The 286,781-nt window shown below is 41.8% G+C and overlaps 17 protein-coding genes, 2 long non-coding RNA genes and 1 other non-coding gene across 34 annotated transcripts; 11 read left to right on the forward strand and 9 right to left on the reverse strand.

Moving 5' to 3' along the window:
• Positions 1 to 222: 222 nt before the first annotated feature.
• Positions 223 to 15,735, forward strand: LOC143132513 (endothelin receptor type B-like). The gene is made up of 8 exons (XM_076292080.1): positions 223 to 435; positions 3,454 to 4,031; positions 7,599 to 7,711; positions 9,466 to 9,670; positions 13,266 to 13,415; positions 13,657 to 13,790; positions 14,226 to 14,334; positions 15,018 to 15,735. The coding sequence occupies exons 2-8, from the start codon at positions 3,621 to 3,623 to the stop codon at positions 15,165 to 15,167; spliced, it is 1,272 nt and encodes a 423-aa protein (XP_076148195.1). The 5' UTR covers positions 223 to 435; positions 3,454 to 3,620; the 3' UTR covers positions 15,168 to 15,735.
• Positions 15,736 to 19,225: 3,490 nt separating this feature from the next.
• polr1d (RNA polymerase I and III subunit D) lies at positions 19,226 to 40,565 on the reverse strand. The gene is made up of 5 exons (XM_076292083.1): positions 40,500 to 40,565; positions 37,201 to 37,298; positions 26,176 to 26,252; positions 21,951 to 22,033; positions 19,226 to 19,538 (listed from the first exon to the last, which is right to left on the reverse strand). The coding sequence occupies exons 1-5, from the start codon at positions 40,539 to 40,541 to the stop codon at positions 19,491 to 19,493; spliced, it is 348 nt and encodes a 115-aa protein (XP_076148198.1). The 5' UTR covers positions 40,542 to 40,565; the 3' UTR covers positions 19,226 to 19,490.
• Positions 40,566 to 50,416: 9,851 nt separating this feature from the next.
• On the reverse strand, positions 50,417 to 57,817 carry LOC143132514 (E3 ubiquitin-protein ligase TRIM39-like). Its single transcript, XM_076292081.1, has 6 exons — positions 56,498 to 57,817; positions 55,175 to 55,270; positions 54,794 to 55,024; positions 53,559 to 53,581; positions 53,358 to 53,476; positions 50,417 to 51,089 (listed from the first exon to the last, which is right to left on the reverse strand). The coding sequence occupies exons 1-6, from the start codon at positions 56,891 to 56,893 to the stop codon at positions 50,548 to 50,550; spliced, it is 1,407 nt and encodes a 468-aa protein (XP_076148196.1). The 5' UTR covers positions 56,894 to 57,817; the 3' UTR covers positions 50,417 to 50,547.
• Positions 57,818 to 78,668: 20,851 nt separating this feature from the next.
• Positions 78,669 to 81,666, reverse strand: LOC143133163 (uncharacterized). Its single transcript, XM_076292933.1, has 3 exons — positions 80,961 to 81,666; positions 80,646 to 80,754; positions 78,669 to 80,550 (listed from the first exon to the last, which is right to left on the reverse strand). The coding sequence occupies exons 1-3, from the start codon at positions 81,195 to 81,197 to the stop codon at positions 79,484 to 79,486; spliced, it is 1,413 nt and encodes a 470-aa protein (XP_076149048.1). The 5' UTR covers positions 81,198 to 81,666; the 3' UTR covers positions 78,669 to 79,483.
• A 67-nt stretch (positions 81,667 to 81,733) lies between these two features.
• trnaa-ugc (transfer RNA alanine (anticodon UGC)) lies at positions 81,734 to 81,805 on the forward strand. The gene has a single exon. It is a non-coding gene; the product is annotated as a tRNA-Ala (tRNA).
• Positions 81,806 to 86,172: 4,367 nt separating this feature from the next.
• mmp17b (matrix metallopeptidase 17b) lies at positions 86,173 to 92,543 on the forward strand. The gene is made up of 11 exons (XM_076292725.1): positions 86,173 to 86,364; positions 86,938 to 87,070; positions 87,197 to 87,350; positions 87,589 to 87,697; positions 87,930 to 88,107; positions 88,297 to 88,473; positions 89,150 to 89,270; positions 89,502 to 89,575; positions 90,067 to 90,216; positions 90,933 to 91,196; positions 92,086 to 92,543. Exons 1-11 carry the CDS (start codon positions 86,173 to 86,175, stop codon positions 92,505 to 92,507), a joined length of 1,974 nt encoding a protein of 657 aa, XP_076148840.1. The 3' UTR covers positions 92,508 to 92,543.
• A 22,222-nt stretch (positions 92,544 to 114,765) lies between these two features.
• On the forward strand, positions 114,766 to 137,086 carry LOC143132516 (alpha-1,3-mannosyl-glycoprotein 4-beta-N-acetylglucosaminyltransferase B). The gene is made up of 15 exons (XM_076292084.1): positions 114,766 to 115,103; positions 115,789 to 115,944; positions 116,857 to 116,994; positions 117,776 to 117,909; positions 118,027 to 118,073; positions 118,242 to 118,355; positions 118,668 to 118,743; positions 119,962 to 120,076; positions 126,044 to 126,174; positions 126,383 to 126,490; positions 127,067 to 127,260; positions 133,575 to 133,653; positions 134,564 to 134,639; positions 134,860 to 134,972; positions 136,783 to 137,086. The coding sequence occupies exons 1-15, from the start codon at positions 115,022 to 115,024 to the stop codon at positions 136,801 to 136,803; spliced, it is 1,584 nt and encodes a 527-aa protein (XP_076148199.1). The 5' UTR covers positions 114,766 to 115,021; the 3' UTR covers positions 136,804 to 137,086.
• Positions 137,087 to 137,495: 409 nt separating this feature from the next.
• Positions 137,496 to 140,890, reverse strand: LOC143133164 (short coiled-coil protein B-like). 2 transcript variants are annotated; one of them, XM_076292934.1, is made up of 4 exons: positions 140,036 to 140,890; positions 139,257 to 139,324; positions 139,056 to 139,136; positions 137,496 to 138,839 (listed from the first exon to the last, which is right to left on the reverse strand). In XM_076292934.1, exons 2-4 carry the CDS (start codon positions 139,270 to 139,272, stop codon positions 138,694 to 138,696), a joined length of 243 nt encoding a protein of 80 aa, XP_076149049.1. In that variant the 5' UTR covers positions 139,273 to 139,324; positions 140,036 to 140,890; the 3' UTR covers positions 137,496 to 138,693. The 2 variants fall into 2 exon arrangements, with proteins under 2 accessions (XP_076149049.1, XP_076149050.1); XM_076292935.1 differs by lacking the exon at positions 140,036 to 140,890 and having other exon boundaries at positions 139,257 to 140,019.
• Positions 140,891 to 146,967: 6,077 nt separating this feature from the next.
• On the reverse strand, positions 146,968 to 157,725 carry LOC143133167 (uncharacterized). The gene is made up of 6 exons (XR_012988477.1): positions 157,635 to 157,725; positions 149,994 to 150,162; positions 149,482 to 149,575; positions 149,143 to 149,213; positions 148,952 to 149,033; positions 146,968 to 148,850 (listed from the first exon to the last, which is right to left on the reverse strand). It is a non-coding gene; the product is annotated as an uncharacterized LOC143133167 (long non-coding RNA).
• Positions 150,567 to 157,010, forward strand: setd7 (SET domain containing 7, histone lysine methyltransferase). 3 transcript variants are annotated; one of them, XM_076292086.1, is made up of 8 exons: positions 150,571 to 150,740; positions 151,900 to 152,029; positions 152,182 to 152,383; positions 153,520 to 153,709; positions 154,395 to 154,476; positions 154,866 to 154,983; positions 155,193 to 155,350; positions 155,672 to 157,010. In XM_076292086.1, exons 1-8 carry the CDS (start codon positions 150,701 to 150,703, stop codon positions 155,874 to 155,876), a joined length of 1,125 nt encoding a protein of 374 aa, XP_076148201.1. In that variant the 5' UTR covers positions 150,571 to 150,700; the 3' UTR covers positions 155,877 to 157,010. The 3 variants fall into 3 exon arrangements, 2 of the variants coding, with proteins under 2 accessions (XP_076148200.1, XP_076148201.1); XR_012988324.1 differs by lacking the exon at positions 155,672 to 157,010 and having other exon boundaries at positions 150,567 to 150,740; positions 154,669 to 154,983; positions 155,193 to 155,222; XM_076292085.1 differs by lacking the exons at positions 155,193 to 155,350; positions 155,672 to 157,010 and adding an exon at positions 154,669 to 154,696 and having other exon boundaries at positions 150,570 to 150,740; positions 154,866 to 154,986.
• Positions 157,297 to 160,604, forward strand: LOC143133165 (uncharacterized). 5 transcript variants are annotated; one of them, XM_076292936.1, is made up of 7 exons: positions 157,297 to 157,387; positions 157,671 to 157,863; positions 158,280 to 158,339; positions 158,747 to 158,875; positions 159,320 to 159,466; positions 159,890 to 159,950; positions 160,121 to 160,604. In XM_076292936.1, the coding sequence occupies exons 1-7, from the start codon at positions 157,362 to 157,364 to the stop codon at positions 160,225 to 160,227; spliced, it is 723 nt and encodes a 240-aa protein (XP_076149051.1). In that variant the 5' UTR covers positions 157,297 to 157,361; the 3' UTR covers positions 160,228 to 160,604. The 5 variants fall into 5 exon arrangements, with proteins under 5 accessions (XP_076149051.1, XP_076149052.1, XP_076149053.1 ...); XM_076292937.1 differs by having other exon boundaries at positions 160,124 to 160,604; XM_076292938.1 differs by having other exon boundaries at positions 159,323 to 159,466.
• A 791-nt stretch (positions 160,605 to 161,395) lies between these two features.
• rab33ba (RAB33B, member RAS oncogene family a) lies at positions 161,396 to 164,767 on the reverse strand. Its single transcript, XM_076292087.1, has 2 exons — positions 164,234 to 164,767; positions 161,396 to 163,786 (listed from the first exon to the last, which is right to left on the reverse strand). Exons 1-2 carry the CDS (start codon positions 164,456 to 164,458, stop codon positions 163,289 to 163,291), a joined length of 723 nt encoding a protein of 240 aa, XP_076148202.1. The 5' UTR covers positions 164,459 to 164,767; the 3' UTR covers positions 161,396 to 163,288.
• Positions 164,768 to 165,215: 448 nt separating this feature from the next.
• Positions 165,216 to 170,166, forward strand: ugl (ureidoglycolate lyase). The gene is made up of 15 exons (XM_076292726.1): positions 165,216 to 165,221; positions 165,677 to 165,805; positions 166,216 to 166,434; positions 166,586 to 166,676; positions 166,776 to 166,852; positions 167,053 to 167,163; positions 167,381 to 167,440; positions 167,637 to 167,793; positions 168,138 to 168,336; positions 168,817 to 168,895; positions 169,031 to 169,123; positions 169,262 to 169,334; positions 169,470 to 169,537; positions 169,623 to 169,753; positions 169,992 to 170,166. Exons 1-15 carry the CDS (start codon positions 165,216 to 165,218, stop codon positions 170,164 to 170,166), a joined length of 1,668 nt encoding a protein of 555 aa, XP_076148841.1.
• Positions 170,167 to 171,025: 859 nt separating this feature from the next.
• On the reverse strand, positions 171,026 to 183,274 carry naa15a (N-alpha-acetyltransferase 15, NatA auxiliary subunit a). Of its 2 annotated transcripts, XM_076292088.1 has the most exons (21): positions 183,202 to 183,274; positions 183,017 to 183,102; positions 180,915 to 180,999; positions 180,649 to 180,753; positions 180,028 to 180,185; positions 179,649 to 179,783; positions 178,948 to 179,101; positions 178,703 to 178,822; positions 178,294 to 178,395; positions 177,967 to 178,073; positions 177,738 to 177,810; positions 177,377 to 177,546; positions 176,930 to 177,082; positions 176,435 to 176,563; positions 175,689 to 175,902; positions 175,243 to 175,436; positions 174,826 to 174,934; positions 174,115 to 174,213; positions 172,964 to 173,107; positions 172,487 to 172,584; positions 171,026 to 172,345 (listed from the first exon to the last, which is right to left on the reverse strand). In XM_076292088.1, the coding sequence occupies exons 2-21, from the start codon at positions 183,068 to 183,070 to the stop codon at positions 172,139 to 172,141; spliced, it is 2,610 nt and encodes an 869-aa protein (XP_076148203.1). In that variant the 5' UTR covers positions 183,071 to 183,102; positions 183,202 to 183,274; the 3' UTR covers positions 171,026 to 172,138. The 2 variants fall into 2 exon arrangements, with proteins under 2 accessions (XP_076148203.1, XP_076148204.1); XM_076292089.1 differs by having other exon boundaries at positions 178,300 to 178,395; positions 183,017 to 183,237.
• A 526-nt stretch (positions 183,275 to 183,800) lies between these two features.
• Positions 183,801 to 188,967, forward strand: ndufc1 (NADH:ubiquinone oxidoreductase subunit C1). The gene is made up of 4 exons (XM_076292090.1): positions 183,801 to 183,929; positions 184,714 to 184,817; positions 185,118 to 185,191; positions 188,829 to 188,967. Exons 1-3 carry the CDS (start codon positions 183,884 to 183,886, stop codon positions 185,175 to 185,177), a joined length of 210 nt encoding a protein of 69 aa, XP_076148205.1. The 5' UTR covers positions 183,801 to 183,883; the 3' UTR covers positions 185,178 to 185,191; positions 188,829 to 188,967.
• Positions 188,968 to 190,923: 1,956 nt separating this feature from the next.
• mgarpa (mitochondria localized glutamic acid rich protein a) lies at positions 190,924 to 207,848 on the forward strand. 4 transcript variants are annotated; one of them, XM_076292093.1, is made up of 8 exons: positions 190,924 to 191,116; positions 195,681 to 195,778; positions 195,939 to 196,044; positions 197,450 to 197,470; positions 200,512 to 201,009; positions 203,823 to 205,118; positions 205,451 to 205,508; positions 205,743 to 207,848. In XM_076292093.1, the coding sequence occupies exons 1-7, from the start codon at positions 191,026 to 191,028 to the stop codon at positions 205,468 to 205,470; spliced, it is 2,130 nt and encodes a 709-aa protein (XP_076148208.1). In that variant the 5' UTR covers positions 190,924 to 191,025; the 3' UTR covers positions 205,471 to 205,508; positions 205,743 to 207,848. The 4 variants fall into 4 exon arrangements, with proteins under 4 accessions (XP_076148208.1, XP_076148206.1, XP_076148209.1 ...); XM_076292091.1 differs by having other exon boundaries at positions 203,823 to 205,111; XM_076292094.1 differs by lacking the exon at positions 197,450 to 197,470 and having other exon boundaries at positions 203,823 to 205,111.
• Positions 207,849 to 209,148: 1,300 nt separating this feature from the next.
• On the forward strand, positions 209,149 to 225,572 carry elf2a (E74-like factor 2a (ets domain transcription factor)). 3 transcript variants are annotated; one of them, XM_076292096.1, is made up of 9 exons: positions 209,149 to 209,603; positions 213,338 to 213,512; positions 214,928 to 215,162; positions 220,965 to 221,084; positions 221,471 to 221,590; positions 222,251 to 222,340; positions 222,762 to 222,951; positions 223,201 to 223,542; positions 223,719 to 225,572. In XM_076292096.1, exons 2-9 carry the CDS (start codon positions 213,438 to 213,440, stop codon positions 224,392 to 224,394), a joined length of 1,848 nt encoding a protein of 615 aa, XP_076148211.1. In that variant the 5' UTR covers positions 209,149 to 209,603; positions 213,338 to 213,437; the 3' UTR covers positions 224,395 to 225,572. The 3 variants fall into 3 exon arrangements, with proteins under 3 accessions (XP_076148211.1, XP_076148212.1, XP_076148213.1); XM_076292097.1 differs by lacking the exon at positions 209,149 to 209,603 and adding an exon at positions 210,332 to 212,327; XM_076292098.1 differs by lacking the exons at positions 209,149 to 209,603; positions 213,338 to 213,512; positions 214,928 to 215,162 and adding an exon at positions 218,200 to 218,467.
• A 1,047-nt stretch (positions 225,573 to 226,619) lies between these two features.
• nocta (nocturnin a) lies at positions 226,620 to 235,964 on the reverse strand. Of its 2 annotated transcripts, none has more exons than XM_076292099.1 (3): positions 235,553 to 235,964; positions 229,246 to 229,560; positions 226,620 to 228,716 (listed from the first exon to the last, which is right to left on the reverse strand). In XM_076292099.1, exons 1-3 carry the CDS (start codon positions 235,761 to 235,763, stop codon positions 227,827 to 227,829), a joined length of 1,416 nt encoding a protein of 471 aa, XP_076148214.1. In that variant the 5' UTR covers positions 235,764 to 235,964; the 3' UTR covers positions 226,620 to 227,826. The 2 variants fall into 2 exon arrangements, with proteins under 2 accessions (XP_076148214.1, XP_076148215.1); XM_076292100.1 differs by lacking the exon at positions 235,553 to 235,964 and adding an exon at positions 232,662 to 233,145.
• Positions 235,965 to 241,690: 5,726 nt separating this feature from the next.
• Positions 241,691 to 244,713, reverse strand: LOC143132525 (uncharacterized). The gene is made up of 4 exons (XR_012988325.1): positions 244,603 to 244,713; positions 243,392 to 243,459; positions 243,032 to 243,206; positions 241,691 to 242,650 (listed from the first exon to the last, which is right to left on the reverse strand). It is a non-coding gene; the product is annotated as an uncharacterized LOC143132525 (long non-coding RNA).
• Positions 244,714 to 252,410: 7,697 nt separating this feature from the next.
• Positions 252,411 to 256,947, forward strand: LOC143133168 (galactose-specific lectin nattectin-like). The gene is made up of 6 exons (XM_076292941.1): positions 252,411 to 252,439; positions 252,546 to 252,620; positions 255,400 to 255,506; positions 255,690 to 255,812; positions 256,335 to 256,443; positions 256,565 to 256,947. The coding sequence occupies exons 2-6, from the start codon at positions 252,560 to 252,562 to the stop codon at positions 256,627 to 256,629; spliced, it is 465 nt and encodes a 154-aa protein (XP_076149056.1). The 5' UTR covers positions 252,411 to 252,439; positions 252,546 to 252,559; the 3' UTR covers positions 256,630 to 256,947.
• Positions 256,948 to 286,781: the final 29,834 nt, after the last annotated feature.

Below are 286,781 nucleotides of genomic sequence, written 5' to 3' on the forward strand. Positions count from 1 at the left end.
TTACTGTTAATTGATAGGCTATCCAATCTGCTGTGCCGACATGTGGCAACCAGAAGACTTGCAAAATGATGGTACAATAATACCCAACTCGGACCACATTTCTCCTTTCTCAACAGAGGCACCGCGCGCTTCACCTCCAGGGACGCTTTGCACTCATTGGCTAACCAAGAGGTGTCCCGTGGACTCGCACTGTATAAACTCCCAGAGTCCGGGTGGAAAACGTCAGATCGCATCACGACAGGGTGTATGGGCTCAATGATAAAGTTGGTGTTACCTCTTTCAAACACACATGCTAATCAAGAACGGGCACTGATACTTTTCTAAAAGCACACAGAGTTTTAATACTACGGAAACCTGAATGGAATATTGGTTCGTTCGTGGTGGTTTTAATGGTTTTGAAAAATAAATAATTTTGCCTCCGTCCCGCAGCTAACAGTAAGTTATGTTATTTTCAATCTGCTACATCTGTCATCATGATTGAATCTTTAAATTATGCGCCCATCAAAGCGTCGGTCTAACATGTAGGGTTTAACGTATGCTGATGAATGTTAATATGTGGGTCTTTGGCACTTAAGTGTGATAAACGTTTTTTGTGTTCTAAGAGGCATTCCACTCCTGCATACTGATAGCGGCGCTGATACTGATTTGTGGTGTAGCCTATACGGACTGCCGACTTGGTGCTAAAAAGGACTGATGGGAGATTCGCAGGTGCTCCGTGAAGGCAGTTTCATAATTATTTGCCGTTTGCCTTGATTAGGCTACACCATGCATGTTTACTTTAAAAAAAGATAACGGTATTGCATACTCTGCTGCGTCCATATATGTGAACTACAGGAATTGGTTGTCGTTTGATTTCACTGTTTTATTTATGATAGACGTGTAAAGAAGAGCATTTCACTTAATAGTTTTTAAAGTCAAACCATAATCTACTATTAGTATTAGGTTACTGCAAAATACACACACACACACACAGTGAGAGAAAGTAAGACAGAGAGAGTTTGTGTAACAGAGAAAGTAAAAAAAATAAACTGAAAGTTTTTAAAAATGTGATTTACTTCCAGTCAAATCAGAGATTCATTCACCCTCCACCACAATTCTAGTTGGTCCTTCTGATCTGCAGTATGTGAGTCTACCTTGTTCGACTTTTCTGACTTAAGAACTGAAAACATATGTTGAAACAGAACATATTTTGATATTGTGAATAAAAAAACAATCCAAATTGCTTGCACATTGACTGTCCGTTCACATGAATTTAGTTTCATTTACGCTCATATCAGTGACAACGTCGTCAAAAAGATTATTTAAGGAGCTGGAACAATGGGGCTTGTCTGTGTCCGGTGTGGTAGATGAATGTTGTGCTTATGGTATCTCCAAAGATATCTTTTGAAATTGCTTTGTTATGGAACCATTTATTCCTTTTGGGATTCAGGAAAGTGGCACAATAGGAGAACTGTGAATGAAGCGTAGTCCTTAGGCCGTGAACAGATCACTTGTCGATGACCCTGGAGACCCTGTTGACTAATAACTTTCCCATAACGTTTGACTATGGGATGCCTTAATCCATGTTTTAAGTTTATGTTTAAAAGTTGGAAAGTTGTTGCTTTGCCTTAACTTGTAAACTATTCAAGTAGTTGGTGGCTCTAATTGAAAAGGCCATTTACCCATACTTGCTGTGTCTGTATTGTACTACACAATCCCCTCTGGTGATTGCTTGAGTCTGCTGCAACTTTCTTTCAGCTTTATGAACTGGCTCAGTGAGGGCGGTGCTAGCCCATGTTAAACCTTGTTGATCAGACAAGCATCAGCGAAATGTTTAAAATTATCAAAGTTAAATAAATTATATTTCTGAGTTATATGACAGTGGTGATAGCTGTTGGCCTTACGGTCAAGTGTTGTTAGTGCCTGTTTGTAGAGGGACACAATTGGTCGCAGTTGTTTGGTTTGCCTGTGACCAACTAGTAAAATTAATATTATAATATTATTATTAAATATGTGAAAAGATCATAGCATGCATAAAGATTGTAGCGGCCTAGACAGGTATGGTCTTATGTCTTATGAATTTCCCCTGGGGATCAATAAAGTATCTATCTATCTATCTATCTATCTATCTATTTATGTGCCTGAAGCTCGCAAGGTTCAATTTGACAGTATTGGCCACCTTTGGAATGACAGAGTTGAATCCTAGATATTTAAAATCTGTAAAAAACAGGCAGACAGTTTTATTTATGTTGAGATGTAAGAAATAATTATTTAACTAGTCAGACACATGAACCATGGCTTCAGTCAATTGGTGTGCGGCTTCTTGCTTATTTTTTGCATGCGCATAGAGGACTGTGTTGTCAGCGTACATTTGTATGTGAACTGATGGGCAGACTGTGGGCAGGTCATTGATGTACAGACTGAACAAATGGGGACCCAGTATTGAACCTTGAGGGACACCTATATTACAGTTTAGGTATAAATACTTTCAAAGAAATAGCAGATTAGTACTTGACTTTAGACTATAAATGTATGTGTGTGTCATGTGTTTTCCACTCCACAAAGATCCTGGCCTGTAACACTTATTTCAGATGTGGTGGTGAGGGAAATATCAAAATTAACATCATTTGTAAAGAAAGAAAAAAGGAAAGACAGAAACTGAGAAGAAACATTGCCAGTTCCTGGTAAAAACATTTCAGTCTGCATATCAATGCAATCCATCTTAAAGCTTTTCAAGTGGTGCTATAAGATGTCTTGAGTTGTCATCAATCTTCCTCCTCATGTGCCAGAGGCCAGCATGCGGGCAGATAGAGGTGCACATATGACTACCCATGCCCTCGCCGAGAGGGTCCCAGGGAACAAACTTCTCTGTGTCTCCTCTCCCTCTTAAAGCTATTACAAGAACACACATGAGCCCGCGGGCTATGTGTTATGGCCGCAGAGAGGGAGAGAGAGAGAGAGAGAGAGAGAGACAGGGACTCTTGTTAAGGGAGGAGAAAAAGAGAAAGAAATGAAAACAGAAAAGCCTTTCTGTTCTGCACGGCCGAGTCCTGATAAGTGCTTTAACGTCCACTTCTACTGTGGGTGCAGTGGAGACGTTCAAACTCTCCAGCGGTGATATCTCGGAGGTCCGCATGACGCAAGTGCACCATCTGTTTGGAGAAATAGTTTATACAAATTTGGCAGTCGCTAGACTGATAACAAGAAAAGTCCCACAAGGGAAATAATTAGTTTCAAGTGTTTTTTGTGTAATGCTGAAAATGTTATTTAGAGATCAATACTGTAGGTCACTTGACGTTACGGGGTTTCCTCACTTAAGTAGTTTCCTTTGCAAGTCTGTGTATTTACACAAAGAGCGCTGACATTGTTTTGCTTGAGCAGTGTGTAGGCTCACTTTGACTGATTGTCTTGAGACAACACCAGCTGCCTAGCGTCCCAGCCTTGTGTAATGAAAACATATTGTGTTTTTTACAGGTTACAAGGCAGCCAGGATACACTGCCATCGAGGATTGTCCTACACACACCCTCCTCCTTCCTTCTCCTTTGTGTGTGTGTGTGTGTATGTGAGAGAAAGAGAGAGAAAGAGAGAGAGAGAGAGAGAGAGAGAGAGAGAGAGAGAGAGTGTGATTCCTGGAGAGAGAATGAGGGCCACAGTGCTCCTACTTCTGCTTCTGGCAAGTTCGTGTGCTGGGGGTTCACGCTTTGCTCGTGACACAACGCAAGATGACACTGACCAAGAGCCCGGCAACAGCGCACAGTCCAGCTCGGCCATCGTCATGGGCAACGGCTCCAGCCCCGCCGCGGCGGACCGGCCCATGATGCCGCATCCGCCCATGTGCGTGAAGCAAACTGAAATCAAACACGCGTTCAAGTACGTCAACACGGTGGTGTCCTGCATCATCTTTGTGGTGGGGATCATTGGGAACTCCACCCTGCTGCGGATCATCTACAAAAACAAGTGCATGAGGAATGGGCCCAACGTGCTCATTGGCTCCCTGGCCTTGGGGGACCTCCTCTACATCCTCATCGCCATCCCCATCAATGTTTTTAAGGTGAGTGGGGGAGAGTCGAAGGAAGGTTAAAGGGAGGGAGGGATGGATGGAGATTTGTTCTTCACCCCATCTGTGTCTTTAAGGTGAGTTGAGGGGTCAGGAATGGATGGAAAGAGTTTGTTCTTCATCCTCATTTCTCTATCACTGTCTTCATCCTCATTTCCCTATCACTGTCAGGGGGAGGGTGTCCTCATCCTTATAAATGACGATGGCAGGAAAGGAGAGGAGGATGGATGGATGGGTGCATGGAAGTTTAAAGACTATTCATGAGTAGGATTTAGTCACTGAAGTTGCAGGGGCTACTCCAAACAAATATTTATTCATAGATGAAGGCAGGAAGAAAATTAGATTCCCATCGTCGCCCTTCACATCACGCACTCAGTCACATAAATTTAGCAAATTCCCAATAAAAAATCCCATCTGCAAATTTTGCCCAGTTCCAAATGATGGAACAGTTTTGTAACGCGCCTGAAAAGGGAACAAATTGGATCTCCTGAGCATGTGTTTCACTAGACGCAGTGGCGATGCGGCCGCATAGTAAATTCTTGGCTCGTGACCTTGAGTCGGAGCAGAGTGTGCAAGAGCAGAGTGTGCAAGAGGAGCGAGTGACTTTTTTTCTTGTACCCTGACCTTCACTTCAGCTCGTCTGCTTTCCTTACCCACTCTCCCTATGTCTCTGGCTCCCTGTCCCTTTCTTCCTCTTTCTTCTTCTTCTTCTCTCCCTCGCTCGCTGATGGTGTCTTTTTGCCCTTTTCTTGCATGTCTTTCTGCACTCTTTTCAAGCTCTTCCTCTATCCTTTCCAAAGCAACATCTTGTCAGTCTTGGATGTAGACAGACATGAACAGTACCAGACGGGACTTGAACCTGCAACCTGGGACATAGGATGCAGGTGTGCAAAGCAAGGAGGCTAAACCCCTTGGGTATGAGTATGGGGCTGGACATGGTTGGCTGGGTGGGGAGCTAAAGTTGAAGAACATGCTAGGGGGGAGCGGGTTCCTGAAAAATCATTCCTGGCCCACAGAACTGTCTATTGTCTCCCTTGTGGGTTTTAGTCACAGTCTGTAAACCCGGCAGAGTTGTCTGTCCACAAATGACACAAGGGAACTGGCCTCGTTACCCGGCCAACTGCATTCTTTGTTGATGTCAGGGGACCCCATCTTATCCTCCAGCTTCTCTTTTTAAAGTCCCAACTCTGGCGATGATTGACAGGTGTAATTACATGCTCTATGATATGGTACTAAGTAAAATACAATGCTGTTGGGGTTGTTGCTTTGACTGGAGACAATGTCCTTTTTCCGTGCCCGGAGGCCCTTCGTTGGATCCCACTGCAAACACTTTTTCCCTGGCAGGCCCCCTTTTACAAGAGCACTGACAATGTATTTGGTTAGAAATGTAAGCCTGTTTGTGTTGGCCAAGACAGTGTCTGCTTGGGCTTTGGTAAAATGCCCTCAACGGAGGGGGAAAAAATTGATCTAGTCTGCAAATCCATCCATTCTGCCAAGGCAAGCAAAGCTGCCAGTGTTTAAGGATGCTGAAATCTCCCCTGATGCTACAGTATTGTGTACCATTTTTTTCCCTTTCGCAACATTTGCCTGCATTTCATGCTACTTGAGTTAGACAAGGTGTTGAGTTGACCTAATATGGGATTACCATCAAACGTAAGCACCCGCCAGAATTCAGCACCCTCCTGGACTTAATTCTTTAACTGTTGGTGTCAGTGGCGTAACTATAGTAGGTGCAGCAAGTGCAGTCGCACCAGGGCCCGTGACCTCCGGGGGCCCGTCGTTACGCCTCCTTTTTTTTTTTTTTTTAGAACTTTAGAATGTTAGAGCACGGAGAGTGAAGCGTCACTTTGACGATCTATCGGAAGATGAGCGCTTAACCGATGCAGAGAGATACTTCAAAGTGCAGGTATTTAATGCAACTCTGGACATCATAATCAGTCAGCTCTCCCAAAGATTTGCAAGTATGCGGGAAACTTGTCATGTGTTTGAGTCTTTACGTCCTATGACCCTTCAACTCGCAGGTGATGATGAACTGCTTGAAAAGGCAAGACGTTTGTCAGACCATTATAGCAGGGACATTGCACCGACATTCCCAACACAACTCCTCTCATTCAGGTCTTGCTTTAAAGCAGAGATTTCACAGAAGTCATCTATTTTTCAACTTGCCAAAATGCTGGTGGTAGATTATGACAGTGTAACATCCACATTCGGGGAAGTGTGTACTCATGTTGTTTCTGACATTGCCTGTGACTGTGGCAACAGCTAAACGATCTTTTTCCAAACTCAAACTTATTAAGACCTAAGGAGCAGCATGGGGCAGGAGAGGCTCCGTGGGTTAGCTATCCTGTCCATTGAAAATACGAGAGCCAGAGCATTAAATATTGGGAACATCGTTGACGAGTTTGCACAACGAAAGGCTCGTAAGATGGCCTTCTTCTAATGGCCTAATTCACGCATATTGGGGATTGTATGCATATGAATGATTTTATTTGGTTTCTGGACGGTTAAATAAGTTAGGCTACATTAAGTTTTGTTTCTGCGCAGTGCGAGTTTATAAGCAAGCAATCTACGCTTGCAGTTTCAGCAGAGGGTTGAAGAGGCGCATTGAGTGTTCCCATAATTCCATGCGAGTTGATGTTAATGCAGTAATATTAGATTACCCTGGCCTGCAGGCTGTTAATAAAAATATTTTTTAATGTTTTCACATGTAATGGATATGTAGTCGTGTGTTTTTTACTTGGAATTGTAATCTGTAACTACTAAACTACTTCGGTGCCTCAGGGACTTTGCATAAACAATTGAAGTCACCCTTAATGTGTATTGCATGTATCAGGGCTAATTCATCCTGGGCCAAAGTTCGTTGGTATGGGGCCCGCGTAGCGCTCTCGCACCTGGGCCCACCATTGGCTTGTTACGCCACTGGTTGGTGTCTTCCCAACATGGCATTTATGTCTATAATTTGTCCAAAGACCCCTCTCCTCAGATTGCACTTGATATGCATGTTTTACAAAACCAAATATTCAGTTGACCCCAACTGAAGATTGGAGTAGTATGTATTGACAAGTCTAAACTGTCATAATTTACAACATGGTTGGCAGTGTGTTTCTCAAAGGTTACATATACTTGGCACTGAAAAAAAATGTATTCTGGGAGTGTTCCAACCAAGCCTTCATGAACAACTTTTTCCTGTTTCCACTACAAACTCATTTATCAGTGCAAGCCAGGTGCTCTACCTTTCTGTGTTGTTTTATGGAGTATGTTGTTTTTTACTCTAACTCCTGCAATAATAAAGGAAGCAAATGGGAAATAGGCTGCTTTAACTGTATCCAATCACATTTCTTCTGTTTGTGCACCTCAATAAATTACGATTTTTATAAGGACTAAACCTAATCTAAAAAGAAATGTGTGTCTTCCTTCACACCAGCTGTGATAATATTTATGTTTAGCACTGTAGTATTTTACAGAACACTAGGCACAGTTTAGTCTGTACCTGAGTAGCAAGATGGCCTCCTAAGCACAAATTGTTCCACCACCCAACCCCACCCCCTCTTCTCTGTGCAGTTGCTGGCTGAGGACTGGCCGTTCGGCGTGTACATCTGTAAACTGATGCCCTTCATTCAAAAAGCCTCAGTAGGAATCACCGTTCTCAGCCTGTGTGCCCTGAGTATAGACAGGTGAGTCACCTCACACCACAGGGATACCCTGCTCAGCTCTTATACAGTTTATATACAAATACATGTTTGCTTTGATCTCATTGCACAGCGATGGTTGCACAAGAACACATAATCTCTACTGCTTGTCCAAGTGAGGTGTTGGTTGTTGGGTATGTGTAGTTGTTGAGTGACTGGGGATCACAGTGAAAAGTTAAAGGATTAGATGTAATCTTATGAGGTATATTTCTACATTTGTATGACCTTATTAACCCTCAGATCAGTGCCGCTGACGCACCCTTGGGTAAATGACTAACTACTTACGCTCATTGTCCGGAGGTGCTGCTGGTGTCTATCGAAAGGGGAGGGTTCAGGGATCAAGCTAAGCTAAGGTTTTTCCAATCCATGAAGTAGAATCAACGTTATTGTCATTTTAAAAACATGTATTTTTTTACCGTGACCACAATGTGTCAAAGACGTCTCGAAAATATAATAGTGGGGGAAAACTCACAAAACATTGTTTTATCATTATTTTTGAGCAACAAACCAACCAGAAAGTAAACTGAAATGACCATGGGACGTTTTATGGAAGTCATTTCCTGTCCAGGGATGGGTAGATTAACTAGATCAGCAACAGCACCATTTATCCATAGACCATAATCCACCTATTGACTTGCATTATAGAAAGTAGTGTCAACATGACTTTGAGTAGGGATATCTCTCTGTCTATGATAGTTGTAGTATGCATTTCAATGGTATTTATTTCAGAATAAGAGTGTGTATGGTTTCAATTAGTAAAACTGTTTAATCTATGTATTTGTGTTTTTGCCAATCATTTATTTAAAAATAAATAAATAAATAAATAATTAGACATATTTTGATGTGTTTGCTCATGTTTGTGTATATAGTTAAAATTAAATGACAATACTATATCATACATAGTAATGCAAAAACCTGCAAAAATGGCTGGAGTTCTAAGGGTTAAGAAATATATTGGTGTCTTACAAATTGTAGATTTTGCAAAGGCCTAGTTTTAGGAGCCTAGTGTTATATACTCACAGTATATATTGTTATTATTTCAACAGCACAAATAGCCTTGGAATGAGTATATTATTTAGACTAAACTTTAGATTAAACTGGACTAAACTGATTGAAAGCACACAGTGGATACAACGGATATGAAGTTGTGCCTAATGAGCCTCATTAACTACAAAGGCCATTTATCCTTTATGCCATATTTTCAAGCTATACACTTTAATGGGCCAATAAAGGAATGGCAATTAAATATGGCATGTAAACTCATAAACAGCTTGAGTTAGCAGGAGGTATCTGAGATGTGATAATTGACAAAGCCTCTGAAGAATTGAGTGCCTCATATCCTCACAACATTTCTGAACAATTTGGATCCTTAAACTGAAGAACACCAGAGGGACACCCAGCCTTGAACCCTGGCAGCAATCCTTGCAAACTATTCTGGCCTCTGAAGAATTGTTGTGGTTCATACATAAACAATTGATTAACAAACTGTTTGGGTCTTTAGACTGTTAACTAAACAGAACCTAATCTAAGCCACATTCAGACAGAAGACTAGCGATGCAGTGCAGAGAAACAGGAAAGAATGTTAATGAAACACAGTGACTAGACGAGATTACTAGAAAAATAACCGTTGGTGACACAAAAAGTTGCAAGACAAACTTTTAATGCGAGAACCAAATCGCTGGCTGGCTGTAGCCTACTCGTGTTTAAGTAACCTGAACTAAGCTGGGTCGGCCCCACAGGTACCACGCGGTGACGTCCTGGAGCCGGGTGAAGGGCATGGGGGTGCCACTATGGAAGGCGGTGCAGGTGACGCTAATCTGGTTGGTGGCGGTGGCACTGGCAGTACCAGAGGCGATGGCCTTCGACATGATGGAGATCTCTTACCGGGGGAGCAAACTGCGTGTGTGCCTGTTTCCCCCCCACCAAACAGCACCGTTCATGAAGGTAAGGGGCACGCACTGTTAGGTGTTGTTAGTTAATGTGTTTAGTTCATGGATGCTAGAAGTTACAATGCACTTTCATTAATTTGGCTGATCTCGATCCAGTCATGGAGCCACATGTAGCAATATTTGTGTACAAGTTATTGTAGGTCTATGTGTACACAATTTTCATAAATACCAGTTAACATGTAGAAAGGTGCTCAGAATAATTTCTGTGCATAAGCACCATTGATGTGGTCCATGAAGTCTAAGAATGGTCAAGTCCTCCATAATTTAATGCATTTTAAGTTTTCTCTTCGTAGGCTGAAAGAAACACACACACACACACACACACTGTGACTGCTCAACCCTCTGGCTTTGAGCAGGGTCTTGATAGAGAGTTTTGTTGTGCACATCTCGATGAAAGGTTATGAATGCCGTGCGTGCAAATTGCGGGAGTACAGAAATCAGGTTTGCCTTAATGGTCATGACATCAGAGGCGGAATGCCACATTGGGTAAACAACTTTATTTTTAGCTCAGAAAAATTCCTGTTTTTATTTTCACAGACTCGGGATGGGTCAGAGGCTCAGCTGATACACTATGACTTGTCAAACTGCAAATGATAAAAGCTGAACAGTCAATATGTAAACATATAACTCTTCATGAGGAGTAGATCTTCAAATTAAGCACAGTACTGTCCAGATCATCAAAGGAGAGATAGATTTTATTTTTGGTCTGGTGAAAGTTACAGAGTGCATGTTCAACATGGACTGCAGTCATCTAAGACTGAAGATGTCAAAGCATGTGACCCAACTCTATCATAATGTGGGACACAAGTTACTCAAGCTTATCGAGTTAACTTATGCAGGGGCGGATTAAGGTGGTTATGGGCCCCTAGGCTACATTTTCGGTGGGGCCCCCCTTCCACAAAATGGCCTATAAGGCAACATACAATTGAACCACCAGATACTCATACAACATCACTGCAACGTTGGTACAGCAACAACCTAGATACTGATACATCACTGCAGTTGGAGCAACAGCCCAGATACTCATACAACATCACTGCAGTTGGTACAGCAACAGCTGAACACCAGATACCCATACAACATCACTGCAGTTGGTACAGCAACAGCCCAGATACTCATACAACATCACTGCAGTTGGTACAGCAACAGCTGAACACCAGATACCCATACAACATCACTGCAGTTGGTACAGCAACAGCCCAGATACTCATACAACATCACTGCAGTTGGTACAGCAACAGCTGAACACCAGATACCCATACCACATCACTGCAGTTGGTACAGCAACAGCCCAGATACTCATACAACATCACTGCAGTTGGTACAGCAACAGCCCAGATACTCATACAACATCACTGCAGTTGGTACAGCAACAGCTGAACACCAGATACCCATACCACATCACTGCAGTTGGTACAGCAACAGCCCAGATACTCATACAACATCACTGCAGTTGGTACAGCAACAGCTGAACACCAGATACTCATACAACATCGCTGCAACGTTGGTACAGCAGCAGCTGAACACCAGATACTCATACAACATCACTGCAACATTGGTACAGCAACAGCTGAACACCAGATACCCATACAACATCACTGCAGTTGGTACAGCAACAGCCCAGATACTCATACAACATCACTGCAGTTGGTACAGCAACAGCTGAACACCAGATACTCATACAACATCGCTGCAACGTTGGTACAGCAACAGCTGAACACCAGATACTCATACAACATCACTGCAACGTTGGTACAGCAACAGCTGAACACCAGATACTCATACAACATCACTGCAGTTGGTACAGCAACAGCCCAGATACTCATACAACATCACTGCAGTTGGTACAGCTGAACACCAGATACTCATACAACATCACTTCAATGTTGGTACAGCAACAGCTGAACACCAAACAGGCCTACACACACAAGGCAGCATCCTTACAGAGCAGCAATTGAACCAGCAACTAGCCTACTCACACATAAGACAACGTCCTTACAGCAACAACTGGCCTATACTCACATCAGGCAGCATCCTATAATGCAGCAATTGAACCACCAAATACTTACAGACAAGACATCCTTGCAGACAACTTCCTTACAGCAACAACCAACATAAAACAAAAGCCATAGCCTACGATTTGCTACACCAGTAGACAGTATAATAATCAACAACAAATGCAATAATGCCACAGCAGTTATGAATTAGCCTACATATTCCTACCTTTAGAAGTTTTTCTTCATTGTTTGGTCAAATCCAATTCGCACAGAATATCAATCGACATTAGAGACAGTTGTTTCAGTTGAGTCCCAGTTTTGAAAAAGAGGGCTCTCCGCTAGCACCTAGCGTTGTTACTGGCAAAGTTGCGGTGCTCTTCCGAGCTGAATGTGATGGATGAATATTGCCGCTGTCGTTGGCATATGTCTAGTGTTCTCAGAGTTGTAACGTTATCTCCATGAAGCGTAACACTATGTTATAGGGGGACATTAATATTCCAACTATTGACTTTTGTTCAAAATAAGACAATTGCGATTATGGGGTTTATGGGCATTGTTAACATCCCTTGCGTGACAGTTCTCTGTGTTTTCCTCATGTGATTTAGGCTACTCAAACACACGGCAGCAGCATTTTTTGCAGGAGATGTTGGCCTTTCACTTTTGAGCCCCGCTCTCATATCTTCTTTCCGACATTTTCTCAAGGTGTCCAACGGAACTGTAGCCTAGGCCTATGAATGATGTATATTTTTGAAACCTAATTTGACCGTGAACTCCACATATTTATCCAATCGGCGCCTTACTACTTTAAATATTTGTTTTGGGCCAATGAAGTGTACGTTTTATTCTCTTATGTAAATTTGAATGAATTATTTATTTTTTTATGGCCAGTGGGGGGCCCCCTGGCAGGCTGGCACACGTGGGGCCCCTAGGCTGCAGCCATATCTAGCCTATGCATTGATCTGCGCCTGAACTTATGTAATGTTTCATAACATGTCACGCTACACTGTTAACGTCTTACTTACAAAAACATTTATATTTATTCCAGACTTAAATATATAACAGGTAATGAGGCTTGGAAAAGGCTTAGACCTCATGTGGTAAGGAATTGAAGCTAACACGTAGGCCTAATACCAACACAGCTTTTTATGCTTCACTACCTGCTAATGTAGGAAATGTGGCTGTGAATTTGCAGCTAATCAGGCTAATATTCTGTGACAGGGTTTCTGTGATGTGCTCAGACTATAGTATGTGACGTTCCTTCAGCCATGTTGTGTGTCGGCTTCATGTGTCCCACTTTTCCACAGATCATGGGTTTGTACCAAAGATTCTAGAACAGAGCTCCGCTCTAGAATCTTTGGTTTGTAATATGAAGCCAGGTTACTGCCTTAGCCAGGTATAACTCCAGGAGTAATCACTGATATTTAGAAGAACACTGGCTTCAAAATTGACATGTTCTTTTGAGATCAGTAATAACTCCTGAAGTTACTTGGATAAGCCACAATCCTTCCTCCTTTGAAGTACACTCCTCCGGTTGTGTGGGTAGTGTGCTAAATCAGTAACTCAGTATCCCATTTCTGCATGTCTCTATTTCAGTTCTACCAGGATGTGAAGGACTGGTGGCTGTTCGGCTTCTACTTCTGCCTTCCTCTGCTATGCACAGGCATCTTCTACACCCTCATGACCTGTGAGATGCTACGACGTAAGAAGGGAATGCGCATCGCTCTGAACGACCACATGAAACAGGTATCACTGTTAACCTGTTTTTTCTTTCCGTTTCTGCTCTATACTGATCTACATATTTGCTCTCATTCTTAGAGCCGATCATTTGTTGTGATATATCCACAGGTGTGGAAACAATGTCTGTGATTGTATTTGCTCGCACTTGGTTTGCGTTTACTAGACTTGAGACTTTAACCCAGTCAGTATTTTTATAAAAACCTGGTCTTGAGTCAGACTTCCAATACCTTCATCTGTTCCCCTGCAGCGACGTGAGGTGGCCAAAACCGTGTTTTGCCTGGTGGTGATCTTTGCCCTCTGCTGGTTGCCGCTCCACCTTAGTCGCATCCTAAAGAAGACCATCTACGACCAGTCTGACCCAAACCGCTGTGAACTGCTTAGGTATAGTGGTTTCACACACATACAAACACAAATGCACACGCATGTTAAAGGGCAAATATGTCTAAGATAGTTTGCATTGTTGGTGTATTGGTAGCAATAAGTCTTCTTGCTTATCCAAAATCTTCATCAAATAACCTTGTTGCTATAGTTTAACCAAAACAACTTTTTACAATAGGTGACACTTGAGTCGAGCTCACCGGTGCCAGACTACTGGCTTTGAAATTTAATTTGACCAAGTTTACACATCAAAAGGGCACACAGGGTTCCCTCTAGTTTCTGCTACAGTGATCAGTTTATAGATAATGGCTTGTACCAGTCTCCAGTCATGAATGAGACAATGTCAATTGATTAATTTGTCGGTTTGCATGGATACAGTGACTTCATGACCCTCCTTCCTGCTCACCTCTCTCACCCTCTGCTTGTCTGTTTCATTAGCTTCTTGTTGGTGTTGGACTACATCGGCATCAATATGGCCTCCCTTAACTCCTGTATCAACCCTGTGGCGCTCTACTTTGTCAGCCAGAAGTTTAAAAACTGCTTCAAGGTAAGACTGTGGAAGGAGAAAGAGAAAAGACATCTAGAAATGGTTTCTATCTAGAGATAGATTAAAGATGTGTGCGCTTCATGAGCTGGTGAGCTGTATGTCTGTCACTAATTGACTCCTAGATGAGGTGAACAGGCTTTTTGCCCATGTGATGGCTCATGACAGTACTTTATTCCAGCCAGTCTCAAACCATACGTTTCCCACGTTGGTCACTTTGTACTCAGTACACATTGTGCTCTGTTGACAGTCTCGCCTGGAGCTTGGGAGAGAGACAAAAACAGAGACAGTTGCAGCTGAAAAGACGCTGTTATGACAGCTGAGCTATAATTGCAGTGTATATCTGTGTCTGTGAGAAATCTATGCTCAGAGGACTGCATCTGCTGAATGAGTCCTTACAGCTCAGATGTTTGTAGCTTCTTAACACCCTGTGGAAAATGTATTTTCTTATGTCCTGCAATATAACAAGCTGAAAACAAAACTATGAAATAATGAGTGAAAACATTAATTACTAAAAAACATAGAGACTATCTATCACAATTAACTATCACTAAGATACTAAAACCTCTGGGGCTCAGTGGCATTTCTGTGGGATGTGGCTGTAATTTTGTACATTTATTTATGTATTTTTATAAATTCTTATAGAGATATGTATTTAAAATATTTTCATTTCTATTTTTTTTCAGTCATGTCTGTGCTGCTGGTGCCAAAGGAAGTCCAGGAATATCTCTCCGACAGACGAGCGAGGATCTGGGGTGCGCTGGAAAGGCTCGTGCCATGGCAACGGCCTGGACCGAACCAGCTCACGGTCAAGCCAAAAGTACAGCTCCACCTAAGGCCTAAGAGTTGGGAGACAAGTGGAAGGACAAGTCCGGTTACGGTTCTTGTCAACCATGCCTATCAATGTTCAGAGTCACTGCACAGACTGATAAGAGTGACCCTGACTTACTATTACTCTTTCCTTAATACCCGGAAATTAAGCTGAAGTTCCGCCTAGGAGAGATACCCTCACAAGTAGGCAGAGGAAAGTCCTGGATCAACCAGAGAAGAAACTAAACAGGTTGAGTCCTGCTGGTCTGGCTGTTCGTCACTGAAATGGAGGGAGTGTTTATCCATGTAGAAAAGAAAAAAAAGAAAAATATTATATATTAAACCACAAATATGTATATTTTTTAATCATGTGGACTTTTTGATTAACTTTACGTTTATTTTTGTTTCTGTGGCACCCTGGGCTGTGCTCTCTGGATGTTCACTATCCTGGTTAAATGATTTAAAGGGGGCAGAGCAGTCGAAGAAGATCAAAAACGCTGAAAAACATCCTATCGGGGCGGGGCAAACAGAAGCTTATGTGGGCCTAACTGTGGAACACATTGAAATCAAATCAGGGAGGGGTGGGTGGGTAAAACCTGTGTGGGACAAGGTGTTATTTAATGATGCATATATACTGTGTACTTGTATGTACTTGTAAAATTATTATTATTATTATTATTATTATTATTTGTAGAGACAGCTGGTATATCTTCTTTGTAGTGAGTCAACTTGAAAAGGAACAACTTCTGTTTCCATGTAACGTTCATGATTTTGTGATACATCTGATGTATCTGTCTAATGATAAGGAATAACCTGTATGACTCAGGTCTTAAGTAGAAAGACTTTCTCTCGACAAACACAACTTTTGCCATTCCCTGATTTACGTAGGAAATGGCAGACGTGAGAAGAGCCTGTTACACCAAAACTGAGAAAATGAGAAAAATGTAAGCATGTAAAGACTGTGCCAAGTGAACATTTGTAAACTACTTCAAAATATTTTCCTAAAGAATTCTTATATTGTCTTCTTTGTTTTCCATCTTAATCTGATCAAGTTATTTCCAATATTAACAGTTAAAGTAGCGTTTCTACTGAGTATTGAATTTGTTGACTAATATACTGTATGGCAATAAATACTATTTTATCACATTAGGGGTTTCAAATTTTGAATGAAACAAACCATTATTGTCCTAAAGGAAATTTATCTTGGACAATTTGTGCACTCAAAAGACAGACTATGACAGCAGGAACGTACACAGGCATAGAAATTGGCAACATTTTATGGACATGATCGATTTTCTGAGTGCTTTTGAAGCCTAATTAAACTGTGCTTGAGCCAAAAAGCCTATCGCAGCTGTTTGGCACACCAGCTTGCCTGTCCCAGATCAGAGAGAGTCCTATAGATTTATGACTGTTGACCTGGGGAGAGATGTGCCTAATTTGTTATGTTTTTACTGTGACAGTTACGGTGGCATGGCCTGTTACCAAGAGGGTGGACCAGAGTGTTAAATCTGGCATACTGCTGGTGAATGTTGTAAGAACAGTATGAATTGGGGGTAACTCACACAGTCCTGCAGCTGTTTGTCTATCCTTTTTACGACGGAGTATTAGGGCCACACATGAAGAAAAAAATATTTTTGCCATGAAGAGATTAAACTTGACATGTCGACTTTAAAGTCAACATGTCGACATTAAACTTGACATTTCGAGAATAAAGTTGAAATATCGTGTCGACATTAAACTCAACATTTTGAGAATAAAGTTGACATATCATATTGGCTTTAATCTCGACATAACCATCAGAACTAGTTTAGAGAGAGAACGACCGCTCCAAAGTAGAGTACGATTGGGACAAATTGAAAAGGAGGACGAATATTTGAGTTTTATTTGAGTGCAACAACGATAGACTGTGGGTCATGAAGGGCACCTTTTTGGATGTGCGGTGGCCTTCTCCACATAAAAACAGAGTGAAATAACATTTTGTAGGCCTACTATAGAAACATTATATCATTGGAAACATGTATTATTCTATTCTATATAAAAGTGCATGGTATTTCCATAACCGCGATACACGTTTCACAATGACTGCAATGAGTAGTTAACAGACATTCACCAAGAGGTATTTGAAGTAGGCCTATCATTCATGATTGTCACATATTGAAATTGTGGGAAGTGTAGGCCTACATAGCTTAAACTGTATGTTTAAACTGAATTTCGAGTTTAATGTTGGCATGTCGACTTTAAAGTCGAGATTAAAGTCAACATGACATTTCAACTTTATTCTCGAAATGTCAAGTTTAAACTTGTCATGGCAAAAATATTTTTTTCTTCTTGTGTGGCCCTAATACTCTGTCGTAATCTTTTTTATAGTCTGTTCTTAGCAAAGTTTAACTTTTACCTTCCTTAAAATGGCATTCTTATTTCTATTTATATCCAAAACTCTGTTTAGAGCAATGGTTCTCAAAGTGTGGGGCGGGCCCCACTAGTAGGGAATAGAGACATGACAGATGGGGCGCAATCAACATGAGGAAATTTGTTAATACTGCCTTTCTTTTTTTGACAAGGAAGATCATTCAAAACAAAATAGACACACACAAACATACAGTAGGAGTCATAAACAAACCGACATATGAATTTAAATAATATCTGATCCAGCGGACAGAGACGGGAAATGTAACATGGAACCAAAATGCAAAAAATATATATATATATTTCAACATGATCATTTTGCCAGGTTGATGGGGTCAGGTGGGGCTTGAAAATGTCCCACCTCCAAAGTGTGGAATGACAGAAAAAGTTTGAGAACCACTGGTTAAAAGCAAGTTTTGTTCAGTGGGAGTTAGACTTTCTGAGGTGCAGTATAACCAAATCTAATTCTACCTATTTAAAGTTATTACAGCCCCACTACTATAGTGCAGTTGTCATTCGGATATATATATATATATATATATATATAAACACAGATGTCCTTGCATTCTTGACCAAATCTATATTAATCAGCCACCATGTAATTAAAGGAATTTGTTAGTGTGTTCGGTTGGAATTGGCCCGGTGTTGATGTCAGCTCTGTTACAGAGGATAGGTGAATGCACAAACCAAAAAGCAACATAGGCCCAGGGTAACATTTTCTAAAATAGGTTTCTATTCTGCTCTTTAAATTCAAGACAAATCAAAATCCAAATAACATAGGGTGAGCAAATAAGAGTGCATCAAAAATGTGTGAGAAAAGGAGTGACAAAAGGACATGAGAGTCATGGGGCCTTGCCTTGCAGTTGTTGCAGCCTTCTAAAAGCAGATCCTAATAGGACGTGCTGCAGCTGCAAATGAAGAGCTAAAGACACTACTTTAGCCTTGTCGTATTTAGTCGACATCCATCAGACGACATCCTGAAACCTGAAACCTCCTCAGCCTGACAAGGAGATTACTGAGCATGTGCTTCTGTCCATATATCAAAGGCAATCCTACCTCTGTTGGGGCGTTTGAAAATAAGGGGCTTGGGGTAGAGAACCCTACATAAAATCTTCACCTAGGAGAACTGGTACAATTAAATGGTCATTTTAACTTTTTTTCCTCACAGTGATTTCCTAACATCTTGAAATCAGATATGCCTGCAAGTGTCCAGAATATGGTCAAACAACCCGATGAGCTGCTGTCTACATTTAGACCAAACCGATTGGATGAACTAAGGAGGAAACCTGTAATGTGAGTAAGGTGTAATCTCCACAAAGGCCAAGGACTTTTACTGGACACTGGAACCAGCTAGGCCCTTGTCATTACCTGGTTCTGCCTTCCTGGAAAGAGTCAAAACTCGTTTGAAGCCAGAACTGCAGGTGTGATCCTTTCTGCTCAATATTCCTGCATTAATAGAGGGACTTGCTGTGATTACTTTGTCCTGGCTGAATCACATATGGGATTCATTTGGAGACAGCCATTTCACACATTTCCAGTGCCTGTATCTTCCTCAACTTTGGCACGTACAGGAGACAGAGAGATAAATGGCTAGGGACTGGTCGGAGGAAAAGTTATAGCCCCTGGTACAGTCTTCAAGATCTGTTCACGGTATCGAATAAATCAAATCTCACGCCAATCTTTTCAACACATGAGGAATTGTTTAATAAAAAAAAATATTTTACATAACGAAGGTGTGATTCAAACTGTACAACAACAGGAAGAGAAATCTGTACAAAACACAGGAAAGGAGGCCACAACCAAATGCAAGTCGCTGAGGCTTCCTCGACACTTCTGACCGTCTGAAAACTGTTTGATCCACAAACACATCCCTCGCAGACCAACACCGCTTAACCGGTCACATGACTCGTGGCACTCTGGTAACACAAAGATGAGTTGTTCTTTCAGTCCATCGGCTCATCCTGCTGATCCTTGAACTCCTGCACTCGCGCCTGGGCAGCAGCAATCAGGAAAACAGCAACAATGGGAGGAAGGCATCAGTCAGAGTCAGTCGTTTAGCACTGGCACATCTATACCTCTATGATCTGCAGGAAATGACACCCCCCCCAAAAAATAAAATAAATAAATAAATAAATAAATATATATATATATATATATATATATATATATATATATATATATATATATATATATATATATATATATATATATATATATATATATATATATATAAAATCCAAACCATGAAGTAATGTGTCACAACATGGCATGAGGTTAAGCATCGATTTGAGTTTCCGGGCACCTCACCAGTTGGGTTAAGTGCTGATCCAAGTTTTTTCAAATGGCCTTATATGTTGCAGTGGTCCTGAAACAAACATTTCTCACATGTGCTTCATGCTCAAGCAATGGAGAACTGAGAACTAGGAGGTGCCATTTTGATTCCACTAAGACCACACTGATACTTGGAGGCATCAGTAGTGGTCCTGCAACTCCAGCCTTCTTCTTCTGCTCTCGTCTACTCTCCCCTCCATCTTAATTTCCCCTCGTCAGACTCTCTCTACATCTTCTCTCTCTGCTGTTTCATAGCTGCTTTCCGTTGCGGTGTTTCACTTCAGGTCCTCATCTTCCATCCCTCAGGGTTTCTTTACTCCCCTCACTGTTTTTTTCTCTCTTGCTCTCCGAAGCCTATCTTCAGTGGATCATAAGACTTTACCCCTCGATTCGCCTTCTCAACCTCCATCCCTCTTTCTCTCGCTCTCTTACTGACCTCTTTTCCATGCTTTATAAATCCATTAGCTTTGCACCAGGCATACCTGGTTCAAAGATCGCAGCCCTGTGCATATACAAGACACACATCACAGTACCACTGTCTTGCAGCAGCTGGACTGTTTGGGGCAGCAATTTAAATAACCTAATTTTTCAAATTCAATCTGGAGCTTCAGTTCTTTGAAATCTATTTCTGGTCATTACACTTCATCTTTTGGATGACCATTTAGAGGGTTTGCATTACGTAAGAAGGTTGTAACCAAATATTTCAGTACCCTGTAAAAATTAACTATGTGAGAACTCTAACCCAGCAATGACTGCTCGAATACCAAAACAACAAAACTTGTTGGTCTTGGAAGTCTACTGCTGGCACAATATACCCAAAAGTTAAAGTTATGTTGATGCTCCATTCTTTATGTATTTAATAGCTCTTTGGTTGGAAAAAAAAAATCACACACAGACATATAATCTAAAACAACACCGAAAAAACTTGCCATGTTCAATTACCTACTGTAGAACCTTGTGGTAATATCCTGTATTCCCTTAGCTTTAAACATGAGCTAAAAAAAGCTATGAAAAATATGTCTATCAAGAAATGTGGTTTTTCATTCTAAAAGCTAAACCTAAATATGAATAAATGCTCAAAAATCTCATGATTAAATAAAGAAACTGTTGCAAATAGTGGCATCCAAAACCCAATTCAGCTATCTTGCAATTTCATATACAGTGCCTATAAAAAGTATTCAGCCCCATGCTAAAGTGGACTAAAAAGAGGAATAAAAAAATAATCTTTTGGAAATGGATCTTAATGCCTTAATTTAAAAAATGAGGAAAATCCAACCTTTAAGGACACCAATTTTCTTTGTGAATGAATAATGTATCGTAAATAAATAAATGTTCTGCATTAAAATACAGGGTGCATAAGTATGACTAAGTGGGGTAGCAACAAATTCTTGCATGCACAGTAATGATGAAAGCTCATGGCCATACAAAACAAACTCAAACACCATTAATGAACCAGTTTGGCCTGAATAATGTAGATAGTAGAACCAACTATTTTATTTACCAATTTGTGTCCATCTAGTCCCAAGCCAAGGTGATGAGAATAATTCAAGTGGTTATCAATATTCTTAGGATAATGACTAAAGAAATGCAGCAGTTGTGTTCATTGCAGGGTCTGGAAGCTTTCCAACCGGCCATTTTGAAATTACTTTTGGCAGAATGTCCCGACTATTTTCAATCACAGCTCAACAACCCAGACTATACATTAAGATTGACAAATTGTTGTTCACTGACCATTTAATTAAGTTACTGGCACAACCTCAGGCACAACTCAATATGTATGGACTGAGCTCAAGTCAAGATTATCTCAAATTAGATACTGTACCATGAACTCTCAAACCTCGAAAATATGTCCACCAGACACCTCTGTGGCAAGGACAGGGTTAATTCACTAAGTACAAAATCAGAAATTATAATTTTATACTAACACTTGTGACATCCTTCCGATAATGACTTTTTGTTTCTCTGAATATTTCTGAGTATTTCTTGTCCACCTTGTAACTTATAACATGGAGGACAATGCCAATTCCCAACAATGTGTTGGGAATCTCAATGGCTGTGAGATGTTGGCTCACCTGAAAGGTGCTGAGGACATGCTGACAGACATCTGAGAGCTCGTTCAGGCCCTTGCGCAAACCCTCTGTAGCCGGCAGAACCCCTAGAGATCCCCGGAGTGGACACACAGACAGACAGAAAAGAGGTTAAGCACTCAAGTATGTTAATATACAAGTTGCGTACTTGTTATACATAGATATGATTTACACGTCAGGTAAAGTGGGTCAGGGTTGTTTCAGTCAATGGGGCAGTGAAGAGTCCTTTGTGTAATCTCATCCAGTAATTAAGAGGCAGCTGCATGCTTAATCACACACACATGTATCAACACACACAGCTCTACTGATGTGTGTGTGCACACACACACGCACGCACGCACACACACACACACACACACACACACACACACACACACATAGTCTGTCTGCACCAAAATAAAAGACTGCAAGTGATCAGTGTGCTCCAGCTCCCTTTCTTCAATTTTACACACACACACACACAATTTGTGGTCATTCTGCTTTTTTGATGTGTGTTTATGTCCTGCATTTTCTCGAAACACAAGTTGTTTGTGAAAAATGATCTCCGTGACATTGATACTTTGAAGACAACACAGGGCTGCTGCTCAAACACTCTTTCTGACAGCTGTGTGGGACATATGGCTGTTATGTGTGTCTTCTCACTCGCCCTTGTCAGAAGGGAAATCATTTTACGACCAAGGGTGTAACGATTAGCCTGGAAATATCCAGACTCTTTCACGAAATGAGTCTGGCAACTTTCGATTGGGAAACGTTTGCAACACTTGCATCGTGACCGGCACTAATTTTGAAATCATTGGTCCAGCCTTACCAATGACATTGATCAGAGATGTTACTTCCTACTTCGCCTAAACTTTATAAACTGACAAAAAGCAGTCAGGAAACAATGTATGTGGGTCTACCTTTGCTGTAAATAAATGCATTTCTGCATTTTTCCAACTGCATTTTTTGACGTTTGCAGGTGTTGCTACTTCTGTTTATCACAATAAGTTTGTGTTTTGTCTTCGCACAACCTCACCGTCATCGTTCTCACCCACTCCCTCTGTTCGCTGATTGGACAGGTAAAGATTGGCTGGAGAAAACCCACAAATATACCGCAAACCTAGACGACATACTGAAGGGAAATGAAAATTGAACGGAAGTATGTAGGAGGGCGGAGCCAGGCTATGTAACAATACAGTCAACACAAGATTTGTTTCGATACACAACTCAGGGCTCACGGCCCAATGGGGCAATTTGTTGTGCAGCAGATAGTATAGTACAAATCACACACAATAAAGAGATTGCCTACCTTCCAGGCATAGTTAAAAAACAATTAAAAAAAACAGTAAACAATACGCAGCATATCCAAAAGAATGAGTTGGGGGGGGGGGGTCTATGGTTCTTTATAGAATTAAGAAACAGAATGGCTGCAGGTACAAGAGTGTTTGTACCTGTTGGTTCTGAATTTTGGGAGTTTAAAGCGTGATCCAGATGGCAACATCTGAAATTCAGCCTGTAAGGGATGAGAACTATATGACTACCTGATGAGAACAACCCTTTTTTTGTTTCACAGCAGATTAAGGAGAAGGTGACAACTGACTCAACAAAAGACCTACAGAAAATGGTCATCAGGATCTTGTCCACAAAGTAGTATTTGGCTCAAAACACAACTTCATCAATAATTGTTCCTAAATACTTGTGCTCTTTAACAACCTCTATTTCCTGACAAGCACAGGTGAATATGATTAGTAGGTTAGCCTAAACAGTGAAGTTTTAATAGTCAGCTGGAGAAGCTACCAACGGGAGTTGCAGCACGGGGAATTATTAGCAGGTACATTGCAAAAGAACATCCAACAAAAGGTAGGCCTAAGGAACAGATTTATTTTCAACCAAAGTAGCTCTACTGCTCAGACCTTTCTTGACACTGTTAGCTGGTCCTCTTGTTTACAATTTTAGCTTCTGTGACATTCCAGTTTGTATTGATTTGATCCAGTACACCGGTATATTGTTCCAACCCTGTTTAGAACAGTTTTTTACAGTATTGATTCTCCTTTTCTTTGCAAACACAGCGCTCTCCCGTTTGTTCTCGTTTGTTTTCTTGTGGGTGCGTGATCCAAGGAACTCACAGAAAATCACAGAATGGTCGCACTCCAAAAATCTTTTCTTGCTTTTAATCCATTCAGCAACAGGGGTTAACGAACAAACGTTTCGGCCTGATGTCCTTCGTCAGTGTGTTACGTGTTTTGGAATGCACCCATTCTGTAATTTACAGTATTGATTCTTAAAATAGGATTTTTTTTATTCTTTTCATTTAATATGAGTGTGTGTGCAAGTAGGGGGTGTGCCTGAGCCAAGGGCTGATTTAATATTCGAAAAACATTCTAAGTAATCTGATTGGATCTGACTTTGAGACTGTGCATAGTGGGAGTGGGGGATGGTCAGGGGTGGAAAAAATTAAAATCCATGGTTTACTACGCAACAGCAGATGTAATTATGTAGTCATGAGTCAGACAGCATCTAAAAATGGCGCTCGACAGCAGAGTGTGTGATCAACCGCCTATTACCAAGTCGCTTGCAAGCTCTCAACTTGATTGCACTAAGGTGACCATACTTAAGCTGCTGTCTCAGTTCCATGTACTTTGATTGGAAAAAGCCAGAAATGTTTGCAATGTTTTCCTTTAGCACAGCTGTGATCGAATTAGTCATGCCAAGCGTTTTGGTTGGCTAGATTTCCAGTGTACACTTGAGCTAGTGTAACCTTTTCAACTGGCCATGTACTATGACAGCAGTTGTCAGTGCCATTTTTTTTAAGTATAAAAATAAAACGTGTCCATTATAAATTGCAATGTTTTTATTTTGGTCTGGTGCAAAGAATGAGGGAAGGTGGGGTGTCGGTATCAGGTCAGGAGAGTGGAGTGCGGGTGTAGAGAATCCTGGCAACTCTCCACTGGCAGCCTAATGCTCAGAGCACCAGACTTCAATCAGCCCGTTTGTGAGGACTTCACTGTGTTACTAAAGGTTGCTGGCCTTGTATTCCCAACGAGTATGAGAGACAGAAAGAGAGAGAGAGAAAAAGAGAGGGAGAAAGCAAGAAAGAAACAGAGAGAGGCCTTTGAACTCTCGTTGTAAAAGATTTCTGACCTTATTTAGTTTGTGAGAGAGAGAGATGAAGAGAAGACAGCGAGGCAGTGGGCGTCGAGGTTTGACTGGAAAGTGTCACAATTAGAAAGAGGAGAGACAGTGTGCCAGGAAATAAAAGGGAATGAGAGTGGGAGGGATGGAGACAGCAAGACAGACAGACAGACAGACAAAGAGACAGACACTCAGTGTGATCCCTGGCCCCATTCCTCACTGGTCCCGTCTTATTCAATTGGAGCCTAACAACCTTTCTGTGGCCAAAATTCAATTTACCAGCCAATCAGACACTTTATATAATGACAACCCCTGCACGACAAGATGACTGCCCCTCCATGGCCTCAGCTTGAGGGACTCACTTAGACATGCATGACTGGGGCCCAACAAGCCTGGCCTGGCCTATCAGGGGGAAAAGTCAATAACAGAAGTCAGTCAGTGCCCCTACTGGCCCCAACCCTACCCCCAGAGCCACTACTACACCAAACCAACTTGATTATCGACTGAGGGGACTCCATTGTGGTCATGGCTGCAAACACTCTTGACTCACACTGAGATGTGATCTGCAACAGACAGCCTGCGAGTGACTGGGGTTCCTCAGGTGATTGTTTTTAAAGGAGAAATCCAGCAAGTTTTCACATAGATCTCCGTTTCTCGAGGTCAACGAGTACTGTCGGTACGAAAAAAACAATAAAAATCAATCGGTTTTACCTAGCTCAAGTTGCTGCAGCCAGCAGCTAACGCATCCAGGCAGCTACAGCGCTACATTTTGGGGGCATGTCTGTGGGAATGTGTAATTGACCTACTGGTCAGGCCAGGAAACACAGAATTTTATTTTTTTAATTTTTTTAATTAAATTTGCTGTCTCTTGAAGTGAATTCAATGGTTTGGACTCTGGAGCATAAGAACACATAAGTGAATCTCTGAAAGAGGGTTTTGAGCAGTGGGCTGATTTAGTCTTAGTCAAAGATTTAGACTAAATAATTAAAGCTAGTAATATTATCGGCTGATGAAAGATCACCCGAGAAGCTTTGATCTCAAGCACTTAAAACAAGTGAATGAAAAGAGGAGGTGGAGAAGAGAGGGAGAGCTCACACACCTCGTGTCTGGATGCGGAAGTTGATCTTGCTCTCCGATGGGTGGGTGATGCTGTAGCCACAGAAGTCCACTTCCGGACTGCATAGAGATGAGCACAGAGTTGAGATGTTAACTACACCGCACTCCTCCATCCTATCCATCTCCCAGTCTTACCCTCCTTCACTACTGTCTACACCTGCATCAGACTTTACTTTTCTATTCTGCAGCCTTCACCATCAAAAGTAACAAGGGTTAATGTTGAGTATAACCAGTGGAACATCTTTTTGATTTGATAAACACTTCCACCTATCTTTGACAGATCTTCAAATGTGAGAAATGTTCAGTAGCATAGTGGTGCCATTTTGCTTTTGGACAAAGTTACAATAGTTATAGGATACCCTCCTGTTACACAATATGAGAATTCGGCAGTTCAGTGCAATATGTTAGTTCAAAGGAAAACAAGTCAACAACGGGTCAAATCTAGGGCTGGGACAACGCGTCGACGTAATTGATGACGTCGACGCAAAAAATACGTCGACGCAAAATATAAGCGTCGATTCGTCAAGCATAACATGTGCTGCTAAATATTTTTAATTTTACACCTTCAGTGTTTTCCATACGTTGACTAATCTGTGGCTGGGCACCACGAAATCAAAACCGGCCACCACACATTGATGTTCTATGTTATAGTCCTACTATTTAAATTAAAGATAAGATTTCATTGAGCTGCACTTTTTACTCACACAGCCTTTCCTTGCCCCGCCCGCTCTCTCTCGTAACGAGCCTGCTGCTCCTCCTCTGCATGTGCATTTAACAAATTATTCACGATTGTTGAAGGATTGTTGTTGCCACATAGAAGCACTGCATAGAACACAGTGGGCTAAATTGCTATTAAATCCGCTTAGCATCGTGACCATGCTGCGCAAATTTGTTCAAAACTGCAGCATTAAAGTTAAGGTAAACTCTGCTAAGGTCTTATCACAACATAGTACATTGAAGAGACTAAACTAAGTTAAATTACAGTATGCAATCAAGCAGTATTTCAAAGCTAACGTTTAGAATACTTTTTGGATGTCAAGTTTAGCATGCTTACTTGCAGCTGCTTGTATTCGTTACTCAGGCTCATTTTATTGACTCTGAATGTTTGCAAAATCCCGATGTAAATGGAAAAGTGTTTTCCAAGACTCAAAAGTGCTTGTCCAAAGGAGAAGTACGAACCGTTATTTGAACTAACTACGTTATGAATTCCATCCACACATCAGCAGTCTTTTAACAGTGTTAATGTTAATTGCAAGGATTCCCACACGAATGTCTTAAAATGACAGGCGCTCAATTAGACAAACTACTGAACTTTATTGAATGCTACCTCTGACTAAGAATGCATTATTTTGCACTTGTATAGTCTTTTATTTTGGAATCTTAAGAGCAATAGACATATATTGCAATGTTAAAGAATTCATGTTTTTTCATTCATATATGTAAATAAACATGTATAAGTTGCTATGAGTGAAAGATCAAGAATCACCGCACACTGATCACTGTTAACTTAATATTTATTTTTGAACTAAAAAATAATAATTAAGTTAACAGTGATCAGTGTGCGGTGATTCTTGATCTTTCACTCTTGGATTATACTTACCTGCCTCACCTGCACCTGTTCAACTGAGGGTTTGTGCACAGGGACACCTATGGACTTTGATGTATAAATTGCTATTAGTGAATTCATTGGGAGATTAATTGGGATTATTGGGAGTCAAAACCTTTTCAGAGTCAAGAAAATAATGTGAATTGTTCTGATGTGCTAAACTTCTAGTTCTAAAAAGGATAGTTCCGGTCCTTAATAATGATTGGCTGAATCACGTTCGATGCCGTTGTATAACAAGCACAGACATACCCTTGACCGCAGAGGGAATTTGAAAAACAACCGTTTATCCCGCCCCTCGGATTAAGCACTGCGAATGGTGAGTTCCCAGATCCTACATCTACATCTGACTCGTCAGGCTACTGGGCTACCACAACTTGATACAAAAGTTGAAGTAACTGCGTCTTGGCATTGCTCGGCAACCATTATGTTAGAGGAAACATATTTCTTGGCGGAAGAATGATTATCTATGAAGAAATTGTTACATTTCTCGTTGCTGTACCTTTATTTATGACCGCCGCTAGAAAAGCGGTCATATAGGGATTGTCAAAGTTTTTTTTTTTTTTTTCATCTACTTCCTGAATTTTTGTTCAGCGATACCCCGGTAGGCTTGGGTATCGAATATCGAGTATTGGTTGGAACCGGGACTATCTTTGCGATTTTCCCGGAATCGTTCAAAAGTTTAAATTTCGATTCCTAGTTTCGATTCCCAGTCCGCCGACCGGAAGAAGAAACGGCTGAACACCAACGAAGAAGCGCATAGTTCATAGAATTAAAATTCATGGAGAAGGTCAGACTATTTCATTCAGAAAGCAGGGTTCCCGCGGATCCTTAAATAGTCTCTAAATACAACTGAATTTTCGAAAGAGAGATAGATAGATAGATAGATAGATAGATAGATAGATACTTTATTGATCCCCAGGGGAAATTCAAGGTCTCAGCAGCATGCATACAACACAAACACATTCTTTAACAGCAGAAAGAGTAATTAAAGTATATAATATAAAAACACAACTAAGCAGTAAGGACAGTAGAAGATAAAGAATATGCTAAATATACTAAAATACAAATTATACTAACACTTAATACAATATATAAAAATATACTAAAATACAAATTACAAAAATACAAATTATACTAACTAACACTTAATCTAAATCAATTCTAAAAACAGTATCCACATAGTGGTGATTAATAAATCAGAGGCGCTTGCAATGACTGAGGCAGGGACTGAGCCTGTGATTCTCTGTGCATAGTAAGGTATGGTAAGGTGCTCTAAGGTGCTCTGTGTGAATGAGTGTCATGGTGGTAGTGCAATGGTGATAGTGCAAATGAGTAAGTCAACAGTGCAACAATGCAAAAATAAAGTAAAGTAAAGTATGCAGATATTTAACTATTTAAGAAAATGTATAAGTGTGGCCACAGTTCGGCTGTGGCATGGAGGGGGGGGGGGGTTATGCATATGTGCTAATGTGCTAATATAGCACGCAAACAGTGAGGCATAAAGACAGTGGTACAAGTGGCTAGTGGACAGACAGTACCAAACATGGAGGGGGTGAAGAGGCAGACAGACTATGCAGAGAAGTCTATCTCTCCTCTTCCCTTAAGTGAGGCATTGAACAGTTCAATGGCCCTGGGGACAAATGACTTTCTCAGTCTGTCTGTTGTGCAAGGCAGTGAGCGAAGTCTCCAGCTGATCAGGCTCTTCTGCTTAACAATAGTGCTGTGGAGTGGGTGACACTCATTGTCCAAGATGTTGATCAGTTTGTTCAGTGTCCTTTTGTCAGATAGTGAAGTGATGCACTCCAGTTCAGCTCCCACTACAGAGCCAGCTTTCCTTACCAGCCTGTCAATTCGCCCCACATCCTTCTTCCTTGTGCTTCCTCCCCAGCATACTACTGCATAGAAGAGGACGCTGGCAACAACAGACTGGTAGAACATCCTGAGGAGCTTACTGCACACATTGAAGGACTGCAGCCTCCTCAGGAAGTACAGCCTGCTCTGCCCTTTCTTGTAGAGTGCATCAGTGTTGGCTGACCAGTCCAGTTTATTGTCCAGGTGGAGACCCAGATACTTGTAGGTGCTAACCACCTCCACATTGACCCCATCAATGTGGACTGGTAGCAGAGTGGGCTTAGACCTGCGGAAATCCACCACCATCTCCTTGGTCTTTGAAGTGTTAAGTTGAAGATGATTGAGTTTGCACCATTGCACAAAGTCCTCCACCAGGCTCCTGTACTCCTCCTCCTGCCCGTTCCTGATACACCCCACAATTGCAGTATCATCAGAAAACTTCTGCATGTGGCATGACTCGGTGTTGTAGCAGATGTGTACAGGGTGAACAGGACTGGAGAGAGCACAGTTCCCTGTGGCGCTCCGGTGCTGCAGATCACAGTGTCAGAGAGACAGTTCTTCAGTCTGACGAACTGTGGTCGCTCGGTCAGGTAATCTGTAATCCAGGTTACCAGGTGAGCGTCCACACCCATCTGCAAGATCTTGTCTCCCAATCTGAGGGGCTGGATGGTGTTAAAAGCACTTGAGAAATCAAAGAACATGATTCTCACAGCACTTTTCCCCTTGTCCAGGTGGAAATGTGTCCTGTGTAGAAGATAAGTGATGGCATCGTCCATGCCCACTTTCTCCTGGTAAGCAAACTGTAACGGGTCTAGTGCATGGCGTACCTGGGGTCTGAGCATGCCTAAGACCAATCGCTCCATTGTCTTCATCACATGTGATGTAAGAGCGACAGGTCTGTAGTCATTAAGCTCACTAGGGTGTGGCTTCTTAGGGACAGGGGTGAGACATGATGTCTTCCACAGTGTTGGAACTTGTCCAAGGCGTAGGCTCAAATTGAAGATGTGCTTCAGTGGCTCCCCCAGTTCAGCAGCACAGGCCTTGAGTAGCCTTGGGCACAGTCTGTCAGGCCCAGCTGCTTTATTGCTGCGCAATTTCTTAAGTTGGACTGTCACTAGATCTTTTGTAATGGTGAGGGGAGGGGGAGGGGTGCATCTGGGATCTGTGTGTCTGATGGCTGTTGACTGAGGTCGTTGCCACCTCATTGTTCGTGATCGCCATGTGGGGGAGGGGTGCAAAATCCAGTGATGGTGGGGGTACGATAGCCTGTGATGATGGAGGTGAGTGTTGCGCTGGTATTGAGGGGGTGTGAGGGTGGGGGCTGGGAGATGGTGGACAGACCACCGCCATTGGAGCTGGAGCAGGGCAGTCAAACCTGTTGTAGAAGTGGTTCAACTGGTTCGCCCTGTCCAGGTCCCCCTCCACAGAGCTGCTGTTCTTCTTCAGGCCAGTGCATGCAGTCTTCTTCTTCATGCAGTCCCATGTCTCCTTCAAGTTGTTTTCCTGCAGCTTCTGTTCCACCTTCTTTATGTAATCCTCCTTAGCTTCCTTCAGCTTGAATTTGAGTTCCCCTTGCACGCGCCTCAGCTCTGCCATGTCCCCCTCTCTGAACGCCATCTTTTTCCTGTTGAGAAGGGTCTTGACATTGCTGGTTATCCAAGGCTCTCCATTCTGTAACACACTCCAGTCAGTAGACTCGAAGCAGTCTCTCAGAGCCTCATCCACTTCGGGTGTCCACTTCCTGAAGGTGCGTGTGGGAACTGGTAGTCTCTGTACTTTGGGCTTGTACATGAATGAGGTTGTGGTCTGACTTTCCCAGTGGGGGGAGGGGGTTTGCACTGTATGCATCCCTCACGTTTGCATACATGAGGTCTATTGTCCTGTTTTTCTTTGTAGGGCAGTCAACATATTGGTAAAAATTTGTGAGTGTGGAATCCAGTGTTATGTGATTGAAGTCGCCTGAGATCACAAAAAAGGCGTCAGTGTGTTGGGTTTGAAGCCTTGCGATTGTGGAGTGGATGACGTCACACGCTGTATCCGGAAGAGCTCGAGGTGGAACGTAAACACAGACAGCAATTGCGTGCGAGAACTCCCTCGGCATGTAGTACGGACGGAGACTAACCGCTAATAACTCCACATCCTTACAGCATACAGTCTCCTTTACTGTTACATGTCCGGGATTGCACCATCTATTGTTAATGTACATCACCAGTCCGCCTCCCTTCTTTTTACCAGAAAGTTTACAGTCTCTGTCCAAATGAGCTACACTGAAGCCAGGCAGCTCAACGTTAGAAGTGGGGATATGGCTTGTTAGCCACGTCTCCGTAAAGCATAACAAACTACATTCCCTGTACAACTTCTGGTTTCTTACCAGGGCATCCAGTTCGTCAGTCTTATTAGCCAGTGAGTTCACGTTTCCCATCACAATCGATGGAACTGAGGGCATGTATCTCCACTTCTTCTCCCGACGCCTCGTCTTCACTTTTACTCCCGCTCTGCAACCCCGAAAGCACCACAGTTCCTCTGGAATGTTGTCGGGAACACAGCCAGCATTCCGTCGTAGTGCGATCAGCTGGTTCCTTTTGTACACAAGCTTGCTGTCGCTGGAGCGTTGTAATATGTCCGTATCCATAGGATAGAATAAAAACATTCCTCAAAGTGTGTAATCCAAAAAGTTGCGAAGTAAAAAGGTATTATATGTGCGTATGGGACCGCCAGCGAGTGCAAGAGAGCGAATGATGTCTCAATCCAGTTTTGTGTATTTAAAACGCAATTGTAAGTGACTAGGCTATTAGGCTACGGGAGGAAGTGTAGTGGTTGCAGAGTGAAGATGTTTTTCACGGGTGTGGTTAAAGGTGTGAAAACGGTAATAATACAGTAGGCCTATGTACAAAATAATATGCCTGACGTTTTCGTGGTGTAGCTGAGGCCAGAGAGATATACAGGTAGCCTACGTGGAATGAGGAAGCCTACGGTAGAATGAGCGGGAGACAGAGCGATAGGTTGGCCATACGTTCGAATTTAGGCCGGACATATGGATTTTAAAAGCCCTGTCCGGCGCAGCCTCAAGCCGGACGCTCATTTGTTCTCCTTTTTGGAGTTGCGCTTGGCATCTAAAATCGTTGCTCGGACGCAGCATCGTTTCACAAACTATGGACGCGAAGACTGCTGGTCAAATTTTGTGCAGTGCTTCGCAATCTGGAGGAAATACTGTTAAGTTGATCTGTTTGCATCTTTCCAGCGTGTGTTGCTGGCCTAGCCTAGGGAAGAAAATATCTGTCTAAGTTATAATAGCCTACCTGTAATATCTGCCAGCAGCTTGCTTGCCAGCGTTTCCAGTAGGCTAGGCCTACTTCGCAAAAGTTGTAAACTAACCGCATATTTTTTGAATGTCGGCGACTGGCTACATAAAAAAAAAACGTGCGTTTAATACGTGCGTGCTTGAGATGAAACCAGCAGTTTTCAGCAGGATCATGCGAGGAGGACCTGTCTCTTAATTAATTTAAAACATGGTTTTACAATGTTTCAGTCAAGCTTTGGTTGGTTTAGATACAACTGGTATGCAAAATGTAGTTGTAGTGGATTAACTTTAATTTGCTGTGCTGCATATTGGACAATAGATGCACATAGTAAATTATATAAAGTAGGCTTATTAAAATATGTAAATAGTCTAACTTTGAAAAAAATGTTGAAGGGAATCCAGTCCAGTGCACATGTCTTTGGCAAGTAGCCTAGGCTACACCAGACACAGGTGAAGAACAGTCAGCCTCAGCAGTAAGCAAAACCAAAAATGTACAGCCAGCTTCAAAAGCAAGCAGCCCAGACCCTAAAATTGGGCATTTATAGCTTTGAAGGTAATTCACACACAATTATTTTTCTTTCGCCAAAATATATTTGGTAACTTCTGTAGACATCCAAAATGGGGTGGGGGTTAAAATTAGTAGGAAAAAAAAACTATTGCATAAACAGTCATATATATCTTTTTGCCGTGGTATAGTCTTAAGTTTCATTTAGATGTCTTGAAAAGGTCTTAAAAGTCTTTAAATTTGCACTTGGAAAATGTGCAGATACCCTGAGAAAGACCGTTGGTTAGCTAGCTCATTTAAAATATCCTAAAAATGTTTTGACCCTGCCTCTTTAAAATCGGAATCGAGAATCGTTAGGAACCGGAATCGAAATAAGAAATCGGAATTGGAATCGGAATCGTTCAAATTCAAACGATACCCAACCCTATACCCGGGGCACATGAAATTTGGTGGGTATGTAGCCCCACTAGACTTTTACGGAAAAATTTTGTTTGGTCCCCGGGGGCCACTCCCCCCCCCCGTGCTGGGCCCCCCAAAACCCCAAAAATGCAGTTTTTCCTAAATAACTACCTGAACCGTGGCACTGAGGATGAAGCATTTTTTATGGTATGTTGGTCTCAAGGGCCCACATCAACCTAGCCCATAATCACTTATTTGTGATTTGCACCCCCCCACCCCCCCCGCCCCCGGTTGAAAATGAAAATGTAATATCATTCTGCTTTAATCGCCCCTATCTTCAGTTAAGATGTTCAGAACTGCACCAAATTTTATGTGTATGATTAACCTGCCATTCTCTGGGGCAGGGCTGTATGTTAACTTTTTTTGCAAGTAGCACTGGTGCTACAGAGGTTAAACATTTTGTAGCACCAGCCACAAATTCTGTAGCATCGATATAAAACCTCTAAAATCTCTAAAAACAATCAGTTCATCACAGTTCATCAATTGTGGTTGGGATCTAGGCCTACTGCAACTGGATTGATAAAAGGTCATGTAGTTGTAAACATCTCACCTGGCTACATTGTGTTTGAGATGAACAAAAGCTATCAGCATTATATGTTATTCGGTTGTTGTGTTTTTGTAAAAAAAAAAAAAAAACACTCCATGACAGTTCCATGCAGTTAGACTTTTCAATGGGTATCAGGAAGACAGGTCATGCCATTGATTTTTGGTTATTTTTGACTCAGTCAGTTGATTCATTTTTGAATAAGTAGAAGATATGCTGAATATTTTATTCCACTAAGATTTAATTCACGTTTAGTTCAGTTTTTAGATCAGTGTAACCCTACATTCAACCTTATTGTCATTGCACGAGTGAAATACCGTAATTACATCTAACCAGTGGTGCAAATGAGTAGGCTAACTGACATGTCAAATGCATCCCTAGACTGTTCCATACACATAGGCTACAATAGGTAGCCTACTAAAGATAGCTGAAGGTCTGTGGCTAACGCAGTCGTAGGTAAAGTGTCGTGAAGGTTTTTTTCGGAACCGATCTTGTATAGGTTATTAAGCACTACTAAGCGAGACTGTTGCGCATGAAGTGGGCACATATTTAACAGATAGAAGCGAATGTCCCGGTGGACTTTTTTCTTCTAAGTTTTAGATCTGAATGGTGTTGTTTGGATAAGTTCTTCATTTTAAACTGAACTAAAAATGCAAAGCAACAAGGCGATTGCCACAAACTTCTACCTCTGCTTGCCTAAGCTAATCACCTCAGCCCGGCCCGGTCGGAAGATACTTTCGCTTTAGGGTAAACATAGCCATCACCTGTTTGAATTGCGAGGAAAATTTGCAAGGTGTTGTTTGATTTGGAGTTGGATTGTTTGGATACTATGCCTACAAACAAGTAGACATAGTTGCAGTCTACGCGATTAAAAACTAAGTTGAAATCAAAGTAGCCTACATCGATTCCGCTCTCACAGAAGTAGTCTATACATACGCACTTCAAACAAACAAACAAACAAGCGCTTCACCGGGAGCCTACACCAGGCGCGTAACAAAGAGCTCCGTTCGCGACGAGCAAAAACAGAAGACGGGTCTATTTTTTTTTTACGTAGCCTACGCGCCGCTATCACATCTGGTGTAGCCAGTTGCACTGATCACAGTAGAAGGTAATTGCTGTAGCCTCCCTGTCAGTCTCACACGCATGCATTGTATTGCCATAAGCAAAACTGTATACTGTAGCACCAGTGCTACGTTGGTAACTCATCCATCGCACAAACTAATTTTTTTGTAGCATGTGCGACATATATGTCGCACTGTACAGCCCTGCTCTGGGGGTATGCCAAGTTTCGTAGAATTTCATCCATGGGGGGGGGGTCTAAAAAATGTAAGTTATGTGTACATTTAGTGACTGTACACTCATTGGCCTGTAGATGGCGGTGCACACATATACACACGCACACACAAACAGGCACGCACATACTATGGGTATCAGCAATTAGAACGGCCAATACATAATTACAAATTGAGTAGGAAAACCAAATATTCATCATCATCATGGCTGCATTTCCAGTATTGGCGATACGTAGTCGTTTGTCCACTAGATCTAAAGTGGGTTGGAAAAACAATGGACGCTTCCTACAAGGACTGTAGTTCACCGCAGAGAACGTCTAATAAGGATAGGACTAACGTTTCGATGCTTCATGCATCTTCCTCAGAGTCCTTCAAAGAAAAGATTGAGCTTGGTCTGGTGAAAGCCAGACTAGCCATGGACCTCAGTTACACAATGCAAGGGAACATGAATCAGCCTATATTTGCACAAACAATAACGGACAACAGCTCTTCAACTTTGCCCGTTAAAAAGGTGTATGAACAGTCTAGCGACGCATTTCATGAAGGCCCATTTGGACATATCAGTTATTTGCACCACTGGTTAGATGTAAAACTGCATTTCGTTTCAGACTACTGGTACTTAATTTGTGCATTGACAATAAAGTATCACATGAACTAAAGATGACTAAAATCTTATGTAGAAGAAGAAACATTCACAAAAAATCCATCCATCCAAAAATGACCTTTCTTTTTGATAGCTGTTGAAAACTGCATGGAACTGACAGATATGTTTTTGTTTATTTATTAATAAATAAATAAATAAAAATAAAAATATAACATTATGCTGATACCTTCTGCTTTTCCCAAATACAATGTAGCCTACAGCTGTAAGTGACCTTTCATCAATCCAGTTGCAATGGATGAACTGTGATTAACTGCCCTACTTGATTGTTTAGAGATTTTAAAGGTTTTATAGCAATGCTACAACTTTTTTGGCTATTCTACAATCTATTCACCTTTGCAGCACCAGTAAGCTACTTTCTGTGCAGCCGCACACACACACAAAGGCATGCCAAACAAGCATACGCAAAAGTTTCAAGAGTGGGGGATGGATTAAAAGATGGAGACAAATTGATTAGTGTGATTTATTTTCGTGGAACGGATGTACAGGACTGAGCAGCAAGTCATATTTTGTGCCGCTATGCGGTACATCTAGTTTATGAAATCTTGCCAGATATATTTAGAAACCATTTTAGAAAAGCAATAAGCCACTCGAGTCCGTAGGTTACACTGATTATTATGCGCTAGCGCATCTGTTCTATAATCAGTGTAACCTAGGGCCTAAGCTTATTGCTTAATTATTAAGACTTGACCAACTTCCTTGGTCCAGGTTTGATAAAGGATGCAGTGAAATAATAATATGAACAGGCAAGGATCTTTGGCTGGAGCATAAGTGTGTGTGGCAACTCACTTCTTCATGATCATGTATCTGAGGGAGTTGCCCAGTGTGTGGTCCTCTTCATGCAGAACAAACGTCACACAACCCTCATCAGCCCCATCCGCCTGGACCTGCAAAAGACACACACACACACACACACACACACACACTGTCAGCCTGCATGCGTGTTTGTTCTCAAGAGACATTATCAAGAAAGAGGGACAAGGCTCCACACTCCTTGACATATGACCTGAATAGATTTTCCTATAGGAACAAGAAAAACGTCAGAATGTCCCCTTACCAACACCCTAACACACACACACACAATAAGTACAACAACAGAACAGTTGGATCAACAGATAAAAACCATGAACCACCACTTGGCCCTGTGTGACAGTAAGTGTGTGTGTGTATGTGTGTGTGTGTGTGTGTGTGGGGGGGGTGGGGGGGGGGTCTTTTTTGGAAAACCATGCTGAGATCAGCAGGAGGAAGCGGCTATTTGCGGCAGTGGAGCCCTGAGGGGCGGAGGGACCGCCGGAGCATAAGAGAACACACAGGATCATAATAGGAAAGGGCCACTTTCAGCGTCACACTGAGGAGGGGAAGGATCTGTTGACACAGCGGGGTAAGCCATTCTGATAAACTACATAGGGAGACGTCTGTGTGTGTGTGTGTGTGTGTGTGTGTGTGTGTGTGTGTGTGTGTGTGTGTGTGTAGGCAGGGGGTGGAGATGGGAGAGGGGAGATAGGATCTCTCCAATAGCAGGGAGTTCATCATGAAAACACTGCTAACTGTTGCTAACCATGCCAATTTGAACAGGGTGTGCCAAAGGGAGGGAAAAGAGAAGATATGACCTTTCACTTTCAGTTGAAGAGTTCTTTGAATCCATCACATCACCCTCCCTTGTTGGCTTATTACAAAGATACTCCTGTTTCTCTCTCAAATGCTTTCCTAATGTTAATGCATAAAATACTTGAATAAACTACATTTAGAAACCCTTACACACCCTCAAAATGTCTTTGAAATGTAACAAGTGGGAATTAAGCATAAGTTAGTGTAAAAGAAACTGCCTCACTCTTGAGTCAAGCACGCAACAGAGGATATCCTTTCATTTGTTCTGGCTCAACAAAGCCCTCGCATGCCCCCCCAAAATGACCCGTGCTTTCCGGTAAGACTAGCCTAACTCTGAGGACATTTTCTCAGAAAGAAAATATTGAGAAAAAAGAGAGAAAAAAAGAAAGCAGTCCTATCAGACAACTCATAAAAAAAGTACTATTACATATCACTGAATCTATTTTCACCTTGTGACGAAAGTGATAAAAAATATAGTCAGTGTTGGGAAGTAACTGAACAAATGTAATGGGATTACGTATTTAAAATGCAAAATATGAGTAACTGTATTTAAATACAGTTACAATCTAACGTGGTGGTAGTCAGAATACAGTTACACTGATCACTCAAAGGAATTACTTAATTTATTATCATATAGGCAGAAAGTGTTAAAGCGGAGGTAGTAATCAAGGATCTTTGATATAGGCTTTTCAAACTCAAATGAAAATACTTGGACAAGTCATGTATGCATCTCTAAGGTTATAGACTAAATAAAATAAATAAATAAATAAAATAAATAAACTACCTTTGAACATAAAATTAGTTTTGTTGTGGGGCCTATATCCAGCCAGTATGTTTTATGCAAACCACGTTCAGATTTCTTGACGGCGTGTTCTACAAAAAGGCATGTAACTCCTCTTGTGTTGGTTAACTTTTTGCTAAAATCAGTGTTTAGGATGCAGTGTTAGTGTTAGTGGTGATAAGCCTGTGTGTAGACAAAACAACACTATAATTGCAGGTTCTTTGACACAATCATGGGCAGATTATGAACTTTTGGGCCCCTGGGCCCAGATGTATTAAGGGCCCCCCATTTATTGTTGTATATGTGGGAGGGGGGCTTTGGGGTCTGATGTGATTTCCTGTATTCTGTGCATTTTGGGGATGGCCAATACTAAATTCAATCAGATTCATAGCCTACATCCTGACTTGTTGATATTGAGGCAATGATTCCCTGCAAAGGCTTGGGCTTTAGGGCCCCCTGATCCCTTGGGCCCCTGGGCCTGGGCCCGGTAGGCCCGTGCAGTAATCCATCCCTGGACACAATGATAATTACTATAATTTTAGGACATGTAATTACCATCAGTGAACATAGGCCCATTAAAGTCTTTATACGTATTGAACGATGAATAAGTAGGAACGCCACTTAAGACGTGTCTCTAAAATTAAGAAAAGAAAGCAGTAGGCCTAATGTCTTCACCAGCCCAGCAGGTAGTTGTGTTTATAAAGAACATGAAGTGATAAATTAGTGAACGATTTGGGGAAAATATCTGAGAAACGGTAGTTTCCAGGAACTTGTAGTTCTCTACAGTTGACACAATTATTGGATGTTAGTTATTAAGGGGGAGCAGTGCTGAGTGGTGTTTCCTAAAGTCCACTGTCATCTCCAGTCTTGAGTGTATTCAGCTCCAAGTTGTTCTTCTGACTGGCCAAGAGCACCGACCGTTCAACCTCCCGCTCATATGCTGACTTGTTGCCATCACAGATGAGTCTGATGATAACTGAGGTGAGGTGAGGTGTCATGTTCAAATGTCATGGTGTTGAACAGCTACGTCCTTGTGCAGTCACAGGGGGGTACAGTAGTGGCGAGATCAACAGTGAGGAAATTCGCAAAAACATATTCCCCAAATCGTTTAGCCCTATTTTAGATTGATTAGGTGTGCAGAAATGAAGTATTCCAGCAAGCTGTCCATGCAGGACTGTGAACTATAGCTAGCCTAGATGTGGCTGATATGCCTACTAAGTTTGATTAATTTGGTTATTAAACTTATCACAATACAGTTCTTACAGATATCGCACAGTACACAGGGTGACCTCTATCACTGGTAAGACAGTAGCACACATTATAAAAGTCTAATTTGTTCCTTGAAGTGGGTAGAGGTAGAAATTCTACCACGTTCGTCCCAACCATAAACTGTTAGTTATGCTTACAATCTATGGTTCCAACTATCCACTAAAGGATAAGGCATAACTATTCAACAGCTAATTAGTGGAATCACTTCTATTAATGCAAATGAGTGAACCCGAGTGGCCTAACATTAGTTATTTCCAACTAACGTTCGTTCGCCGCCTCGATATCTGAACTATCGTTAACGTGATCAATAAGGAGAAGAAGAGTATGCTGTTGTGTTGAGTCTGTTGTCTGTCCTTCCGATGTAAAATGCGGTATAAATAGTTATTTCTACTGTAAGAAAAAAAACTGGGTTACTTTAGTAAACATTTACCATTTCCAATGTGGGCTTCTTCTCCACTTCAGTTCCAGCCATGCTTGTCAGATAGTGTCGCTGAGAAATGACGCAATGACCAAAGTAGGAAACAGAGAATGTCTAATCCGTAAACGGGCTCTGGTAGGAAAGAAAATAGCCCAGCCTTCTCCAAAATGACCAGAGGATGGCAGTATTAAGCCATTTAAGACAAAGATCCTAGATCCTTGATTTCTACCTCTGCTTTAAACCCTCTCTGCCTAAGATATAGCAGCAGGGGGTCATCGGCAGCAGTGGCGCCCCCAGAAAATTTTAACAGAGGTGGCCAGATGAAGCCATCATTGCACATCTTGGGGTGGCACATCAAATAATGAATGTCCACTGTAAAATATCATTGGTAATTGCTATTTTATAGATAGATTTATAGATAGATAGATAGATAGATAGATATAGATAGATAGATAGATAGATAGATAGGCTAGATATACTTTATTGATCCCTAGGGGAAATTCAAGGTCACAGTATACAGACAACACACACACACACATTCAATAACAGCAGAAAAAGTAATTAAAAGTATATAATATAAAAAACACAACTAAGCAATAAGGACTGTAGAAGATAAAGAATATTAATTATACTAAATAAAACTTAATCAAAATCAATTCTAAAAAACAGTATCCACATAGTGGGTGAATAATCAATCAGGTGCGCTTGCAATGACTGAAGCAGGGACTGAGCCTGTGGTTCTCAGTGCATAAGGTAAGGTAAGGTGCTCTGTGAGTGTCATGGTGATGGTTCAAATGAGTAAGTCAAACGGTGCAACAGTGCAAGAATAAAGTCTATATATCTATATATAAATAACTATATTAAGAAAGGTATGTGGCATGGAGGGAGGGGTTGTGCATATGTGCTAATACAGCACGCAAACAGTGAGGCAGAAGACAAATGTAAAGTGACTAGTGGACAGACAGTTCAAGACATTGGAGGTGGTGAAGAGGCAGACAGACTATGCAGAGAAGTCTATTTCTCCTCTTCCCTTAAGTGATGCATTAAACAGTTCAATGGCCCTGGGGATGAATGACTTCCTCAGTCTGTCTGTTGTGCAAGGCAGTGAGCGAAGTCTCCAGCTGATCAGGCTCTTCTGCTTAACAATAGTGCTGTGGAGTGGATGAAACTCATTGTCCAAGATGTTGATCAGTTTGTTCAGGGTCCTTTTGTCAGATATTGAAGTGATGCACTCCAGTTCAGTTCCCACTACAGAGCCAGCTTTCTTACCAGCCTGCCAAATCGCCCCACATCCTTCTTCTTTGTGCTTCCTCCCCAACATACCACTGCATAGAAGAGGACGCTGGCAACCACAGACTGGTAGAACAGCTACTCTGCCCTTTCTTGTAGAGTGTGTCAGTGTTGGCTGACCAGTCCAGTTTATTGTCCAGGTGGAGACCCAGGTACTTGTAGGTGCTTACCACCTCGACATTGACGCCATCAATGGAGACTGGTAGCAGAGTGGGCTTAGATCTGCGGAAATCCACCACCATCTCCTTGGTCTTTGAAGTGTTGAGTTGGAGATGATTGAGTTTGCACCATTGCACAAAGTCCACCAGGCTCATATACTCCTCCTGCCCGTTCCTGATACACCCCACAATTGCAGTGTCGTCAGAAAACTTCTGCATGTGGCATGACTCAGTGTTGTAGCGGAAGTCAGATGTGTACAAAGTGAACAGGACTGGAGAGAACACAGTTCCCTGTGGCGCACCGGTGCTGCTGATCACAGTGTCAGAGAGACAGTTCTTCAGTCTGACGAACTGTGGTCGCTCCGTCAGGTAATCTGTGATCCAGGTTACCAGGTGAGCGTCCACACCCGCAAGAGCTTGTCTCCCAGTCTAAGGGGTTGGATGGTGTTAAAAGCACTTGAGAAATCAAAGAACATGATTCTCACAGCACTTTTCCCCTTGTCCAGGTGAGAATGTGTCCTGTGTAGAAGATAATGTGATAAAGATAAAGATAGTGATGGCATCGTCCACGCCCACTTTCTCCTGGTATGCAAACTGTAACGGGTCTAGTGCATGCAAGGGCGTAGGTTTGGTCTGAGCTTTGGTGGGGACACACTAACCCCCCCCCCTCCCCCACCATCACCACCAAACTCAACTCTTTCACCAGCCACTATAGATATATAAAATTATTAAAATGTGCTACTGTCCAACTACTATCCATGATTAAGATATGCTACTGTCCAACTTGATCTAACTATACTGTGTAGCCTACATAATCTGATTTTAATATAGATAGAGATAGATAGATAGATACTTTATTGATCCCCAGGGGAAATTCAAGATATGTATAGATATGTAGGCTATATTTAACATTTAACATTTATTTTCTATGTGCACTTTCCAAGTTTCACTTGCACTGTCGTTGTGAGCTAAAAGGCTAGGCCTACTATATGGGAAATACTTTGAAGTTCCTTTTGAGTAGGATCAGCTCAAAAAATGAATGAGTTTTCTTTAACCAGTGCTACACTTTTCCACCAAGTTGTGCGAAAATTGTAGAATTGTAGAACCGCACTATAGCCTACATGGTGCAGTAAATGGAAGCTCTTGGTAGCGCGTGCAACTAACGTCTATAAAAACAATATATTTTTGGAATAAAACTAGACCTCTGATTGCTGTTTACGGTTAAACTGCGATAATATGAACACCACCCAGCGGAGGGCACTTACACAGCCTAGGCTACCATGGTCTCTCCACCGAGTGTTAACATTAGATGCAGGTAAAAAGTAGGCTATCAACTGGTAGGTTAGTAACGAACGGTTTAGTATACACTTGTGGTGATAGCCTACAGTTAATGTGAATCGCGGACTATAACCAAAATAAAGGAGAAGATTTGCACCAAATAAAGGCTGTGTTTGTGTTTCTACAACATGTTGGCACAAAACGTAATTTCTGTCAACGATGTCCATGTTCAGTAGCCTATATTTTTTATTTAGTCAAGCAGTGACATGTGGTTTTTAAAAATAAATGTGGTTCTCAAAGTGGGGTCGGCAGCACATTGTCAGGGGGTCCCTGACAAAGTTTGCAACAAAATATGAAATTGTCTTATATGGCGAAAAATGCTACAGTATCAGTATTTGCCCAATTGATCTGCTGATACATTACATCAATATGTCAAAACACTTTACTATTAATTAACCGCCAACAAAATGAAAGTTATGTGAAGCAAACACTATGTGTTCAATAGGCCTACATTTGACAAAGAAACAACAATCCTTTTTTTTTTTAAATCCTACATACTGTCAAAATTTGCTAACATGAATATTGTGGTATTGGCACTCTATGTTTTTAAAATCCATATAACATAAGCATAACAGAAAAAAAAGCGATAAAGCTACATGATTAACTTAAGTTTTATGTGTTGCGATTTTGAGGGGTCCTTGGAGAATTTTCCACTCAATGAGGGGTCTCCGGCCCACAAAAGTTTGAGAACCCCTGGTTTAATGCATGGGGTAATATGACGTGAGACACACAAAAGATAAGCCTGTCTTTAGTAGCCTATCCCTGAATCCTGTCCCTCTCAAATCACTTTAAAGACAGAGACCCCGGACCCCCGTGTTATTGTGATTAGGAATAGGTCCAAATCTAAATGTTTGGGTTCAGTTTATGAAGTGTTGCTACAGCATAATACTGTGTGTTTGTTATTTTTATTTATTTATTTTTATTTTATTTATTTATTTATTTGGGGGGGGGGGGGGGGGGGGGGGGGGCGATCCAGGAGAAAATTGCCAGGGCCGAATTTTTTCCCAGTCCGACCCTGGGTTATGTCATGGATTTTTGTGAATGTTTCTTCAATTCTACATATGCATAAGTTTAGTCATCTAGTTCATATGATATTCAGATTTATTATCAATGCACAAATTAAATACCAGCAGTCTAAAACAAAATGCAGTTTTACCCAGTGGTGTAAATAACTGACATCCAAAAGGGCCTTCATGAAATACGTTGCTAGACTGTTCATACACATTTTAACGGGCCAAGTTGAAGAGCTACTGTCCGTTATTGTTCGTGCAAATAATAGGCTGATTCATGTTCCCTTGCATTTTGCAACTATGAGGTCCATGTTTAGTCTGGCTTTCGGCAGACTAAGCTCAATCTTTTAAGAAATCGAAAAAGAAATCGCCGGCAGATCAGGCTGAGGCCTCAGTCTCATAGCCATAGGCAAAACTGTATTGGACCGGTGTAACGTTGGTAGGCTACTAAATCATCCATCTCAAAGAATGATTTTTGTAGCACGTGCAACAAATATGTGTAGGTACAGCCCTGCCCTGGATACATCTCTCAACGTGCACTCTAAAACATTTGGTTTAAATGGAGATGGGTGCGTTAATAAATCTACATTGCGGCGAGTTGACAAAAATTATTGACTTTGACGAATTTATGTAGTTTCAGTCCTACTTTACTTTGAGCCATGCTCTGAATCACCTTTGAAAATAGAGGATAGCCTACAGTATATGGGTGTTTGGGAATGAACGTTGACTCAGATGCTTTTTGACACTTTGAGCAGAAATGTCCCAGCCCGGTGTTTAGGATGCATCATAGACAGGTTATCTTTCAGGTAGCCTATTTTCCATTAGAAAACCATCACGTACAGTAGCGAACGTGTTGTGGCTAACTCACTTAGCTCCTGTTAGTGGCCTAGGTTATGGTCATAAGCAAATGAGATGACAGTCGAAAGATACAATTAGTGCTGTTATCAATTTGCTTGGTAGCCTATAACCGCATTTATGGTTTTCTACAAATACATCAATAATCAAATTGGCCTCCATCACTCAACCAATGCAAACGGTAGGCTAACATTATTTTACCTAGGCTACGTCCTAGGCTATTGATATAACTTAAGACGTAGCCTACCTGCAGTAAAAAAGCATGTCCGATAAACATTCTCAGATTTATTTCGGCTTCAAGAAGAAATGGGAATTACACGTCATGCAGAAATCATCCTACCCTTATTAGACGTTCTCTGCAGTAAACTACAGTCTTGTCCTTGTAGGAAGCATCTATTGTCTTTCCAACCTACTTTAGATTAACTTCCAACAAAATTACGTCTCACTCACTGCAACGATGCGCCATCTGGTGGACAAACGACTACGTAACGCCAATTCTGGAAATACAGCCAAATTATGATGAATATTTGGTTTTACTTTAATCCTACTGAATTTGTAATTATGTATCGGCGGTTCTTATTGCCGATACTGATGGTATGTGTGTGCCTGTGTGTGTGTGTGCGTGTGTATATGTGTGCACCACCATCTACAGGCCAATGAGTGTACAGCCACTAAATGTACACATAACTTAATTTTTATAGACCCCCCCCCCATGGATGAAATTCTACGAAACTTGGCATACCCCCAGAGAATGTCAGGTTAATCATACACATAAAAGTTGGTGCAGTTCTGAACATCTTAACTGAAGAGAGGGGCGATTAAAGCAGAATGATATTGCATTTTCATTTTTTACCGGGGGATGCAAATCACAAATGAGTGATTATGGGGTAGGTTGATGTGGGCCCTTGAGACCAACATACAATAAAAAATTCTTCATCCTCGGTGCCACAGTTCAGGTAGTTATTTAGGAAAAACTGCATTTTTGGGGTTTCGGGGGGCACAGCGCGTGGGGGGAGTGGCCCCCGGGGACCAAACGAAAATGTGCCCCGGTGGTTCGGTGTCCCGGGTATCGTTGACCAAAAATTCAGGAAGTAGATGACAGGAAAAAAAAGAAAAAAAAACTTTGACAATCCCGGCGGCGGTCATACTTAATCAATCAGTTGTTTGGATTATAAAATATTTATCATGATAATCAATTAATTGTTGCATGCAAGTGGCCCTCAAAGAGGTATTCAGTGTAAAGTATACCTCAACGTCTTTTCTGTGACACCCAACCAGGCTTCAGATTCCCGAGATTGCCTAATGCTTGCTTCTGAACTGACATAAACAAAGCTGCATTCCTCTCTGATGAATAACAGGCTTCCCGTTAATGCTCATGCTCCCCCCAACAACCGTTACTGAGATCGGTGAGGCAGGTCACAGCTAATCAAACTCTGTCACACCCCTTTACTGTACACTGTACAGTATGCTTTCTTGCATGCATAAGATAGAAAACGAGTTACAAGAATGCAAGTGAAAACAGAGGGATACTGTGTGGCAACATTTTCTCTGTGCTGTCCCTTCCTCTGCTGCTCTGAGACCGCCTTGTCTCCTCCCCCTCAGTCTGCTCAGGCTCCCACCCCTTGGTGTTTTGTTATCCTTGTGTGTGAAAATGGAGGGAGAGAGGTGAGTGAAAGCTGCGTATTTGTAAGTTAAATTGTAACATCACAATATGGTGTGTTCACTGAGGTGATTATTTTGATGTTTTGAATGATATTGAAGCTAGACGGGAGTGTTCAACACTCAACTTTTGAACATTGTAGCGCTAGAGGAACATGAAGCTTGTGGGTTTCAGGTTGCTGTGTGTACTGCTATGTCTTCTTCATTTGTCTTTTTTGTTGTCACACATGTCATCCCTTCTATTTTCTGATAGCACTCTTTTACACACACCCCTCGTTCTCAGGCATCTTTCTGTGCTTTCCCCACAGTACTGACTCAGAGAGGAAGGCAAATGGGGTGACTGAAGTTCAGACAGTGACAGGAGGAAACAAGCCGCTACATCGCTTTTTAGCAGGACGGCCAAGATACATTGGGGTCAGCTCAACATGCATGCAAACAGATGTGAAATGTCAATATTGTAGGTCTTTTCTAATGTTCTGTGTAAGCAGACTGTTTGAAAGCTGCAAGAGACTGTTTAGAAGGTGCAGGCAAGATGTACTGTACAATGCATTTAAAAAAGACAGATTATTTTTTGCACCCGTTTTTAGTCAACTTTACTAAAGGTGGCAATAATTCTGGAGGGATATATTATCAGTCTTTTTGATTATATATATATATATATATATATATATATATTAGGGCTGTCAATCGATTAAAAAAATTAATCTAATTAATTACATACTCTGTGATTAATTAATCTAAATTAATCGCATATATAATTTTTGCTGTGAAGGTATTTTAAATATTTAAATTCAAATGAATCATGGAATAATCAGCATTAGTGACATTAAAGTTCAAAAACTCTTTTATTATTATTTTCACTGTTCAAATAATTGCCATAATAATCTATGATATGACCTAATATGCTGAGGAAATAAATTCAAATGTGCTTAGGGAATAAGTTTTTTTTTTCACATACAAGGCATTTCAGGCCACAGATATAACCTAGGGGACACAATGAAAATTAATTAACACTCCCCTCAATGTCAACACTTATTTCTTTGCATTGATGTGCGACTATAGAGTTGATGAACTCCGGTGATATGCAAATTCCTTGCTGCAGACATTGCAGAGGACTTTATTTTCAACACTTTTTTAAAAGTAAATGTTCCAATCAATGATCCAGGCAGCACGTTTTCTTCTGTCTCCTTCATTTTACAGTCTAATTTTTACTGACTAGAACGGCTCGGGGTCAAAGGTCATACGGAATCGATTAATCTGCACCAATTTTTTTAATCAGTTATTTTTTCTTAAATTAATTCATCGAAATTAATCGGTTATTTTGACAGCCCTAATATTTATATAGTGTCGGTCAGGGTTGGTTCATTCTCATGGTTCTGTTTCATTCTCTCTGGACAGATTGCGATAATGTTCTTTGGCTGTAACGAGCTGATGCTGGGTCTCCCGCTGGTTAGAGAGACCATAATGACCTCAGCGAGATTGTACACTCCTTTCTGGCAAGGCACATTGGTAACTTTTCTTGATTACCCTTTTAATCAGTTTCATAAGTTTATGTGACTTTCGTTCTAATTTTAAGAAAACCTCTTAAATGTTGACATGACATTGATGGTGGCTTTATCCCTTTTGATTCGCCCCCTCAGTTCATGATCTGTGGAAGTTTGTCAATTCACACTCACAGCTACCCATCCAAAAAGCTGGCAAGTACTCCTTGTGAATTGCAATCTTAAGTTCAAGCCCTAAAAGTACAGTACATGTCATTATCAGGAATTTTATTTTAGCTACATAAGCATAAGCATTTTGTTTGTAAAACAAATGCAGTTCGATCCTCTCATCTCTTTCCTGTTCTCTTCTCCAGGTGACTGTGTGCTTGGCTATGTACATTGTCACAATACTAGGCGGTTGCTTTACACTTATTTTCAGACTGATTGCCATTACTCATATAGATGGAATGTACTATTATACTTTCGATGATGATGATGCATATGTCCGCCATGTGAGTATGAAAATTTCCATAGATGAGATTTTTATCCTTGTAAACACCCATGTTAATAGCCTTCCCTTGTTTCATTGCATTACATTGCCACATGCTATTAAAGTTATATTATTTTTTATTTTAAAATGATGTAGTGTTTACAATGAAAGATCTCTCTCTCTCTACTTGTAGGCTCAGCTGAAAAGCACTGAGGCTGTGTTATATTCATCTACAATAGTTGTGATTATTCTCCTCATTTGTCTTTGCTGTTTTGCCAAACGATCCTTAAAGTCCTCCAACACACAGGTGAATCACTCCCCGAGTAAGAAATGTAACCGATCTGGCAACTAGATTGTTGGGCCCTAATTCAAATGGGAAAAGTCCAAAGTCAGTCCTGAGCACAGGGTCTTGTGCATTAACTAAATCTATTGTATGGTGGCATGTGGGAGCATTGTACTACTGACCCACCACATGTTGAGACTAGGATTTTCCTCATGGTGATACATTAGCAAATGTACTTTTCTTAGTTATTGTATTATTTTAAGTTAGATTTAATACTTTGCACCTCCCTGTCATTTTAATAAGGACCCCTTATCTCTAAGGTTACACAGTTAGAACTATTTAATTAATGTCACATAGACAGTCTCTCTCTGTGCTCCTGCACTGGTTTAATGCTTGGCCATCTCTCCTTTCCTCCAGGTCATCATGCGACAAGTTCTGATGGTCACAGACACAGAGACAGAATGAACAGAGTTACGCAGTGGAAATTTTCTCAAAGCTAATAACTGATTAATTTCACTGTAACCACACTAATGGACTCACTCTAGTTGGTCATTATACCTCATACTGCAAAACACGAATTTCATGAAAGTAATGAAAAAAGTTAATTTTCTTTTAGGAAGTCATCTAGTCACTGTGGAAAAAACAACATGATTTTTGATATATTACATACCTTATACACCAGTATATATTGGGACTGCAGAGTAGGCTTGTATGAAAACACTAATCTGACTAACAGCCTATATTAATCAGTTTTATTTTTTTTAAGTTGTAACAACTAGATGTACCGCAACACGGTACAAAATATGTCCACCACTCAGTTCTCTTTGCAAAAATAAATCCCGCTTGTCAATTTGTCTCCATCTCCTACTCTTGCAACTTTTGTGTATGTAAATAAGAGTGTGCATTGAATGTATGTGTGCTTCTCTGTGTGTATCTTTGGCTGACGTGTTCAAAACTGCACACAATTCAACATGTAGGATCATTATTACCCTCTGAATACATGCCAAGTTTCGTGGAATTCCCTTCCTCTGGAATTGTTTTTTATGTCCTCAAATGTACTTTCAGAAAGAACATACAGTTTTGGACTTGCACAATTTCTTGAATCCAGATGACTTTCAGTGTCAACACTGTTTAACGCCTCTTGAGTAATAAATTAGTGGTACTTCGTAACATCCGTAGAACTTATATATAAATCAAAATAGCCTCAATTGCTTTTGTTTATACAATTGTATAGAGGTACCAATAATCAAAATAAATGTGTTGTCTTTTATTAATAGATTTTTCCTCTTTATTTTCATTGTGAAAATAATAAAACACTAAAAGAAGATTTTTAAATTCCTTTTTTTACTCATTAAGGGGTGCTAATACATTTGGAGGGTGCTGTGCATTATGAGCACATTACATCCATAAATGGTTGGAAATTCATTCAATATATATAATGTAAATTAATCATAATTGACTTAAGTATATCATCCATGATAAGACAGAGGTGAAATCTAACTATGCTTCAGGGTAATGCAAGACTTTACTGGCAGCATCCTAAGAGGAGAGAATGATGACTTAGTCCAAAAGTATGGAAACATTCTCTCAGTGAAAGTGTGTGTGAAAGTGTGTATGTGCGTGTTATTATCAGGGTCAGAGAATGACAGCTTTCGTCTGTCCCAGTCCAGCTGCACTCTGATCCTCTGGAGTTTCTGCTTCACTGTGAGGGGAGTGGAGTCATGAGGAGAAGTACATGCTCCATATCCAGCACCATCATACCACACACTCCACAGTCCACTTCTGGAGTAAATCTCTCCTTTCCTCTGGAGAGACTCTGTCATCACACCCACATCCCACAGTGTGTTCTCCCCAACCTCCACATCCCAGCAGTGAGTCCCTGAATTAAAGCCCTCAGAGGCCAGGACACTAACAAACCTATCAAACCTCTCTGGGTTACCAGGAAGCCACTGTGTCTTATCACTGTGTATTACACTGGTCAGATCCTCAGACAGGATGAGATGTGGGTGTGCAGTGTTGGGATCCAGAGTCACAGGAGCTGCAGAGAGAAAGAACGCACACATATGAGCTGAACACTGAGTGATGTGTGATGAGGATGTGAATGATGGTCATTATTATTCTTGTTTGTATTGTGTGTTGTGCTTTGCCTCTGATGACTGGCATCCAGGGTTGGGTAGTAACGGATTACATGTAATCTGGATTACGTAATCAGATTACAAAAATCAAGTAACTATAGCCTAATCTATCAACCCAGATTACAATGAAAAAATTGTGTAATCAGATTACAGTTACATTGTTGGGGATTACCTGATTACATTTTATCATGCAAACAATGCAACTTTTTTATGATAGCCTAGCTATCTTTTAATTTGACAAGCAGTTCATTCGGATGTTCACTTTTTAGACTTTTTTAAGATATAGTTAAAAACAAAATTATTCACACCCCTGGCAAGTATTGATTTTTTCTTGACCAATATATTTGTTCTTACTTAAAATGACACTTGCACATGGCAAAAGGTTGCAAGACAATGTGGTAAAAACATGGAATAAAAAAAGTGTTTTTATCTTTTTTTTAATTTTTATGAAAAATTGCTTGTTCAAAATTATTCATACCCTTTTTAAACAAGCACTGGAAACATCTTTATTTACCACCACAGCTCTCAAAATGGTTCATATAATACCCACCAAGCCTCTTCATGTCTCCACAATGATTGTAGACTGCACCTTTTTAGCAGCAATCTGGGGTTTGAGGCAGGAAAGATTATTTGCCATCACTTTGGCCTTGTGCTCACTTTTTTGACGGATTGAGGTCCGCTCTAAAATGTTGATATTGTTCTCTGTTAACCATTTCTTGCCTTGTTTGGCTGTATGTTTTGGATCATTGTGTGGTTTAATGTTCAAATGCTGCCTTTTGGGGCAGCCATGGCCCTACTGGTTAGGGCTCAGCCTTTGGGCTTGCTGGTTCGACTTCACTAATTCACGGATTGGGATAAATGCAGAGACCAAATGTCCCTCACAGGATCAAAAGATATACTTACTTACTAACTTACATACTATTGGGGCAGGTCTCTCGGCACACCTTTTCCTCCTAATCTTAATGTAGCCTCTTGTTTTAGTGTTACTGTTTACTTTGAGAAAGTCACCAGGTCCCCCTGGTTGAAAAACATCCCAAAATAATAATTTTCTCACCCCCACAATTGAAATGGACATGGTGTCATTTGGGTTTAATGCTTCCCTTTTTTATGCCAATCTCAGACCATGTCCCTGGGTCACAAAAATCCAGGTCCAGGTGTGCCCTTATAAAGGTTAAGCTGAGTTGTGCATGTTTGAGTGGAGAAAAATAGAATGAGAATTCTTTTATCAATTCTGTGGTGGTGTCTTTTACTTAATGGGCATATTTATTGAAGTAATCCTAAAGTAATCAGATTACATTACATGTTTTTGGTAATCCAACTGATTACGTTACTGATTACAAAAATTGCCATGTAATTTGTAGTCAGTAATGGATTACATTTCAAAGTAATCTGACCCAACCCTGCTGGCATCAGGGATGTTTATGGACTATTAACCCCATGAAATGTATACCCATGGCACTTTAGTGTACTGTATATAAGATGTGTTGCAGGATAAAAAGAAATAAAAAGATCATACACACACCCCAATCACTGATCACAAACATAAACACACACACACACACGCACGCACACAAATAATCACTGATCACAAACACACACAAGCACACACACGCATGCACACACAAATCACTGATCACAAACACACACACACACACTTTGATCGCACACATTACTGTAGCTCTCTGATCACATCATCACACACTCTCTCTCTCTCTCTCTCTCTCTCTCTCTCTCACACACACACACACACACACACACACATACATACACACACACAGACCACCACCACCACTCTCTGGTCAGTCACACAAAATTACACAAAACTATTCTTTAATCACACACACAACCACTCTCTGATCACACACAATACTGCAAGTTTCTGATCACACAGATTTCACACACACTACCACTCTCTTCACACACACACACACACACTACCACACACACACTCTGTCCCACTTCCACATTTGTTCCATCACACAGGGACAGGTTGTAGTGCAGTGTGTCATGTGTCAACTGCTTTGAGTCTCTATTTTGTAAACAAAGGTGGCTTTATGCTGCTAATAACCCCTGGTAACTGTATTATCTACCCCAGTAGCACAGTGTATCCTCTCCTCATTCCTTGCTTATACAGTATGTGTTTGGTTATGTGGAAACAGCAGACTACTCACCGTATTGAACAATCTCATGAATCTTCTCCCAGACTCTGAACATCAGGTTGCCCAGGTGCTTTACCACATTGATCAGAGCTCCTGATTCCCCCTCTGGAACATGCAGTGAATACTGAGCTCTGGAATAACATTCATGAGTCAGTGCTGTGGGTTTGGGTTCAGAACCACAGAGAAAAGAGGGTCAGGAGGCAGATCACTCACCTTTCCACTGTGTTCTTGTAGTTCTAGAAAATAAGTCAAGCCTCTGTTATATTATTATCATATTTATTTGTAAAGTAACATGCACATTTAGCAGACACTATTATCCAAAGCAACACAGACTCGAAAATGAACCACGGGGCAACAAATTGTCAATTGTTACTACCAATCATATAAAATCAAATAAAATCATCAGAACATCCTGTCTATTTAGTTCAATACAAGTAGGCTGCTGCATGTAGCCTATTGGCTGATGTACAAAGTTCTTCCATCTGAAAGTGAACGCTGTGCCTTGCCATAGATTATTACCGAGAATTTACACTTTCACTTCATCAGGTAAACAACCTCTGACAACATTAAAATGAATCAAAAGTTTAGTGATCATGAAATAGGCCTAATGTAAGACATGATAAGATGTCAACAAGCAGTGATGCAGTAGTTCTCTATTAAAAATACTTTGAGGGATCATTGCAAGATATTATTTACAAAATGTAACAAAATTGTGTGCTCATTTTACTAAATCGTGCACACATTTTACTATTTACTGAATTGTTTACAGTTTACTAAATTGTGCTCTCAATATAATAAATTGTGAGCACAATGTACTATATATTTAATTTTGTAAAATGAGCGCACGACACACGATTTAGAGAATTGTGCGCACGATATAGTGAAATGTGTGCATGATTTACTAAATTGTGCACACAATCTAGTAAAATGAGACCACAATTTAGCAAAATGAGCGCAAAATTTAATAAAATGAGTGCACACTGCACAATTTACTAAAATGAGCGCACATGATTCTCTCGATATACAAAAATATCTTGCAATGACACCTTCAGGGCTCCGTATAGAAGGCATTTGTTGCGTGACAGTAGTCAATCTCTGTAACCTTCTAATGCAGTTTTTATGTTAAGCAAATTTAAGCAGAAGCTGAGTTACTTTTACAGATATTTTTTAAAAATTGTGCTTCTGCTGCCTTGGCATGCACATCAGTCATGGTTCATTTGCACAGGGAACCCAAGTACCCATACCCATGTCCATACCCAAGCAGGAGCTCAAATAGTTGTAGGAACTGCCGTCAGAGGAACTCTTTAATCCCCTGTTCCATGGTGTTTGAATGTGCCAAAAAGGGGATCTAGGAACTTTATGTTCTAGGAACTACAAAAAGTACAGAAAGGACCTTTTGAAGCAGTTCACTTCAGTAGACTTCTTTATACAGACAGCAGATGGTATACCTGCAGGAATGTGATGTTATCAGCTCCCATCTCCTTTTCAATGGCTCTTATTGAGTCTGAAAGAGATGAGATCTCTCTGCTCATCTTCTCAACCTTCTCCTTCATCTTCTGGCTCTTCTGCTCCTCTTCCTCCCTCAGTGCAGCTATCCTGGCTGCCTCTTCATCTTGTAGAAAATGGTGAAGCTTTTGAAATTCCTCTTTGATCTGCCTCTCTGTGTGTTGGGCCTGAGTCTAAATAAAACATGACACAATTATTGATGCAATTTAATTATGAATATATGTGTCAATTTCATTTGAAACCAATCATCACTCTTGGAATTATTTGCTTTTACATGATTACATTAAAAATACAATTTATTTATGATATAATCCAGACCTCACCTTAATATGTTCTGCAGTTTGGTCACAGATGAGTTTAATTTGTTCAAAGGTCTTCAGTTTCTTCTGTAAGGGCTGTAATTTGATCTTGAGTCCCACCTAGAATGAATGAGCTCAATGTTCAGTATAAAGCAGAACATACAATTCTGGCACTATGAAATCAAGTTGCTACATGTGTATGTATATGTGAATACATTCAGGACTGATGTGGGGATAGCAACCACAGAATGTAGAAAAGGTAGCCTACTGTATGTGTTAAGAGATATAGAGATGTTAAAGGGGACCTATGCAACATTTTCAACTTAATAAAACAGTTTAGAAATCATTGTGATGGTTAAATGACCTGTTGTGGCAAAAATGGCAGCTTTCCCTGCTCTCCCTACCGTCTCCTACTGGAAAACCAGCCTTGCAGCATCCAGCATCCCGGCAAAGTCTGAATCATGAAGTCTCGTGAGAAGCAAGAGCGAGCAAGAAACATAAAAAGCTTTAGGGAAATTCCACATACACACGCCCCCCTCAAGGACCGGTTAGCCATGCCAGCTAGCTATTAGAATAGCAAGCAACGATGCCTTCAATTTTTTTAGATGTTCATCTAAAATAGGTGCATAGGCTATATTGCACCACATTTCATTATCTGTGATGACTACTTTTACATTTCTGTTAGAGAGTAGAAGGCTTCTTAAAGTTTGCTGCTGGACATGCGGTGCATTATTGGAGTGTATGTTATTGTATATGCATTGAACTTGTATGTAAATCCAAACAGTTCTGCAACACTGCCTATGTAAGCTATGCCAGTTTAAATCCTTTGAATCCTCTGACACAATCAGCAAGGTGCAAAGACAATAAGCAAGGTGGTTCAGTGAGTAGGCCTATTGTGTTGTCTGTGAGGTTTTTTTTTATTGGTTAAGTGGTTCTTGGTCTGAAAACTTCTCATGATCCCCCTGTACACAATGAAAATGCTTTTGTTGTGGAGGTGAAGGATTAACAACAGGCAAAACTATCTCCAAAGAGCTATATCTGACATTATAATCAGACTGACAAGGTAGCCTAATGTTTCACGATTCTCGCAAGATTTGTCGGTCCGCCATTCAGTTGCATGACTGGTTTTCTCTGTAGCGACACCTATGCTGTATGGCTATGCTAAGTGAACGATTCGTCTATTAAAAGTTTGTTTACCATCAAATTAGCTTTGTAAAGGTGAGAAAATGCATAGTGTACCTTTAAAGGCATTACAATCCCTTCTGTCATAATCCACTTATGGGTGAATGCATCAAGATGTGTGTTTTTATAGAGCCCTTCGCCAATATTAAAATAGTAGATTCTCACCCTACGGTCCTGTGCTGCTTCATCTATGGGACTGAAGGTGTGATTTTTATGTTTCTTTGACGTCTTACACACCACACACACAGGCTGTTTATCCTCCAGACAGAAGAGCTTGAATTTCTCACTGTGCAGACTACAGAGAACCTCAGACCCTGCTGAAGCTCTCTGACTTCTCTCCTGTACAAAGGTCTCACACAAGTTCCTTAAAGCCAAGTTAGGTGGATAGAGTTGTCTTGAGCACTTTCTCCTGCAGAACGGACATTCTCTGGATCCTTTACTCTCCCAGAAGTGTTGTAGACAGGCTTTACACACACTGTGAGCACAGGTTAAAATGACAGGATCCTTGAAGATGTCACAGCATACAGCACAGGAGAGATCCTCTTCCAGTTTAGAATCCATTTGGTCTTCTTTCCATAAAATCCTTTCCCCTCTGTCGTCTGTTTCACCAGCAGTGTAGTTGAGTCAGCCAGGAGGAGAGAATAAAAGTTTCCCGTATGAAATCAAGTGTCGCGTGGAGGGCAGAGAATCAACCGGTTACTCAACTTCACATCCTGCTCTGGTGCAAGTTAGTCAGAGACAGGGACCAGTTGTCAAACCAGTTCTTCTATGACTGCTGATTTATTCAGGATACAACTTGCCTTGTGGGTTTGAACAGCACCAGACGGAGGCACAGAGACTGACCCCAGATCAGTGGAGACTCTCCCCACACAGGCTTTCCTCTGATGTTCAGGTGAAAAGTAGGCAGACCATGTGCAGTTTGAACAAATAACTTGCCAACCAGTAATGGGCAGTAACGCATTACTGTAATCCCATTACTTTTTTCAAATAACGAGTAAAGTAAGGCCTTACAATTGCAAAAACAGTAATGAGAGTAATGAGACTGTGACAATGACGTAGCTGTGATCATAGATGTAAACAACAGACACACGTGTGCAAGACATAGAGGGAGAGAACGCGAACATGGAGCATTTAATTAATTGCAGTTCAGACATTACGAAAAAAACATTAACGCTGTATACTCTGCGTGGGAAGAAAAATGTTGTCGACAGCGAAAAATTCCACCTTAAATCTGAGCAAGCACCCAAGCCGTCACAGGAATGTGAAACTCATTTAGACACCACCAGATCCCGACATGCTGCAACAGGTGAAAATAGACTCAAGAGGACGTCGCCGGTTCCCTGTAGCCTACCGTTATAAAAGGAGCCAGGGCATATAATATTTTGGCTGCATTCACTGTGATATGGAAAATGGACAAAAATATAATGTGGTCTTTGCCGTTTTGTATTGAGGCATGTGAGTGTTGAAGTCTTCAATAATTTGTTTCCCTTAAACTACAGTAAGCCTTTACATGAAGCACTGTAGCCTATGCCGATTGAAACACTCCACTCAGATAGCTATCACTTTTAATTGCAAACAGAAAAGGTCTAGCTAGCTGTTTATACCAACTTAATATCGTCATCATTATTGCTTATATTGTGCTAAATGTGGAGTTTGTGGACTAGCCAATGGCTTATATTTGAATGGAGCTGATCATTATGAGAGTTGTGTAGACGCTCTTAAAGTGACAGCGCGCCATTTATAAATTAGTTAAACTGCATCAAATTAGTAGTATTTCTTAAGAAATATTTTAAACTAAAATGACTGTCATTATTATCATTTAAATAATATATATTACAATATCATTTTATTTGTGCTTTGGGCACCAAAATAGCCAGCAGCGGCACTGCACACACACAGTTCAAACACATACTCTTCTTTGACATTAGAACAGCCTAAATGTGGCATGCAACAGCATTTTCTGTTTTGGTAAATGCATTACTCCTCTCTGCACTGCAACTGTTAAAAGATGTAAATGTTAATAGAGACTTTGGTTTTAATTATTTTATTGCTGTATTTTATTTACATCTATTTAAATGAAGGAGTATACACACCAAAAAGTTAAGTTTGAAACTAATAAACCAAGTTTAAAAAAAGCGTATTCAGGTTGTGTATAGCTAGTGTTTTTGAAAAGTAACTAAGTAAAGTAATTAGTAAAGTAACTAATTACTTTTGAAAATAAGTAATCAGTAAAGTAACTGGATTACTTTCTTTGTAATCAGTAACTAATTACTTTTTCCAAGTAACTTGACCAACACTGTTGCCAACACAGTGAAGCAAATAAACTTTGGAATACATATATTGCAATGTAGCATTAATGTGGACATAGAATATGAGCATTGTGTTATGTTAATTATGATAATTAATTTTGGTGAAAGATTCCTGGGTCACTGAAACACCGGGGAGCATGAAACTGGGTAGGCGTATAGCAGGAAACACCGGGGAACATGAAAGTTGCGGGGCATGTAGCCCCACTCTCATATGGGAGTTGTCAAAAGTTGTTTTTTTCCATCATTTATTTGGTCAACAATTCTCAGGTCACCGAAACACCTGGGAACATTTTGTGGGCATTGTGTGGACATTTTGTTGGGCATGTAGCCCGAGCCCAACTTACTGTATACTGTCCCCTGCTTCATGTTTCTATCTGCAGGGGTGCCAGTCCCAGGACCTCTGAATAAGATCCTGCTGGGCCAGCTGGTCCTAAAGGGCAGAAGGGGGAGGTGGAAATGCCAGGTAAGGAGAGTCATAATGATGTGTGCTTCTACCTGTGTGTGATGTGTTTCTGTATGCATTTTTATGTGGAGTGGTACTTCATCAATTTTCTGCATTTTTACATCAGGAGCTGCTGATGCTTCCATACAGGTAAATATTCAGACTATGAGATCCAGATTATTAGCTTGGCGAGCCAGACCCACATTAAAATGTAGGGTCTGGGCACTCACTGTTCGCAGTGCTCAGTCCGAGGGGCGGGATAATCAGTTGTCTTTCAAATTCCCTCTGCACGCAATAGGACGCAATAGGATATTTGTTTTCAAGTAGCAGGGAATTCAAGCCAAACCGTTGCAACTCTGGCATCAATCATTATGTTAAGCCCACCAAACGACTCTATACACGATTTCAATGCCTGATTAAGTTTCGATTTCTGGAGCTCACAAGCCAACGGAGAGTTGCTAGACTAGCCCTGGCAGCAAATGTAATTTCTAGGCTGCCAGATTATCTCTTATGGAAAAAAATCTTATTTTCTTCTGTCTTTTCTGTGATGCTAAGTATACCTTCTTGTTCATAGCCATTGGCTTTCACATCGTCAGGAAAGTAGGAATGAAGTATTACGTGACTGAGGGTCACGTAACAACAATTTTGATGCTGGTCTGATATTCTGTAAAGATGCAAGTGATATGGAAGTGATCTTGTGTTGCCCAAAAATGAAGAGGTGAACAAGATTCTTTTGAATATGTTAAGTGTTAGAGGCAAAATATGGGTGGATAAGGACAACAGACAGGAAGATAGAAGGGACTTTCCTGGACACAGATGACAGCACACTGAGCTTCACTTAATGGAAATCAGGACAGCCTAATAATAATAATAACTAGATGTACCGCAGAGCGGTACAAAATATGACCGCCGCCCAGTCCAGCACATTTTTTCCACAAAAAGAAATCACGCTGAAAGGCCTATATGATTCTAACTGTCTCACTAAATTGCATTATCCACACTCAATTCTCACTGGTATCTGCTAGACAACTTAGTACCAAAACATTATTAGTTCATAGATTTCACATGTAAAATTCATTTTATACAACCCCACCTCCATCTTGCCTATTCATAATTCTGAGAAATTCTTGATTGTTTGTGTTATGTTTATGTTATGTGTGTGTGTGTGTGTGTGTGTGTGTGTGTGTGTGTGTGTGCGTGCTTGTGTGTGTGCCTGCGTATGTGCCTGTGCATGCAAGCGTATATGTCTACTGTGTGAGTATGTGTCATACGTATGATTACTGTGAATGTATGTGTGTGTGTGTGTGTATCTGTTTGTGCACATGTGTGCACATGAAATGGGTTAACATGACCCCTGGAGGCAAACATACGGAAAAAAATGGTCATCCTAGGCCCTATAGTTCTCAAGATATTCACAGAGAACTGTGTCTGCCCTACCCTCCTTTTGGGGGGTCCAGTCAAGCGGGGGGGCTACAGATCAAAACGAAAAATGACGGTTCCATGTTATCCATGTGGGGGTACATACCCACCAAGTTTTGTGTACCCCGGTCTTTCAGTGTCCCGGGAATCCTTGTTGGTGTACGTCACTAAATGTACACATAAATTATTTTATTGTAAGGCCCCCCATGAACGAAAGTACACAAAACTTGGCATGCATTCGGAGGGTGTCATAATGATCCTACACTTTTCATTTCGTGCAGTTTTGACCTTGTCAGCCAGAGATATTGTGATGAAAACACCTAATTTTTTGCTTTTTAATTTTTAACTAGGTGGCGCTATACTGTACATGAAATAAGTGGTAATGGGATGGGTTGACATGCCCCCTTAAGACCAACATACATAAAAAAGGTGGACCTCCTAGGCCCTACGGTTCTCGAGATATTCACAGAAAACTGTCTCCGGCCACCTACAGGCCAGTTGGTGTATAGTAACATAAATTAATTTATTGTGTGGCCCCCCATGAACGGAATTCCACGAAACTTGGCGTGCATTCAGAGGGTATCATAATGATCCTACACTTCCAATTTCGTGCAGTTTTGACTATGTTAGGTCACAGATACCTGCGATTACAACACCTCATTTTTACTTTTTTGTGTTTAACGAGGTGGCGCTATACATGAAATGAGTGGTTATTGAATGGGTTGACATGGCCTCTTGAGATCAACATACCAAAAAAAATGGTCCTCCTAAACCCTACGGTTTTCGAGATATTCACAGAAAACTGTGTCTGCCCTACCCTCCTTTCGGGGGGTCCAGTCCAGCGGGGGGGGGGCTACAGATCAAAACGAAAAACGATGGTTCGCTTCGCTGCGCGGCGGTCATAATAATAATCAGGGGTGTGATTCTTCCGTTTTTAAACGGAATTCCGTTTTTTTCAACTTGAAAATGAGACCCACGCAATTCATATAGATCCGATGAGTTTTTTTAGGGTAGGTAGGCTATATTTCTGCATTACACAGGCCATCATTATAACAGGCCGCTGACAATGACGACGGATTTTGTGCTTCACATCTTTCCGAATATCACGCCGCTTGTAGTGTATTCCGTTTGGATTTCATTGAAAGTGAAAGTAGACGGGTTGTTCAGCTGCGTTCTGCTTGATTCAAGTTCAGTGTGTGTGGCGCACTTTTCAGCAGAAGCCATGAAACGGTAAAGGTCAACAAATTGATTTAAAAAGACATCATGTATGAAGTTTTTCCCCCCTCATTTTGGCTTTGCATCGGGTTCGCTGTCAGGATTTTCCGATAATGAATCTCGTGATGCTGATATTGAATTTTAATTTCTGCGCGTGTAAGCTGTGCTTGAAGTTAGCTGTGACAGACCTTACAGGTTTTCAAAGCCTGTCTACCTTAGGCCTACTACATTGTTTAGTTAACACCTTGCCATTTCGCGTTTGTCCAGCCGTTCACCTCCGTAAACCTTGCGCCCCTTGTCTAAACATATTTCAGGATGCCATCTCACCATGAGAAAACGTAACGTTATGGTGACGGTGCGAGATCAAAGCTTTGGCATACTTAGTAAACGTCTTGCACATAATATTGAGTTGAATATTTAGTGGAAATAGCCTAGCATTGTGCTGATAGATAAAAAGTCGCCAATTTAAAGGTGCAGTCCGCATTTTAACCCTAGCTCTCCATTTAGTGTGTGCGCTTGTAAAACTAGTGTTGTAGCCGCTAGCCTACACAATCCTGGTGCAGTAGCTTAAAGGAACACGCCACCTAAAATCAGTAGTAATATATGTTCTTACCTTAACTTTCACGAGTTGAGTCATAACTCTCTCGCGCCGGTAGGTGCACTCAAACGCTCTGTCGCGCGGCGCGAATGTGTTAGCATGTTGCTATGCTAGCGGGCTCTGCCGTGGCCGTAGAGAGAGGAACATAGCAGTAATCAAACACCTCAATTTTTTCCCTACTTAAATATAGTTGATAAAAATGTGTACGTCACACAACATGAAACGTGGCGATTTTCCAAGCGAATAAACAGAAGAACTACAATGTGTGGCGCAATAGCACTTGGGAGTACTTCGACCTAGCGTGGTAATATTATTAACACCTAATTGTAGATCCTATCCACCACAGAGTTTAGAATCCATGCTGGATCGACCCTCAGCCTCTCCCTCCCCTCTGAGCGAGAGAGAGGCACACACACTAGAGATGCACTGATGGCCTATTATTTCAACCATAACTGCATAGCAAAACTTATCATCCATCAGCCATCCATCAGCACCAAAATTTGTTGACCAATTTTCAAAACGGCACCCGCCCACCATCCGTTGGTTGTTTTAATGTAGGCTATATGGGTGATGCAGCGCTGCTGACGTGAGGATAGAAAGCCCTTGCCTGTTCTAGAAAGACTGATCTAATGCAGCAAATATATTAAATGGCTGAAGTCGTAGCCTACATTGGCTAGGCCTATCCCCAGAATATCAGCAGCAAACTCAGTCTCTGTTGCGCAAAACAGTCTCCAAATAAAACGCACATCGGCCTGTTGCCTATTCTGCCATGCAGCTTGTGACAATATATCGTCCAAAATGCTTGATTGCATTGCATTCTCCACATTTTTAGCTAAATTTTCATGTACCACATCAGCATTTTTGTTCAGTGAATCTTTTGTAAATTGCTTTACAAATATTCGGGCCTATAGGCCTATTGCCTGGCTTGCCTCAGCTTCGGTCACGTCCTTTTACAATTTTATCATTGTAATAAAAAACGCAATTTGCCACATCATTTCAGCATGCTCCTGGCCTACTAATTAATGCCTATTGTACTTTATTTTTTGCAATCCTTGATAAAATAACAAGTCATTCACATTATAGGCTACTTTACACATACAGTATGTCAGGTTGACTGACAAGCCTGTTCTGAAGACTCCCATTCATTTTGACTGCACGAGCGCGTCTTTTTCAGACAGACATCGCAATTCATTTTATAGCAGGCCATCGGACAAATATGACGCCTCGAAGAAACTCCGACTCCATTCATTCTGAAAGTCCACCGCACAACAGTGCAACGTGCATGTTCACATTTTTAGTAACAACCGCCAAACTTGCTTGCTTGCCTTACACATCTAAGTTTTCCGACTATTTTTCTTACCTTCTTTTTCCGCTGTGGATGTTATTGAGTTTGTAGAAGTTTTAGCTCTTACGTTCTGAACATCTCGCACTGCCATCGCCCGATGTCATTTCTGAGTCATATCACTCTCTGTCTCTCTTTTAAATGCCTATTCCCTGAATGGTAGGCTACAATTTTGTGTTTTATATATAGGCTAATATCTAAACAAAATAACCCAGGCAGTCTCATCTAGGATATAACACAGGTTGAAGTCAACGTCAAGTTGGTTCTATTTAGGGAGGTGAATGTGTGTAAACATCTGTAGATGACTCAGAAATGACATCGGAAGACAAGGAGTGAATAGTGGCAAGAGGCAAGCCGAAGTCTGCTGACAAGGGCCCGACGGTAATTGTAAAGCAATTTACAAAAGATTCACTGAACAAAAATGCTGATGTGGTACATGAAAATTTTGCTAAAAATGTGGAGAATGCAATGCAATCAAGCATTTTGGACGATATATTGTCACAAGCTGCATGGCAGAATAGGCAACAGGCCAACTGTTTTGCGCGACAGAGACTGAGTTTGCTGCTGATATTCTGGGGATAGGCCTAGCCAATGTAGGCTACGACTTCAGCCTTTTAATATATTTGCTGCATTAGATCAGTCTTTCTAGAACAGGCAAGGGCTTTCTAGCCTCACGTCAGCAGCGCTGCATCACCCATATAGCCTACATTAAAACAACCAACGGATGGTGGGCGGGTGCCGTTTTGAAAATTGGTCAACAAACTGGTGCTGATGGATGGCTGATGGATGATAAGTTTTGCTATGTAGTTATGGTTGAAATAATAGCCCATCAGCGCATCTCTAGTGTGTGTGCCTCTCTCTCGCTCAGAGGGGAGGGAGAGGCTGAGGGTCGATCCAGCATGGATTCTAAACTCTGTGGTGGATAGGATCTACAATTAGGTGTTAATAATATTACCACGCTAGGTCGAAGTACTCCCAAGTGCTATTGCGCCACACATTGTAGTTCTCCTGTTTATTCGCTTGGAAAATCGCCACGTTTCATGTTGTGTGACGTACACATTTTTATCAACTACTCGTGCAACTGTATTTAAGTAGGGAAAAAATGGAGGTGTTTGATTACTGCTATGTTCCTCTCTCTACGGCCACGGCAGAGCCCGCTAGCATAGCAACATGCTAACACATTCGCGCTGCGCGACAGAGCGTTTGAGTGCACCTACCGGCGCGGTAGCGGTATGACTCAACTCGTGAAAGTTAAGGTAAGAACATATATTACTACTGATTTTGGGTGGCGTGTTCCTTTAAAACGGAGCCTACCATTTATTTTAGGAGGAGAAGTGTAGGACCTACAGTGTTACTTTGGGAGGAGAGGAATCAATGTAATTTGATTCTCTTTGGAACTGAAATATCAACAACCTTCAAGTTGCAACCTCTTCAATCAGCATCAAAATATCAGTAGGTCTATCACATGATTCACTATTTTGTACGTAGGCCCAGAGGACTGTTAGGGGGCAGGCTATATATTATCATCAAGTAGGAGTATAGTAAATAATTTAGTCAACATTTTAACTCAATGTTGGTTGAAGTTATAAACAAAACATGTTATAAATGGAAAAAATCCATGGTTCTGCGTCACTGTTGGCAAAATGATCATGATGGCCTATATATTTCAGCCATATTTGGTTTAGTCTTGTGTAGTGCTCTATTATAAATTAGTTTTCTTTAGGCCTTATAGGCTGTATTGTAATATGCTATAATGTTTGAAATATATGTATCTCAATGTATCAATACTTCCCATAAAAGTCATCAGATGTCATCATTTAAAGGGTTATTTTTCAAAAATGTCACCCTATATTTGCCCCAAATATATTTCCTTTAAGGCCCTTTTCCAGTGCCACCCTCGCATAGGATTTGCCTCATGAATTTTATGAAGTGTAGGTGATATATATGGTAGCCAACACTACGTATATTTTCCTTTTTTTTTACCTTTGCCAATCACACCCCTGAATAATGTTGAGCACTGTGGTATGCTCTATGACACCGGCCTCTGGAATGATTCTCCCTGTAATAAAAAATATCTCTTATGTGAAATAGTCAACTAAAGAGCAACATTTCAGTGCTGATTTAGCCTAATATCTGTTTTAGTCTAATAGTTAAACTATCCCATTTGTTTCATTGCTGGGTGTGGTAGTTATGCATGCTATAAAATAATGTAATAATGCTATTCCACATTTCGAGTTTACAGTCAAGATGTTTTTTTTTTCCAAATTACGGCTTACTTGAATTTAATTTAAGTGACCTGATTTACCAGTATGGAGTGGAACGGTTCGGGGTTAAAGAACAGAAGAGCAGAGAGCAAGTCCCAGTGGTGGTTACATCGAGGAGACAGCAGGAGATAAAACGTCTGGTCCAGGACAGTAGAAAGCTCAAGAAGCTATGGAGAAAGTCCACAGACGTTAAAAAGGAAGGCATCAACGCACTTCAAATGGGCATTAAAATGCGACTAACATCTCTACGCAAAGCGGAGACCTTAAGGAAGCGCAGAAGGAAGAAGGAACGCACTAGAACAAGGTTCTACAAGGATCCCTACGCATTCCTAAAAGGCCTGTTCTCAAGTGAGAAATGTGGATCCCTTAAAACAACTAAAACAGACCTGGAGGATCACTTCAGGAGCATACACTCGGATCCAAAGCGGTATGAACATCTCACAATCCCCTCGGACATCCCGCCAATCTTGCCCCCAAAACATCAGTGTGATGATGGCCCCCCAACTTGGAAAGAAGTGGAAAGGGTAGTCCACCGAGCAAGGACAGCGTCAGCCCCAGGACCGAATGGAATACCGTACAAGCTGTATAAAAACACACCTGATGTCCTGAGGTTTCTGTGGAAGCTGATGAGGACGATATGGCAGAAGAAGATCATACCCAAAGTGTGGCGCAGGGCAGCAGGAGTCCTTATCCCGAAAGAGAAAGAGGCAGAAACCATCAGCCAGTTTCGACCAATCTCCCTACTGAATGTAGAGGGCAAGATTTTCTTTTCGGTGGTGGCCCAGAGGATCTCTGCATACCTGATTAACAACCAGTACATAGATACATCTGTACAGAAGGCAGGTATATCTGGCTTCCCTGGATGCTTGGAACACTCTAGCATGATCTGGCACCAGATTCAGACAGCAAAGGCGAAGAAAGATGATCTACACGTTGTCTTTCTGGACCTGGCCAACGTGTTTGGATCAGTACCACATGAGCTCCTTTGGTCTGCCTTCGAATTCTTCAGTATCCCAGGACACATTACAGCCTTGGTTAAGTCCTACTTCCAAGACCTGCAGTTTTGTTTCACCACCACAGAGTTTACCACCATGTGGCAATCCCTTGAGGTTGGAATCATGGCAGGCTGCACAGTCTCTCCCTTGGCCTTCACAATGGCAATGGAGGTCATAATCAGAGCCTCCAAATGGGTTGTTGGCGGACAAAGACTCAACCCCGACTCGCGTCTCCCTCCACTCCGAGCATACATGGATGACATCACTACTCTCACAACTATAACTACTAAGCAGACGTACCAGACGTCTGCTCAGAAAGCTGCAGGAGAACATCAGCTGGGCCCGTATAAAGATAAAGCCATCTAAGTCGCGCAGCATTTCCATTGTCAAGGGAGTGCTGTTGGACCTCAAGTTCTTCATCGGGGAGGAACCAATTCCTTCGGTTTCTGAGCGGCCAGTCAAGAGCCTTGGGAGATGGTTTGATGCGAGCCTGAGGGATAAGGACCAAGTATCACAACTGCAGAGGGATATAAGCAGCAGCGTGCAAGCCATTGAGAACACAGAGCTTCCTGGGAAGCTAAAGATCTGGTGCCTACAGTTTGGTCTCCTGCCCCGGGTGCTGTGGCCTCTCACACTGTGAGAGGTGCCCATCTCAACTGTGGAGAGGATGGAGAAGGGAATTACTAACCACATAAAGAAGTGGTTGGGAGTCCCATGCTGCTTGACCTCCACCATCCTCTATGGAGAGTGCCTCCTCAGACTGCCACTCACCAGTCTCACGGAGGAATTCAAGTGCGCCAAGACAAGACTCCAGGTGATGCTGAGTCCAAAGACCTGATGGTGAGAAAGAACGCCCCTGCCATCACAGCAGGCCGCAAATGGAGACCAGCACAAGCCGTTGAGGAGGCAGTAACAGCCCTCAAACATGCGGACATAGTGGGACATGTCCAACATGGAAGAGGAGGTCTGGGACTAACTGCTCAGCGTCCAGCCTGGAGCAAAGCCTCAGCTACTGAAAGGAGGAGGATGATTGTGGATGAGGTTAAAAACCAGGAGGAAGGCATCAGGAGGGCCAAGGTGGTGGCACTTGGGAAGCAGGGAAAGTGAACCAAGTGGGAGAGTGTGGAGGGAAGGAAAATGAGCTGGAAAGATCTGTGGAGTATGGAGTCAAGGAGACTCAGCTTCATCATCAGGGCAACATATGATGTCCTCCCCACACCCATGAACCTCCAGCAGTGGCGAGGAGAAGATCCAGGCTGTGCACTCTGCTCCAAGCCGGCATCCCTTAGGCATATTCTCACAGGGTGTAAAGTGAGTCTTGCCCAGGGGCGCTATACCTGGCGTCACAACCAGGTGTTGAAAGAACTTGCTGCCACTTTGGAACAGAGGCGAACTGCAGTCAACTCAGCAACACCTGCAACACTCAACTCCCTGCCAGCAGTCACATTTGTGCGAGAGGGGGCAAATCACAGTGCACTCCCAACAGCAAAGCACTGCCAGTTACACACAGCTTTTGACTGGAAAATGTTGGCGGATGTTGGGCAACGCCTTGCCTTTGTTGGGCAACGCCTTGCCTTTCCTCCTGAGATTGCTGCCACCACTCTTAGACCTGACTTAGTGCTTTGGTCACCATCTGCTAAGAAGGTCTTTATCATTGAGCTGACTGTGCCTTGGGAGGAGTCGGTAGAGGAGGCATACGAACGCAAGCATCTACGGTATGCTGACCTTGCTGCAGAGGCACAGCAGCGTGGTTGGAGGACTGAGGTGCGCCCTGTGGAGGTGGGATGCAGGGGCTTTGTGGCTTCGTCTACCACCAGGCTGCTCAAGGACCTGGGAGTAAGAGGCCAAAGCCTGCACCATGCCATCAGGGCATTGTCGGAGGCAGCTGAAGGGAGTAGCCAATGGCTTTGGCTAAAGCATAAAGACACCGGCTGGGCATCAGGAGGCAGCCAGGAATGACACAGAGGGGCAGGCCCGGGGTGGGTAATCGGGAGAATCAGGAGTATTCCCGGTGAGCCGCTTCACTTTTGGGCCGGTCGAGGAAAAAAAATGTTGACATTTGTCACGTTAGTCTATAAGTAGGCTATACACGTTCCGCATTCTGTGCATGACACCGTTGCCTCTGCATGGGTTGTAGCCTACCATGTGAGGGAGTTCTCCCCTCCCAAAAAGAGTTGGTTGGGTCCATATAGTCCGTCTTTTCCAAAAAGTTTTCTCAGCCGGGCCGGCCCTACAGTAGCCATAAGCGTCAGGAAGGATGGATGGTAGAAAGAGGCCAGGAGGGACTGAAATGGCCAGGTAGATTGCTGCTAAATGTGCATAGCTTCCAGATTACAGACAAAAGTGGCAACTGGTAAAGAGAGATAGCCTATAGGCAATGATTATTAGCAATGTAATTATTGGGCTAATATTGGACGTTGTAGCGTTGTCAAGCTATTCGTAAGCAACATATTAAATTACTTAAAATATAGCCTTTTGTATCCGATTCATAGACTTTGCAGTATGCAAATAACAAAACTGAAGCTTGATCTGTGTAGGCCTTTGCGGTAAAAATTGTAGCCTCTGAACAGCAGATCAACCAGTCGACCATTGAAAATGATGAGCCCTATATTAGTGATGAGGAGGCCATGTCACAGGGACAAGTAGAGAGGATAAATTAAAGTTATTTAATGTAAGAAAGTGCAATTATGCTACATGATAAACCTATATGTCTTGTTTGCTCAGAAGAGGGTGTAGTAAAGGAGTAGCCTAGGCTAAATCACCAAACAATATAGCCTACCCATGCAAAAACGCATGTAGCCTAAATATTAGTTCAATATGACTATGACAATCTTTGTGGAAGCATGGGATAGGCTACATTTCAAAGGCGTTCTTTCTTTCTTTCTGTTTTTGTTAACTTGTGGAATATTTTTGTTAGCTTCTCAGTTGAAGTGAATTATTATATAACCTTTACACATTTGTTGAACCATACTAATAAAAACTGCATTCATTTATCCAATTTCCACCACTATGGAAAAATTGGGCCGGTCTTGGGCCTGAAACTCCCGGGCTGAAAAGTGACCACACTCCGGCCCTGCAGAGTGGGGTACTTCAGGGACGCCTGGGGTTACCGTCGAGCCTTCCGGAGGCGTCGTGGGCTTAAATCGACGAAACACTGATGAAGGGGGTGCCCACTTGATAACTCCTCTGTGTCATTTCTGTTGGCAAATCTTAGTAAACGCTGGCACATAAAGGATAACTCCAACTCGTCCTGTGTTTCTTCAATCCGTAGACTTGTAATGGCCAGATTGTAATCAAAATTCATGTTAGAGCACAAACAGAAAACAATTATTGTTAAGTAGAGTGATATTAACTTTGTTATCAGATTGATATCCATCCTTATGGTGACAATAATGCTTTTTGGTGTCAAGAATAGAAGTAAACAGTGTAATGATCATTGTGTTTATTCAAATGCTAATTATTTACTTGATTACTTCAAAGTTGCTTATGGCAATAAAAGACATGTCTAGACAAGATTTGACATCAGAGAGACCAAGACTAGATTGGTCTAACATTATGCTAGCTAGTTTTGTTTGCAATTAAAAGTGAATTATGAGCCTGTAGCCACCTAGCCTGTCTGAGTGGAATGTGTTTCAATCAGCATATCATGTGCTTCATGTAAATGCTTAGTTTAAGAGAAACAAATTATTGAAGACTTCAAGACTCACCAATTCCATTACATAAAGGCAAAGGCAACTATTTATATTATTGTCCGTGTTCCAAATCACAGTGAGTGCAGCCTGTTGCCTTCATGAATTCCTTTAAAAGGTTTTTTTATATCAAAAAGGAGATCTCAATTATCAACAATGACAAGGCAGTGGAATCTGCCACTCTCTCTCTCTCCCTCTCTCTCGTGCGCACTCAAGATGCGTTCCCAATTAAATGGAGTAGCATGATGTTCAAATTAGATCTACTGTATAGTAGAGATTGAGAGGTCCCATAATCATCCTTGCATGTACTGTAACATGCTTTACACACAGCTGGGATATCATTAATATGTAAAAGAAAAAGTAAAGGCCCCAGAATGCTTCCCTGTGGGACACCCATACCACATTCCAAGGGCTGAGATATTGCATGGTCAATTTTGACAACTTGTGATCTGTCAGTTAAATAAGAGGAGATCATGTCTAATACTGAGGGCGATAGGTTAAAAGAGTGGAGTTTGGATAATAAAATCAGGTGGTCTACTATGTCGAATGCTTTACGAAAATCAATTAAAAAAAATTGGTCCATGTAATATGTCTTCTATTGAGAGAGTTATGAATTACCTCAGTGAAAAGTAGTAAAGCAGACATGATGGACCGTCTTGCGCGGAAACCATGTTGGCAGTCACTTAGCCTGTTACTGTTTTCTAGATAGCGTCTTAATTGATTGACATGGTGTAGGAGTAGGAGACAAATTGACAAGTGTTATTCATTTTTGCGAAGAGAATGTGCAGGACTGAACGGCGATCATATTTTGTACTGCTTTGCGGTGCATCTAGTTGTTACAACTTAAAAAAAAAAGATTAATGTAGGCTGTTAGTCAGACGCCCACAGCCTACTCTGTAGTCCCAATGTATACTGGTGTATAAGGTATGTAATATATCAAAAATGTTTTTTCACAGTGACTAGATGACTCCCTAAAAGAAAATTAACTTTTTTCATTACTTTCATGAAATTCATGTTTTGCAGTATGAGGTATAATGACCAAGTAGAGTGAGTCCATTAGTGTGGTTACAGTGAAATTAATCAGTTATTAGTTTTGAGAAAATGGTAAAATTTCCACTGTGTAACTCTGTTCATTCTGTCTCTGTGTCGGTGACCATCAGAACTTGTCGCATGATGACCTGGAGGAAAGGAGAGATGGCCAAGCATTAAACCAATGCAGGAGCACAGAGAGAGACTGTCTATGTGACATTGATTAAATAGTTCTAACTGTGTAACCTTAGAGATAAGGGGTCCTTATTAAAATGACAGGGAGGTGCAACATATTAAATCTAACTTAAAATAATACAATAACTAAGAAAAGTACATTTGCTAATGTATCACCATGAGGAAAATCCTAGTCTCAACATGTGGTGGGTCAGTAGTACAATGCTCCCACATGCCACCATACAATAGATTTAGTTCATGCACAAGACCCTGTGCTCAGGACTGACTTTGGACTTTCCCCATTTGAATTAGGGCCCAACAATCTAGTTGCCAGGTCGGTTACATTTCTTACTCGGGGAGTGATTCACCTGTGTGTTGGAGGACTTTAAGGATCGTTTGGCAAAACAGCAAAGACAAATGAGGAGAATAATCACAACTATTGTAGATGAATATAACACAGCCTCAGTGCTTTTCAGCTGAGCCTACAAGTAGAGAGAGAGAGATCTTTCATTGTAAACACTACATCATTTTAAAATAAAAAATAATATAACTTTAATAGCATGTGGCAATGTAATGCAATGAAACAAGGGAAGGCTATTAACATGGGTGTTTACAAGGATAAAAATCTCATCTATGGAAATTTTCATACTCACATGGCGGACATATGCATCATCATCATCGAAAGTATAATAGTACATTCCATCTATATGAGTAATGGCAATCAGTCTGAAAATAAGTGTAAAGCAACCGCCTAGTATTGTGACAATGTACATAGCCAAGCACACAGTCACCTGGAGAAGAGATCAGGAAAGAGATGAGAGGATCGAACTGCATTTGTTTTACAAACAAAATGCTTATGTAGCTAAAATAAAATTCCTGATAATGACATGTACTGTACTTTTAGGGCTTGAACTTTAAGATTGAAATTCACAAGGAGTACTTGCCAGCTTTTTGGATGGGTAGCTGTGAGTGTGAATTGACAAACTTCCACAGATCATGAACTGAGGGAGCGAACCAAAAGGGATACAGCCACCATCAATGTCATGTCAACATTTAAGAGGTTTTCTTAAAATTAGCACGAAAGTCACATAAACTTATGAAACTGATTAAAAGAGTAATCAAGAAAAGTTACCAATGTGCCTTGCCAGAAAGGAGTGTACAATCTCGCTGAGGTCATTATGGTCTCTCTAATCAGCGGGAGACCCAGCATCAGCTCATTACAGCCAAAGAACATTATCGCAATCTGTCCAGAGAGAATGTAACAGAACCATGAGAATGAACCAACCCTGACCGACACATTAGAATCAAACAGACTGAGCTACATCCCTCCAGAATTATGGCCACCTTTGGTAAAGTTGACTAAAAATGGGTGCAAAAAATAATCTTGATTTATTGTAATCTCACAATGAGGACAACAACAAGGACACATCCAACCTTGAGGGGAAGCAAATTTACTATGTGAAAAAGGAAAATCTCATAAAAAAAATACATATTTTTTGACACATCCTAAAGTTGGAGAATGCAAACCAAAGGATTTAAGACCATTCATCTTTATAAAATCTCCCCATATCGTCCAGATTCCTATGTCCACACTTGTGCATTCTCCTCTTCGACTCACCCAGTTGTTTTTCTATTAACTTTTGATCAGGAGACTGTCAGAAGCTTGATTTTGTTTTCAGTAAACAATTTTAGTTTTGATCTGGACAATTGTTTCGGTTCATTGAGCTGATGAATGATCCAATGAATGATTCACTTTTTTTGTCTTGGCAGAGATCGATAGCCTGGGTTTTCCCATACTGCCTTACGTGCGCGATTTTATAAACGCTGCTAGGCAGCCTGGATTCTATGGACTTTTTCACCTCAACGAAGGAGCCAATCAAAGAACGGAGGGAGGGCAGCAAGACGATGACGACACACAGAAACCATTATGATCTTTGTACAGACGCATTTGATAGACATTCGTAGCGCCCAATCAACGGCTCTGGGCATTCGTAAAACCATGTTTCAAATACGAGAAAATTAATGTCTAGTTCCCAGACACCATCTCAATGAGATGAGGTCTGACGTTAGCCAGGCTAAAAGATTGACAGATTTCCATTGAAAATGTTCCAGTTTTTCTTGAGGTTCAGACCCTCCACCCACCATAATTCTCATAAGGCGTGGGGTTCTTTTTTAACTATAGTCATTCTTATGTACGCCAAACCCACCTCACATGTTTTTTGCCAAATAGTAAAATTTTCATTTCATCTGACAATTAGACCACAATTCCAGACAAAGTCACTGTGTCATTCAGTAACTCCTGCCACTTACATTTGAAATGAAATGACTGGAAAAGGCTTTTACCTGCCATGCCCTCTAAATAATCTATTAGCAGTGAGGTCACTTGATGACCTCTAGATGATACCTTCTTCTATAACCCTCCAACAGACGGAGAGGGGACAGCAAGATGATGACGACGTCTATGCGACACACCAAAATGGCTATGAGATACGTACAGACGCATTTGATAGACGTTCGTAGCGCCCGATAAACGGCGCTGAGCATTTGTAAACTACGTCTCAAATACGAGAAAATGAATAAGTAGTTCCCAGACCCTATCTCAATGAGATGAGGTCTGGCGTTAGCCAGGCTATGCTTTAACTGTAACTATGGGCATTTTCAACCAAGTACCTAGTTTTTATAGCCATTCCATGACTAATGTCAACACACTTTCTTTCTATTTACAGTTTAGTGAAAACTGAGTATTGGGATTTAGCCTCTGTGCGACTTTATTTAGTGAAAAAGAAAATCATGAACTACTTCTAAAAGTTCACAGTTTTGATTAAATTCTGATTAATTTAAAGAAGTTCAATATAAATAGGAAGATGCGACTGTTATATTTTGTATAAGATTTTCTAGGAGTGCCAATAATTGTGGGCAAAGTGGTTTTGCTAAAAATATTTATTTGTTTATGAAATTTTCCTTTTTCTCAGAATGAATTTGCTTCCCTTTAAGGTCGGATTTCTCCTCATTGTTTTCATTGTGAGATTACAATAAATCACCCATACGTTATTTTTATACCTGTTTTCAGTCAACTTTACTAAAGGTGCCAATAATTCTTGAGGGTACTGTATCTATTCAATTCAACATCAGAAAGATAAATGCAATGTAATATTCAAATGACAAAATTTGTTTACATGCATGTCGTTCAGCAATGTACAGTACATCTTGCCTGCACCTTCTAAACAGTCTCTTGCAGCTTTCAAACAGTCTGCTTACACAGAGCATTAGAAAAGACCTACAATATTGACACCAGCATTTCACATCTGTTTGCATGCATGTTGTTGAGCTGACCCCAATGTATCTTGGCTGTCCTGCTAAAAAGCGATGTAGCGGCTTGTTTCCTCCTGTCACTGTCTGAACTTCAGTCACCCCATTTGCCTTCCTCTCTGAGTCAGTACTGTGGGGAAAGCACAGAAAGATGCCTGAGAACGAGGGGTGTGTGTAAAAGAGTGCTATCAGAAAATAGAAGGGATGACATGTGTGACAACAAAAAAGACAAATGAAGACTAAGACATCTACACACAGCAACCTGAAACCCACAAGCTTTATGTTCCGCTAGCGCTACAATGTTGAAAGGTTGAGTGTTTACTCCCAGAACACCCTCCTCTAGCTTCAATATCATTCAAAACATCAAAATAATCACCTCAGTGAACACACCATATTGTGATGTTACAATTTAACTTTCAAATACGCAGCTCTCACTCACCTCTCTCCCTCCATTTTCACACACAAGGATAACAAAATACCGAGGGGTGGGAGATGGAGCCGAGTGAGGGGGAGGAGACAAGGCGCTCTCAGAGCAGCAGAGGAAGTCATTTCTGAGCTGGACAGGGAGAAGAGTGTTCAGCACACTGCAAAACACCCCCCCCCCCCCTAAAAAATAAAATAAAAAACTTATTGGGAAATCATTCACAACACAAAATAAAACGACCAACAGCTGGGAGCTGCCTCATTTATGTCAGTAACGGTTGTTGGGGGGAGCATGAGCATTAACGGGAAGCCTGTTATCCATCAGAGAGGAATGCAGCTTTGTTTATGTCAGTTCAGGAGCAAGCATTAGGCAATCTCGGCAATCTGAAGCCTGGCTGGGTGTCACAGAAAAGACGTTGAGGTATACTTTACACTGAATCCCTCTTTGAGGGCCACTTAGGGATGCAACAATTAATTGATTATCGTGATAAATATTTTATCATCCAAACAACTGATTGATTAAGAAAATAATCAACAGATTAATCGATTATGAAAATAATTGTTGGTTGCATGTTACTACGCTGGCCCCACCCACCTAGTATCTCTGTTTATTTTCATCTATCATTTCCCTCAGCCATCAGGGTGGCTAGCCAGCGATGAGAGGGGATGATGTTAGTTTCGAAATCAAGAGTGGCTGTGGTAAACGGTAGCAGCATCGCCTGCAAACATTCTTCCAACTGCAAAAATACAGTTGGAAGAATGTGTTCATTTATGTGCAGCTAAGGCCTATATACATTGTTTCCGTAGTGGTGCAGTTTATCATCAATTTGTAAATGTTAGGCAATGTATGAAGTAACGTTAGGAATCCCTGATCATGATCAATGTGATTGGTTAGACTGAACCAGTGACTTCAAAGTTAACACAAAGTCTATGCCCGTTACGATGCTACTCATGCTAGGATTGGAAACGTTTCCCTATTGTGAGAGGCAGACTCTCTTTCCAAAGTGAAACAAGGTCTGGATAAACCAGGCTACTAGGTCACATCCTAAAATGCATTAAACAATATGAAACTAATAGCATGGGTCATGTTAAGGTCACAGTGTCAATCTGTTTGCACGTGCCTCAGTGTGACCCAGAGTGCACAAGACAAATGGAGGAGTAACAACGTGTATGTGTATATGTTTCTAATTAAGAATGTGAAAACTAGTCACAGTTTGAAATGGTACCCAAATTCAGTCAACCTGGTGCTCTCCATAAAAATTGATTGCAATTGCAAGTTTAACTTTATCTATACTGAGATGTATTGCAATGTTTTTGCATTTCCTACTATTTCATGAACATTTTGATGTAATGAAGTCATTATTTCCAGGCACACAGTATAGCACCACAAGAAGTCCCCATTTTTGTGTATGGCCTCTGCTTAAACAGTATGCATGTACACAGTTCGGTGTGCCTACATTAACGCGATTGTTTTCCAAAAATGTATGGAAATCACCGAAAAGAATCCTTGTGTAACCCACTTCATACACTGTTCTGACATGCAATGCTAGAACTCCATGTCAGGCTCAGCATAGTACTTAGATAGATAGATAGATAGATAGATAGATAGATACTTTATTGATCCCCATGGGGAAATTCAAAAAACTATTATCTTCTAAGTTCTGAATTGGGGGTAAAGTATCCATATCAACTGTAGTATTTGCAGCACGATTGTTTGTATTAGTTGTAGTAATCGAAGTGGTACTGTTTTCCATGACCAATAAGTAAAACTAAAAACAGTGTTATTTTTCAACACATCTGTAGAACACACTTTGTGCTAATTTTAACACAGATGTTATTGTATTTAACACACAGAGAGATCACCTCATCACGTAAAGTTGTTTTTTGTACTGTGATTGTGCAATACTTATAAGATTGAGTGCATGCCTTAGGGGACCGCAGTGCATAATTTGGGAAGTTAAGTAAGGCATAAATAAGTGATGTAAATAACCACAAGGTGGCAGTGGTTTATGTACACGCCATGTACACGCACACTCTGTCATACACTTGCTCTTGGTCTCACAGTGAAAACAATGAGAAATCCAATCTTGAAGGAAAGCACATGTATTCTGAGACTCAGAAATACCTCATAAAGAAATAGATTTTTTTTTTTTTTTTTTAAATGCATGCCACAATTATTGGCACCCCTGTATTTAACACTTTAGCCTATCTTTGCCAATACAACAGCTTGTAATCTTAAGACATCACATAAAGTCGGAGAATAAAAATCTCCTCTAGAGACGCAACCGGAAAGCGGAAACTAGCAGAACATGCTCACCAAACTTAGGCTACTTACTTACAATATATCACATACGTCTATACTAAACACACTATGTTATAAGTATTGCTGTCCATTTGATTTCAAATCCAAATGCAACAATACTATGTTACCATATAAACAATACTATGTTACCATATAAACACATGTTTTTGGAAAGGGTGTGACAACGTGTGAGTATCCATCCTCCTTGGAATTCTCAATAACTTTATCCACCAATCACCTGTAATCATTCTGAAGCCCCCAAAACAGAAAATGCTGGTAGTAGAAGTACTGGGAAATCATTCACATAACACGGGAAAAAATGGCAGAGAAGACCACAAGCTGTGAACTGATTCACTGATCTCTGATGGTTGCGAGGAAAGCAAAATGGGGAAGCCTGTTGTCCATTGAAGAGAAACTTAGCTTTGTTTTTGTCTGTTTTAGAGAAGCAAATGTAACGGAACCTAACCTATAGTTGTACAAGTAGGGTGTCACAGATCACTTCATGAACAAGGTGACCTAAATTAAAGGGGTCACGTAAGGTCATGCCATCTGTCTGTTTGCACATGCCTGTGAGACGTTTCACTGAAACCAGAGCAAACAAGTCGGACAGAAATAACCTATAGATGTCACATACATCTTACTAAGGTGTTTGCAATGACAAATGTGTTTATGTTTCTAATTAAGAATGTGAAAGAAAGTCACAGGTTGAAATTGTACCCAATTTCAAACAACTGGGTGCAGGCCATGAGAATTAATCACAACATATGTTCAAGCTAAACTTTATCTATACTGACATGTTTTGCAAATGAAGACAAATAAGGCCTAATTCCACAGCAAAAAAGTATATTTTTTTATTTACTACCATTTCATAAACATTTTCACAACATTAATTATCATAGAGCCATTTTCCACCAAGATTTACAGAGACTTCTGAATAACCAAACCAAACACTCTAAATACATTTTAATAGTAGGCCTACAATAGCACCAAGAGACCAGAGCTGTCACCTATCAGTTTGCCTGTCCAGAGTTCTGTGTTCCTACCATGGATGTGAACATCATCGTTTTTCTGAAATGTTTGAAACTTACAGACAGAAGTGCTTAATTGCCTAGTGTGATCATCTTCATGCCCAATTCTGAAATGTAATGGGAACTGCCAAAACTCAATGTCAACATAGTGTTCATTATGGTGATATGTGCTTTATTTAATTTTTTCACCTGTTGTGCCATAAAACAACATAAAGGCATTTATACACAGGAAATATGTTAAATTCCTTGTGCTTTTGGTTGGGGCCCCATCAACAACCAAGCCGAATTAATACTATAATTTACCATCTATGATTATTGGAAGGTGTTTAAAGAATTTTCCCTTCTTGTTAATCTGAAATCCATTATGTGGAATGTGCACAATTGGCTGGATTATTTATTTGTTTACATTCTTTGATAAACGAGGCCCCAGGTGCACTGTTCTATTCTTCTTCCTCCGACCCCAAAATGTCCACAGCTGAGTTCAAATCAAGTTAAATCCAAATCTTAAATTTGTATTATTATTATTATTATTTTGTTTGTTTGTTTAAATGAAGACCTCTGTACCTTCATAGTGTCTACTGTTTGTTTTGTTTGTTTCATACACAACCATTTTTTAGGAGTCTCCCTGATAAAACGACAGCCCCTCGGCAGCATGGACCCGCATGTGCCTACGCAGAACATGTGTCTGCGTGAAGCTCCGACCGCAGTGCGTGCAGGTGAAAGGTCGTATGCCGGTGTGCACAGACAGGTGGATGTTGAGGTGTGTGCGCTGGGTGAAGCGCTTGCCGCACAGCTGGCAGCCGTAGGGCCTCTCGCCGGTGTGGATGCGCTGGTGCCTCCGCAGGCTGTCGCGCAGCGAGAAGCGCTTGCCGCAGAAGCCACAGGCATGCGGACGCAGCCCCGAGTGCACCACCAGGTGGCGCTTCAGCACATGCATGTGCGCAAAGCTGCGGCCGCACTGCGGGCAAACGTGTGGACGGGCTGCCGAGGGGCCTGACTGTGGTGGCGCCACACCCGCTGCTGGCATACCCCCACCAGCAACTGCTTGCAGGGCAAAGGTCAAGTCCGACGCTGCTTGGTAAAGGCACCTAGGTGAGACGTCTGGAGGAGGAGCATGCTCTGCCTGTCCGATACCACTCCCCTCTCCCTCTTGCTCCTGTTTTGGTCTTGTCTGATGTCCAGAGATGAAACTGCCTTGGTCCCCCAGGTTGCAGACCTCGTCATCCAGTTCATACTCTACCTCAGATGGAAATGCCATCTTATCTCTGAGATCAGCATAGGGCTGTGATGGAGAGAATGGCAGCTGTTGATGCTGCTGCTGCTGGTGCTGCTGCTCCAGTGGATGTTTATCATCATCTTTTCCAACCCGCTCACAACTCGGTTTATCCTCAGACTTCAGGGACAAACTGCTCTCTTCTCTGTGAGACTTGACAAATGGAGATCCTGATCTGGAGTCCTTCCGCAACCGCTGTCCTACAGTCTTTGGCCCTCCTACTTCATAGTGTCCCTCTGTTGGCCTTTCTGGTTGATAACTGTTGACCTGAGCAAGGTTTCTTTTAGCACTGTGATGCCTTGTATCAAACTCCCCATGGTTATGGGTAGATTCCTTTGCCAGACCTGTGCGATCTGATCTGTCTGTCCTGGCTGAATGCTCAGGTAGGCCTAAAGACCAATCTCCACCTGACAAAATAAAATGAACAAACAGTTTTAGTTACTATAGCCTCAGGCTATCCCAGTTTTCTATGATAAAGTGAGTTTCAGAGTGGCACACACACCAATAATGTTATTTCCAGCTGTCCTCTCCTCCCTCTCTCTTTGCAGACCATTCTGTTGTTCTTGTTTAATCGTGATGGACAGTTCCTGACGTTCACTGAAGTCCACACACTGTGAAAGCATATAGCAGTTTCATTTACATCCATTTCCTAATCCAAATATGGTAAACTATCAAATCCATTACCACTGAACCATTTACTTTCCAAATCTAGGCTACACCAATCACTGGCCATTTCAAATCGTTTGGAGGAGCAACTTGCATTCGAGTTGTGCATTCTAGGCAACCTCATGGCAAGAATGTATTAATTTCCACGCACCTGAATACCAACAGATGTCAATGATCTCTCCCTTCCTCTTCTCACTGTTTCCAACTCTCTTTGCATTAATTGTAATTTCAACCTAAGGTCCTCGTTTTCTGATTTACTTCGAGAAATTTCGAAATGCAACACAGCAGCACCGTCATCCACTAATCTACAAATATCTGCCACTGCCGAATTTACAAGTATCTCCATGATTGATACTAATTTGCCCTGGAATAGAGCTGAATTCGACATTTTGTATCAGATTGTAACACTAGGCTGGGTAGCTAATATTGGCTAGTTACGTCAAAGCTGAATGCAGATCTTCAAATACGCTAACTTGACGCTTCTGAGAGTTCCTTGTCAAAAAGCGAGGACGTATTTAGTTCTTCGTTCAATGTTGTAATTCATTTGATCATTGCCAAACCGTTGTTGTTTCTGTATTTGTTTACATCAGCTTGTCGGCTAAGTCACACACCAGCTAGCTATCCTGCTAGTAACATCATCGCTGCAAATGTAAAAGGCAAATGGCCAGCAGCTACTGTTAGCTGGCTGTGGTTTTGTTCGGTAATGCTAGCTGACTCCTACCCCAAGACCTGCTGTCACGCAGGTCTACACCATGACGAAACTATTGATGAAGTGCTGTTATGTACTTCTACGGCAACGGCAAACATGCTGTTTAACCACAAACAACTGGTTGTCGTTGTCTTGGGAATTTAACACTGTATTTAATGATGGTGCTCCTCCGTAGTATGGGTTCTTATATTGTTATCATTCAGGAAGTATTCGTAGGGGATGTAGCTCAGTGGTAGAGCGCATGCTTTGCATGTATGAGGCCCCGGGTTCAATCCCCGGCATCTCCACATTTTGCTGAGAGTAAATGTAACCATGAAGAAGTTAGTAAAAAAAGCTTCTAGATTTGAGGGAAAGAAATACCAGTAAGAAAGCAAGCCGATTAGGTGCTAAACGCGATGTTAAGCCCACAATGTGCAATGTCAACTCCATCAGATAATGATGAAGTGCAGGATCTCCTTAAAAGAAAGGCCATCTGGGATCAAAAGTCTTCTTAGTCTAACAACTCTCATAAACAATTTTGCCATTCTGGATTATACTGTAATATTTTTTTCAGCTTCCTCTGTAAGAACAGACCACCAGTTTGGTGTGAGATTATTGATGTCCGTCAGCTTTTTTAACATAGGCCTATAGGTTTTATTTTTCTCAGTTTGAGTTAAACCACTCTTGGGACCTTGGGAGATTTACGGCCATCCTCTCTACTCTGCGGATTCATTAAGACAACTTGTGCATATCCTCTCAGTGGCCATACTGGCTCAGAGACAGCCCCGCAGCTCTTGAGGAAAAAAAATATAACAACAGATTATTACCCAGCATTGACGTGTGCTTTGAGATAGGGTACAATAGCCTACCTCCTCCTCCGCACATCCTCATTTCACAAAAAAAACAAGTCTTGGCGTTATCTGGTGACAATGATGACCTAAACATGTGATGAACTTCATTAACACTATGACTGAGACCCACAGTTCCTAAAGATGTCTGTTGTTGTGGTATATGTCCACTCCATGCTGACAATGCACCCCCTACCCCAGTGCGCTGCCAAGTTCTTGAAAACAGGATCTCAGTTGTCTGGGAGATGAGACAGAGTTCAGTTGATCCTTTGTGGTGCACTGACATTCTCCCAGCACACAAACCCTATTCACACATCTATTTCCTCCCTGTTTTGGAGCGCCTGAAACCGCAACTTGTGTTTCACCCCTCCAAACTGCTGCCCTGCTGCTCCTGTGCCCCCGACCTCTGACCTCAATGAAACACCACATTCATTTGGGTCAGGTCTGTCGTCAAGGCAATAGGGGAAGCAATGCCCCCTCATGGCTTTGTCACAAGGCCGTCCCTTGGTTCAGTCTTACTCACCATAGAAGCAAGCAGTGAGCGATGAGTGCACACTTGTGAACTTGAGTTAAATTTAGTTCAACAGAGGGCACAGCGCTTGGGCTACTCTCCTGGTGGTATCTCTTCTCAGTTCACATCTGCATTGACAGGCAATGTTGTGGTCAAGACACTGAACAGAACACTCAGGTCTTGAGTTTCACTGTACAGAGAAGGCCCACATGGCCCCGTGCACAGTCTTTAGCATGCTGCTTTCTCAATCACGCTGTCCCCAGAGATGCTCATTACCTTGCTGGGCTGGAGACATCAATACATCTGGAAATCTGCTTCTCTCTCCCAGACTCCCTCTCTCTCCCTCTCCCTCTCTCTCTCTCTTCCTCTTACTCTCACAGACTCTCTCTCTCTTACTCTGTCCCAGACTCCTTCCCTCCCTCTTTCTCCCTCTCTCTCTTTATCTCTCTCACTCACTCATTTATTCTCTCTGTCAATCTCTGTCATGTACAGTGTTGAGTTACAACAGGTGTTAATGCACTTACGTTTAGCCTTCTCTATCTCTTTTTAGCTGTTCAAAAATAAATTTGTGATAATCCAAATTTGATTAAATCATCAATGAATAATTTCTCATAACAAATTAGGTAGGTCTACGGAGTAAAATGTTTTGATTTTTTTTTTTACATTCTCTAAAACAATGATGGTGCGATGAAACAGATACAGTGAAATGTCCAAATGTCCACTCAAATCTTTCTCTTTAATTTTATAAATCCTGTTGTTAAGAGGATTGCAACAAAATTACTGCTCTCTCCTTTTCTAACATACCCCCCCCCCCATCTCTCTCCCTCTCCCACTTTCTCTCCTCTAATCCCTCAGTTGAAAGGTTTTAGTTACACATTTTATAGGTTGTTCCATGCGATATGCTGCCATTTTATTCCACCAAGGTTTATTCTACTCATCATCTGCCCGGTCTATAGTTTTCCTTTAAACATCAAATGCATTTTGTTAGTCATAAAACGAAAGATACAAATAGAAAAACACAGTATGAGGATGTAAATCACTGCGTGAGAGTGATGCTGAGAGAGAGAGAGAGAGAGAGAGAGAGTAAGAAGGAGAGGGGTTTCAAAATCTTCTTACAGGATGAAAAGAGGCTTTTTCTGCATTGATACCGTCTTTAGCAAGCACACAGACACACACACACACACACACACACACACACACACACACATACACACACACACACACACACACACACAGTGACTAAGTAGACATGATGCATCTGGTGAGTGATATGTGTGTGTGTGTGTGTGTGTGTGTGTGGCTGGCAGTGTTGAAGAGACCATTGTAAGAACACAGGGGTCACGGCGTTAGCGGGGTGGGGGGATTGAGAGGGTGGGAGGTGTGGGGGGGGGGGGAGGGGGAGGGGCAGATGAACGAGGGACACATCTGTTCATGGAAAGAGGGAGTTGGAGTAAAGAAGAGACAGCAGAGAGCAGAGGCACCGTGAAGGGAGAAGAGTGTGGTACGTGTATGTGCATCATACCTTTGAGATGATTTAAAACATGCTGATCAGTACTAGCCTACAAAATCTGTTTTAAATGTTCTTTCCCATAGGGAACAAGCGTATGTTTTCATTTGTGCGTATTAGATTAGAATGTGGTCACACGCATGTCTCGTGTCGTACAGCGGATTTGTGGTTTGCATGCACTGTGGGCCCATCTGTGTGATCTCTTCGCAAACATATGCACGAGCATCCATTCGTTTCTGCTGGTTAACTTCACTTCTGAGGCAGCATTAGTTGTTTGCATGTTATAAATGTACCATTCAGAAGACTAACTTTTGTGCATGTTGTTAAATTTTTATATTCTTACAAATTGAATCCCTTTTATATTCTTGGAATTAGTGCTTTGTTATTGTCTGTTTTTTATATCTATGTCTGTCTATGTTTGTATGTATGTGTATGTATGTGTGTGTGTGTGTGTGTGTGTGTGTGTGTGTGTGTGTGTGTGTGTGTGTGTGTGTGTGTGTGTGTGTGTGTGCGTGCGTGCGTGCGTGCATGCGTGTGTGTGTGTGCATGCCTTGGTGTGTGCAGAACACTCCTATTAATTTTTACTACCACACCGCTATTAATGATAGTTGTGAGGATGACCCGTAATTAAACCCATTACACACACACACACACAGAGAGATAGAGAGACAAACAAGTGCCTTGTTTTGTTAGATACTTCTGTCTTTCTTTCCTTTTTTCCGACCTATACTCAGTTTCACCTGAACTGTATGCCTCCATTTTAATATGTGCTAATAGCATGTGTCTTTATGTCTTTGTGTTGTCTGTCCCGTCTCCCGTTTTATCACTACACTTTTACTCACAGTCCCCCCTGGGGAGCTCTGAAGCCTCTCAGTTTAATTCCATTACTGTATAGCTCTTCGGTCCGTCCTTCTCTCACACACTCGTTCTTCTGTCCCTGTTCTCTGTGCCCCCCCCATTCTCTCCAGCTCCACATAAACCAACGCTGCTAATTTAATTAAAGCTCCTCTCATCCTCTCCTCCTCCCCTACTCCTCCGGCACCCCACTTTGGTTTTCCCAGTGAAATGAAATGCATTGCCAGTGTCAGCCTCGTCGCCACATCTTATATGCTAATCCCATCTCCTTCCCGCTCTGATCCCACTAACACATCTCGCCTCTTATGTTAATTGTCTCTGCTCTGTCCCAAACATGCGTACACACAGGTTCATACACACATCCTCACATCTACAGTAGTGCATACACGTATTGATGCTACTTTTCCCCTTTCCCATCTGCCTGTTTTGAGTTGGTCTTATTGTTACACCAGTTACTGCAGAAATCTCAATTCAGGCATGTGTCATGTTCTGGAATCATAATCGTCATCTTCCTAAAATAATGGCACAAGTAATTTTTTGACAATTTTTGTTTTTATCATTCAATTTTTGGTCAACTTTTTTTGTCTTTTCTAAAAAACCTGAACAAATTACTTATGCCATTATTTTAGGAAGGTGACAATATCTTAGATGTAGTGTTGGCAATTTCAAGTGGAAATGCAATTTCTATTTTTAATATTTGTAATGATTGGAAATATGCATTCAGAAATCAGTGTATGAACAGGAATTCGGTGAAGATATGCAACTAGAAGTGTTTATAAATTCAACTAATCTACTTGCAGACCAAAGCAGTTTTGAAGACCTACATCACCTCCAAAAATGAGGACCTCAAGGCTTAAGTGTCGGAACTGAGGACATATTTAGCAATCTCTGTGCTGGACCCTCGCTCTGCTTCGAACCACCACACGCTTGTTTAGGAGGGACTATGTGTGCGGGATGAGGGTCCACTTGTGGATCGTCCTTGTCCTGTGTGTGTGTGAGCCTGTGTGTGCCGCGTCCCTCGCCGCTGCCACCACCACCGCCACCACCACCGCCGCCACCACCACCCTGCCACTGCCATCCTCGCCTGGAGGCACCTCTCATCAGCCATCAGCCACGCCAACTGAGGACGAGAGCACTCAGTTAGTGGTGAGGGAACGAGGGGGGTGTCCTTGAGCATGAGTGTATTGTGTTGGCCTGCATGTGTTTGCATGCTACGTGCAATGCAATGATGAACATTGTCTGTGTGAGTGTGTACAGGTATGTGAGTGGGCATGTGTGTGTATGAGTGGGCATGTGTGTGTGTGTGTGTGTGTGTGTGTGTGTGTGTGTCTGTTAGTTTGTGTGTGTCTGCATGTGTGTGTTATAACAGAGGGAATTGTGGGTAACCATGTACAGCCAAACAACAGGTGGAAGTGAAGCAGGATAATTAGTTTGATCTTTAAACAAAGACATGACTTTAGAGAGCTTATCATCGTCTGATGTTTGAGACATAACATGAGCAGCACACTGATTGTGTCCTATTAATGTATTATTGTTAGTTATAAAAAACATTCTAAATAAAGATCATTAATGCATTGAAATCTGATGCCTAATATGGCGGCAATTCCTTCTTTTCTCAACTCCTTCAGATAATGAATTTACAGTATATACATGCTAGGAACATATGACTACTGATCTATTTAAATCCATCATCATATTTATGAATTCATCTCAACACAGGATTGGCTGTCAAAGTATGGATACCTCCCACCTTCGGACGCCTCTACTGGTCAGCTCCAGACATGGTCAGCTGTCACTCAGGCTGTGAAGGCCATGCAGAAATATGCTGGTCTGGAGGAGACAGGGATTGCTGGTGAGAAGTCTAAAAAACACGTGGTCCAGCTATTTTTTTAATCATTGTTTATTTAATAAATATTAATGAATTCTTCTGTTGCTGTTTTGCTTTCATAAACACACACACACACACACACACACTCAGATGACGAAACTGTCCGCCTGATGCACACCCCTCGGTGCTCCCTTCCTGATGAGGACAGGACAGCCAATCAGCCCGCAGGCATCCATGTTAAGGGGCGTGGCCACAGGATGAAGAGGGCAGCGGTCTCCTGGGCACGGCGCAATATCAACTGGAGGTACGCACAGTATACGGAGTGCCAGTTACACAATTTAAGTTATTTCACTTATTTCCTTTTTCATGCAACCTCTTTCTCTGTCAATTATAAGTTATCAATAACAGCTATCAAACATATCTTGTGAAGTTTCTTATTCAACATATTCATGGTTCTATATTTATTAGTAGATATCAACATGTGCCAGTTTTTGTTTGTGTTTTCTCGGGAATTGACTCTCATGTGTTGTTATATTTGTCAGGTTGAGCTCATACCCCAGCTCCTCTGCTCTGTCCCGTGAAACAATCCGCTCCCTGGTGTTCTACGCCCTAAGGGTTTGGGCGGAACCAACCACTCTGGAGTTCCATGAGGTCAGTCCCCATGCGTTCCCTAAGACATACAGCAGCTTCTCTGTCTATGCCACATTTCTCTTGGCCATTTATTTATGTACACACTGTGCACACACTCTCATGTTTCATTTCACTGTCAGTATAGCTGTTAGAGATTAAGGATTAAGGATTAAGACCTCACTTGATTGTCATCTTCACAATGCATGCATGGATTGAATGAATCTGACTTCAAGTTCCTCACTGCTTGCCCCAGGTAGGAGGTCCCGAGGCAGCAGATCTTCAGGTGGACTTCCTTCATGGTCCCCATGGTGATGGGTACCCTTTCGATGGGACAGGGGGTGCTGTGGGCCACGCCTTTTATCCGTCTGACCCCGACAGGGCCGGAGGAGTGCACCTGGACGCAGAGGAAGAGTGGGCTTTCAGGCAGCCAGGTTAGAGGCTGTTGCACTCGCATAAATACAGACATAAACACAAAAGCACACACACAACACAAATACATGAATGCACTCTATGTTAGGTACGTATTCACATGCACATACTCAGTCTCTCACTTTCTCCCTCCCTCTTTCCCTCTCTCTCTCTTTCACACACTATGTGTGTGTGTGTGTGTGTGTGTGTAGCTTCAGAAGGCACAGACCTGTTCACCGTGCTGATTCATGAGCTGGGGCATGCACTGGGCCTGTCCCACTCCTCTGCGCGTCGCTCTGTCATGAGGCCCTACTACCAGGGGCCCCTGGGGGACCCACTACACTTCAGACTGGGAGTCCCAGACCTGGAGCAGATCACTTCCCTCTATGGTCAGTGTGTGTGTACGTGTGTGTGTGTATGTGTGTCAGAGAGAGACTCTTCGTGCATGCATGTTTTTTTTCTGTAAAGGAGCAAAAGATGACTTATCTAGAAGTTAAAAATAGCTTACTCTAGGGTGCAATTGTTTTGGATTGAATATTGTTTACAAGATAAGGTATTCTAGTTTATAATAATATGTAGTAGCTAGTATTTAAGCACTACCCTAGTTGAACTTAAAAAGAGCTCTGATCAAATGCTACAGAAGAGGAAGGGCGGAGAGTGAATGCAGTGCGTAATTTCTCAGAAATAATGATGAATCTGTACATTTGCTTTTTTCAATTGGTATTTTATAATTCCATGGTATTCTACGACTTTCACATACAGTAAGTGATGGCTCAAGAGAGGATTATTGTGCAAGTCAAGTCAGAATTTTCCTGGCAATTCTCTGTAATCAAGTTTCTTCACTTAACTGAGATCATCTCTCTGCACTCCCTTTCTTTGTCAGATGTTATATTTAACCATTTAGCATACCATTTGAACATTTTTGAACATGGGGGGGCATGTACCCTCAAAGTATATTATGATTACGGCTTTATAGTAGGCTATAGTATAAAATAGTATGTACCAATGTATGTGTTTGTGCAGCCATTCGCTTCATAATAAAACTCTTCATTTGTGTTTGATCAGGGAAGAGGAGTAATGACCTACCACCAGATGGCACCAATGAGGCACGAGAACCTTTGCTGAGACATCCAAGCAAACACACACACAACCACCACCACAGACACACACATGGACACTGGCAAAGGTACGGAGAAATTGTTTATTTAGTTCAGACTTTAGTTCAGAATTTCCTGTAAGTGACCAGATGAAACAAGGCCCTAATAACACTAAGTAATGAACATATTCTGTAAATTACCATGGTAAAAATCAGCTAAACTGTGTTAAAGCAAGTGAAATGTTGATGTTGGAGATAGCTACTACTACTACAAAGTGACTGTTGGTTAACTTTTTCTATATCTTTCTCTTTCAATTACAGCCATGACATTGATCGCTGTAACACAAGTTTTGATGCAGTGGCAAAGATTCGAGGAGAATTTTTTTTTTTCAAAGGTGAAATTTTCATTGTGTTTGTGTGTGTATTTATGTGTGTGTGTGTGTGTGTGTGTGAATTTGTAACTTTTGCGGTCATGACAGGACTGGTGCTGGTGCATTAATCAGACTCTGTCCAACTGGTCATCTCCCATACCTCCTTCATGTTTTCTCCCCTTGCTTTTGCCCTTCCTGTCTTTCTCACACATCCTCAACCCCCTCCTCCCCTAATGATCATATTGTGTTTTATGGGTGCTTTAACTGTCCTCTGTCTAAGCCAGTCTTCTGTCTTTTTCAGTCCTTTGTCTGAGCCTGTCTTCTGTCTGGGGCCAAATCACAATCAATCACCTTGATATGGCAGTAGAGTATAGAATCTTGAATGTTGAATCTTGACTCTCTTCCCCCTTCTCCTCCTCTCCCTCTCTTCCTCGACCCCCTCCTTCATCCTCTGACAATCATGATCTGTGTCGCTCTCCCTCTCCTGCTCTCTGTGCCTCTGTTGCCCATCTCAGGTCTAAGCATGTGGAGGGTGAGTCGTGGGGGTCTGGTGTCGGGCAGGGCCGTGTCGGTGCGGCGGCTGTGGGGGGCTCTCCCTCCCACCCTCACCTCGGTCAGCGCTGTGCTGGAGAGACACTCAGACCACGGCATTGTCTTCATCAGTGGTGAGACACACTCTATTTCTCTTCTTCTTTCACTCTCTCTATGCATGTGTGTGTGTGTGTGTGTGTGTGTGTGTGTGTCTTTCTAGTTTATGGGTCTTATTTTGCATACCTGAGCAAATATTCAAAAAACTTGTGCAACATTTACATGTCTGTTCTGCTTTCTGGGTATGCCTTTATGTGGCTTTATTACCATGGCTCCATGTGAGCATGTAAACAATATTCAAACTAAAACAACTAGACTCACAACAGGCATGCCCAGAAAGCAAAACAGACATGCAAATGTTGCGCACCCAAGTTTCTGGAATATTTGCTCGTCTTATTTTCTATACCAATGCACATTTACCCATCCATCCCGCCCCATCCAGTCCAGTGTTGACTCCATGGATATGGCCTTGTAGTGGACAGTGAGTGAACCTCCATGGCTAAAGCCCTCAGTGCTGGCATGTGGGCCCAGGTGCCTACAAGGTCACAGTTGATTAGAGAGATGAGAGGGGGGCTACTCTATTTCTTCTTTCTTGTGTGGCACTCTCCAACCACTCTGTCATAAACCTAAATCATTCAATTTAAGCAATAAACAGAGACATACTAAACACATACAAGCAAAGAAACACATCACACGGTGTAGTTGGCACCATACTTTCAAGTCCTGCGTGCATGAGTGAGCTGGGCTGTTTTGGTAATGGCTTTGTCTCTCTTCTCTTGTGTTATCATGCAAGACTCACAGGTCTGGCTCTTCAAGGAGCTCTCCCTGCAGGAAGGCTACCCTCGGCCCGCGTCCGATCTCACCTCATCAGGAGAGGGCTCCTCCGCCGGGAGGCAGGGGCTGCTGTGGCACCAGAAGGAAGGAGCTGTGTGGGGGGACATGTCAGGAGAGATAGAACAGGACACAGGAGGAGAGGGAGGAGGAGAGGAGGAGGAGAGTGAGACGTGGAGAGAGCTGATCCGAGGAGGGGTGAATGGAATTATCACAGAAGACGACGGTAAGACCAGGGAGGAGGGTGTGTGTGTGTGTGTGTGTGTGTGTGTGTGTGTGTGTGTGTGTGTGTGTGTGTGCATCTGTCTGCCAAAAATGGACAACAAAAAATGGTGAAACAAAAAAAGTGAAACCAATCTTAAAGACCTTGAAAGTCTCATGGAGCCAGGGGCTGGGTGGGGGGGTTGAAACATGCCAAGATGTTGTTTCTATTTTGACAGGTTAGCCATAATATTTAAGGAGAGCACACAATTCTTAGCGATATCCCTACATATGGCCTCATTTTCTGCAACAACCAATTAAAAATTATGCCTGTCGCCCACACAAACCACACTTAACTCATTGAGTGCCAAAAACGTAAACGTAAAACAAAAACACTCTAAGACACCTTATATGTGATTTTGGGAACTCTGTGATGAATGGATATGAAATATATGATGATCGAATACTCACAATCTGGACATTTTATCTGGACATTTTATCATAACTCGGTTGCCGCTTTGGGTCGAATCAGTGACACATGCACGTCAGCTCAAAACCAGGCCATTTTTGTGGGTCTATCACTAGGTGGCAGTCTCGCCAGGTCTCGCTAGGTCACTTTCCGGAAACTTTACAGGCAACACTTCATATTTCATGAAAGACATTATATCTCCATTTCTAGAAAAAAAACAGCGATTTTGATGAAAACTAGCCACTGTATATGATTTCTCAGGAACAGAGGCGTGTAGAAATACACGGTTTGCACCCACTGAGAGCTTAAAGTCTCACCTTTCAAACGAGCCATTGTATGTGTTCATAGCTATAACACAGAATATGCTGTGGCTGTACAAAAATCATCAACAATGGTCTAGATTGCTGGCACTTTAATCATTTATTTTTCACTGTACTTGTTTTAGGATCTACGTACCTCTTCAAAGAAAGCTCCTATTGGAAGTTCACCCACCCAGGCTCCGCCCCTGAGGTGGGTTATCCACGCTCTCTGGCCACTGATTGGCTGGACTGCCCTGCTCCGTCCTCAACACTCCACAACCAGGACGACCTCTCCCTGACCCTGCCCGGCGACCGGCAGGAGTTCCGTGAGCGGCATGAGGAACGCGGGGCCTCTGTGGAGGAGGTGGACAATAGAGACAGCGCTGATCAGATCCGACTGAGGGGCAGACACAGACACAAGGGCAGCCACTCGGACAGAGACTTGACCAGAGACAGCCCGCTCTACTGGACCTGTCCTTGCTTGAACAGGGCACCAGGGCGCGCTGCAACACTGCAAATGATGATCCAGAACCTCCTCTGGGTTCTATGCGTTGTCACTCTCGTCTAGTGATGGCCAGGCTGACCTTAATGTATTTATGGGAGAGTGACGCCTTGTGTAATTTTCCGTATCTCTCTCTGGTTTTACACAAATGTTCAGAAACACATGAAATTTTTGCATTTTTCAACCCCCCCCCCCCCCACCACCACCCAACCATTAGAACCATGAAATAATTTCTCCAGTTTATATCAATATTTATTTATTAGTAAGCCCAGGATTTACTGTAAACATATACACATGTCTCATGTAAATAAAAATAAAAAACTCTTTAATATTACTGTTTATTATAATAAGACCCTCAGTGTGTCATACTTATTTGCACACATACCGATGCAGACTGTGAAAATATAGGCATATGATATATACATCGCCCTATTAGTTTATGAATGAAAATAAAGCCCAACATTTGTTCATTCCCAACATTTAAAAAATGTACAGAAGGCATGTGCCATGTTTTGAGTGTAGAAATGAATTCATTAGCTCTGCAGTCAATTGTCACTGCAGGTGTGTATTGGGTCACAGGTAGTCTGAGATGCAACACAACCTCTAGGGAGGCTCGGGGTCTTTCAGATTAAAGGAAATTTTGCATTTCATTTGGAAATCAAGGTCCTTGAGTCTGGAGGAAGAGTAGAGAGGCAGAAAATCCAAGTTCCTTCTAGTCCAGTGTGAAGTTTCTAGCCTAGAAATCTAGGCGCACCCTAGCGGCAGCAAATGTAATTCAGCAAATGTATATCACATTGTGTATAGAGACGTTACAGTAGGCGTAGGGTTGCCTGATATGAAAATAAGGAACGGGGGGATGGGGGTGGCACACCTCAGTACACCTGCCTACACTTCAGTCAGTAGAAGAGGGGGGGAGGGGGGTATTGATATAGGCTATGTGACTTAGATACATGATTTAACTGATTTCTTCATAAGTCATGAAACATAGCTACACATGATTGGTGTGTAATAACAACCACAGTAAATCAAAAACAAACCATCATGACAATCAAAACAAGAGCCAGTAAATCAAAAGAATATATTTGGTCCATCCCCCTAAACTATCCAAAAACTCGTCTATATCGTCATTTTTATATCAGGTTGGGTTAATCCCATTGGTGTACCACCTTTTCAGATTATCAACCGATTTAGAGGCATCAGGACATAAATCACATATAAAAATAAGTTCTGAATCCAATACTCTCACCCATTACTGGCTTGTATCGGGACATTTCTCCTCCACATAAAATTAGAGAAAAACTTTCAGTGACTGAAACTCTCTCTACACAGGAAACCACTGGTGTACTGGTCCCCGCTGTGTCTCCTACCTACTCTGGCTGACTGTCTAACCAATGTCACGTATGATTTTGGTTTGCACGTAGCTGAAAGTACATTCACATATGCTGCCTGACAGATGTCACGTACATCATTCTCAGAAACTGTTTAAATGTGAGTATAGTGACATTGTCATCTCTCATGGCTCTTGTGCTGCTGCCTGCAGCAAAAGCTGTGATATCTCAGGAAGTGGGATATCTGTCAAAACAAGATAGGCCTACATGCTAGCCTACTATCAGCGTAAGCTACGTCGTGACTCACAGTAGCTGTAACGAAAAGTGGATTCTCTGTTGGGATAGTGATGACAGACAAACCGAGAGGGATAAATGACAGCAGCAAGGTTATCTACTACTAATCGTGTATTCTTTGTTCATAGTCTAACATATTGTAACAAACTGGAATGTTTGTCTCAGAATGGTTTTTATTGGTTTAACACACCAAAAACACACGAACACATAATGCCGGGCCAGACCCGGCCCTTATGCCCCAGCACTGAACATCTGCCCCAGGCTGCATGCAAACACACACTAGCCAAACCAGACCCGGCCCTTATGCCCCAGCACTGAACATGTGCCCTAGGCTGCATGCAAACACACACTAGCCAGACCCGGCCCTTATGCCCCAGCACTGAACATCTGCCCTAGGCTGCATGCAAACACACACTAGCCAGACCCGGCCCTTATGCCCCAGCACTGAACATCTGCCCCAGGATGCATGCAAACACACACTAGCCAGACCCGGCCCTTATGCCCCAGCACTGAACATCTGCCCTAGGCTGCATGCAAACACACACTAGCCAAACCAGACCCGGCCCTTATGCCCCAGCACTGAACATCTGCCCCAGGCTGCATGCAAACACACACTAGCCAAACCAGACCCGGCCCTTATGCCCCAGCACTGAACATGTGCCCTAGGCTGCATGCAAACACACACTAGCCAGACCCGGCCCTTATGCCCCAGCACTGAACATCTGCCCTAGGCTGCATGCAAACACACACTAGCCAGACCCGGCCCTTATGCCCCAGCACTGAACATCTGCCCCAGGCTGCATGCAAACACACACTAGCCCGACCCGGCCCTTATGCCCCAGCACTGAACATCTGCCCTAGGCTGCATGCAAACACACACTAGCCAAACCTGGCTCTTAACACTCCAACTCACTGTAGAACATAAACACGACAGACATGATATACCTGCGTTTTTCGGATGCCCATGCGCTGGCAAACCTCAGCGAACACCTCTGCCTCGAAATTCCGCCCTTGGCCGCTGTGGAGCTCTTCCGGTGCCCCGAACCGGCAGAACATCTCAGTGACCAGTCTGTCTGCTGTCGTCTGGGCGCTCTGATCTGGCACTGCATATGCCTCAGGCCACTTAGTGAAATAGTCCATGGCTACGAGTACGTAGCGATTTCCCCGCTCTGTGACTGGCAGTGGGCCCATGACATAGACGGCTACCCGCTCCATGGGAGCCCCGACTGCGTATTGCTGCAGCGGAGCGTGCAAGCGTCGTGTGGGGCCCTTCTTTGCTGTGCAGGCGTCACAGCAGTGAACATGCAGTTCAACGTCCTGCCTGCATCCCGGCCAATAAAAGTGGCTTCTCAGCCGACGAAGAGTCTTTGCAATGCCGAAATGAGCCGGACCCCACTGAACCATGTATATGTTCCAGTAAACAGGCTCGTAATCCAGCAGGAACCAGCAACTGGAAAATGTCAGATTGTCTATCGGGAGCTTGCCAGTGTCTATAAAGCAGTCCTTGACGTGCTACTATTCCCGGCCACTGTGAATAAATCGCCTTGGTCTCTGGATCGAGTGCTGATACGTCAGTCCATGGCGGTCGCTGACCGGCTTCGATCCATGACCACACTCGGCTGAGTATGGCGTCCTCCGATTGTGCCTTCCAGATCTCCTCTCTTGACATCACGTCCACCGGCGCCTGTGCGTCCATGGCCCCGGCTGCCACTCTGCAGTGCTGCGTTGTAGCGTTGGGCTGTGGTGGGCTGTCTCCGGTCTCTTGATCGCTGTAGCTGACAGTGGAAGGCGGCGAGACGACCTCGGGGTGCTGCTGGCGAGCGTTGACTCTCTCACTGGCGTGAAGCTGGCGAGTGGTGGCTCTCTTGTTGGTGCGGCGCTGGCGAGCGGTGAGTCTCTCGCTGGCGTGCTGTTGGCGAGCGTTGACTCTCTCGCTGGCGCGACGCTGGCGAGCGGTGAGTCTCTCGCTGGCTTGCTGCTGGCGAGCGTTGAAAGCAGCAGCTCTCTCTCTCTCTGCCAGTGGTGATGCAGCCTGCAGCCGACGAGCGGGCTCTGGTTGAGCCGTGGCCAGGCTCCTCTCCTCCCTCCGGTGGCAGTGTTGGCACTGGTCTGCTGCACACGGACGCCTGGACAGGGCGTCCGCGTTGCCGTGAAGGCGACCCGCCCGGTGTCGAATCTCCATGTCGTAGTCTCGGAGCGCCTTCAGCCAGCGAGCCAGCTGGCCCTCTGGTTCTTTGAAGTTCAGCAGCCAGGTGAGTGACGCGTGGTCCGTTCTCAGCAGGAACCGTTCGGAAATGGCGCACTGCCACCACCACAGCCAACAGTTCTCTGGCACCAGTGAAGTCTGTTGCATGACACAGGATATCGTCCAGGTAAACCACGCAGCATGTTCGTGGAATGCCAGCCAGGACACGCTCCATCAGCCGCTCGAAGTTCTAGCGTGCAGTCCACATAGAGTCCTCTTGTTTGGCAAAGCCGGCCCAGCCGTATGCAGTCCATAGCCAGGGAGGTAGTGAAACTCCCTCCCGCCGTGCCACCTCCTTCTAGTTTGACTGGGGCGTGAGCCTGAGGGATGCCGGGGCTGGGCAGTACCTCGCGATGTGTCCCGGCTCGCCACACCGGTAGCATCAGTCTTCGCTGGCCGGCCTCTTCCACTCGCGTGGGCGGCGTTGTGGTGGTTGTGCTGTGGTCTGTCGCGTCGTCTCCAACTCCTCCCCGTCTTCCTCCATCGATGTCTGGCGTACACAATGCCTCGACTCCGTTGTGCGGAAGATGTTTTCCACCCGTTCGGCCTCCACGAGCCCCGCGGACAGCGAGCAGTGGGCACTCAGGCGAAGGTGTTCTCTCAGGTGGATGCCTCGCACAAACGCTTCCAGTGCCATCACTTCATGTAGACTCTGGCTGTACGTTGGGTAGCCCCGCCGGGCATTGTACAATTGTTTACAGTTTCATATTGTTGAACTTGGCCTGCACGATACAGTTTATCCATATCGCACCGCATTATGATGTCATGTCAGTGACCAAAAGTGTTGGGAGTAACGAGGTACAAAAGTAATGTAATTACTGTAATATATTGCTTTTTGCTGTAACGTGGTAAGGCATTACAAAAAAACAATTGGGTAATATTTTACTCAGTACAAACTTCAGTAACGCGCATTACAATGCATTTTAACCTGAAATTAAGTGGTGTTAGGTTTTGATCACTTAAGACTTAGGACTTAGGTCGCAAAAACAGTGACTTCAGACTTGACTTGCAACTCCACTCAAAAGACTTCAGACTTGACTCGGACTCGAGCTTCGAGACTCCTGAACAAGCTGTATTTCATGCAATTATTGCTTTTTTAATGTAAATGTATTAATGTATTTCTATTTTATTTTACTGCTACATATACTTTGTGAAAAGTATAACGAGCGGCATGGCCCCTTTGCCATAATGTGCAATGTAACGCATGCGCTATGTGCGCACACTCACAGATATAAATGCATTGACCATGGCGACAAGAAGTCCTCCCGGAGTTGTGCCTTTTATTATTACTTTCGGTTACAAAAACTTTGTGCACAGAGGAAATAAGCGAACAGCTACATGCAAGGTGTGTGGCACCAGGATAAATTATGCCTATTCAACAACGTCTGATTTCATCAGGCATCTTCAAACGCACCCAGATAGGTCAGTCACTTAGGCTTAGCATATATCGTCACAGGTGACAAGCTAACCATTGCAAAGTATTGTTCTAATGCTGGGAACAGGCAGGGATGGGCAAAAATACATCAGAATGTATTTCAAAATAAAATACCTAATACCCTCATTTTTAATGTATCAAAATAAACTACAAAATACAGTAACCATATTATGTATCAAAATAAAATACTGTATTTTTCTATTTAGAAAATACTCAAAATACTTTTTTCAAGGAAGTATGGAAGTACTGCAAAAAAACTTTTTAATATCCCAAACATTTAGCCTATTAAAACTATATAGTAAAAAACAATACAATTTGGCCCGTCATACCAAATAGTATACCATATGCAAGTCCATGTAGTGTGATCAGAAGAATAATTCAAGAATTTACAATTACATTTAGTCATCTAGCTGATGCTTATCCAAAAACGACTGACAGAGCTTTCAATTAACCACATTATAATTAATAGGCCAAAATCATAATTGTATATCTGTGCCGAATTTCGTAATTCAAGTCCAGTGCAGAACTGAATAAGAAAATCATAAGCCTATGTATCTTGAAGTTCCAGTATGTGAAAAACTTGATATGCCTTAATATCTCCAACCTCAAGTATGCAGCTAATAAGGAAATATAATTGTTATTTAATTAAACAAGGTGAACTTGTCCCCACTGTAGAATGCCGAAAAGGATGCTACAAGGAAGGGAATTCAAACACACTCAACACCTTACCATCTATTGATGTCATTGTGGTTCATTGAGATATCTGACATTTTTTCTGTTAAAGATTGGCATGGAAACAACAGGACATTGTTGCCTTTGTCGGTGTCCTTATGTGAACTTGCACAGGTAAACTTGCTCATCTTTACTTGCGTACGACTTCACACCAGTGCTTCAGACCAGAGCTGATGCTTCAACAACAGCCGTTGAATTGTGTGCATGTGTGCGTGTACATGTTTATGTTTATGTGTGTGTGTGGGTGTGTGTGCATGCATGTGCTTGTGTGTTTGCCTGTTTATGTGCCTGTGTGTGTGCATGTGCATGCATGCGTATATATGTCTACTGTGTGAGTATGTGTCATACGTAGGATTACTGTGAATGTATGTGTGTGCGTGTGTATTTGTTTATGCACATGTGTGCATATGGAATGGGTTTACATGACCCCTGGAGGCAAACATACTCAAAAAATTGGTCATCCTAGGCCCTACGGTTCTCAAGATATTCACAGAAAACTGTGTCTGCCCTACCCTCCTTTCGGGGGGTCCAGTCCAGCGGGGGGGCTACAGATCAAAACAAAAAACGATGGTTTCATGCTATCCATGTGGGGTTACATGCCCACCAAGTTTCGTGTACCCCGGTCTTTCAGTGTCCCGGGAATCCTTGTTGGTGTACGGTCACTAAATGTACACATAAATTATTTTATTGTAAGGCCCCCCATTAACGAAAGTCCACGAAACTTGGCATGCATTCGGAGGGTGTCATAATGATCCTGCACTTTCAATTTCGTGCAGTTTTGACCATGTCAGCCAGAGATATTGTGATGAAAACACCTAATGTTTTGCTTTTTATTTTTTAACTAGGAGGCCCTACGGTTCTCGAGATATTCACAGAAAACTGTCTCCGGCCACTTACAGGCCAGTTGGTGTACAGTAACATAAACTAGAAAAGCATTTCCTGAAGGAAATACAGTGCATGAAAATGCAAAAAATATGATGTAAAATATCATACAGAGTAAAAACTAACTATATTGGTTGCTAGGTAGATGAGGTTTAATATAGTTGGAATGACTGAACAGTTAAATAGGTGGATAGTTTATATAGTTAAATGATTTGCTTGATAGATAAGGTTTAATATAGTTGGAATGATTGAACGGTTAAATAGGTGGATAATTTAAATGGTTAAATTATTCAGGTAGATAATTGACGATAACTGACAGTTGGAATGGCTCTAATGTTTGCTAGTAGTTATGCTAACTATGTTATCAAAGATAATAATGTTAACCAAGTTACTTAACTTAGTTAACTTAGCTAATGTTTTCATTTTTTGTAGTTATGCTAACTATGTTAACCATGTGACTTAGCTAACCTAGCTAATCATTTTTAGTAGGTATGCTAACTAGCATCTTAGCTAACTTAGCTAATCATTTTTAGTAGGTATGCTAACTATGCTAACTAGCATGCTAACATGCTAGCATGCTAACTATGCTAACCATATGACTTAGCTAACTTAGCTAATCATTTTTAACAGTTTTGCTAAAAAATTTAAATATCATGCTAACATGTTAACTATGCTAACCATGTTACTTAGCTAACTTAGCTAATCATTTTTAACAGTTATGGTAACTATGCTAATTAGCATGCTAACATATTAGCATGCTAACTATGCTAACCATGTTACTTAGCTAAGTTAGCTAATATTTTTAGCAATTTTTCTAAAAATGCTAACTAGCATGCTAACATGCTAGAATGCTAACTATGCTAACCATGTTACTTAGCTAATACATTTTAACAGTTATGCTAACTATGTGAATTAACATGCTAACATATTAGCATGCTAACTATGCTAACCATGTTACTTAGCTAACTTAGCTAATCATTTTTAGCATTTTTGCTAAAAATGCTAACTAGCATGTTAGCATGCTAACTATGCTAACCATGTTACTTAGCTAACTTAGCTAACTAGCTACAGTGGGTAGGAGTCATAGTTGATGACAAGGAACAGTTACAAGGGCTGAACAGTTAAAAAGTTCAGTAGTTTAAAGGAATACGCCACCCCTAGGTGAAATTGGGTCTCTCCCCGCAGTCCCTAGAGTTGGATGAGTGAGCCAAAGCGTTTTATAGCCGACCCAGCCATTGTCCTAATCTAGAAACGGCCCGTTAGCTTTAGTTTAGCGTAGTCGCTGTAATCCGGCGCTGCCAGCTAGCATGTCGTTGCAAAAGTGAATCAAATAACTCAAGATTTTTTATAATTATTTATCGTAACCTGTACATTCACATCGAGTACAAATATCAATGCAAATTAACACGAAGGGATTTGCTAGACCAATTTAGATTTGGAACTATTTTCAGGCATAGCACCGGCAAAGCACCGCTGCCAGGCGCAAAGACATCATGCAGCATCTGAAAACCCTCAACTTCACGCAATACATGCCACGCATGTCAGATGAAAGAGGAGACTCAGAGCTATCATTTGATACCAAGTACATCCTTCTGGGTTATAAAACAGACGAAGTGACAGCAAAATAATAACTTCATATAGCTGGACTTACCCCACGTTTTTGTCTGTTCTTGTGGCAAAGCATGTTTATAATCCAATGCTATCATGTGTTTCTCTATGGCAAAGCATGTTCATATTCCGGTTTTGAGATCCTAGCAAATTCCTGCATGGCATCCAATTCAAGGCTCACATTGCATCCCAATTTGTTCAACAAATAAACACCTTTTTTGCCTTTACTTTGTTCATGGCAATGCAGTAAAAAGTTGAGAATTATTATGACAGCATACACACAGGCACGCAGGCTAACACATAACCTCGGGTCAAGCCAGGTCAGATCAGTTCGTGTCACAGATATGGAGCTCAGAAAGGTCACTATAAAAAATGGCATTTATTTCCGTAAATCACACAGCAAATATTTCTGTAAATTGCTCAGCCCCAGAGTATCCCTCCAACATGGCAATTATATTGCCCGATTCAGGACAGTCTGCCCTACAACCACATGAAATGCATGTAGAGCTGTGAGCTTGCTATGGTGAGATACATGTCAAAATCTAAGAATTTTTATAATACACTTTTTATATTTTAATTCTTTAAAAATCAAAATAAAATCAATGCTAGTATTAATACATGAAATTATGGCAGATCTGAATAGCCTAGACTCTCCTGAAAAAAAACAATATATAATATATGTGTGTGGCACTTACAATGACCAGAATAAATCCTTATGAATAAAGGTAGTGAAAATGCCCTAAAAACAGCTTAGGGTTCTAAGGGTTAACGGCTCTATTGTGATGTCATCAGCCCATGTTAAAGCAACACCAAAGAACTTTTCATCTGTCGCACGCACTATTTGTTTATCCAGCACCGGCTTTGCAAATAACAATGTCCACAGACAAGGTAGAATAAGTTGCATGATTTTATGAAAGTACGATGTATTGCGACATCAGATGCAAGTGAAATTTGTAGTTTCTCATGTCTCATTCCATCGAACTACAGATCCGCTACCCGATGCAGCAAACTTACATAGTGCGGTAATAGCCGATAGAGGGCCGCGAAGCGAATGCAGAAAGTGCCGTTCACCCTGTTACGAGTTGATGAACCACTGAAACGATTTTGGAAACATTATTTTAAGGTACAAAAAACTCTTTGGTGTTGCTTTAAGTCAATGGGGAAATTTTGATAGTTTTTAATTAATAGTTTAAAAAGTATAAAAGTATAAAAGTTGAAAAATACATTGCCCGGGTGTCCTAAGTAAGACCTACGTAACATAGTTTGAATGAAGTTTCTACGTTAAACGGTTGAAGCTGCATTAAATGCGTTAGAAGAAGAACTAGAAAAGCATTTCCTGAAGGAAATATAGTGCATGAAAATGCAAAAAATATGATGTAAAATATCATACAGAGTAAAAACAAACTAGATTGGTTGCTAGGTAGATGAGGTTTAATATAGTTGGAGTGACTGAACAGTTAAATAGGTGGATAGTTTATATGGTTAAATGATTTGCTTGGTAGATAAGGTTTAATATAGTTGGAATGATTGAACGGTTAAATAGGTGGATAATACTTAACTTAGTTAACTTAGCTAATGTTTTCATTTTTAGTAGTTATGCTAACTAGCATGTTAGCAATGCTAACATGCTAACTATGTTAACCATGTGACTTAGCTAACCTAGCTAATCATTTTTAGCAGTTTTGCTAACTATGCTAACTAACATGCTAGCATGCTAACCATTTTACTTAGCTAACTTAGCTAATCATTTTTAACAGTTTTGCTAAAAATGTTAACTATGCTAACCATGTGACTTAGCTAACTTAGCTAATAATTTTTAGCAGTTTTGCTAAAAATGCTAATTAGCATACTAACATGCTAGCATGCTAACTATGCTAACCATGTGACTTAGCTAACTTAGCTAATCATTTTTAGCAGTTTTGCTAAAATGCTAACTAGCATGCTAACATGCTAGCATGCTAATTATGCTAACCATGTGACTTAGCTAACTTAGCTAATCGTTTTTAGCAGTTTTGATAAAAATGATAACTAGCATGCTAACATGCTAGCATGCTAACTATGCTAACCATGCTAACAAGCTACAGTGGGTAGGAGTCATAGTTGATGACAAGTAACAGTTACAATGGCTGAACAGTTAAAAAGTTCAGTAGTTTAAAGGGTTAAATTGTTTAACAGTGAAATATTGTAGTGAGGACTTTTATTTTGAAACAGTTTTTGGCAGAGGAAGCAGTTGGACAGGATGTGTAGTCTTAATAGGGCCAGTTTGTATGCTTAAAGCCTGAGACTGGCAGTTGATGCAGCTGGCCCGAACACCTGCCATAGGATTCTAATTGCTTAACGGCAGTCTTAATAGAGCCATATTGTATGCTTCATATGGTTAAATTATTTGCTTGGTAGATAAGGTTTAATATAGTTGGAATGACTGAACAGTTAAATAGGTTGATAATTGAAATGGTTAAATTATTTAGGCAGATAGTTGACGATAACTAAAAGTTAGAATGGCTCCAATGTTTGCTAGCAGTTATGCTAACTATGTTAACAAAGATAATAATGTTAACCAAGTTACTATGCTAACTAGCATGCTAACAATGTTAAAATGTTAACTATGCTAACCATATGACTTATCTAACTTCACTAATCATTTTTAACAGTTATGCTAACTATGCTAACATGTTAGCATGCTAACTGTGCTAACCATGTGACTTAGCTAACTTAGCTAATCATTTTTAACAGTTATGCTAACAATGCTAACTAGCATGCTAACATGCTAACTATTTTAACCATGTGACTTAGCTAACTTAGCTAATCATTTTTAGCAGTTATGCTAACTATGCTAACATGCTAACTATGCTAACCATGTGACTTAGCTAATCATTTTTAGCAGTTTTGTTAAAAATTTTAACTAGCATGCTAACTATGCTAACCATGCTAACTAGCTACAGTGGGTAGGAGTCATAGTTGATGACAAGTAACAGTTACAATGGCTAAACAGTTAAAAAGTTCAGTAGTTTAAAGGGTTAAATTGTTTAACAGTGAAATATTGTAGTGAGGACTTTTATTTTGAAACAGTTTTTGGCAGAGGAAGCAGTTGAACAGGATGTGTAGTCTTAATAGGGCCAGTTTGTATGCTTAAAGCCTGAGACTGGCAGTTGAGATCCAGGTGGCCCGAACACCTGCCATAGGATTCAAATGGTTAAATTATTTGCTAGGTAGATGAGGTTTAATATAGTTGGAATGACAACTACGTAGATGAGGTTTAATATAGTTGGAATGACTGAACTAGGTAGATGAGGTTTAATATAGTTGGAATGACTGAACGGTTAAATAGGTGGATAGTGTAAAAGGTTAAATTATTTGCTAGGTAGATGAGGTTTAATATAGTTGGAATGACTGAACTAGGTAGATGAGGTTTAATATAGTTGGACTGACTGAACAGTCAAATAGGTGGATAGTGTAAAATGTTAGCTTGAGAAACTGATAGGGTGCAGGTGGCCTGGCCACCTGGCCTAGGATTCTAATTGCTTAACGGCAGTCTTAATAGAGCCATATTGTATGCTTAAAGCCTGAGACAGAGTATATAGTTTAAAAGTTAAATGTAGATAGTGTAATGGATGTTGATAGACAGACAGTTGAATGGATGTTGATAGGCAGATTGTTTAATGGATGTTGATGGATAGTTTAATGGGTGGATGAGTCAATGGTTTGAAGAGGATGAATGGATAGAAAGTTGGATGAAATGTGTCTTATATCCTTGTAGAATGGAGAGACACAGAGAGAGTTGGTCTAGTTCAGTAGAAAGCAGTTGATACAGGTGAAATCAGTTGGACTGATTCTTTGATGGGGCCTAGATGAGCAGCTGGAAGATGATACAGGTGCAAATCAAGTTAATTAGTCCATTGTGATGTCATCAGCCCATGTTAAGTCTATGGGGAAATTTTGAGTAGTTTTTAATTAATAGTTTAAAAAGTATAAAAGTTACAAAGATGAAGTGACAAAGCCCACATGTCCTAAGTAAGACCTACGCAACGCAGTTTGAATAAAGTTTCTACGTTAAACGGTTGAAGCTGCAATAACTGCGTTAGAAGAAGAAGAAGAAGAAGAAGAAGAAGCCTAGGAAGAACAGTACAGTGCATTTTCATGCACTGTAACTAGAAAATGTAATTCCAGGGAATTACGAGTGCATGAAAATGCAAAAATGGCTGCTGAATGAAATATTGTTGAATATTGTCTAAAATATAATCTAAGTAAAAAGATGGAGGTCAGATAGAGAAAAAAGCTGGCGGGGAGCCATAATTGATGACAGCTTACAGTTGGAATGGCCGAACAGTTAAATAGTTGAGTAGTTTAAATAGTTACATTATTTTATAGCAAATTATTGTATTGATAGTCCAGTGGACAGAAAGGTGAACCCGGAAATGTTGAGTACACCAAAGTTTTATGATGGAAATATATAGTATGGGTTCCCAGCATGCAGAAACTGCCGGATGCTAATTTGCATATGTTGGGCAATTTGTGTAATAGCGCTAATTAGCGTAAATTAGCATAATCACCTATATTGATCATATTATAAAAGCTGCTTGGCCAAAATGGACCATGTTAGTATGTTTTTAGGGGTTACTGGAGATGCTGAGTCCATATCTGACATTTTCAAGATTCAAAATCACTATTTAAACTTGGTTTGGTCAAGTTTTTACTTTGATTTTGAGTTTTTGGGGGCGATTTAGAGGGATTTTTGGAGGATAAAAATGTTCAGTGTTTAGGAATAATTTGGATCCTCAAGTTATTTCTGAATTCCACCATCATTTTGGAAATAGCTATTCACTGGCCCTCTGCTGTGACTCACAATTGAGTAACAAAGGGAAGAACTAGCCTCTACTACTCCTCTCTGTCCTCATCCGTTGTCCTGTCGCCATCTTCTCCAGACTCTTCATCCCTGTCCTTCTGCTGTTTTTGCTGTGTTAATATTTGGCCACATGTAACATCACTGCCTTTGCAGAAACAATAATTAGTACAGGGCAGGCCTGCAGCTGCACAGCTGCACTTTCCAGATACATGTATACACAGTTTTAACCCAGCTTTGCAGTTAAAGCTGAAAACATCTAACAAATCAGGAGGAGCAACAGGACTTGAATCGAGGGTGGGCAAGTTCCTCTCCTTTCTTCATACCTGTCTTCTAACTCCCTCCAAACGTGGTGATATCCACAGCCGGTTGATCAGGACGGTCTGCTGCTTTCCAAAGCAGCACCTGTAGATGGGCACGTTTTCCATGGAGGAGCAATTTGCGTTTGTAGGAGACAGTGTCTTCAGTGCTGGAGGAGCCGGGAGTGGGAGACCTCACCGCCAGGGATGAATTACTGCACGGGCCTACCGGGCCCGGCCCAGGGGCCCAAGGGGTCAGGGGGCCCTGAAGCCCAAGCCTTTGCATGAAATCATTGCCTCAATATCAACACATCAGGATGTAGGCTATGAACCTGATTGAATTTAGTATTGGCCATCCCCAAAATGCACCAGAATACAGGAAATCACATCAAACAAATTAAAACATTTCTGAGGAAGGACCCCCAAACCCCCCTTCCATGCGACAATTAATGGGGGGCCCTTAATACATCTGGGCCCAGGGGCCCGAAAGTTCATAATCCGTCCATTCTCACCGCTAGGTGGAGGCCCAAGCAAAAGGATCCGAAGAGAGCCCTTGTAAGGGGTACTAAAAAGCTTACAGAGACTTTCAGTAGAAGCCGCGGGAGGAGACCAGCCGTCGCCTGGGCCTGGCTACGGGAGGAGTGCTTGCCTGAAGAGGGTCTCGATGCAGTGGCCACTGTGGAGAAAGACTTCACGTGACCGGGAGAGCGGTCTGAGGAAGCGGCCTTGGAAGATGAGGTGGTGACGCCGGCCTGGGTGCTGACTTCACCGTGAGAAGACCTGGAGCCCCTGCCCCCGCCGGACAGCTTTAGGCTGGAGTTGGCGGTGGCCCTGGCTGCGGAGCAGAGCAGAGGTGGAGCGGCAAGGGGGTGGTGCCTTGAGGACAGACGGTTGGCGGAGCCTGTTCGAGTTGGCCTGTTCGCCGGTGCTCTTTAGAAGAATAAGGGGGGAAAAAAGTTTGTTGTGTGAAATCCGATGGCACGAGCCAGAGAGAAGGTCTAGGCCTTGGCGCAATCATGGCGGTGTGGAGTGGCCGGAACAGCGGAGGACAGCTCTGCGACAGGGCAGCAGAGGAGGGACGCCAACATCGGTAGCTGTAGCCTGATTGCGCAGCGTGGTACGGCTGCGATGGAACTGACTGGCGAGATGACAGAGTGGAGCATCGGAGGTGTAGTGCCAGTTACGGTGCTCAGCGCCAGGGAGTCTGTGGCAGTGGAGGCTAGGCCCCGCCAGGTGTTGGAGGAACGTTGCGGTGGTGCACACTGCGAAAGTGCGACCTGAGGGCGTTCTCTGAAGGGAGCTGGGGACGAGAGGCGACAGAACAGGTGACTGCTAGCATGCCCCGCATTGGGCCGCTGGTGGTTGTGGTTCCCCAGGGTGAGTAGGGCTCTTGCGGTGTGTGCACCCCACCAGCTGTGTGGCAGTGCCAGAGACTAATTGCTGGACTAAATGTGGGAACGCCCGCGCCAAGAATGGCAATGGCTTGTTGGGGGAGCTGTGCAACGCCAGCGTGCTGGACTGTGCTTGAGATTCCCACGATGTTTCGCGCTGGGGATTCTGGGAGAACTGAATGATCATCTCAATACTATGCTAACCATGTGACTTAGCTAACCTAGCTAATCATTTTTAGTAGTTATGCTAACTATGTTAACTAGCATGTTAACATGCTAACAATGTTACTTAGCTAACGTAGCTAATCATTATTAGCAGTTATGTTAATTATGCTAACTAGCATGCTAACAATGCTAACTATGCTAACCATGTGACTTAGCTAACCTAGCTAATCATTTTAAGTAGTTATGCTAACTAGCATGTTAGCAATGCTAACATGTTAACCATGTTAACCATGTGACTTAGCTAACCTAGCTAATCATTTTTATCAGTTATGCTAACTATGCTAACTAGCATGCTAACATGCTCACTATGCTAACCATGTTACTTAGCTAACTTAGCTAGCAGTTTTGCAGTTTGGCAAAAAATGCTAACAATATTAGCAATGCTAGCAATGTTAGCTATGCTAACCATGCTAACTAGCTACAGTGGGTAAGAGTCATAGTTGATGACAAGTAACAGTTACAATGGCTGAACAGTTAAAAAGTTCAGTAGTTTAAAGGGTTAAATTGTTTAACAGTGAAATATTGTAGTGAGGACTTTTATTTTGAAACAGTTTTTGGGAGAGGAAGCAGTTGAACAGGATGTGTAGTCTTAATAGAGCCAGTTTGTATGCTTAAAGCCTGAGACTGGCAGTTGATCCAGGTGGCCTGACCACCTGGCATAGGATTCTAATTGCTTAACGGCTCTATTGTGATGTCATCAGCCCATGTTAAGTCTATGGGGAAATTTTGAACAGTTTTTAATTAATAGTTTAAAAAGTATAAAAGTTACAAAGCTGAAAAATACATAGCACTCTTGTCCTAAGTAAGACCTACTTAACATAGTTTGAATGAAGTTTCTACATTAAACGGTTGAAGCTGCATTAAATGCGTTAGAAGAAGAAGAAGAAGAAGCCTAGGAAGAACAGTACAGTGCATTTTCATGCACTGTAAAAAGCCTTGGAATAACAGTACAGTGCATTTTCATGCACTTTAATAAGAAGAAAAAGATTTGGAAGAACAGTATAGTGCATTTTCATGCACTATAATTAGAATCAGAAGAAGCCTAGGAAGAACAGTACAGTGCACTGTACTGTAATAAGAAAAGTTCGAATAACAGTACAGTGCATTTTCATGCACTGTAATAAGAAGCCTAGGAAGAACAGTACAGTGCATTTTCATGCACTGTAAAAAGATTTGGAAGAACAGTACAGTGCATTTTCATGCTCTGTAATAATAATAAGAAGCCTAGGAAGAATAAAACATAAGAAGAACAATAAGTGTGCTGCTTTGCAAGCACACTTAATGATAGTCTTGCACACTGTAACAGTGACTTTAGCATTGCTCACGGCGGGTTAAATGATTGCAAAAGACTTGTTGAGGTGAGTTTAACAAGTGTAATTTAATTTGCATATTACTCAGGTCTTTACTAGATGGCTAGTTGCCAAGGCTACATGAAAACTATACCAAAATCTACATATTTTACAGTCACAATTTCTATCAACAGGCCTTTCTTATTTGGTGTACTGACTAGACAATATTGAACAAATATCTGAATTTCAGTATCTAAGTAGGTTAGGTTGGGATGTCTGCTATACATTGTTGACATTAATGTTAAAATGCACTTCCAGTATAGTGAGTATTGGCAAAACCGGTTATCATTTTTATGTTGAGGCGGTGGGGGTGTTGTCGGCCGCTGCTGAAAGTAACTAATAAAGCAACTTGTAATCTAACTAAGTTACTTTTAAAATCAAGTAATCAGTAAAGTAACTAAGTTACTTTTTAAGGGAGTAGTCAGTAATCAGTGGGCAATTCCATGCAAAGGTCATCCTTACCATGGAAAAAAAAAGTTGTGCATACGCAAATAGAACTGTTGTTAAAATCTTCATTTAGGTCTATATTTTATTGTTTGTAACTGATCTGATTGAATTTGATGGAGAATGACACTCTTTTTACATCATAAATATGGTGTGCAACCATACAGAAACAACATATTTCACATGGTAATATTATACATATTTCAAAAGTGATCAAAACCACAGGGAGGCCTTGCCTAACCATTAGCAAAACAAACATAATATTAAAATACCTCCAGTGATTAGCCTAGCCATAGCCTATTTTCAAGTGGACTAATAACGAAAATCTGAGCGATTATCTTCCTGTAACTGTCATACTAATGTTGTACAGTAACTGGATTATCGTGTTAGCTGGTGAAGATGGCTGACTTTGCAGCTGGAGTTAACATAGCAACCTCCTTCTGTTGCAGATCTGTTCAGCCTGCCGTTTACGTCTGCTTAACACAGTTTAATTTTAAATGTGACGCGATATGACAGCATTTGAAGTGTCAGGTCCTCTATACAGCTACCCACAGAGTAACATGAGTAAGGGCAGCAATAAACTAGAAAATATGACCGCCTCTCAGTCCTGCATATTTTCTTCGAAAAAATAAATCACGCTAGTCAATTTGTCTCCATCTCCTACTCCTGCAACTCATGTGCATGTAAATGTGTGCATATGTGAGTTTGCTTTTGTTTATAAGAGTGTGTGTGTGTGTGTGTGTGTGTCTGTGTGTCTGTGTGTGTGCATGTGCGTATATGCGTGCCTGTGTTTGTGTGTTTATGTGTGTGTGTGTGTGTGTGTGTGTTTGCATGCCCACATGCGTATGCGTGCCTGTGTGTGTGTGTTTATGTATCTGCATTCATGTGGGTGGGTGTTAGTGCATGTGTGTGTGTGTGTGTGTGTGTGTGTGTGTGTGCTTGCCTGTCTGTATGTGTTTATGTGTGTGTGTGTGCTTGCCTGTCTGTATGTGTGGGACTGTACGTGCGTGCGTGTGTGTGTGTGTGCGGATGTGCGTGTGTGTGCATGTGTGCACGTGCGCGTGCATGTACTTTATGTGTGCAAATCACAAATGAGTGGGTATGGGTTAGGTTCATGCGGGCTCTTGAGACTAACATACCATAAATATTTTGTCATCTTGGGTGCAACGGTTCAGGTAGGGCTAGTTATTTAGGGGAGTGGCCCAAGTTTCATGTTCCCTGGTGTTTCAGTAACCCGGGAATCACTGACCAAAATTGATGACAGTAAAAAGAAGAAATACATTTCTTTTTTATATTTTCAATGACTTCTTGTCCTGATTCTTCCTGTGGATCTTAGTGGGCACTGAGGAAGCAATAATTTCATCGCAAGTTTTTCATGATTACTATTTCAATTGTTTCACATAAAAATTCACTACTTAATTATGTGTTTTATGTAGTTTGTCGAGGACTGGTTCAGACACGTCACATCCATAACGTGAAACCGTCACATCCATAACGCCAGTTTTTCCTACATAATGCATTACGAAAATGACGCATAGTTTCAAAAACACACTTTTTGTGTTCATTCAAGTCTCCTTCATGGTACATATATCATAGTTTCGGCAGTTTCCTTCAAAATTCACAGAGTTTGTAGAAAACCTGTAATCTCTCACAAAAGTGTGTCCATTTCATGTCACATCCATAACGCTGATAAAATGCCTTGTTTTCTTAGGATGAAATTGATTATATGAAATTTGAGGATTTCTCAGTATTCAGAGGACAAAGGTTGCATTAAAAGTTATGCAAATGAATTCACTGATACTAATTTTGCCCCCACTCTAAGGCATTTTGTTTACCAATATGAGTCCAATTGTCACATCCATAACGCTGGAACTGCCCCAGTAATCAGATTACTTTTTCAAGGTAACTGTGGCAACACTGATAGTTGGCCATATGATGACATACTTAGGTTAATACTGTATTTCACCAGTTAGGGCACCAAAATGGCCAGCAGCGGCACTGTGTAGCCTATCTTGACAAGTTTTGGGTTACAATATACAGGTAGTGGGATCTCTGTTGATTTTAATGAGTAGGCCTAAGCCTAAAGTTACAGCATTTCTATCACAATTGACCAGACTTCGACCTTTTGTCTGATTTTAACAAAATACTGGCTATGATTGTTCCTTGTATTGCATCATGAGCCATCACTGCGCCTATTGCATTCTACTGCTGTTAACCTTAAGCCTAGCTCAGTCATTATGTTATACCACATTGCCCTCCATTAGAAGTGCAATGAGCTGCATTGAGCATAATAAACTGCATTTAGAATTCCAAATCCATATTTCTAGATATTTTGGTAAAAGTAACTTAAAAGTAATACAATAGCAGTGTAATGCCTTACAACTCAAAGACAGTAATATTATAATGTAACAAATTACTTTGAAATGACAGTAATAAGTACTTTACGATTTTGAAGTAACTTGCCCAACACTGGTGACCAATCGTCTTGCGGCAAACAAGTTTAGATAATGAAAGTTTTTTTTAAATGGATATACACAGATTTCTGAAGCATCAACAACATCCCTCCTACTGATTATGACAGAAAACGGCCTCGACTACAAGCCCAAAGTGAGTGAGCCCCAGAAACAATACAATTGAGGTTAATTTGGTGCGCAGTAGATTCATGTCACCTAAGTCGTTTTAGGCAAGTCCCTTCACTCGGCATCCATATTGCAACAGTTTTTGGGCACTCATCGGGCATCCCTTTCGGCAGAAATGCGCGTGCGCAAGGTTTCACGACACCAATCTTGCTCCAGTGGCAACATCTCAACACATGATTGGCACAATGACTTCACAATACACCACATGATTGGCTCAATGTATTCACAACACAACACATGATTGGCTCAATGTATTCACATGTCGACGTTTTGCCGCGGAAGGGGTATGATATGTGTAGACAACTCGTTACAAACTAACCCCATGCATTTCTATGGAGAATTTTTTGAGTGCTGTGTCTCCTCATTAGAAAGTCTCTGATGTCACTGAGGTACAGTGTCGAAATGATTAGGTTACTTCAGACACAAATTTGCACGTCACCTCTACCTTTTTCCCATTAGCTAATGAATCAAGTTCAGGATATAAAGTCAGATACAGTAGATAAGATAACTGGTTGTTATTGTAACAGTGACAATCTTGTCAGCTAGTTAATCTTAGGCTATACAAATATTAACCAATCACGGGAAACCGTGTTTGTAATGTAACCTGAAATAAAGTTTAATTTATCATAATTAGCCCACCAATAAAATACAATCTTGGGGACAAAGCCCTCACCCTTAGTGTTTATGATGCTACATGGCTTCACATATCAGACATAATACAGTCCTTAGAGAAACCATTATAAGGTGGTTCCATTCATTCTTAGATCACAGCAAGTTAATGAAATCAGCTCCTTTCGGGACTGGTGTGAGAGAAATCATCTCAAACTTAATACAGCTAAAACCAAGGAAATGGTCTTTGACCCAAAGAAAGTGGGATCCAACAACCCTGTAGTAATAGCCATAAAGTAGCGTCCTATAAGTACCTATTGGAATCCATATTGACAATCAACTAAAATGGAATGTGCAGGTAGTGGGTCTCAGTGCTTGGTTGGGCCAGAGACTACACTTCCTACACAGGTTGAGACTGTTAGTCCCCTTACAGTAAGACTGTGGTGTAAGTACCAACATTATATACTATTCTACAATGCTGTATTGGAAAGTTTAATCAGATATGGTATGGCTGCCTGGTTTGGCCCACTCACAGTACAGCTTAAATCTAAGGTGGAGAGATTAGTAAAAACAGCGATGAAGGTAATGAATAGAAGGGATTACCCATCCCTTCAATCCATTTTTGAAAAGGTCATGGTGCAGGCACATACAATTCTTCATGACCCAACTCATATTCTACATATAAATATGTATAAGTATAAGTATATATACTCTTTTGATCCTGTGAGAGAAATTTGGTCTCTGCATTTATCCTAATCCGTGAATTAGTAAAACACACTCAGCACGCAGTGAACACACAGTGAGGTGAAGCACACACACTAATCCCGGCGCAGTGAGCTGCCTGCAACAACAGCGGTGCTCGGGGAGCAGTAAGGGGTTAGGTGCCTTGCTCAAGGGCACTTCAGCCATGCCTACTGGTCGGGGTTCAAACCGGCAACCCTCCGGTTAAAAGTCCGAAGTGCTAACCAGTCCACGGCTGCCCCGTTTTTACCAGTCCTTCCTCCCTACGTTGGTGGATCTACTTCCCTTAACTACTTCCCCACTACTACTTAAACAAGGGAAAGAAGGAAACATACATTTTAGAAATCTATTTATCCTTTTTTTATAAACCAAGTGGCTCCACTACACGATTTATCTATTTATGCCTTCTTACAAATTTTAAGGGCTATTTTTCTCCCTGTATCAGGGTCATGTCCTGCTTGTATGTGATTGTTGTCCTGCTTGTATGTGATTGTTGTTCCCGGTGAAGGCACTTTACAGCCCAAGACAAATTTCCCCTTGAGGGACAACTTTATCTTAACTTATCAATAGACAAATCGTCTGTGATGCACTTTAGACACACACACACACACACATACACACGCACACGCTTACTTATTGAAATGTTCTGATTCTCTGATGTTATTAGTTATTATCACTGTTATTAGTGGCAATAGGAAAATGCATCTTGTTAAAGTGGTTGTACTGCCCCTTGTTTGCTCAATTTAACATTGTTGTATTTAGCATTTAAAATAAAGTTTTTGTACCAAATCAAAGAAGTGGGAAATCATTGGGATACAGTAAGGGTTTTGTACTGAAAATTACAGTAGGCCTAATGATAATGTTAGAGACTTGCGGTACAGCTACTGTTAAGAAGATACGGTAACTTACAGGCAACACTGTAGCCAGAGACATTACAGTAATGCAACTGTGTCTTTAGCGATAAGGGCACACCATACCGCTAAAGACACAGTTGCATTACTGTAACATGGCCACAGTGTTGCCTGTAAGTTACTGTAAAAAATACAACAAAATGTCGAACGGTGTAGGCCTACGCTCCGTTCTAAGATCTTTGATTCTATTTTTTTGACATGCACCTGTAGCCTATCTTTATCAATTAGCACAAGCCGTAGCCTAGGCTACCTCGGCATTGTGCGAGTCCAGATCAACTGCTTTAACCACTTCAGTAGTCAACAGGTAGAGGGAGGGAGGAGGGAGGAGGCGCGCAACTCTGTAGGCTAGTCAAAAGGAAGGTGTCATTGGTTTACTTACAACATGACATTTTGAAGACACTCTTGTCTGGACCTACTTTGTCGTTTTTTAACTTTGTTGTCAGTAGCCTAAATCAACTTATATATTTTTTTCAAACGAATGATGTTAATGGATCTTTGGAAGTTGGACATGGAAGTTTAGGCTGTATTTGGTTTATTTTGGCTCCTCGAATTAGCCCAGGAGTTTAATGCTAAAAGACATCTGAGTTTCATTACGCACGTGGAATGAGATGAGGCTCAACCATGGCACGTTGCTAATTGTTTTCTGTATGGGAAGTTTATTTGTGATCTCTTGGCACTCCACGCAAAGAGGTGAGTAGCCTATACCGATTCCCAAACGTTCTGACAGGAGATGAAAGAAACCGTGTTCTTTGTCGCAACATCCGATTCAGCTGGAGTCGCTGCCGAAACTTTGTTATAGGCTTGTTTTACTGTTTTCATTAAGCATGACTTGAATGAATTAAGCATCCCATTTTTGCAAGTCTTCTAATAGAACATAGTTTTAGGCTACATATAAAATGTTACTGTCTTGGCACAGGTGTATAGCGCGGGAATGATGCCAAAAACCTCCCATACACATCTGATCTCAGAGGATCCAACTGTCAGAATCACAAGCAGTAGCCTAGGCTAATTGTGGTTACAGTGGTCTGTGGGAAGAAGACGGCTAAAGGCTGTATATTATGATGTAGGCTATTAAACATAATACAAATTAGGTCATCCTTCTGTTGGGGTAAACAAAATATTATTTGTTTTAAGCATGTTGATGTGTCTGTTAGATTCATGTTCAGCCTGCAAAAGAGACAGTGTGATACAGTAGCCTACACAATTAAAGTTTGCCCATACTTTTTTTTCTGTAGGCATTGTCTGTTTTGTAGGTATTTGCCTTTTCTGAAGGTTACTTTTACTTTGTACAAGTTTAAGTAAGCCATCAAACAAATGTACTAATCTATAAACTATTCTCTACTTGTCCATAAACCCTCCTTTTATCTTTGTGTAGACCACACGTCAAGACAGGTGGACTTTGCCGGACTGTTTGAGCGACTGCAGCAAGCGGAGCACCGAGCAGCCGAGCTGACTACTGAGCTCACTTCAGTCCTGTCGCGTCTCCATAATGTCAACTCGAGCACCAACACTAACTCTAGCCATGCTAAGGGTGAGTACTTGTCTGCAGGGTGCTTGACTGTTCTGAGACCCAAAGCCGTAGGCTGCTAGCCTGGCGGGCCATCCTATATCATTGAAATGTATAGTCTGGAATCGAATCATTCACCTGCTTAATCCAAGGGGCGGGCAGAGAATTGTCTTTCAAACTGCCAAGGCATGCAATAGGCCAGCGCTACGACCATATCCGTATCCGGTCGGCAAAACGGCAAATGCATTCTTCTTCGAAAGGAATGACTTAAGTGCATTGTGTTGCTCTACTTTCAAAGAAAAGCACAAGTCCAACTCCTCCAAAGTTGACGCCAACGCCGATTCAAACAACCGCTCTTCGTTCGCCAAAGCCACCTTCCTTGTTGTTCACCGTCGCAGGATGTCGTTATCCTGTTAAGCCCGCCTTAAGACTCTCTAACGAAATAGAGCGCTGTGATTGGAGAACATCCACGGTGTTAAGCCAATAGAAATTCCTATGGTTCGATACTAGACGTACAGGCTGAGCAAATTAATTTGCCGCCGCTAGGGTGCGTCTAGATTTCTAGGCTAGTAGGCTGCGAAATAGGTTTAAATTCCAAAGTAGCTTGAGGTTTCAAGGGGAGTTGTTGGTTGTACGGTGGTTTCATTGCTTAAGGGGGCGAGCCTTTGGAACATTTGGAGCTTTCAGATAGAAAGAGTGTAATTGTAACTCCCCCCCCCCCCCCCTCCCCAATCGGTGACCCTTCCTAACCCCTTATCAATTAAAAAAAAAAACAGCTTTTCATCGTTCAAACCTTTTATGCTCTTTAAATCCATATTTGCTTTGCTTGACAAACATGCCTCTCATTGTTACATCTCTCCAATTCCATACAAATGCATACAGGTTGTTTTGCATCCTCTTAACTATTTTTCTTGCCACTCAACATTTTTCTTGTAGATAAGGAGATAAAAGAAGATGTGAATGCATCGAGCTGTGTTGCCATTAACGCCAACACCCTTTTTTATCTGCCACACCTGCAAGAACAAAAGAATGGCCTTGTGCCTAATGTGTTCTTGGGAAAGGGTCGTTCTGGAGGTCAGTGCAATTACAGCAACACCAACTGCAACAACAATATTAGCAATAACAATACTGATTATCATTTATGTTATTTCAAAACACCAGAATTATTTCCTCTCCAGTATAATATTACATACTAAGTAATTTATAGCTTTCTGTATCTGGCTTGACATTGCTCCACTATCTGAAACGGTGTGCTGTACTGTAAGTCAGATGTAGGGTGGTGCCTGTTCCTTATACTGAGGTCTGTGTAGAGATAGATAACCCTTACCCTAAACAGCAGATATGGAGAAAGTAGGACCTCCACACAAAGGTCGATGCTAAAGAAGACTACGTATTCAACTGAAAGACATCTGCCGAAAATGTGCAGACTATATATAAAACAGTCATTACATTACTCATATTCATTACATGATTTGTAAGTTATATACAATGATCCTATGACTTGGAGAGAGAGAGAGAGACAAACATGTATACATAGCTCTTACATTTGGCTAAAAGTATTTTGAAAGTGTTTGGTAATCCTATACAAATTGCTCGACACAGTCCTCTAACTGTGAGATCAGTGTATGTTCTCCAAAAAGCTGTCCTGGCTCTGTAGGCTAAAAGACGACCAAGCCAGCGACTTTAAACTATCCATTTCACCCAAGATCATGGACCGGAAATTTGATCAGTTGTTGAAGTCAAATGAAATCAAATCGTAACTGTCAGAATTGTGTGTCTTATCCTTAAACATCTCTCTCTCTCTCTCTCTCTCTCTCTCTCTCTCTCTCTCTCTCTTTCGTGTGTTGTGTTACAGTGTCACTGGTGTTGGGTATCCCAACAGTCCGCAGACGGAAACAGAGTTACCTGGTGAACACTGTAGCTTCTCTCCTCTATGACCTTTCACCCCAGCAGAAGGGTGACATGGTCATCATCGTTTTTGTGGCTGAGGTAACCAATGCCACATGCCTGCGGCAAAGGAATGCAGAATTTCAACATTTCACATCTGTTTCAGTCTCTTCATCACCTCTGAGTATTACATGTAGTGTGTGTGTGTGTGTCCCACAGTCAGACCAACAATTTGTCAGGGGTGTGGCTGATGAGATACAAAAAAAGTAAGTGTTTTGTGGTTTTGAATGTGTTATCAATGTACTGTTGACACCCTTATACAGCATGAAAAATCACTTACTTGTGTGGGTGCGACACAACACACAACGTGTGTGAGTAAGTGTGTTAGGAGTGTGCTTTATATGTATTTAACACCTGTTTAAATCTCTCAACAGTTTCCCAGAGGATGTCCATGCTGGGCTCGTGGAAGTGGTCTCCCCACCTGCCAGTTTCTATCCGGACTTCTCTGTGCTCAAGAGCACCTTTGGGGACTCCGTAGACAGAGTGAAGTAAGAAGCTGCTGCACTTACATTACATATAGCAAAAGTGAATTCAATGCGATTCCTTAACAGAATTTTTTATTATTTTTTTGGGGGTGGAGGATCTCACAATTCTGCCACTGGTAAATTTGGTCCTTTAACGCAAATTTATTTTTACATGATTTATTTACAACATTATTCTGTATTTTTTCTTTTGGAATACACCCCCCCCCCCCCATCAATAAGACATCATTGGTAGAGGTAATTAAGAGAAAGAAGAAAAAAGGTGTGTGTGTGTGTGTGTCAGGTAATGTCAGGTTTGTTTGTTTGTTTTGTTCCTAGGTGGAGAACTAAGCAGAATTTGGATTTCAGCTTTCTCATGATGTACGCACAGCCAAAGGGAACCTTTTATGTTCAGGTAAGGAAGCTGATTCAGTATCATCAATGATTAACCAAAGATTAGAGTCTCCCTATCTCCCTCATCAGCGCCACCCTATTTACATGTGGTCATCCCAGCACAATCCCAGTGCTTTTTATGCCTGTTATTGGTGGTCAAGCAGCGAAGCTGCGTAGACACTAGGGATGACAATGGTACAATATGCCCACATTTCGGTATGTATCACGGTTTGTGGTTTGTGTTTTTTATTATAAAAAAAAACCCCTCTGATATAAACAGTTACCTATATTTTGCCTATAGACAAAATATGGTAGTATGAGTGACTGACATGGCTTAGTTTTTAGCCTAACTATAGGGTACTGTAGTTTTCAACTGATTTGTTCAAACTGTAAGTGGAGAGAGCTGGGGCGCCCCTGTATCAATCTATTTTAAATTTCGCTCAGCTGAACTATGGGACCTATATTCAGAAAAATTATGAACTGTAGTCAATGGAGAAATAGAAATAATTCAGTTTCAAGTTTCATAGAATTTAAAAGTTGCGTTGCTCCCTAAATGTGCTTGCAGGGACATTACTGATATTTCTGTTAACTGTCTAGGCGTAGCCTATGACATGACGGAATCCTGAGTAACAAATGTGAATTCCCATGAAACGTGGGAAGAATGGGCCGAAGGAACCCATTAAACTTCCTAGTCTCTTGGCAGCGAACAACATTTTTTTTTTTTATATTTTAATCGCAAATTGTTGTTGACAAACGACAGTGAGAGAAACCATTGTCGCTTTGCTACACTAGCAGGGAAGCACTGATAGGCTGCAGAGGTGAGAGGACCCATGCACTGGTTCTGATAGGCTGCAGAGGTGAGAGGACCCATGCACTGGTTCTGATAGGCTGCAGAGGTGAGAGGACCCATGCACTGGTTCTGATAGGCTGCAGAGGTGAGAGGACCCATGCACTGGTTCTGATAGGCTGCAGAGGTGAGAGGACCCATGCACTGGTTCTGACAGGCTGCAGAGGTGAGAGGACCCATGCACTGGTTCTCTGGAGGTGTTTTGTGAATGTCTAACTTTCATGTAGTTTGCAGCACAATGATAAACGTTTGCAAATCATTAATGACAGATCTACTGACTTAAATCAATTTTAAATGTTTATCTGCCTTGCCTGTGTGACTGTGCATGCTTGATGGTGAATGGCTACTGATATTTGCATGTTCGTATCTGGGTCTGTTTGTTTGTGTAATCAGCTGGAGGATGACATTGTGGCAAAGCTGGGCTACTCTGATGCAATGAAGACGTTTGCTACGGGGTTGTCGTCACAGCAGTGGCTCTACCTGGAGTTCTCTCAACTGGGCTTCATCGGTCAGTGTGCTCTCCTGTTCGCTTCCACCCAGCTCCGTTTCTCTTATGGCCAACTCTGTTATTTCCCGTTCACTTCCACCCATCTAATATTCAGTGCTGTCTGGCACCATAATCTCATATATTCTCTCTTTTGTTCTAAACTTGTTCTCAGTAATGGGCAAAATGGTAGTTGTGGTAGTAATCGTCTAGACAAGTAGACAATGCAACTCATTCTTTGTCATTCAATAATGAGACAACAACTTGTCTGTTTTGCGCAAGGACAAAAAAACCTGAACACTTTTGGTGACACTGAACAGAGGTGCATTTCCACATTAATCGTAGACTATAATAGGGCATGCCAAATGTGTGTGTGTTTTTTTCTCCAAACTGTATGCCATCACACATGCACAGACAGCAGACACTGATACCGGTAACACAAAACTGAATTAAGAATGCTCTTGCCACGGAGACGTTTTCCACTGCTGTTTTTTTATTTATATTGTTATTCAGGTTAATATGTATCTTCAAACTGTATTTTTAGCTCTTAAAAAATGACAGGGATCCGGACATCGGTGACCTCATAGTTGGCTTTATGGGTCTGCTTACTTGCCTATGCACAGATCTCGTTGTCAGCTTAAAGGAATTATCCGGAGTAAAATGCACTTTAGATCGATTTCCGGATGATTGGGGGTACATACGTTGAGTTGACATCAAAATTATGTCATTCGGATGTGTTTTGAGAAAGTTCGATTGTACCGTTTTCAGTCACAACTCGTAGCCTGGAAGTGAGCGGGGCATTTCAATTGCGCCGCTATCGATCTAAAGTACTCCGGATAATTCCTTTAATTAAAAAAAAAGAAAAAGGCGAAGGAAGCAAAGATGAAAGGTTGACTTGAAAATAGGCATATGTGACGTGAGGTAGAGAGACATTTGTCAACTGTGTGAGTTGGCAACCTTGGTGTCACTGTAGCCTTTCCATTGTCCCTTGTGCATATCCTGCTATTGAATACGCGATGGCACACATGTTGCTAGTTTTTTTTTTTTTATTAACAGTAATATCTGATATTGTAGACATAGGCTACTGATGGATACTGATTTGGAGACCTAGACACTGGCTGTCTACTTGGCTGATAAAGTAGGCTATATTGAGCCAGGCTCTTTCTGGACTGGTTCTGGTTCTGGACTTTTCCAGAATGTCCAGATTGCCAGTCCGCCCCTGCCCTCAGATCTTTTGCTTGATGATGCTCCAAAGGTTGTCAATAGGGTTTAAGTCAGGGGAAGATGGGGGCCACACCATGAGTTTCTCTCCTTTTATGCCCATAGCAGCCAATGACCCAGAGGTATTCTTTACAGCATGAGATGGTGCATTGTCATGTATAAAGATGATTTTGCTACCGAAGGCACGGTTCTTGTTTTTGTACCACGCAAGAAAGTGGTCAGTCAGAAACTCTACATACTTTCCGAGGTCATTTTTACTCCGTCAGGGATCCTAAAGGGGCCTACCAGCTCTCTCCCCATGATTCCGGCCCAAAACATGACTCCGCCACCTCCTTGCTGACGTCTCAGCCTTGTTGGGACATGGTGGCCATTCACTATCCATCCATTACTCCATCCATCTGGACTAGGGTTTCTCAACGGGGGCATTCGTACAACCTAGGGGGGCGCTGGGAACGTGAGAGGTTTTTTTTTTTTTTTTTTTTTTTTACATTTTAAACTTTGATGGTTTTCACATATTTTTGGTGCAAACATAGGCTACCTGAAATAAATGGGCTATTTTCATTCATGGGTTTCTAACCCCTCTACCGTCCCAGCTACATTTTACTGTTTATCTATGCTCAGTGGTCATACAGTGCAGTTCGGGCCTGCACACGCCCGGACTCACGTCCCCCAGCCCCAGCTATCATCATCTCTATAGTAACATTTAATGTTCCTATTGATTTAAAAAAAAAATCATTACAACCAATGCTGATGTGGTAGTGTTTTTTTTTTACCCAACCAGTCTCCTATTGCTTCTAACAGTGGGCTAAATCTGCTTACAGTTTTTTTTAATCGCTAACAAGTGCTTACCCATACTTCAGATACTTTTTCTAAACTCTTAGACTCACCTACAAAACACAATTGGCCAAATGGATAATTTTCTTCTCAAAAACACATTTTGTTAAATATATACTAACACATCTTTCTCTGCACACATAACTTTACCAAAACACTGGAAATCTGAAATTATTCTGTCAAAGAACAACACTTGATTTTACTTCACAAGGTACATGTAGTCAATCAAAGTACACCAGGTTTCAAAATACTGGCTATTGTTGACATTACAAAAACTGCATAGACTTTTATGTTTCAGTTTTACAGGTATTTGCATGCAAAACATGCTATCCACCGTTTTTACACCAAATGAAATGCGTGAATGGTATGGCCACAAAAGACTGATGCTGTGCTAATTGTGTTTAGAGTTTTGAAAATGTGACAACACGCTTGTTAGCGACTGAAAAAAACTGTAATAATAAAATAGGCTCATAGGGACATTTTATCATAGACTTTTATGTTTCAGTTTTACAGGTATTTGCATGCAAAACATGCTATCCACCTTTTTTACACCAAAACTACATGAAATGTGTGAACACGCTTGTTAGCAACTGAAAAAAACTGTAATAATAAAATAGGCTCATAGGGACATTTTCTTATAATTCCAGAAGAAACCAAAACAGCACAGAAATGGGCTTGTTTTTTTATTTAAGCAATATAGCATGAGTGTGTGTGGCCTATAACCTACCCAGGGGTGTAGTTTTTTTAATTTTTTTATTGTGTGTGTGTGTGTGTGTGTGTGTGTGGGAGAGGATCAAAGTAAGGTCGGGGGCGTTTGCTCAAAAAAGGTTGAGAACCACTGATCTGGACCATCTAGGGTTGCACAGCACTCATCCGTAAACAAAACTGTTTGAAAATTAGTCTTCATGTATTCCTGAGCCCACTGCAACCGTTTCTGTTTGTGAGCATTGTTGGGTGGCTGAATAGTAGGTTTATGCACACTTGCAAACTTCTTGAGGATCCTACACCTTGAGGTTTGCGGGACTCCAGAGGCACCAGCGGCTTTCTTATTATGACCGGCGCGCAGCGAAGCGCGGCGGTCATAATAAGAAATTAGGTTTAGTCAGATTTGTTTGTTTTTTTCTTTTCTTTTTTTTTTTTTTTTTTTTTTTTTTTTTTCTTTTTCGCATGTCCAAATTTCCGTCAATGATTCCCAGGACACTGAAAGACCGGGGTAGAGGAAACTTGGTGGGCATGTAACCCCATATGGATAGCATGGAACCATCGTTTTTCGTTTTGATCTGTAGCCCCCCCGCTGGACTGCACCCCCCGAAAGGAGGGTAGGGCAGACACAGTTTTCTGTGAATATCTCGAGAACCGTAAGGTTTAGGAGGACCATTTTTTTTTGTATGTTGATCTCAAGGGGCCATGTCAACCCATTCCATAACCACTCATTTCATGTATAGCGCCACCTAGTTAAACACAAAAAAGTAAAAATGAGGTGTTGTAATCGCAGGTATCTGTGACCTAACATAGTCAGAACTGCACGAAATTGGAAGTGTAGGATCATTATGACACCCTCTGAATGCACGCCAAGTTTCGTGGAATTCCGTTCATGGGGGGCCACACAATAAATTAATTTATGTTACTATACACCAACTGGCCTGTAGGTGGCCGGAGACAGTTTTCTGTGAATATCTCGAGAACCGTAGGGCCTAGGAGGTCCACCTTTTTTTTGTATGTTGGTCTTAAGGGGGCATGTCAACCCATCCCATTACCACTTATTTCATGTGTAGCGCCACCTAGTTAAAAATTAAAAAGCAAAAAATTAGGTGTTTTCATCACAATATCTCTGGCTGACATGGTCAAAACTGCACGAAATTGAAAGTGTAGGATCATTATGACACTCTGTCGAATGCATGCCAAGTTTTGTGAACTTTCGTTCATGGGGGCCTTACAATAAAATAATTTATCTGTACATTTAGTGACCGTACACCAACAAGGATTCCCGGGACACTGAAAGACCGGGGTACACGAAACTTGGTGGGCATGTAACCCCACATGGATAGCATGGAACCGTCGTTTTTCGTTTTGATCTGTAGCCCCCCCGCTGTACTGGACCCCCCGAAAGGAGGGTAGGGCAGACACAGTTTTCTGTGAATATCTTGAGAACCGTAAGGTTTAGGAGGACCATTTTTTTCCGTATGTTTGCCTCCAGGGGTCATGTTAACCCATTCCATGTGCACACATGTGCATAAACAGATACACACGCACACACATACATTCACAGTAATCATACGTATGACACATACTCACACAGTAGACATATGTACGCATGCATGCACATGCACAAACACACATACGCAGGCAAACACACAAGCACGCACGCATGCGCACACACACACACACACACACACATAAACATAAACGTGTACACGCACACATGCACACAATTCAAGAATTTCTCAGAATTATGAACAGGCAAGATGGGGGTGGGGTTGTATAAAATGAATTTTACATGTGAAATCTATGAACTAATCATGTTTTGGTACTTGTTGTCTAGCAGATACCAGTGAGAATTGAGTGTGGCTAATGCAATTTAGTGAGACAGTTAGAATCATATAGGCCTTTCAGCGTGATTTATTTTTGTGGAAAAAATGTGCTGGACTGGGCGGCGGTCATATTTTGTACCGCTCTGCGGTACATCTAGTTATGCCTTTGTTTGTATATACCCGCCTGTGCTCTGAATCAGTGATACATTTCTTCACAGTATGATGATCACGCATAAGTTTTCGGGAAATATCCAATGTTTTCATACCTTCCCCAAGGTAGTGCACAATTTCACGCTTTTCAGCAGCAGAGAGATCCTTTTTCTTTCCCATATTGCTTGAAACCTGTGGCATGCTTAATAATGTGGAACATGCTTCTTAAGTAGTTTTCTTTTGATTGGGCACACCTGGCAAACTAATTATCACAGGTGTCTGAGATTGATTTCAATGATCCAAAGAGTCCTGAGACACAATACCATCCATGAGTTTAATTGAAAAACAATATCACTTAAATCCAATGCATAATAATTTGGAACACGGTGTAATTGTTCGAGCTAGGCAACTAGAGCTAAGTAAAACTGAATGTTTTCGTTTTTTCCCCTGTACCGACAGTACTCATGACCTCGAGAAACGGAGATCTATATGAAAAATCGCTGGATTTCTCCTTTTAGAAGTAGCTTATAGCTTGTAGCTTTGCTCACTACATTTTGCCCATCACTGCTTGTTTTCTTACTTGCCGTTCTCACATTACTGCATTTTGCGCTGTTTTAGAGACTTTTTGACTTTCTGACTTAAGGGTTTTTATAATGAAACATTGCCAGTGACGAGTCAGAGTGTCCGGTTATGGTGTCTGGCAGTGTGTGTTTAGTAACATTGCTTCCAGCAGACACAAATATTTCCTTGGCATTTTACACTAGATGTAGTGTTGTTTCAATAGAGAGCTTAGTTATACACATACAGATATACATGCGCACGCACACACACACACACACGCGCACACACATACACATTCAAAAGAGAGTTTAGTTATACACATACAGATCAGTCACTCTGCACACACGCATACATACATATACACACACACATATGCTCACAAAACGCATCTTGGGTGTTGGTCAGATGAAGTAAGCAGACACCATGTATAGAATTTTGACTTTTTTTATAATGAATCTGTATTGACTGCTGGGGCAGTAGGTGAAGGATGTTAAATGACATTTGTGTGGCTTAAACAGCAGGTGTTTAAACACCTGTACGTTCCCAGACACAGATATCAACGTGTGTGTGTGTGTGTGTGTGTGTACACCTGCTGCACAAGTACCTGTGACTTGCTGTACTGATTTGCAGTCTGCGAAATTCAACCTTTGATTTGAACTACCTCTTTACATCTGTATTTGTGTGTATATTCTAGGGAAATTGTTTAGGGCCTCCGATTTACCAATGATAGTGGAATTCTTCCTGATGTTCCATAAAGACAAGCCAATAGACTGGCTCTTGGATCACATTCTGTGGGTTAAAGTTTGCAACCCTGAAAAGGACGCAGTGAGTATGAACAAAGCATCATTATTATTTTGTAATTACCCAAGATGCAACTTGGTTTCACTGTTCATAAAAGTGTCAACACATGACATTTTTTCAGTTACTTAAGATAAAGTTGAACTTTGTCTGTTGAAAGTCAATACCTTTATGGGACTTGCTATTGTTTTATTGTATTTAACTGAGGGGACTTGGCATGCTTTACTTCCTTCAGGCCCACTGCAACACAGAGAAAAACAAAATGAAGAGGAGGCATAAGCCATCATTGTTTCAGCATGTTGGACTTCACTCTTCCCTTCCAGGGAAGATCCAAAATCTAAAAGTAAGTGGAACTGCTAGGCATGAGTAATCCACCCATATAGCTGATGAGCAGTTTTCTGTACGTTTTCTGGAAGTGCAAAAATTTGCGCACTCAAGGCAATCATGCTGGGGAGTGTCTGTTGTGTAACACCCCATTCCCCCTCCACCCGCCTTCCTACACGCACAACCAAAGCCTCATCACGCTGTCACCCATACACACCCAAGATCACTCACAGTACATGCATCCTCACACACAGAGGCACTCACATTTATACACACCACACCCACACACACACGCGCACACACACACATACACACACACAGATGCACTCCCATTCATACACACACACACACACAGATGCACTCACATTCATACACACCAAACCCACCCACCCCCACACACACAGCCGTAGACACAAACCCACACATTTTACATATTCTCACTCAAACCCCCACATGCTTTACATGTATTTCACATGGAAACACACACACAAACACAACCTAACTTATGTTGATAACACACAAATGCAAAAAAAACAAACACACACAGACACACATTCATAGTCATGTTTGTATGCCCTCATTGCCCTGTTACAAGGATAAGGACTTTGGGAAGCAGCCGCTGTTTACGCCGCATGAAAACCCCCAGGCAGAGCTGAACAGCAGCCTGAAGCACTACCAGACCCACACGCTGGAGAGGGCCTACCGAGGACAGGACTTCTTCTGGGGCCTCACGCCCGTATCCGGGGACTTTGTCCTCATTCGCTTCCACGAGCCGCAGAGAGTGCAAGGGTGGGTGAGGCTCTACCGTACACGTATGCCCGACACGCTGTGCTACACATGTGTCCAGTTTAGAGAGAGAGAGAGAGAGAGAGAGAGAGAGAGAGAAAAGCCATTTGACTCCCTTGTATCATGTGTGGAGGGAGGTACGCTAACAGCAATGTGCACGTGATGTAGGAATAACCTAGTAAACTGATCTGGTTTCTTTCACTGATATCATCAGGACCTGCTGTAAGCCTATCGTCACTTATCGTTGTACATTATCTGAAAAGTATTAGTTTGTCTCTCTCTCTCTCTCTCTCTCTCTCTCTCTCCTTTGCAAGGGTAATGGTCAACATGGCCTAATTCGAAGTTGCAGGGTTCTCAAGTTTTGAGCTCAGCTTGGAGTGAGATTGGGGGGGGGGGGGGGGTGCACACTCACTAATTAAAAAAAAAATTGGAAAGAAGCATTAACCCTTTGAGACCTTGAATTTGTCATTGTAATCTATACATCCTATATCTTGTTTTTGTTTATTTTTCAGGACAGTCGGGGATGTACCCATCTGGGAAAGTATAATGCATAGCCTATGTCTCTTATGTTAGCCTTATCAAGGGAAATCATTTGTGTTTTTATGCACCAGGAAGCATGTCAGTAGAAATAACTTTTCATATTTAGGTGGGATAGATTGGAATCTTGAAATATAATAATCTTGACGCTGGGATATTCTATGGCTCACCAATTTACGAGATGTAGGCCTATATGTACTGAGTGAGACAAATATTTTATTTATTAGGCTAATTGCTTTATTCACTTGAGTAGCCTATATTGTCACTGAATCATTGGACTAAGCATGTGCATGCCGAGACCATTTTTTTTTTCTCATTTTTTATAAGGACAGCAAATTATCTTGGGTTGCTATTACATTATGGTGGTTGGCAGGTCATTGTCTGCAGCAGTCCTGTATCTTTAGAAAAAAATGTATGTGTATACTCGCTCAAATTTATAACACTCGTTAATAATAAGCTAATTTTCATTCATTGTTGACATGGTCCATGGATGCTCAGATGGGTGTCCCGGGACCTGTTGAACACTGCGCTAAAAAGCACAAACAAGTGCGAAAGTTGCAGTTGGCCCGTGACGACAGGGAAAGTCACGAGAGTGCTTGGTCGTGTAAAATGAACGTTGCTGATGTCTGGGTTACACAAAGCTATAACAACACAATTATTAGGTTTTCTTAATGACCGACAGTTTAGTTTAGTTTATAGATAAGAAATAATTTTGCCATAAAGTAGGCTAGGCCAAATGTTCGTGAAAAGGCTTGATTTACACACTCTGTAAAGTGCCATAAGTAGGCTGGTTTACCAAATGACAGACAGTTGAATTTCTGAATAAAAATAATGTTGGTGCAGTTTTGAAATCTTAAACATGTAACCCCACACAAGCGTGGTTGTAGGGAGGGGATGTGCTATTTTAGAATTTTACCCGGATACAACGAATAGCCTACTATTTTTTGATTGGATGTCGGTGGCTATTTATTTTTTGATTTGGCTGGTGAGTGGTGCGCTAGTTCTGAACCCTGTGAGAAATCCTCTCGTAGCCTATCCCTGCGCCTCCTCTAATAATTATGCAGATACCTTGACATCCCTAGTAATATTTCTGCGTGAGAAATGCAAGGTGTGGTGTGAGCGTGTGAACTTGATGAATTGCGTGCGTCTCACGCCCATTGCGTTAGACTTGAGAACCCTGATGTGCTACCTAGCAACGCCCCTAGGTGTTGTAAATTCAGTGTAACCAAAGATTCTATAGTTAACTTTATCAGCTTTATCAACCGTCTCTGGTGTAACCTACGGCCTCTGGGGGCTTATTGTTTCAGGTCCCTAACAACCGTAGTCAAGAACGAACTCGGAGGACAAGCACTAGTTGTTTACACTGACAGCGCATAGAAAACAAGCTGGCCTAACTTAGATAGATAGATAGATAGATATATACTTTATTGATCCCCAGGGGAAATTCAAGGTCTCAGCAGCATACAGACAACACAAACACATTCTTTAACAGCAGAAAGAGTAATTAAAGTATATAATATAAAAACACAACTAAGCAATAAGGACAGTAGAAGATAAAGAATATGCTAAATATACTAAAATACAAATTATACTAACTAACACTTAATCTAAATCAATTGTAAAAACAGTATCCACATAGTGGTGATTAATCAATCAGAGGCGCTTGCAATGACTGAGGCAGGGACTGAGCCTGTGATTCTCTGTGCATAGTAAGGTAAGGTAAGGTGCTCTGTGTGAATGAGTGTCATGGTGATAGTGCAATGGTGATAGTGGTCATGGTGATAGTGCAAATGAGTCAGTCCAACAGTGCAACAATGCAGAAATAAAGTAAAGTAAAGTCTATATATCTATATATTTAACTATTTTAAGAAAAGGTATAAGTGTGGCCACAGTTCGGCTGTAGCATGGAGGGAGGGGTTATGCATATGTGCTAATGTGCTAATATAGCACGCAAACAGTGAGGCAGAAAGACAGTGGTAAAAGTGGCTAGTGGACAGACAGTATCCAAACATGGAGGGGGTGAAGAGGCAGACAGACTATGCAGAGAAGTCTATCTCTCCTCTTCCCTTAAGTGAAGCATTGAACAGTTCAATGGCCCTGGGGACAAATGACTTTCTCAGTCTGTCTGTTGTGCAAGGCAGTGAGCGAAGTCTCCAGCTGATCAGGCTCTTCTGCTTAACAATAGTGCTGTGGAGTGGGTGACACTCATTGTCCAAGATGTTGTTCAGGGTCCTTTTGTCAGATAGTGAAGTGATGCACTCCAGTTCAGCTCCCACTACAGAGCCAGCTTTCCTTACCAGCCTGTCAATTCGCCCCGCATCCTTCTTCCTTGTGCTTCCTCCCCAGCATACTACTGCATAGAAGAGGACGCTGGCAACAGCAGACTGGTAGAACATCCTGAGGAGCTTGCCGCACACATTGAAGGACCGCAGCCTCCTCAGGAAGTACAGCCTGCTCTGCCCTTTCTTGTAGAGTGCATCAGTGTTGGCTGACCAGTCCAGTTTATTGTCCAGGTGGAGACCCAGATACTTGTAGGTGCTAACCACCTCCACATTGACCCCATCAATGTGGACTGGTAGCAGAGTGGGCTTAGACCTGCGGAAATCCACCACCATCTCCTTGGTCTTTGAAGTGTTAAGTTGAAGATGATTGAGTTTGCACCATTGCACAAAGTCCTCCACCAGGCTCCTGTAGTCCTCCTCCTGCCCATTCCTGATACACCCCACAATTGCAGTATCATCAGAAAACTTCTGCATGTGGCATGACTCGGTGTTGTAGCAGAAGTCAGATGTGTACAGGGTGAACAGGACTGGAGAGAGCACAGTTCCCCTGTGGTGCTCCGGTGCTGCTGATCAGTGTCAGAGAGACAGTTCTTCAGTCTGACGAACTGTGGTCGCTCGGTCAGGTAATCTGTAATCCAGGTGTCCACTTCCTGAAGGTGCGTGTGGCAACTGGTAGCCTCTGTACTTTGGGCTTGTACATTGGCTGGAGATGAATGAGGTTGTGGTCTGACTTTCCCAGTGGGGGGAGGGGGTTTGCACTGTATGCATCCCTCACGTCTGCATACATGAGGTCTATTGTCCTGTTTTTCCTTGTAGGGCAGTCAACATACTGGTAGAAATCCGTGAGTGTGGAATCCAGTGTTATGTGATTGAAGTCGCCAGAGATCACAAAAAAGGCGTCAGTGTGTTGGGTTTGAAGCCAATGTGTGGCCAGCATAGGCTACTTTATCAAAGTAATTATCCTCTGACCTCAGGGGGAAATGATTGTCCACCCCTGTCATTATGTACCTTTTGAGTAGGTAATGTTCTCACTAAATCTAAACTTATTGTTTCTGCAGTCGAAGCCCTATCGTGAACATTAGCTTAAGCCTAACCTAACTTTACAGTGACTGGCCACATGTTTAGCCTACCTTCCGTAAAATCCGTTGCTTTTTCATAGGTAAATCCGCTACACCTCTAGATGAAAACAATCCAGACTCGGAAATATTTCGGATATATGTTTTTATTCTTCATCTTATATCAAAACATGCGTGCGCAACCAAGAGGCAGAAACCACCATAGAACAGCATAGAGCAATGCAAAAGAGCAAAAGAATAAAATGAGTTTTTGTGCTGAAAACTGCACCAATTCGAAATCACGATGGTTAGAGAATGTTAAATATGTTCAATATCCCTAACGGAATGCATGTCTTTGCCAAAAATGACAAAATACGATGTTATATTAATAATCCAAATGAACGTCAAACTTTGAAATATAGTCTGAAATGAGATGTTATTATCATTGAGACAACAGGGGTATAAAAAAAATCCGATTGTAGCTTACAGCAGCCGACTATTTAGGTTAAGTTTATAACATTGTGGACGCCACCAAGCGTCTTCTGCTTCACGGCTGCGCGCGCATCTAGTTTTGTTGGTAAACGGGAAACCCGTGTATTGCTTAAATATATTTATTTCCAGTTAAAAAAATAGCGTTTCTCAAGATCAATAGATACCATGTTTTAGGTGTCATTGGTAAGTTGATAGTTGTGTGGTCGAGAGATAAGTAAATTGAGTAACAACAGAGAAGGAATCAATCATACATGATACCTGATAGTTCCGGCTAAGATTCTAGAGTGCTACATTTCTCATTGCTGTGCCTTTGTTTTATGAAATCTTGTCAGATACAGGGACGTAGTCACCATAGACTTTGGGGGGGACGTGTGCCCCCCCCCCCCCCCCCCAATATTCAGATGTGACCAAAATGTCCCCCCCCCCCCCCCCCAATATTCGGACATAGAAAAATAAATAAAGAAAAAAACGCTATAGGCTACTACAGGAAACCAACAAGTCCCACCATCTGAAATGCAATCAAACGTATAATGCAAAAATTAGTGACCTATTGATGGTTTCAGAGAGAGTAGCCAACACTGTGAGTGTTTTTTCCTGGAGGTTTTGCGTTTATCGTTTGAGGCGTGCGCTATTAAAAGCTTCCTGCACGTACCCTACTGCGGTGCGGCCTGTCAACAATATCGCAAAAGATACCGGTACAATTCTCACAAAACTTGTTGGAAAGGTGTAGAAGGACACCCCATTCATTTTTGAAGCTGATCAGACTCAAAGGGAACTTTGAAGCATTTTCCATATTGTAGCCTATTTTCTCGCAATGATAGCGAAAATGAAACATAGTGTCCTTTTATTTGAATTTGTGCGTGTCTGTGTCATTAATTTCTTTCACATGTCTTACAACATAAATAATGCATTCATATGCTAGTAGTTATGTCAGAAATGAACCGGTTTATAAGCCTCTTAGAAATGGCTGTTGCATCTTGCATTTTACATTTAGATGCGCACTCAATCGTGCATCCATGCAGGCAAAACGTACCACTCAATTGTGGCGACGGCACAAAAGTTGAGAAAAACTTTTACAATGGCGGTGATAGCCTACAGTTAATGTGAATCGTGGACAATAACCAAAGCAAGGAATTTCCACCTCCATTCACCAAATAAAGGTTGTGTTTCTACATGTTAACACAAAACATTTCTGTCAGAAAAAAAAGTTTGGTATATCCTAATTGACTGACTTAACTAATGATTTGTTTGTGATTTTAATAATATTTTTGCATGGCAGGAAATGTATTGAAATTCTGTTATTGAAATTCACACCGCACCACAGATTTGGTCCCCCCCAATGTTGAAATCATGGCTACGGCCTTGGTCAGATATGTAGTAAACATTTTCGAAAAGCATTAAGCCACTCGAGTCCGTAGGTTACACTGATTTTACAACAGCTAAGGGATTTTTTAGGTACTCCGCTTGCGCGTCTTGCCTAACAACCCCCCTTAGCTGTTGTAAAATCAGTGTAACCCATGGCCTCTCGGGGCTTATTGCTTAAGTTACCTCAATGGTAAAAATGGGTTGTGAAAGTCGTCAACCCCCTTGCAATTCATCACCATTTTCATGTTTTAAAAAGATACATACAGATATAGGCCCAATCGGTGTTATTATTGTGAACATTCATATTTCTGCTATTTCCGGGGGTTTTGAATTCCAGATGATAAATTATTCACAATAAACAAGATATTCAGAGTTACATTCTGTCCCGAGACTGAAAATCAGACATAACAATACAATCGAGAGTTGACTTGCATAAAAATGTACTTCTTTCTCCAGTGGTCTTTTTTTCTCTCTGTCTGTACTTCTTTGTTTTTGAGGTTGCCTTATATAGCTAGTTGTGTTATCTGATTTTAACACCAGGTACTGTTTCTTCCCATATGGGCACCTTTCTGTCCCTATACTCTAGGTACCTTTTCCGGAGTGGCAACATTGAGACGAATGGAGACAGGTTCAACAACACCACAGTGGAGGTCCAGCCCAAAAATGTAAGTGTTAGAGAGAGAGATTCCCCCCCCCCCCCCCCCATTGTTATTGTACACTGTTTTCATTTGTGCTTTGACATCACTGTACCTACAGTCATGCTAATAGAGCAACGTTGAATTAAGAGAGAAAGATATTTGAAGGCATACAATTATAGCTGTTATAGATTTAATTTGATTTAAACACCTGATAAAATTTCCAGTCCATGTTTTTGTGTGAAATGGCTGGCTCATCTTTTAGCCGAGACAGGACAGCTTTTTGGAGAGCACACTGAGCTCACAGTTAGAGGATTGTGGAGAACAATAGGATTATCAAGAACTACTTTCAAACTACTTTAAGCCTAATTTAACCTCATTTTATGCTACGGGCTGAGAGTCACCATATTTTAAGTGAAACACTCACCATTACACACACACACACCTATACTGACAGATTACACATCAAATTCATATCATCACCCAATTCCTCTAGACCTTGTAAAACTTGTACTCTGCACAATGACAATAAAGTTGAATCTAATCTAATCTAATCTAATTAATCTAAAATTTCTTTCTCAGTTATTTCAGAAAACATTAGTGTGGTATGACCATGTGTATTTATGGATGCCTCATGTCATCATGTTTTGTTATTGCATATTTTTGTGGTGTGTTCTAGCCCGGGACATAGAACTGCATAGTGTCCTGGAAAGACTAGTGGGAATTGTGTGTTATATCTGCCGTTCATATGACCAAATATGGCATCAAAATGAATTTAAAGTTGATACCAAAACTAGTTTTCTGATAAAAGCATACCTTAAAAGTGGCAACTTGTTTAATAATGTTGCTTGCACTGATTGTGAAAAAAGAAAAATGTATAGAACAAATTCTATACTGTTATACTGTATCTGTGTGCTTTGTACGTCTGTCTCTATAACAGAGTTCTGTGGTGGAGAGGGTTCAGAAGCAAGAGCTGCCTCAGTACCAGCCTTCTTCAGATGGTTTTGTTGTCGTTGGTGAGTTTACATACATGTTTTCATAATTATTTCTGTATTTCCTTTCATTCTTTCTCTGTTGGAGCATAAACACAGATCTTTTCATATCCTGTTTTACAAAAACTTCCTCTATTACGTGATTTACTGTACATCATTAAGCACCTGTGTCATAGGAGTAATGGCTGTATACAGATGATTTTTGAAATGTGATAATTTGTTTCTTTTGTTTTCTTGGTGCCAGGTTCTTTTGTGAATGGGGTGGCACAGGGGACACTAGATGCTGCTGTACAGGAGGTGACTGCCATGCGTCTGGTGGTCCACAAAGACTCTGATGTGTGGGTACTGCTGAGTGAGGTGTGTGTGTGCCATACACTCCCTTTGTTAGTCTCTTCCTCACAAACACTCACACACACACACACACACACACACACACACACACACATACATTCTCTCCCCCTCTCACTCTCTCTTTTCATTCACTTACTCACTCACACACACACACACACACACACAAACACACTTTGTCTTTCTCTGTCACACATACACTCACGATAGGTCAGAAGAACACATACATATTCGACGGGTGAAAACATTCACATACACACCCACACAAAGGACCACCCATGACACACACACACACACACACAAAGCCAGTGCAGTGCACACATCCTACTAAAAAAATCTCTCCAACCTGTTTGCTCTCGCCTTATCAGCACTCTGTCCCATTATTGAGCACAGATATGAGCACACGTGTGTCGGAACACACACATGCCCTTGTGCACTGCTGGGTGTGTTCAAGGACTTCAAAGGGAAAGTGAGGGCTTGTCCTTTTTCTGAGCGTCTCTGGCTCCTTTAACAGGATCCCACTCTCTTTGGTTAACACTCACTCTTGTCTTTCCTGAGCCCACCTGGTCCTAGAGGTGCACATCCCTTGTGTCTACAATGGTCTGTCTACAATGGACTGTCTACGAGACAGTCAAGCTGAACACTTAAATCACTGGATTTAGTGGATTGCTAAAATGACGGCTAAGTGTAATAATAGTTATACCTCTTGAAATGTTTTCAGTATATTTTTGGCCCTTTTTTGCTTTTATTATGACAGGACAGTGAGAAGGCAGACAGGAAGTGAGTGCCTGTATGTGGTATGAGCCATAGATATTAAAAGCTAGATACCGCATTGTCCGTCGAATTCTATTAGATGGCATGTGTGAACGCGGCCGCCATATTGCTGGGGGCAAACACCTTACTGTCTATGGGCAACACTTGCCGGCAATCAGTCTGATTTCCAGTCAGTCACATGTTTCTTCATTGCCCTCCAGTGATTGTTGCCCCCACCAATATGGCGGCACTATTTACGACCGTTCTGGAGCCCAATGGGGTATCTGGCTTTCTAATATCTATGGTATGAGCACTGTAGCTAGTTGTGCCTCAGTGCCCCCAAGAGCTCCATGCTTGACTGAATGAACAGGATCCACAAATCATGCTGAAGTTACATCACTAGATTTAGTGGATTGCTAAAATGATGGCTAAGTATAATAATGCTTACAGATGCAACCTCATTGCCCACCGTCTCTGTGACTATTTCTGTCTGAAGGCACATTTGAACAGCTGAATCCTGTTTGCATTGTTGGCAAAAATACACAGTGTCTCTTCCATCTAGTGTCTTTACTCTGCAAACATTGTTATTGAACACCATAGCTGTTCTACATCTGCTTTTATAAAAACGCACCACAAGGAGATGCATACTCTGCGAAGACCTAAAAAAAACCCCTTTATGACTGATTTTAGCTTACAGCTGCGAAGGATACCCTAGCTTACCCACAGTCTCCAGCTAACCATTTACTAAATAAGATAATGCTTCATAAAGCCTGTTTTATCGCTCAAAAGTATTTGCATACAAACATTGGTTGGTGAGTATGTGTGCATCAGAACTGTAGTGGCCTCTTTCACACTTGGCAGGAAGAATCAATATTGCAAAATTACACTGCATTGCACTGCAAAATACTTTCTTGGAAAGAAGTAAAACAGATAAAACAGCAGAAATTTGCATGGCTTATTTTAACTAATGTTGTGGCCTATCAATTTGCGTAATGTGAGAAGTGCACACATCCTTGTTCCGGTTGTTACGGTTTGGTTAACACTCGCTCTTGTCTTTCTCTCACAGATATACATTAAGGTTTCATGAGGAGACCGGTTACTGAGTGGGGAGAAACCAGATAAGTTACTCTACTCTTTCAGCGCTTCTCCACCAACATTCACGGCATGACCTCTAGTGGGTAACTGTGGAACTGCAATGCACATTGACACTTTCTGTTATGTACTGTCTTGAACATTGTGTTTAAATATGATGAATGCACCTAACATTTCCATCCCTTTAAACGAAAACACATCAGCCCCATTTCTGTACACCATTATGTTCCAGAAATACATTGTCAATTTGTAAAATAAACAAAAATGTATCAAACCTACAGACACAGATTCTCTTCTTTGATTTTAGTATAAGTATATATACTCTGTTGATTCCGTGAGGGAAATTTGGATATCTGCATTTATCCCAATCCGTGAATTAGTGAAAGCACACACTAATCCCGGCGATTTATAATTTTCCCTATAACATTCCTTTAAGAAGCATGCAGTTGGAAGGCCAAGTTGCGTTGCCATATTACATGTTAATGACAATGTGTTCTTAGAAAAGTACCTACACTTAAAACTAAGCAAGTATCCAAATGACAAGGGCAATGCTGCTAGAATTTCACCCGATGCGACGGCTTATTCATTCATTCATTCTGTGTAATAAGGAGGGGGGTGAATCCAGCTTGACTATTACAAATTTGAATTTTATTTTTGACAAATAACTTTACAGCTGCCATGGCATCAATTATTAAGTTTCAATTTGGCTATGTATCCTTGGCCCTTGCTAGACGTGAACACATTTGTTGGACTCGTGTTCTTAATGCTGTAGTGGAAGATTGGAGCATGATTGTTTAGATTTTTGTGACATAGTTATGCTCCAAATTTCCATCATGGCACAAGCTGAAGATGAGCTGACTTTTTTTCCATGCCAACCAAGGACCAAGTATGGCCCTGAAACTTCATGAAACTTGAAATGCAATTCACATAGTGGCAGAAACAAAAACCTTCACATTTTTTACGTCAAAACAAAAACCTTCCAAATTGTAACATCAGTTATGATGGATTCGTTCAGAAACAGAATAGGACATGTAACTCACAAACAGTGGCACATCAAAAGGATGTTTATTATTACCTTAATAAAATGTGTCTAAATGTTGGACACAGGCAAAACCATACATGATGTGGGACAACAAAAATAAAGCGCAACAACTGACATTAACTGCATAAACTTCTTGAACCTAATTAATTGTAAATAGCTTTGTTTGATTTTGAACTATCACCTTTGCTGATAATAGAAAGCATTTTGAGACATCACAGATTCACAGGTAACAAGATCTTTGAGAAAATAAGATCAATAGTGGAGAATGACTGGTAATGACTGTTATTACAGTAGTACTTGCACCAACAGAGGTGCCAATTTAATATGAAAATGACAAAATATATAACTTTTAATAATGTCAACGCAATATAAATAGTAAAAAAACAAACACCTGTTTCGGAGTCCAGCACAAAAATGTTGAACCACTGCAATTATTGCAGTGGTTCAACATTTTTGTGCTGGACTCCGAAAGGTCATGAGTCTATTCTGCATAGGCTTCCAGATAAACAACAACAGCTGTGTCAAACAGTATTCCCTGATACTAAACAAATGTAAATTATGTAAACATTAATGTAACATTTTGACAAAAACGACAAAATACAATGTAAGAATTTAAAACAATTACATTAAGGTGCAGATGTGAATGGAGAACTAGGAATCCGCTCATTGAAATCACCAAATATCAGTGTTCAAGTCAATATTATAAGTTAATTAAATAAAGTATACTGCAAAAGACTGCAGTTACTACTGCAGTTCTGTGTAAATGCAAACAAAGTGTTAAAGCAGGGGTTAGGCTAGGGGTTGGTCCAGGGGTAGGGTGGAGGGGGCAAACATTCAGAAATTTTACTTTGTCCGTTTGTTCCTAGGGTCCGTGGTCTGAAACACACTGGAGGCCGACATGAGGTTCTCAATGTACTGACCCAGGACTTGATTCTCAGATTTCAGCTTTAGGTTCTCCTCTTTCACAGCATCCACACGCGCTGAGAGGTCTGCAGACAACACAGGAAGGATACTGGACTTGGATTTGGATGGTAGGCTATGAGTGTGGACTTGTGTAGACTACTATATAACATGACTTCAATGTCTTTCTCTTACTGTTTTTTTTTTGGTATACGAAAAGAAATACACAATAATGTGTTGAGCATCATATTTTCACACACATGGATTAACATTTGAATGCATATGGCTGATCGGTCAACTCTTACCTTCTAGTGTGTGTTGGAGTTCCAGCACCTGGTTTATCAACCTCGTCTTTTCCTCCAACTCCGCCTGGTTCTCCAGGTCACCTGAGATAAGACAAGAGAGTATTTAACTGAACCATTCGCCCTTGGCTGCCATAACCTTAATGAAGACCCATTATGCGGATAAACCGCTAATTACACAGTTATTTCTTGAATTTTGCTTACCGTCGTCGGAGTTCATAGTGAAATACTCGTCTTCCTTTTTGGAATGCAGGGCTGCGACTCAGTGGGCACTTTTCACGCCAGGGTAAGTTGCAGGTAAGGTAAAGTAAAACACATGGGTTGGTTTGATTACGCCTCACAGGGTACCATTAAAATACGTTATAGTAAACTCTCTCGTAAGCATGCCTGCAAGGAACCTCCAAAGCCGTAGGCAAACAAGACAACCATGTTTATTGAAACGATTATGTACATTAAAATAATTCAAAGTTGTTCGAAACAGCTGGTGCTGCAATAGAAGCCAGGCCTGCGTAACGTTAAAGTTCCTCTGTTTACCAGCATTACCGCCGAAACGGGCGTTGACTTGCTTTAATTCAAAACGCTAATGTTAATGCTGTCGGCCTGACATGTTTTCTTCTGAATTATGTATTAGCCTATCTCGCAGAACAAGGCAGTTCGCATGTTAACGCTCATCTGACGAAGGCTAACGTAGCTAACTCGACTTTATCAGCCAGCTGCTAACGTTATTGGGTGTGATTCGGACACAGCAGGGTATTCATTTGTATCGTTTCCAGTTTAATAAGGACATCTAGATTTCTGTCAAATTGATGTGACGAATCCAGCAGTGTCTAACTCTCTTTCCATCTAGCTAGCTAGTTGGATAGCATAGCCAGGCGACATCACATAGGCCTTTCTTGCAAGTGCTCACTCCCCCTAACAAATGAGATAATGAAATAATGACTCAAAGAATAAGTAATCGACAGCATTATTAGGCTACTACTTACCCCAAATGTACGAAATATGCCTGCTTGTTTGTAAAAGAAAAATACGTTGTAGCAGCTAGCCTTCCTACTGTCTAACGTTTACGTTCCAGATGGACATCCCAGAGTGACATCAAACATATTCCCATTTTACCGATAGATGGCGACATAGCCTCGGATATCTCATTCATAGTGTCAATTTTGACAACGAAAATGATTGGCTACACTAATCCAAACCACACCTGTTTGACTTTTTTTTTTGTTGCTATGGGCCTACCTAGCCTACATATTTTCACAGAAAATGTGCCATCCTGCGCCATTAATTGGATTGAATCATACTGATCAAATAGGTCACAGTTTGTCCAGTGAAAAACCATCAATAACCAGAGGCGGACAGTGTACACAGCTTCATTACTTGAGTAAAACAGATACTTTTGCTAAATTTTACTCAAGTACAAGTAAAAGTACAACAGTCAGATGTCTACTTAAGTAAAATTACTTAAGTACTTGTTTTTAAAGAGTATAGAGTAACCTACAAAGAGTATAAGAGTAACCTACATTTTCTAAATAGTGCATTACTACTGCCACAGTGCTTACATTTAGGCCTATGTACAGAAACGTCCTACATGGAGTTATGAAAAATAATAATGTTAATACCTTGGAGAATGTAAAATGAATTGGAAGTAAGATCAAGTCATTTTCATCTTTTTACCATGTTGCCAGGGATGGGCAGCATTTCTAATACATGTATTTAAAATACGCATTTCAAATACAAAATACTATTTTGTAATTGAAACACTTGAAGCGAAAACTATCATTAACTTGTTCAGAAAATGTAAATAGTCTGGCGAGGTGGGGCCACAGGTTGGCACATTCCCGGGATGGACCTGCTGCGTCTTCATCCATTGTTTCGTCCATGGTTTCGTCTCTTATCTAAATCTGACCATGGAGTTGACTTTGGCGGAAAGCTGAAGGCGATTGCTGATAGGCTGTCCCAATCAGTGGCGCCTGCACAATCCAATCACGTTTGAGAGGGAAACAACAAATTGAGGGTTTGAGATTTTTCTTTTTTCCTTTTTTTTTTTTTTAGAAGTAGTAACGGGTACTCACGGTTATGGATAGAAATGTAGTGGAGTAAAGAGTACAATATTTGCCTCTCAAATGTACTTGAGTAAAGTCATGAGTACTCCCCAAAAATGATACTCGAGTAAAGTACAGATCCCTCAAAATTGTACTCAAGTACTGTACTCAAGTAAATGGGTCATTCCACGTCAATTCAACCAGGGCCCACGCACTTAGGTCTCAAAAAATTCTGAAAAAATTACCAGGTATAGGCCTACCTATGTTACCCAGGAGACACACTGTAAAATTACTCTTATGTAAGATCAATACTTTCCAAGATACAGCCAGTTTTACAGGGGGAGGGGGGTGTCGATTTTGTTCGGGCTCTTTTTTTTGTCAAAGTTCACAAGCCCACAGCGCAAGAACTAAACCATGTAGGAGGCTCACATTTTGCATGCTAGTACAGGAATAGGAATATAAAACATAGGAATATAAAACATATTGATGTCAATGGGGCATTTTGCCCATGTTCAGGGTGGAAAATAAAAAAGAAAGATTTGCATAAGACAAGTCAAATTGGTGTTTTTTAAAAAAGAAGGGATCATGGAGAATAAGGAAAAATATATTTAAAAAATCTTTGTATATTCCCACAAGGTGTTTGGGTGCTCTGAAAATGATAACCAAAATGATTTTTCAGACTTGTGAGGTCTGCTGTTCAGACCCTGAAGGGATTTATTTTCTGTTCATTGCTTTTTGTGAGAGTGTTTCTACTTATCTCAGTAAGGAAAATAAATCAAGAGCCTATGTTGAGTACAAATATGTCTTCTGAAGGCTTAAACAGAGCCCAGCCAAAAACTGGGTTTGTATCAACTTTGAGGGACAGCTATGACCATGCAGGATTATCCAGACCAAACGTGACTATTTTGCTACATACTATTTCTATTTATGTACCAGCATGCAAAATTTGAGCCTCCTACATGGTTTAGTTCTTGCGCTGTGGGCTTGTGAACTTTGACAAAAAAAAGAGCCCGAACAAAATCGACACCCCCCTCCCCCTGTAAAACTGGCTGTATCTTGGAAAGTATTGATCTTACATAAGAGTAATTTTACAGTGTGACTCCTGGGTAACATAGGTACACCTGGTAATTTATTCAGAATCTTTTGAGACCTAAGTGCGTGGGCCCTGGTTGAACTGACGTGGAATGACCCAAATGTACTCTGTTACTGTCCGGCTCTGTCAATCACAATCTTTTGGCATGCCCACAGGTGACCCACAAGGCTCCATATTGGGTCCACTCTTATTTTCACTATATGTCAATGATCTGCCAAATGTCTGCCCCGATGTCAACACTCAAATGTATGCAGATGATACAGTGATCTTTGCGCACAGCAGCAGTGCAGTTCAGGCTGCAAATCATTTAAAGCGATGGTTCGGAGTAATTTCACCCTAGGGTCCTTTGCACTATGACCCCGAGCCAAACACCCTCCTAAAACCTGTTTTCCCTTGGTCAAATTGAAATTGGCATTGAAAAGTTTGTAAGTACACCAGGAGTTTATTATGACCGCCGCTAGCGAAGCGGTCATATAGGGATTGTCTACATTTTTTTTTTTCCCCCCATCATCTACTTCCTGAAATTTTGGTCAACGATACCCGGGGCACCGAAACACCGGTGGGTATGTAGCCCCACTAGACTTTTACGGAAAATTTTTGTTTGGTCCCCGGGGGCCACTCCCCCACCACGCTGGGCCCCCCGAAACCCAAAAAATGCAGTTTTTCCTAAATAACTACCTGAACCGTGCCACCGAGGATGAAGACATTTTTATGGTATGTTGGTCTCAAGGGCCCACATCAACCTAGCCCATAATCACTCATTTGTGATTTGCACCCCCCCCCCCCCGGTAAAAAATGAAAATGCAATATCATTCTGCTTTAATCGCCCCTCTCTTCAGTAAAGACATTCAGAACTGCACCAAATTTTATGTGTATGATTAACCTGACATTCTCTGGGGGTATGCCAAGTTTCGTAGAATTTCATCCATGGGGGGGGGTCTAAAAAATTAAGTTATGTGTACATTTAGTGATTGTACACTCATTGGCCTGTAGATGGTGGTGCACACATATACACATGCACACACACACACAGGCACCCACATACTATCGGTATTAGAACGGCCGATACATAATTACAAATTCAGTAGGATTAAAAGAAAGCCAAAATAAATATTCATCATCATCATGGCTGCATTTCCAGTATTGGCGATAAGTAAGTCGTTTGTCCACTAGATGGCGCATCGTTGCATTGAGACGTAATTTTGTTGGAAGTTAATCTAAAGTGGGTTGGAAAGACACTACGCTTCCTACAAGGACAAGACTGTAGGCTACAGTAGTTTACCGCAGAGAACGTCTAAGGGTAGGACGATTTCTGCATGACATGTAATTCCCATTTCCTCTTGAAGCCGAAATAAATCTGAGAATGTTTATCGGACATGCTTGTTTTTTTACTGCAGGCTAAGTTAATCCTATCAATAGCAGAACGTAGTTAAAATAATGTTACCGTTAGCATGGTTGAGTGATGGAGGCCAATTTGATTATTGATGTATTTGTAGAAAACCATAAATGCGTTTATAGGCTACCAAGCAAATCGATAACAGCACTAATTGTATCTTTCGACTGTCATCTCATTTGCTTATGACCATAACCTAGGCTACTAACAGGAGCTAAGTGAGTTAGCCACAACACGTTCGCTACGTGATGGTTTTTTAATAGAAAATATATAGGCTACCTGAAAGATAACCTGTCTATGATGCATCCTAAACACCGGGCTGGGACATTTCTGCTCAAGGTCTCAAAAAGCATCTGAGTCTACGTTCATTCCCCAGATAGGAATTACCTTTGGACCGGATCCGCATAAAAGCCTCTAGATCCGGGCGTAGCTTACACACGGTTTCTGGCTATGGACCAGATCTGTGCCAGTTAGACTTTTCAGTTTAGCATTCCAATCCAAGCAGTGCTGTTTTTCTAACAGTCAGCAGATTTGGCCCAGATCCACTTACCACATCAGAACCAAAGCTTCCACAAAGACAGTTCACTGATGTGGCCCACATCTGTAATACGGACCCAGACCACCTCTAAACTTGGACTTGTTGCTAACGTTCTAGAATATGCATATTTTTAATTTTTATTTATTTATTTATTAATTTGTTTGTTGTCTGTCTGTTGTTGTCTGTCTTGTTGTTGTCTGTCTTGTATGTTTTGGTGTCACGGGTACGCTGGCGACTACGCCGCTCCGTCCGGCATCTTTTGCGTTTGTTATTTCTTAAATGTAGTTCTGTCTTGGTGTCATGGGTACGCTGGCGACTACGCCGCTCCGTCCGCTATTGTCTTTGTTAGTCTATGTGTCATGACAATGTCTTATATGTGGAGCGCTTTGGGTTGCACTCTGTGCACGTTAAATGCGCTATACAAATAAAACTGACTTGACTTGACTTGACATCCACCAGTGCGCCATACGCTGGTTTGCACTGGCGCATGACCGGGAGGGGGGCCGTAGCAAGCGCCAGCGTGAAGAACAAGAAGAAAGCCAGCTAAATTTTGGATTTTATGTTTTTTGTTCATGTTTTGAATGGAGGGGGGCGTAGCAAGCGCCAGCGCGATGAAAGAAGCCAGCTAAATGTTGGATTAATTGTTCTATGTTCATGTGATGTTTTAAATAAAGATGTTTTTTAAATGTAAACATTTTCTTCGATTCTGATGGGGTATTGGGCTATGCAGCAAGCCTACAGCAAGCGACACGTGCTATGATTGTTATAGGGCAATTCCAAACCTTGGCATTTGTATGATGTGAATGATAACATTATTTTTTTGTGCATTTTTTTCTCATTTACATTCTTCAGCCAAAAATAGCAAATGCTCAAATTTCATGCAATCATTCACATCATAGGCCTACCATCACATTTTATTGGGGTTATAGATGTTACAAAAAAAATAATTTTCCATTGCCCTATATTCTGAAATGTATACTTTGTGGATGGCCTATGATTATTGCTTCTGACTGTAGGGTAATTAAATATAAGGTAGCCTAAATGATTTTAGAGCGCACGTTGAGATGTATTCAGGGCAGGGCTGTACCTACACATATTTGTTGCACGTGCTACAAAAATCATTCTTTGCGATGGATGATTTAGTACCAACGTTACACCGGTCAGATACAGTTTTGCCTATGGCTATTCCGTGAGATTGAGGCGCTTTTTGTTTGCTCGAAGTGCGTGTTTAGGGTGTGAGAGGGGAGTCGATGTGCTTTGATTCCAGCTTGGTAGTTGTAGTCTATGCGATTAAAAAACACGTGTGTGTGAAGTATCCAAACAATGATAACGCTTTCATTATGGCTGCTTTAGCCACAGACCTTGAGCTACTGTACAGTGGGTTGGGTTCCATTTGTGCCAAGTGTCCACTTCATTCGCCCTTTCCGTGATTCACACAGCTACGTGAAATGTATTACTATATGCAAAACTATTAACTTTTCGCCAAGAGGTGGCAGCTTGATACTGTAAGGTGTAAGCCATTGGTTCCAAAGGAGATTTTATTTGGGTCGCCAGCATAGCCTAGTGACAATTTGTGTTGTGTAATAGGCCTAATAGGCATAGGGCCTACCTTATATAGCTTATAGTTTGTTAACAGTCACGGTTTTGTCATAACTCCCTCTATGCATTTTTGCATTTAGAATAGCTCTAAAACCGGGGGGCGAACACGTCGGGGGGGGGGGGGGGGGGGGGGTGCGTGGATATCTCAATCGCAAAATTAAACAATATTTCTATCGGGCGCCTACCATGGACTAGGCTGGGTGAAAATCAAAAGATTGCGTCAAAAGATTGAGCTTAACCATGAACCTCATAGTTGCAAAATGCAAGGGAACATGAATCAGCATATAATTTGCACAAACAATAACGGACAGTAGCTATTCAACTTTTCCCGTTAAAATGTGTATGAGCAGTCTCGCAACGCATTTCATGAAGGCCCTTCTGGACATGTCAGTTATTTGCACCACTGGGTAAAACGGCATTTTGTTTTAGACTACTGGTATTTAATTTGTGCATTGACAATAAAGCTGAATATCATTTGAACTAGATGACTAAACTTATGCATATGTAGAAGAAGAAACATTCACAAAAATCCATGACATGACCTCTCTTCTTGATAGCTGTTGAAAACTGCATGGAACTGACAGGGATTGTTTTGTTTAATAATAAATAAATAAATACATTATGCTGCTACCTTCTGCTTTTTCCAAATACAATGTAGCCTACAGGTGTACCTTTCATCAGTCCAGTTGCAATGGATGGACTGTGATGAACTGCCCTACTTGTGATTGTTTAGAGATTTTAAAGGTTTTATAACAATGCTACAGATTTTTTGGCCCAGAAACAAATCTATTCACCTTTGCAATGCCAGTAGGCTACTTTGTGTGCGGAATGTGTGCAAACACACATTCCAAACAAGCATACACAAAAGTTTCAAGAGTGGGGGATGGAGTAGAAGATGGAGACAAATTCATTAATATGATTTATTTTCGCGGAATGGATGTGCAGGACTGAGCGGCGGTCATATTTTGTACCGATATGCGGTACATCTAGTTTAAATAACACTTGCCTGATGGATGCTACTATACTGCTGCGTCAACGTTAATTCCGTGATTTGGGAAAAGCCCGTAAAAGTCCTGGCAGGAAGCATGCATAAGGATGTAGATCCAGGAATGCACTAATATTTTGTTCATAGTACCAGTTTGCAAAAATTATTAGTTAACACTAAGTTGTAAACACTATATATATATATATATAAAAACTAGATATACCAAAAAACGTTGATGTAATTGCTTCCTGCCAGGACTTTTACAACAAGAGACCACATCCCCACACACCACACCTTTATATTGCATATTCATACTAGAGGTCACTCCTTCTCTCTTGTTTATAACATAAATAAGTTAGTATCAACCTCGGTATAGTTAGAGAATACTAGTGAAACCCATGATGGGGTGACACAAACATGCATCTCTCCCTTGAGGAGCACTGGCCCCTCATTGAAAAGAATAAAAGCCTGGATCCTGATATTCCATCGTCCTGACTGAGTCTTAAGAGAAATATGGTAGTAAAAATATACTATCACATCCTATATTAGAGACATGAAAACTGTGATATGGCGCATTTACATTTTTATGTTCATTAATGTGCACTGTCCATGTATAAATAAACTTTAAATAAAATAAAAAACATAGGGGAGAGCGGGACGATTGAAACGCGGGACGAATAACAGGGAAGCTACACTGAAGCGTTCCGTTCGCGCCGCACGTGCCGCTATCACGTCTGGCGTGCAGTTTTAGAAAGATGAAAATATATTTGGTCCCACCAGGTAGACCTAGGGGTAGGTGGCCATACATCCGGACCAGGGTTTCCGTTGTCCAGTACTCCGGTAATTGCCAGACATTGGCCGGAAAAAAATGAAATGTCCGACAAAATTAAATATCTCCGTCAAATTATCCGATTGAAGTTTGGCTAATAATCCGGTTCCCCTAACACAAACTGAATTTGAGAATAACACTTAAATGTATAGGCTACTAAAGCAAGAATACGTTCTTTGGCTATGTTTTAAAGGAACAGGCTATACTTTGAAAGTTATTAAACAACACACATATGCTGCATTTCAAATAGGAAACGCACGCTTAAAACGTCTGTTAAGCAATGAACGAATGAGTGAGATAGTTCAAACATGGCCAGGCCCAGGCAGACTAGCCTTAAAAGCTTTTTTCAATGGTGGTAATGGTAAATCGTCAATGCCTGAAGCCAGATGGTCAGCTCCACCACCAGGGAAAAAGCCGAAGTGTCGGGCGTAGTGTTAATTTCGTCAGACGAGACGAAATATGTTCGTCAGCAACCTTTTTTTCCATGACTAAGACGAGACTGCATTAATGTCCTGAAACAATGCCTATATTAACATGCATTATTGTTGATGAAAAAAGACGAGACTAAAATGTTTTGCATGAAATAAAAACTAAGATAAAATCTCTCTTCATTTTCGTCTACAAAATCAGAAGACAGAATATCTAGCTGTCTAGCTGTATCATGACAGTAGTCCAGTCAAAATATCGCAAAGTGTCCTCCTTTCTGGTGATATGGAAATGGCCACTCTAGGTAGTCGAGTTTTCCCATGTTATCCTATGTAGACTGACGGGCTGTGGGTCGTTAAGGGCACTTCTTTGGATGTGCAGTGGCCTAACCCACGTAAAAACCTAGTGAAACAACATTTTCCACAATAGAAACATGGTATACATGGGAAAACGTACTATTCTAGCTACAAAAATGGCAGAATCATCAACTATGCATGATATTTCAATAACCGCTTCACACTTCACAATGACTGCAACAAGTTGTTACATTCACGAAAATTTTATTATTAGCTTTCAGTGTGGTACGATCACTTTGTAAATTATGTTTAATTAAAAAGTGTTTCAACTGTCCCGGCTCTCCCCTACTCAGATCAGATACTGACACCATATGGCTGTTAGATTGGGCTCAGTTTAATGCGTCAAGTGTGCTGCATCCAGGAGGCTATAATTAGCCGGCAGGCTAAAAGAAATAAAATTGTTTCGGTTCATCATACAGATAACTGAGAAGGTGGTTGATGTCAATCAACGGGTCCAGGATGACATGGAGAAGGCCAAGGGTCCCAGTAAGACTTAGAAGAAGAACAGCAGTAATCACAGTGTAAAAGCCCAGGAAGTGTCTGAAGCACAAGGAAGCCAAGTGGCCGTCAATGTACTGTTCAATCAACACTACATTGACGGCCATTTCATTTACATAAGTGATTCAGTGCATCAGGCCTACCGTATTTTAGTCATGCTGGATTGTCCACAAGAGTATATATGTCTTCCCAGGATATAAACACCTCCCAAAACAGCTGCCAGTTCTGGGTAAAATAAGCACAAAGAAGACGTATTAGTAAGCTAAAACATTATACCAACCTTTTAGTATTGCATATAGCTTGTGGTTCATTTGGAGGTCTCTCATTTGGGTACCTTCATTGAAGAAAAGCCCTGAAGTCCACAAAATCACAAGGAAAATTGGGTAGAAGGCAATACACTTTTTACTAGAGAGAGAGAGAGGGAGAGAGAGAGAGATAGTAAACAGTGTTTCACACAGTGACATTCTAATAGTCAAGTGATAATTTACATCCATCTTGATCTGTGCATCTCTGTGGTAATGTCAGACTGCCCAGAAGCAGGTTGCATTAACATTGACCACCATTGTCATAATTGTTTTAATGTGGTATGCAATTCACTGCTTTACAGAACATATTTTGTTGTTATTGTTGTTATTGAGTAATTAGAAAGTGTGGTGAGCAGTGGAGGTCTTACTGGGCCTTAAATGTTCTCTCAAACTGTTCCTTCAGTGCACCGGTCATCACTGTGTGCGCTGCCCGTCTTTTCCATAACAGGCGTGCTACATAAGCTGGGGGGGGTCAATAAAAACTCAATAGTTTTTCAGTTTCTTCACCTTTGGGGGGGGGGGGGGGGGTGCTCTATAACATCTCAGGTACAACTCTAATGAAGAATTTTAAATATTGTGCAATTAGGCCTATAGTAGCGACAGACCTGTTGGCTATTAAGTTACTCTGTTGGATATGTGAATATAAAATAATAGATAAAGTGATGCGGACAGGGACATGCCTCTAATACCAACCAACAACATAGAAAGAATAATATAAACAAGACAGACTAGGTACATGAAGCGATGGACTAGTCAGGACTAGTCATGAAGCGATGGTGTCATCATCCGTCTAGTCTGGCCTCATTGCAGCTATGTAAACGATAGCCTATATAAACAATAGGCATACAAAAGACTAAAGTGTGATAAACCAGACCCTTACCTGTGTGAAGAGCTGACACAAGTGTCACCGCGCCGAGGGGAAACGGTATCTCCATGTCCATGTTTCTTAGAAGCCTGAACACTGTACGGCCGTCCTCTCACCTAGTGGCTGTTACCTTCAGAGGGTTGCATGGCCTTTATGTCACCATTATGACAGCATCAACTCTTATCTGTTACGCATCGCGTAAATGGAGAGACAGTAATGGAAAAAAAGAAATAAAAATAAATAAATAAATATATTTATTTTATTCTATATATATAAAGAAAGGTAGACTAATGCATTTGCTACAGAATTGCCCAAGAACCATTCAATTAATCACACATTTAAAAGCATTTATCTAGGCCACAAGTCTGTTGGATGAAAGCGCGCATGGAATAGCCTAATTAAAAGGGCCTAATGCTGCCACCTTTATTAAACTACTAAATGCAAAACAAAAAATGTATAATTACCATCATACAAGTATACTGTTGATTCTCTCTCATATTCCATCTTTTTTACACCCTTGTATTCAAAATAACTGTGCCCTATGCTTAGATAGGCTACGGCATGTGTGGTCGAGCCGCCAGTGATGTAGCTCGATGATGTCAGACCGCGCTGAGCACTGAGCTTAACGAAATCGGAGGCTCCGCGACTGTCTGCCCTATAAAACGCGGACGGTTCACGCCCTAGTTTAAAACATTTTCTAGTCGTGGTAAGAAATAACAACAATGGACAGCGATGACGACAACATTGAGGAGGTTGTGGAGGGTATGTTCGTTTTTCTTTATCTTATCAGATAGACAGAGTGGGGTGTTATAGCCTATTGGAGTTCAGCCTGGAGGCTAACGGGCGAGTAAACACTCGGCAGATTGTCATCATATATTTCATAGCAGTACGAATTGACGTTCGGCTGTTAGGGCCCTGGCATGTGCCTCTTCCAACACCCCGGTGTCTATTTTCGAAGAAAACCTGCTGGCGCTGCATTCCGAGCAGACAGACTGCTTGGGTGGACTGTCGGCCTCTCGCTGTATTCGCAATCTAAAAAGCTATTTTCCTGTTTAAATGCGTTGCTAATGCATGTAGCCTATTGTTGTTACATCGTACAGCCACGTTGTTGCCAAAATATTGATCTGCTGCAAGTCATTCTTTCACACAGAAAGTAAAGCGCAACTTTGTATCTTACAAACAACGGTAGTGATTCCTATGTTGACATCTGAAGTGACACACTGCTTGCTGCTAACCACGTTTTGGTATGATAATAAAACATGATAGAAACAAAGATTTTTGTTAAAATACGAAATAAAAACAGCTGTGCCGTATACATCATTTTATAATTGACAGGCGACTATGTGAGAAGTTATGTGTAAGTTAGCCTACTCAATAGTCAGGGCGGCGTGTTTCTCCCAACACACGTGTAGACTGCCTCGCCCTCGTGTCATAGGCATTTTGATTTCAGGAAGAACATGAGTCATAATGAAAATGGATCTATCAGCTGGTTCTGGGACAATAGACAGACTGCAGGTGTACCCGGTCAACTACGAAACCTCTCACTAGGCCTGATATTCAGACTGATACTCCGCTCCACAAAGAAACTGATGGTATGAGGTAGTGTTGCTGATTTGGTGTTGCTCCTTTTGATATGATCCATTTTGACATACGAAACCTCTGAGTGTGGTGAATATGTTGCTCCACTGGTTTTGGCTGTTGGCTATAGATCTGATGGGTCTGAATGTAGGCTACATTCACAAAACAAGGTGAGGAGTTTTTTTTGTTTGCATCCACAAGAGATCCCATACATTTATTTCAAGGAACATAACTGACAGAGCGTTAACCTTTTTTCAATTTCAAGTTTATCAGTGGTTTCTGTCTTCAGTTGAAGATAATAGGATGTGTTAGATCATTTCTATACATATATTTCTGTGTGTAGGCCCCTTGGATGAGAATGACCAACCACATGGATTCTGCATGGTCACCTACTCCTCCAGTGATCGCTTTGAGGGACACTTTGTCCATGGAGAGAAGAATGGAAAAGGGAAATTCTTCTTTTTCGATGGGAGGTCTGTGTGTGCGTGCGTGCACGCACATGCATGTCTGCGTGCATGCTTGATCATTTCCATTATTACATAATTCTTAAGAAAATGTCATATGTTTTCAGTAATGTGTGTGTGTGCGTGTGCGTGTGTGCGCATGGTTTGTCCTAATAACACAGCACGTTGGAGGGCTACTACATGGATGATGCTCTTCAGGGCCAGGGTGTGTATCGGTACGAGGACGGCGGGGCTCTGCACGGGACCTATGTGGACGGGGAGCTGAATGGCCCAGCGCAGGAGTACGACCAGGATGGGCAGCTCATCTTCAAGGGCCAGTACAAAGACAACATGCGCTGTGGCCTGTGCTGGTTCTACTACTCTGTGAGTTCCAACCCCCCCCCCCACGAAGGTTAATTGGCGACAACAACAGGCAATGTGCAGATTAATGTTATCAGAATACCAAAATTATTGGTTCAATACTGAGATCAAGTCAAGAATACTTTTTAAAAAATTATTTGATTTGGGGGCGCCCACCACCTTGACATCATCAGTAATATTGAATATAGTGTGATCATTCACACCAGTGGCCATCCTGGATTCCGCTCGACCCTACACACACACACACACACAGCGGGGTGCTTTGCCGCTCTTGCGTGTCACGCGGTCGAAGTTCAACCATGGTGCACTGTAAATCATAGGTCTTTTACACTGAGCCCGGCGGCAAGCACAAAAAAAATCCTCGGGACATTACCTCAACCAAGAGCAACCTAGTGGCGAGCGCAGCGCATGCCGCATGCAGTTTGAAGTCCCCTTGAGGAGAAAAAAACATGCGTGCTAGGGGAGGCATTAGAAGCATGCACATACACAGTCATTCTTAAAAGTATCGATACTAATAAAATTACGTATTGTGACATTGTTAATTTCAGGGTATTGGTATTGTAGTATCAGTGCACTGTGCAACACTAGTGCATATTGTTTTACAAACTTAAAAGTGTCTGTCTGTCTATCTTGGTATGGAAATAGCACTGAGCTAGACCGTAAAGCTCTGAAGAGAGTAGTAAGATCAGCTGAACGTACCACCAGAAGTGCCCTACCCAACCTACAGGAAATTTACATAAGGAGATGTCAGTCGAGAACAAGGAAAAATTTCAGGGATCCCAGTCACCCCAACAACTGCCTCTTCACTGTCCTACAGTCTGGGAAACGTTACCGCTGCCTGAAGTCCAACACGGAGAGAATGCGGAAAAGTTTTTATCCCCAGGCATATCATTTTTAAATGAGGATTGTAGCAGGAACACCAACATAGCCTAAACACTTTTGCACTTTGGACTTTCTTTCTTTATTCTTCTTCATTTTCTATATATCCTTTGCACAGTCTTGGAGTCAGTGGAACAAGCATTTCACTGCATTTATAGGCTACCTGTATAATGTATGTGACAAATAAACATTTGATTTGATTTGATTTATCTGTCTGTCTGTGTGTTAAACTTTCTCTCCTCTGGGTTGTGGGTCCTCAGGACCGGGGTTGTGTGGTGGGAGAGGTGAACGATGAGGGCGAAATGACGGGGAAGCAGGTGGCGTACGTGTACCCAGACGGCAACATGGCGCTGCTGGGCAGCTTTGTGGACGGGGAGCTGATTGAGGCTCGGCTCGCCCGTCTGACTGTGCAAGAGAGCGGCCGACCACGCTTTGAAATAGTAGATGACCGTGAGTCACAGTTAAAAAAAAAATACCTGCATTATTTAGCAAAAACCTTCATTCTGACTAAGGTACAATGAAATTCTCTGACACTGATTCCATGTTTCCATGCACACCATGTTCCGATTAAGGGCCATATTCTAGTTATTGCAACATTCAAAATAAGATGTTTCCATGTTCAACAGAAGTGTCCATCTCCATGTCCACCAATTCTTCATCTGTCAACAGTGTGCGCAAAACCTGCTCCTTTGAGCATTATGCTTTCACCAATCGATAAGTTCCATCATGACATATAAACTTTCACGTTTGAAAACAAAAATTGACATCTTCACTCAAGGAGTGCAAACTTTTTGCTACACTTTTCGCTACGTTTGCCAAGTATCACAGCATTAAACCAAGCTACCAGAATTCCTTGTTTGAACATGCAGAGATAGAATTTAATATTCCAAAAGGGGCAATTTCTGATTAATGTGTACGTTAAAGGAGGCATATGCCCTCTATGGGTTTTTAGTAAATGGAATATGAGCTTAATCGGATTATGGCAGCTGGAATAAGATCTTTACATGACTCACACATAATCGGAATATTACCATTATTCCAAATAAACCGTAATATGGTGTGCATGGAAATGTAGTCATAGTGTTGATATAATAACACAATGTAATTGTTTATTGTATTATGTTATTTTTTCCAGGAACTGTTTACTCTTATGACAAATCCACTTCTACCTGCATTGCTAACCACAGACTTCTTCCTGATCCATATGAGAGCCAACAGTATGTATGCTAAAATCACACAAAAAATGTCCCACTACACACCAAGACAGATGTGATGGTCACAGCCATATGGAGTATTAATACAAAGCTGTGTCTCAAGGTTGCAGCAGCACTGTGCTTTGAATTACAGGAATGATGAGATATGCATAAATGTATGAATTAAATCTTATGTCAGTTTCTTCTGTGTCCCAGTGAGTTCGTTGAAACCTAGGTCACCTAGGTCAGTTTTACACCTCTCTCTATCTCTCTCTCTCTCTCTTTCACTCTTGCTCTCTTACACACACACACAACGCTGCTTACAGTTTTCAATTATTTTACTCAAGCCAGTTTTTTTAGATTGTTTACTGGTGTGCAATTTGATCTGAGTTAAGTTCATGTGCCTTCTTTAGTGTGTATGTAGGACAGTCACTGATCTCAGGAGCAGGTGAAGGTCTGTTTACCAAGATGGATGCTGATCCCGACACTGTCATGGCCTTTTATAATGGAGTTCGCATCACACACTCTGAGGTGATAATATGGATTGTGTGTGTGTGTGTGTGTGTGGAGCCACTTCTGACCCTGTGTATGTTGAATTTACAATTCTATATGGACAAGCATAGGGAATTCTGATGAACACACAAATTTCCATTGATTAGTTGATTCCTTGAGACTGATAAAATGTCACAAAAATGCTAAATTTGAACATTTTGACATGATTGAAACTCATTGCTGTGCAGGTGGACAGTCGTGATTGGTCGGTGAATGGTAACACTATCTCTCTGGATGAGGACACAGTCATCGATGTTCCTGGGCCCTTTTATCATACGGACAAATACTGCGCCTCGCTCGGTCACAAGGCCAACCATTCCTTCACCCCCAACTGCAAATATGACCCGTATGTGTTAGATACCGCCTTTTAATTATTGAATTTCATTAGACTTTTGTTTACATCATTTTCATTGCAACTACTATACCCATTTGTCCTCTCTTGCTAAGTCTTATTACTAGTGTCTAGTATGTTGTATAACAAGACAAAGAAAAAGGTTGTGGTAGATTGAACAGAATATGTTCCAACCCACCCATATTGTCTAAAACATGGGATCTGTTATTGTGTGGTACTAGGCACAGTCAGGACAACAACGCTGAGATCGGCATCCACAAACAACTACTGTGGTATTTGCTTTGTAATATTACTTTGCTTTCTCTCTCATATTAGATTTATGCATCCTCGCTTCGGCCTCATCAAATGCATTCGGACAATCCGGGCTGTGCAGAAAGACGAGGAGCTGACTGTCGCCTACGGCTATGACCATGAGCCTTCTGGGAAATCTGAGCTGCCGGCGCCGGAGTGGTACATCAAGGAACTCCAGGAGTTCCAGGAGCGGAATGGCGAAGTGCCGGCGGGCATGAAAGCATGCTAATGACACTAGCCACTCTGTGTGCGCCTTACCTGCCCCCTTTCAGTTGCCACCTCACCCCTTACACTTAACTCGGCAGATTTACCTGGGTCCACACACCTGACCATCTGCCTCTTCACCCATGTCTGTCTCTCGCTATCTCGCTCAGTTGTTACCCACAGCCCAGGCACATTCCTGTGTGGGCTCATCCTGGCTTTGCACCCTCCCAGACTTGCTAGTAGTTGACGGCTACAATGTTACAATACCCTACTCCTGTCCCCTCACCCCAACCCATCCTAGACCAGTATCCCTCCCTGTCGTCACCTATTCTGTAGCAATCGCCTGAATGTAACCTGGTCCCCAGCATCACCCCCACCCCCTTTCTCCTCTACCCTACCAATTGGTCCAATATAACCATGTTTGCTGTCTCCGTGCAAGTGAAGTCATCAGTTGCTCCAGCCTTTTCACAGTGGAGCCCATGATGTCTGGAGCCACTTGTGAGTGAAACAGTGGTGTTTACAGGGACAGTGCAGGAAGCCTTGAAGATCAGCACAATACTGTGGCTACAGTCAGCCACTGAACATCACACACACACACCCACATGCACACTAGCCCCAGAGGAACTATGCACACATCGTCCAACCAGGTGTTCTGCGTCCTATACAGATCTGTGCTTGGATCATACTTGCCGCATCAGTGCTGTGATCATGACAGTGGGATGAAATGGACTGTTTTGTGATTGATTGAATCACTCAAGGCTTCCACTGAATACTAAAGGAACTAACTAAAATATAAACCTGTGAGAAGTCGGCTCAGGTCTGTGCAAGCGGGAGTTTTCTTGTTACTTTTTTATTTATAGTACAGCGAGTTGTACTCTCACTCAGACAGACTTGTTTCACTGGAGCTACTGTAATACAACCATTAGTATTATTTGTTACATTATTTTCCTCTTTGCCTTGTATTAATAATATACCATTTCTCTGCTTACTGACATGTTACTGATTATGAATGGAGGACCGTTTACAAGTGTGTGTGAGTGTGGTATGCCTGAATGTGCAAGCGGTAACAACTGGAGTACATTGTTCAGAGTGTGGGTAATAGCAAGTGTTGACGTTTTCTGGTGTAATCCAGACCATACTGAATAAAAAAGTTACCACAGCTGTTATGAATGATTGTTTTTTGTAGGCCTAGTGAAATAACTGGTGCGATAAAATTGTTTAGGTGACTGCTGAAGCGCCAGAAGAAGAAAGAAAAAAGAACCACGGAACCACGGATTTAGGGAGGGACATTTTCGTATTGCACTTGAACACTATAAAATTCGGAAGAGGTTAATGGTTTCTCTCAGTATTTACAATCTACTTATCATTTGGCGTGGCGCCGTGCGTAACGGAGGGTAAAAAATAAGGGCGTGGCCGCGCCTGGCACCTGCTGGTTTAATAAGTGACAACGCCGAGGGGTTTTCACCTACTCACCTGATCGACTTTTCAAACAAAGCAGACCGGAAGTGTCATGCCAGCCTGTCCAGAGGGTTCAAGGTACGTTTGTTTTCCTGGTTCTATTTCGTGTTCTCTAGCTCAATGACCCTATTGGATAAATAACTAAATGCTTTTTTAATCTGATCTGTTACCCGGAGATTCTCAAAACGTTTTAAAAAGGTTGTTTAGTCTATGGCTTTAATCGACAGGTGGATCTAATTTGAGATTATTACCAAAAGTATGGAACAACTGTGATAGGCTACTACTGAAGATGATCTCCTGAAACCACTCAACAAAAAGGACTTACCAAAAACTTTCAGCGATACAGTCTTTGTCATCTCAGTAGGCTTACTACGCTAAGTGATCCGGACATGGACCGGTACAGGTACTTTGTCTTCAACCAGCGGCATATCGTAGTACTGGGGATCTTACAGGTAGCCTGTGCCGGGCTGTGCCTGGTGTGCGGCTGCATGGACGCGTTCTTTCGTCTGAGTACCACTCTCAGCCGCACTCGGGCTCCTGTATGGTGTGCGCTGGTAAGCGCGCGCGTGCACACACACACACTCACTTAAAACGAATGTGTTGAAAACAACAGAGGTTGCGTTGTTTTTAACATATCCTTGTGTCCAGATAGGGACAACACAGTTTGTGTTGTTTCCAACACATTGATTTTGTTATTCATTACACACACACACACACACACACAATATTATGTCTTTGTCTCTGTGCTGGATACTAATATACTATACTATTAATTCCATCAATGCTTTTCTGAAGTGTTCTTAAGTAGACTACTCCAGGACAGTGTTTTTTTTTTTATTATTATTCTTGTTATTATTGAATGTAATGGGTTTTAAACATTAAGAAGTAATTTGACTGAACACCATCATGTGCTTCTTGGTCAGTTAGATTGTGTTTGCATGGTCTGTTTTGGTTTCCTCCTTCCTCTCAGATAATGGCAGTGCCTGGTGTGCTGGCCCTGTTTGCCTCACAAAGGAAGAACCCCTTACTGGTAAGCGTCATGAAGAGAAGATAATATTTCCACAACTGGTTTAGGTGATGGGGACCAAACTGCTATTTATCAAATTTACAGTGAGTAATTTATAGCTGAAGCTTTTATCCAAAGTGACTTACAACAATCAAGGTACAATAAAGGTACAGTGCCACTAGGATATTGTTAGTGCAGCAATGAGCATAGAATAAAATAACAGTTGAATCGAAGTCAGGGGAGGGAGAAGAGAACTGATGTTTGAAATAGGCCTAATTTTGTACTAGGATATTAAAGTCAACATGCACAACATATATAGGCTATTGAAGACTGGACAGGGTGAAATGTTTGCATAAAAATGTGTATGTGGTGACCTTTTGGTCCTGTTTTGTGTGCATGTCAGACATTATTACTATGTGTGATCTGGACAGGTGAGCATTATGATGGTGTCCTCGCTGTTCTCCTGTCTCGCCGTGATAATTGTATTCGCATATGCTGGTTTGACTCTCAGCTATGGAGAAGAAGATGATGAAATTTTCGACCATCATATCCCAGACGTGGTACGTTCCTCTTGATTCCCTCTCCCACAAAGACATGATCTCAAAAGATCTGTCAAGTCTACACTGTGCACGATTCAGATAATGTAGTGTGTAATTTGGCTAGTTGTGACACACACACACACACACACACACACACACACACAGACACAGTCTTTGATAAGAGTAACCCTATAATTACATATTCAGAATCAGACACTGAAGCATCCCACAAACCCATTCGGAATTAAGAATTTCTACTACTCAAGTACATTTTTATAATCTCTTTTAAAGTGAAACGGCTACTGGTTTGTTACGGTTTGCATTAAAAAATGCTGTTTTCCGACCATCTCACTATGTCAGAGTGCAGAAAAATGTCAGGGACTGCTAAATGAAGAACTTATAGCAGTGATTATAGCACCATCAACTCTTTTTCTTTCTTTCTTTCTTTCTCTCTCTCTCTCATAGAAGTTTGCGCTGGGTCGAATGGTGAGGGGGGCCAATGCCACTCTGTTGCTCTCGGGCCTGGGCTCTCTCCTCTTCTCCGGTCTGATCACACTGGTCAGCTGTCGGAGTCTGCCCTTCTGTGCCTGTTACGACGGCCGCACAGGCCTGGTAAGGGAAACAGTTATTTACAGCCAGAGTTCGCACAAAGTCAGTAGTACTAAATAAGCAGCAAGTCAACATTGCCATTACTGCTGTAGTCTTGTAATTTATTACAGTAAATCAAAGCACCATCTAAATATAATAAAATATAAAAAAAAGAATAATTTTTCCTCTCCATTAATGTGTGGAGCTTCATAATATTAATTTAAGAATTACGTAACCACACGATGAAGGTGCACTTAAAAATCCTGTTTGTTTGTTTGCTAGGCTACCAGTGATCTTGTAAAAAAAAAAAAAAAAACACTGCAGAAGCATTACTTACTGTATGAGATGGACACACACATATGTCACTGCTCTAGCCTCACAATCTCAGCCTCTCCGTGCCTTTTCCTTCTCTGTGAAAAGTCTATAACATCTGCACTTTGTTCACAGGAGACTCTAGTGCCCCAGACTGACCCCAGCTCAGGCACAGAGCTGGTCTGCACTTGGCAAGGTGAGTGGCTCTGACCAGGGGAGAGGATGGAGGGTATTAGAGGGGCATTATGATGTTAGAGGGTCATTAGTATCATGTTAAAATGTAGTGGCTCGGCTCCAGTAAACAGCGTGTGAAGTTGTTGGGAAGCTTCGTGGCTTCTGACACTTTTTTCCCCCCCCTTTCCCCAGCAGGGGGCAATGATCGACTCTTCAATTCACCTGTGTCATTTGTAGACAGATGTGTGGAGCAGGAGCAGGAACCGTCCAAACTTCCTCCTTATGTTAGACTCACCTGAGAGACGATGCACACTAAAGAAAAAAGGCCAACTGAGGAAGAGTGTTGTGTGTTTGTGAACTCTAGAACTATGATGCCTTTAACATTTCAGTTTATTTCTGAACGATGCCTTTAACATTTCAGTTTGTTTATCTCAAATTGCCATCTCTGACCAGCCATTGACTACCTCTGAACATTTAACTGTAGAGGAGTTCCTTTCTGTGACAGTCTTTTTAAATTGTAATTCAAAAATGTATATGAATATGGACTATTTATTGTATATATGTAAGTGTGTTGTGGCCTCACTTATCATATGGTGTCCCATAACAAAGGCCAGGGGGAAGCCGGTCTGATTTTGTATTTAAAAGGCTTTCATCCTTTAATGTATTGTGTGTGTGTGTGTACATCTTGAAATAAAAAAATATATATTTTAGATTAAAAATCTATTTTACAGTTTTTTCATTTGCTTTGATGCATTTCGAAGATATGAAGAAATTCTCAAAACTGTTTGTTCAAACTCCATATCATCTTATCACTTGCACACATCATTAAAGCAGTCCCCCCCCCCCCATCCTGAGCAATGCTTAAGTAAATCCAATGATTTTGTACAAATATCTGCTTTTTTTCCAATTGCTTATTATTGCTTATTTTCAAACCAATGTCATGTCGGTCAAAATGCACTATACTGGTTCACTGCTGAATAGTCCTACCCCATAACACAAATTGGCCTCATTTCATTACTTGTGTCATTACATGCAAATGTGTTGAACTTTGTCATAACTAGTGGTCATAGTCTACCTCGCATATATGAATATGTGACCTGACAGGCAGGACAGTCAGGATGTATCCAAGATGTACAGTGGTGCACAGCTCTGACCAAGGGGTGTTTTACTGTATATTGGTCATTTTTCATTTGCATCGACAATTTGATTGGTATAAATATTTGCTTTTGAGGCATAAATTAAGCATTTTGAGCAAGACACACGCGTTTGCAGGTAATCCACTCTGCGGTGCAGTTTGCTCAAATTGTTTTGAGAATGCACTAACTGTTGTGCAAATATTAATGATGATTTGAGAAATGCACCAAAGCGACTAAGAAAAACTATAACAGAACAGTAACCCAGCATGATGGTGAATATGTGCATATACTGTACATATACTGTATTTAAAAAAAAACACTTAATAATAAATTACTGAAATGCTTTAGTTAATTTATTGCAAGGTTACAGAAATGTCATCACACACATAGTAGTAAACCATTGCAGTAAAGTCATTCCCTTTCTATTTTGAGCTCAGACCTATGAACATGTCAGTCCCCACTCTCCCCTAGCCGTGAGATGCCATCTTTTCCAATTGCTGTTACATTGGGCTTTGGTTTCTGTCTCACTGTCATGTTGGAGTGACATGTTGTTCAGCGTCAGCCTCAGTAGGAGTTTGGGATTGAATCTTCACATACATAACTGTGCCGACTGCCCAAGGAGATCCACATAACCTGCCAAGAAACATCCTGGTGTGGTCAATTAAAAGTAATTTAACCTAGGTTTACAAAACTGAGGTAAAACTGGTGAGCAAACTCATAAGGCAACCTAAAATAAAAGGCATATCGGAAATAGGAAATAAAAAAGGACACTTTCAATTGAAATACAATGAGGATATCTATGATAAAGCTCTGCAAATACTTTACAGTATTGTTGTTCTAAGCATCCAACCCAAAAAGAAGTGTACAAATAAATGTCAGGTGTACTTAAATGTTTACATTTTGAACTTAAGTTATGGTATAGGCTTGCTGCCATTTTATTTGCATGGTGGCAGTAGATTTACATTTTCCTCGGTTTGAAATCCCAAAATGTGGTCTATAGTATCACAGCACACACAAATACACCAGCCTGCTTTTGCACAGTTGTAGAAGTTTGCTTGGAATTAAACAAACAAAAGGATAGTATTTACACGTCACTGACTAACTTGCCACAGAACCTGCTGTGACGCAGTACACTGAAGTTGCTGAAGGGTTAGCAAGAACGCCTGTTTCTTAATATCCAACATGCAAGCTATGGTGTATTCGATCATTAGGGGAAGGCAAACAGTTATTGTGCACACACACACACACAGAGTGAGGGAGTAAATGTGGGAGGGATAGACTACAGGCGAGTAATAGCCCTGATAATCCTGACAGTCCGACGTGCATGAAAGCTGTGTAGCACAAGAGGTATGTTTTCTGGTTGGTTATATTTTTCCTTTTCACGTTGCTAAGAGCATTAAACATGTAATTGTTTTGTCCCTTTACACAGCTCGCTATAGCTATACAGTTTTAAAAGACACATGACCAAGTCTGAGACACGTTACTGGTGTGAGATATGACTACTACCTCCGTAGTACTGAGATCTACAGTACATACACATACACATGTTTTTGTTGTTGTTGCAACTGTCAACAACTGCCAGTACATCTGCTGTTACAAAATACTAAATTTAGCTTTTTGCTGTGAAGTGTTGGAGGCAACCACTAGATGGGACAATGTCCAAATGCACAGTTGGCCTCAGGAACATGTGAACGACTACACAGGCACACAGACAACATCCCTCAGAGAGGGGGTGGGGACATCCTACAGTTCATGTAAATGAAGACCAAGAGACTGAGATGGCGGCTCCTGACCTGCTTTAGAGGCCATTTCCTGATCACTGATGAGGCGTGTCAATGCAAAATAGTCTTTTCCCTTTACAGATGTCTTCCTTTCATGACAGGAAGTTCAATATGGTGTTTGTGAGTGAATGTGTGTGTGTGTGTGTGTGTGTGTGTGTGTAAACCAAAGCCGACTGATGGCTTTCATACTCGATTAACGTATGTTACCTGGTGGGGGCAATCTCCAAAAAGTGTGATATGCTTTAAACAGGCAAGCTATTCAAATCAAATATCCACAGCATCTTCCTGTACTGACCATTATGAGAAGAAGCAAACCCACTTCTTTTGTAAACCCATTCAATCCCTCCCCACCATCTGCCAAATAACCCCTCCCCTCCTCTCCTCTCCTTCTTTGTTCTTCTCTCTCTTCGTTGACCATTTTTTCTTTTTCTCTTCTCTGTTCCTCAGCAGCTGTTGCAGTTCCACCCCCCTTTCTCCTCCTCCTCTCTCCGACCCTGGAGTGCCACCGTGTTCGCTGCTCCGGGCGGCTGGCTCAGCACCAGGGGCTTCTGAGACTTGAGCTTGTGCGCCACAGTCATGAAGATGGCCTCCACGTGGTCACTGTTGCTGCTGTAGCTATTGCCGCCACCGCCATCGGCGTGGTTCGGGTTCTTGGCGGACGTTTCGAACAGCGGCATAGAGTGTGAGTCGGCAAACTGCTGCGCCGCCTCGATGCCCACCTGGGTGGCGTGGCGAAGGTCACACTTGTTGCCCACCAGGATGCGCGGCACCTCCTGGCCCAGCGAGTGCTGCTTGCACTCCTCAATCCACGCCGGAAGACTCCGGAAGCTGGCAGCGTTGGTGATGTCGTAGACGAAGACGACAGCATGGACGTTCCTGTAGTAGTGCTGGACCATGCTCTTTCTGAAGCGCTCCTGACCAGCAGTGTCCCACAGCTGCACCTGCAAGAGACAAGAGGAGGACAGACAAACGCATTAAGACAAGACAAAGGACATGTGTATTACAAGGGAAAATACAAGATGTGAAATGCTAAATTCCTCAATATTTATCTAACATTCAGTCCAATATCTATTTCTTACCAATAATTTCTAATCTAATCTGAAAGATGCAACCCACACACTTACGTCATCCACCAAAATAAACAAACACGGTAATGATGTTATGTTTGTGTGGTTTTGGTTTAACACTAGGAGTGGGTGTTTAAAACACTTTTCCCATTTTCCCACTTTTCTCAAGTTTAATCTACATTTTCCCACACAACATCTGGTTAAGCTACATTACATCTAACATGTTTACTCGAATCACTGAGCTAGCAAAGATCAGAGGACTTAGGCAATGCTTCAGAGTTTTGAAATATGTAGTTTAATGTAACATCTGCCAACACCCACCTTGATTTTTTCGCCGTCGATCTCAATAAGTTTCTCCCGAAAATCCACTCCAATGGTTGCTTCGGTTTTCTCCGGGAACTTACCCGCACAGAAGCGGTAGGTGAGGCAAGTCTTTCCAACCCCCGAGTCTCCGATTACGATGATCTTGAAGATCCGCGTTCGGGGAGGAGGGAGAGACCCCAGCGATGAGGTAATTTCAAGAGAGGATTCAACATCTGCCATCATGTCCCCAAATGCAGGTGTAACCAACCAACACTGAATAACTAACGTCAATTAACTAGGACCCTGCTAGCTGGCTATGCCCTCAAAGCTTTGCAAGCTTGCTGGCTAACCTTAGCTTAACAACTGGTTTAGCTATCTAAACATGCAACAAATATTCAAATGACTGACTTGAGATACGTACACATAATTTAGGGCTTCGTGAAATGCATAATATCAACAGTTGCTGAGCTCCAACTCTGAGATATGTACAGTTACTGGCCCTGATTTGCTTGATCCTTCATTTTGCTGATGCATTCCAAGGGACTCTGCCCCTGTTTATGTCTGAAGCCACGTAGAGAATGTGGCTTTATCGCGAGAGTTTATGATAAAACTAGAGTCCGACTGGTCCGGCCCTGTATCAGCTGATTTGAGCAGTGGTTAGAAAGTGGTCTCCACTGACGTAATTTTTCTACCTAGCTGGCCTGGTGGCCGTTATATTATGGTGAGCTAAGGTAAAACATATCTCTAGTCTTAAAAATCCGCTTAGTCACACAATATAAACGTGGTTTCTGAATCTAAACCAAGTAAGCCCATAAATAACATGGTCTATTTTGTAGACTATACAATTCCCAAAGACAGCATAGTGCCAGGAATGAAATCATGCTATGGGGAATACTCAGAAGGTATTTTTGTCCAAACCTTGGACAAGACAAACAAACCGGTCAAAAGGCAGGCTTAAGCCAAAGTCCAACATAACAAACGGAAAGAGAATCCTGCAAAGATGCCTGTGAGTAGGGTACCCTGCTGCTAATTTAATTATTTTTTAGACATTATTTTTGGTGTGATCTTAGGTCCAGAAGTTTTTACATAGGTTATTGGGCTTTATCTTTCCATAATTGCCTGTTTGATGATTTCATAATGTATAGCCTAAGTGAAATCGGTGGCTTTTGTTTTGATATGGCATTGCTTAACTCTGTCTAAATTGTTCACATAGTAAAACACAAAACTGAGTAACTTATACATTCAAAACAGACTAGTCTTTGAGGTGCCTGATGTTTTAGTTACATAACTAAACTTTTAGGATCCCTAAACTAAAAAGCAGTGTGGAAGCACCCTGTTTTATAGCAGCACTCCTTGCCAAACTGTATAAGTTTGTGTTTTACTGAATAAATATATATTTATTTGCAAAGTCTCTGGCTGACCCTCTGATCCTAGTCCTCACTGTGTCCATGAGCTCCACAGGCAGCAGCAGAGGTTGAGCTGGAGCCACCTCCCCCAGAGCTGGAGCTCCAACACCGGACTCTCTTCACCGGGGACGCCCTGACCTTCCTGGCTGAGCTGACCTCTGCTTTCCAGTATGAAGTCGACAAGGTAAAGACCAACCCAGCAATTATACTAACATTTTCTGATTTTCAGGTACTTGGGCATAGTATAGCATAACCGGAAGAACATTATTATTCATTGAAAAAAATGTGGTCATTAATCTCAGAAAAGAGTAAAACATAATGTAGCTTAGTCTTTTGTTTTGAATGTTGCATTTTGACAGAATTGAGTGACATAAAGCCAGCAGTCAAATCCAGCTTATCAAATTGATTTATAGCCTATAAATGGCAAGTTAAGCATGCTTGGCTACCTGGATAGGAGAATTTCTGGGGAAACTAAGCTGGAACTTCAGAACAACTCTGGGCATATTTAAAAACAGCTATTCACTTATAAACAAAGCATGGCCTTTGTTTAAAAAAAGAAAAATCCTCACCATGTAGGTCTCTTTTCTCTGCCAGATCTTAAAACTTAGAACCCTCCGGAAAGCACAGTTGGACCTGACTGGAGATCTCCCTGGGTTCAGTGCGGCTACAGCCCACATCCGGGACGACCCAGACTGGAGGGTCAGCCCGGTTCCAGCCAGACTGCGGTGCAGGCATGTGGACATCGGTGACCTCGCACCCTGTGACACGGATCGCTTCCTCCAGGCTCTGCGGTCCCCTGCCCAGGGTATTCAGGTATAGAGATGGACAGACAAAGATTAGTAACTGAAACATATTATCATCTTTGTGTAACAGTAGTTAGCTGTTATTTTCTAAAATGAAATATAGTTTTGAAATAGGTTGTTTTCCGTCACTGGATTTGAATTATTGTGTTCTTGTCTAATAGGTCGATTTTGATGATGGCAATTGTCCAACATACTACAATCAAATTAAGGGGATTTACAACGTATACCAGGCTGTGCACCACCAGTTTAACAGTGAGTTGAGAGCAGCCCTATTATACAAATTCACACTTGTTATTACTAGGTGCAATTAGTCAAAGATATTCAATTGATGTTTTATTTCCTGTGTCTCAGATGCCCCAGCCATATCCCATGCCCCAATTCTGATGCTCCGACCTCGAGCTTGGAACATGGTGGAGCATTGCATGATGGTATTTCTCAGCTACATCATAATCAAATTGAGAAATATTTAAATTTTCACAAAAACAATGAACACACATTGACTTCTGCTACAGGATATATTTTCACTGTTGCTATAGGATTGGTATAGGGTGGGGACATTCTATGGCCCTATCTGTTTACTTCTGTTTACATATTCAGTACTGATGGATAACTTTGTATGTGTGTATAGGTAAATGGTAAGGAGGTTCCTGGCCCACTGTTTGACTTTGGTCTGCTGATGTTCCATAATGGAAGCCTGCTGTTTCAGAATCAGAGCGGTCCGTTTTTCTACCTATCCAAAGTGAGTGAAATTAAACAAGTACACACACACACACACACACACACACACACACACACACACACACACACACACACACACACACGCACACACACACACACACAAACACAAACACACACACACACAGAAACACACTTCTTTTTCAGACTTACTCTTTTGTCCGCCTCCTTGTTGTCCTTGTCAAGGTTGACACCTCAACACCTCAATCTTTACTTTGTAGGTCGAGAGCTATTTGGAGGCAAGGCTATGGAATGAGATATTTACCTGGACTGAACATAAGGTTTGAGCATACATCTCTTTCCCCTGCAGAGTTTTTTGTTAAACTGGACAAAGTCAGTTTCAGCAGTGATGACAAAGAATCGTGCAGTTCAATAGGGGGGAAAAAACCCCAATAGTCTACAGAGAAGGAACAAAGTACCTGTGTGTCGTGTGTGCATAAATGGGAATGAGTTGTGTATGTGTTTTGCCCTCCTAAGCTTGGCCTTCCCGTGGGCAGTGTCAAAGCCACAGTGCTGATAGAGAGCGTGCTGGCCTCCTTTGAGATGGAGGAGATCCTTTATGAGCTCAGGGAGCACTCTGCCGGCCTCAACTGCGGCATCTGGGATTACTCGGCCTCGTTTGTCAACAAGTTTGGTAAATAAGTCACAACATTGCTCTGACAAAAAATGACTCAACACAAGAGTTTCACTTGACAAAAAAGTTCAGAACATTATAAACATGCCACATTTATATCCATGATGAAATATGATGATGTAATATGGAAGTCATTTCGATAGACATCGGTAGATCATGTTGTGATTGGGGTGTGTGTGCATTGCTGCCTTGTTGCCTTAGTTGTCAGATCTGAAGATCTTTGCATTTCTGTTTAATGTCTAACCACCCATTGCAAAAACACAGTAAAATATTTACATGTGTATAAAATCAAATATTCTATTCAGTTCCTCAGCTTGTTCAGTCTCTTCTTTTTCTCCTTCCAGGTCAAAGGCCCGAATTTCTGCTCCCTGACCGTAGCAAGTATGTAAACATGGAGAAGCGCTTCCTGAGGAGTTACATGGACCTGCTGGTCCAGACCTGCCATCGGCGAGGCGCCCTGGCCACGGGGGGCATGGCTGCCCTGCTGCTGCCCACTGACAAAGATAGCGCCCTCTACGGCACAGTCCTCCAGACTGTCACCAGGTAGGGGCTTTGGAAGTGAGATCCAAAGTAAATCCCAACTACTGTATCTGCATAGCTGTAACATTTGTCCTCCACATAGCATCTGACAACTGGACTGGTCTGGCCCTAATGGGATGTTGATCCATGCCAGAACAGGGCTATGACAGAACTATGACATCTGTTAATAAAATTAACGGCTTAAAGTCATATATCCCACATAAAACAATATTAGTAATAGAATAAATAAAGGTTAAGTATAATAATATGTATTTGAGTGCCTCTGCTATTCTGTTGTTCAGCCCTTTGTATCTGAATCACTTGTAGGACCTTTACAGCTGCAGGCACATGCAGCAGGATGTTTGTTCTCTCAAGCTTGCCACTTTTTCCAGCCATGCCATTTCTGAGCTGTTTTCATAAGTTTGATACAGATTCTGCAATAGTTAACTCGAATGCATTTATTTACACATTTTTTACATTCCATTTTTTGCCAAAATGGCACAGGTTGAAGTTACTTGAAATAAAAGCTGGAGTTGATGGCTTCATGGTGTATGACATGGACTTGATTAAACCAATGCAAAAGGTAATCCTTTCGACATTTTCAACTTTGATTGTCTATTGTTCCCCAAAAAGTAAATCCTGCCATTAAACTCACACCCCCATCTCTCTTAGATACTCTGTTGATTTTCATTCTATCTCTGCTCTCTACCACTTTTAGCTGTTCCAGGCTCATACTAAGGGAGAGAATCAGTTGAATGAGTTGCGAAGTGACCTCAAGGTGACCCCAGAAGATCTCCTCATCATGCCAGCGGTCAGCTGCGTCTCTACTTTCTGTTCCTAAACATCTGTTCTCTATCTGCATTGATCCACATATAATACAGAGTTGTAAGGTCATTTTTCCATGTTTTCGATGTCACTGATCTGTGTAGTATATGGACTTTGTCCACAGGGGGGAGTGACTCTGTTTGGACTCAAGCACAACATTGCAGTAGGAATCCTATTCATTGAGGCCTGGCTGACTGGTGAGCTACTATGATACATTTTGCAACAAATAGAAAGTGTGTAATAATAAACATATAGATATTTGTTGTTTTTCTCCTCAGGAAATCAGACAATTAGTTTTGCATAATAACCCAATGTCACCTGTCTTTTCTCAGGTCGGGGACACTTCTTTTACAAGGGCCAGGTGGAGGACTCGGCCACAGCTGAGATCTCCAGATCCCAGGTGAGTGCGTCACAAATCTCATACCTTGCTCAAGGTGATGTTCTTCAGGTGAAGCTCCTGTCAGCTCTGTTCTCACTGTGCTCAGGTTTGGCAATGGATCCGCCACCAGGTGAAACTAGAGGATGATGGGACCACAGTGACACGTGCACTGGTGCAAAATCTCATCCGAGAGATAATGGGTCACTTAAAGGAGGCCATCCACTGCAGGACAGTGAGGTACCACTATGCTCTGTTACTCATAAACAGTATCAGTACCATCAGACTAATTAAACCATAATCACAGAGGCATTAGTATATATTTACAGGAGGGTCCTGTAAAATAACATTTAAATTCCTAAATCATTTGATTATATTTTTTACTCCTGTGGAGAGGTCATTTGCATTTGGACAAACACAATGATTTTTATACTCCGTAACAACCTAACCTTAACCTAGCCCACCCACTTGTGCACAGGGATCAGCAAAGGCTGGACACGGCGACCGCCATGTTTCTGGAGGTGATCCAGAAAAGCGATTTCCCAGAGTTCCTCACCACATACCTGAACCTGGACCACACCTTCTTGTCCTCCCAGAGCCTGCACCAGAGAGTGGACACAGATGCAGGTGGGGCCCTGCAGTCCAAACTGTAGTTGCTGGACAGTGGCCAAGATGCTTTTACTTCTGGTGATTCAGAATGTAGGGACTTGCCTCCTTCCACAGCTCACTTGGGTGAATAAACGCCAAGTGACATCATAAAATTGTCTCCAGTTTTAAATATAATTTCTCTCCAGCCCTTTGAACTTCTTGAAGAGCAACTTGTTATTGTCTAACAAAGACTGCTGACCAAGATTCTTCAGATTGATATTTCCTACTAGCCTGATGTAGCCATATAGCCTGATGAGCCAGACCCACATTAAAATGTAATTTGCTGCCGCTAGGGTGCGTCTAGATTTCTAGGCTAGTAGCCATACTCAATTCTATTCAGAATGTGAATTTCCTGACCTCAAATTTTGTGGGCCTGTATACATTCAGCCTGGCTTCCAGGCTAATTTCCTACTACAAAAACATATTTCTTTGCCGGAAGGAGACATCCAATCCATTGTTTGCCAGTGCTAGGATACTATTCAGTGACAATGTGCATTCACACCCTCCCAAACACGTACAAACTGAACTCAACAGCTTGTGAAACTCAAACTTCTGGTTCAAACCTGCCTTTGCATTCCCATTCTATAATGAGGTTATAACTGCCCCCCTGGAATGGACGTCCGGCTGAGATTATGCTTCAGAACTTGATTGTGTCACACTGCAGATTGTCTTGGTGGAAATAATTTTGTGTTTTAACATGAAATGCAATTTTCAATCACTGGGCTTAAATATATATGTAGTCTTTTTGAAGAAAGAAGTTTAGCTTATAACAAATGAGAGACCCAAATGCCGTTCAGATGGCTTTCGTGGCTTAAGGCCTTTTGTAGTGAAACGTGAAGAACTGGTGAATGAGATGTTTTGTACTTGAATTCCACTCCATTTTTATTCATTCATATCTCTGTTTTGAGAGTGTCGGGCAGATGGGGCATGTTGCCTTTTGTTCTGACTGAGGTGCTGATAACAGACACCTGCTTCAAAACGGTAAAAAAGGGAGAAAAAAAATCAGAAACAGTGTAATAAAGCTTACATGGGATGAAAATCTCTCCAAAATATGAGAAAAGAAATAAGCAAAGAAAGAAAATCCCAAACATAATTCAAAAACTCTGGTTGCTATGGCAATACCGGTTCCTTAGACCTTTTGTAATTCCTTGTTGTACATTCACATAACAAAAGAAAACCCAAAAGAAAGAAAGACTTAAAAGAAGAACAAAAGGTTTTTTACTCATGCTGCATTTCAGGTAACATTTTTTGATATCTCTTTTTGATTATCAGTCGTGTTTTTGGCCTGAACTGTTCATGAAGCCATAAGGACCTGTATCGTTTTGCCCCCTAGTGGCTATTCTCCAAAACGTCTTTGTGCTCAAGGACCATGAGTGCATCTTTGTGATGTTTCCCACGAGAAACAAATGATCTCGTTTCAACAGATCCATCTAGTCGTTGTCAGGTTTGACACACACTATCCAAGCAAATAAAAAAGAAAAAAAAAATTGTCAACCATAACTTTTTGTTGTTACAACAGTATTTTCCCAGTTTAAACATTTTTTATTTATTATATATTTTTTATATATAAATTATTATTATTTTTTTAAAACATGAGAAGCAGATGCACAGGTCAGGACGAGGTGGTGTAACGTCAAAGTTCATCACCACCATCTTTGCCCGCTCCCAGCAGCGCTCTTTCACTCTCTCTTTCTCTAAATACACTGTTTATTTTTCAGTTTAAGAGTAGTCATCAGCAAGATGAAAAAAAAAAACATTGGGTAAAATGTGTGATTTCCTTTTTTTTCCCCTCTCCTTTTTCTCCCTCCCCCTCTCTTTCTTTCTTTCTGTTGCCACGGCGAAAGGGCTCTCTCGGGCTCAGCGGTGTGGGGGAGCAAAGCGCGCCGTGGTCTCGTGGGGTTTGTTGACGCTCGAGGGAAAAGAAACATGGCCGCCCTCCACGAGCCCTCGTCTTTCGCCCACTGCTTGCGTCCGCGCTCAGATGTCGCTGGACATGTCATCGTGGTCACCTGATGACAGGTCACCGTTGGCAGTGAGGGTGGTGTTGTCGTGGTGACCGGGGGGCATGAAGGCCAGGGCGTAGGGGTAGAATTGGTGACAGGACGCCCGGTACGACTCCAGCGTCTTCTGCTGCTCCGAGCCAAGACCGCCGTCCCGCAGCGCCTGAAGCACCTCAGTGCAGATCTGAGACACAACACAGACAGACAGACAGACAGACAGAGACACACATATTAGCAAAGATTTCATAGGAAATACAATACCCACATTGTTTCATGACTATTTCAAAGCTCAGGAGAGGAGATAGGCTGGTGGTCCATTCAGTACCTGGATGCTCCTGCCGCTGAGCGACTCATCCAGACAGGTGGCTAACTCCACAGCCATCTTCTCTGACGACGGGTCCAGGTACACCATCATCTTAGCAGCTGGAGAATAGCAAACACAGAGCTCACCAATGCGCCATTTTAGATTTTTGCATCTCTAACTGAGGACGGGTAAGCAACAGCATTTGATGAGTGCTGTTCTGACATGTTGTGTGGGAGGGAGTATTTGGTCGGGATATGAGCCAAAAATTCTATCATCTGTCATCATAGTCTGTCATCTGACACTGACACATTTAGTGTATTCCCGATGAAATACATTAAATCTAATTCCCAATCTCATTGATACTCATCTCATGAGTCTCAATCTCATTGCTAAATAAAAACATAGAAAACCTTTCTCTGAGAAAAGCCTTAACCATGTGTGTGTGTGTGTGTGTGTGTGTGTATGCTGTGTGCTTATGCCATGTGTGTGTATGCTTACCTGCCACCCGGTGTGGTATCGAGTGGTTGTGTTTGCTCAGGAAGTTCTTGTTATAGCTCTGGGGGTCGTGCTCTCCGAACAGCCTGCCTGTCTCTTTATTCAGAACCGTCTTGACTGCGTCGGGCAGGTCCTTGCTGCTGGACACTGAGAACGCAGAACATGGAGTAGAAGTTAAAGGTCCAGTATGTAGGAAATAATGGAAAATAAACGGTAATCATTCCAAAAATGATCACCATATGTTGTCAGAGAGTAAGGAAACACGATGAATTGAAGTAATGGCTTATTTGACAACATTACTCTAACCCGTAAAACCCCGTAAAACACATTAAAAAAATGAGTTACGGGGCAGGATCTCTTGAAACTTTCGTTTATGTTTTGAACGATTAATTCTAGAATAGCGTATTAATAATGGGCTAGCGCGTCCTCCTATTTGGGTTGCCAAATTAGCAAAGGCCAACTGTCAACAGCTGTCAGTTGTAGTCATGAACGCCTACGAGAGGCAGGCAAATTTCCAAAATTAAAACAAGAAACAAATTAAGTGGACATCGGAGGAGCTTCCTGAGATGGTGACGTCTTCGTCAAACGAAGAATATCAAGTCTGACGCAGAACTGGCCATATTTCTCCACAACAGGTAGCCTAGGCTAAACTTCATCTGCATCGCTAACTTCAGCTAAATATGTTACGTTGGTTAGAGAGGTATTTTTTGTTTTCACTGTTTCCGTAATGTGTAGCTGGGTCATGGTTGGAGAAACGTTAAAGCAGCTGCAGGTCAACTAACGTTAGCCAAGTCTTCATTACATCTGGCAACCCAGAAGAGGCTCGCGTCTGGTAGTCTTGAGAACGTTCACCAGTGTTTTGATTTTGGCCTACAGAACGTTCGGTAACAATCCTACAAATCACACCTTTAACAATAAATCAGTCACAATGAGGAAGACAATGATTACATTTTGGGCCAATGAAATGACACCAAATCAACTTTTCCATTTATGGTTTGAATGGTAGTGTCCATTCAGCCACTTCAATAATACTCAACTGCATTTTCAACATCTGAACACTTTTGAGAGGAACAATAACTACAGAAGGGCTTGGTACTAATATTATGATCATGTGTACTGATCTATGGATGTTGATGGAGGAAGCAGTGTTGTACCTCCTTTGAAGAAGCGGACCAGGCACTGGTGAAGCCACGGGTCATCAGGGTCCATGGAGAAAGCCCTCTTCACAGACTGCAGCATTAGCAGGTACTTTTCTACAAACACAACAGACAAAGGGAGAGGGAGAAAGCGAGATAATTATTTTTTAAGAATGTTTATTTCTAATATTGTTATTGTTCCGATAACAGAATTTTGACATGATACAGTCCGAGGAGTTGTAGCTTTATTCAATTACACGCTGTTAAAACTATACAAATTTCCCTCACAAACTTGGTTTTGGTCACTAGCTTTTTCCCCTTCTAGCCGTTTATCTGCATTGAGCATTTATTCCATAGATATGAAAACGATTCACACACTGTCGCTGGCCACTCAACTCACTGACGTCACGTTCACTTTAAAGGAGCCGCACATATGCCTAGACTACTGTTATTTTGTTGACTGCTGTACTGCTGGACTGCAAGACTAATATTATCAGTTATCGTATCGGTATTGGCCACAACAAACCAATAAATATTGGTTATCGTTATCGCTACTAAAATTCCATATCGCTGCATCCCTAGTATTAAATAACTGAATTTATAGAAGTACGTTTTGATATTGGTGTAGTTGCATGTTACAGTTATGTGTATAATGTGACCAAGAAAAAAAAGAAAAAAAACTCAAATTAAAATTCCACTGCGTGATCGGGTGGGGGGTCTCCTACTCACCTTTCCTGAAGTAGATCTCGAAGGCCAGCAGGTGGGTCTCGATCTTGTCCTTCACCAGGTTCTTCAGGGGGGTGAGGAACTTCACCGCCTCCTCTAAAGGACTCTCCGTCTGCAGAGGGAGCAGCAGGTAAGTGAGCAGGTACAACCACAAGTGAGCAGGTACAACCACACACAGTCACAGACATGTTCTCTCAGGAAAGCAGGTTTTCTCCCTCTCACATCAAGACGAAACACGATTACATCCCCCCAAACACTGGCACAACTTCAACTTAAGGCTAAGTAATCGGTCTACTTTGACATAGACACACCTCAGTACAACAAGCTGTAACATATTAAAGCATCCACACAAACCTACTCTCTTACAGACAGACAGACAGACAGACAGAGACAGACAGACAGACAGACAGAGACACAGACCTTGACCAGTTTGTCGGGTATGAGTTCCTCTTTGGGGCCGCCGATCTCCTCATCGTCTTCCTCTTTCTTCTTCTTCTGGTTCTTCAGCTGTTTCTCCTTCTCAGCGTTCTTCTTCTCCTCCTCCAGCTGGGCCTTCTTCTGTGCCCTCCTCTGCTTGTTTCGAAGCTTCTTCAGCTCCTTGTCCGTCAGGTTCCCTGCATACACACACACACACACACACACATTAATACAACAGCACAAGGCTGACCTGTTGATCACTGAAAGGCTGCACTTCTTGTATTGATGTGCTTATTTAACTGTCTATTTACTTCTATAGACCAACTATCTTTAAGCGTTCATCTCCATACACTATACTGCTTGTGATCTTCATGGGGATCAATAAAGTATCTATCCATCTATCTATCTATCTATGTACAGTACGTGTATACGGAACGTTTCCCTAGTACCTGTCTCGGTTTGGGATTCCTTGTTGTCATCTGCGAGCGGGTTGTCGTGGAGACTGAGGTAGATGTTGATGGCGGTGCGGGCGGCCTTGAAGTAGAAGGGGTGCATGCGCAGCACGTCCTCCAGTTTGAGCAACTCCACATACGAGCGCAGCGTCATCTTACGCATGCAGTACGTGTGGAAGTCAAACTGGTCGTCTGTGATCTCCACAAAGTGCTGAAATGGAAAGAAATGGGGGGGTGGGAGGGAAGGAGAGAGAGAGAGAGAGAGGGGAAAAAAGAGAAAGTGAGGTATAGAAGAAATCAAGTAAGATAACTGATATTTGAGATATTTTCCCAACCTAAGCTAAACAGACTGTCTGCCTCCATATGGCGGCCGGTCACATTTTGCTCACTATTTTTGCACTACTCACATTCTCATGATATGGAATTGTGCTGACAAACAAACAAACAAACAGGCAGCCTCTTTCCACACAACATCCACTGTGCAGCTGCAGTATCCTAAGAATGCACCACTTTCTCCTACCACTGCAGTTTTAATGTGCTGCCTCACAATCCCAATATAACAGCACACCAGATGGCCAAAACAGGTATCTGTGCCCAGGACTCCACGCACTTGTCCTTCTGCCAAACGCTCACAAAGAAACCGTGTTGTTTCTGTAGGGGAGCTTTATTGTCCCAGGATGCCAAGTGTTTGTGGCCACTGTGTGGTGTGTTGTGTGTGTGTGTGTGAGGGAGGTCAGACTCACTCTCTCAATCTCATGGCATTTCTTCAGCGCGTCGCCGTACTTGTTCATGCTCTGGTAGGCGAACGCACACTCTGTCTGAAACCACATGCACTGCATCTCATTCAGGTTCTCCACCGCCGATGTGCCTTCCTGTGGGATGAAGGAATATGAATATGAACACACACACACACACACACACACACACACACACACACACACACACACACACACACACACACACACACACACACACACACACACACACACAGTTAATTCAGGCTCACACATATAAACATGATCTAACACTTCAATGTAAGCCTTTAAACAAAAACTTTCTCTCTCTTAAACACAAACACATATAAATGCTGCACACATAACCACATCAGCAACATGTTGAAGAGCTCCCACAAGGAGCTCACACTCTCTTAAGGACACTGGCTTAAAGAGAGTACACACTCATTCACCAAACCAGATACACACACACACACACACACACACACACACACACACACCCACCCGTGTGAACTTGGAGCACATCTCCTCGGCCTCTTTGACCATGCCGGCCTTCAGCATGTACTTGGCACATTTGGAGTTGATGAAGCGGTCAGCTGTGTCCAGAGCCTGAGCCTCGTCCATCCAGCGGGCCGCCTCATGGATGTTACCAGCATGCTGAGAACAAGGGGGAAGAGAGAGGGAGAGATGTAAACAATGTAAACAAACGAAAACAAAATAACTAGACACAGAATATGTGACAATGCAAGTGCAAACAAACAAACAAACAAACAAACAAACAAACAAACAAACAAACAAACTCACACAATTGTCATCAGATATGCACACAAACCACAGAAACCTACAGACCATATGTTTTAAGTAGTTATGAATTGTGTTCTATATCTTGGAGCAAACTGAGACAGAAGGAGTTTGCCCTTGTGTGTGTGGTGGTTGATGCAAATCTGCTACCTTGTATATTTTTGCCTTGATAACGAAGAGCTCGATGAGTGTGGGTGTGCTGTCGATGGCGGCGTTGATGTAGTCCAGGGCTGGCCCAGGCTGGCCAATGTAGTCATAGTGCTGTGCCAGGAAAAACTGGACCCACAACAGGGTGGTCGGGGGCTCCTCTCGGCCGTTATCTATCACGGACACATGACAAATACTATTAATACACGTACACACGCACGCACACTATTTACAAATAAAAACACATGCACAAATAAATGCACTCACCCTATGACTACACAAAGAGATAAGAAGAAGCAGCACTCACACATACACACACAGACAAAAAACATGCAAGATATAAACACCGACACTGAACACTCACCGTTCTGGCTGAACATTCGGCAGCTCTTTAAAGAGGTCTCGTAGCCCACTACCAACTCCTGAATGACTGACACCTGAGAGGGAGACAAAAAACATGAAGCCCGTTGAATGAAAGAAATGGCCAATCTCTGTCCTGGATCACTGCAGTTCATCCTCTGTCCGTGTGTGTGTGTGTGTGTGTGTGTGTGTGTGTGTGTGTGTGTGTGTGTGTGTGTGTGTGTTCTCCTCACCTTGTCTTTATCGTGGTAGAGGGATTTGAGTGTGGTGAAGACAGGGGGGCAGCCCTTGCTGAAGTTTATGCGGAGGTATTTGTCCAGGCACTCAAGGAACTTCTCCCCTGAGGAACAAACACACTCAATTACAAAATCACATTATAAAGACTCTCACACACACACACACACACACCTGCTGACAAATATGTAAATGACAATCTAAGCCCATATTTTCAATGATTGCTAAAGACACAAAACACACACACAAACACAGAATTATATGAATGATAAAACAGATAGACACACACACACAGAACAGCAACTTCTATTAGTGAAAACACACACCCAAACCTGTCAGGAAGCTGAGTGGCAGTCTCCTGGGTACCAGGCCTTTAGGGTATTTCACCCACGCGTCCTCATAAATCTTCAGCTTGTCTTCTGTGTTCGCTATGGAAAGACACACACACACACACACACACACACACACACACACACACACACACACACACACACACACACACACACACACACACACACACACACACACACACACACACACACACACACACACACACACACACACACACACACACACACAGTAAGTCTTATGAGTGCTACAGCGAGGTGAACAAAGACATAATCTATACAGAAGAAACTATACACAAGTCTGCATCCGATTGTGAATGCACTGGCATGCAAGTGTAAAGCTGTGCATATTAAAGTATGAGCAATTTGAATGCAAGTGTGTGTGTACCAGGATTCAGTGCTTTCTCCAGGCCCTGGTAGTAGCTCCAGTTCTCCGGGTTTCTTTCTTGTAGCCGGTGGTAAACCTCGGACGCCTCCTCTGGCCGGGCCAGCTTCAGCAGCAGCTCCCCTGTGGTCACAGACCCACACATTAAACAACTGAAACTACAGCATGCGGAAATAAATAAGAGCTGACACAACAATCCCCCCCCCCCCCCCACATACACACACACACACACACTCAGAAATACACACCTCTGGACTCTTCCACGGCCAGTTTGTCACAGATCTGTTTCTCATAGGTACTGAGGTGATCCAGAGCCTCTTTGAAGAGACCCGCCTCTCTAAGGACCTGGTTCTGGTAGAGCAGCAGCTCACTGTACTCATAATCCACCTTATCAGGCGAGGTCTGCAAAACACACACACAGACACACAAATATTGCAAATTATAAACATGGACACAGCTCAAGATGGACACCATCTTTCTCCTATCAGACAGCAAAATGACAGGATGTCTGTGAGTGTCTTACAGTAAAACACAGTGAGGGCCATAGTGAATGAGTGGCTTACAGGCATACTGAGCCAGGGCGCATGTGATTGGTTGGTATAGGATACTAGCTCTAGGCCCACATCAATCTAAGTTTCTCTAAGGTGAATGGCTGTTGCAGTGCAAATGCATGTGTCTGTGCGTGCGCGTACAGATGTGTTTCAAAGTTTGCCTGTGTATGTGTGTCTGATAGACAGGATATTATTTCAGTGCATGTATATGTTTCTATTTTTAGTTGGTCTCTGGTTGTCTGCCAGTGTGAGTGTGACTGACTGTGTGTGTGTGTGTGTGTGTGTGTGTGTGTGTGTGTGTGTGTGTGTGTGTGAGTGAGAGAGAGAGAGAATGTGTTTATATGCATAACGCGTGTGTGTGTTTTCTGTGAGAGTGTGAGTGAGTAGGACTGGCATACCTGCTGCGTCTTGCGGAACTCCTCCACGATCCTGGAGGCCATCTCGTAGTCCTCCAGCAGGTGGTAGGCGATGGCGTAGCCGATCCACGAGGCCCTCTGGGCCGGCCGCAGCTGCAGCAGCTGGTACCGTGTCTCCTACGACAACCCCCACACCGCACACACACACACACACACACACACACAATCGGCATGTCAAAGAGGATGCCAGGGAAACCTGTATCTACACTCACATAGTACACCCTTACTGTTTCTTGCTCAGACATCAGGAGGGTACATCACACATACGCTCACCTGGAGAATGAGTCTCTGAGGATTTAACACGCTCACACTCACACGCACGCACTCACTCACACTCTCTCTCTCTCTCTCTTTCTCTTACCCTGTAACCCTCCAGGTCTCTCATTTGGATCTGCAGCAGTGACAAGTCTCGGAGGATCTGCAGGTTGTCTTTGTCCCACTTGAGGGCATTCCTGTAGCACTTGATTGCCTCGTCATACTTCTTGTCCGAGCGCTGGAGCAGGCCGTACACATGCCAGCCTGGGACACAGTCGTCAAGGGAACAAAAACACCACATCCACGTCCCAGAGCCTGCCCACAGCTCAAGCCCTTACTGCTGGTTCTAGTAGGCATCTCTCTTATAGAACATTTGCTCTCAACTTCTAAGATAATATATGGAGAGCAACTTGATAGCAGTGGAATTGCATGTATAACTCTAGTTCTTCTAGTATGGTGGCACACAGAGATGAGAAACAATGGCACGCAGGACCAGTGTGGAAAAAAATATCACTGAAGTCCACAGACATAGAGAAACAGAAAAAGACATCTTACCAATAGTCACTCACATTCTACTTCATGTCCTTTTCTTGAATTCTCTTTAACTACCTTTCCCTCCCTTCCTCCCTTCTTCCCTCCACCCCACCTTCCCTCCATCCCTTGCTCTTGCTCACTACCAGAGAATTCATGCAGGTCTAAAACGACAGGTCGAAGTGGTGAAGGATACACACATGGCTCTTCAGGTCATTGCGAAGGCCTCGTCTGACGAGGTCATAGGCTTCCTCCTTCTTTCCCAAACAATTGAGGGTCAGCCCCTTCATTGCTAGGGTCTCTGGGCGAGCGAATGGACAGAGGAGAAGGAGCAAGGAAGCACCAGACAGACCGACAGACAGACAGACAGAAAAACAGAGAGATGTTTTATTTTAACAAAAGAGTAGGCAAGATGTCAGACAGGACAGGTTTTGGCTAGGGAATTGAACTTTTAGCCCCTACCTCCATGCTCTGCAAATTTGGGATTGGATAAGATCTGTTTGCAGAATTTGAGGCCGTTCCTGTACTGCTTGTGCTCGTAGCATCTCTGCAATGAAGACACAACCATGATGAGAAATTTTTCTTTTTCATGTCGTGACAATAAGTGCATACAATTCACATTAACACAATCAAGGGGGATTTTGTACAGTCCGTAGTACAAAATAATAAAAATAATAACATGATAATAATAAAAAATAAAATAGCTGATCAGTGTGGTATCCACAGCCTAGCTGACAAAATCATACTGTGTATGACTATGTGCTTGTAGTATTTCAGCAGAAATCTCCCGCTCTCACACACAAAAAACTCTCTCATGTTTAAAAAAACCTTAATTTACGACAACAGAAGACATGCAGGTGGCTTGTGCATAAAGCTGGCATTCACCAGACACAGGTCATGTGGAAAAGCACTTCGGTCTATATTTGTATGAGAGATGAATTCAGAGCACTTGTAGTGGTGTCGGGCGTCAATATCATCAGTGTGTAATGTGATCAAAGAACAGTGCAGGCAGAGGGGGAGAGTGAAAGAGAAGTGCTTGTATTTTTAATTTTCATTTTGTCCCCAGACATCACAAAATAGTAACATGTAGTGCTTCAGATGCTTATCAATGTTCAAGCTATATACAATGCTCAAATACTGGATAGAGACCAAGTGTTGACAGCATGGGTATCCAATACAGAGCCTGCCAACTCTGCCCACAACACTAATGTGCAGGAATGCCCCTTGGAATAGTAAGTGCATAGTGCGATCTTCGCCAGTATGGCATTAACCAGTGTGTCCAGCACAAGACTGCAATACACCTCTGGCCAGGCAAGTGTCAAGATAAGAACTGCACAAGTTTATCCAGTTGGCTTGGCACAAATACATCCCTGGAATAACTTTGGTCAGATAATAATTAAAGGTCACATGGTCTGCTGATAAGGCACAATACATGTACTTCAATAATAGAGGCCTAAAATAAACCACAAAACTTTATGCGTACTACTATTACATTATTTACTAGTAGTTGAACTGAAATGTGATGTGTGAATCTCCAACATCAGCCAAAGTTCCCAGGCAGGTGACTTTTTCCAGACAGCAGACTTTCTAGACACTCTGCATTTACAATCATTTGATAGGTAGGTAAAGTGGGCCCAACAGTGTTGAAGATATGCATCTACAGCCATTATCACTTCAGAGTAACGTTACGAAGTTATTCATGATAAGCAACACTTCACCCGTTACAAACCAGCGGGTGGTACTAGTGGATGGTCGATACAGTTTATCAGGCAAACATCCGTTGTCAGGTTAACTTAATGCTCTCCCCGAGTGACAGCAAAAACCGGCAACTCACAAGGCATTAACAAGAACAGCAGGATATCCATACCTTCATAAGGTCACACACACTACGTTAGCGTTAGCTCACTTCCAGTTTCTAACTTACATCACAGATAAATGCATGACAATTTGCCAACTTAAAAAATGGCAAATGTCTCAAATCTTAACAACCGGCCAACACCTTCCATTAGCTAAGTAAAAAAGCTTAGCTCGTGCACTAGTTAGGAGACAACTGTATTATCGCTGAATTCCACTTTGTTCTAACGTTAGGTGATGTGATATGTAGTAATGTCCATGTAAAGTTTGCAATAGTTTACGGCTGCTCGCAGAGGCCAATCTGGTCCTCGACACACTGATAGTTAACGTTAATTCAGCAGAACAACTTAGTAATTGGGAATGTGATGAAAGACGCCGGACCATTTAAGTCTTGATCAACTTAACGCTGGTTAGCTTGACATTTACCACTAGCAAGCTAGCGTTAAATACACCGAAGTGTCAACCAGCACAATTGTGTGTAGGGGTGGTTTGCTAGCTAACGTTACCTATTTAGATATCAGTAGCGCTCGCTTAATCAATGTTTAGGGCGGTGGGGTGCAAGGAGCATCGCACATTGACCGGTCAGAAAATGTAGATAGCTAGGTAAGTTATCTGACCAGAGAACCCAAAATAGCGATTGACACATGCAGCTAACCAACCTAGCTTGCTACCATCGAACCACGGCTAACATTAGTTTGTGAACCACTCACCAATATTCTCTTAAAGAGAGCGTTCTCTTTAGGCGGCAGGGTGATCGAGGGCATTGTTCAGATATTGCTTGCCACAGCACTGCAGTCTGTGAATCAAAACATCAATCAAGATCGTAAAAACCCAATTATGTATTCCCTTTCGGGCTGTTCCTTGGGTCCAGGACACGGACTAGTATCTCCCTTACTCAGGCTCCTATGCCTCACGTGGTGACAGCAGGCCCCCTTCAGATCCAAGATGTCTGCTCACCTTCTCCTCCGGGTCAGGGTTCTCTATGCGCATGCGTGGCGAGATCTCTAACCAAAACCAGAGCATTTCTAACTACAAATAATCCCTTATCAAAAACCCCAGTGTGTCAAATAGTTAGTCCATTTTCATTTATTTTCACGGTACCTATGCACTCTGTGGTAATGCACTCAGTCATGAGGCTGAATTGGATAACTAGCCTGTTACAGGTTAAGGGGTGATGCTCATCAGTACAACTTCAGTAATAATAATTTACCTGTTAAAAGTTTACCTGTCATTAGCCTAGAACGGAAACTTTATTTTTACCCCTCTGTTATACAATTCTGATGGGGAAATTTATTTTTTAGGCTATGTTCTGGAGAATGAATGGTTGTTATATCAAACTGTGACGAGAAATTAAGATACACCGTATGGATGACAGGGACTGTTACATCAATCATTACATTACAGGAGTGTGTATAAACAGCGGGAGTATTACAAAATAAAAGAATAATTATATGAACGCCTTATTCCCAATCGGTTGCTCTGAGTTCTATTAGTTGTCAGTTACCAGTATGTGGAGTGGATTGCAGGAGAATCGAGCAACGCATCTTTGCTAGGCTGACTCCTTGTAAAGTGTGGACATGTCTTTGAATCGGCTATTACTTCGAACGGCAACAGTCACCAGGAGTAAGTTAATATATTTATTTTGATGGGATTTTTTTATGTTAACAGCAAAGTACCTCGTAAATGAATAACATAGACTGCTGCCAATCTTGAAGTTGTCCTCGGGATTGACCTTTGCTTAGCACTGACAGCTGGCTAACCTTAACTTAGTTGTTGCCCAACAAATCTCTTCCAACGTGAAACAGTGACTTAATATTTAATAATTTGTAGACTGAATATAACAATACATTTGCTCTTTTACTATGTTTAAAGAACCACTGTTTGCTGGACTCTTAGGTTCATTGATAAATGATGATGAATATAGCTAGTAGCTACCTAGCTAGCTCGCTAGCACAAATAAGATGCTGGTTAACGTTAGTAAGTCTTGTTGTAAAGACAACAAATTGTGTGCAAACGTTAGTTAGCAGGTAGCTAAATCCACCTTTCCTTTCTAACTAAATGCCAGTTGATTATCCAGGAGGGCTAAAATAGTTCAGCAAATGCTGGTGCTTCTCCCGGGAAGTTTTCTTTTTTTGTTTGTTTGGTTGTTTGGTTACTGGCTTGCTGCTTGCCTCTCTGACCTTGCAACAATTTGGTTGTTTTGCTGGTAAACTCATTTGTGTGTGATGTAGCGATACGTCTGCAAGTAATGGATTGTATCCACACGGAGGGACATTTGGCTAAATCAAACAGCATAGGTTCTACTTCAGGCAAACGATACCTTGCTCATCTGAGAGACAAGACAACACTGTGACATGTTGGAAAAAATAAAAATGAACTGAAAATAATTCTGAACTTTCTTTTGCAGCTGTTACTAGATCTGCCTTCACTTCCTCTAAACAGGACACAGCAAATCCCAACTGGGTTCGCGTGGGACTTGCTTTTGCAAGCTCTGGCATCCTATGGGGCTTGGTAATGATACACTGATCATGAACAATGTGTTTCATGGCCACAATTAAAGGCACAGTTCATCCATGGTAATTGCATCACTACTATAAAGAAAAGTCTGCACACCAATCACTCCCAAGCTAATCGGTGTGCAGACTTTTCTTTATAGTAGTGATGCAGAACCATGGATGAACTTGTGCCTTTAATTGTTACTACTTTTGTTTTGGCCCAGCACCCAGTTCAAACTCTTAACTGCATCACTACTACCACAGATGGTGATGGAAAACTGACTTTACTTTTCCCCTCTCTCTCTCTCTGTTCCAGCTTTTCAGTCAGCACAGCATAGATGTGCAGGAGTACAAAGCCAGCCAGGGAATTGAATGACATGTCCTACAAATGTAAGTATGCAATTAGCCACCATTTGTAACTGACCATACACACCGCCTTGGGTTGGATGTATCCTCTACTGGTCAGCTAAAGCTGGCTGGACAGGAGTATTAAAATTGACACGTCACTTACCATGTTTAACTTTAGTAGGCACAATCCGCAATACTTGTATGTATTACTAAGACCTTAGTCAGCAGCAAAACACATATAGCACCTGGTTTCAATGCTGTCTCTGGAGTCCCTCCCTTGGTGCAGTCATGTCATGAGAATGTTTTGTTTTCTTGTTTAGTTTTACTTGCAGTTCTCTTCACTTATATAGTCTGAAGTTTTAGCCTGCTATATGAATACAGAGCTGCTATGATAGATAGAGATAGATAGATAGATAGATAGATAGATACTTTATTGATCCCCAAGGGGAAATTCAAAGAAGAGTCTACAGATTTAATATCCAATAGGGATACTCCGGACTAAAAACAACCTATGGTCTATTTTTGGTAATTAACTAGTTCAAACTTTCGTTTAAGAGCAAAATTACATTAATTGGTGGAGTTTTGAGCAAGACCGTTTTTTTTGTAATGGCTTATAGTGGAAGCTCTGGGGGCAAGCTCTCACATCAAAAAATAAACAATATTTTATACCACTGACAATGCTCAAAATGTAATTGCACTTTTGTGGTAGTGTGATGATGGTCCCTACAGACAAACCAAAGTATTGTAAACTTTGAAACTACATCAAACAATACATCAAAAAACAAAATGCTAAAAAACAAATGCTATTTTACAATGCTCAAAATATTATTTTTAGCATTGTAAAATAGCATTTGTTTTCTGATGTGCTAGCTTGCCCTCATGTGCTTTCACTATATAAGCCATTCATTGCAAATGCAACCAACAGCAGTTTTGCTCAAAACTACACCAATTAATGTAATTTTGCTCTCAAATGTAAATTTGAACATGTTATCTTCCGTAAATAGACCCTAGGTTGTTATAACTCCGGAGTAAGTGCACCAGGAGTTTTAAGGAGTTTATTTAAATAACACTTGCCTCTGCATCTGCTACTATACCGCTGCGTTGACGTTTCTTCCGTGATTTGGGAAAAGCCCATAAAAGTCCTGGCAGGAAGCGATTACATTGTTTTTTGGTATATCCAGTTTTTAATTTTTTTTTCCGAAGTGTTTACAACTTAGTGTTAACTAATAATTGTTGCAAACTGGACTACGAACAAAATATTAGTGCATTCCTGGATCTACATCCTTATGCATGCTTCCTGCCAGGACTTTTACGGGCTTTTCCCAAATCACGGAAGAAACGTCGACGCAGCGGTATAGTAGCAGATGCAGAGGCAAGTGTTATTTAAATAAACTCATTAAAACTCCTGGTGCACTTACAAACTTTCTAATGCCTCGTTATTGGACTAAAGGTCATAGTTGTACTACTGTAGAAGTTTCGTACCATTCAGGGCATTATTAGTGGGGTAATTTACGAGATAAAAGTTGGTTCCATTACGACAGCAGAACGTCATTAGTTTCTGACAGCGCTACTCGACCAGGGTTCAACCAAGGGAAAAAAAGGTTCTGGGAGGGTGTTTGGCTCGGGGTTGAAAGTAATTGTGGTGAATAATTACTTAATATTAATCTTAGACTGGTGAACTTCAGGAAAAACTCAGGAATCAAGTTTATTCTATTACAAGCAGTACAAAAAGGTCTATGGTCTATGTAGGCCTAGCCCAGGCCTGAAAGGCCTAGGTTGGCCTGTAGCCAACTCCTCCTCTCCTCAGCTACATCCTTAGTCCAAGTCTAGAAATCTAAATCTCATTTCAGTTTAGTTACTTTTAAATGCTTTAAACAAAGAACAAAATGGCGCCAAGAACAATCCCACATGATTGGTTCTCCAGTTGGCATCAGACACACCTACTCACACCCACTTCACACCTATCAATTCTTATCAGAATAGCATGAGGAGAGATATCATATATATCAGAAATATCACTTATAGAATGTTCCAAACATTCTCACAATCAAATCATTACAATCCTTGTACTGAGACTATCAGAATGATACCAAACATGAATACATTTACATTTCATGACACATGGATACATTATATCAAGGTAATATCCTTTGTCCTGTGTAACTAACCAGCACATTAGCATTCCATTGGGGGAGGGGATGGTGTCTTTGTTTAAAACCATGAAGGGTTACATGGCTAACTAAAAGTAGTCTTGAAGTTAAATTATTATCCATTTTAACCATAAATGTATTGCTATCAGGGTCATGGTGCAAAGGACCCTAGGGTGAAATTACTCCGAACCATCGCTTTAAGACATCCGGGATAAGTTACTGAGCTGCGTTCAATGAATCCAAAACAAGAGCGTACAGGCTTAATTGGTTGCACAACGAGCAAGCCAGGATGAGCAGACACGGATTCATCAAGCCAGGCGAAACCTATCCTGGATAAGTGCGCGCTCACGGCTCCCTCAAATAGACCCCGCCACCGATCACAGATTCACTGATTCACCATGGCAACTAGACATAACTACAGCGGCTTCATTGCTTCTTCTACGGTGTGAAGTAGGTAGCGATAGCTTTTTCACAACAGCCACAAACAGCAACACCTCTGTTTAGGAGAATATTGCAACTAGTGCTGCGACCACCACGCGCGAAATGGTTCCCGTGACGTCACATTGTCGCATGACAGGTCGGGAATGGCGATATGTCAAAGTTAATTAATGATCACAAACGTTTAAATAATGACAGTGGGTCTAGTTATATGTGATAAAAATGTGTAGTGGGCAGTGGAATAACTATTGGTTTCCGTTTGTGGTGACTGCTGACTGAGATAAGGGATGAGATTAAATAGATCCTGGAACTTAGCCTGGTCTGGAGCAGGCTAGCTCCACAGAATAAATCGGCATGATGATTTATACCATAATATATCCTGCTGCCCCCTATCCCGCTTTTGTGCAACTGGATCACGGATAAATTGAGCCAGGATAACCAAGATATCCCGGCTTAATCCCTTATCCTAGTTTTGTGCAATAGGCCCCTGGCCTCTGTTTTTACAAACGTTGACGTTTCACACCTAGTGATAAGCAAAAGGTCCCGAGCCAGGCTCTCAGTGAATTCTGATAAGACACAGGACACTCTACATACAGACAAAGACACACACGAGATCCAACTGGGTAAATGACCATAGCTGATTTACAATACTTTCAGTATGGAAAAAGTATGGAATTTTGAAATGGAGAATGTGTAGGAACCCTGAATTTAGTGGTGCTACTAATGACAAAACAATGTCCAAACATGACTTGATGCATGTCTGTGTGTCTGAAATACGGCATGTAGAGTGAAATCAGACCGTGGCAAGCCCTCTTTAAGCCCTGTCATTGCTGAAAAGTTAGTGGGGGTCCTCCTCATAAGCACATGATTTGTTTCAGTAGACAAATCTTGGCCAGTCAATTCTCCTCTGAAGATGTCTAGACGAGTAAATGTAGTACTTTGCGCAACACCTGTGCACAAGATCCATTGAATATGTTTGTGGTAGTTGTATTTGTGGAGACTTAAAGGAGCATTAAGTTTTGTTATCCGAATAAAATCCTATACACCTTGTGGCCAAAATGTTTACACTGTTTTTCTTTTTCTGTCAACAGCACATTCTGGTTGATCTAAATGCTCCATGCTTTTGGTGGACTCCTGAGTGACCCTACCCCTTAACTGTATATTCCAATGGTGTTAAAATATGAATGACTGTCAATCAAATTGTGTAATAAAGACATCTATGTATTAATATCCATTGTGTGCAGTTGTAATATTATTGGTGGACTTATTTCCCAAAGAGGAATGTCAAATGTTGCATTACATCCACTCTGAAGCTCTAAGCTTGCAGTTGGTAACCCACACAAACAACATTGCAATGCATTTGTTTTAAATGGCAAAATACAGTGGTGGTAGCTGTTAAGGAGTAGCTATGCATAGTACGCTATACATTAACATGTAGTTTTGTATGGTTAACGCCAACATTAGAACTTTGGACTGTGTGAGCTACCTTTGTTTCCCCTTCAACAACTGAAACTAACAGTTGAACCGTTTACTATAGGCTCTATTTATGGTTTGTTGAGCAGACTGTTCATAAGTTACATTGCATGTTATTTGATAAAACAGCAGTGTACAGTTCCTCCTGTTTTGTGATCTTGCAGTTTTACAAATTCACTGAATTTCAACACTTTCCCAAATTTCTGATATTGCGGGGCAATATTTACGCTAAAACTCATAGACATGCACTGGTGGACTCAGTGCCTCCGTGGTTGAACAAATGTTGATAAAGTGTGTGTTGTTCAATGCAGAGAGTCACCATTGCCCATGGACTTCTTACAGAAGTAAGAAGTCTTTGTGTTAGTGTGAAGCGCTTTGAGTAGCTACTGGAAAATGCACTATATTACCTAAAATGCCCACTTTAGTAGTGAAATATAGAGAAAGTGTCCTATTGGCTGGCATCCATAATGAGAGAAATGTTTCAGTGTCCCCTATGATGTGCCCCTAGTGCAACTAAATTCGATAATGTGTATTAATGAATGTCGTAGGGGAGAAAACAGATGCAGTGCATATACATTTCATGTGCCCCCCTTCCAATGAAAAAAGAGTGCTATGATGACATTAACTCCCATTCTGGATTGCCCCTAGTGGAGGAGATGTATTATGAAATGCCCTCTTAGCTGTTACTCAAAGTGATAAAAACACAGTGAAATGCCCCTCAAAGTGAAATAAGATGCGGTGCCTGCCTACAGCCTTTCTTGCCACATGCCCTGCAGGAAAGTTTTTTCGCAAAAGTTTGTCCAATGATGACAATCTAGTGGTAGCACCAATCTTATCTGCACTGTACTTGTTTTTATTTTTCAATGTTTTACATGAATATTATTTAAAAAAAAATTAAACATATCTTGCAGTGTTCAAGAAAGTGTATGTGCCCTTTTAATTGTTTCATCTTTTGCCCTTGCCTTCCAGACCCTGAGTCTGCCACTGGACATGGAATTCATACATTACTTGAGATTGATTTTTTAACTCAAAATCACTGCAATTGTTCCTGTCCTTTTGGGCTGCAACAATCCTGGTAGGACTCAGTAGCACTTATGGTGACCATTACTTAAAAATATTTTTGCGATAAGATTAATTTAATTGTTGTACTATAGTTGTTATTGCAGTAGTCCATTAAAAGGTGTGTGTGTGTGTGTGTGTGTGGGGGGGGGGGGGTGTCTGGGCTAGGGCTATAGGATGGGAGACTAGAGAGAGCAGCAACAGAGATTTTAAGAGTGGTCTGTGGTCTCTGGTTTTGAGGCTGGTTTTTAGTGGGGAAAGAACTTGTTAGGGGGGGAGACTGATGATCTGGGAGCAGAGGATAGATTCACAGATAGCCTATATTATGGTTATAATCCATTAGGGCATTCAAATAAAATACTAAAATTTCAATATCAATTTATAGCCTAGTCCACATGATAACCTGCATAGTTGAGCCAACACAAGAGCGTGTGAGCGTTTTTAGAGAATTTAAGTGGTAAACAAATGGGCTGTAGGCCTATTGGGATAAAGACTGCGTCCTAGGCATCCGTCTTTGTTTACTTTAAGTGAACATTATTATTAAAAGCAGTCGCTCTGTGACGTCAAGGAAGGAAGTCTTGAGCGTACGTCATAAAGCAACACGCTTCTAGAGTGGAGCTTTTACTAAGGACTTCCTCTGCTCATCCCCTCCCTCTCATCCATCCACCACCACCACGCCACTCTCTCGACAGGTCAACCAGAGCTCGCAGCGCACATTCACGCCGCATTCCCGTTGCTGCTGGATATCGCACGGCCATGTCTCTGTGTCGGGCAGCTTTGCAGAGATCTGGGCCTCTGGCTCGGCATTTACTCACAAAATCCCCCTTCTCTCACCTTAACAGAAATGGTAAGTTTGTAGAAAATGCTTGGTTAGTGGTATCAGTTTTATCATGCTTCAGAGGAATGTTTACGATTCTGAAGTTGTCATTTAGTATTGTGAAATGAATTGAAAAGACCCAACCCCTTTCTTTAATTGGAGAATGCCGAGTGAGGCATGCTTGGTTAAAACCTTGAAGGGACACGATGTACTTTTTGAATTTGAACCATCGACATTGTACCATAGGCGTCTGAGCAAAGCTATTTTGGAAAGATGGCACCCGTTTGGCGTTAAGGGGAGATGAAGGTCAGGAGAGATTTTTTCGTGATGCTGCAGTGGATTATTTATTTTATTTAAAACCGACAACCTGAAAATATTGCGCAACAATTTCGACAAAACGTGGCATAGCCTACAACTGTTAAACAAGTGGGAGCTGATTGCCGGATATCCACAATTTCAGTAGTTGATGGATATTCATATAGTTATTATCTAGTGATGGATATTCTTGACCAGCCTGTAACATAGGAGATCCAAATGTATGACCAAGTAACAATGCATGTCTGTTTTTCTCCTTGCTAGGTCTGCTACAATGTAGCAAAGACAAACTTCGATGCGTTATATTTTACACAAATTTGTGAAATGACCCAGTTGGGATTGTCTTATGAAACACGCTATTACATTATTTTGGATTGCGGGAGTTTTGAGAAGATTCACTTTTAAATACTTATGATATGTGACCTTCATTAGATCAAGGGTGCCAGGAAAATATGGTTCGTGCATATAGGCTCACGTGGTATATCCGTGTGACGTCTAGCTCAATGTATAGGCTGCCGGTGCGCAAGCCACGCACGACATGGAGAGTGTCCGTAGCCAACCCTCATGAACTTTGCGCGCGTGCATGTGCCTCGCTCATGAGTTAGCAAAACTAGAAAATGGCTGAATAATTGAAAGCCACTCTCAAGCTTTACAGCTCTGTCGTTCTAAACGCGGATTACAATCGTTATCCCCAGTGACACTGCTGTAGCCTAAACGGGGTTGAGAACATGACTCGAACGGTTGCAGAATCTGAAGAAACGTGTGGTAGGGAAACACTTGACATACACACTGATGGAAAACATTAGTGTGGTAGTGTCACTATGGGTGTACAACATTAGAAGCTTTAGTCTTTAGACATCAGGCTGAAATATGTCCTTTTAGCCAATACCTAGAAAAGGTACATGTACTTTCTGCTGTTCTAGAGCTCCCTTATCCGTTTGCTTAGTAATAAACCTTCACAAAACAATAGCTGCAGATTTTTTTTTTTTTGTCAACGCTCCAGTTTATGAGGAATCACTTGCAGTTCATTATGCAGGAATGCAAAGTTTCGGACACGAGAAAATTGCAGTGCAACTGGACATGAAACTGCATTGTACTTCAGAACTGCAGGCTTATGCAGAACGTAAGCGTCAGAACGTATCCACAAAATTGCAATTTCGTTTGTGACCGTAGGATAGACATTAGCCAGGATGCGCCATTGCAGTAGTGTACTGGCCTCGTGTTTGCACACAGAGATGTACCAGGTCAAGGCCAGAATGGTCCCAGGCAGCTGCACTATTAAATCAGCTGATTGGACTCTGCATGCGTGACCAATGCCACCTTACTGGACTTTTAGGGTGACTGGACTACTGGCAGAAGGTCACGATAATTCTGACCTCGCCACAGGCTTTGTCTTCCCTAAGACCAATTTGGACACACACACACACACACACACACCTCCTGTCCAGTTGCCTTCTTGTACACACGTGCAAATGCAGTATGTTCCCAGTCATCCCTGTGTCCCAGCATCCCTCTGCCATCCTGAGAAAGTTGTTCTCTCTAGGTCCCTCTGTCTTACTTCCAAGTAGCTACCCTTTGACTCCTGAGACAGATTAGCAGATTAGCTGGTATAAATAACACTCTAGAGTCTACAACCCATTTAACCGCTGCGGGTCCTGTGTGACAGGATTAACTTTGTGAGAATGTGGGAGAAAGCTGATGCTTTACTGATAACTGACTGTTACTCATAGTAGATAGCTGTTGTCTTTATCTGGGTTTCTCTAAATTATTATATTCATAGTGGGATATTTAAAAGGTCTGTCCAAATTCAGAGTATATTTTAGGGCCATTGTCACTGAGTAAGAGGTTATTGTTGGGCAGTATACCTATGCTAGTATACTAATGCCTGTACATTGTGTAATAAACACTTGAGAATGTCTGCACCACATTATGAACTATCCCTGTACATTCTCACTAGTAGTTGGATGAATGGCAGGCTTGTAAGAACAATCCCTCTATCTGGCAAGAGGAAGCTATTGTCACTCAGCCAAGGGACGGAGTAAACACGACATTTGGCCCAAGCGACGCGCCACGCCACTGACGTAATGATGATGGCTTCTGCCAGAGAGTTAAGGGGACTGTTTCTAAACATGGATCCTGTGTGCATGTTGTCTGTTTTACATGTTCACATGTGAAAGTTTAGGTGGTGTGATTGACACCATTGCAGCAAATCAGACCAATGTAGTACAGTAAATGAAGACAATGGCAAAACTATAATTTTTTTTGTAAAAAAGGGGATGACATTAGGGCAGCCGTGGCCTACTGGTTAGCGCTTCAGACTTGTAACCGGAGGGTTGCCGGTTCGAAACCCGACCTGTAGGCCACGGCTGAAGTGCCCTTGAGCAAGGCACCTAACCCATAACTGTCAACACTCCCGTTTTTCCGGGGTTCTCCCGTATTTAAAGGTCATCTCCCAGCACCCTCCCGTTTTGTTATTTCTCCCGGAAAACTCCCGTAATTTGCATGGCAATCAAACTTCATTTTAAAATCATTGATCCATTAATTTTTCTGTTAGTCTGACATCTCTCAGGTTGCCAGATTGTGTATGAACTACACCCTACACATACACGATCATACACGAGTGAAATATCACTTACTTTCAATTCCAACCGTTTTGTCATAGGCTAAAACCTGGCAACCCAAAACCCAAATAAGGAAGCGGGTGCCGACTGCGCAGCCTAAATCTCGCAAGCAAGCGGGCTAGTTGAATAGCCTACTCCAGAACTAGCTGTTGTCAAATTGTTGGGAATTTAAGTGATTAACACATCACATAAACTGTTATTGAGTGTGGTTGATACACAATAGGCAACTTGTGTCCTCGGAACCGAATCTGACAGCAAGCAGCTTTGGAGTTTTGGAAGTAGGCTGCAGGCAGGCAGGCAGGCTGGTGGATACATTCTGGCATGCATAGGCTTTCTCTAAGGTAAAAGCAACAACGGAAATGCAGTGTTGAAACACGTATATGAAACATGTAATAAGCAAACACTGATACGGTACAAACACTGACTGCACCCCCCAAAAAAAAAAAAAAAAAAAATCGGTGTGTTCACTGTGTGTGCGCAGTGTGTTTCACTAATTCACGGATTGGGATAAATGCAGAGACCAAATTTCCCTCACGGGATCAATAATATACTTATACTGTTTCTAACTTAATGTACGCATCTCATTTGTAAGGTATTATAAATCTTCTATTCTTCTTAGTTATAGTTTTGTGTGCCTGAGTTCCCTCTTCAGAGTTTAATTGGGATGGCTTTATGGAAACAAGACCAAACAAGACAAGCTCTGACAGGCATATTTCTGGATACCTAAACCCATCTCCAGGAATCCAATCAGGCTAGATCCAGTATCCCCTGCAGGGGTGAAAGCCTCTCAGATGCTTCCCTATAGGTCATTGTCCATTCTGGATCAGTAACCTGCTTTGTTTTGCCACTTGTTTGATTCCATTGGCAATCTTTTTAAAGCCAGCAGGGGCTCTGGCAGTAGAGGAGGGGTTATTTTAGAGTGGTCTGCGTAAGAAGGGAACGAGAAGGGTTAATCCAATTGTGATTCTTGTTAACTGGTGGTAATTATTTACAATCTGACAAGCTTAAGGATCCCACAGTGTCCATCGTAACACTCCCATCCCCCCACACACACACACACTTGGCCCTTCGGGTCAGTAGATCAGATTTTTAGTGGCCCCTTGTATGTTTTTATCTGTAAAAATATCACTTTTCTATAACACTGTTCATTCCAAACAATTGATTCAAAGTGCATAAACGGCAGATGATCGATATATTGAATTGGTACACAAAATGAAAGTTGTGTATAACATTACATCAGGCCAATGGCTGGCCAATTAACTTGCCCTAGATACCCTTTTATTTGCCCTGGGCCTAAACCCTGAAGTTGGTCAATACAGAAGTCGGTGATTCCTCCTCATAGCATTTACTTTAATGGTACAGTCGTCATAGTTTTATTATAACACTCTCTGTAATGTATGCATTATGTGTTTGTAGCTGTCGTTGCTGCACATAATGCTAATGTTTAACCGCTTTAGCAATCCTCCTCCTACTCAGCACTGGCTTTTTAGAAGGTGATAACAGCTGTGCTGGCACTTCTCAAAGTTTATTAGTTTATGTTGATAACCATCTGACTCTCTCCACTGTTTTTTTTCTTTTTTTTTTTTTTTTCTTTTTCATGCTCTGTCACCACTGAGATTGATTGCTCTCTGATCTGTTTCTTGTCCTCTCTCTCTCAGTCCCTCGAAGGACCATGTCATCAGTCCCTGGTGGCTCCGGCGAGAACATTGTTTATGCTTTGCTCTGCGGTGGCGCGCTGGCTGCGTCCCTCGCCTACGTAAGTGACACTACTACTTAACGTTTTATTTACTTTTTCCTTCTCTGTTCCTCTATTAAACATATTAAATAACCTTAATGATCAGGATCAAGTGTCTTCAGTTTCAAAATACTTGTGAATGCACTAGGCCTAAAGGTTACCGTTTTTCATCCTTCCATAGACTTACCAAACCGTGACCTCAGACCACGACAGGTTTAATGACCGTATCGCTGACATTAACGAGCGACCCAAGACCGAATGGAAGCCTAAACCATGGCCACCCAAGAGTAAGTCCTTTCCAGATTTCTTTGAGCCCTGTGGTTTTTTTTTTCATGACCATATTAACCTGGCCACACCTTAGTCAAGCACCTTAAAGACTGTAATGGTTTAAGAAGAGGCCATCATCCGGTTGCTCCCCCTATATGCTTTATTGGATGGCTCATCGCTACTTTTCTGTCAGGTCACCTGCTACCAGTTAGCTCGCCATGCTAAGCTGACTAGCACATCATCTGATTCCTCTGTGGTTAGGTCGGGACACCCAGGGCACGGACTGGTTAGCTATGTGGGGTTTGACATGCCTGATAATCCTGTACTTACAGGTATCTGTATATACAGTATGTTTCAAACTCGTCCCAATCCCTGACCTTAGGTCGCGGTCCATGACCTCTCATAGCTCATGTTATACACAAGTGTTGACTCATGCTCGCAGAGCCAGGCAAAATGTGTGTGTGGTCATGATTACACAGGACATGTTTGGGGTCCAACCTGCTCACACACTGCATATTCACACACACTTTCTCCTTCACCCTGTGCACACATAAGAGGTTTTGTGTGCGTGTTTTCTTTGTTCCAAAGGCTCAGAGCTTCCCTGCTGAGCTTCCTGCTTTAGCTTTATCTTTTTTGTAGCACAGCAGGAGATGATTCAGGTCACTTTATCCACCTTATTTATGAAACCCTACATCCATCCGGTTTTTATCTTCTGTCCATTCTGTTTACATTATTACTTAGTGCAGTCTCAGCAGGCTAACTAGAATATTTTTCAACTTATTTCTTATGAAATACAGAGAGGGCGACACACACACACACACACTTATAACCACACACACAGCCATCTTGGCTCTGACCATCTGTTTTTAGCAGTAGTGTGGGGCAGCTCACCAGCAGGTGTGTCCACTCCTCCTGCCCACTGAGCAGAATTTAAGAGCTTGGTCCTTTTATAGAGACCACAGACCATTTAGAATCTCCTAATGATTCTCGGCCAATGAAGCCTGCCCTGCATACCGGGCACCCCTTCCCTCTTTGTTGGTGATGTAATCTCTCTTGGTCAGTGGAGCTTAGGCCAGTCAGCTGTCACCACCAGGCATGTCACACCCGGATGGTTCCGTACCAGCCACTGCCAAGACCACTTCCGATGCAGGAAAAACAAGCGTGTCCAAGCCAGTTACAGCTACTGTACAGACACACACGCAAGCATACACACACACACACACACACACACACACACACACACACACACACACACACACACACACACACACAGAAAAACTCACCATGTGTATGTCACTTATATTGACTTGCATGAAGGTTTTCATTTAGTGCAGGTTCCTTGCATGGCCATCCAGTAAAGCTATTGGAGGTTGTTTTTCTGAAGTTTACCCTTTAGTGAAACATTCCCTGTTTCTCTCTTCATAGGCAGGGATGATGATGAAGAGGGTGAGTCCCTTTGTGAACCTAAAGATTTTAATGATTTTATTCTAACCACTTCCATTAAACACACTGTCATTGAGTATGATATGTGGGTTGTGAGGATGAACTGCATGGATTTGATTCTTTAATAAGTACTCATTCACTAGTCAGACACTTTAACATCTTTTGGGATGTGTTGCTCTCAAGGGTTTTTATGTATAACTTCACTTACAAAAAGACACTTTCCAAGAGTAATAGAGACATTCAGATCTTCAAAATGGGGCCCTTTGATTTTAAGAGCAATTTGTCCACCTGGAGGCAGTGAAGTCGTTCTGCCTCTTAGCTATCTGAAAACTAACATAGACGCTCTCAGGGCATTGATTAAACACCTCGCAGCTAGTGTTTGGAAACATATTTGATGAGAAATTCCCTGGTGGCCTTAAAATGGCTTGGATGGAATTTCTACACCTCTATGCCTTAAATAGCGTGTGTGTGTGTGTGTGGGGGGGGGGGGGGGGTCTAGGAATGTGCCAATTTCCCCCTATACTTTCTCTGGACACCACTTGCCTGTGTAGCTGTGGTCACCTTTGACGCTTCTAAAACACATATAGACAACAGTATGCCACACAACGGCATGTTCTAATACTAGAGTAGTACATTTTTAAACATGAAACAGATTCTTAAGAACAGGAGAAGACGAGTCACCCACAAGTTGATGTATCAGAATAGTAATGTCTTCTGCTTTCCATAACATTAAAAACGGTAATGGATAAGGGTAATGAAATATAAATGAGCCTTTGGCTTGACCATATCAAATCAACTCCACACTGCAAGTAGTCTGGATTGATTCATTCATTGTTGTACATAATTCTCAGTCAATTTCATAGAGTTAAAAAAAAACAACACCATATGGACATGCTATGTTTCATTGGAAGGGGTTATGTAGGAACAAAAAATGTAGTTATTAGTTGGTTCTTGCCAGTTAAAGCTCTGTAAGTGGTCACTCTTAACTATGAAATGGTCCCCATTTTGGAGATTCTGAAGTCTCTCTGGCTGATCACCTTTGAACACCTCTTTCTGTTTCACACACTTGAGAATAGTGGTTACCCTGTTCTGACCATCAAGAGATCATAACCACTCTAGAAAGTAATGATTCATCCCTTAAACCTGTAACACAGAAGTAGCCTATTTGTAAGAAATGTGTTATTTTGTGATTAAGGACCGTTAAGATTTGGATTGCTGTTCCATTTTCTTTTTGTAGCTATAGTTATTTGATGTACTATCTAGATTTGCACAATATATTTGAGGTGCGCAAATTGGCTGTTTTTGCAATATGGTATAGAAATATGCCCCACACACTGCCTACTATATTTTACAGCATATGAAAAGATTATAGGCCAATCCAGTGAATCACTATCTTAAAAAGTGTTAAATATTTTAAAAATGTTAGAAAACTTCATGGATGTTAAAGAGGAGAGTACTCTTGATTCCCAGTGACTACTAGACCTTATAAACAACCTTTAAAATGTGGTCAGTCATTGCTGTGGTCTGGAACTGTTTTTTTATTTTTTTAAAACCCCAAACTGCATGTATACCACATCCAATTTATCCACGTCTGATCCCACTCCAAAAAAACCTGTTGATCAGAACAGGGTTTGCCTTCCCTCGACACTTCCCGCCACACTAAAATCCTATTGGACTATCCCCGTTCAATTACCTGCTCTTTGAACCTATCAATCTCTCCTTCCTCTTCTCAACTCTCTTCCTGCCTTACCTCAGAGCATAACAAGAAACACATAATAACGACAATAACACCTCACTAGAGTCAGTCAAATGGCTAATGGCTTGATAGCACTCTGATGTGTTAAGCATACACAATCAGGATGTGTGAATGATGAGCCTTTTTTGTCTTTGACTAACCTCAAGTGACGTTTAAAAGAAGTTTGAAAGATGATGTTCATTTTTATTCTTTTTATTTAAAAAAAAAACAAACTAAAACAAGAACAGAAAACACAAGCTTCTAGTGCTCCTTGACAGTTTTGCTAACTCTGTGTCTGTTTTGACTCTTTCCAGCGGTTTAACTTTTACTGGGCTGCAGACAACCTCGGCCCAATAGTCAAGAGTCAGGACTGTATGGATGAAAGTCACCCCTGCTACTGCTACTGCTAATGTCTCATTGAGTCCTGCTCTACAAGTAAAATTACATGACTGAACATAGTGTTGGATTTATTTATTGACTTTTTACGTTGACTTAAGACTTGGACACTGAAATCCAAATTGAATGGATTTTTGTTTACATCATTGATTTTTAAAAACCAAGCATGTGCAGAAAGCTTTTTGTCAGAGGATAACTTATTAAACAAACACGCACAAGGAAGCACCTGGGTTGTGTGTCATTGGATTTTCCAGACTCACTGATAGCTTTGAACAGATGGTAAGCTCAGCCATCTTTTTTGTATCTCCCTCCCTCCCTTCCCTTCTCTCTGATCCATATCTTCTTTGCCCTCCTTCACTCCTCTCTTACCCCCTCCCCTCCTTGGGTTTGCATGCAGCTTGCTGTGGGGTGTGTGAGATTGTGGTGGTTTGGCTTCGCAATTTTCTTTCCACAGGAGATGGCTGGTAAGAAAAGTGTGTGTGAGTAAGAGTCGCCATGAGTAATGACTTGTTAAAGAGTTCCTAGTCAAGGTAGGTATTCCAATGTTGTGCTTTTTTTAGGTGACATCTAAGTCAGTAAATTAACTCAAAGTAAGTGTTAGGACATATGTACATAAAAACAAAGAGTACAAGTCAGAGCTGGGATGCTGAAGCGGATCACATCAGCTGTCCGCTAGTCCATACCATCTCTCGAAGCAGTCATGAGCAGGAGATATCCACCAACAGAACAGACTATATGAAAAACCTCTTAGTCATGTTAGAGCCATCCAGGTAAGCGAGTACGAGAGTGTGTGTGCGTGTGTGTGTGTGTGTGTGGTGCTTTGTGTTTCTTAATTCACTGGATGAAATACTGATTTTTGCCCTCTCTGTCTCTGTCCTTTTCCCCTTTGCTTCTGATCTTCTCGATTGACTAGGTGAAGGTGAGGAGGAGGGAGGTGAGGAAGGAGAGGAGGCAGCAACGGAGGATGGCGAGGCCGGAGAGGAGGTGGCCGCCGCAGAAAATGGAGAGGAGGCGGCCGCCGCAGAAGACGGAGCTGAACCCGAGGCTGAGGCAGAGCCTGCTGCTGAGGAGGAGGCTGGACCCGCAGAGTCCGCAGTGGAGGCGGTTGCCGAGGCTGTCGCTGAGGCCGAGGAGGTCGTCGCCGCGGAGCCTGCTGCTGCCGAGGAGGAGGCTGGGCCCATAGAGACCGCAGTGGAGGCGGTTGCCGAGGCTGTTGCGGAGGCCGCGGAGGTCGTCGCCGAAGCCGCAGAGGTGGTTGCCGAGGTGGCGGAGGAGGTGGCTGCAGTGGCGGAGGAGGTGGAGAAGGTGGCGCAGGAGGTGGAGGCAGCGGCTGAGGCGGTGGCGGCGCCGGAGACTGTGGAGGCTGCGCTGGCCGAGGCCATGGAGGAGCCAGCAGCAGAGGAGACCAACGGTACGCCCAGCTCTGAGGAAGCCGAGTCAGAGGCCTCTTAAGCCTGAGGGTAGACACACACACACACACACACACACACACACTCAATCTCTCTCCCATACACACACTACATCTCTTACACACTTTCTTCCAGAACTCACACACCTACTTCAGGTAGAGGCTCTCCCCATACCCACTTCCCAACCTTATGCCGCACAGACAGAAATAGATATATGCACACACATACACTGCCGTTCGAACACCAAGGTGAGGAGTCAACCTAATCCACCATACCTACCTTGTCTGTCAGGGATACTCTACACTATAGTTTCCTCTGTGTTCACACGTGCAGTAATGCTGTCAACCTGTGTGGTGTAAATCTAGCCACTCAATACCTCTAGATTAGTTGTCTATCAATGGTAGCAGTTTTCAAGATCAAACCACTTTGTTTTCAATAAGCACTGTTGTGTAGGTAATATTTATTGGGAGATGAAAGTTGCTTGTTTCCAAGAACAGAATGTATGCCTGTGTGAACAAGAGTAGATTTTTTTTTTTCCTGCCCGCTATACCTTAAATTCCTGTCCTCAGTGTAGATGCCCTGTGTGTTGTATTGATTTTTGGGTTGTTTGTTTTGTTGACTACGGTCAGGCACTGTAATGGCCAGTTGTGAATATATTATATGTAGTCCTTGAAGGGACTTGAAGAGTAAGAAAGGCTTTTACAGATGTCTGCATCATAGATGTCTAGAGCTGGATTCCCTTGCCAGCAGAGATGGTGTCGGAATGAACATACCAATCACATCCGTGTTTCAATGTTTCCATGAGGTCATCAACACGAGACAAGCCACTCTATACTACTCTGTTGATGCAGTATTTTTGGTTAAAATGGCACCAGTTTTCCTTGTGACCAAAACAGACAACGAACTTGACTCTCTTTGTTCTGACTGTCCTTCTCTCCTCTCTTTTGTCCCGGTCACCACTAAACCACACTCTGTTTACAAGCTCTCACCTAGCTACGACCTTTTACCTGTGACTTGCCTTATGTCTATTGCAAGGATCAAGGCCGCTCTCCAAAACACAAAAACTTGTCAAGATAACTCAAATATGTTTTTGTTTTATCTTTAGTATCTGCTTTTTCTTCACTTGTGTATTGTAACCACCAATAGTTGATTATGCTTTCTTTGGGAACCCTTAGTGATGTTTTTTTCCCCTTTTCTATTTGTTTTATTTTGAAACAACTTGTGCTCTTCTGCCAGATATCACTGAGTTGCCACACGCCAATGGAATGTGAATGAAGGTCTAATACTGCAGCTCCGCATTGGCTGTTCTTAACTCCATCGACTTCTAGTAACATGTGCAGGCTGTGGTACTGTAACCTTGTGGTATTCAACATTCAACATCTCTGATTACTCTCTACTGTTTTGGAAATACTAGGAACTCTAGATGTTTTTAATGTGAAAAGCTAGTAGGTTTAACTATTGTGTGCTCCATTCAACCTGCTCATTTAACTGGATCAAGCAGTAGTGTAACAAATAAGACTGGACAAGGGAATTTCAAGCCATTAAATAAAAGTATTGAGAACTTCAGAACGTATCCTTCGTGTTTAATTTCTCTTGATTGGGTTTGCCTCTGCTAACACTGCTGTCCATGAAAACAAATAAGGCCTTAGCATCATTTCATTTTTAATTTTGAAGGTCAAGGTGTCTCCTGCAACTAAAACATTAAGCAAAATCCTATTTTAACAATCGCAAAAGTGTGGTCATCATATATTAACACCAGTAGTCTGCCGCTTACACAAAAGTACACTTTTTTTTATTTTTTTATGATTTTTTTTTACAGGATTTTGGAAGCGTTCTGTAGATGTTATTTTCTGGTGTGAGCATTTCTTTGTGATATTTGGCAGGAAGGCCTGGGTCACACATCTGCATGGGTTTTAAGAACGTTCATTTGTATTTTGTCTGTCACATGCAGGACCACAGGTCCATTTCAAATCCAGGCTGTTATTTCTACTCCTCCATTGTCTTTTTAATTCATTTTCCTCTCCCTAGTGCATACCTGATTCCATATTTCGCTTTTATGCTAGCATCTAGTGTACAGTATGTAGTACCTTCACTTTAGTCCTTAACAACCCTAAGGTAAACCTCACCATTTCCTGACCCACATATGTTCCTTCCCAATCACTATCTCTTCCTTACTTCACTTACTTCGCCCATCACTTATCTTTTATTATTATTTTTCTTTGAACTTGTCCATTCTGTTGGGCACTAAATTAATTAAGGTTGCACTAAATGTGTTTATAGTTTTGAAGTGCCGTAATATTTAGACATTGTTTCTACCTTTCAACCATTATGACATCTGAGTGTGCTTGAGAATGTTTTATTACCCAATTCAAGTTGATTTTTGAAATGTCACAACACATGAGTGTTGGTTACTAACCAACTTTCTTGCATGTTCACAATTTCTCAATCACATACTCCATTACAGATAGCAAAGAAAGGCTAAAGTGGTCCCAAGGAAGACTTGGTTTTTTTTAAAATTATTATTATTTTAATAAATGGCACGGTTTCACAGTACAGTGAGCAAAACATGACCCCTCTACATTATACCTATACTTTTTGTTATATAGGCCTAGGTGAAGGGCATCTTTCACATCCATTTTGAGTTTCCATGGCAATCCTGTTAAATACATTTCAATTCCCCTTGAGAACACATCAAATGTGTAAGGAGAAGGTAATCGTCAAAAATGTATTGTTTTTTTGGGTGTAAGGGATGGGTGTACTTGTTTTAATTCTGTGTTGAGTGAGTGATTGGAAGCTGCTTGGTTCTGTGTTACAGGGACGGCGTCAGAGGCGCTCTCCACAGTATTTAGTGCTGTGGCCCCTGTGGAGATAGCTGCAGCCTCCATACTGGAGCCAGTGGCCGTGATCCCTGCAGAAGAGGAGCCTCTCCTTGTGGAGGAGGTGAAGGAGGAGGTGCCAGCTGCTCTTGAGGCCCCAGCAGCAGCTGAAGAGGCACCTTCTGCTCCTGCTGAGGAAGCCCCAGCAGTCGAGGAGGCCCCTGCTGCTCCAGAAGTGGTTGAGGAGGCCGCTCCTGCCCCAACGGTCGAGGAGGCGCTAGTGACTGAAGCAGCTCCAGCAGTGGAGGAGGAGGCCGCTCCTGCCCCAGCAGTTGAAGCCCCTGCTGCCCCAGAAGTGGTTGAAGAGGCCGCTCCTGCCCCAGCAGTTGAAGCCCCTGCTGCCCCAGAAGTGGTTGAGGAGGCCGCTCCTGCCCCAGCGGTCGAGGAGGCACTAGTGACTGAAGCAGCTCCAGCAGTGGAGGAGGAGGCCGCTCCTGCCCCAGCAGTTGAAGCCCCTGCTGCCCCAGAAGTGGTTGAGGAGGCCGCTCCTGCCCCAGCAGTTGAAGCCCCTGCTGCCCCAGAAGTGGTTGAGGAGGCCGCTCTTGCCCCAGCAGTGGAGGAGGCTCCTGCAGTGGTTGAAGAAGCCCTTGTTGCTCCTGCAGTTGAGGAGGCGTCAGTGACTGAAGAGGCCCCAGCGGTGGTGGAGGAGGCACCAGCTTCCCCTGTAGCAGAGGAAGCCCCTGCTGTACCCGCAGCAGAGGAGGCGCAAGCTGCCCCAGCAGCAGAAGAAGCTACGGCCGCGGAGGTCGCAGAAGAGCCCGTTGCCCCAGTGGTTGTGGAAGAGGCCCCAGTGGCTGTAGTGGAGAATGGCGCAGAGTCGCCTGCAAGTCAGGAGGTGGTCGCAGAAAGTCCGGTCGTGGAAGAAGTCGTCGCAAGTGTGGTTGTGGAAGAGGTCGCAGCAAGTCCTGCTGCGGAAGAGGTTGTTGTCGCAAGCGTGGTTGAAGAGGTCGCAGCAAGTCCGGTCGTGGAGGAAGTCGCAAGTGTTGTCGAGGTTGCACCTGAAAGTCCAGCGGTGGTAGAAGTGACCACGGTTCCGGCCGAACCCGAGCCCGTTGCTCCAGCCCCTGTTGATGAGGCCCCAGCACCAACTGAGCCCAAACGGGAGTACATTGTGGTTGTCCTGGAAGGAGCTCCAACATCTGACAAGAAGCCCAAGGTACTGGGAGTGTCCTCCATGACCGGCAGGGTCATCCCTGCCCCCGATGATGACGAGGAGCCGCTTGTCCAGGTAACAGGTAATTCGACTCAATGTACTAACACGCATGGCAAGGGAGGCGACAGGAGGAAATAGACATGACCTCACTTCCCTTTCTTCATTCACCTTTCTGGCTGGTGGAGGCTGTGCACATATAACCTCATGGATAACGCTGTACCGCCATCACCACTAGAGCATGACGGGCATCTGTGTGTCTCATTTCACTCTTCTGTCTGTGTGTGTGTGTGTGTGTGTGTGTGTACACAAACACTTACACACTGCATGAAAATCTTCCTCTCAAAGGTTATTTGACATTTTAAGTCTTTGTTATATTGTATATTTCACTAATAGCTTTTTATTTGTTTTCCTCAGGGAAAGAGGCGGCTGCTTAGAGTTCAAATGCAGTAAGATCATCATATGGTTCTGTAAGGTAAATGTTTCAATCTACATATCCAGAAATTATACTTTACCCTACAAAATGCTTTACTAATAGTTCAACCCCATTCAGTTATTCCTGTACATTCATGATGGCCCTTTATTCATTATATGGCAACAATTGTGGTGCATCTTTTGTGAAGTGGATTCCTTCATGCTTTCATATATTTTGAATATTTTCTCCATAAATGTGGGTGCTGAAATCTCTTCTGATGTGCTCTTTTCAAAGGACTTTGAATCCCTGGATGGTAAAGCTCCCTCCGTCCCCCCAACTGGAAGAAGAAAAAATGGATGTGCCTTTCCCCCTTAACCCAACCTTCCAGTACCAAACCTGACTCTCCTCCCTCCCCTTACTGTCTATCTGCAGGAAGTTTTGATTTGTGGTTCCTTCGACTAGAACAATTTCATGCAATTACTTGTTCTACAAACAACTCTCCTCTCTCCCAGTCAGAGAGCTGACTATAGCGTTTAAGGCCACAGAAAGCATGCACAATCTATCCATAATACCACAATTATTGTAGTTGGAAGTCCAAATGTCAGTCATGACTAAAGCTGCACTCCTACATTTAACTCACATCTCAAATTGCAGATCTTTTCTTTTCTGAGTAACTGACTCGTGTCATTTGATCACTATCGAGGATCTGGTAAAACAAACTTCAATATTAATGCAACTGGTTACATTTTGCGAAGTGATGCACAGTGGTAGTAGTGTAGTTTGCTCCAGGAGTCTGTTAACACACGTGTAGTAATTCAGGTGTCGGCCTAGATAATTTCTCTACCAGTCCAGTAGCACTATCACCTGCCTACACTTTAGTCTATGTTTACCAAATCTACTCTGTCCTGTCCTGAGCCAATCCCTGCTTCTCTACTTTACACTGCCTTTGCTGCTGTTAAAGGGCTGTGTTGGTAAATTAACTGTTGAACAAGCTTGACTTCAAGGTCAATTACAGGGTAGAGGGGAGCTACAGCTACGTTTCTAGTAGCGCTCTGGTTTTGTAATTCAGCTCGGTTCGTTTCAGGTGACCTACCTCAGCCCTAACGCTTACCAGGCCATGATTCCTTACCACCATCCCAACTGTTGCCGTGCCGATTGGCTACACTAACCCCAGCAAAAACTGCCACAACAAGCTTTAAGCGAGCTCTACAGAAAGGGTCGCAGGCACTCCTCACTGCAAGCAGTTGTATTTTTATATAACTTAAAAGAAAATGCATTATTTATTTAACAAGATGTTAAAGGCACTACAGCTGTACACAATGTATTGCTGTTGTATTTTAAAAGATTACTGGCGTGTTTGGGGAATCATGGACCTACACTGTACCTCACTACCTCACTCCTCTATAGGCTCCTTAAGCCCTCGATCTTTCACTCCCTCTCTCCTGGAGCAAGCAGTGTTACAGCAATATCAGCAGTACTATATCTATGAGGCAAAAAATCTGATCCTTAAAACATTTGCTCGTCTGATGGCTACTGAAGCCCCATCATATCATACAATGTGAAGCACTAGGAAACAATTGGTGCATGTGGTGCGGTGTACCTAGACTTACCAGCGACATCAAAAATGACCTCAGGATTGAGTCAGCTTTTCTGCTAGCATTCTCAGTCATATCAACACCCTTATCTTTCTCTCCACAATTAATGTTGCCCAGATTGTTTCTTTCAAGTCCATAGCTGCAAGACAATTCATGCCCCATCCCGATCAAAATGGTTGTTGTAGTGGGTACCATTGCTGGCAGCAGACTGATCGTGCTTCAGTGGTCAATTATAATGATCACTCAAGCACATGGCTTGTGTGGTTCAGTGGTGTTTATTTTGTTTTTAAACACTTGGTTGGTATAAGGGAATTTTTGTGTGAATTTATTTTTGCATAGTTTTTTCAGCTTGGCTTTCAATGATTTGCAATAGAAGTCCCACTCTTCAGTATATTTCATGATCTCATGTTTCAGCTGCTTCTTGCTAGGATACTCGAACAGCTCTGTTATAGTGTTTAGCATTCAGTATCTGGGTGTAATTAACTGTTTCATGCTTATATATAGCCTAGTTTTTGCAATGAATTCATTTTGTCATTTCTGTATTTATCATGTTTGAAGAAAGGGACCCTGAAGTGAATGTAAGAACACAAAATGAGTAGCTTTCTCAGTGTCTGTCCTTATGTGTTTGCTCACTGCTGTCTTCTTTTACCTTTTCATTTTTTTGTAAACGTCAGCTGGCAGGGCATGTGATATAGAACGTTGTGTTGCTCTGTTAGTTGCCTAGCTGATGGTCCACCCTGGTGGCCAATTTACTGTGAATGTAGACACATTCTGCCTGTTTGAAATAAAGAGGGATGAATAATTATATTGATTTGCTCTATTTGCATTTGCATGTGTGTTTTCCTATAGGTTTTGGATTTCAGGTATGGTGACTGACAGTAGCCTCCACCAGGTGGCACTGTTTTCTCAAACAGAAAATACTTTTCCCCTCCAGGGTAGGTGTGACTATTGTTCCTCAAGTGAAGAAAATCACCCAGACCACAAGCCACAGGCAACACAGGCCATTGTTGCTAACTCCCTTTATAATTGCTGATGAACTAATTTTTAATAGGATAATGCACAAACACCTGAAGACCTATGCATTGAAAAGCCATAAAATGTGTGAGATGATGCTATTAGATAGATAGATAGATAGATAGATACTTACTTACTTACTTTATTGATCCCCAGGGGAAATTCAAGGATTAGCAAATGGATCATGTGACTTATTGAAGTTTAAAGTCTAGAAAATAATATTGAGAAAACAGAAAAATTAGGCACTCCTGATATAAATATAAAAGGCCTTTAATCAAAATTGGCTACATGCCGATGTGTTTCAACTATGATGAAAACTATAGTTGAAATGTGTTTGCATGTAGCCAATTTTGATTAAATGCTTTTTATATTTATCAAGAGTGCCTCATTTTTCTGTTAAATCAAAGTTGTCTTAGGCCCTTTTTGAAGAGCACCCTGATTTTTAAAATTATAATTAACATTCTTCAACCCAGAGAAGCGTTCCTTCTTTTTTTCTTTCTAGAAAATAATACATTGACCAAAGATGAACCAAATGGACCAAATCTTCTTAAGTTTTCACTACCAAAATACCAATGATATCCAGTTTGCATCATTTGATATGTTGTACAGACCACAGTAAGGGTATAAGACTGCCAGTAAGGGTATAAGAGGTAATAATGTGTTTAATGTGTAATTAATAATTACTGCTTAATGCAATACCCTGCAATATACCTAGTCTTATGTAGTATGCTGATATGGACAAGTTTTGCATAACATTTTGGGAACAAATCTGTTGAAATAAAGTAAATGATTACTACAGTTTAACAGCAATTACATGGTTGAGGCTGTGGTAGAGGTCAACATTTCTTCATTTGTGTTAGGCTTGGCTGTTGGCCTAATAGACTATTACAGTGTAACATTGTATCACTTATTAAGATGATAAACTGAAGATACAAATTGTATCTAATTTGATTCAAATTAGTAGTTCACCATATCAATGTGTAGATACATATTATTTCAATACATTATTAAATTGAAAAAAAAAAAGTAAAACATAGTACGTGACGTCACGCCCCCGTGTGTCATTCGTTGGCAGTTTCTAAGAGGTTGACCTGAATCCCTGGACGAAAAACTGAGTCGAATGACAACAATTGAACAGAAAGTACAAGCTTTGCAGCCACGGCTACACGTATCTTTCTTCCAGTCAACGCTGTAAACCTTTAGTTATATAGTGAATGTCAGTCGTTTGATTATTCCAACGTATAGTCTTTATTTCTGAGGTTACTTTTGCCAGCTATGTCTAGCGAGCGATACCTCAAAGCGCCATAATTGTAGTCGATAGGTTAGCTAGCCTCTGGCCTGCGTACAGAGTTGGCTAGCAAGGTAGAAAGAAGAGGGAGGCCTTAGCTGTTTGCCTATTAGCTGTTGACTTCGCCGTTCACCGAGCTTGATAGCTGTCAGCTGATGAATGGATAGCACTGTAACGTTAGCCGTGCTGGTTAAACTGACGTGAACTGGTCAGGCCCCGTCTCAGTAACGTTACTTTTTCTGCTTCAGCATCTGAAAGGTAAGCACTTAAAATATTGCTTGTAAGCGAACATGAAGAGATAGCTTGCATAGGTATTGGTAGATTGCTGCAAGGTAATGCGAGACAGTCTTGACAATAACTACAATGTGACGTTACCTGTTAGCTAGCTAGCTGCCTAGCTTAACAAAGTGTACTCATGAAAGGACTTGTAAATCACCAAGCTAACCAGTTAGCTAACAAGCTTGTTTTGCTAACAGATAACGCGTAGCTTGCAAGTACTTGGCTCATTAAATATGGTGAAGCTGGAGCTGTGATCCTAACAAGTGAATGTTTGATGGGCATATTCTATTTTGATATTTATATTACAAACGTTAGATATCTCGGCCTGGGTTGGTTCATCAACGTATGGAGGCTAACGTCAGGAATAACGAGGCTGTGTTAGCAGCGAGCTGAATGCCAGTTTGCAACTGCTGTTTGCAATATACATTAGCTGCTAGTAGTTGAAGTTAGTTTGCTAAATAGTCTGCTAACGTTGCCTAATAATCAAGAATTCAGTAAACATGGATATCTAGCCAGTGTATTTTCCTCTAATCTGACTCCTATGATGTGTATAACGTTGTAAGATTAACGTTTTGGAGGCAGTTGAGTTTGCAGTAACCTCAGTATCAGTAAAATACAATAACGTCACAAAGCGTTACACAGTACCATTCAAACGAGCACCGTGCAGCATCAGTCCTAAGCATACAGTTAATGGTCGTACGTTACTGTTTTGCTGCAACTCAAGCAGGCTCTTTGGTGGGCCTTTTATAATGCCAAGAAAACTCAATTAGAGGAAGGGTGGGGTATAGTTTGCTCTGTATGTGTGTGTGCCAATGTGCCATTGTGACGAGTGTAAGTGGTTCGCTTGTTGTCCTTGCTAGACAGGAAATACTATGTAGTCTGTGCAGACAGTTCTTTAGAAGTAGAGAAAGGAAATAAATCGCAGCGCACTTATAAATGTCTCGATGGAACCTTCATAGCATCTTATGCTATACTATCAGTGCATATATTTGGTCTGCAATCAGTGCATATATTTGGTCTGCATGATAGACTAGTGTTAACATGGTATCAACATCACAAGCTGCTTTATAAACACTAAAAGAAGTAGAAGTAGAACTGTTTTTTTTTATAGAAAAGACCCCACTGAGTTGGAAGAGCTCCAGTCTATGTATGTTACACTGATTGTGAGTGTGACACACCACACCCCATAACAGTACTGTGTTTGTTATGTTCATCACAAGACAAACATAATCACCTCAGGGGCCCTCTGTGACTCCCTCCCCAAGCAAATTGTAGGCCACTGTGAAAAAAAGGGGACAAGCCCATTTCTTACGCTCATAATGTCACTCTGTGGAAACCAGGAAGTAGCCTACTTGCGGAAACAGATGCGGGAGCGAGTCAAGTCAAGCGACACTCAGCTGATGCAGACCTCTGCTAATTAATACCATGCTTTGCAGCAAGCTGCATGAGCACAGTCAAGTATAATGATGTGTCTGAGGCGCTGCTCTGTGTTTGTATGTGAGTAGTGTTATTCATGGAGGAGTTGCTTTGCCTTGGCCCTTGAGGACTCACAGAAACAGAAGTGTGCCTGGGCTTCAGGGGCCCCTCTGGCTGTATTTCTCACTTCCCCTTTTTTAGGACTGCAACAGGAAGAGAGCTTTTAAAAAATATAGCCTATTGTGTTCATCAACTCAGCAGTCCGGTGTGTTTTCAATAACTGTTTTCTTTGTCAAACGGATGTCCGACCCTTCTGGTGATTCAGAGATGATGCTTACCTGCGGACATTATGTGTAAACGACACCGATGTACATGAACAGAATCTCTGTGTGGTTTAACACGCACATGAACAGAATCTCTGCATGTCCTTCATTTCATTCAGACATGTTGTCATTTACATAATGTCCGTCCAAAATAGTAGGAGGGGAGTAGTGTAAGAGCCGGCTAAGTTCGAAGTTCTGTCTGGTTATGCGGTTCATATATAAGACCGAATTGCTTGATATCCACAGAGCATGCAGACTTACACCTATATCTGAAAGCATATAATGACAACACGACAGTGGTCTTCTATTAGTCAAGACAACAAATATATATAAACAAAGCCACTAAACGGAGAGGATGCATGGTAGACGCCCTACGGTCTGTCACAACAAACATTTTACCCTGCGATGAACCACGTGATGCACAGTTGCTTTTCCTTTCCACCTCAGTGTTTGTTTGACCCAAATGATTCTAGATAGCAGCAGACACAGGACTGCACTCTGCCTGGTCTCCTCTCTTCTGCTCATAGTCTGTCTCTTTCCTCCTTGAGATCTTCTTCCTTTTCACTGCCACCCCCCTTCCTCTCTCTCTCTCTCTCTCTCTCTCATGCTCTGTCTGCTGATGTTTTCTTCTCTTTCTTGTCTGCCTGTAGTGAATTGTATGTTATGATGTCAGGTGGCTATAGACAGAACTATTGACCCAGAGCAGGGTTGAACCTAAAGTGCTTGGAAGAAAGAAGAGATCGTTCTGGAGAGAGATGGAGAATGAGAGAGGACATGTATGTACAGATCCTTCTAGCAGTCACATCCTTCTGGACAAAGACTATGGATGTCTCCAACGCTATTTAGAAGGATCCTGATGGATCCAGAGGAAGCCTTGGCTTCAAACCGTAGGATGTTGGACACGTGGAAAGGCAGCTGTCTTCTAACAGAGTGAGACAGAAACATTTCCTGTCACATAAAAGTTGTAAGTTAAGATTTCTGCACCAATCTATGTTGTGATTTAACCGGAAAGCTTTGAGGAAATGGCCTAGTTGTCAGTTGGTCTTTCTGAGTCACTGTGTTGTGGGTTGTGCTAGTCATAATTTATGTGATTTTGGTTTTAAGGGTCTCTCTCCGTTTCCAGTGAAGGTTGTCTGACTGCTTTTGCATTGGTTTTGGTGTGTAACACATTCCTTCTTGAAGCTGATAAGCGACTTTAACTATGCAGGCAGAGATAAAAGCGGGGAATGAAGTTGGTGGCATTGAGAGTAACACTCTTTATCAGACTTTATTTAGTTCTGTTTTCTGATCATTCTGATTTTACCAGCGATCCTATTGCAAAGCAGATGAATAGAATAATGTTTGATTTGTGCTGATGACAAACTATATTTAAAAAATCATGCTTGAAGCTTTTGGAGCTATCAAGAGGAATGTTTACTTTGAGGCAGTTCCCAGTTCCTTCTTCCCCCCTCCCTCTCTCTTCTCTTCTCTTCCCCTCCCTCCCTCTCTCTCTTCCCCTCCTTTTCCTGTTCAACTGTCTTAGTTGCAGCTCAGCTCATTCTGAAACACACCCACACCTGTGTCCCCAATACATGACTGCTTAACTCATTTAAAAAAAAATTCTAAGTGCAAGACTTTCAGGCAGTGAGAAGTCATGGTTGATTCACAAAAGGACTGCAGGCCACTGCATGGTTGTTCACTGGGGAAAATGTAACAATAGGTAACAATAGGTTTCCAATAGGTTGGAAATATTGCATATTGATTATTTTTACCCCAGATGCTAATTGTCCCAAAGGACTTTATTTCTTAGTAATATTTAGCAAATTGGTAATAAAAGAGAAATGATCATTGATTTTGAGATCACATCACCATAGGACATTACTTCCTAAGTGCGTTTGGTCTGACCCTTGGACTACACGCCTACAAGGGTCACCTCAGTGACGCACCCATGCAGAGCAGCTAACTCAATGCCCCACTCTCTCTCTCTTTCCCCAGACTCTGCTGGACTGACCCGGAGTGTTTGTGTTCTTTCTGGGAAGCGGTTGCCATAGAGACAGACAGGGCGTGCTGTGGGGGCGAGTCAGAGGAATGAGTCATGACCTCGGTGGTGGTCGTCGATGGAGGAGGGGCTGTTCTGGAATACATCTCTGACGCGGAGGTGGTGTCCCAGGTGAGTGGGGATGATGCACGCAGTCATGCACACAAAGACAAGCACACACAAACACACACAGTAAAGATTGCATAACCATACTTACTTAGACACAAACAATGATTTGGCCTTTGGTCACATTGAAGACTCACAGACAGGCTATTTAAAAAGACCTACAGTACTGTACATGCAACCTAGTGTTAACACCCTCACACAAAAATGCATTTAGTTGTGCCATGCCATAACCTTTGTTGTCATGGTTCTATGTTTTAGCTCAAAGCTTAACATGCACTGAATATGGACCTAACCTTAACTCACAGTGGCATTTAAATGCAGTAAACAAATCTGGTATACCCAAGCCCAATATATCTATCCAGGTGACATTGGTAACATTGGTTATTCTGTTTGAATATTTTGGCAAAATATGCTTTTGCACAGAGGCCTTGGCAGACTGATTTGAGTATACATACAAGAAATACGCATCATATGTGTATTTCTAAAAATATTTAATTTTACATTTATATGTTACATTTAATGCTTAAAGGAGAAATCTGGGCGATTTTTACATGGCTACAATGCTAGGTCTAGGGCATCATCTAAAAGTGCCTTTTTTGCCTCTTAACAAACTCAAAATGTCTTTCAAAGTTCTGTGCAACATGAATAGGGCCCTTACGTGACAAAACAATGCGTTTTCAACTAATTAATTGTGAAGAAACCATTTGAATTCAAAGTTTGTACTGTCACATACCTCAGTTTCCATCAGTCGCTTCCAGGAAAGCCCAAGAAAGTCTGTTGTCGAGCTCATGCCGGCTTCGCAACGAAAACTTGAAGTTTATTTCCCCCAAAAAATAGGTAATTGAGCACTGTAATGGTTATGGCCATATAATGACTATGTAACTACATGGAAAGGTCCAAAGCTTGCACATTACTGAAAGCTAGCTCTATTCTTGTGCTGCAGTATCGTGGGAATTCAGTTGTTACAGGAAAAGGCAAACAGAGTAGTGTGCAGATGTGACAGTACAAACTTTAAATTTAGACGGTTTCTTCACAACTAATGAGTATAAAAGGCATCGTTTTGTCACGAGGACTCTGTTCATATAGTACAGACCTTTTAATGACATTTTGAGTCTGTTAAGAGCTAACAAAGGCACATTTAGATGATGCCCCCAGACCTAGCATTGTAGCTGACTGGGAGTACTGGCCATTAGCTGCAACTACTCCAGTTCGGTAGTACCGATTTTGGTTGTTTTTTCCCTGTCGACGGTACTCGGCGATGTCTAGCGATCAAGATCCATGTAAAAATCGGCTATATATATAAATATGGCTATTCTAGTTTTTTGAGTTGCTGTTCCTCTGGGAAAATATACTGCGTTATTGTTTCTCTGCTGCAACACTTTAGTGACTGCGATCTCTCTCTTATTCTGTGTCAATGGCAGGAGGTGGCGCTGGATGCAGAGGGGGGCGTGTGTGAGATAAAGAAAGAGGAGGAGGAGGAAGAAGAAGAGATGACTGAGGAAGAGTGCCCAGCTGTGGTGGTGGAACAGGTGCCCTGCGCAGAGTTGGAGCAGTGCTATGCCGCACAAGTGGTCGTCTATGATGACGAAACCTACCTGATGCAGGGCGTGGCTGAAGAGCAGGAGGTGGAGACTGAAGTCCTGGAAGTGTCCTCAGGTAAGATAATGTCCTTTTGTTCTGTGCATGTGCTAGAAATGACAATTGTGAAGGACCTCTTGGTGATGGAGGCGAGAATAAAGCCACACTTATCACCTTTGGGGCAGCCGTGGCCTACTGATTAGCGCTTCGGACTTGTAACCGGAGGGTTGCCGGTTCGAACCCCAACCAGTAGGAAAGGCTAAAGTGCCCTTGAGCAAGGCACCTAACTCCTCACTGCTCCCTGAGCGCCGCTGTAGCAGGCAGCTCACTGCGTCAGGATTAGTGTGTGCTTCACCTCACTGTGTCTTCACTGTGTGCTGAGTGTGTTTCACTAATTCACGGATTGGGATAAATGCAGAGACCAAATTTCCCTCACAGTATCAAAAGAGTATACTTATACTTATACTTGACAGGCCATGATGCCAGTCACCTAGCATTTTTTATATTCTGGCATTGCCTGTTCCATCAAACTGTGCTAGCACCCTTAACTGGAAGCATATTGGGAGACGTTGATCCATGCTTCTGAGCGGTGCACCGCACCATAATCATGATTTGACACCTCACAAAGCTTCACTTTGCAAGTCCGTTTAATTTTATTTTCATTATGATAAGATGTTATGTGTCTTGTTTGTGTCTGTGTGTTTGGAAAACATAATGATGGATATTGTTTATGGTATGATTGAACCATGGTATTGACCGCTGGTTCAAGGAGGACATCTAGTGGCTAAACCTTTCACTGTCATAAGGCATAGGTTGGAAAAATAAGTCTGTAGAAGTGATGGTAAGATTTACCGATTTGCATCGGTACACTGGTATGAACATTCACAATGCGATTTCCCCAATTTTAAAGTGTGCATTGGATAAAATTTATGATCAACTCGAGATGCATTGTTTGTAACGTTCTATAGTAGAGGCTCTATAATTTATTTTAAAACTTGACCAAGACGTTTAGATCGATTTCTCTTCTTTCTTTCATGTCGTACGGTGTACATTTTAGGACATCCTCAGCTGTCAGAGTCAGGTGTCAGACATCAGATGAAAAAGCATAAGGTCTCAGGAAAACCGCTGTCAAGTTTACGGAATTACACAGTCATGTCTCAGACATCAGATGAAAAGGAGTCAGGTCTCAGGAAAACCGCTGTCAGAAGAAGCGGAGTCAGACGAAATGTTATCAGATGAAAAGTTATCAGAGTGAGGTTTCAGACATCAGATAAAAAGGAGTCAGGTCTCAGGGAAACCGCTGTCAGAAAAAGGGGAGTCCGACAAAAAGGTCTCAGATGAAAAGTTATCAGTCAGGTCTCATAGTAGTACCACGACAATCAATAGTCCTAGTGATGTAAAAAGATGCACCAGTAGCTCAAAGTATGGATCGACCAATTATCGGCCTGGCCGATTATTAGGGCCGATATTTAGCATTTTTATAATAATTGGTATCGGTCATTTTTTCCACCGATAAGCCGATATTGAAATGGATAAAGAATGAAACGCGCTACTTTGTAAAGCGTCTCTCACTCCCTGCATTTGCTACTCTGTGTTCAAGAGCATCGTCCCGCCCACTACACCGTCTGATTTGTTAGTTAGCACGAATGCAGCCAATCAGGATCGAAGACTGAACACAGACAAGTTTAGGATTCTCACTGAGGCAGACTGTAGACTGGGCTTCAGCTGTACGGAGCTATTTTTCGAAGGTAAGGAAGGTAGCCTACATTGCTGAAGTTGCAATGAATCACAATCATCTACACTGAAGTTACAAAAACACCACTTTGTAAGCTATTGTCTCTTTGATCCGGATCGATCAATAAGTAAAGCACCCACTTCCTTCATTTAGCGAATTCCCGATTGATGCACGTTACTGTTTACTAGTTAGCCTACAAACTCGGGTGCTGCGTGTCGGGAGTTCTCTGCCTCCGCCTCGTTCGTTAATTGTGAATAACGGGACACCACGGCGGACATAGTACAGACAAGTCCTAAATTATGGGATAGCGAACGTCAAAAAGTCTAATTGCTCCTTTTTGAAACGGACTGTCAGAAAAGACAACATGCACCCAGGGCCAGCCGTAATTTAATCCGACCTGAACTAAATCGCGTCCTGAGCTTTAGGCTCTCAAAAGTGTAGCTTGTAGCCTACACATGGACACAAATGGCATACTTAAATAGCCTAAGAACTATTTTAAAACTGTTTTGTTAAACTATTCAACCGTAACACTTGCCATCACACATCCACCTCTTCCTCTCCCTCTCTGGTGCACTCACACACACGATGGCAAAGCATCCTCTTTGTGACAGGTCCCTTAACAAGCACATAGCCCATTGTGTAGGCCTAGTCTATGAAAATAATTGCTATCACTTAGCTCTTGGATTAATATGATACACAGGATTTACACTTGCAAGTGATGCAAGTTGAAAGACAATTGTGTATCAAAAGAAGAAAGAAAAGTTTGCATAATTAAATGCTTTTGAATACATTTTTTGCAGCATATCGCCTTTACTACCTACCCCCCTTTTTGACAACTGACATATCGGTTTTACATATCGGTTATCGGCCTCCTGTTTTGGTAATAATTGATATCGGTATCGGCCCTGAAAAAACCATATCGGTTGATCCCTAGCTCAAAGCACACTTTAAAAGTAAAGAGTGAAAATGAACTTCCACATTGAATTGCAGATCATATTTTTTTTTCATTGTATAAACAAATCGTATTGCATCGCAGTAGGGTTAAATCTATCTTATCACATAAACATCATATGAATCTGTATCGTTGCCAATCATGAAGATGCACATTCCTAGTTTGTAGAGTTTCAATTATGGTTTGAGTATAGCAACAACCAAACAGTAGGCAAAGTAGAGGGTGGAAGTTGTTGTGCAATATAAATGGCAAAATTTGCCATATAAATTCATGGATCAGCGGGATTCAAAAGGTCACGCGTTTAAGTCGCACACTTCGCTGACGCTTGTCACTTCTGACAGAAAAAAATCGTGTTGATCTTCCATACAAGTTTGTTGTAAAGAAGACTTTTAAAACATAGTAGCTAACCCTTTATATTATGTAGTGATTATGGTTGGTTAGATAAGATATTCATAATTGTGACTTCAAATAAGGAAAGAATCAGAGACAACTCCAAACTTTCTTGAAACTCACTGAAGATTTGGCGCGGAATGATCCCCTTGTCTTGGTCTTAGCTCGTTTCCGGTGAGTGGCGGAGTGATACATTCATGTCGCGCATATGTTACTGTGTATGAATCCGCAGCAGTTCCTGGGAGAACATGGCGACTTCTCTGCACGATGAACCCGCTAATCAGCTTGATTTGCTCATCAAAGCCGGTAAAAGAGTGTTTTTAGCTAAGGTGTTCTCAGAAATATCTGCATATATATTTTTTTCATGTGAAAATATTGCGCTTCGTTGAGATGGAAGACAACTCTGGTACGGGAAGTTTGTGCAGTCAAAGTAATGGAGGGCGAATCAGGAAGTAATCACCTTGGTTGACAACCTGCATGGCGTCTAGATTCATTACATTATAAATATGTTTTTTGTTAGGAACAGTTATTCTGTTATAGCTTGTTAAATTATTTGCGTGTTGACCTGAGCCTCTGCGTTATCAATGAGAAAAGAGTTCTAGGTCAATAAACGTGTTCATGTTTTTGACTAACGAATAGCGGGTGATGCCACTTGAGTTGCTGTGGGAAACCAGGAAGTGTGTCAGATTGTTTTCTTTATTTCCAGTTACACGCCATGGTACTTCCAATTAATTTACAGTAATGGTATTCGTGGTTTTAATTCCGTTTTAACATTACCATACAGTTAAATAATGGTCCTAAACGCTGTCTTGGCTGGATAATTAGTGTTGAATTTCGACAAAGTAACGGTCCTTTTATTTTCAGACAATGCTCGCTTCAACATTGTTTTCCCCCATCATTTTAATGGTTAATGATCTGACTGCGCTTTAAACAGACAGTGTTAAGAATTACTATACAAACTGTTTGGAGTGAGATGTTTCAGTTGTGGGAATTATCACATCGAATTTAATGATTGTTGCTTGATCTAATGGTGGTGTTCTTGCAGCTGGAAATGTCTTGCTAATTTAAATCCCAGCGATTGTCTAGCTGGCACATGTCGCTGTTATAAACTTTGACTAAGGATTATTGGCGGCTCTTTCAAGTGATCAAAATCAGAAAGTCGACTCAGCGACTCTCAACATATTGTATGCGCCTCACGCTTCATTACATATCGACTTCAACGTGATAGCGGAAGTATTTCAGTCTTTGTAGGTTTGGTTCACATGATTGATCGTTGATTCTGGCGAATTGCCTGTTACGGTATTTTGAAATATTCTGGTAAACCAATGGAAAGGCCGGAAAGCAGTGGCGTCAAGGAAACACCAAGCCAATAAAATGGGGGGCGTAACATGATCGACAGCAGCCCCAGCTTGTGCGTAGCGGGAACTGAGGAGAAAGATTCGTGTAAACACGGAAGTCACAGCGCAGAGAACTACTTTCTGTTGAACCGCTATGTGAAACACTGGGTAATCATTTCAATGTCGACAAAGTCAGGGAATTTGGTCATTTTTGGAGCAAATATCAGTGAATTTTATAGTAGCAGTTTCAAATTTACTTGCAAAAATACATTAATACAAATACATTTCCACACAGAATTGGTGTATATCTGGTTATTAGCTTTGCTGCTTGCTTGAGTAGCCCAACTTTGTTTATTCAATGCCCATTTATTCATCTCCCACTCTAAAAAAGTAAAAGATTTTTGAATGCTACGCGGCTGCTCTGTAATCGTTGGTCGGTAATTGTACCATTCATTATATAGAAAGTCATGGAAATTCAGGGTTTTTCTTTTTTATCAGGGAAAGTCATGGAATTTTACATTTGACTTGGAGTGGGAACTCTGTAGATCCATGTTGTATATATTGTATACTCTTATTGTCCCCACCATTTTGAATCTGGTCAATTAAAAAGCAGGTGTAAGATTTAACAGAAATTATTGTCAAGCTAGAAACAAATGCAAAGGAGTTTTGTATATATTTTTTGTTGTTTCCAGCAGTGATTGTGTGAGAGAAATAGCCTAGCTCCTGTATCCATTCTTCTGTAACCTGTTCACACACTTCTGGATCAGTAAATTCCTAATCGTGGTGGCACTTATGCCCTGGCACGAAGTAACATTGCTGTGTAACCAAATCTGGAGGAGGTCTAGTATGACCTCACAGAGCCATGCTTGTGTGTGAATGCACCGACTCCAGCTTACTGTCTAGAGGGAAAGGAACAGGTGGGGAAAGGGTGTTGGGCACATTTAAAGTAGAAGCTGGAAGGTGTATTTTTATAACTGGCTTTGGTTTTCCTGTACACACATACATTTTTGCCGTTATTTTACCATATTGCAATTAAGTATAAGTATATATATATATACTCTTTTGATCCCGTGAGGGAAATTTGGTATCTGCATTTATCCCAATCTGTGAATTAGTGAAACACACTCAGCACACAGTGAACACACAGTGAGGTGAAGCACACACTAATCCCTGCGCAGTGAGCTGCCTGCAACAACAGCGGCGCTCGTGGAGCAGTGAGAAGTTAGGTGCCTTGCTCAAGGGCACTTCAGCCGTGCCTACTGGTCGGGGTTTTCGAACCAGCAACCCTTCGGTTACAAGTCCAAAGCGCTAACCAGTAGGCCATGGCTGCCCTAATTATATAAATTATAATCTTATATGATGACTGGCTAATATTTTTTTTGTTTTCAGTCAAACCTTGACTAAGTTTTAAGTCTGTATGTGTCCCTTCTCTCTTTTTTCCTTGTCTTCTCTTTTCTTGTCTACAGTGGAGGCATCAGCTCATGGAGGAGGAGGTGGATACGTGACACTGGATAAGACCATTGAAGCCGCAGAGGCCTTGCTACACATGGACTCGCCGTCCAGCATGAGGGAGGACCGTAGTCCTGGTATGTACACATGCACACAATCACACTGCTGACTTAGTCAATCTAGATGAAGGCAGCCTCACAGTTGGCTGAGGACAAGTTGCCTCTAGACATACTTAAAAGTGCCGAAGTTCTCTGTGTCCAATTGACACAAAAAAGGGAAAGGGTATAAATGGGTCCCATACAGCTCTCATACTGATGCGAATATAGGCTACACCTGCACTGTGCTCTACTGTTTCGATAAACATATCTGTGAAATGAATGAATGTAAATTATCTCGGTGTATGCAAAATTATCTTATTGTTTGTGTTTGTGTTTGTATTTGTGCTTGTGCGTGCGCGCGTGTGTGTGTGTGTGTGTGTGTGTGTGTGTGTGTGTGTGTGTGTGTGCGTGCGCTCTCTCTGCAGTGCCAGACATGTTGGGTGAGATGGAGGTGGAGGTGGAGGTGAGCACTGAGAACACGGAGCCCATTGAGCCCCTGGAGGAGCAGCTCACGCTGGAGGGAGACATCCAAAGGGGCAAGAAAGGTACTCGCCTCAACTCTCCCTTCTACTCTTCTCTGTCTGGGATTCACCTGTCTGTCTGGCAGTCTGTTTGACTCACCCTTGACCTTTCTGTCTGGTATTCACCTGTCTGTCTGTGTGTTTGACTCACCCTTGACATTTCTGTCTGGTATTCACCTGTCTGAATGCTAGACTCTCCCCTATTCTCTCGATCTGGTATTCTCCTCTCTGTCTTCTCCTCTCTGTTTGACTCCTCTCTGTATTCTCCTCTCTGTACTCTCCTCTCTGTCTTCTCCTCTCTGTCTTCTCCTCTCTGTTTGACTCCTCCTTTATCTCCCTCTGTCTGGTATTTGCCTGTCTTTTGGTTAGGTTCTCTTCTTTTCTTCTCTGTGCATCAATCAATTGGACATCTATCAGTGTTTCTCACTCTATCTCTTTCTCTCTCTCTCTCTCTCTCTCTCTCTCTCTCTCTCTCTCTCTCTCTCTCTCTCTCTCTCTCTCTCTCTCTCTCTCTCTCTCTCTCTCTCTCTCTCTCTCTCTCTCTCTCTGTCATTCCCTGACTCTGTTCTCTGTTATATGTATTGAATCCATATGCTTGGCATGCTAGCTAGTGTTTATGTTAGTCCACTGCAGTGTTTATTGTATACATATGGATTTGCATTCCCTTCTCAATCTGTCCTGCAGGCAGGAAGCGGAAAGCCGCACACACACCACAGGCTGAACGCGAGGAGTCTCCTGACCTGACCTTTAAGAAGAAGCCCCGTGTGGGCAAAAGTAAGTCTGTGTGTGTGTGTGTGAGAGAGAGAGAGAGAGAGAGAGGTGGGTGCATATGTAGACACTGGGCTTAAATTCTAAGGTATTGTGCTGCAATTCAGGTGTTTGTTGGAATGTTAAATGGATGATTATACAGCACAGAACAGCTTTGAAAAATTCTCATGACAGGCACAGACATTGTCTTAAAACCCTGTTTTAGACATGTTATTTTGTGAACTTGCTCATATTTATTACCTGTAGTTGTGATGATGGCATGGGGTCATCTTTTCTTTGACAAATTCAATGTTTTTGGCTTTTGGCTATGTGTCTGTGTGTGCGCATGCTAATGATGAAATTATATGACATGCACAGCTTATCATGCATCTATGAACTTCTCCCCAAAGTAACCAAGCTCTCACGGTCTGTGCCTGTGTGTGTTCAGACAGCACCTATTTGTGGGAGTTTCTGCTGGACCTTCTGCAGGACAGGAACACCTGCCCTAAATACATCAAGTGGACCCAGCGGGAGAAGGGCATCTTTAAGCTGGTCGACTCCAAAGCAGTGTCCAAACTCTGGGGCAAATACAAGAACAAGCCTGACATGAACTATGAGACCATGGGCCGAGCCCTCAGGTACTGACAGAGTGTCACAAATGACTGCAAGATGAACCCTTTATGTTCTTAAATTATATACTCACATGTAGGACTAATACTTTGGGTCAGATTGTGTCAATTAAAATCGTCTGTATCTACTGCAATATGAGCTGCATCGACTTACTATAAAATTATATGCAAGTTAGAAAATATGTTTTGATCACACCTAGCATATTCTCATATCATAAATATAAGATTTAATTTTCAACTTGATGTGTCTGTGTGTAGATATTATTACCAGCGTGGCATCCTGTCAAAAGTGGAGGGACAGCGCTTGGTGTATCAGTTTAACGACATGCCCAAAAACATCGTCTTCATCGACGACGACAAGAACGACGTGCCGGCCACCCCCCAGACGCCGTGTGAGCGCGTGACCCCCACCACACCGACGTCTCCCAGCATCCTCCGGGGTGGCCGCTTGTCTGCTCAGGTCAAAGTGCAGTCTCCCACCGCGGCCCCCGCGCCCGCCAAACCCACTCAGATGCTCCGCATCGTCAACGTGTCGTCGGGTTCTGAGGCCTTCGTCACCTTGCAGGGCGCCTGCCCTGTCACCACAGCAACGGCCCCGAGGTAAGAACGGAGCAGAGAACTATTAACCAGGTTTGGATTTTGAATGTATAGGTTTGTGTCTAGACATCTTTAGTGTGTGTGTGTGTGCGTGTGCGTGTGTGTGTTTGGTTTGGTTTTTGGAGTTCTGTATACAGTATATATACATTCACTTCTTTCCTCACCTGTCAACCCCTCAGGACTGTTCAGGTCCCCTTGATGATGACTACATCACTGGGCCAGAAGTTCTCCACGGTAACGGCCCTGAACCAGCACGGCTCACCGCTGCTCACGACCACCGCCCCGACCATGGTCACGTCCAGTGGCGGTGGGCAGAAGGTGTACCAGATCCAGGCGCTGCCCACCATGGTGCCGGCCACAGGCGAGAACGGCCAGAAAATCACGGTGCAGCTGGCCAAGCTCATCACCATCCCCGCCTCCCAATTTGCCCAGTATCAGTCTCACCAGCAGCCCAAGGTCACGACGGCAGGTGCCAGCGGCCAGGGCATCAGCCTGATGGGATCGCCGCTCACCCTCCGCACCATCACGCCCGTCTCCATGCCAACCACAACCGTGTCCTCTCCCGCCGCCACGCAGGTGCTGAGACTCATCACCCAGCAGCCTGCCACTCCTACCCCTGCCCCTGCTCTTGCCCCTGCCCCTGCTCTTGCCCCTGCTCCTGCTCCTGCCCCAGCCCCTGCTGCTGTCCCTGCCCCAGCCCCCGTACCTGCCAACACCGTTGTTGTGGCGCCGCAGGAGAGTGCCGTACCAGTGGTGGCAAAGTCAGAGAATGAAGTCACCATCATCAAGGTGGAGGCAGAGGAAGACATCGCCACACAGGCGGTCACAGACGTAACGACTTCTTCTGAGAGCTGAGACCGTGTCTGTCTCTCTCTCTCTCACACACACACACGCACACATAGAACACATTCGCTTTCAAAAACACATTTCAGTTGTGTGTTGAAAATGCGATGGAGGGGTCTTCCCTTAAAGCAATGTAAGAGGAATTCTTGCTGTGGCCTGACTGGTATAAGAAATGTATTAGTTTTCTTCATGGCCAGTCTCGTATACAAACTCAAACTCATACACTTCTTTCAGTCGTAGCGACTCTAAAGATCAGATAAGGAAGCCCCCCGCAAAAGGATATGTGATATAGGAATTAACAAAATTATTGTCATGGACAATAATAATAATAAAAAAAATGCATAGGAGTTAAGGGGAAAACCTGTTTGTGGGTAAGATGAGCAGATCAGTGATTCCACACATTCACACTAACAACGGCAACACTACAACACACACACTTATACAGAGCAGCGATGGCAGAGATGGTTGAATCAGGCTTTAACTTACCATTGGCAGTGAAATCGAAATATATAAATTCATGGTTAAAAGTATTATTGAGACAATAATACCACCAACACATCCTGACTTGCACTAGAATGGAAATCTAACTCGGCCAAGCTCTGGAGGAGTGTTGTTTTTGTTTTTTTCTTCAATTAAAGTACTCAAAGCGTCTGAAGACTCACCTCGTCAGTCACTGTGCGAACGCGAGAACCAATCACCTGGTGCTACTACCCGGAGACGGGCGTTGGGGTGGGGGTACCCCACCAACACCCCTCTGCTCTGCTTGGACTTGGGGCATAAAGGGACTTTGTACATACTGTCAATACAGAGTAGGAGAATCCTTCAAGGAAAACAGGCAGCCTTAGATAAAGATGAAATGAATAAAAAAAATGCTCCCCTTTCCCTATTTGTATGTATAGTACAAGCTGAATGATATTTCCTTTTTTTTTTTTTTCCCAAACTCTGTTTTGATATTTTATACCAGGAACAGTGTTACTCTAGGTCTGAAGCAAAGTTTATCGTCATGGCCTCTCGGCCGATCACATACTCATCATTTTTTTTTTTTTGGTCTTTTTCTCCGCCCTCTGTTAATATTCTGTTTACTGGATGCAGTAATTGCCTGTAATGTTTCTTATTTTATTTCTTTTGTAAGTCCACCACTCTGATGTTCTCTGACATTTCTAGCTGTATAAAGGAGGATATAAGGGAGAGCGGGGCAGGGGGGGTGGGGGGGGCATACTTGCATTCTGACTTAACTAGATTGTATTTTCAACATTTGAAGCATATTCTATTTTGTTGTACTCTTATCCAAGTGTATCCAAGTAGATTTTACTGAGCAGTACAGTAAAGAGCACAGAAAACATGCTGCATTGTGGTTGTTTCTTCAATCTCTGGTCTAAGGCTTAATAGAGAAAATGTCAGCACTTCACATTACACCGCTATGCTTAAAGTTATCCGTCATGTGTAATAATTTGACTATTTTCAGGATTCTGTCTGGTGGATGGTAGGGTGGTGGCGAGGAGACCAGAAATGTGTGGGAAAGAGGTGGGCAGCAGCAGGCTCATTCCCATGCCCCTATGGGCTATTGATCTCGTGTATGGTATGGGATCTCATCTCTACTACCATGCTACAGCTCGCGCGTGTTGATTATTATTTCAAACGTTCAATCACGGAGATGTGAATTTCTAACTTATCTGTATACAAAAACAAGTAGGTTTATATGATGGAATTTTTTTCTAAGTTGATACACATTTCAGAAAATACACTTGCATTTTTGTGGTTGGGTGAGAAATATGCCTGGATCACTTCCGTGTATTATGTGGAAACACAAACCCCTCCCACACAAAACAAAATATTTCTTGCCTTCAGCTCCATTGACTTTTGCAGGAGTGCATTTTTAGTCTGCTCAAGGGTTGTCTGATAGGATTAGCTGGATTTGGAACACTTTGGATTGGATTAGAAGCTCAGATCCATTGGGCACTTCCTGATCACACTAGGTGTCCTGACTGGCAAAGCCTCTATAGGGAACTTGATTGTAAGTATCACTGTGTTGTAGGTAAAAAGTTAGATTTTGTTTAAACCAAAACAGTGATTTATGAAATTACTATCAGGGACTGAAAACATGTAAGTAATATAAATATGCCTGAATGTAATCAACATTTTGGAAGTCCTTAACAAATGCTTGATCTTGGCAGGTGAATTCACAACATTATATTAAGTAGAACAGAGTCAATTCTGTATTAAAGGACAAACAAACCTTGACACTACTGATGCAGCATCTGTTGAGATGCAATTTATTATTTGCTTTTGTCATTAAGTATAACCACAGCAGTGCCTGTAGTTGTTTGTGATAAAAGTTTGCTCATGGAGCATCCCAGTGTTGTAGTCACCATACAGCATTACACAGAATGTACATCAACATCTCACACGACAACTTAAAGTCTGCACGTTAACAATGTTAATTAGTAAACAGAATAAAAAAAATGCTAACATAAATTAAAGATATAAATTACAAGGTAATATTAAGTCATTTCAGTTCATTTAAATCAATTCAATTTCATTGTGCAACTAGAATAGCTTAAAAGGCACAACTGACAAACTACACCTGTTTGTGTTATCCAGAATAGAGGACAACTTAACAGTGCTGAGAGCAGTCAGGTCTAAAAAACCTATTAATAACCTACTTTACTACCTTTTCACTAGGACTGTTCGAAAAGAGGTAGGATTTCTGCAGTTATATTTATTTTTGTCAATTTAGCTCAGGAACTTCACCTCTATTATATAGAAGGAAAGCATAAACAAAACAGAAAATCTAAAACCGTCCAAAACAAAAATGTGACCCTAGAAGATAAGACAAGTGCTCTACCCTAAAACCTGTTTGGATATAACTAGCTCCTCTGAAAACAGCAGCCTTGTGGTAACAGAAAGTTGAGGAATAGTGCCACGATAAGGGGATATAAATCCTCTCCATTGAAGTAACACTTATTGCACACCAATACTATTATCTGTTTGCAATTCAGTACCTCACATTTTCATATGATGTCATTGTGGACAGTTTGAATGCATATTATATTATTATCCAAATGAACTTCTTACGACCGTTTGTCTTTCTTGCGCTCGCTCACAATCTTACTCTCACACACACATGCTCACTTAGTTTAACAGACATGTTTAACAGACATGTAAAACACAGTGATAGACAATACTGCATGTCCTTAAAAAAAACATGTGCCATGTTTTAAGACAACAAGAAAAGATGATGCTTGTCTGTAGGATAGTTTTGTGCCTCCATCAAGTCCCTCAGCAAAGTTCTTCTACGTTCCCACCTCTCCAGACTGTCTTTGGTGTCCCAACTTGTATTAGGCCTATGATTGGAGGATGAGGGGGACACTGCAGTCTGTACCTTTGTTTTCCATGGGAGGATGCGGTGATCACTCGGATCTGTCCAGAGTGCTGATTGGGCGACTAGAGCAGCCGGTGGGGCTGCGTGGGCTCGGAGAAGCTGAAGTCACAGACGAGCGACAGGTGGTCGGAGGGGTAGTGGTACGAGGGCAGGCGGTCCGGGCCGATCTGCTCCTCGTTGGGCAGCTCGAGGACGCCGCTGACGCAGAACCGGCGGCTGGAGTACCAGATGTAGTCGAGCGTGTGGCGGCTCTCGCCGCTGGAGCGCCGGATCTTCCAGCTTGTGTAGGGCGGCTCGCTGCGGCCGTCGGCGCTCAAGTGCTTGTAGGCGCTGTCCAGGCCCAGCGGCGACGAGGCGAAGCGCCGGTACACGTCCTCCCACGGCTCGGCGTTGAAGTCGCCGCACACGATCAGCGGCACGCCGGCCTCGTCTCCGTCCGCCACCGCGCCGCTGGCGTCCTGCCCGACCATCTCCATGGTGATGCCACACAGGCTCTGCAGCAGGCTGCTGCCCTGCGCACTTCGCAGGCTCTCCCAGCCGCTGCGCGCCTTCAGGTGAGTGACCGCCACGCAGAAGCGCCGGCCGGACGCGCGGCACCTCAGCGTCGTCACCACCGCCACCTGGTTGGTCTTGAGCATCATGGCCGACAGGCGCAGGTGATTGGTGGCCAGCGGCTCGAAACGGTCGCGCCGGAAGAAGAGCGCGCAGCCGTCCGGGCCGTTGTTGTTCTCCACGTCCAGGCAAGGCGACCAGGGCTTGGGGCAGAAGCTACTTTGGTATCCCAGGCTGGACAGCACGGGCCGGAAGGTGTCGAAGTAGTGGTCCACCTCCTGCAGGCACAGCACATCCGGCTGGTAGGTGAGGATCTCCTCCAGGATCAGGTACTTCCGCTCGGCCCAGTTCAGAGCGTCCAGCGGGCAGCGCAGAAAGCCGTCCTTCCCCTCGCCCAGTGCTGGACACACAACACACAACACGCATCAGACTCAGCACAATAGAAACACTCAGCACCATAGAAACACAAGACTAGCAGGACTCACTAGAAATACAGACAAGTGTGGAATCAATGCATGTATTCTCTATAACTTATCAAATGTGACATTTGTAAAATAAAACAATACCTTCACGTATTTGTACAAAATTGTCAGTACAATAATAAGCACTGAGACACAGCATTGCTACACTTTGGCACACTGCAGAATAAGCACTCTACATAATGCAGTGTACCAGTAATAATAAAATAATGTTACATCTGTAAAAATATGGGCTACTCCAATTCATGAACAAGCATCACAAACTTCATAATTCCATACAGTTTATTGTAACACACTTACACTTATAAAAAGTATAAACCTCCCTTCTTTTATTGCTTTTATAAATGGAATCTTGAACAATTTAATTTGGCCTTTTTTACAATAATGTACAAAAAACCCTCTTTAATGTCAACGTGAAAGCAGATTTCTAGACGACAGCAAAGCTCTTACCTTGAGCCAGGATGTTCCACTGCATGACGCGGATGGGCTGTTGGTCAGGGCTGGGTCCGCGCGGGGTCACATCCTCGTGCGTCGGATGCATGAAGCCTCGTTGCCAGCGTGCCGGCCGGTTGCGCAGCGCCTCCTCGCACTCGCGCAGCAGCAGGTCTGGGTCAGCGGGGTCGCACGCGTCATCGTCGTCGTCCTCCTCCAGCGCTGCCGGCAACGCCAGCGGGATGCTGGGACTGCTCAGCGTCTGCGCCAGAGTCCCGAACAGCCGGCTACTGCTGCTGCTCCCACTGCTGCTCCCACTGCCCATTGGACCCGCTGTGGGAAGAGACACACACACACACACACACACAGGTCAGGGGTACAGTACATAATGTATAGATCATATGAAGTACCTTCAGTTGCAGTTGAAAGGAAAATGTGACATTCACACTCGCACATGCTTGGATGCCTAGAAAAAAAAATCATTCAGAACTCTAGGAGCAGAATTAAGTATTTGACCTTGTGAGATACAGGTGCTCACAAACATAAGCCTACACACACACACAGCGCTACTCATTATTTGTAATGCTAATGTCACTTACAATTATTGTAGGCTACCTTTTCTGTAATTCCTACATAAGTCACATACAGTGTATCACTTGTACAAGAAAGACAAGTCACCCTCAATAAAAAAAAGCACTAGTCACAGACAGCACTAGTCTTACCATCAACTTCCATTTCTTCACCCAATCAGTGTCAGCAGATACGCTCTGACACTGTATGTGTTTGAGTACATCAACAGACTGAACAGAGAGCAGAGTTACCGGTCTCCTGTCTGGAAGTAAGTGACGGAGACTACTGTAGGCCTTTGTTCATTGTGTGACTGGTTCAGTTGCACGCGTGTGTGTGTGTGTGTGTGCGTGAGTGTGTGAGAGTATGTGAGTGAGTAAGTGAGAATGAGACAGAGAAAGGGAGAGAGACAGAGGCCTTGGCCTGCGGACCCTTTAGTCTCTGAGCCTGTATGGGACACCAGCAACCGCTGAGAAGCTCAAGTTGTCCATGTAAGACTGTGTGTGCATGTGTGTGTTCGCCTGTGTGTCTGTGTGTGCATGTGTGCTTGTATGAGTGTAAGTCATTGACAGAATGACTGTTCAATGAGTAACGACTCCTCAGCATACTCACAGAGAACTAGGGGTGTAACGGTACACAAAAATCACCGTTCGTTTGATTTTCGGTATAGTAAGCCTGTGAGTACTGATATCCTAAAACTCATGGAAAATATTGCTGATGCACAACAGGGATAGTATTTTGAAAAAAAAAATTTTTTGACGTAAATTGACTAAACTGACATGTGGTCCACTACTTAGGCTAATGTTTGTGACATGGTCCACACACAAAAAAACTTTTGTTGATTACTGTTAAAGACTGCATTTGGAACATTTGGGTAAACATCTGTATTGAACATAACATCCTGTACCTAAACGGCTCGGTATGAATAGGTGTACCCTTACACCCCTACAGCGTGCCAAATTGAGAGGGACACACATACATGCACGCACACACACTTAAACACAAACACACACACGCACGCACACACATCTACTCATGTTTCCTTCAACAGTACAATTTACTGCATGCCTGTGATAAACTCTTCTAACTGTCTGGTTGCATGCATACTACATGTTCTCAACACATGGCAATGTCAGTCAATGATTTCTATATAAACACAAACATACACACACGTTTGAACACACACATCTCTGAAAACACACATACACACGTTTAGAGGAAAGTATGTCAGTGGCTCTTCCATCTCTCTACTGGCACCAGGTCAGGTAGCGCTGCCAGATTAACAGATTACTAATCCCACACCATGGCCATATTTAGCCATGACATGTCTGCAGCACATTATATGATCCATACTGTATGTCTACTATCCAGCTTATGACTTTGCCTTAGTCAGCAGAACCCTTTTAGGCCAGGGGAGGGAGCCATGGAGCTGAGATGCACCAGGAGTTCAGTTCAGCGCAACTAAGGCCAGTGCCAGAGTCATGTCTTGAAAGACACTGTTAATGTGATGGGAGTTTTCTGTTTTCTATTATCTTGTGATATACATATATGTTACTTCATCTGTCCTTTTTGCAAAGTTTTGTGTATGCAACTATGATGCAATACAGAGTGTGGACTTGACCTACTGATCTCAAAAGAAAGTTATTTTATGATCACGGACTTGACCTCATTTTGTTGCCCATGGCAATGCTGATTGTATGTGTTTGTTTAACCCTTCCTCTAAAGAGAACAGTTGATGTGAGGTGTCAAAAGGTCAATCCCTAAAACAATGGCTGATATATTCGGCCCCAAAGGAGGACCGACCTAATTCTCCCCCAAAATTCAACTCAAAGCACATAAAAAAACTTATAACACATTACAGAGCACTAGTTAATATTAAGTTGAGAACAGAGTAGAATCACAGTCACACTAACTGAAAACCCTGATGTCTAAACCAAGAGTGTATAGAAGAATAAAACTAGTAATTTCCTGCACAGCTTCAGAGTAACTAATAACATGGAATGCAAGAGAGTTGTAAGACAGTAAGCAGCATAACACTATGGTGTTAATGGCCTGCTGTGTATTTGATAAGCATATACTTTGTTTCTACATCTATCAGTAAGCAACTTCATGATAAGATAAAAGATCCATAAATTTGTATCTGCGTCTGTATGTGTTACATGACTATCACAAAATATAGCTTATGCACACACACTTTCACAAAACATCTTATCAGTGTTCGTGTGTGGTCAATAGAGGTGTATCTCAACAGATTAGAACATTGTAAACAAACGGAGGAATAACATCAAACCATCGAATGTCATTCATGAAGAATGGAAGACAGCTGAGGCCATTCATGTAAGGTAGATGAACGTGACAAAAACTGTAGTCACAGACTGAACAAAGCCCATCACAATGCCCCTCCACATAATTTCCTGCTTTCTCACAAATGGCCCTCCCCTTGCTCTGATTATGGCCCAGTTCATGCCAGTCATACCTCCATCACGTTACTCTAGTTAATCCCCATTATGGAGATGCAGTTTCAAGCCCAGAGACTGCTATCTATTGAGGCAAACTAACTCACCCAACAGAAACCTCATGGTGAGACTACGCCACATGGGTGTAGACACCGAATGAGTCAGAGGAGGTGACTCAACTAGACATGAGTGACAAGACAGAAAGTTGCCCCTCCTTGTTGTAAACAGTAAGCTTGACTCATAAATCACTCCCAGATATTACCGGTAATACATGGTAATACACATATGGGCCTTTCACACGTAGACATTTCCACTTCTTTCTCTTCTCATTTATCTCTCCCTCTCTCTCTTACTTTCTATCTCTCTCTCTCTCTCTCTCTCTCACTCACACACACACACACACCAACTCACTCTGTCTTCACGTTTTGGTATTGAATGTATTGTCTGCTCTCAGCCTTTGTTCCTTCTCTTCTGTCTCTCCTCCTGTCCTCTTCAGTCTTCCGTTACAGGTAGGTCTCACAGGAGTTGCTGAGGCAACACAACTAACTAGACACCTCACGAAGCTCTGATCACTGTGACTGTATCTGTCCAAACTATTCTCTCTCTCTCTCTCTTTCTCTCTCCTCTCTCTCCCTCTTTCGCAATTCCTTCCTGCTCTATCATGTTATCTCCTCTACAACCATATACCAGGTTCACTGCGTGTCCCTCTTCTCTCTCATTTTTCTCTCCACCATTTTATATTGACTCTTCTGATTCCCTATCTGTGAATATTCCTGTTATCTCCCACCAACCTCTACATTCCTGCCCTACATTTGTTTTTTTTCCAACTGTCTCTCTCTCTCTCTCCCTCCTTCTTCTCTTGTCCATCTCTCTCACCTGATGGTCAGTTTCTCTGTTCCGTGTCTGTAGTTGTGGATGTGGCTGTTGCTCAGTCAGGTCCAGAGGTGTTGTCTGCAGTGAGGGGCAGCGCGGGGCACAGAAGCTAAAGAGACACGGCCTGACCACCCCATCCAGCCTTTTCAGTTCTGACGTGGCAGAGAATTCCAGACCACGCCGAATGTGACTCTCTCTCTCTCTCTGTGTGTGTGTGTGTGTGTGTGTGTGTGTGTGTACGTGTACGTGTGTTTGTGTGTTTCAGAGGATTCTTGAATAGACTAGTGTGTCTACCACCTCCCCCATTTGCTTGGCATAATGGGTCACTTTGAAAGTCACACACACACACACACACACACACGCACACACACACACACACACACACATACGCATGCACGCACACAGATATGTGTACTCATATTAGGAGAGACAAACTAACACACGGTCTATTCAACCGCTGACTGAATTGTCTGAAAGAGCTATGTTGCTAGGAGTTATTCAATCTACGAGAAGGGAGGCCTTGCCTCAATAGACTGGAATGTAACTCAATAAGCTAATTTGCCCTCATACTGTCGAAACCCTTCCCTGTCTCCTCTCAAAAGTGACAGACAGAAAAAAAAGTGAAAGGGCAGGCAGGGCAAGAGAATAAGGCAGAACCATGGAGACCAATAATGCTTTTAGCGGTGACACTCAACTCACATTTCAGTGTTTAGTGTATTTTATACCAGTACACAAACTGCAAAAGTGGACATTCGCTTCTGACAGCTTCTGAGGTCAGTGCATGCATGTTAAAATGACTGGAGGTCATTTAGTCGACTACATCTTGCAGCATTATCACCCACACAACCTCATGTGACACCATCATTCCAGACGGGCTGTTTGCAGTCAGCACTCCAAACCTGCGTAGGTCCCACGGATGAAACGCTGAAGTGCAGCCATGCTCATCCATGCTCTCCAGCTTCCCTCTGGAGACCCACGCACCACACAGCACTTTTTAAGCTCCTGCTCAAAGAAGCCTCTCTCAACGTGGTTATGCAATCTTAATACGTAATCCCAATGAATTACGTGAACTCACATCCTGACCATCAAGAGCCACTGTTCAAAACACTGTACAGACAAAAGGGAAAGGACTTTACACACTGGAGAACGGTGAATAATTCCTCAATGGTGAATAATTTGTCATTTCTAATTAATGGCTGGGCAGGTACGATAAACGTTTTGGCACAAAGAACCTTCTTTGATGTGGTGAAAGGTGCATTGTAGGAAGGAGGAAGACGCTTTGCTCAGAAATGTCAGATTTCTGTGCATTTTGAATAGCTTTTCCTGGTTTCAAACACATCAACAAACACAGTGTCCCTTCATCAAACCCTTAAAACTGATGAAGGGACACTGTGCCACGGCGTTGTGGCAGATTAAAGACAGTACGACAGTGACCACTTCTGGGAAAGCCAACCCTCTCGGCCATAACACCATCTCCTCACCCCCAGAGCATTTAGGCCTCTCGTAAAATGTCATTCACCCCTCTGACATTCTTGGAGTGGTCTTCTCGTCCTTGTGCAGTTTTACTGTGCTAAATTAAACCACAAGGGTGCCCCCTACTCTTTACCTTTCTCTCTCTCTTTCTCTCTCCTACTTAACTGCAGAAGTATTGATCTCTGGCGTAGTAAAAGTGTTGTTACATAAAAGTAAAGACCTTCCCTCTTGACCCTGGTCACAATGTTTTATGTCCACGCTGTGGACAAACTGTTCACGCCAGGACTGGGACAAACTATTTGTGTACACAGTCGTTATATAGTAGCCTGACAACAACCGCTAGGCCTACAACCTCAAATCGCCAGCACAGCATTGCAAGATTGGTGTGAGATATTCACGGGCATACTCTTTCAAACCTTTCATACGAAAAACCCTATTATAAATGACTGATGTGCCGATGCTGGTAGGGGATTGAACTCTCATAAAATAAAGCCTCAATTAAAAAAAAATCAGCGTTCCTTCAAATACCCGCATGTCCTCAATTATATTCTGCCAGGACAGACACGTAAGCGTGACGTAAGAAGTGGGCAAGCAGACACCCTGCAATGCGTTTTGACGCATCCTTCGCATGATGCTGCTGGGTAAACTAGCCTACTGTTCCATAGAATGCTGCATCACATAAATAAGCAGCACACAGTCGAATAATCACAAAGTGAATGAAATCCCCTGTCCCAGAGAGGGCCCGAGAGATGAAACCCCCACCCAACCTTCAAAAACACACTTAGGTAGGCTATTGTTTCATGTGCAAGAATCACCCACGCGACCCTGTTATGCAATTGTTCTGATAGGACAGTCGAGATGCGCAGAGCCATGGTAGCAGGCCAACTTAAGCATACTTGATACTAAAATTATCTACACAATAATCAATCTGACAATGAATAGGCTACGTCACGTACCTATTCTTGTGTTGACTGAGACAGACGAAACACTTGGCTTCACCTGCGGTTGACAGGTTAGAACTTCTCCACCGGACGACTGGTGGCAATGTCGAGAAGAAGGCGAAGCAACTCTTTTAGGGGTCTCTGTTTTCGGAGATCCCAGTGACGACAGGCACAATGCTGTAAAGTCTCTTTGAAGAAGTGCCGAACAACGTCGTACCGGATTCATCCTCGCACTGCCCGGAGACCGGAGATGATGCCGACTGAGGAACCAGACGCTGGAATAGATACCAGTGGCTCACCGTCTTGGTTGATATAACACCTACACTACATACAGGCTTCTTCTCAATGTAATGAAATTATACCAACACAGCTTCTCTTTCAGTCTTATTCCACCGGCATTGACGTATTCTGTCAGTTAGCTAACATCACGGAACCGGCAACTTGGTTATTTCATCATTTTTTGTGATCTCAAACTTCATTAGTTTAGGGGGGGAGTAACCCAAAGATATTGTGAATGGAAACAACAGTGAGTATTTTTCCCTCTACGTATATGGACTAAGGGACTAATTAGTATTCTGAAGCTTGCGGATCTAATTGAACAATCATTCCCATATTAATAATATTTCTATAAAAAAAATAACAAAATGCACTTTATCTTGTTGTCCACCCCTATTTCGGACATGGTAGGATCCAACTAAAGAGGACGGAAGAACTGAGAACATCTCGTTCACATGCAAATAGGAGGAGCTAAATAAGCGTAGTTGAGGCGGGTCAACACTATTGGACCAATCATCGATGAATGCGCTTTTGGAATATGTTACGCCACTCAGGATGTTCTTACGTAAACCCATGCATAAACCACCGAGTGTTTCCAGTGTCCCAGTCAAAGTTGTCAACACAAAAGGTTATACCCTTTGTCACGTAGAGGTTTAATAGCCTAAATGGGCGAGTATAGTCTAGAGTAGCCTATGATTAAATGTAATGGAATATTCAACTAGGTAGACTGCTGTTATTCACAGTTCTAAGCTATTTATGGTTGCTGATATACTTCGAGTCTCTGGCCCTCTCTTAGAGCCAGGCATAGTGAGCGGGCCCTCAGAAGAAAAAGTTTGGGGACCACTGGTCTAGAGTCTGACTGACTGATAGGCTATCCGTACCATCACAATCCATATCCATATCCATCAAAACTCTCACTTTTGTTTCAGCATCGATTCAATGACTGATTGTCAGACTACTGAGGCCTAATTAATCATTATTCTATGTTGGCGTCCTCATTTTAAATAGCCAAGAAAATAAATAATTAATAAATGGTAGGCTAGGCAAATGTTTAATTCATTCCTGTCTAACTATTTCCGTTTAGGCATCAAAAAAGAACGTGTTCTCTACCTTAATATCCCAAATTCACATGCAGTAGTCTGTATCACTGAGTCGCACACTGAGCTTGAGCAGCCACGTTCCTGAGAAGTGGGAACTATGGAGACCCATGTTTGAGCCACAATTAGGTTTCTACTGCCCTCTAGTGGCCATTTAAGTAAATGGAAGAAAACAGGGAATATCTCAACTGTGTCAAATGAAATAGCAGCAGTAGTTAAGCAGTCATAGTGGAGAAATTGAACAAGAATATAATAATCATCACACCATAGAATTGCCTAATTGATCACATCAAGTGTGACTTAGGTCTTTGTGCTATGTTATACATGAAGTTGTTTCTCACACTTTACTTGAAGTTGTTTTTTTTTTCAGTTGTACTTCACTTGAACTTTGACATGGTCTTATTCTAAACATATTATACTGGCACTTGTTCTAAATATGTCCTTAGATGTTATTATTATCTAATGAGTTTTCCTGGCAGTTTGTGTGTGAAATGATGAAATGACTGAAAAAACACTTTTATTTCAGTAATATTGTTAACCTCAAACATGAAAGGATGTTGACTGACTCGGTGACTTTAGGGCAAATCTATGTGTAAAACTGAGGCTATATTTGCTCTCGGGGGCTCCGATGTGGCGCATCTCTGAGGTCATGACTGCTGAGCCTGTTTGCTCTTTATTAATTTGCCACTTCCTTTTCAGCTTCTGCATTCATGCAGTGCATGCACCTTTCTAAAAGGTAAATGATGTGCACAAGTGCACTGGTGTGCTAATTCTGATCAAATTAAATAGTGCATTACTTAGTTTGGTTGAGAGGTAAGATGCTATTGGTAATATTTATACACATTCTGACAATACCATGCTAGTGAACCAACTACAACAATAAAATGATTGTAAAACAACAATGGGTTTACAACAATAGTATACTTATAGTAATAGTCAAGTCAAGTCACTTTTATTTCTATAGCACACTTAACAAACAATAGCGGTTGACCCGAGGTGCTTCCCAGTAAAACGATTATGGCAGATTACAATGATACAAAGACTCAGGGCCTCATAGTTAAGTCAATAAATAAAAAAGGGGACTAGCAATGCAATCAAATATTAAAATAATACATAGGCTAAAGGGGTAAAACACATAGCAGTAAAGCAAAGTAAAGAAATAAAGAAATAAAGAAAATAAATAAATAAAAAATAAGTAAGTATGTTTTACAGGGTTCCCACTCTAAGTCAAATGTAAAATTCCATGACTTTTCCCTTAAGAATTTTCATGATTTACTATATAATGGTTACAATATATTGACCGATTTCAGAGCAGCCGTATAGCATTCAAGAATCTTTTACTTTTTTTAGAATGGGTGGTGAATAAATGGGTATTGAATAAACAAAGATGGGCTACTCAAGCAAGCAGTAAAGGTAATGTTCCGATATACACCATTCTGCGTGGGAATGTATTTTTATTCATGATATTCCATGACTTTGCCCCCTAAATGATATACATTTCACTGACTTTCTATGTCTGGAATAGACTTTCCAAAATTCCATGACTCGTGGGAACCCTGAATGCTACATAACTTGAATGAACCCAAATAACAAGGCAGTCATGAGTCATGTCTCAAGAGTGAGGGCAGAATAAACCCCCGACTGCTCACGGTTGGGACAGTCTACTCCCTACCTCAACATTTATTTATGTGACTTCAAATGAGGAAAAAAGTTGGTATGTCATGTTCATATTCATGTGAGTTTGACATTGGCATTGAGTGGGGAGGAGATGATATGTACCATTCTTTACCCATTCCACTAGTAGACGCCGTGCTGCCTGCTACTAATCTGTATTGTACCTAATGCTCCTGCTGAAGAGACATGTCAGTGTTATCTTTCCTACTACGGTTAACTGTGCTTTTGTGTTTGTTTGCGGGAAATTACTTCTGTTCTTGGAACAATACAGGTTATTGTGACACTGTAGAGCAACAAGGAGGAATGCATGTATAGTTCATGGACATGGCATGTCACACATTCATTGCCAGGAATATGACTTCTATCTGCCAATGAAGGTTTCAAACTTCCTGGTTGTTGACATAATTGGGTACCGGTAGTTGAGAATGTGACCTAGATATACATTGTATCTACAAGGCTCTATGTACAGAAGCGTCACATAAGTTTAACAGATCTCATACAATCTCATACTACATGTGTCTTTTCTCACTCTCACAACTCTTTGCTTCCTCCAATGTAATGTTATAATTTCTGATTAAATATGTGTTGAACTGATGAAGGAATCTGCTCATCTTGTACATGTAGTTTGCAGGTCACACATGCAAATAACCTACTGTTTCCAAATGTCACAGTTCTTTCACATCAAAACGAGTGCCAAGGTTAAATTTACCCATGGCATGGAAAGCCTATGGAGGTCGCTGCTTTAGGCTTTTCAGACAACCTAAAAATTGGTCTGTGGCAGAGGTAATTAAATAATTATGACCGCCGCTAGCGAAGCGGTCATATAGGGATTGTCAAAGTGTTTTTTTTTGTTTTTTTTCCCATCATCTACTTCCTGAAATTTTGGTCAACGATACCCGGGGCACCGAAACACCGGGGCACATGAAATTTGGTGGGTATGTAGCCCCACTAGACTTTTACGAAAAAATTTCGTTTGGTCCCCGGGGGCCACTCCCCCTCCGCGCTGGGCCCCCCGAAACCCAAAAAATTCAGTTTTTCCTAAATAACTACCTGAACCGTGGCACCGAGGATGAAGAAATTTTTATGGTATGTTGGTCTCAAGGGCCCACATCAACCTAGCCCATAATCACTCATTTGTGATTTGCACCCCCCCGGTAAAAAATGAAAATGCAATATCATTCTGCTTTAATCGCCCCTCTCTTCAGTAAAGACGTTCAGAACTGCACCAAATTGTATGTGTATGATTAACCTGACATTCTCTGGGGGTATGCCAAGTTTCGTAGAATTTCATCTATGGGGGGGTCTAAAAAATTAAGTTATGTGTACATTTAGTGACTCTACACTCATTGGCCTGTAGATGGTGGTGCACACACATGCACACACACACACAGGCACACATATACTATCGGTATTAGAACGGCCCATACATAATTACAAATTCAGTAGGATTAAAAGAAAGCCAAAATAAATATTCATCATCATGGCTGCATTTCTAGTATTGGCGATAAGTAGTCGTTTGTCCACTAGATGGCGCATCGTTGCATTGAGACGTAATTTTGTTGGAATTTAATCTAAAGTGGGTTGGAAAGACTATGCTTCCTACAAGGACAAGACTGTAGGCTACAGTATCTTACCGCAGAGAACGTCTAAGGGTAGGATGATTTCTGCATGACATGTAATTCCCATTTACTCTTGAAGCCGAAATAAATCTGAGAATGTTTATCGGACATGCTTGTTTTTTACTGCAGGTAGGCTACGTTAATCCTATCAATAGCAGAACGTAGGTAAAATAATGTTACCGTTAGCATGGTTGAGTGATGGAGGCCAATTTGATTATTGATGTATTTGTAGAAAACCATAAATGCGTTTATAGGCTACCAAGCAAATCGATAACAGCACTAATTGTATCTTTCGACTGTCATCTCATTTGCTTATGACCATAACCTAGGCTACTAACAGGAGCTAAGTGAGTTAGCCACAACACGTTCGCTACGTGATGTTTTTTTAATGGAAAATATATAGGCTACCTGAAAGATAACCTGTCTATGATGCATCCTAAACACCGGGCTGGGACATTTCTGCTCAAGGTCTCAAAAAGCATCTGAGTCAACGTTCATTCCCAAACACCCATATAGGCTACTTCAATCCTCTATTTTCAAAGGTGATTCAAGTAAGGAAGAGCATGGCTCAAAGTAAAGTAACTGAAACTACATAAATTCTTCAAAGTGATTAATTTGTGTCAACTCGCCGCAATGTAGATTTATTAACGTACCCGTGATGATCTACATCTCCATTTAAACCAGATGTTTTAGAGCGCACGTTGAGATGTATTCAGGGCAGGGCTGTTGTTGCACGTGCTACAAAAATCATTCTTTGCGATGGATGATTTAGTACCAATGTTACACCTGTCAGATACAGTTTTGCCTATGGCTATTTGGCCATATAGCCATAGGCTATATGGCTATTTGTTTGTTCGAAGTGCGTGTTTAGGGTGTGAGAGGGGAGTCGATGTGCTTTTCCAGCTTGGTAGTTGTAGTCTATGCGATTAAAAAAACGTGTGTGTGAAGTATCCAAACAATGATAACGCTTTCATTATGGCTGCTTTAGCCACAGACCTTGAGCTACTGTACAGTGGGTTGGGTTCCATTTAGAAGTGTCCAATTCATTCGCCCTTTCCGTGATTCACACAGCTACGTAAAATGTATTACTACTGATATGCAAAACTATTAACTTTTCGCCAAGAGGTGGCAGCTTGATACTGTAAGGTGTAAGCCATTGGTTCCAAAGGAGATTTTATTTGGGTCGCCAGTGACAATTTGTGTTGTGTAATAGGCCTAGCATAGGGCCTACACTGTAAGAAATTATCCCGTAAAAAAACAGGAATCAACTGGCAGCAGAGTTTCCAGGAGATTCCTGTTATTTAACGGTGCCCTGGTTTAACGTTAAGTTAATGTAAAATAACAACATTAATTTCCTGTAAATTAACAGGAAACAACTGGCAGGATTTCCAGGAGCTTCCCGTTGTTTAACGGCAGACTACCATAACATTAAATTCCTGTATAACAATTTTCATGTTGGGTAACAAGAAAAAAATGTGATCTTCGCGTTAGTTACACAACAGGTCTTTATTTTTTTACAATTACAGGAAACAAGTGCCATATATTGAGTTCATCCACTCTCAAATCAACATTTTAAAGATAAAAATCCATGTTTTCACATCAGTTACTTATTTGTAATTTAACAGATATTTTATTTCACAGCACTTACTTGACAGTCTAACAGTAAAGTAATCTTTTTGAAAGATGAAGGGACATGAAGCAAGATAAATAGTAATTTTGGAAAATGTAGACTGACTATAATCGTATTTCAGGATCAGGGAATAAGACAGAGAAGAATGATCATGGAAAATAAAAACATCGCATTAGGCTCGTGTATCATGTATGAATGTAAAATGTAGATACATAGTAGTATTTTGAAAATCGGATTTCAAAGAACAGGCAATAAGACACAGAGGAATTACAATGGAAAACAAAAACATTTCATTAGGCCCGTTTAAAATGTAGACACGCTATCTAGTTGTATTTTGAAAATCGTATTTCAAAAAACAAGGAATAAGGTACAAAAGAATTATCATGAAAAACAAAAACATCGCATTAGGCTCGTGTATCACGTATGTATGTAAAATGTAGACACGTGATCTAGTTGTATTTCAAAAATCGTGAATAAGGTACAAAAGAATTATCATGGAAAATAAAAACATTGCATTAGGCTTGTGTATCACATATGTATGTAAAATGTAGACATGTTATCTACAGTAGTACTATTTCAAAATCAAATAAGATACAGAATAATTATCACAGATAATTATCAATATCATTGCATCGCATTGGGCTTGTGTACATGTGAAAATGAATAAACTGACAGATTATGTCCAGAAGAATTTAAAGTACAGAGATGAGTATAAATGATAATCAGGGAGGAAATCAAGTAACATTCATGAGAAATCAAGTATAACATTCACTTTACTTATTAGTGATTGTTCTTAGGCTTCTTCTGGGCCTTTTTTCTGTGAGAGAGAGAAAGAGAGAGAGAGAAAGAGAGAGAGTTACAAAAACTGATAGGGTACACTAGGATTCATGTAGAGGAAAATTGTGCCAAAGTGAATGAATCGGATGTGAATTTGTAACGTTAACACACTTTCTCACAATGAAATTAACTGACATTTATTACTTACTGTAACTGCATTTATATTTGATTTAATCAGTTGTATGAAGTAGAAGTATAGTGTTCTGTGGTTATTACAGCAGTACTATGCATGATTGCTCTCTACAGAGGGTGTAATCCTGCATAGTAGTGCTTATAACTACATAGTAGACTACTACACAACCCCCCCAATACATACCACACATAAAACAAATTCTGGTTCGAAAGTGTGACATGAACTTACCTCTGGATGAATTCAAGGGTGCACGCTGCCTCCTCCTGATATTGCAGATTCAGAATGTAGAAGGTGGAGAAACATGTCGCAAGGCCTGTTAGAAATGTGGCGAGGTTGGACCCTTCACAAACGATTAAGGATTCAATGCTGACCATCCACTTTTGATGATTACCTTGTCGTTCACCTGAAAAAAATAATTTATCATATTCAATTTAAGATATAGATCCACATGTCAACTATGATTAGATTCATTTTAGGATTTTGTCCAAACAAAATTCAATACAGAAAAAAAAACATTTAGTATTCAAAAGTTGATTTAAATATGTATATGTTGATCATTATTACTCTAGTGAATGAAAACAAACATACCTAGTAATATCAGGCGAGGCGTCACAGGTAGGCTTGGAAGACTCAACATCAGCTACGGTCGCACATCCCTTAGCAAAAGAAAAGAAAGGCACTCAACAACTCTGATTTGTGTGTGTGTGTGTGTGTGTGTGTGTGTGAGTGAGAAAGTGAATGTAATCTCTGAGTGTGTGTGTGTGTGTGTGTGTATGTAAGGAGTGAGTGAATGTGAGTTGTCTGCAAGGTGAGTATGAAAGGTGTGTGTGTGTGTGTGTGTGTGTGTGTCTGCCGTTGAATGATTAAAAGTGATGAGGCGGGTGTGATAAGATGTTTGTGTGAGGAATGTGTGTGCAAAGTAAGGGGGCTTGCTTTTGAAATAGTGTCCGTCTTATCAAAACCACATTGTTTATGGTTTCTATATATGTGCGTCTAAAGACCTAGATAGATAAATAGATAGATAGATAGATACTTTATTGATCCCCAGGGGAAATCCAAGACCTGCATGTCTCTTAAATTGTATTTGCCAATCTGGAACACAGCATGGAAGGTCTATATTGGGTATATAGTCATGAATTTAGGTATGGCTCACATAAATAGACGCAGTGGACTGATGTCCACATATCTGACATGTAAACATCTTCCTGTTGCATGCCGCTAGCTCAAATGAACTCGGGAGGAATACCATACGCGTGTCATGCAACCACCTCTGCTATGGAGAGCTAGCTAGGCTACTAACTAGCATTAGCTTTTCAAACTGAAGGACTTAACACAACTTTAAGTAATTACCAACACGGGCGAAATCCATGCATACAAGTAAACACTGAAAGCAGCAGTCAACACTGATCCGTTTGTACCATATTGTTTATTTGGCCACTGGTTTATTAAACTGATGATGCTAAGCAGACTTAGCTTGCAAGCACGTGTTATAGCAGGTAAATCCCGCGAGTCAAACTTTCAAAAACTACGCATACCCTACACATACCAATACATTTAGATGGCTCCAGATTGCAATGAAGAAACGTAAAATTTGATCGACAAGTGTAGTGATAACGATAACGCATGGCTTAAGAAGGGCGAAAGCGCGGTCTTGGCTAGCTGAATAGCACTGCTACTAACTTCGTTTCAGCAGGGTAACATTCAGAGATGTTGTATTATACAACTTAATATAAACATGACCAGTGTGCTTTCAAACGTTGTATTGATTGTATCTGGTCAAAGGTGACAGATAAACTCACCTTATTGTGTTGATGGCTTTCGATGGGTTTGGGTATGATTCCAACGTATCGTCTTCTCTCAGCAGACAGCTTCCCATCACCAGAACGAAGGTAACGTTAATAGATAACAGGAAGTACGTGTGTTCCAGAATAAACAATAGACCTCTGAAGTTCGCCTACAAAAAAGCTGCCATCTTTGACATCCGGTATCTGGCGATTTTTCCTATGGGAAAATAACATGGAGATTTTGAATAATCGCACCTGTTAAAGTCTCGTGGGGATGAAAAAGTCTGAAATGCATACGTTTTCCTGAACACACTTTTGTCCTCTGCCTTCGAGTGGATACTGTGATCTCCGGTAAGTGAAGGTGGCACACTTAGATTTTTGCTATCCCAGAGCTAACTTGTAATGCAATTTACCATAGGTAGTTAGCTTCAATTAACAACCGGATCTCCTTATATGGGCAAAGATGGCCGTTTTGGATCTTTTTTGTAGGCGAACTTCAGAGGTCTATACGGGCGTGGTAAATAACAGTGTTGGAGCCTGATTTTACATATTAGTCTTACTAATGACCGGAAAGTCCTGTTTATTAAAGAAAACCGGTGAATAATGTTAGAATCTGGGTGTAAATTTACAGAAACTTTTTACAGTGTACCTTATATAGCTCAAAAAGACTGTGCTACCGTTCTCCGGCGAAAAGCATGCTGGGACACGAGAGCGAACAATCGGGGGGCAGAGAATGTCTAATAAGGGGAGAACTGCCACTCTCGGAAAACTTCCGGTTTCTAAACTGTTCTGAACTGGTTGCAGTTCCTTCTGTGGTTCCACATGAGGGCGCTCGTCCACGAGTGCAGAATGCATGGAGGTCTATGGAGCTGTACCCCTCAAAATCCACTTTTCTCGGGGTATAATTTTTTTCCAAGTAATTTGAATATTGTTTTCGAAAGGGGAGGCAAAGAAAATACACTTGGTTGAGTATTATATTTTTTAACGTCACTTAATTGTTCTAAAAAGCCTTTCAAACGTGTCAATGACGTCATTCATTAGCACAATGCTAGCGTGTTATGGGCAACAACGACCCAACCTGTAAGAAATCAAAAGGACATAAGTACTCGTTCATTCAACTTTTGACCTATAACCCATGTTGAAGTTATACAAACTACAATCAAATCTGAGATTTGTCAACGACAATCAGGTGAAAGAGGCAAATTTAGCCGTCTAGCTCCATTGACTCCCATTCATTCTGCACTCATGGCGATCGCCCCCAGTGGAACTCTGGTGGAACTGCAACCAAAATTCGGTACAATGGGACTTAATACGGAGTGGCAAAGCTCTCCGTAGACGGGCTCTGCGGGGGGTTTATGTCGTTATTATTCCGCCGCGCAGCGAAGCGGCGGTCATATAGGTTTAGTCAGATTTTTTTTTTTTTTTTTTTTTTTTCTTTTTCGCATGTCCAAATTTCTGTCAATGATTCCCGGGACACTGAAAGACCGGGGTAGACGAAACTTGGTGGGCATGTAACCCCATATGGATAGCATGGAACCATCGTTTTTCGTTTTGATCTGTAGCCCCCCCGCTGGACTGCACCCCCCGAAAGGAGGGTAGGGCAGACACAGTTTTCTGTGAATATCTCGAGAACCGTAAGGTTTAGGAGGACCATTTTTTTTTTGTATGTTGATCTCAAGGGGCCATGTCAACCCATTCCATAACCACTCATTTCATGTATAGCGCCACCTAGTTAAACACAAAAAAGTAAAAATGAGGTGTTGTAATCGCAGGTATCTGTGACCTAACATAGTCAAAACTGCACGAAATTGGAAGTGTAGGATCATTATGACACCCTCTGAATGCACGCCAAGTTTCGTGGAATTCCGTTCATGGGGGGCCACACAATAAATTAATTTATGTTACTATACACCAACTGGCCTGTAGGTGGCCGGAGACAGTTTTCTGTGAATATCTCGAGAACCGTAGGGCCTAGGAGGTCCACCTTTTTTTTGTATGTTGATCTCAAGGGGCCATGTCAACCCATCCCATTACCACTTATTTCATGTATAGCGCCACCTAGTTAAAAATTAAAAAGCAAAAAATTAGGTGTTTTCATCACAATATCTCTGGCTGACATGGTCAAAACTGCACGAAATTGAAAGTGTAGGATCATTATGACACCCTCCGAATGCATGCCAAGTTTTGTGTACTTTCGTTCATGGGGGGCCTTACAATAAAACAATTTATGTGTACATTTAGTGACGTACACCAACAAGGATTCCCGGGACACTGAAAGACCGGGGTACACAAAACTTGGTGGGCATGTACCCCCACATGGATAGCATGGAACTGTCATTTTTCGTTTTGATCTGTAGCCCCCCCGCTGGACTGGACCCCCCGAAAGGAGGGTAGGCCAGACACAGTTCTCTGTGAATATCTTGAGAACTGTAGGGCCTAGGATGACCATTTTTTCCGTATATTTGCCTCCAGGGGTCATGTTAACCCAGTTCATGTGCACACATGTGCACAAACAGATACACACACACACACACATTCACAGTAATCATGACACATACTCACACAGTAGACATATGTACGCTTCCATGCACAGGCACATACGCAGGCACGCACACACACACACACACACACACACACACACACACACACACACACACACACACTCATACACACACACACACCCACACACATAACATAAACATAACACAAACAATCAAGAATTTCTCATAATTATGAACAGGCAAGATGGAGGTGGGGTTGTATAAAATGAATTTTACATGTGAAATCTATGAACTAATCATGTTTTGGTACTTGTTGTCTAGCAGATACCAGTGAGAATTGAGTGTGGATAATGCAATTTAGTGAGACAGTTAGAATCATATAGGCCTTTCAGCGTGATTTCTTTTTGTGGAAAAAATGTGCTGGACTGGGCGGCGGTCATATTTTGTACCGCTCTGCGGTACATCTAGTTCTCCTTAGTTTTAAGTGTAAAGTTAGCGTCTTTATTGTAACATGTTCCCCTTTTAGTTCTCCCTCGTGTGTGACCCTTTTTGTGTGGGGGGCTGCGTCCTCCCCTGTATGTGTAGTGTGTGCGTGCTTGACCTGCCCTGTTTGCATTGTGGTCTTGGTCTGTGTCCCTGTCCTCGTTCGTGAGCCAATAAAGCTGCCATTGAATAACGTTGGTGTCGTGTGCATTAAACGTTACAGTTTGTTAACAGTCACGGTTTTGTCATAACTCCCTCTATGCATTTTTGCATTTAGAATAGCTCTAAAACCGGGGGGCGCCAGTGCGTGGATATCTCAATCGCAAAATTAAACAATATTTCTATCGGGCGCCTACCATGGACTAGGCTGGGTGAAAATCAAAAGATTGCGTCAAAAGATTGAGCTTAACCATGGACCTCATAGTTGCAAAATGCAAGGGAACATGAATCAGCATATTATTTGCACAAACAATAACGGACAGTAGCTCTTCAACTTTGCCCGTTAAAATTTGTATGAACAGTCTCGCAACGCATTTCATGAAGGCCCTTTTGGACATGTCAGTTATTTGCACCACTGGGTAAAACGGCATTTTGTTTTAGACTACTGGTATTCAATTTGTGCATTGACAATAAAGCTGAATATCATTTGAACTAGATGACTAAACTTATGCATATGTAGAAGAAGAAACATTCACAAAAATCCATGACATGACCTCTCTTCTTGATAGCTGTTGAAAACTGCATGGAACTGACAGGGAGTGTTTTGTTTAATAACAAATAAATACATTATGCTGCTACCTTCTGCTTTTCCCAAATACAATGTAGCCTACAGGTGTACCTTTCATCAGTCCAGTTGCAATGGATGGACTGTGATGAACTGCCCTACTTGTGATTGTTTAGAAATTTTAAAGGTTTTATAACAATGCTACAAATTTTTTGGCCCAGAAACAAATCTATTCACCTTTGCAGCGCCAGTAGGCTACTTTGTGTGCGGAATGTGTGCAAACACACATTCCAAACAAGCATACACAAAAGTTTCAAGAGTGGGGGATGGAGTAGAAGATGGAGACAAATTCATTAATATGATTTATTTTCGCGGAATGGATGTACAGGACTGAGCGGCGGTCATATTTTGTACCGCTATGTGGTACATCTAGTTCTTATTTAAGGACGAGCATTTTTGTTTCTCTTTATCTGAATGGCACATTTTTTTTGTCATTACTTTATGGGCTGAATTTAATAGCCGGTCACATCTCTTAATTTCAGTTCTATTTGAATGTTTCTTGTTCTGTTCTGTGCCATCTATCTGAATGCCTGTTTATCTTAAGGTGTACTGTACAAGCCAGGAAGAGCATGTTGCATCCATCCACAACAGTGGGGAGGCAACATTTGTTCGCATTTTTGCAGGAAACAAACAGAGATGATTTCAATCTCTAAGGGTGAGCACCAATGGCTCAGTGTCCTAATTCATTTTGAAGTGAAGATAAAAAAGTTTGTGTTTGTGCTTGTGTGACCAACTGTACATATAGGGTCTTGGCTCTACTTAAGTGCACGACTACGCCACTTGGGGCCTTTCACACCAAGATATGTTGTAAACCCAAGTATACTTGATAAGACACACAGATAAGATAAGTAACGACAGAGACGTGATTCCAGTTCAAATATAAACAAGATTTATTAATATGGAATTCACTTAACCTCCTGAGACCCGGGATATAAATTTAAATATTTCCCGATAATGACCGGCGGTCTATACATTATCCCGCTAAATACACGGCTACTTGCCAAAATTAAAAAATAAACTTCCCACGATATGAATCTTTAGTCTAGCCTACATATATTTGTTACCGTTTCATCGTGGCTTTTGCTGAGAAACACAATTAGCAACAAACGCTGCTTGAATCAAATATTCAGGACACAGCTGATCAACCGTCTGCTTTCACTTTTGAATGAAGTTCCAGTACTTGCGGAGTGTTATGAAAGACGTGAATTAGAAGCACAAAACCCATTTTCCTATTATACCTAGCAATGGTCTGTTCTCGAGAAATATCAGACCACCGAACGCTGGGAAGGCCCATTCAAGTGAATGGAGCAATCTTCAGCATAGAGCCGTGTAATAACTAAAGTTAACCCATGACATAACACTTACAAAGCATTAATGGAAATTTCCGGTATTTAGCTTTGAGTCCCTTTTTTGAGTCCCTTAACGTTCGTTTTCAAAACTGTGCAACTCACCGAGTGGTTAGTGGTGTTAGTTGATGTTCCAAAACAAGTAGCGTAGCGAAATACAGTTTCTGTCGTGTTTTATTTGGCATTTTGTAAAATCCCATTGATTTCTGTTGGAAGACTCATTGCACGTTGATATTACTGCGCCACCGTCTATGCTTCAGGTTCAAATATTGAGCGGAAGTTTATATGCGGTTGTGTCTGAAAAAATAGTTCCACAATAGCAAATAAGACTGCTGGAAATCATACATTGCACCGATATATTTGATTTTAATAATCAACGAACACCACTAACCACTCGGTGAGTTGCAGAGTTTTGAAAACGAATGTTAAGGGTTGTTTTAGGACATGTTTGAGTATGCCTGTTGGCAGCCACTCTGAGTAGTCAAAGGCGATTCAAAACGAGTCAGAAAAGTCGAGACAGGACCAATCGTCAAAATGTCGGTGTCCACCACTCTAGTTCATCCAAAACAAACCAGAAAAGGTGCTCAAAGTGCTAAATACTGGAATTTTCCTTTAATAACTCTTGTGAAAATAGTCACATTTGTTGTGCCTTTGTGTTTGTTTGCAGGAAGTCAATCCTGTTCCTGGAACAATACGAGTTTCAGGAATGCATTCATGGACATGGCATGTTGTACATTGGCAGGAATACAACTTGTACCTGGCAATTAAGGTTTCAAACTTCCTGGTGGTTGGCATAATTGAGATTATGTTAAATTTACCCATGGCATGGATTTTATTGTCTATTACATTAATACACAGGATTAGATGTTAAAATCCCTTGTGCCAAAATCCAAGGTAAAAACACATTCAGAAGCCCCTGCTCAAGTTTAACTTTAAAAAGCACACTACCCACAAATCCGCCAACAAATGGTCACAAGCACAATACAAATGGCCTATCCAACAGCAGTAGCCTATATAGTATGCGGCATGTCATTGGGGTTATCAAGTGGGCACCCTCATTCACCGATGTTTCGTTAAGTTAGGCCCACGACACCTCATGAAGGCTTAACAGTGAAACCAGCGTCCTGGAGACACTCCCCTCCATGCTGCCACCATATTACCACATTGAAATATCCAATACCCAAAATACCCTTAACCAACCTAGGCATGGTCTAAGTTGGCTAGGTCGGTCCGTCCCGTTGATGCGGACTGAACCATAAACCATAAAGAACCTTAGCCAAGTACCATCAACCTAGGCACAGTCCATCACAAACACAAAACAAATGAGCCAGTTAGCTTACCTTAGCTTGTGCCCCAGGAAGGGTAACTTCTCCTTACCCACGACCAAAACAAATAAGCCAGTTAGCTTACCTTAGCTTGCGCCCCAGGAAGGGTAACTTCTCCTTACCCACGACCAAAACAAATGAGCCAGTTAGCTTACCTTAGCTTGCGCCCCATTTCTGCTGCTAAAGACATGTTACTAACCACCTGCCTTAGACTTCGACCACAAATGCCCAATTCAGACAGCAAGCCAATAGCAGATCTGGCCACAAACCCACGTGCACCGATTTCAATAGGCCTTAATCGTGCACTCCAACCTCGCTTAGCTGCCTCCTCTGCTATTTCAGTATATTTAGCTCTCTTCAGCTCATTGGCCACTTCCACTCTGTCTTCCCAAGGAACAGTGAGTTCAATGAAGTAAACTATCTTCTCTGAATCCGACCATAGAATTACGTCGGGACGTAGCTTAGTACTCACTAAGAATAACTGAACCACTTATATCATTTAAGCTACTAATGCACATGTTGCTTTCTGGTCAATGTTTTGAGACCTTAATAGATCACAGCCTGTCAGAGACCAACTGAAACAGAGTAATCTAAACGATCTAAAGGTATTATAACCTACACTTGAATTGGTTTTAAATAAATACCATCGATCATTTCTATGCATTAAAGTTTTTGTCGATTGCTTTGATTGTGTCAACTCTGACATCACATTTTCAAAACAATTTACACAGAAGCACATTAGCACTCTGGCTAAAATGCCATATTTTGCTCGCAAAAGACTAACACTCAAAACATTTAGAATATGCAGCAAAAGCAAATTTTGCCTTCAAACAACACATCTTGTAGTCAAATAACAGTGATTTCAGTCAATCATTACACACTGGACAATAAAAAGCAAAGTATAGTTCTCAAAATAAGGAGTTTCAGCCTTCATTTTTGCTATGTCTGTGCCATTTCTTTCTAATTTCATATAGAGACCATATATAATACATATTTTCAGCTATGGGACATGCAAATCTATATAAAAATTGATCAGTGACTCCCAGATATTTGAGATAAGTAAGTGAACTTTCCACTTCAAGCCCTATCATGATGACTATATTGAAGATTGAATTGGCATAAAACACTATCCTGCTGTTTATTCTGGATGCGGCTAATATTTTGGCCAAACCTGATAGTCTAGTTAAATAGTCTGGTTATAACGTAATGTTTTACAATTTCCGGTTTTAGGTGTGGTTATAGGCGTGGTCAATACACTGTTTTTCCCCCTTTCATTTGCATTAATTTGCTAATATGTGGGAAATTACTGTCCAACTTGATAGTCTGGTTCAAACTGGCTATAAAAGCTTCTGCTGTGCTGTTCTCATCTTCATTCAATCTCGCAGAGTCTCTCAGAGATCACCTCATCAACAGGTGAGTATGAAACCACAGATGCTGCTTTTACCCTTTAACGTCTCACTTCAAGCATTTTTGAAATTGTACACTGCTATGTCATTGAGTTTGTATGTGTGTGTTTCAGAAGAATTAAGTGCCATGGCGATTCTGCCCGTTCTCTCTCTTCTCTATGCAATGTTTGCACTGAGCATAGCAACAGGTAAGAAATGCTATGTAAAAAGAAAAGGCTTCGGGCTTGGAACTAAAGGGTCGCCGGTTCAATCCCCGACCAGTAGGAAAAATGTGGGTGGGGGGAAGTGGTTGAGCACTGCTCTCCCATGCCCACATCCATAGTTAAAGTGCCGTTGAGCAAGGCACCTAACCTCTCACTGCTCCTCGAGTGCTGCTGTAGCAAGGCAGCTCACTGCTCCGGGTTAGTGTGTGCTTCACCTCACTGTGTGTTCACTGTGTGCTCTGTCTGTTCAGTAATTCACGGATGGGATAAATGCAGAGATCAAATTCCTTGTACACAAGTATACTTGGCCTATAAACCTGATTTACATTTACTTTCTATTAAGCAATCCTATTATCAATCAACATTTTTGAGGTTTTGAAAGTGAATGGCTCTCTAAGTGTACAGGAGGGATTACAATGTATCACTTTTTCCATATAGTTAAAACCATTCATAACTAGATGTACCGCAGAGCGGTACAAAATATGACCGCCGCCCAGTCCAGCACGTTTTTTCCACAAAAAGAAATCACGCTGAAAGGCCTATATGATTCTGTCTCACTAAATTGCATGATCCACACCCAATTCTCACTGGTATCTGCTAGACAACAAGTACCAAAACATGATTAGTTCATAGATTTCACATGTAAAATGAATTTTATACAACCCCACCTCCAGCTTGCCTGTTCATAATTCTGAGAAATTCTTGATTGTTTGTGTTATGTTTATGTTATGTGTGTGGGTGTGTGTGTGTGTGAGTGTGTGTGGGTGTGTGTGTGTGTGTGTGCGTGCTTGTGTGTGTGCCTGCGTATGTGCCCGTACATATGTCTACTGTGTGAGTATGTGTCATACGTATGATTACTGTGAATGTATGTGTGTGTGTGTGTGTGTGTATCTGTTTGTGCACATGTGTGCACATGAAATGGGTTAACATGACCCCTGGAGGCAAACATACGAAAAAAAATGGTCCTCCTAAACAACGGTTTTCGAGATATTCACAGAAAACTGTGTCTGCCCTACCCTCCTTTCGGGGGGGTCCAGTCCAGCGGGGGGGGGGGGGCTACAGATCAAAACGAAAAATGACGGTTCCATGCTATCCATGTGGGGGTACATGCCCACCAAGTTTTGTGTACCCCGGTCTTTCAGTGTCCCGGGAATCCTTGTTGGTATACGTCACTAAATGTACACATAAATTATTTTATTGTAAGGCCCCCCATGAACGAAAGTACACAAAACTTGGCATGCATTCGGAGGGTGTAATAATGATAGTACACTTTTAATTTCGTGCAGTTTTGACCTTGTCAGCCAGAGATATTGTGATGAAAACACCTAATTTTTTGCTTTTTAATTTTTAACTAGGTGGCGCTATACATGAAATAAGTGGTAATGGGATGGGTTGACATGCCCCCTTAAGACCAACATACATAAAAAAGGTGGACCTCCTAGGCCCTACGGTTCTCGAGATATTCACAGAAAACTGTCTCCGGCCACCTACAGGCCAGTTGGTGTATTAGTAACATAAATTATTACACGGCTCTTCATAGTGCTGCAGAATGCTCCATTCACTTGAATGGGCCTTCCCAACGTTCGGCGGTCTGCTAATTCTGAATAACAGACCGTTGCTAAATATAACAGACCGCTGTCAAGGAAAATGGGCTTTGTGCTTCTAAGTCAATTCTTTCATATCACTACGCAAGCATTGGAACTTCATTCAAAAGTAAAAGCAGACGGTTGATCAGCTGTGTTCTAAAGAATGTTTGATTCAAGTTCAGCATGTGTTGCGAACTATTTGTTTCTCAGCAAAAGCCATGATGAAACGGTAACAAATAGGCTATAGCCTAGGCTATGTAGGCTAAAGAGTCATATCGTGGGGAGTTTATTGTGTCGTTTTGGTAAGTAGCCGTGTAATAAGCGGGATAATGTATAGAACGCCGGTCATTGTCGGGAGATAGGTCCCTTCAGGGCGGAACAAGTCCGGTTCGCCCTGTCGGGACGTATCTCCCGACAATGACCGGCGTTCTATACATTATCCCTTACTTAATTTATTGTGTGGCCCCCCATGAACGGAATTCCACGGAATTCCACGAAACTTGGCGTGCATTCAGAGGGTGTCATAATGATCCTACACTTTCAATTTCGTGCAGTTTTGACTATGTTAGGTCACAGATACCTTCAATTACAACACCTCATTTTTACTTTTTTGTGTTTAACTAGGTGGCGCTATACATGAAATGAGTGGTTATGGAATGGGTTGACATGGCCCCTTGAGATCAACATACAAAAAAAACATGGTCCTCCTAAACCCTACGGTTTTCGAGATATTCACAGAAAACTGTGTCTGCCCTACCCTCCTTTCGGGGGGTCCAGTCCAGCGGGGGGGCTACAGATCAAAACGAAAAACGATGGTTCCATGCTATCCATGTGGGGTTACATACCCACCAAGTTTCGTGTACCCCGGTCTTTCAGTGTCCCGGGACTCATTGACGGAAATTTGGGCATGCGAAAAAAAAAAAAAAAAAAACAATTCTGACTAAACCTATATGACCGCCGCTTCGCTGCGCGGCGGTCATAATAAATATAGCATCATAAGTTATTGTGACAACAGGACAAAAAATTCTGCAGACAGGCCTGCAAAAAACAAAACTAATTTGCTGACACGTTTATCTGGGTTCACCAAGACTAGCTTTCTCTTTAGTTCACTAGGGAATTTCTCTGTAATTGAGAGAATATGCGGTCATATCAATCTAGTTCACTTTTCTTGTTCTCAGAGCTGAAAGTTGTGGAGAAACGCAATGTGTGTCAGCCTGGATGGAAAGCCTATGGAGGTCGTTGCTTTAGGCTTGTCACAAAACCTAAAAATTGGTCTGAGGCAGAGGTAATTAAATAATTCTTATTTAAGGATGAGCATTTTTGTTTCTCTTTATCTGAATGGCACATTTGTTTTGTCATTACTTTGTGGGCTGAATTTATTAGCCTGTCACATCTCTTAATTTCAGTTCTATTTGAAAGTTTCTTGTTCTGTTCTGTGCCGTCTATCTGAATGCCTGTTTACTTTCAGGTGTACTGTGTAAGCCAGGGAGGGCATCTTGCATCCATCCACAACAGTGGGGAGGCACAATTTGTTCGCAACTTTGCAGGAAACAAACATAGGATCTGGATTGGAGCTGGGAGATCCTGTGGGGTAAATAACTGCAGTCTGTCTAATTTCTAATTCAGGAACAATGGCGAATCGGCGTCTGCGCCTTAAGTTTGTAATGTTTTGCCTGGTGTGTAAACTCCAAAAGTTGAGTATTACAGTAGAAAAAAAAACAGAGGCGCACTCAAGGGCTTGATACTAATACAATTTGTATTTAGAGCCGAGGTTTTTACAATGAGTCTAAGGACAAAAAACTAGGAAACAAATGTTTCGGGCTTAATGGAGACATTGATAATGGGCTAAGCCCGAAACGTTTGTTTCCTAGTTTTTTGTCCTTAGACTCATTGTAAAAACCTCGGCTCTCAATACAAATTGTATTAGGATCAAGCCCTTGAGTGCGCCTCTGTTTTTTTCTACTGTAATTTCTAATTCAGTAAATGGGGGAGTGTTGCCTGTTTTATACTCACTACTGCAGTATGATTTCAATCTCTAAGGGTGAGCCGCAATAGCTTAATGTCCTAATTCATTTTGAGGTGAAGACAAAACAGTTTGTATTTGTGCTTGCAGGCTCCTGGCTGGTACTGGACTGATGGTAGCTCCTTTGCGTACACCAAGTGGAGCAAAAAGCAGCCTGATAACTGGAGAAGTAATGAACCCTGTGTTCATATGTACAACGGTAGGCCTACTCCAATGCACTCTTAAACTTAGTAGCTCAGAATATCTAATTTAGTCTATTTTCTGGACACCATTTCTGTTCATCTTCATTGTTTCATTCTTTGTCTGTTGTCTTTTTCTAGGTGCTGGCGCTTGGAATGATAAATCCTGTTCTGCATGTTACCAATTTGTGTGTGCCAAGTGGTAACTTTGCTCCTGTGTGGAGTGACTTAACCTTTTTTATTTTAAACTCACCTTTCAAACCTGCTCAAACAGAATAAATCATTAAACAGAAGTGCTTTTAGAGAATCAGCATGGGTGGTGTTTGTAATGTGACTGTAAGATGATAAGATCTTCATGTATTAGTGCACTATGGGAAAGCCATCGCAGGCAGCCAGCCACCTGTGCAGTGGACCACCCACCTGTGACTGCAGCCTGGCCAGACCATCTGGTTCTGATGCACCTCCTGTAAAATTCCTTTTGCTCTTTTAGTTTAATCTTTGACTGTCACATAATGAATCAATAAATGCAGTATCAAAATCAAATTCTGCTGTTGTGGTGTCTTTTCATACATATTCTTATTGTTGCTCTCTTTTACTGTGTAGTCTCTCTGAGTTACTTTTGCTATTCACCTTATTCAGCACCCATTTTTTTAAATTCCACATTGTCTTTAAACTTCCGGTCAGCTAGCTACGTCTAGTTAGCTTCATTGGGATAATACGGCAGAAGAAGATAGAGAGGCTAACTTGGGAGGAAAACATAAAATGCCATCAGGAGGTCTTTGCTACCCAAGGCTATTCAGCCCTACAGAGTGGGAAGACGATGTGGCAGTGGCTGCTGTATCGTATGGAGAAACTCGCAAATCCTTATCTGTTTGGTAACTATGGTAACTAGTTTAGAAAGTCATCACAGAACAGCCGCTCCAAAGTCAGTGTTTTCCAAACTTCAGATAGGAAAGGTGTATAACAGAAATTTCTCAAGTCAACAAAATCCTAAATAAACGTTCCTAACTTTAGGATGACCCATAACATATGATGCCAGTCATCTCGATAGAGCTCTGTTATCTCAATGTATCGCAATGGATGTACTGCTCAATCGGAAGTTCGGAGACAATGTGGGCAAAGCTAGCGCCCCCCATGTTTGCGCGCGGAATAAGGTGAATTGGCTCTATTTTAGCGGTCTTAGTAAATAATCTGAAACATGATGCATTCACACCTTTAGGACATGTCTGAATTAACTTTTACTATTTTGACAACTTTATGGGGCCTATTTACACAACACAGAACCTGGCAGAAAGTGGATTATTATCCCAGTGCCAAGTTTATTCTTATCTTACACGTCTCATTTGTTAAAGGGACACCAGGCAACGTTTTCGTGTTAATTAATCATCTTCGTAAGTCGGTATATGGTTAAATGACTCATTACAGGGCGAATGAAGGCTCTCTCGCCCGCCCCTACTGCCTGTAGGAAGAATATCCCACTTGCAAGTTCGGTGTATCCTACCCGCCAACCGAAGCAGGATCAGTTTACAGCACAGAGGCAGGCTAACGAAACGCTAGAGATTGTTGCAAACGTGTGTATAATGGCAGAGCCGGCGAAGAAGCAGCGAAAACCCTTGACGGAAGACGCAAAGAAAAGGAAAAGAGCTTCAGACCGAGCGAGGGGGAGTTTCGTAGAGAAAAATCATCAGGCTTGCCTGGTGTCCCTTTAAGCAACACACCAAGGGGTGTGGCAATACTGACCTAATGAGGTGTCTGGCGCATTATTTAAAAATCCCTATCGTACACTACCTAAAACGCATTACGCCACTGACCAAGAGAAACCTGGTTAGAAATCTATGGCAAATTGTTTATATGTTATTTTAAGAGCGCATTATCAACAGTGATATGGGCGGGTATACAACGCACCCTGCTTCTCTCATCCACAGGAACGTGCACCAGCGCACACCCCTGCAAAACATTACAAATTACAGGATTTTGAATGGAAAACATAATTTAATTAAAGATATTACGAAATACATCTGACAATGAATAGTTATTGACTATTGGTAACGACGGATTAAAGTGATTAGGCGAGAGGCAAATGGGCACCACTGAAGACACACTGTCACAAGATAAGAAGCAACTCCTCTGCAGGATCAATGTTTTTTTATTCAGTCATTCGAACATTATTGGGGTAAGTATTGCTTTTTCCAGGCTATGTTTTCGATGGTAACTCATTGTCAGGTTGCGCCCTCTAGTGAGGGGTTAGGTGCCTTGCTCAAGGGTACTTCAGCCGTGGATGTGGGCTCAACCACTTCCCCCACCCACATTTTTCCTTCTGGTCGGGGATCGGCAACCGTTCGGTTACAAGCCCAAAGCCCTAACCAGTAGGCCTCGGCTACCCCATGCGCACACAAGCACGCACATTCACACATAAACACGTACACACATAAAGACACAAGCACACACGCGCACACACACACACAGTAATGATCCTGTTTTCCCTGTCCTGTTTTCCCTAGTGTGTTGTATTTCATTGTGTCTCCTTTGTTTACCCCGAATGCCATGTGCTGCTGTGTTTACTTCCTGTGTCCTTGTCATGTGCTTTCTGTTCCTGTTGTCTCCGCCCCTCACCTGTCCCTGATTATTGTTTCAGTGTCTCCACCTGTGTCTCTCTTCCATTTGTATTTAGTCCTCATGTACCCTCTGTTCCTTGTCGGTCTTTGGGCCCTATCATGACATTCTAAAGTGCATCGTCACTCGTCAAAAGTCTATTCAATTTTAGTAGGATGTCCAGTTCACATTGGGAGTGGTTTCATTCTCAAAAGTGGAGCGCATGGTGTAACAAGGTGTTCCTAGGTCTTTTAATCAGTCATATGTGTGTGTTTGGGGCGTAACATAATTTTAAACCAATGAGAATGACATCTGTCATTCCCTTTAACGGCGCAACACGCGATATGTCAAATAAATGCATCGGTATTTTGGCATTCAACGGCACATTTGAAGGAGGCTGCTTGCGAGACCGTATGGAATAGTCATTCTTAAACCATGCTTTACTAAAACCTAGCATAGCCTTCACGCATTTGCACTCGTCTATTATTTGAACTCATTGGCAAAGTGAAACTAACTTCACCAAGGAGTCAGTCAACGACAAGATAGTTATATGCAGTTACTTTCACTATTGACTGACAATGGGTTACCATCGAAAACATAGGCTGGAAAAAGCAACACTTACCCTAATGTTGCTCAAATGACTGAATAAAACAACATTTATCCTGCAGAGGAGTTGCTTATATCTCGTGACAGTGCGTCTTCAGCTGTGCTCCATACGTGTCTCTCGCCTCTCCCCTAATCACTTTTAACCGTCATTACCAATTTGCAAATGATGGTGAATAACTACTCATTATGAGATGTACAGTATTTCGTAATATCTTTATTCTAATTATGTTTCCCATTGTAATCGTGCAATTTGTAATGCTTTGCATGGACGTGCGCTGGTGTGCGTTATTGAATGATAGAAGGATGGTGCGTGCACCTGCCAATATGACTGTTGACATGCGCTCTTAAAATAGCATATGAACAACTCGCCATTGACTTCTGACCAGGTTTAGGTGGTGTATGATAGCGATTTTTAGACAACGCGCTAGGTCCCTCCCTAGGTTGTTAATTGGCACACCCCTGGGCGCAATGCTTAAAAAATAAACGTGCAAAATACCGAATTCAACTTTCCGCGGGTGAATAACGAGTATTACGCCATGCGCTGGCGGCCCAAAATACAGCCCATAGTTTGTATCATGGTTTGCTTTTCCAGTAAAGATTCCTGGGGGGTATTCCAAGTACGTGGTTTAATGACAAACCTGGGTTAGGTAACTCAGCGTAGATGGTAAACCTCCTAATAGAAGAACTGTATGGCTTCATTCTCCTAACAAAACAATACCATAGGGCTCTTGTTGTAGGAGGTTTACCACTTACTCTGAGTTAACTTACCCAGGTTTGTCACTAAACCACGTACTTGGAATACCCCTATTCTCCAAGTTTACCTCTTCTTGTCTTGCATTACCCTGCGTTTGGGACCATCTCTCCCTAGCTAACCGTGACACACATACACACACATAAACACACACACACATGCACGCAAGCACACAAAAAAGACACACATGCAGGCAAGCAGGCACACGTACGTACACACATACACACGTTACCCTAACACACACTCACAAGAGAACACAGAAAAGGACACATGCAAAAGCAAACACATACATGCACAAACACTTATTTGAATACACAAAAGTTGCAAGAGATGGAGTAGGAGATTGAGACACATTGACAAGCATGATTTACTTTGGCAGACAGAATGTGCAGTGGGGTATACTACGAAGCACGTTAGACATATCTAGGCTACGTAGACATATCGAGGCTTGACAAAGCCTTGACTCAGGGGTATACGTTAAGTGATACTACGATTGCAGTTATGTGATATATTTGTCAAACTAGGCTTTCACCTTAGATCTGTGCGCGTTCTCGGTGTTGGGATGATGTTGGCCAATCGTGAAACGTGGAGACGCACAAGACCGCCTCTATTTAAAAACAATTACTTCCGCATTCATGAGCGATAGCTTAATCTACATTGTGGTAATTTTTTGTGTCTAACCTATAACATCAAATAAATCAATTGTCATCAGTTGTTGTATGGTATGCACGTCCATAGTGGAATATTTGCACGCACAGCACTATTAAAGCACATTCGAGATCCAAAATGTTAGTAAAGGCGGAATTCCACCTGGGGCCTGTACTACGAAGCGGGGTTTCTGGCTTATCTGGGTAACTTCGAGAGTAACTTGATCACGTGTGGCGTAACTTCCCGATTAACCCGTACTACGAAAGGTGGATAGGTTTTAACCGAGGTATGCTGCCATGGCAATTTACGCTGCATCTCAAACCTGCTCCGACCAGGGGGATATTCCATCAACCTCGCTAATGAAGGCGGCGCTTAACAGAAATAGCCTGGCTTGAACTAGCGTAGACTTCCACTTGGGGCTGAAGCCGTTCCATTAACTCAAGTTAGCGGCATCTTGGTCTCGTTTATTCAAGCGAGGTTAAAGTCAGCTTCATCTCTGCTCGTGCACGAGGTAGAACAGTAGACCAAAACAGTAGATTGACGAAAAGAGGATATATGTCGTAAAATTAAGACAATACTAGACGATTTCTGTTCGATTTGGCAAGCGCCATCTACAGGATTTTCATCGAAAGTCATCAAATTTAACATCGCGAGAAAAAAATAGATTGCCTACAGAAATGGGAGAATAATGAAAGCATACATTTAAAACAACAATACTAATGGTTTTGAAATCAATTGCAAGTTTGATTGGCTTCACTCTTGAACACATGGGTCTACAGTCTATGCTTGAACAAAACGAGTGCATGAATAAATAGTATAAACTCAAAAACAACTTATGGATATGCATATAGATATTCAAAACTATCTATAGCCTAGCTTACGTTCTTAGATTAAAAGAGTTCATTCACTCCAAATTATTGTCTAGGTGTAGGTGGTCATAAAATAAATTAGTATCAACATAATAGGCTATTGTCTCCCATAAGTCCCAAAGTGTTTTGAAATAAAATTATCTGAAATGCAATGGCTTTCAATTCAATTTATGCCTAATATTTAATCTGTGTAGCACACAGTTGATTTGACATTCATGAACAATCGTCGACACATGAAGCAGTTTTAATTATTAGCTGCCTAGGCTACAGAATAATTATCCTTTGGCTTGCATCAGATATAATAGGCTATAGCCCACTGGCAAAGCTGTCACTGAACAGCCTACCAAATGTTCATGACCCTTTATCAGCAGTAGACATATGTTTTTCATCAAAGATTATAACTAAAAATGCCATTAGCAAGGTGATAAACAATGTCGCCTTAATACTTCGTATGGGAAGCGAACCTGCGAACACGCAAGAATGTAAATCCTATCCTATGGCGTCTCGCTGCACGTTACACCACCACCGAAAGTAAATGACGCAGAGTAGCACGATTCCTAGAACCACACACATGTTAAGTTAAAACATTTTTAATCATATAATCTTCATACATTCTTTGGAGCTAGTGAATGTGTAAATCCATGCTTGGTGCACTGTCGGAAAAAAACATTTCTATAGGCCTACTTCTATTTTTGAAGTAGTATGCTACAGGTGACGAGAGCACAGGTTGACGGAACCATCTTTTTGGACTCGTTTTCCGACTGATTGTTTTGTTTTTGCAACACAGCTTAATTTAGCTTGAAAGTTAACCTGCTACAGAGCAGGTTAGTTCTGTGGCATAAATTCCCATGGTTACCAAGCTGGGATTCACGTTAACCTCATTAATGGAACGGAATTCTCACTAAAATTAGCGAGACTTATCGAAATAAGCCAGGTTTGGCCTTTAGCGAGGTTGATGGAATACCCCCCAGGTTATGTTCTTGGTTAACCCGAGGTTTCCGTTAACCACACCCTTTATAAGTACCACCCCTCCACTAACAATTTCTCCCGAGACATGTCGGCGTACCTGGATGATCCATATGGAGCGCAAATCGTTAGGGACTCTCTTCGCAGGGCGAGGGGTTTTAGAGACCGCCAGAAAATATATATAGCCTACCCGGACGATATTCTCTATGAAGATATAGATTGTCAGCCGAGGGAATTCGTTATCTTTGTCAGATGATCTATGAAGACCTCTCATGCCGTACGTGGACATTCATGTATTCAATCGGTGATGCAAGAATACTACTGTAGGCCTATGTCCTAAAATAAATCGGACATAGGCCTACAGTATGCTGAACATCTGAGCAAGAAAAGCCTAAAATAAATCGAACATAGCAGTAGGCCTAATAAATAAAAATCACCATTTTAACAAACTTGTTGAATTGAATGTCATATTACTGTACCCTGCACATAAAGGCTACACATTTCCACAGCACCAGAATCCGACCGAATGCCTCCCTCAACCCCCTCCATAATCGGCCTTCCACTATTATTTGCGATGGCCAACTCCTCTGCTACTAAAACACTCTGGTGCCTTTCCTCCTACAGTAGTATTCGAAGACACCTGTTTCTTGTTAGCTGTAAAACAGAGGCCAAGTGAAGACTATAAGCTAGGCCTACATGTTTTCATAATTAAGAAATATTAATGCAAGCTATAACTATATAAACCTACTATTCTGAATAATGTTTTTGTGTTTCATTTTCACCTGCTGCCATGTGTGTTTGGCAATGGTGTTGCATCTGAAATGTTCACAGGATTAGGCATACACTAAATCAGTCAATGGGGGCTACTTAAACATTCAATTATCCTTATTACTGTAATCTATATGCCCACTTCTGAATTGGGTTGCATCTGTAGGCCTTTCTATGAACTCAAATTAGGCTATTTAAATATTTCAACTCATTTCAGACATTCCGTAAGCTACTAATCCTCCGTAACACATATTTGAAGAACATGTGGGAATAAAACTTTACTTTTAGGCATTTAGGCTACCCGATCTGTAATACGTTGCCAACAGCCTTGCTTTGCTCACTGCCGACGTATTTGATTTTTGTCGTAGAGTGGGTTTTAATTCCTCATAACTTGTCATAATAATTGTGCATTCCTCATCCGAAAAATAAGGTGATCGCGTCATCATTGAAAGTGGTGACTTGCGCTGCAACCCGCCCCTTTTATGTGAACGCGCACAGGTTAACCCCGGCTCAACAAATCAACTTCATAATCAGCGTCGTAGTACCGATTAACACCACTTAAGATAACCAGGTTTTGTCAACCCCGGTTTAACAAAGTAACCCTGGGTTACATCTGGGTAGGTTAAGCTCCCTTCGTAGTACAGGCCCCTGTAAGATATATGACAGAATCCTACACGTGAGAGAACTTCGTTTTTAAGACAATTGATTGGTCAGTGTGCGGTAGATTACACGATTTGAGCTATAACTTAGCACATAACCTCCTCCCGACCAGGGGCCTGTACTACGAAGGGAGCTTAACCTACCCAGATGTAACCCAGGGTTACTTTGTTAAACCGGGGTTGACAAAACCTGGTTATCTTAAGTGGTGTTAATCGGTACTACGACACTGATTATGAAGTTGATTTGTTGAGCCGGGGTTAACCTAATTGGAGTTTGTGCGCGTTCACATAAAAGGGGCGTGTTGCAGCGCAAGTCACCACTTTCAATGATGACGCGATCACCTTTTACGGATGAGGAATTCACAATTATTATGCCAAGTTATGAGGAATTAAAACCCACTCTACGACAAAAATCAAATACGTCGGCAGTGAACAAAGCAAGGCTGTTGGCAACGTATTGCAGATCGGGTAGCCTTAATGCCTAAAAAAGTTTTATTTCCACATGTTCTTCAAATATGTGTTACAGAGGATTAGCTTGCGGAATGTCTGAAATGAGTTTAAATAATTAAATTGCCTAGTTTGAGTTCATAGAAATGCCTACAGATGCAACACAATTTAGAAGTAGGCATATAGATTACAGTAATAGGATAATTGAATGTTTAAGTAGCCCCCATTGACTGATTTAGTGTATGCCTAATCCTGTGAACATTTCAGATGCAACACCATTGCCAAACGCATGGCAGCAGGTGAAAATGAAACACAAACACATTATTCAGAATAGTAGGTTTATATAGTTATAGCTTGCATTAATATTTCTTAATTATGAAAACATGTACTGTAGGCCTAGTATGCTTATAGCCTTCACTTGGCCTCTGTTTTACAGCTAACAAGAAAAATGTGTCTTTGAACACTAGCCGACTAAGGAGTGTTTTACAGTAGCAGAGGAGTTGGCCATCGCAAATAATAGTGGAAGGCCAATTGTGGAAGGGGTTGAGGGAGGCATTCGGTCGGATTCTGGTGCTGTGGAAATGTGTAGCCTTTATGTGCAGGGTACAGTAATATGACATTCAATTCAACAAGTTTGTTAAAATTGTGATTTTCATTTATTAGGCCTACTGTAGGCTAGGCTATGTCCGATTTATTTTAGGCTATTCTTGCTCAGATGTTCAGCATACTCTAGGCTAGGCCTATGTCCGATTTATTTTCGGACATACAGTATTCTTGCTCAGATGTTCAGCATCACCGATTAGATGGAATACATGAATGTCCACGTAAGGGTATTGCTACGGGTGACATTAGAGACTTCTGCCTAGATCATCTGACAAAGATGATGAATTCCTTCGGCTGACAATCTATATGTTCATAAAGAATATCGTCCGGGTATATATATATATATAGGCTATAGTCTATATGGCGGTCTCTAAAACCCCTCGCCCTGCGAAGAGAGCCCCTCATGATTTACGCTCCAATGTCGTATGGATCATCCAGGTACGCCGACATTGTCTCGAATTGTTAGTGGAGGGGTGGTACTTATAAAGGGTGTGGTTAACGGAAACCTCGGGTTAACCAAGAACATAACCTGGTCGGAGCAGGTTTGAGATGCAGGGTAAATTTCCATGGCAGCATACCTAGGTTAAAACATATCCACCTTTCGTAGTACGAGTTAATCGGGAAGTTATGCCACACGTGATCAAGTTACTCTCGAAGTTACCCAGATAAGCCAGTAACCCCGCTTCGTAGTACAGGCCCCAGGTTTGGTTGACAGCATAAGATACTAAAAGACACTAAAACAGATCCACTTTCGTGTCACAGCATAGCCTGGCTTTGAGCGCAACGTACCTCGCTAACCCACTAATCGAGATTCGTAGTACACCCCACAGGATACTAGTTTTCTATATTTTGTTTAGGCCTAGGTACTTAATAATCATATTATTGTTTATTACTGCTATTTACCTTAATGTAGTCTTGCCAACATTTTAAAACAGTTGATTTTTAAGTATTGTATTGTTTTTATTTGTAGCTTGCTATGGACAAAAGTGTCTTCTAAATAATATAACCATATAACCCTAATCATTATTCGTTATTATTATTATTAAAGGAGCGATTTGTAGGACATTCTGTAGGCCAAAATCAAAACACTGGTGAACGTTCTCAAGACTACCAGACGCGAGCCCCTTCTGGGTTGCCAGATGTAATTAAGACTTAGCTAACGTTAGTTGACCTGCAGCTGCTTTAACGTTTCTCCAACCATGACCCAGCTACACATTACGGAAACAGTGAAAACAAAAAATATCTCTCTAACCAACGTAACATATTTAGCTGAAGTTAGCGATGCAGATGAAGTTTAGCCTAGGCTACCTGTCGTGGAGAAATATGGCCAGCTCTGCGTCAGACTTGATATTCTTCGTTTGACGAAGACGTCGCCATATCAGGAAGCTCCTCCGATGTCCACTTAATTTGTTTCTTGTTTTAATTTTGGAAATTTGCCTGCCTCTCATAGGTGTTCATGACTACAACTGACAGCAAGTTGACAGTTGGACTTTGCTAATTTGGCAACACAAATAGGAGGACACACCAGCCCATTATTAATATGCTATTCTAGAATTAATCGTTCAAAACATAAACGAAAATTCCAAGAGATTCCGCCCCATAACTATTTTTTTTCATGGGTTTTACGGGGTTTTACAGGTTATAGTAGGGCTGTAACGATACACCAACCTCCCGATTCGGTTTGTATCACGATTTTTGACCCACGGTTCGATACGAATCTCGATTTTTCTTTTTTTTTTGGGGGGGGCTAGACATTTTATTAAATAACATTTTAACAGCCTCCCTTAGAACACCAGAGGATTACAATATAATATATCTATTATTTTATATCCTGATATAAAAATATTTTTCTGAATGACTGATATTTATGACAGCACACTTTATGCAGATTAGCCTATAGCCTAGGCCTACTATTTTTTATTACAACTCTACCTCTTTAATTCAGCTGTCTGGTTGAAGCCTGGAAACATTGTAAACAAAGTAGCATAGGCTATAGCTTAGCCTATCATAGTCTACTGATTGGACTGTTCAGTTTCCCCATGTGTGTTTAAGTTTCAAGGTAATACTTGTTCTCCTTGGGACAGGCCCTTTTGGGAAACGTTGGTATTGAGATGATCAGTCAACTTCAATGCAAGAGTTTTAAACAAATATGTGCAGCATGCTAATGATGCTAAGCGGATTTAATAGTAATTTAGCTAGTCGTCTATGCGTCCTTGCTTTCACGATTGTGAATGTTTTATTTAAGTCGCGCGTGTTCATTGAGCAGGAGAGGGAGGGAGAGTGAGAGGGAGGGAGCGCGAGAGAGAGCGGGGCAAGGAGAGGGGGTTTACTTCTATACTGTTTGGTAAAGTTGCACACATAGTCTACAATGAAAGCAAGGAGAGGTATGAAATTATTATTTATTTATTTATTTATTTGTTTTTGGACAACGTAGGCTACCGATAAGTAAAGCGGGAGTTGTGGGTTGCTTTTGCGGCTGCATAAGCTGCAAAGGACTGCGTGAAACACTAGAAAGTGTGTGTCGCGATTCTGCCTTTTCACACCGCGACACAGTATCGTGGATATGAATGTCGCGATTTCGGTTTCGAATCGTAAATCGTTACAGCCCTAGGTTATAGTAATGTTGTCAAATAAGCCATTACTTCCATTCATCGTGTTTCCTTACTCTCTGACAACATATGGTGATCATTTTTGGAATGGTTACCATTTATTTTCCATTATTTCCTACATACTGGTCCTTTAAGTTAAAGCAATATTGAACAAAAATAGGCTACACTTCCCAAACAGTTACTGTAGCCTAATTCTAGCAATAAATTCTAGAATCATTATGATGCAGATATGTGTCATAATCCAACAATGGAAAAAGTTCTATGGGTGTCATGGTGACCAAGTTAACATTTAAAAGGGGATTCCAAGAGCTTCAGATCTTCATTTTAAAGCAATCAGTCAACAAGTGCAGATGATAACAGGTGAGTGTAATGTAATAAATATTTTGTTGTGTCAGTATTTTAAAATATATTATTGATAATATATAGTTTAAATAAGATTATATACTGTAGTAGGACTACATATGAAAAGATTTCGTGTTAAACAAAATTCAAAAAAGGAGGAGAGTTTTTTTCTGTAAAGACAGTCTCACCTAGGCCAAATGATGTATTTCTTCCACAGAACAGTGTTACAGATACAGAGAACAAAAGCGCATAGATCACAAGACCTGTTGATCCAACCATGGCCGAAAAGTCTGCTAGGATTTCACGTGTCCCCTCTGAAGGGCATCTGGACCCCAACTTCCAGGAGGGGAGGCTGAGGAGGCCGACCCCTGACAAGAGAGAGCTGGATCAGTGGGTGAAGGAGCTGGAGAGAAAGGTGGCGAGGGACAGGATGAGGGACGAGCTGCGGCGAATGAGAGAGGCTGTGGACCGAAGGAACCAAGAGATGTGGGCAAGACAGTGGGAGTGGCAGTATGTACTCTATACATTAATAAGCTGATACTGGAAGTTTATGTACAAGCAAGATGCTCATATTTGAGATTGTCCGGCATTTCGGTTCATTTATCATGTATAGGTTCAGTCATTAACACAGTGTTTTTAAATCTACAGTATGTGTCATGTGGCACTGAAGAAAAAGCAGAAAAAGAAAACGACAGAGCAGGAGAGACTGTTGAGAGCAAAGGCCAAGGAGGAAGAAAGAGGGATGAGGGAAATGGCAGATAAAGTGAGAGAGAAAGAGAGAATACTAAGAGAGACGCAGAAAACAGTAAAGGAAGAAGACATGAAAATGAGAGAGATACAAGAAAAAGCCAGCGAGCAGACGAGAATCTTGGGAGAGCTGGAGAGAACAGCGAAGGACCAGGAAACAAAAATGAGAGAAATAGAAGAGAAAGTGAGCGAGGAGGAGCAAATGTTGAGAGAAGAAGTGAAGGAAGGAGAAAGATGCAGAGGAGCAGAAGAACAAGTGGCAGAGCAGGAGAGGATGAGAGAAATGAAGGAAAAAGCGATGGAGGAAGAAAGAAAAATGAGGGACATGGAAGAGAAAGCAAGAGAACGGGAGTCAATTTTGAGAGAGGCAGAGAAAAAAGTGAAGGACAAAGAACAGACAAAAGAGATGGAAGAAGAAGTGCGAGAACATGAGAGAATGTTGAGAGAAAAAGTTAAGGAGACAGAAAGACAGACGAGCGAGATGATGGAGAAAGCGAGAGAGCAGGAGAGAATTCATCTAGAGATGGAGAGACAACCAAAGGAGGAAGAGAGACAAATGAAGGAGATGGTAGAAGCAGCAATAGAACGGAGGAGAAAACTGAGAGAGATGAAGAATAAAGCAGAGAAGAAAAGAGGAATGAAGGTAGAGACAGCAAGAGAGCAGGAGCAGACTATGGAGTCCGAGGACTGTGACACAAAGAGAGACACATACACAGACTCAGGTGATTCTTTGATGAATGAGGAGGAAGAGAAGGAAGCAGTCAAGAGACGAGAACAAATAGGTGAGAGGAGACAAGAAGAAGTAGCAAAGCTTAGAGAGATCTTATTGGCGGTCCAAAGGGAAGATCCTCTATTAGCTTACGAGAAAAAGAGAGAGGAGCAAATGGCAAAGGTGAGAGAGGAAGAGAGAAAGTTAAGAGAGGCAGACGAAAAAGCAAGAGAGCAGGACAAATTAATAAAAGAGATGAAGGCAAAGGCTGAAGAGCAGGAAAAAATATTAAGAAAAGAAATGAAGGCAAAAGCTGAAGAAGTGGAAAGGAAAAGGAGAGAGATGGAAGAGGAGCGATTGAGAAATGCGAGAAGGAGGCGGGGACCTAGGGAAGTGTTTGAGGAGTTCTATTTTTCGCTCATAGTAACATTTTTTGACCTTAAAAGGCGTTATAAATAAAAACATACAAAGGTCTCATTTAGTTCTTTTGTCAAAATTATTATGACCGCCGCGCAGCGAAGCGGCGGTCATATAGGTTTAGTCAGATTTTTTCTTTTTTATTTATTTATTTCTTTTTTTCTTTTTTTTTTTTTTCTTTTTCGCATGTCCAAATTTCTGTCAATGATTCCCGGGACACTGAAAGACCGGGGTAGACGAAACTTGGTGGGCATGTAACCCCATATGGATAGCATGGAACCATCGTTTTTCGTTTTGATCTGTAGCCCCCCCGCTGGACTGCACCCCCCGAAAGGAGGGTAGGGCAGACACAGTTTTCTGTGAATATCTCGAGAACCGTAAGGTTTAGGAGGACCATTTTTTTTTTGTATGTTGATCTCAAGGGGCCATGTCAACCCATTCCATAACCACTCATTTCATGTATAGCGCCACCTAGTTAAACACAAAAAAGTAAAAATGAGGTGTTGTAATCGCAGGTATCTGTGACCTAACATAGTCAAAACTGCACGAAATTGGAAGTGTAGGATCATTATGATGCACGCCAAGTTTCGTGGAATTCCGTTCATGGGGGGCCACACAATAAATTCATTTATGTTACTATACACCAACTGGCCTGTAGGTGGCCGGAGACAGTTTTCTGTGAATATCTCGAGAACCGTAGGGCCTAGGAGGTCCACCTTTTTTTTGTATGTTGATCTCAAGGGGCCATGTCAACCCATCCCATTACCACTTATTTCATGTATAGCGCCACCTAGTTAAAAATTAAAAAGCAAAAAATTAGGTGTTTTCATCACAATATCTCTGGCTGACATGGTCAAAACTGCACGAAATTGAAAGTGTAGGATCATTATGACACCCTCCGAATGCATGCCAAGTTTTGTGTACTTTCGTTCATGGGGGGCCTTACAATAAAACAATTTATGTGTACATTTAGTGACGTACACCAACAAGGATTCCCGAGACACTGAAAGACCGGGGTACACAAAACTTGGTGGGCATGTACCCCCACATGGATAGCATGGAACTGTCATTTTTCGTTTTGATCTGTAGCCCCCCCGCTGGACTGGACCCCCCGAAAGGAGGGTAGGCCAGACACAGTTCTCTGTGAATATCTTGAGAACTGTAGGGCCTAGGATGACCATTTTTTCCGTATATTTGCCTCCAGGGGTCATGTTAGCCCAGTTCATGTGCACACATGTGCACAAACAGATACACACACACACACACATTCACAGTAATCATGACACATACTCACACAGTAGACATATGTACGCTTCCATGCACAGGCACATACGCAGGCACACACACACACACACACACACACACACACACACACACACACACACACTCACACACACACCCACACACATAACATAAACATAACACAAACAATCAAGAATTTCTCATAATTATGAACAGGCAAGATGGAGGTGGGGTTGTATAAAATGAATTTTACATGTGAAATCTATGAACTAATCATGTTTTGGTACTTGTTGTCTAGCAGATACCAGTGAGAATTGAGTGTGGATAATGCAATTTAGTGAGACAGTTAGAATCATATAGGCCTTTCAGCGTGATTTCTTTTTGTGGAAAAAATGTGCTGGACTGGGCGGCGGTCATATTTTGTACCGCTCTGCGGTACATCTAGTTTACACTTGCTTCACATTTTACACACATATTTTTTGGAATTGGGTTTGTAGGCTAATAAAGGCATTTGCACATTGCATAGACATAACCATTTTATTTGCAATGCACCTTCCACCTTCCACGTTACCATATAAGACATTTCACACATACTTACACTACTGTTCAAAAGTTTGGAGTCTCTTAGAAATGTCCTTGTGTTCAGCATTAATGTTGTAAATGACTGTTGTAGAAAGAAATGGCTGATGTTTAATGCAATATCTATACATTGCCCATTATCAGCAATTATTATGCGGCTCTTCACAATGCAAGTAGAATGCTCCATTGACTTGAATGGGATTTCCGAAAGTTCTAGCGGTCATTATTTCTTGGGAAAGGACCTCTGAAAACAAGAATGACCGCTGTCAATGGCAACGGAGTTTACGCTTGGAACTTCATTCAAAAGTGAAAGCAGACGGTTGATCAGCTGTGTTCTAAAGAATGTTTGATTTAAGTTCAGCGTGTGTTGCGAACTATTTGTTTCTCAGTAAAAGCCACGACGAAATGGTAACAAATAAGTGTAAAGAGACATATCATGGAGTTTATTTTTTCGTTTTGGCAAGTAGCCGTATAATAAGCGGGATAATGTATAGAACGCCGGTCATTATGGGAAAATAAGCCCCTTCAGGGCGAAACAAGACCCCCTCCGCTGGCGCGTCGGGGTCCGGTTTGCCCTGTCGGGACTTATTTTCCCCATAATGACCGGCGTTCTATACATTATCCCTTACTCATTCACCCAATGCTCCAAAGGCACATTCTGTTTACTAATCTTATACAATTCTTAAAGGCTAACTGAGAAAACATTGGAGAACCATTTTCCAATTATGTAAGCACATAATGTAATCTGAAAACTGCTGCCCTGCAAACAATACAACTCTCAGCTCTATAATGGAGTGGAATGGACATTTGTGGACCTTTGTGCCTTCTAACAGAAGCCGCCAGCTGGCTAACTCGTGTCAGACAGCACCAATTTTTTTCACGTTTTTTCCGACCGACAGTATTCCATGAACACGATTAACTGAGCTCCATGTTAAAATTGGACGGATTTCTTCTTTAATGGCAAAAAAAATGAGGGTATGTCTGCACACACACACACACACACATACTGTATAGTAAATGTATGCTGCTACTGTAGCACAACCGCTAGCACAAGGTGCTCCTCTGAGGTCAAATATTGAACACTAAGGCAGTGATCACATCCACAAGCACAGACACACACATGCACACACACACACACATCCACATGCACAGACATGCACACACACAAAGACACACATAAACACACACAGAGGTACGCACCCACCCACACACACACTCACACGCATGCACACACCCAAGCACACACACACAGGCACACACGCACACATAAACACACACACACACACACACACACACACAAGCATACACAAAAGTTGCAAGAGTATATGGGGATGGAGTAGGAGATTAGAGCCCAATATTAAACCGAACATTGATCCTTTATTTAGGCTGTATTTCCAGTATTGGTGTTACATAGTTTGTTTACCAGATGGCGCAATTTAAACAAACCTGCAAAAGTACACAACTTGCTGAAAAAATGCTTCAGTCATGTCTCAATAGCAAATAATTATGGCAATCAACATGTCAGTGCCAGAATGAAAATTTCACGTTCATAAGAAAGTAAAAATGCTTAGTCACGCTGTGAATACAATAGTTTACTCCGTAACAATTTTCTTAAAGAGCAACTTGCAGGTTGATTTCAAAACTGAATTTATACTTCATTTTGTCTGAAAATGTATTTTTAAAAATGTATATGTACGAATTAATGTTTAACAAAACCTACGGACAGAAATTCAGAAGAAAGTGTACCCATTTTAGGCTCCTAAATATGTCTCCTTTTTTTTGGAAAGTCATAATGGTTAATCATTTTGTTTATGCTGGTTGTCAGGACATCACGTCCACTGTTTTCCTAACTAGAAAGCAAGGGTTTTCCTGCTTGGGTGCCTACAGTAAATAGTCGGGACTTCACCGCTTCATCGGTCACAAAACGAGCAAGGCACCTAACCCCTCACTGCTCACAGCGGCGGTGTGTACGTACAGTAAGATGCACATCACTACACATAACTACATCAAGGTGGGGAGTCTGAAATGGGTCAAACCTTTCGGGTGAAGTGAAATTATTATTTCATATGCAACCAGTGTTAAATTCTGATCTACTGTATCTCTGCCCACTTTGTGCATCTGACTTTGCGCTGGCCACAGTGTACATGCACTGTCAACAAAATACCCTGTCAAACACACACCCTTTAAGTTGATGATGTTAGTTGAGGTTATAAGGTGGGTTGAAAATAAACATACTGACACTCCACTTCCTGTCACACAGTCATCCTCAACGCATGTCAGACCATTTATGTTTTTATGTATTCAGTCCAATCAAACAAACAATGGCAAACAATCTTATAATATACCATGCAAATGAAGCAGAGTTAAGAACCTTACACCATGTATAATACAACATACAAAGTGACAATGAATTCTGCAAAATGTATGTTTAACTATTCAACTGTTTCAAATGCTGAACAACAATAATTTACATCTAATATTACAGTGTAATATGAATAAATGTAACTTAATGTAGTAAATTACTTTATACAGAGAATAAGCTTAAACTCAGTGTAGCACAGTTTACCTCAATGTTTCCAAGCTGAGAGTGAACTTTCTATGCTGAACATAGCATGCTGTGACCTGGCTTTGGTGGTTTCCTATTTCTAGTGCAGTAGTAACTCCCAACTAGCAGGGCTATGAGAATGATGATCTCAGCCAGCCACACGCTCATGAAAACAGGGGAGATACCTACATGGGGAAATAAGAACACACATGAGATTACCATGGCAACAAATAATGACAGCAATCAGGAGAACTGTACTTTTAAAAGGAAATTATGTCTCTGCCCGCCCCAGTTGGCGTACTAAAAGTCATTTTACAGCATATCTTTTTCTATGCAATGAGAAATTAATGGTTGCCAGTCGTGAGTCTTTCTCGATAACTGATTTGGTGCAGCATTAAAGATGCAGTCTGCAATTCTGCATCGGTTTCCTCCACTCCACTGACCTCTGTGTATCAAATGGGTTATATAAGTAAAGTTGACTTGACTTGACATTGACGCCCATTTCTGAACGTTCTGTTTTACAACTTCTGGGGCGTGGCCAGCAGTGAAATAAAGCTTAAATTGGTGCATTAAACTCTTACCAAATCATCTCAGAAGTGCAGCAAACACATCTTACTTGTAAACAAAGGTTTTAAATGCAGTTATTTGCTCAATTTTAAAGAAAATACACGTTCCTGTTCCTTTCAAGACCTGCAGAGCAAATTCAAATATGCTACAGGTTTGTCTGGGTTCAACCAGGGTGGCACTAAACCGCCAATCAAATTACACTGCTGCCTGGCTTGCTCCTAAAGCATGTAGATATGTTGCATGGGGCTTGATGGTCTTTTTGCCCCCCACCGGCGACTTCAAGGCAGAACTGCCACCGTCGACTTCAAGGCAGCGCAGCCTAACCCTAACCCTAGCACCTTCCAGGCAACGCTGCCTTGAAGTCGATGGTGGGGGCCAAAAAGACCATATCATTGCATAGTTTGGATTGTTAATGGCGCCGTCCGAGTCATTATGTTTGTTTCCCATTTACAGAGCCAGGACTGAACCAGAGCCAGTGCAACACTTTTTGAGGAACAATTTGCTGAGCATGTTAACTATGCGTATTGTATAATCGTTTAACATTATACGGATGACAACAATATGCTGAGCATGTTAACTATGCACGGCATAATCTTTTAACATTGAATAAATGTTAAGATAAATGAAGAAATTAGTAGAGTTCATTATTTTTCTCACCTAGGTTGAAATACTGGTCTTCAGTTTTGTTGCTGGCGTCTGTTAACAAAGTTTAAAACCCTTGTAAGATTTTTGAGGGGATTTTCCAGCACATGAATGATGGAACTGCGTCAAATTCCAGAAAGTTACATTGCTTATGATTTCTGGGACAGTTCCTCAATACTGATAACCTTTCATCTGCACCTAACCAGGCTTAATACCATTTTATGTCATGGTGATGCTGCTACTAAGTACAATAACACTTTATAATATGTGTGGTCCATACAAAATACATTTAGATAATGAGATAAGACATAACACAGTAATATGACTAGTAAGTAATGTGCATTTACTATGCGTATTGAACTATTCTCATAATGTGAGTGGTATTTCTACTTTATAGAGCCCCCCTAACCCCCTACGACCTGCTAATGTATTAATACGTAAATAGTTCATGTAAAAACTTTAGCATGAACCTCAGGTGTTTACATGCCAAAGAAGTTTTTTTTATTGGTCAAAAGTAATTTTTTATGATCATTTGTTGAATCAAACAGTCCAGAAATAATTTACCTTCAATTATTATTTGTACTTTGTAGTCTGCCAGTTGTTCCCCCGTGATCTCGTTAGTTTCATACATTCTGTACACTCCTGAGTCATCTCTCTTTGCAGGGTTTATTATCAAGGTTCCATTGTTGGCATAGAAGTGCCATCTCCGCTGGGATGAGTACGGACTGTAGAAGATAATTTTGCCTCTTTTAAGACGAAAAAAGTTATTGTTCTCCTTCTTCAACACATACCCATATCCACCGACTCGTGTCAGATGCAGACACAAAGGTTGTTCCAGGGCCCCATAACATGTTGTCTCATATGTTGCATTGCAATGTAGCTCCATTCCTGTAAAACCAAGTGATAATACACTGGCTTTATATCACACGTATACCACAGCTGGACATATTTGCATGGAGTTTATCCCTAATGCACATAGATTAGGGGCAGCCGTGGCCTACTGGTTAGGGGTTCGGGCTTGCCTTGCCGGTTCAATCCCCGACCAGTAGGAACGACTGAAGTGCCGCTGCTCCCCAAGCGCCGCTGTAGCAAGGCCGCTCACTGCTCCGGGTTAGTGTGTGCTTCACTTCACTGTGTGCTCTGTGTGTTCACTAATTCACGGATGGGATAAATGCAGAGACCAAATTCCTTGTATACGCAAGTATACTTGGCCTATAAACCTGATTTACATTTACATTTGGCATAATACATGAGAAATGACATTTGCATTTGGAACATAGTTTCTATGCATATACAATTTGGAATCCAGATACTAGGGGTGGCACGGTTTCCCAATTTTAGGTTTGTGTATTAGTCAGCTTAAAAAGTAGCCTAGGTAGCACAACATTCACATGCTACATCTTACAACAATACAGAGCCCCTAAAGGGACGTGAGCAAAAAAAAAAAACATCTAAAGTTTAGTTTCATGTGCTCACGTGAAACTTGATTATGTGCTCACACAAAACCTTTATGTGCGCTGCACACACAAAACTTTCATGTGCGCACATAGACGGGTTTTGTGTAAGCATCTGAAAGTTTCACGTGAGCACATGAAATGTAGGCAATTTGACATGGGAGACCAACGGGCTTCATTAGTCTATAAAGATTTAAGTAAGTAAGTCAACATTCTATTATACAGCATCATATACAGTAGTAGGCTATAAATTTAAAGCAAATTTAAGGCTCTAAGAGCCATGAAAAATATGGATTCCTGCGCCGACAATGCGAGCGCTTTGAAACCTATTTCATGCCATTATGATCATGCTCTTACTACGCAGAATACCGCCGGCTGCCACAGTCAGCAACGAGCTCTGGTTTATTAGAAAGGATGGTGGCTGTCTGTGTTTATGAAGAATTTGTCATGAGACTCATTGTACCACATATAATTAGACCCTTTAGCAAAGTAGTTTTGGTGACAGAGCCGTCTCCTTACTCTGAGTTCAACACCCCTTGGGTCTAGTTTTCTTTGTATTAAACGACAATCGTTCTTATGTTTAATACTAATAATTCTAATAATTACACCTCCTTGGAGTTGGCCACATGTTTGTAACTGTTCATACATTAAAGTAATTGCCCGATCCAAATCGGTGTATCCCATGTGCCAGAAGGGAGCGTACCTATGTTCCCCGGGTCCTATGTTCCCCGCTATTTGTATGGGACCGGGGAACATAGGACCCTTTTTGTAGAAAAGGGTCCTATGTTCCCCGCTTTGTATCTGACCACGGAAATTGCATGAGATATGCTTGCGAGTGCACATTTCGTGCACAAACGGTAGCAAAGTGTATTTTTCTATCAATGTTGCTTGCCGTAGCACACCAGGTAGACCACACATACGCGCACGGTGCAATATTGACACAAGCCAGAAGGGCGATTTTCCTAACTTCCACGTTGAGTATAGTGGAGTAAAAGAATAGATGAAGAACATTTTTTATAACATAGGCCTACAATGGTTTTACTTGTGCTTCTTTACTGAATATAACGAGTTCAAAGTTAACATTCTAGTTAACTTCGCATTTTCCACTTCAGCACTAAATTGAGGACAGTAGGCCTACACGGACGTACACGAGCTGCACCTCTCACAGAAGAAACGCGCTACAACTACATGTCTTTTTAAGTTGATATTTAATTGGTTTGTTTTGTTCATTTTTCCATTCGCTGGCACGCTGCAGGGGGGACTGCGCGTTGCTCCGAAGCCCCTTTGGTCTGACTCGTCAATAATCCAAAAATGTCCCTTTGGGTCTACAGCCCAGTATAGTTTGATATCTCCTTGTTCCATTAAAATTAATCCCATTCTTCCGACAGCTCAACCAAAGGCTATAGATCACCTCTCTTACCTCTTGTACAGTAAGAATCAACAATGACATGCCAAGTGCAAAGACAATGACAAGCTTGGGACTGAAGCCATGCAGACTCGGCTAGATTTAACAGTGTTTCTCAAACTTTTTTTCTGGGGCCCCACTTTTTAAAAATGACAGACTATCGCGACCTAACTCGTGACTGTGGTAGTTAACAAACTAGATCAGTGGTTCTCAAACTTTTTCTTTCATTCCCCACTTTGAGGGGGCATTCTCGAGCCCCACCTGTCCCTCATCGCTCTAAGAAAGGTCAAGCTTAAAATTGTCAAATTTATTGAAATAATGACAAGTTCTAAATATATCCTCTTCAACAGAGTTAAAATCAGCTGGTGCTGCAGATATAATAATAAATAAATAGCCTACATAACACACATATTTCTGTTTTCCAGCAACATATTAGGAAGCATTGGCCATTATACAGCATTGTACAATATATTCAATGAAATGCCAACATGCTGCATTAAATGGATCCATAATCCAGTCATACTGAGCACTGCTGGTTGGGAAATATTTTTGAAATAAACTTTGATGTGATGTAGGCCTACTGTTTAATACATGGGATCACAAGAGTGCCTCCCAATCAGACATTTCAGCGATTTCGCTCAGAAATCTCAAAGGCATAATACTGTCGCGATCGAGGCGCCTGTCCCATACTCAAGTTTTTTTGGTGAATGCAGTAATCTTATTTACTAGGTGAGGTGCTTGTCTTTGCCTTGTAACTGGACATTTAACTCAAATGTATCGCTAAGATATATCAAATATATCGCTAAGATAGGCCAGCTTCGTCAAGAAATGTTCATTAGTGAACGTGCTTGCAGATTCAAACATGCGCTCTTCCTCCAAGAAGAGGCGATTTGGAGCTCAAACACGCGCGACAGCACTTTACCAACCCGCGCCTTGCCGTGCGGCTGCAGTCTACTTGGAAGCAGCGGGGAACATAGGACCCGGGGAACATAGGGATGACCCCTGCCAGGAACAGATTACAAGACTTCAAAATTCATTTTAAATGTTGTATGGAAACAATATAATGGTAACGACTTCCAAGCAAAGCAGCAATGTCCTTATAATGAGACCTAGATTAAAATATAGTACAAGTAACTCCTGTAGGCCTACTGTAGTCATAGCTGTCAATGTCTCCAGTATGCTCCAGGCTACATCAATATACAGCAGGCTAGCATGTGTTCACACAAAGGTTTTCACACCTAACAACCTATTCATTTGGACAACTTTATACAGCCCTATAGAGGCTAAAGGTACCTTTATTTTTGTTCTAGTTACCGTTGTGTATGGCTTTAAACATAATGAGTTTTAACATCAGTATGCATTCATTCAGTATAATCCAGCTGTAATGCTAATGTTTTGACAAGCACACCGATTTTGTCTACCTTGTTCTTGCCCATCTGAAATAACTCTTCTAGCTTTGTTGCCTTTATCCTTTCTGTTTTCATTGTTTACAAAAACATTTTATATCCATGATGGCCTTAAAGTCTTGAGTTATTGAATTAGCTTAACATTGTGTGCTGATTACCAGCAACCATAGACAGTAAAAGAAAGCAACAAGGAGTTAATTGGTGCATGCGTGCGCTGTTATTCTTGTTCAAACAAAAGGTGTGTGTGTACAGTATAGTTCTGCATTGAGTTGGTTTTGATGTTTACTTTACAGGAAATTGGAAATAGCCTACTATCCTGCAGTTGATGAGTTGGGAAGTTATGGTAGGCCAACTTGGTGTGAATACACACACATCCTCAAAAATGGTCTCAATTATGTGCTTAAAGTCAAGTAAAATTCTTTCAGTTTGTACATGATTACATGATATTATATAACTATTTGTAATACTGTAGCCTAAATGGTGGCTAATTAAGCTATGCTGAATAAGGATATTTCTGGAGTGTTAAAGATTAAATGAAAAAAAAAAAAAAACGCACAAAACCGACAACCGTGACCCTAAAACTGTGATACGAACCGTGGGTTTTGTGAACCGTGCCACCCCTACCAAATGCCGCATGACCTCCAAATATAACTTTCCAATAAATGTCATTATACAAATGTAATGTGTACCGATGTCCTTCGCCAACCCCACTACCACTCTTGGCATATTGGTTAAGTCATACAAAGCCAAAGCCAGTCAATATAAGAGTTTCAGGATCAAGTCTTGATCAGTAATTTCATGCACTATTGCTATCAGCTTTGCTTACTGTAACCAATGCAAGTAAACACAACAAACAACACAAGAACAGGTTGCATCTCTGTTGAGGGGGAGCTTCAGAAATGTGCCTTCGCTGGTGCAGCAGCCACAGTATTTGGAAGATACAGGTGTGCAGAGGGGGTCTGTCGGCAGAAATATGGCTTTCCGTTTCTTAAAACATGCCTGGTGCTATGTAAGTTGCTATTGTAAGTGTTATTGAAAGTGTTTCCTATATATGTGTGTGTGGTACGTATGTCTGACGTTCATGGTGGTCGTGACTGTTCACAAGCGTGGTTGAGAAGGTCTGCTATGTGCTACTAGACACGCATCATGGCAGTAGTTACTGAGAGTCTACTGAGAGACGCATGCAGTCAAATTTAGACAGCATACTGTTTTTCTTGAAAAGCCTAGTGCTTCACTTTTTCCACATTTTGTTATGTTACAGCCTTATTCCAAAATGGATTCAATTCATTTTTTCCCTCAAAATTCTAAACACATTACCCCATAATGACAACATGGAAAAGTTTTTTTTAAATGTTTTTCAGATCCCTCCAGAGATGTTCTGAGTTGTCCTGAAGCCCAAGTCTGAGGTCAAGAGCGCTCTGGAGCAGGTTTTCTTTCAGGATGTCTCTGTACATTGCTGCATTCATCTTTCCTTTAATCCTGACTAGTCTCCCAGTTCCTGCCGCTGAAAAACATCCCCACAGCATGATACTGCCACCTCCAAACATAACGCTTGGCATTCACACCAAAGAGCTCTCTCCACAAAGGAACCCTGGAGCTCTGTCAGAGTGACCATTGGGTTATTGGTCACCTCCCTAACTAAAGGCTGTAAGGGGACAAATCACTCCTCACAGAGGAACAGTTCCGTTGGCCGCTCACCTTTGCACGGCGTGTGTGAACAATGGACAGGCTGATGAATTGGTAATTATTGTTATGGTAAACCACGTTTAATCTGACTCCATTATATTAAGAACTTATATCTTAAATGACCAAGTAACTAGTTTGTCAGCTATGGCAGAGCATGGCATAGCATACGATGACTTAGAAATATGCAACTGGTGAGTAAATTAACAATTTTTAGGCATTAAGCCTTAAAGGTAAGTGTGACCAATATCACTTGAGTTGAATGTAAACGTAACAAAGGAACAAAAGGAAGCTCTCCCAACTTGCTTGCAGATCATTGGATAGCTGGTGGAATAGGTGTAGGTGTGAGACTTGATCAGACTGTTGGCAACATTACACGCATTAATTCAAGACCAAACATCCCAGCAAACAATGTTCGATTCGGGGAACGTTCCGTGCAGGAATGTTAGCTGCTCGTTCGCTGCTAACGTTCCCTTACATTCATTCCTTCATTGTTAAATCTTTGGTTCCGGGAACGTTTGCGGAACGTTTTTTGAATCATGTTTTAAACTCAAGCAGAGAAAAATCGAAGCCTATTAAGTGGGCACTTAGTATGATTTGATATGCGGGATATATCAGCTCATAGTGGAGAGATCAAGCGCATGTATCAAATCTGATAGTCATTCATTCATTATTTCTATTCATCGTGCCTTCTACGTGTAATTGTTGATACTTACCTCATGCCTGCGACAACGATAGCTGTATCCTCCATCATATCACCATTAAGAATCAACTGTAGGCCTATTCCCCTTATTCAGTGACTCTCCATTGACCTACAGCAGGCCCTTATGTTTGGTATGGTTATAGCCAAAAGGGTTATTTTAAGAGAATGGAAATCAGCGTCCCCACCTTGTTTTAAGATATGGTTAAATTATATGGTATCCTGTTTGTACCTGGAAGAGCTGCGCTACACTCTGTCAGACAGATTTCGTAAGATCTGGGGGCCTTTCACAAACCATATTAAGAGAGAACAGTCTCAGGATGAGGTTTATGGCATACGATTCTGTTCTACTGTATAATGTGATTTGTTTTCCTATTCTTATGATGTGAATTGCTTTCATGTAAATTGCTTACTGGGACCTTGTCCTTGATTTGGGCCTTCTTTGACCTCACTTGGAACTGAATCTTCAAAACCTGTGGACATTCTTTTCAGTTTTTGGACTGGATTGCATAGATACATACAGTAGTGGTATACTTTATATGAACTGGCAGTTTGTTTTGTTTTGTCTTGTTTCGTCCTGTTTGGTGTTTGTCTGTTCATGAATTTAATACAAAAAATCTTTAAAATAAAATTCTTAAAAAAAAAAAAAAAGAATCAGCTGTGTATATATACCGGGTTATACCTAGTACTTTCATGTTTACGGTGTCTTATAATAAATAAAAAAAATAAACTAGCCTAACTAAACCATGTTCAATGGGCATATCCCGTCATGTGAACAAATAAGCTACACATTTAATGAAACACACCAAATAAATACTAGCCAATAAGTGTAGATGTTGTAGCGCGACAGTGTGGCGTGAAAGGATAGACATCTGCATTTGGGATCTTGCAGTTGTAGGTTCGAGCCTGGACTATGTTCACTATGCAATGGTATTTGAATCTTGCATAGCCTCAATCATGAAATATTCCTATGATCGATTTGAACCTGTAGTCCTACTTTTACCTATGGAGACCATGCTTACTAGCCTACTTTATAGGCCCACAGTCGCCTATTCTGTGGTCCAGTAATCTGTTCTTTTTTTCTCCATATGCGCTCTTCCAACACGATAGCCTACAGTTGTCTTTAAGCTATGCAAATTGAACAGAGGTCACGCACTGTTTCAATGAATAAGGCAAATACTGATGAATACCACGTTGCTTGATTACATTTAGGGTACAAGCCGTTGTAGCTCGATGAGATAGGCCCTTAACTGAACATGGTTCACTGACATTCACTGGAATTTGTGATGGGTTCGAGTCACGATGTCCCTACTGCTTTTGTGTTATTTGTCTGAAGATGCGCAGTGATCAATGGCTTAGGCTAAACCAAAATTGTATATTATGTTCTATCAAAACTGGCATCACATAGGCCCACAACACGCTATTTGAAATAAATAAATAAACAATTCTTATAGGCCCACACATACAGTCGCACACGTATGCTCTCCCATTCCCTCAAATTACCTGTGTGAAACAGGTGAAATATATTTCAGCAAACACCTGCTGATTGTAGGCCTAGATGATCTACAACATAGCCTATTTAAACCCTTGTGCAATGAGCGGAGATCCTTAGAAACGCATCATGGCAAGAAAGCCAAATTTCTCGCCGCAAGAACTGTCTGTGTTGGTCGATCTCGTCGACCAACACAGACAAGTATTATTTAGCAAATTCAGGAATGGCAAAAGCAATGCTGGCAAAACTCAGCAGTGGCAGCACATCACAGATCAGGTGAACGCAGTAGGACTCGGCTGCCGGCGCACGGTGGAGGACATCAGGTCAAAATGGAGGGACTACTCCAGCGTCACAAAAAGAAAGGCTGCAACCCTCAGAAGAGAGAGGGAGCGGACTGGTGGTGGGAGGACCAGTCTGCCTTCCCTCACAGCTGAGGAGGAGAGGGTTGTAGCCATTCTCGGTCCGGAGGCGCTGGAGGGAGTCCCTGGCGGAATTGACATGTTCGCCCGTCGGCGTACGAGCGCACCTGAATCCCCACCGTGCCAGTCACAGGGCCCCTCCACTTCCACCTCCATCCCGCCACAGGGCCCCTCCACTTCCACCTCCATCCCGCCACAGGACCCCTCCACTTCCACCTCCATCCCGCCACAGGGCCCCTCCACTTCCACCGTCACCCCCCCGGAAGACCCCTCCACCCCCTCACAAGACGCCAGGCCACCCCTCCGTCGCCGACGTTCCCTCAGGGCTGCGGTGTGTCCTGCGTCCCCAGAACGGCATTGGTCTGAAAGCCCTCCGACCTCCCTCGGCCGACCCTCGCCTCTCCAGCGCAATCGCTGCGATTGCAGCGCGGAGCTGCTGAGGTCGGAGGAGCAGAAGATCGCCGTTCTGAGGGGCATCAAGGATGAGCTGACAGCTCTGAGGGAGCAACAAAAGCGTCACCATCAGGAGACGATGGCGTATCGGCGGCAGAAATTGGCCTTGGCCGTTTCGAAGCCGTCGTTCATGGTCCATCTCCCCACTGCCGAAGGTAAGTGCTAGTACTTTGAAAAGAGGCTACATTATCTCATTCAAAAGGTATAGCAGGGTGGCGCAATGGTATCACAACCAACTGTCAATCCGGTGACCAGGGTTCGATTCTCGATAGCCCACTTTGTTATGGGGAAAATGTATATTTGGCTAATTCATCAGTTTACAATTTACATTAACAAATTGTATGTTATAGTGAAATACTGCTTGCATTAAGTAACAATACATGTTTGTTCCATCTTTTTACAGACACCGACCCCGAGTGATCCCTGCATCCACCCCTACCCCTTCACCTTGTGGTGCTTTAGGTCTCAGCCTGTGTTTTTTCTTTTGGGTGCCTTTCTTTTTGGTTAATTTGTTAGTTAGATTAGATTAGATTCAACTTTATTGTCATGTGCAGAGTACAAAAAGACGTCCAAATGTGGTTTGCATCTAACCAGAAGTGCCTAAAAAGCAGGAAAGTGCAAAGTGATGTACAAAGTACATGGTGGTGCATAGACGGAACAAGATGTAGACAGTAGTGTACAGTTGGTTACAGAAGGTGGTTTAGAGCAATAGAAATGCAATATAAATATGGGCAGTGTGTTGGCAGTTACCTTATAATAGCAGAATAAAGATGGCTATGTAATATGGACAATGTATGAACAACATCTTGCCCATGCTCATGTCTGTGTGCTTTGGGTTGCAGTCTGTGCTAAGCGCCATATACTTTACTTTATTATTGCCCTTAAATTCAATGACTATGTTTCATGCCCATTAAAGGTACCATTTTCCCAATGTGGCCCTTGTTATGTGTTTTCATTGTGAGACTGAAAAACTGAACAGCTACCACACGAGTATTTCATGCTATTTTAAATGAATAGATGCAATGTTTTTCGATCACTATTCATCCATTGTAGTTATGGAGTGTGTTGAATCAACAACAAAGAAATGACAGTTCACATAGCACCAATGTTCGAATACGCAAAGGTTTGGAGGATCTGAGCCAGCTGGACCAACAGACACACACACAGAGACATACACAGTGATAGGTGTTGCTCGTTTTTCTTTCTGCTGCTGAGATGGTGGCAGAGTCCATACTATTGTTTTCAAACACATGTTTCTATTCCCTGAGTGCACTGACATTTCAAGGCCTACTTTATTCCATCAACCCCCCACAGAATGACACAAACATGTTAGTTAAATAGTCTTCAATTCTGAAACCTACACATGTCACTATGAGGATATTGCATATTGTGGGAAGTACAATAAGCCTTGTAGCACAACATAACATGGGCCCCCACAGAAAACAACATCATCACAGTGTCTACGTAATGGATGATGTTACTCTTGTACTTATTAAACATCTGTGCTGTCCCCTTCACTCCTCCATTCAGCTCATAATGATCATTCACAGTCCTGAGACATGGACTACATAGATATGGCAACTAAGTCATGCCTTGGTTTGTAGAACAGGTGTGTGAAATCAATGAAGTATAATTGCAATACAGTGGGAACATATTGATCATTATATTTTAATAGCAACTCACAGATGTGGACCAATGGTAACTGGCGATCAATTAATCAATTCATCACAAGTAATACATGGGGCATTTCCTGTTACTCATAAAAGGTGTGGCAACATGTGAGGCCCTTAGACACAATGGCAGCTCTACAGCGTATTGTGGAGTTGAATCGGCGTCGTCGCGACGTTGTATACGTCAATGCCTACATCCGAACCACATTCAGCCCATTAGACATACTTTCGGATGAGGCAATCATCCGGAAGTATCGTTTAACAAGGGCTAAAATTGAGGAGCTGGAGCTATTCACCCAGCGACACCTGGTGAGGGCCACCAGGCGCAACTTCGCCTTGTCGCCTAGGGTGCAACTGCTGGCGGCACT

Source organism: Alosa pseudoharengus, unplaced genomic scaffold (genome assembly GCF_046254945.1).
Source record: "Alosa pseudoharengus isolate Yale_2024_CS ecotype anadromous, Long Island Sound unplaced genomic scaffold, YU_APseudo_1.1 YU_APseudo_1.1_scf_19, whole genome shotgun sequence".
Classification (NCBI taxonomy): Eukaryota; Metazoa; Chordata; class Actinopteri; order Clupeiformes; family Clupeidae; genus Alosa; species Alosa pseudoharengus.

Excerpts from the sequence above, each read along its gene's own strand:
- LOC143133163 (XM_076292933.1), bottom strand. The coding sequence starts at position 81,197 with ATGTCGAATTCAGCTCTATTCCAGGGCAAATTAGTATCAATCATGGAG. Across the intron at positions 80,755-80,960 it reads TGACATCTGTTGGTATTCAG|TGTGTGGACTTCAGTGAACG; the intron begins GTGCGTGGAAAT and ends ATGCTTTCACAG. Across the intron at positions 80,551-80,645 it reads AGCTGGAAATAACATTATTG|GTGGAGATTGGTCTTTAGGC; the intron begins GTGTGTGTGCCA and ends TTATTTTGTCAG.
- naa15a (XM_076292088.1), bottom strand. The coding sequence starts at position 183,070 with ATGCCCTCGATCACCCTGCCGCCTAAAGAGAACGCTCTCTTTAAGAGA. Across the intron at positions 178,074-178,293 it reads CAGCTTCCTGACAGGTTTGG|GGGAGAAGTTCCTTGAGTGC; the intron begins GTGTGTGTTTTC and ends TTTGTTCCTCAG. Across the intron at positions 176,564-176,929 it reads TGTGCTCCAAGTTCACACGG|GAAGGCACATCGGCGGTGGA; the intron begins GTGGGTGTGTGT and ends TTCATCCCACAG.
- ugl (XM_076292726.1), top strand. Across the intron at positions 167,164-167,380 it reads CGTTTTTCTACCTATCCAAA|GTCGAGAGCTATTTGGAGGC; the intron begins GTGAGTGAAATT and ends TTTACTTTGTAG. Across the intron at positions 169,754-169,991 it reads ATCCACTGCAGGACAGTGAG|GGATCAGCAAAGGCTGGACA; the intron begins GTACCACTATGC and ends ACTTGTGCACAG.
- LOC143133165 (XM_076292936.1), top strand. The coding sequence starts at position 157,362 with ATGCCAGCCTGTCCAGAGGGTTCAAG. Across the intron at positions 157,864-158,279 it reads CTCCTGTATGGTGTGCGCTG|ATAATGGCAGTGCCTGGTGT; the intron begins GTAAGCGCGCGC and ends CCTTCCTCTCAG. Across the intron at positions 159,467-159,889 it reads ACGACGGCCGCACAGGCCTG|GAGACTCTAGTGCCCCAGAC; the intron begins GTAAGGGAAACA and ends CTTTGTTCACAG.
- LOC143133168 (XM_076292941.1), top strand. The coding sequence starts at position 252,560 with ATGGCGATTCTGCCCGTTCTCTCTCTTCTCTATGCAATGTTTGCACTG. Across the intron at positions 255,507-255,689 it reads AAAATTGGTCTGAGGCAGAG|GTGTACTGTGTAAGCCAGGG; the intron begins GTAATTAAATAA and ends GTTTACTTTCAG. Across the intron at positions 256,444-256,564 it reads CTGTGTTCATATGTACAACG|GTGCTGGCGCTTGGAATGAT; the intron begins GTAGGCCTACTC and ends GTCTTTTTCTAG.
- LOC143132513 (XM_076292080.1), top strand. The coding sequence starts at position 3,621 with ATGAGGGCCACAGTGCTCCTACTTCTGCTTCTGGCAAGTTCGTGTGCT. Across the intron at positions 4,032-7,598 it reads TCCCCATCAATGTTTTTAAG|TTGCTGGCTGAGGACTGGCC; the intron begins GTGAGTGGGGGA and ends TTCTCTGTGCAG. Across the intron at positions 9,671-13,265 it reads AAACAGCACCGTTCATGAAG|TTCTACCAGGATGTGAAGGA; the intron begins GTAAGGGGCACG and ends TCTCTATTTCAG.
- mmp17b (XM_076292725.1), top strand. The coding sequence starts at position 86,173 with ATGAGGGTCCACTTGTGGATCGTCCTTGTCCTGTGTGTGTGTGAGCCT. Across the intron at positions 87,351-87,588 it reads CGGCGCAATATCAACTGGAG|GTTGAGCTCATACCCCAGCT; the intron begins GTACGCACAGTA and ends TATATTTGTCAG. Across the intron at positions 88,474-89,149 it reads GCAGATCACTTCCCTCTATG|GGAAGAGGAGTAATGACCTA; the intron begins GTCAGTGTGTGT and ends GTGTTTGATCAG.
- elf2a (XM_076292096.1), top strand. The coding sequence starts at position 213,438 with ATGACCTCGGTGGTGGTCGTCGATGGAGGAGGGGCTGTTCTGGAATAC. Across the intron at positions 222,341-222,761 it reads GAAGCCCCGTGTGGGCAAAA|ACAGCACCTATTTGTGGGAG; the intron begins GTAAGTCTGTGT and ends GTGTGTGTTCAG. Across the intron at positions 222,952-223,200 it reads ACCATGGGCCGAGCCCTCAG|ATATTATTACCAGCGTGGCA; the intron begins GTACTGACAGAG and ends GTCTGTGTGTAG.
- polr1d (XM_076292083.1), bottom strand. The coding sequence starts at position 40,541 with ATGGCTGGAACTGAAGTGGAGAAGAAGCCCACATTGGAAATG. Across the intron at positions 37,299-40,499 it reads AGAAGCCCACATTGGAAATG|GTCCAGGCGGATGGGGCTGA; the intron begins GTAAATGTTTAC and ends TGTCTTTTGCAG. Across the intron at positions 22,034-26,175 it reads CTTCCGCATCCAGACACGAG|GGGTTCTGCCGGCTACAGAG; the intron begins GTGTGTGAGCTC and ends GGGGATCTCTAG.
- LOC143132516 (XM_076292084.1), top strand. The coding sequence starts at position 115,022 with ATGAGGCTCAACCATGGCACGTTGCTAATTGTTTTCTGTATGGGAAGT. Across the intron at positions 118,074-118,241 it reads GCTGATGAGATACAAAAAAA|TTTCCCAGAGGATGTCCATG; the intron begins GTAAGTGTTTTG and ends ATCTCTCAACAG. Across the intron at positions 118,356-118,667 it reads GACTCCGTAGACAGAGTGAA|GTGGAGAACTAAGCAGAATT; the intron begins GTAAGAAGCTGC and ends TTTTGTTCCTAG.
- LOC143132514 (XM_076292081.1), bottom strand. The coding sequence starts at position 56,893 with ATGGATTCTAAACTGGAAGAGGATCTCTCCTGTGCTGTATGCTGTGAC. Across the intron at positions 55,271-56,497 it reads AAGCAGCACAGGACCGTAGG|GTGGGACTCAAGATCAAATT; the intron begins GTGAGAATCTAC and ends CATTCATTCTAG. Across the intron at positions 55,025-55,174 it reads AAACTGCAGAACATATTAAG|ACTCAGGCCCAACACACAGA; the intron begins GTGAGGTCTGGA and ends TGTTTTATTTAG.
- mgarpa (XM_076292091.1), top strand. The coding sequence starts at position 191,026 with ATGTCTCTGTGTCGGGCAGCTTTGCAGAGATCTGGGCCTCTGGCTCGG. Across the intron at positions 196,045-197,449 it reads TAAACCATGGCCACCCAAGA|GCAGGGATGATGATGAAGAG; the intron begins GTAAGTCCTTTC and ends CTCTCTTCATAG. Across the intron at positions 197,471-200,511 it reads CAGGGATGATGATGAAGAGG|GTGAAGGTGAGGAGGAGGGA; the intron begins GTGAGTCCCTTT and ends TCGATTGACTAG.
- nocta (XM_076292099.1), bottom strand. The coding sequence starts at position 235,763 with ATGAATCCGGTACGACGTTGTTCGGCACTTCTTCAAAGAGACTTTACA. Across the intron at positions 229,561-235,552 it reads CTCAGTCAACACAAGAATAG|CGGGTCCAATGGGCAGTGGG; the intron begins GTACGTGACGTA and ends CTCTTCCCACAG. Across the intron at positions 228,717-229,245 it reads GTGGAACATCCTGGCTCAAG|CACTGGGCGAGGGGAAGGAC; the intron begins GTAAGAGCTTTG and ends TTGTGTGTCCAG.
- ndufc1 (XM_076292090.1), top strand. The coding sequence starts at position 183,884 with ATGTCTTTGAATCGGCTATTACTTCGAACGGCAACAGTCACCAGGA. Across the intron at positions 183,930-184,713 it reads AACGGCAACAGTCACCAGGA|CTGTTACTAGATCTGCCTTC; the intron begins GTAAGTTAATAT and ends TTTCTTTTGCAG. Across the intron at positions 184,818-185,117 it reads CTGGCATCCTATGGGGCTTG|CTTTTCAGTCAGCACAGCAT; the intron begins GTAATGATACAC and ends TCTCTGTTCCAG.
- setd7 (XM_076292086.1), top strand. The coding sequence starts at position 150,701 with ATGGACAGCGATGACGACAACATTGAGGAGGTTGTGGAGG. Across the intron at positions 152,030-152,181 it reads TTCTTCTTTTTCGATGGGAG|CACGTTGGAGGGCTACTACA; the intron begins GTCTGTGTGTGC and ends CTAATAACACAG. Across the intron at positions 154,477-154,865 it reads GATCCATATGAGAGCCAACA|TGTGTATGTAGGACAGTCAC; the intron begins GTATGTATGCTA and ends TGCCTTCTTTAG.
- rab33ba (XM_076292087.1), bottom strand. The coding sequence starts at position 164,458 with ATGATGGCAGATGTTGAATCCTCTCTTGAAATTACCTCATCGCTGGGG. Across the intron at positions 163,787-164,233 it reads TCGACGGCGAAAAAATCAAG|GTGCAGCTGTGGGACACTGC; the intron begins GTGGGTGTTGGC and ends TGTCTCTTGCAG.
- LOC143133164 (XM_076292934.1), bottom strand. Across the intron at positions 138,840-139,055 it reads ACTCCAACACACACTAGAAG|ACCTCTCAGCGCGTGTGGAT; the intron begins GTAAGAGTTGAC and ends TGTTGTCTGCAG.